Source organism: Canis lupus, chromosome 10 (assembly GCF_048164855.1).
Source record: "Canis lupus baileyi chromosome 10, mCanLup2.hap1, whole genome shotgun sequence".
NCBI lineage: Eukaryota > Metazoa > Chordata > Mammalia > Carnivora > Canidae > Canis > Canis lupus.
The window spans coordinates 51,158,836-51,405,005 of NC_132847.1; the positions used below are offsets into that span (position 1 = coordinate 51,158,836).

Consider the following 246,170-nt stretch of genomic DNA (forward strand, 5'->3'; position numbering starts at 1 on the left):
ATTATAGGAATCTGGAAAAGTACAAAGTATGTTATACAGAGGCAAAATTTTGTCTTAAATTATTACCTATAATAACTTGGAAGATAAAAAAATGTACCCAGTGAATTTATGACTTTGAGCAAGGAGGTATCTCTGTGAAATGCTGAGACCATCAGCTGTCTCATTCTAGCTCATGTAATAGGGCACTACAAGAGAGATTATAATTCCAATAAAACTGGACCATATACAAATATAAGGAGAAAATTGTAAAGGCTTAACAACTGAAGCATTTGTTGAATTAGAAGTAAAACTGTGTTATCTACAGCTTATATCTTTATGTGTAACCATAATCTCTGCCCCATTCTTTGTTTCTTTCTCATTACCTTCTTTTATGTACATAAAATTTACCGTATATCGTTTTTGCTTGGATTCCCACATTAGAGTCCAACTTTGATTCATTAAAATCAATAGAGTTGAAGCATGTTCAGCAATTTGAAAAAATTTGACAATTAACGGAAAGAAAAAAGATGTCCAAAAAATTAATATGCTAAGACCCAGTTTTTGCTTAAAATAATTAAAATACTTCATATTACCAGATGGCATACATCGTAGTATTTCAGTGGATTATCCCTGAATGGGTGGTGTTAAATGTAGGCATTTATTTTTATTTTTATTTGTGCTTATCTGCATTTTCAGATTTTTCAATATAAACATACTTCCATTCTATATTCAGAAAAACAATAACCAAAAAGAAAGTCGGGTTTTGATTGAGAAAAACAGAAATTGTGAAGAATTGAAATCTTAAATGATGTCACGTTGTTTCCTATAGCCAAGATATATACTGGAAAAAAGTAAATTTCTATGGAAAAAAACAAACAAAATAAAAAGTGATGATGTAGTGGCTGGCACATACTAATTAGACTGTAATTGGAAACTGCTAACATAAAATTACTTCTCACTAAAATCACTAATTTTAAGATAATATCTGAACAATGGTTTTTCCTACTCCCAAGATGAAAATGGTCATTTAACCTCCAACCACATTTATTTTCATATTTTAATCCCACAAACTGCCAATAGCATTTTGTTTCAGGATTATAATCACCATGGAGCAATTGTCAGAATATCAGATTGAACCCTTGGCAAAAAGAAACCTTCCTAAAAAGTAAACAAGAACACTCTTTTCTATCTTAAATTTAGTAATTTATCAGTTTCCAGAATAATTATCCAAATTATTAGAGTATATTTATCCTAATAGTGACTTTATAAAAATGTAATGAGAACAAATTCTCAGCTTAAAACCTAAAATTTGTATACTTTAATTGTAAAATTTGTGTGCTTCAAATCTAAAATCCATGACCCTCAGACAAGCAGCTGACACTATTTGATTGATTAAAATATTGTAACTGGTCTACCCATGAGATACCATCAACTTGACTTTAATATTGCCTGCCTGAGATGAAAAAAATAATGCTAAGAGCACCTGGGTGGCTCAGTGGTTGAGCATCTGCCTTTGGGTTCATGTCATGATCCCTGGCCCCTGGGATCCAGTCCTGCATCGGGCTCCCCACAGGGAGCCTGCTTCTCCCTCTGCCTATGTCTCTGCCTCTCTCTGTGTCTCTCATGAATAAACAAATAAAATCTTAAGAAAGAAGAAGGAAAGAGAAGGAAAGGAAGGGAAGAAAGAAAGGAAAGAAGAAAGAAAAGAAAGAAAAGAAAGGAAGAAGGAAGGCAGGAAGGCAGGCAGGAAGGAAGGAAGGAAGGAAGGAAAAAGAAAGGAAGAAAGGAAGAAAGAAAAAGAAAGAAAGAAAAGAAAAGAAAAAAGAAGAGAAGAGAAAAAAGAAAAGAAAAGAGAAAAGAAAAAAGAAAGAAAAGAAAAGAAAAAAAGAAAAGAAAAAAAAGAAAAAAGAAAAGAAAAGAAAAGAAAAGAAAAGAAAAGAAAAGAAAAGAAAAGAAAAGAAAAGAAAAGAAAAGAAAAAAGAAAACCAAGCAAGCAAGCTAGCTGTCAGGTTCAGGCATTGTTGGCACGTAGCTTCCATGGTCAAATGGTCTGTTGTTTAGATTCAGCCAAAGCAACTTCGAGCATCTGTTAAGCTTCTACAATGTGCGGTGCCCAGAAGTAGGCGTTGAAGTGAAACACAGGTGTAGGAAGGCAAAAAGGCCCAGTAACTGCTTCACTACCGGGTCATTTTCTGCTAATTGCCCTCCAGTGATGGGAATGAGAAGTACTGCAAAACAAAGAGCCTCATGTTGAGTTTGTCCTCAAACAGAAAAGGAGGAAGTGCTTTGTTAGGACAAGTTCTGTGTTAAGGTGCAGAAGGCTGAAGCCACAGCACAGCACAATGAATATTTAGGAAGTCAGTGGTAAACAGACTATATACTTCGACTCTGTCTGAATGAGGGCTTTTGCTAGAAAACGTTTCCTAAACAGTCAGACTTTGTTTTTCTAAATTTTCAACAGTTATGATTTCAGCTTCATTCTGCCACCACTCCACTAGTAAACTGGGCAAGGTAAACGGCTTAAGCTCGGAGGATTCTTTACAGTTGGAAACAGCACACAGTGAAGGAAACACTGTGTATCCTAAGGCAAGTCCTTTAAGATCTATGAGTTTCAGTTTGCTGACCATTAAAATATGGGTAATGAAAAAACCTACTTAATTTACCAAACTTTAGAAAGAATCCAGCTAGCACCAAAAACCATGCCATAAATGAATTTTAAAATTTATTTTATTGGGTCACTTTAGCATCTGATGTTGGCTGAGGTCATGATCTCCAGGTCATGGGATTGGGACAGGCATGGGCCTGGTATGCCAACCACCCACCACCCACCCCCTGCTCAGTGGGGAGCCTGCTTCTCCCTTTCCCTCTGCCCTCCCCCTGCTTGTGCTTTCTCTCTCTCTCAAATAAATAAATACAATCTTTATAAAAATTTTTAAAAATAAGTAAATTAAATTTATTTTATTATGAATATTTCCAGTAACTGCATAATTGCAATGTAATGAAAAATCATGTTTCTTTATGTCCATAATGTTTCCACAGAAATTGATATTCACACCAAAAATGCATTTCCTATTAACATATTAGTAATGCAGAAAACTTACTTTTTCCATCTTTGCAAGATATCTTTTTCTATCTATCAATGCAGGCTACTGTATATCTTGCTTTGTTGATATTATTCATTACATTTATTATCAGTTTCATGGTGATATTTAAGTGAAGAGCATTTCACAGATGTAATTTTATAATTTCATCATTTTTTACAATGGCAAACTAGTGGAAAGACCTTTTCATGGAGAGAAATAATTCTCCAATTCAAAGTTTTCCTGGTCTAGTATCAGTTAGGCTATTCATCTGTATTCAGTTATACTTCAATTCATTTCACTAGAATTTTATCTTTTATTATTTATAGTCCTGTGTCATCTGGTGGCAGGCCTGAGTATATGAAAGATTAGTGTAAATTGAATTTTATGAATCAATTTAGATTGTAAGTGCTGTAGATTACCTCATAATTCACTTCATAAACTTATTTCTTAATTCATCTATTTGCAAGCTCAAAAATTGTTATACTGGTTTTCTTAAAAGGGATTTGGTGGGGTGCAAAGGTGAAATTGATAGGAAGAACACATCAGTGCTTGGTTCTCTTTGGACAGCACATTCCTTTTTTAGCAAAACTTGTAAAGTCTGAAAAAGCATGTTGTCAGTATTAACCACTTTGGGGCAAAACAACTTGCCATTTTAATCAGTAATATCAATGACATAAGCTTTTACAGTAGGTACTGAAATTTTAGATTCAAATGTTATTTTTTTTGGTGTGTGGTTTTTTTTTTTTGTTTTTTTGTTTTGTTTTGTTTTGTTTTTTTTTGGTGTACCTGGTGAGTGCAGTAGGTACTGAAATTTTAGATTCAAACATTATGTTTTTTGGTGTGAATATCTGTGTAATACTCATCTTTCTATTTCTGTGCAAAGAAAGTAGGATCCATTTTGCAGATATCACACCATAGGAAAAATTACTTTCATAGAACAAACAGGTGATCCACTGAAACATGAATTAGTAAAAATTGAGCGTTTTCTAAGTCAGGCAGGCTACTATATATCTTGCTTTTTTGACATTATTCATTACATTTATTATCAGTTTCATGGTGAAATTTAATACACAGAATAAAAATAGACTAATCAGAATAAAGGGGGAATGGATCTTTCAAATAAATACAAGACTCTTAGGTTATTGAATGAGGAGTAAATGAATGGCATATTGTATTTAGATGATGCCTCACATTTTCAAATCACCTTTTTATTTAAACTTTGCTTGAAAGATCACAAAAGATTTCTGTAACTTATGAGACTATCTATATGAAACTATCTTCCCATAAGGAAACCTCATTAAAATATGACTTGTAAACATAATGCTAATAGGGTTATACTAACATCCAATTCAGTTGGGAAATTGCCAATTTAAAATGTAATTAATGAAACATAAGCTATAATACTGGATATGATAATGCCAATGATTTGAGTAATTAAAAGAGTATTTGCAAGTAGTTACTGAAGAATGTCTGTATTTCAATAAGATTGATCAGAGAAGTACTTTTGCTGATAAGACTATTCTAGTTCATTATAATTACATGAATTACAAAGTATAATATACCAAGTGATATATCCTGCTATATTTATTTCAACCCTTTACTTACCAAATGCTATCACCTGAAATTGACTCTGTCTCTTAAGTAATTATTCCTAATGCAAAAAAAGGCACTAATCAACAAACACAGGTATTCTATGTTGCCATTTCCCCCAATAGTAATTAATCTATTTAATTCTGTTCTATAAAAGGGTCTATTATCAATTTGATCTAATGTAGATCAACTACTGCCACTACTACCAAGACAAAATGCCTCCCTGGTGAGATAATGAAGTCAAATTAGTAAGAAATTAAACCCAAGACTCTTTAGGACTGGCTTTCTCACTGCCGCATTCCCCAGACCCTGTGTAAAAAAAACAGGCTTTTATTTTTATGTATTAAAATATATTTTTGTATATATAATTACATAAAGTTTTAACTAATAAAAGAAGTTTTAAACACTTAAGTGTACTGTTCCTTATTCACTCTGATTTTTCTTCCGTTAGTATTTTGAGGAAAATATAGGTGTTTCTGCAAATAGTTTAGGTCATAAAGTCTAACATAAGACTATACACTTTAAAAAAAGATATTATTATGATACATGAAAATATGTTCAACTTCACTCATCATTGTCGGGTTTAATCTGATCGGTAGTGAAATGAAATAGAGAGGCCAGGCGAAAGTTGGTCGAGACAGGCTTTTAATGGGACATGCTCTCGGGGGAGGTTCTGAGGCCACAGGGAAGTGAGAGAGCGGGGAAGTGGGGGAGGAGGGTGGGGAAGTGGGGGAGGAGGGTGGGGAAGTCACACGCAGAGGAGAGCAAGTGGGCTTTTTAAGGGGGGAGGGGTAAGGGGTTGTGAGTCTGTACAGGGTGATAGGTATTAGGCATAGTACTGGTGAAATCGGTCTGGGGCAATAACTGCCCATGCCCTTATATGGGGCCTGGGTTAAGTACAGTTCAGGTTTCCTGCATAGGTCCAGTCTCCCCCTGATGACATGTCCTCGGGAGATCTGCTGGTAATGGGAAAGTTCTGAGGTGGGGGCAACAAGGTGGAGAGTCCGCTGCCGTTTTGTTGGTGCTTCCCGATCCCCCTTGATCCCACTGGCCCAACAATCATCAGGGAAATACCAAATCAAAACCACAATGAGAAACCACCTCACACCAATTAGAATGGCTAAAATTAACAAGCCAGGAAACAACAAACTATTGGCAAGGATGCAGAGAAAGGGGAACCCTCTTACACTCCTGGTGGGGATACAAGCTGGTACAGCTGCTCTGGAAAACAGTATGGAGATTCCACAACAAGTTAAAAATATAGCTACCCTATAACCCGGCAATTCTACTACTAGGTATTTACCCAAAGGATACAAACATTGTGATCTGAAGGGGCACCTACACCGCACTGCTTATAGTAGCAATGTCCACAATAGCCAAACTATAGAAAGATCCAGATGTCATCGACAGATGAATGGATAAAGAAGATGTGATACACACACACACAATAGAATATTACTCAGCCACCAAAAAGATGAAATTTTACCATTTACATCAATGTGGATGGAACTGGAGGGTATTATGCTGAGTGACATAAGTCAATCAGAGAAAGACAATTATCATATGATCTCACTCATATGTGGAATTTAAGAAATAAAACAGAGGAGCAGAGGGGAAGGGATGGGAAAATAAAATAAGGTGAATTCAGAGAGGGAGACACCATAAGAGACTTAACAAACAGGGTTGCTGGAGGGGAGATAGATAGAGGGGAGTGGTAACCAGGTGATGGGCATTAAAGGGGTTCATGTGATGTAATGAGCACTGGGTATCATTGCAACTGATGAATTACTGGTCTCTACAACTAAAACTAATGATATACTATATGTTAACTAATTGAATTTAAGTAAAATAAGTTAATAAAAATGCACTATTACAATTAGAAACTAAATACCCCTTTATCATTATCATTTTTTGTCTCTTTATTTAGGTAAATTATAAAACCTTGTCCAGAATTTTTTTTATCTTTTTCCCTGCAGTGGACAATGGTGAACTCCAATTCGATGTGAGATAAAGTAAAATAAAGTTACCCTTTAAAATCATTTTGAAATAGACACCTGCTATTCTTGGATATATTTGCAAATGCTTAGATTATTAATTTTTGCTTATTTTTCCATGAGAAGATTTATAGCACCTAGGGCAGTACTGAGGTAGGAAATTGAAGGACCGCATAAAAATCTGTTTTTGGCTCCTTTTCTGTCTTCTATTCTTGCTGGTAGCTGCACCTCCACTTTACGCATGCCTCAGAATGCAAATTGTATATGTCCTCCTTGTAAGAGGCTTGGAGTTAATGGTTGCTTTATAATAAAGAACTTCTGTGATTTGGTTCTTCTAAGGAAGAACCAAATGACAATGACCAGACGAAGCTACCACATGCATATCCAAGACCACTGACACTAGACAAAGCCAAGACCCTCTGGCTTGAAGGAATAACACCTGTTCCTCATCTTTGTTCTAACCAGTTCCTAGATGCCTAAGGGGACATGCACACCAGATCACAGTCCTCAGTAAAAACCCCAGGCCCTGAGCAAAGATGAGACTTTCTCTCCTTTCCTTTCTGAGTCTCACAGACACTCTGTACTGCATTCTTTCTATACCTTCAATAAACTCAGCTTTCGCCTTCTGGCTCACTTGATTTCCATCCTGTGTGTAGACAGGGAACATCTTGGCTGGTCCTGCAGGAGCCCCTCTGGGTCCTCAGACCTGGCCTGCCTGCATTAGTACTTCTCAGACTTCTCTTAGTTACAAGTAAAATAAACTTAAATTAGTTCACTGAGACAATAAAGGAGTTTGAGTATACTTAAAAGGGATGGGGAGCAGGAATCCAGCTCTCAGGAATGATTGGTACATGAAACAACAAAAAATAGACATAAGAACAATCAGAAATCTCTCATTCTCACTCTCATTTTTTTCGGTTGACTTTTTCTTTCAGAATCACTTTTTCCAATACAGCTATAACTATTGACATATAGGCTCAATTTTTGCCATGAGAAAGTTAAAGGCTTTCCATTCTAACTCCACTAAAAAGAAAATCTCATAGGTAGATTCAGATGGTCCAGGCACAAGTCTCTACCCCTCCCTCTCTGGAACACTTACTATAACTGTAGAGGAAGGGTGTCCTGTGATCAGCCCAACTTAATCAAGTACTTGCCTCTTGAACAACTGTAATCAGAGAAGAATGGACCCAAAGTACCTGTAAGACCAAATTTGGGGTAAGGATGTGAAATACAGTAAAAAATATGGCAAGATTATACCAAAGCAACCACACCTATTTGTGTCAATTACTGTACTGCATGTGAGGAAATATTTAACCTTGAGAAGGTAGTCATGAAGGAATGATTGGACATCACTGTCTTGCTGCTTTACTCCCTATTCTTGCTGACTTAAGCAATTCAATACCAGCTACTTTCCAAAAACATTTTTTTGGTGAAAGGTGTTATCTTTACTGGCTCAGAGAGCAATAAACAAAGAAAACACCAGTATGATAGATTCTCTTAATTTTGGTAACTTCCATTTATCATCTAAAAATTCCAAAGCTGACTTCGACACATGCATGTTAAGAGCATAAATTAACCTGAAATAAACACATATAACAAACAGTTATATAAAAAATTTTGAAAAAGCCAAGATTTAGAGTTAGTGTTACATATGAGTTTGGAAAAATCAATAGTATGGCTTTCCAAGAAAATGGAAAGTGAGAACGTATTTCAGAAAGCAGGAAAAAGTCAAATGAGCAAAACTGATTTTTCAGAAGGAGAAGGATGAAGTTTTTGGAAGTGTGAGATTGCATGAGTGCTTACAAAAAGTTTTCAAATCATTCCTTATACTTTATACTTTTCTTGCCTCTGTTTCATTTTCATAGATAATTGCCAATATTCTCGCATACTTGTAAAACAATTTTGGTAGTCAGGAAAACCTTCACAAAAATTTTTTTTCTCATTCAAGGCAAACAGTGGATTGAACTACTTGGCCCTTTGGAGTTAGATGACTTGCTTTGGGCTTTGAATTGAGTTGGTGCAATATGTTATCATTTTCAGGTGGAAATTTTTTTTAAGTAGGCTCTACACCCAGCATGGAGCCCACTGCTGGGCTTGAACTCACGACCCTGAGATCAAGACCTGAGCTGAGATCAAGAGTCAGCTGCTTAGTTGACTGAGCCACCCAGGTGCCCTCAGGTGGAACTTCAAAGGACCAATGTACCATTTGCCCCACTCACCTTCTCATACCCTCTGTCACAGGGACTGGCAACTTCCCAGATGGTAAGCAGCTGCTATGTCATTCCGATAATCTGTGAGGGTGACACAGAGGACAGCTAATGCAGCTGATGCATAGCAAGAACAAGGAATAGTCCTTTGTTTTAAAACATGGAGACTCAGGGTTGCTTGTTATGGCAGCATAATAATCCCATCCTGACCCATATAATAATTACATAAAAATATGTATTTATAATGTTGGCATTTGACAGTACAGCAGTAATAGATAATAAATATTTAAAAATGAAAACTCAAGAATGTATATTGTTACTGTTAGATTTACTGGTTGTATTTTCTTTGTAATTTTCCAAATGTTTCAAACTGTCATTAACATCTGGGTGCTTAGTAATCATAAAATAAATTATACTTATGTTAAAGAAGAAAAATATATTAAAAATAAGTAAGCCTCATAATTTCAAATAATAAATGATTACATTGGGACCTTTTGGCAGACCTTCTAACTCATTTTATCTGTATTATCATTAATGTTTTCTTCAGATATACTCTATTTCATAATGCATGTGGATATTTATATATGTTTATATAAAAGTCATTTTCTGTATTTTGAAATATATTTAATGCACTATACGTATTTTTTAATGCAGGTGGTAGTAATATTTATAACCAAGTATTTCTGTTTACCTTTTACTGCAACATCACATTTATACACACTGCAATTATTTATTTTTATGTGGTATGAGGAAGAGTTATTTATAAATGGAAAACTTGTCTTCTGTTACCTTTTTTATTTGTCTTAACAGATATCAAAATGTACATTGGAATCAAGGATCAGTGGAAATACAACTTCTCATCATAACAACCAGCATTTTTGAGCACCAGTTTGGGGCTGAAAACTAGGAGGAAAGTACATTGCATTTTAAATGACCTTTACTCATTTTCAAAAGTTGTTCAAAGTTTAAGATGGAATGGTGTTTAGTGCTGATGCAAACAACAATAATATTCAGGGGTGAACTTGCTCTCAATATTTAAAAACATTTATCAAAACTGTTCCAGGATAATCATTCTGCATTCCTTTAGTCATTTCTCAAAAGGCATCAACTCTTTGCCATATCCAACTACTTGCCCGAAAGCTTCCTATGTTGCACTTCCCCCACCAATGAAGTTCTAATGTTACCTGGTCACGGAAGCCAATCTTGACCTCCCAGGTAGGTGATATATGTCCTACTCAGTATGTATGTGTATATATCATGACACATGGATTTAACGATTTGTCTAACTTTCCATCCTCAGATTATAAAGTTCATAATAATTGGGACTAAGTTTACAACCTTAATTGTAAATCTAGACCTTAATACAGAGTTGGGCAAGTGATCAAGCTTAATACAAAGACTATGAGGGATGGCTGAACGCTCATATTCCATTATACTTCCCACGGCCTCATAGTTCTATCCTCCAAGAGTAAATGGGGCTTTTTTCATGATTTCCATGCTTGGAAATATTAGGTCTATCAAAAAAAAATACACTTTAAAAAATCATTTTACCTTTGTAGTTATTTATGATTACCTAGATTTAAATTAAGCATATCCATATACCAAATATGTAAAAATACATTCTAAGTTAGCAATTGTCCTATACAATCTCCACAATTGTGCCAAATGCAAGACAGTGCAGCTTCCTTGTGGCTATTTTACACCAGGCTTTTGGAAATAGTGACTTGAGTTGAACCCTAATATCCTAAGGAGATGTGATCATTTTATTTTATTTTTATTTTTTAAAGATTTTTATTTATTTATTCATGAGAGACAGAGAGAGGCAGAGACATAGGCAGATGAAGGAGAAGCAGGCTCCGTGCAAGGAGCCCAATGTGGGACTCGATCCCAGAACTCTGTTCAACCACTAAGCCACTCAGGCATCCCAGATGTGATAATTTTAACATGTAAACATATATCCTGTCCTGGGAAGATGCCTAGAGGTTTGAAATTTCCCCCAAAAAAATTATAAATGAAAATTTAATAAAGAAATCCATAGAAAAATGTAAAATCTGAGTTATTAAAAAGTAATAGGACAGTGTGTGTATGTGGGTATGTTTATATTAGAATTTTGTTTATGTTCAGAAAGGAAAATTTACCAAAAAATGTGACAGCATTTTGCTGTGAGATATAAAAACAGAACATAAGACTTTTTTTTTAAAGTTTTTATTTAAATTCCAGTTAATTAACATACATTGTAGTATTAGTTTCAGGTGTACAATACAGTGATTCAACACTTTAATATAACACCCAGTGCTCTCCTTAATGTTTAATATAACATTAAATGTACTCCTTAGTTTTTTAAGATTTTATTTATTTATTCATGAGAGACACAGAGAGAGAGAGAGAAAAGGCAGAGGCACAGGCAGAGGGAGAAGCAGGCTCCATGCAGGGAGCCCGATGTGGGACTCGATCCTAGGACTCCAGGATCAGGCCCTGGGCTGAAGGCGGCGCTAAACCGCTCAGCCACCCGGGCTGCCCTAAATGTGCTCCTTAATCCCCATCACCTATTTAACCCATCCCCACACAAGCCTCTCCTTATCAGTTTGTTCTCTATAGGTAAGAGTCTGTTTCTTGGTTTGCCTCCCTTGTTTTGTTTCTTAAATTCTACATATGAGTGAGATCATACGGTATTTGTCTTTCTCTGACTGGCTTATTTCACTTAGCATACTACTCTATAGTTCTATATACATCATTGCAATGGCAAGATTTCATTCTTTTGTATGGCTGAGTAATATTCCTCTCTGTGTGTGTGTATGTGTGTATGTGTGCATGCGCACACACATGCACATGCACGCACGCACATATGTACCACTCATTTATTCATTCGTCAGCTGATGGACATTCAGGCTCTTTCCATTGTTTGGCTATTATTGATAATGTTGCTATAAACATCTGAGTGCATGCATCCCTTTAAATTAGTATTTTTGCATTCTTTGAGTAATACTTAGCGCAATTGCTAAATTGTTTGGTAGTTCTATTTTTAGCTTTTTGAGGATACACCACAGTGTTTTCCACAGTGCCTGCACCAGCTTGCATTCCCACCAACAGTGCATGAGAGTTCCTTTTTCTCCACATCCTCACCAACACATGTTGTTTCTTGTGGTGTTGACTTTAGCCATTCTGACAGGTGTGAGGTGACATTATAGGTTAGATTTGCATTTCCTGGACGATGAGTGATGTTGAACATCTTTTCATGTGTCTGTTGGCCATCTGGATGTCTTCTTTAGAAAAATGTCTATTCATGACTTCTGCCCATTTTTTAATAGTATAATATAAAATACTCATTTTTTGGGTGTTGAGCTGTAAAAGTTCTTTGTATATTTTGGATACAAATCCTTTATCAGATATGTCACTTACAAATTTTCTCCTATTCTGCAGGATGCCTTTTAGTTTATTATTTCCTTCACTGTGCATAAGCTTTTTTTTTTTATGAAGTCTCAATGGTTTATTTTTGCCTTTGTTTCCCTTGACTCAGAAGATATATTGAAAAAGAAGTTGCTAGGGCTGATGTCAAAGAGTTTGCTCCCTATGCTCTTCTCTAGTATTTTTATGGTTTCAGGTCTCACATTTAGATCTTTAATCCATTTCTAATTTATTTTTGTATATAGTATAAGAAAGGGGCCCAGTTTCATTCTTTTGCATGTTGCCGTCCAGTTTTCCCAACACCATTTGTTGAAGATACTTTTTCCCACTGGATATTCTTTCCTGCTTTGTGATTAATTGACCATATAATTGTGGGGTAATTTCTGGGTTTTCAATTCAGTTCCATTGATCTACAGGTCTATTTTTGTGCCAGTACCAAACTGTCTTGATTACTAGAGCTTTGTAATATAACTTCAAGTCCAGAATTGTGATGCCTCCAGCTTTAGTTTTCTTTTTCAAGGTTGCTTTGGCAATTTGCAGTATTTTGTAGTTCCATATAAATTCTAGGATTGCTCAAGCTCTGTGAAAAATGCTGTTAGTAATTTTGATAGGGATTGAATCAAATGTGGAGAATGCTTGGGGCAGTATAGACATTTTAACAATATTTGTTCTTCCAATCCATGAGCATGGACTGCTTTTCCATTTCTTTTTGTCCTCTTCAATTTCCTTCTCAGGTGTTCTATAGTTTTCAGAATACAGGTCTTTCACCTTTTTGGCTAGGTTTATTCCTAGGTATCTTATTGTTTTGGGTACAATTGTAAATGAGATCGATTCCTTAATTTCTCTTTCTGCTGCTTCATTATTGGTGTATAGAAACACAACAGATTTCTGCATATTGATTTTGTATCCCATGACTTTACTGAGTTTGCATATCAATTCCAGAAATTTTTTGGTGGAGTCTTTCAGATTTTCTATCTAGAGTATTTTGTCATCTGCAAATAGTGAAAGTTTCACTTCTTCTTTGCCAATTTGGATGCCTTTTATTTCTTTTTGTCGTCTGATTGCTGAGGCTAGGACTTCAGTATTATGTTAAGTAATAGTGGTGAGAGTGGACATCTCTGTCTTTTTCCTGACCATAGAGGAAAAGTCTCAATTTTTCCCCACTGACCATGATATTAGCTGTGGGTTTACAAGATTTCTAATATTAACACTTCCATTTGATCCATTTGGAAGCATTTCAATTAGAAATAAAATGTTGTAAATGGTAAAACAAATTATAAAAGAAAGGCATTAAAGTTTTTTAAGCAACTTGAAATGGATTTGGGTTATGTGAGTTTTTGGATAAAGACTAATGCCAGTTTTTGAAGAATATGATGTCATTATTTTATCAGAACTGCTCTATTGAGTAATTTCCTAGCCTAGAAAATGAAAAAATACAATTTCTAGTTGTTATTAACAGGATTTTTTTAAACATGCCCTTACAGGGGAAAGCAGCTGCCACTATGTGTTTTCAGAAATAAATACTGGAAGAGTAAGGTAAAAGAAAGTAAATATATTCCAACCTTAGAAATATGCATACTCCAACCCCTAGTTGGGTTAAAATGCCAACAAAGATATAAAAAGGGATAAAACATTTCCCCATTCCATACAATAAATTTATCTGGAATTTCTGAAGTCATACTGAACAAAAATGAATATACAGATGTAGAAATAAATACAAAAATATCATTTGAATAACCTATTTATCTAATAGGAGAGAATAATAAGTTGACATACTTTTTTTAATTCTAAGAAGAAAACATTAAAGAATTATCTAGCAACCAAGAAAGGTGAAAAAAAAGATTAAAAATAGGGATGCTTGGGTGGCTCAGTGGTTGATCGTCTACCTTCAGCTCAGGGTGTGATCCCGGATTCCCAGGATCGAGTCCCACATCAGGCTCCTTACATGGAGCCTGCTTCTCCCTCTGCCTGTGTCTCTGCCTCTCTTTCTGTGCCTCTCATGAATAAATAAATAAATTCTTTTTTAAAAAGATTAAAAGTAATGTTCAAATTGGATTTAAAAAATAATTGTTTTCATAATGTAAGATGACCTTTTTACTCTTTAGTTAATACAAAATTATTTCTATGGGTTTTTGTACACTAGGGGCTCTAGCACACTTTTAAAACATATTTAAAAGGGTGTTTGATTTATTTCTTATTATTATTTAATAATTAAAAGCATTTAATCATTAATTTTCTTCTGTAAACAGTTTGGATTGGACCATGTATATTTTGATACATGGAATTTTATGTTCATCTTCCTACAAATCACACAATTTTGAATTCTAATTTCAACTAATGATTGTTTAGAAAAGTAGTATCTCCTATTTCCAATGAACTTCTTAGTTTCTTATTTTGTTTGCTTAAACTTTAGCAGTTTTTTTTTAAGTTTATTTATCTAAGAGAGAGCATGCAAACAGAGGGAGAGAGAGAGAAAGAGAATCCTCAAGCAGACTCCTCACTTAGCACAGCATGGACCCCAACTTGGGGCTTGAGCCCAGGACCCCAAGATCATGACCTAAGCCAAAATCAAGAGTCATACTCTTAACTGACTGAGCCATCCAGGTGCCCCACTTTAGGGTTATTTTCAAGTTGTCTTGTTTCACTGTCATGAAATGTAGCATATACCTTTTAAAATTTATTATAATTTTTATTATGGTTCAGTGTATCATCAATTTATTAACATTTTTCTAAGATTAAGAAGGTGCATTTCATTGGTCTTGTACATCACATCTGAGATATATATATATATATATATATATATATATATATACTCAGAGCTATATCTCCGATTCTCTAAATTTTATTCTATTTGATTCATCAACAACTGAAGTACAGAAAGAAATTTCCTATTACTCTGTGATTCTGTCACTCTTCAAAACCTATTTCTAATAGTGGATATCCCATGAGATCAACAAATGCTCACTGATTTTAATCACTCTGTATAAAAATTAATTTCAAGATGGAAATTTTTTTTAGTCAATTTTATGTCCAAGGCCTACCTCTTGGATAATGAAGTCTGGTCACTGGATGTGAACCCCACTAGACTATATCCAATGTGAAAGAGTAATTCCCCAAATCAGAGCAGTGTTTGGAAGAAAGAATGGATATAGAGAGCAAACACACAAACAGCAACTATATATGGCCCCAATAGGGTCCAATATCCAAAATACTCCCTTCTGTTCTTTGGGAAAGGAGGTAAGAAATTCCTTAAAGTACTAGTTATTACCTAGGGAAAGCATACATGACACATTTTCTTAGAGGCATAATATTATGGCAAAATTTATCAGAAACAAAATACTTTGTAACAAACATGATACTATTTTTAAAATTCAAAATTTACATAAAATTTTGAGATAAAATCTTTCAAAAGCATTTCCATTCTCATCATCAGTGACTGAGACCTGAGAGCAAGCTCTGAGACCTCCTGAGTAGGAGTTCCTTCTCCCCTGCTTTGCCTTTTACAGATAATTCTTTTTCTCACAAGGGAGGCATTGGGCCAATTATATAGTCCTGAGAGTCAAAGAATTCCTCTGAGTTTTGACTTCAGTCTTATCCCTGGGCATTTCCACCCAAATTCTATCCCGTTTTTTTATATCCAGATTCCTCTTAGTTCTGCCATTTGCAATGACAACTCACTTTTGCCTTTGTTTTTGCAGTGCCTCTGATTCCACCCAGCTCTGCCTCTACACCAGGCCAAAGTCTCAGAGTGTTGTACCACAGTCTGCTCTAACACTCTGGGATTCCTGTCATCTAAGACAGGGTATCAGACATAAATATCCAAGAATACCTACATCTTCTTGAATGTAACCACATTTCATACTTAATATCTATTTTTGCAGTAAAGAGGTATATAACTTCACTATTGTAACTTGTGCCTTCCTTTAAAAAGCATAAGACCAATCCCAAACCTCTTGGCACGTCTCTTTTGGGCAAAGCTGTGTGTACCTTTCATGATTTATGGACTTTGATCACATATCCCTTCATCTTTCATCTTACATGAATTTTAATTTTTACTTATCTATTCTCTTCAGGGAAATGCTCCAAACTTCTAAAAAGCAAGGCAGAGGCCATCAATTCTTATGTCAGTTGAAATGGTATTTTTCTTCTCAATGTTTGTTTTAGTTTCTATAGTTCTTAAGTCCAGTTGCACCTATAAACTTTGAATGGGGAAAAAAATGGGAGAGGATGTCATGTGGAACCAGATAGATTTGCAATAAACTTCCAGCTTGGGCTCTTACTGGCATACATGTAACAAATGTCCTTAATCAAGTTGCTTAACTTCACTCTGATAAATTTGGGCCAGAACTTTATTTAATACCTGGTGTACCTATGCTCTGATTCTAACTAGGGGATCATGATGACATTTTGGAAGCCCAGATATCAATGTCAGCTGAGACCCTCTGTCCCACAGTCCTTGAAATATCTGAGTTTTCCTTGCCCAAGTGTAAGAGTTACCCACGTAAATGACTAAGTATCTGCTATAATAATATCAGCAGCACACCTCCAGATTACCCACAATGATGCACCTATTTCAGGTCCAGAGATTTGTGTGCTGGCCATCTATTGGGGATTATGATCTCCAGATCCTTTATCACCTATAAGGAAGTGAAGGAAGAGGGATTTGTAGACAAAGGGAGAAAATGAACTAAGAATGTTTGCCATAGACCCTGAGCCAATCCCATAAACAACAGGGTATAACCTCAACCAAGGCACCTCCCCTCCACTGAAGGTAAGTTCCAGAGAGGGTCTTAACCCAAGATATTTGGTGCCAGGAGTTGTCCAAGGAAGCAAACCCAGCTGTGAGTCATTGGCAGTTAATATTTTGGAAGATGGGGAAGGTCCTGAAATGGAGGTCTTGGCAGCATACAGCATCCGTTCCACTCAGTGAAGTTAAAACAAGAGCTCCTACACTATATGCAGAACCATTATTCTCTAACAATCTTGAGGATTTCAATTCAGCTTAGCACACCAATCTCCTCTCAGCCTTTCTAGGTGCTCTCTCATCAACTCTAAGATTCTTCCTTGAAATTTTGCATCATAGCATTCTCACATACTCCAAAGGCTTCCAGAGATGTTTATAGATGTATAAACATTGATTGATGTCACATAGACTTGTTTTCCAGAAGGTTTCTTTATTAAGTAAAATGAGTTAATTGAGAAACATACCAAAAATGAGGGAGACTTTCCAGCCTCACATAACCTACACCAATGATGCTTTTGCAGAGCTACCTATTATAATTATTATCACTGAACAATGGCTGATAATCTCAAACCATCTTGAAGATATTTTCACAGTGTATATTTAGCTTACAAAATAGATGGGGTGCAGTCAGCAAGAGGAAGAAAAAAATAAGTCTCTCATTAGGATAATCAGGCAGTTAGGGGAGGACCTTGACATATGGATAATGTTTTTAGAAAGTTTCAGAGGCCCAGTTATATGGCAGTTGCAATTAGCATCTAACAAGGAATTAAATTTGTTTATACATGCTTCGGGGGAAAGAAAGATTATAGAGGATATTTTCAAGGCACCAAGTGTGATGGGAATTAAAGAAATATTGAATGACATCCTAAAAAATAACTTTTCTGGAATTGATACTCAGGTCTATATGACTGGCCATGCTGAGAGAGAAGTGAGCTAATAGGTTTCAGGGTGATTTTCTATCCAAACAAGCTTGGAGTCGCTAAAGCAATCAACAAGACTTCTGAGCTGATTCAATATTATAAGAAAAAATTACAATGTGCAATATATGCTCATGTGGGAACTCTTAAACATCATCTCTGTGATTGTCAAGTGATGAAGCCATAATCACAATGCTGGCATCCACAGACTTCCTGACTCAGAGGTTTCTGTGAATCCAATATTCTCATTAATTTTATTCCTTTCAGAGATCAAGAACTAGAAAAAAAAATGTCCTTTTATGCATACTGGCAAGATAGGCTGTCCTAATGAGAATCTATACTGATTCTTGACTTCATAACAGGATTGACATTCTCCCATTGGATTTATAAGGGGAAGGGAATGATTTACTCCCACCACACAGGTAGTACCTGGGAAAGACAAAGCCCAGGCACACTAAATCCTGCAATAGTTGATTAAATACAAGGAGACTCATTCTGGCCCTGGCCAGAGATCTAACAACTTAATGTTTCACATGGAATCCATCTGTGTTGGAGGTGGCTGACTACATTTGTGATGCTAGCTTATATGGATTTGATTATACTCAGGACAACACCGAAGATTTCTTGTTCACTATAGACAATAGAAAGCTGCATATTCATTTTTGCTGAATAACAACAGCTTTAAATTAGGTGGAAAACATATGACGTAAAGAGGAGTTACACAGATAAGCAATTATTTTATTCATCGTAGTATTGAAAATAGCCCAGAGCACACTTTTTATTTCCTTTCCTCTGTCATTAACGTTTTTATTTTTAAATAGAATAATACAGAGTTTGATTTTCCCTTTGTGCTTTGGGTCTAAGCAACAAAAAATGAAACATAGACATTGCTTGGACCCTGATTACTGCACAGTATACCCCCCTCAATTTTTGTACCTGCCTCCAACCAGACTGTGCTATGAGAACTATAAGCCCCCTAGCTCAAGATGCTATGCACTGTGGCAGAAAGCCAACCACAGAATATTTTGTATTAAGGTGGAGCAGGAACTGAGTTTGGAAGACAAACTTCCATGGGCATATTTCAGGAAACTTCCAACTATAAAATATTAAGAGGTATATTATTATCTGAAGAGATGACAGGTAGATAAACTCCCTTACAGAAAATCTGGAGAAAAATATTACTATCCAGCCCTTAATGATGTAGATCACACTGTATCAGATTCTTATGTCAAGATATTATTTTCTACTGTTAATTCTCCAATATCTCAGATTGTTTTCTTTTTTTTTTCAGATTGTTTTCATATATAACGTAGTAACACATATATAATAGTGTTGGTAACCACATGGTGGTGCTTGCTTTAAATATTTGAGATGGACTATTAATATAATGCCCACTAAAGGTATACTCTTTTCCTATTCTCTTTCTGTCTCTTGAGTCTTGTCTCTGCGATTCAGGTAAGCTGGAGATATTTGGATTCCTGAAAATCTGAGGATGAGAGCAGCCAAAAAGCCATGGGAACACACACAGGAAGAACTTTATTTCTTCCGTGAAGAATTTGGAACTTCTCTGGATGGAAGGTGGGGCACAATACATCAATATTTAATTCTGGTTTCTGTGCTGAAAAATTAGTATGCCTGTCTGGAATGACAATTTTAACTGCCCAATTCTACATTTGGTCAACTTTTATGAAAGTAGATCAAGGATCTGAGAAAATAAAAGCTATTTGTCTTCTTTCCACAGAGACCACCAATCCTATAATGTCTTATTTTCTTTTCTTCAACCCTTTGCTATGTCACTTCTGCCTTAGTTCAGCTTAGATTCTTTACTCCATGATATATGATACTATCTTATGAATACCTTTAAGTCTTTTTCCCAATTATTCTCCTATTACAGCTGGCTGATAAACCCATAACCTGGATCAATCTCTTGTTAGTTTTTTCCAAGATTATATCTAAAATCCTGAACAAAGCTCAGGACAATCACACAAATTTGCAAATTGGTACCAGTTTAAGTTCATGGTTTTGAGACTCAGATCACCTCTCTATGAAGTCCAGCAGTTAGAAATTCAGGACTTTGCAATGCTGGGAAAAAAAAAAATATTCTTGTGTTACAAGCAATAAAATGTAAGATTGGGGGGAAAAAGCCACTGAGGAAAAATCTCCAATAAAATTTTTCAATTGGATAAAATTAGTGCAAAGGTAAGAATAAAGGATTATCCATTCCTCAGGGGCCTGACACCTGCATTTTAGCTCTCATTAAGTTGAGAGAGAAAAAGATATGCAGAGAAGAAAGCAAAGATATAGAGCATATCTGGAGATCTTACTTTGAAAGGAACTCTAGAGGTAATAATTGGCATATGGAACTGACTTCAATCAAGTAAAAATGAAGCTTAATAAATTTTGACAGAGTTATACTAAAAGCTTAAACAAAAAGTCATGTGACTGTTCAAGATTTAAAATAACCCTTGAGCATCCAACTTTCAATGAGCAGGTGGCAGAATGAGAAAGTATATCTCCCAAGGAGGGCATATTTTATGACAGCAATTTAGATGTAAACAAGAGAAATAACAAAAAAGAAGCACCTCTCCATAGAAAGCCAGAGGCTAGGCTAGAGAAAACAATGTGTAAGGGAACTCCTTTAGCAATCACATCAGGGCTTGATTAAAGAATATCCCCCACCACTAGGTCAGAGCATCCTCACAATGTCTATCATCAGGATTTCAGAGTTGTTACAGACCAATGACTACTGTGTATTTAATATTAACCCCATTTCTGAATAAAAGTACTTGCACTTAACCAAAATTCATGCTACCATCATAAATTATGTTTTAAGGGCTTGGATTCTTGTTTTAAGATTTTATTTATTCCAGGGCAGCCAGGTGGCTCAGCGGTTTAGTGCTGCCTTCAGCCCAGGGTGTGATCCTGGAGACCTGGGATAGAGTCCCATGTCGGGCTCCCTGCATGGAGCCTGCTTCTCCCTCTGCCTGTGTCTCTGCCCCTCTCTCTCTCTCTCTCTCTCTCTGTGTGTGTGTGTGTCTCATGAATAAATAAATAAAATCTTAAAAAAAAAAAAAAAGATTTTATTTATTCCAGAGAGAGAGAGAGGAGAAGGAGGAGCAGAGAGAGAGGGACAAGCAGACTCCATGATGAATTCAGAGGCTGACACAGGGCTCAATCCCAGGACCCTGAGATCATGACTTGAACCAAAACCAAGAGTCAGACACTTACCCAACTTAGCCACCCAGGCACCACAAAGGTTTGGAATTTTTTTTATCATAGTTCCCTGGACCAAGAAGAGCTATAACTGAATCTAACAGATTTTCAAATAAGACTACTTTGCATCCCCAGAGATCTTGGACTAAGACTATGACGCTATGACTGCATAAGACATGTTGGGTTTTCTTAGCTAAGAAGGGGATTACTATGCTCTGTGTTTGGAAAGAAATGTGAACTAAAGTTCTGATATCAAGAGAGTTCAACCATGGTAGACATTATTAGTACTTACAATATTTGGTTTGCCTCTCTTTCCAGGCAAGTGAAAGATAACACTTCCCAATGTTAATTTTCCTTAAACTTAGATGGGGCTAATTGATTAGTTCTGCCCAGTGGTCTGCAAGTGGAAGTGAGATGCTAATTCTGGGCAGAAAGGAAACAGGTATAAGCTTTCCATGTCCCTTCTTTTCCTGTGGCAGAAAACATAAAGGTCTCATTGTAAGGTCCTAGAACCAAGAGATTGGAACAGTCAAAATCAAAGAGTCAGAGCATGTAAAAAAGTTAACCTGGGGAGTTACACGCAGCAAACTGGGAAAGTATGAAAAATAAACTTTATTTTTTTTTAAAGATTTTATTTATTTATTCATGAGAGACACAGAATGAGAGACAGAGGCAGAGACATAGGCAGAGGCAAAAGCAGGCTCCATGCCTGATGTAGGACTCAATCTGGGGACTCCAGGATCACGCCCTGGGCTGAAGGCAGGCGCTAAACCACTGAGCCACCCAGAGATCCGGAGAAACAAACTTTCATCGTGATAGATGTATTAGACATTGAGACATTTCTAATCCACAGAATAACTTAGCCCATTCAGACTAGATCTTAATGCAATCATGCACATTTAATTTAAAATCTAAATTGCCATTCAACACTATTTTCCTTCAGCATTTTGGGGATGTAATCCCATTGTATTTTGAGATCTATTATTACTGATAAGAAGTGTGCTGATAATTTAAAATGTATTCTTATACATAATCTTTCTCCTAGCTTTTATAATAATTGTATATTTTAATATCATGCCATTTTACCATGATTTCTCTGGGTGAGATTTGCTTTCATTTTTTTCCCTGTTTGAAACTCAAAGAATTTCTTTAATTTGAGAACTCATGCTTCTCTTCAACTTTAGAAAATTATTAGCCAAGACCACTCAAAATATTGCCTACTAGATATATATGGGCTCTCATTGTGGTTTCCATATCCCTTAAATAATATATTGTTTTAAGATTTTATTTTATTTATTCATGAGAGACACAGAGAGAAAGAGAGGCAGAGACACAGGCAGAGGGAGAAGTAGGCCCCATGCAGGGAGTCCGCCGTGGGATTCGATCCTGGGTCTCCAGAATCATGCCCTGGGCCGAAGCAGTACTAAACCACTGAGCTGCCCCTTTAAATAATATTTTAATGTTTTTCATCACTTTCTCTCCCAATGGTACCTTCTAAGTGATTTCCTCACACTTGTTGTCCAGTTCATGAATTCCCTTTCCATCTGTTTCTGGTTTACTATTCAGGCTTTGCATTCAGAATGTTTTTTATATGGAGACTTTTTTGTAGAGAGACCTTTTCAAACTTTCTAATTCTTTTTATACATTTTTGGTCTCTCCCATATGACTTCTGTTCTTTATCTCTTTGAATAGTTTAAGAAAACTTACTGTAAACCTTCTTTCACACTTCTCTTATTTCTAGTTCTAAGCATCTAAATTCTTCTACTTACTGGATCTGGGACTCTATCCCACAATGGTTCATTCTGTATTATTTGAACATTTGCACTATGAGCTTCTGTTCATCCTGTCATTCTGTATTCTTTTGGGGGAATATGCTCTGGACTATGGAAATGTCTGACATAGCAGTTTCTTGCACAATATTGCAAGTCTCAGGTATTTTATAGCTCTTAATTTATTGACCCCTTCATATGCATATGACCCAATTCTGGTGTTTTCATTTTTCAAGGGTATTTTTCACCCACAGACAAACTAATGGTGAACTTTCTTGCTGCTTCCTAGAGGCAGTGAACAGAGATTTTCTGGTATTCTTTTCAGGGATGGGGAAGCCCTTGCTGGTTCTGGCTTTAAGCAAGAAGCTTAGTAGTAGTTTCCTAAGTATATGAGACCTATGGCCACTAAACATTTCTCCTTCTCTGTGCATCTAAAACCCAAAACCAAGCTGTTAAGATCTCAGTGTATTTTCAGTAACCCCATGGCGATGTTGGCAGAAGCCCTTGCTCACAGCTCTGATATTGCACGATTTCTTCATTTTTGTTCATGGTGATTTCTCTTGCTTGGTTTTGAGCATGTCCCTTCCAAATATTCTTCGGTTTATTTTAGCCAGCATTTGCTTGTATGTAGAGCTGTTTATATCTTAATTGACATATTTCTTATGAAATCTAAAATTTAATCTTCATGACATTTTAATTGGCATTAAACTAGAAATATAAAACATAAAATAGATATCTATAACACCAAAGAGTACATCACGTTTACTATATATTTACTAGATACTTCTTATACACTCTCAATATTCCAATAAGGTTTTGAGGTTTAATTTATGCAAAAATATGAACATCTGTTTGTTTGTTTGTTTGAAACATTTGTTTCATAACATATGTTATGTTATGAACATAAACATCATTGTTTATTCCTGAGACTTTTTTTAAACTATAGTTTCTACCCATTTACTGGTGAAATATAAATACCGGTATTGTGTTAGTAAACTCTCCATTATTAGATATAAATATTAACTCATAAGAGGCCACTGTATTAGTCTAATGGGAAGAAGAGATGTCTTGAAACAGAGCAGTAACCATGGGAATGAAAAAAATCTCAGATTTAAGAGATATTTTAAAATTACAATTGACAAAATTACAATTGAAAATTACAATTACAATTGATGGACAGCCGTGAGGAGTGAAGACAGAGGTAATGAGGATAACATCCATATTTGTACCTTGATGGTGGAAGGAGGTGCCACTGATTGAGAGGGAGCAGATGTGGAAAGAAGATGGGAAATTTGGTTTGTGGTAAACTTTTACCAAAAACTCTTTTTATTAAACAATTTATTGCACCACTGAAGGTAGGTATTTTGGAGGAAGGCACAGCCTCATGGAAACATATGAGCCACTGGAGAGGCTCAGAGTGACTAGAGAGGGAAGAGATGAAAAACTAATAACAAGACCAGGATCTAGACAAGATATCTAAATCTCCTCTCCCAGAGGTGTTGTAAGAAGGTCAAGAGCAGCTTCTTTGTATGCAGCAGAAAGAAATACTAAGATAACATTTAGAACACCCTATTTCTGTCTCTAGTCCATCATAACTAACACAGTCTTCAGTGATAAAAATAAAATAAAATAAAATTTATCTTTCTGTATTGAAAACTTGCAAAGCAAAGGCTTCATAAAACGTCCAGTTCCTTGAAATGTTCTAAATGGATTTGACAGTAGAGAAACATTTCTTTCTCAGTAGATTTCCAGCATCTTTATGCTAGAGTCATCAGCACAGTCATTAGCATCTTAATTTAGCTGTGGGTGCTTTGTGTGTGAAGTAGATGGAGTGCATTTTGAAACGTTTTTTGGTGGACGGTCTGGCTGTGATAGAGTGTTGAGAGATAGCCTGAGGCACTTCTTGTCCAACATTCTGCATGTCCCTAACGAGAGAAGAATGATTTCATTGCCAGACGAATATGTGTGAGAGACTAATAAGGCTGTTAGAGCTATTATCAGAGCAAATGTACCACCTAAGCGACAACATGACTGAAGTGTAGACTACATTCTCCTCTGCCTCTGCCTGCAAACATGAATTCATATGTAGGCATATTCTGTCAATCTTCTTACAGAAACCATTATGGAATTTAGGATTTCAAACTTCAGAGTTGGCTTCTTTCCAGACTGGAGAGTATATAAAGTTGCACCAAAAATGAACTCACAGAAACACAGTTCCATGATGGGAGAAAGAAAAGCCATATTGCTGTATTTATTTGTAGTTATTGCTTTATTGCCTTTCCCTACCTTCAAAAAAAAAAAAAAAAAGATCCATAGCTTCATGGACCTCATAATCATCTCTGTTCTAATAGAAAGATAAGCCAGGTGAAAAAAAAAAAGAAAAAGAAAAGAAAAATCTCCCAATATAGCTTCCTTTAGGGAATGTAAGAATTCTGGAAAAGATAAGAATGTCTTAGTTAATTAGTTAATTAATTCTACAAACATATATTGATGCCCTACTACTAATGAGCCTCTGGTATCCCTGGATGAACAAAAATGAGGACTGCATCTCCAGGCAAGCTTAGGGATGTATGGCCAGCCATTAACCAAAGGCAGTCAGCCTCTTCTCTGTTTTTCCCACATCGTTTCTTATTTTCCATTATTCTTCTCTCCCTTCAGTCATACCCTCAAAGTCTCCTCTCAGAAATCCCTGACAATGTTCAATGAAGTGCTTAAATGGCCTATTTAAAACAAATAGGACAAGAGAATGTTCCTTGTGTAAAAATAGTATAAATTTAAACAAAAAGGCTACAATAGTATACACAGTGAAACCTCAAGCAAAACAAGAATGGCTGATATCAGTGGTTTTTTTTAAAAAAAAATATTTATTTATTTATTTATTTATTTATTTATTTATTTATTTGAGAGAGAGAGAGAGAAAGTGCATGCACATGGGGTTAGGAGAGAAGGGCAGAGGGAGAGAGAATCTAAAGCAGACTCCGAGCTGAGCCAGGAGCGCATCAAGCCTAACATGGGATTCCATCTCACATCTGAGAGATCACGACATAAGCCGAAACCTAGAGTCCAATGCTTAACCAGCTGAGCCACCCAGGTGCCCCAATATCAATATTTTTAATGTTTTAAAAGTCCTCATTTATTCTTTCCAATCCATTTCACAGGCAGCTGAGTAAATTCTAAAAAATGTAATTCTAATCATGCCATCTCCCCCATGAAAACCTTCCAACAGTGTTTTGATGATCTTAAGATAAAAATCAAATCCTTAAAATAGCCTTCTAAGCTTTGTATGGCCATCTAGTGCCCCTCTCCTTTTAGTTCATTAAGGATCAACAAGCTTGGCTTTCTTTTAGGTATTAAAGACTGGTTCTTTCCACATCAGGAGATTCTAAGTTTCCTTTGCCTGCAATGGTTCACCTATCCCTCTGGTGTCCTCAAGTCACTCCTCTGCACACAAACATACATATACACACTCTCTCTTTATCAGTTTACCTTTCAGGTCTCCATTCAAAGAATCAGTTCCTCCGAGAAATAGAGAATTTCCCTTCTCCTTCTCCATTATTCTCTCATATTGTCATGTTTCCACTCACCCTATAAGACTTTTCATATATGGTTACTGTGTTTATTCATGCAATTACTATTTAATTTCTCGCTCCTCTCTGTACTATAACCTCCATAGGGATGGGACCATGTTTGTTTTGTTCAATACCGTATGCCTAGCATGCAGCCTGGTACATGATAGATACTCTGTAAGTATTTACTGAATGAATCAATGAATGGCTAGAATATTAAGATGAATAAAAATGAGAACATAAACATGTTCATCATAAAACATAATTTCTGAAATTAGATTCAAATTAGTTCTGAGTTTCTTGGCAAATAAAATAAAAGGAAGAAACTGATCAATTGGGATCAACTATATAAGGCAAATCAAACCATTTCTTCAAGGCAACAAAACCTTTCCTATCAAAAAATGTAGAAAACTCTCTCAAAGTGATAACATCCCTTCACAGTACTGAGCACAGTTTACAATTATACGTGTGTATTACTCTTGTATAGGTGTGTCCTACATTAGACCACAAACTTCCCAAAGGCACAGACTTTGTCTGTTTTGTTCACAGTAAGATTCCAGCACATGACATGCTGCTTGAAATACCAGGAAGTGCTACTAGTAAGTCCTCCTTTATTAATTCACTTATCCTTTCGTTCAACAAACGTTTACTAAGCCATTATTATCTATGCAGCACTGTCCAAGATATTAAAGAAATACCGTGACTAAATGATGGAAACAGAATACCTGGTTATTTTTTAGAATGGAAGTTTCTCCACCTGGGTGGCTCAGTGGTTGAGCATCTGCCTTCAGCTCAGGTCCTGATCCCGGGGTCCTGGGATCAAGTCCCATATGGGGTCCCCAGCATGGAGCCTGCTTCTCCCTCTGCCTATGTCTCTGCCTCTCTCTCTGTGTCTCTCGTGAATAAATAAAAAAAAATTTTAAAAAGAAGTATAATGAAAAGTTTTCCATGTAGTTCACTTTTTAAAGGCTTACCATGTTTCAATACTAAATGTGGAGTAACTACAGGAAGACGGAAAGTGTAGGCCCCTTAGTACCACTTCTCCCTGCTGAGCTTCTGGCAGAACTTGGAGAAACATACACTCCGGTCTGGATTTGCTGATGATGGCAAGCAGTGCTATTCCCTTGGTGCTCCCTCTTCTATAATGTTCTGCAGGACAAGGCTGGTCACCAAATTTTCTTTTCTTTAGAGCAGAAGACAGTGGAAAGTCAATTCAGTGCTTTCAGTATCCTAATTCCAGGTAGCTATTATCATGTGAAGTCCTTTACAGTTAGTTGCTATATAGAAATACATAGAAGGGTAATGAGGTAACCAAAAACAAAATCCTGATTCTGGGATACAGCTCCTCAGGGTGAACTACAGGTAGGCCATTCTACTTTAAATTCCCTGAAGTGGGATACACTGATCATCTAAAGAAATGAGTGATCCAATCCCTTCTCCTTCAAGGGCATGGTTTGAGGCACAAAGATTAGTAGAAGCAATTGAGGATAACTCCCTCATGTTTCCTGTGGGTTATCTGCATGCATAAGGATGTCCAGCAGAAGGACCCCACTTCATAATTCCTCTGCATCTTATGAAATCTAGATATGAACACCAGCGAGCCTCTTGAAGTTCTGGAGAGATCACTCCACTTGTACATGAAGTTGAAAACAGATGAATTCAGTCTTAACCATGAGGCAAAACGGGATGGCTGTTTTCTGTTAAACAGATACATTCCTACTACAGCTGTACCTCTGTTAAAGTCACTTAATCACTCTAGACATCATTTTCATTTCCATGAAATGGAGACCAAAACAACTGTCTTGTCTATTCCAGAGTTTTCTAAGGATAAAGTGATGCAGGGTATGTTAAAATGTTTCCTGACATTTCAGAGGTGGGAAGGATATTTGGTTAAGCTCCCCAACTTTGATGAGCCAAAAATACTCAATCTTTTCCAGGCACATTTTTCCATGTTCTTCCATTCAGTTTTCCTCTGGGATGTATGCGGAGTTTTTGAGTTGAACATTAAAGGAAGGTTTGCACCTTCTACTCTCATCAGTGTTTATCACCAGAAATACATTTTAAATACACAGCATATTCCTCTCTTGCCTAGAAATATATATACTTAACTCTCCCTGGATGAAGATATTAGAAAATTTCTATGTAATTTTTAAATTAGTTCAAGTTCATTTTAGCTCCAATTATCATCACAATGTAAAATCTATTTGGACATTTTAGAAAATATAGAATAAGGAAGGCAAGCTTGCCTTCTTGCTTGCTTGCTTGCTTTCATTTTGCAAAGCAAGAAAGAATATCAAATCAGAAAAACCAAAATAATTTCAAAAACAAAACATAAAATTGCACATCCTTCTTTCAGTGAAATAGTCCAAATGAGAGAATCAAATTGCCATTACTTTCATTTAAAAAGCTCAGCAATATCTAAAACGAACAAGTCACAAAAGTTTGTTTTTGTATCATTTATCTCAGATTTCTCTTTTCAGGAACATTTTTGAAAGCAGAAATATTGTCAGTGATAACTTCCTTTTAAAGGGCCCAAAATGGAGTCACTTGTGCTATGCTCCATGTGAGCAAGCCCTAACTGCAATTTCAACCTCTCCCAGGAATATCATCTCAAACCAATCAATCTGGAATCTCCTAGTAATCTGCCTGATAGACCCTGTGTGTCCCTCAAAGAAAAAGGAGGTAATCTGCTCTTTCCTTCTCCCTGGCCACTTCAGCCTATAAAAGTCTCCCACTTTGGTCAGCTCTTTGGAGCTCCTTTCTATCTGCTATAATGGGATACCACCTGATTCATGAATCACCGAATAAATCCAGTGAGATCTTTAAAGTTTCCTCAGTTGAATTTTGTTTTTAACAACTTCATCTCATGTTCTAGAAAAATAGAGCAGAAAATTCCCCACCCCTAGTGCATTGGGTGTAGAATTGCATAAATTATTTAAACAAATCACAGCATCTCTGCTTGCACTGACTTTTGAATGATTCTCTTTGATATGAGTTACTTCCCTATAGTGGGCACTCAGCTCTAATCTTCACTGCCCTTTATTTCTCAGACTTTTCTACTTTACAGCCTATATCATAGAATTATCAAAGCCCTAGTTGATTTCTTGACTGAGAGACTGGGGAGGCTTATATCAAATCTTGTTTTCAGTGACTTTACCCAACCAAGAAAGTTGGTGCCATTCATTCACTGAATCAATCATTCAAAAACATTTATTGATCCCTTTGTGTACTAGAATAGTGTTAAACATACGAGATAAAGACGTTAAAGGCTACATTCTTGCAACAAGGATGTCACTACTCAGTTGGTGCAGATAATTAAGGAGACAATTACTATACAGACATACAAAACAATCAGAGAGAGAGAGACAAACACAGATTACTACAGAAGCACAGATAAAGGGTTTCTAACTCAGATATGCTCTGACTTGGAAGCTGTTGGCCTGGGGAAGCTATAGGCAAGTGAACTAGAAGGATGGCATCTTATATGATTGGTTTACTTCAATAATAATTATATTTTATAGTATGTCTGCTTAAAAATAGTTTTCAAAACCCTTTTGGTAACTTACAATTGTAGGCTTGCATGCTAAATTAAGTAATATATTTTCATTAAATATCTAGGTCATTTCTAACTAAGATTAAACACTGAAATATTAATTACTAAGTACAAATTTAAGTTTATATACCTTAACTTATTATTTTACTTGGTACAGAAAGGCTAGATATTTGAGGCCATTAATAAACATGTTTTTTGCCACAATAAGTAACTGTACATAAGGAAGCAAATCCTTATAAAAATCATGAGATGGTACATTCATAAGATTTGCCAATCTGTTACAAAATGCTGGCATGTGACACATAGTTCATAATTATATATGTGTTAGCTTTATCTATAAAATAAAAGTTATTAATAGTTAAAACTTATAATCAACATATGTAAATGAAACTCTAAGGGCAAAGGAAAATAACTGTGTGCAAAGCATGCAAGGTACATAGGATGTGTTATTGTTAAGGAAAAAGAAGTGTAGTTTTATCATGAAGTAAATCAACTGGTTGTTCCAGAATGACAAAGAAAAAGAACAAAGCTAAAAAGGATAAGGAAAGTTGTAGAAGCTTTGAAGAAAAAGAACTCAATCTAACAGTTAAAGTTGTCTAAGATTTTGTTTTTTTAAAATGAGCTTTAGTATCAATAGCGTACTGATGCAAAACTAGTGTTTAGTTTTCTCTCTGTTAAAATGACAACAATTTCTTGAATTATTGGTCTGCTCTTAATAAGAGGTTATAAATTATTTTCTTTACCATTTTTTAAAAAGATTTTATTTAATTTATTCATGAGAGACACAGAGAGAAGCAGAGACATAGGCAGAGGGAGAAGCAAGTTTGCTGCAGAGAGCCAGATGTGGGACTTAATCCCAGGACCCTGGGATCATTCCCTGAGCCAAAGGCAGACACTCAACCACTGAGCCACCTGGGCATTCCCTTTACCATTTTTTTTTCTAAGTAGGCTTCATGCTCAGCGTGGGGCTTAAATTCATGACTGAGATCAAGACTCATATACTCTATCAACTGAGCCAGCCAGGCACCCCTCTTTACCTTCTGAATAATCCAATTAAAAAGCAAAATTTAATGGAGTAAATTTGAAGATCTAACTGACTTTATTAAGCAATTCACGAACTGAGTAGCATCCCATCCAGCAAACAGAGGGGAGCTCCAAGGAGTTGTAAAAAACAAAAGGTTTTCATAGGAAGGAAAGTGTTAGTTAGCAAGGAAGGACTGTTCCTCGCAAGATCATCTTCCTTTGCAGAGAAAGGGGGTGGAAGGTCTTACTAGGTGGATTACCTCATCTTCCTTTGGGGGATTGAAAGACCCATGTGACAGATTACCTCACTGATGCTTATCAGAAAATTCCTGATTGACAAGATAAAATATATTTCTAGAGTGGTAAAAACTATAATTAGGTTAGGTTGTAAGTCCCAGTATGGTGACTTGGCCTGACCCAAGTGACACCTTTTGGGCCTGTCAATTCTCTACACTATTAAGGATATAAGGACTCTGTGTTCTTATTTTTTTTTTTTTAAGATTTTTATTTATTCATGAGAGACACAGAGAGAGAGAGAGAGAGAGAGGCAGAGACACAGGCAGAGGGAGAAGCAAGCTCCATGCAGGGAGCCCGACATGGGACTGGATCCTGGGTCTCCAGGATCACACCCTGGACTGAAGGCGGCGCCAAACCGCTGAGCCACCTGGGCTACCCAGAACTCTGTGTTCTATCAAAATAATTTCCTGTGATTTAATGTTGAGTTTACCATGTCCTTGATTATTTAAAAGAACCTAGTCTTCTTAGTTTTAAAAGAGCTAAGGATTTTTTTTTTACAATTTTGTTATCTCCCATATAATTTTTTTATTGTCACTTCAGTTAAATGGCAGCCAAGCATTGTTTCTCAATGATCCATGATCAGATTTAACCAGCTAGTCAAACCTCCTGACAACATAATATTTTGCCTTCCTCAAATCTAACCCTAAACAATATCTTTTACACCTAAAACTGTATGTGAGATTTCCCAAAGCGCCCTTAGAAAGTCACTATGGATCTCTCACCTCCTAAAAAGAAAGATACAAAAAATGATTAGGTTTTTTTTTGGTCTGTTGCATTACATGGGAATTGTAAAATAAAAAAAATTAAAAAAAGATGCTTAACCTTCCCCAGGTTATGTCTATATGGGTAAATGTTAATATAAACAATTTTTAAATTACATGAAATTTCTAGAAATGTGTCAATACCCTTGATTAATGTCCATGATATGTCCTGGCACTATGCCTGATACCAAGTGAAGGATGTAAAGGCCAAGAGCAGACTGCCCCAAGATGGACCACTTTGGCGCGAACATTATTTTGAGTTAAAAGCAAACACCAGAAAATTCAGAAAAAGTTATTTATTTCCCCTTCAACTGCCTAAATTTACCCTGGAAATGAGAGCTTGGTACTAGAAGAGAGAGCTATTAATACAGCTTACTCTTTACCTAAGAAACTTATCTGCATAACAGTAGGCAATCCTTGTTTTCCAAACATCCTCTCTCACCCTCCTAATTTTTTCTCCATTTCATATCTCCAGACTTCCATCCCTGCCTTTAGTTCAGGCTGCAACATAAGCCTCATGTTGCCAGACTGTCTTCAAAATTTCATGTCTATGTGGATTCTCCATATGTATGCAACTAAATCTGATTTAATCCTGTTAGTCTGTCTCATGTCAATTTTTGCTTTGTCCAGATAGAAAGACCTTGAAGGGTAGATTAAATTTCTTCCTTCCCAAAAAAAGGTTCAGAACAAATATCCCCAAAATACCCCCACATTAGCATGTGGAACCTGTAGTCTTAAGAGAAGTTTCTGCCCCTCCCTAACTACCAAGACGAATCCAAATTTAGGATCTTTCCCAGAATAAGAGTTATTACCACAGATAAATATTGTCTAATTGACCCATTTATATGGCAGGGCAAACATCTAATTACCAATCATCTACACTGTGAATTGCCGCCTACCTCCTTTGAAGCTTTAGCTCGGGATGGCATGTATATCTTAGGTGTGTGAGATTCCCATAGTACAAAATTAAATCTGATTTTCTCCTGTTAATCAATCTCACGTCAATTTAATTCTTAGACCAGCCAGAACAAACTGATGGGTTCATGAGTTTGCTAATCCAAGATTAAGAACAAGAAATTATTCCACAGGACTGTATGAATTTATGAAGGATGATTATGGGTTTTATTTGGAATATTAGTGATGCTTTCATGTTCTAGTTCCTGGATGTAAGGAATCCTTTTCTCTTTTTCCTTAAAATAAATATCGTAAAAATCATAAAAATATGATTTTATGTATGAATTTATGAAGGATGATTATGGGTTTTATTTGGAATATTAGTGATGCTTTCATGTTCTAGTTCCTGGATGTAAGGAATCCTTTTCTCTTTTTCCTTAAAATAAATATCGTAAAAATCATAAAAATATTTAATAGATTAGCTTTTGTAAACAGAAATGAAACATTCATCTTTTTTTTTCCCTGCTTAATCTTCTTCAGGATTCAGAAACTTTTGTGTATTCTCATTTTCATGGGAATATAATTATTTGCATAGGTTCAATAAAAATCTGTCCTCCTTGTAACAGAACATAATTAAAAATATTGATTATGTAACCAAGACTTTGACTATAATGTCATATTTGAGAATGATGTGCACAGAATAACATATGACCAGACAGTTTTAAGGAATTAAGGTCAATTTTAAGGGGCCAATGCTTACAAAGCCCTCTTGGGAAAACCAGTCTTATGCCTGGTTTATACCTTTCCAGCCTTATAGGTAAGTAAGGAAAGTTACTCCTGGAAGGCCCAGAAAATAGGATATGTTGGAGAGCTCAAAAAGAAAGGAATTCATCCAAATCTATAAGTACTGCAAGCAAAATCTGGTGACAAGTTACTGGCTCAGCTTCCTAGACTGAAGAGGCTTTGAAAAGTCCAATCTACAAATCCTTATAGAAACTTCCAACAAAGCAAACTTTAAAAGGTTTATATGGGTAATTACCATTCTTGCTGCACCTATGTAGATAATCAGGTCAAATCTAATAAGACCTAATTTCTTTTATGATTGAAAAGAATATTACTTTGGGGCACCTGGGTAGCTCAGTTGGTTGAGCATCTGCTTTTGGCTTGGTAGTGGTGTTGGGGTCCTGGGATGGATCCCCACATGGGGCTCCCTACTCAGCAGGGGAGCCTGCTTCTTCCTCTCTCTCTGCCCCTCCCCTCTGCTCATGCACTCTCTCTCTCTCTCTCAAATAAATAAAACAAATTTTAAAATAATAATGATTTTACTCTGATTATCATGGATCAAAAGTGAGGTGACTATAGAGAGAAATTTTATGTTTCAAGAGAAAACTATACCACAGCCTAGTGAGTTATCAAATTCTAGTCCTGTTCATTGTCTCTGAGTTATTTTTCACCTCTTTATAAACTTCATGATATTGTCACCACCTGTAAAGCATATGAGATCCTGTCATCTCACACAATTTGTCAGCACTTACAAAATTTAAAATCTTTGCAGTTTCCATCAACATTTGACTAAAACCCTCCAAACAAACATTTCCAGTTTTTCCCCTACAGTCTTGACTTGGGAGTCACGAGAATTAAAACCTGATTGCCCAGATTCCTACTGACCTACACATTGTGTTCTAGCTGCCCTTTCCCCCGAGGATTTGAAGAATTCCCATAAGTTAAAGCCAGATGACTTGATATTAACTTCAAAGGGCTCATTATTCAGCAGACCATCTATCAGCACCTTCATACCTCAAGGTGCAGCTATATGGCTGCCAAGAAAGTTCTTCAGAAATCCTGCATCTTCCATACTCTTCTAGAAAACAACTCTGGCTGTGGTGAATCCCACCAAAAATCTCTCTGATGTCTACACCATCACCAAAACATTCCAACTGCAAACTAGAAAAATCTGCCATATTGCCATTGCCATCCTCATTGCACCACATCTACAGACATGTCACGCAATTTTTGCTTTGACAGAGGCTACCAAGATCTATCAAGAAGAATCTAATAGTTATAATAGACCAAATGGATTAAGCCTTCATAGCAATCTGAACAACCTCAGATAAGTTATCCTCCCTTGGCCTCAGTCTACTGACCCTTTCAAACATGGATGTTACCATGGGATTTTTGTAAAGATTTTTTAAAAATCACCAGTGTTTGTAAGACCTAGCTCATCGCCCAAAGCATCTGACAATCTAATTTATAATGTTATAGGTCAAGATATCAGAAACTTCTTTTAAGAGATTGCACTTAATCTGCAGTTACTCTTCATCATTAAATTTCAGATATAAACTCCCTGAGATGATGCCTCCCATTGGTCCAGACAGCGCCCCCTGCAGGCACCACTTTGGCAGTTTATAAGCAGACAATACTCTGGAGCCGCTGAAGAGAGACAGACTAGAAATGTGGAGAGTGAGAAGCACCAGAAGAGCTAACATTAAAAAGCAGGGATTTACAAGCTTTCACAACCCAACAAGAGCCTCTCCCCAGATTCGTAGCTCCCGAAGGCCTAGCTCCACTTCAGGCAGCCAAGCCTGCCGTCTTCTATCCAGAACAGCATCTGGAGCCATCCTCCCTGGAAGCTGCTCTCTCTGGTCTCATTCTCTTTTAATCCATGTATTGTTTTAGGCCAATAACCTACCACTCTATTTTATGAAACAGTTTCAGTAAATTCAATCTTTTGGAGGAGGTGTCATTTTCTAAAATTAACTCTCTCCCTTTATTAATACTTCTTTCACATTGGGAAATGTGAACAGTAAGTGCCCTTTTCGTTGGTTTCATTCATCTGTTAAGTATCGAGGGGCCAGTACTTCAATCAATACATGCAGTCTTTCAGAATTAAATTGCCCTGTTAGGAAGCCAGAGAAAATGTCTTCATGTGATGAAACACATTGTGTTTCTCTCAGTTTCCTTTGTTCAATTGTTTTGAAACAAATACACATTTTTTGCCTAATTTAACTACCACCTGTGAATGTTTGTAATCATCCTCAGGCATCACTATGTAGGAGGAGGAGGAGAGTATTTCTTATTTCTAAAAATAGTATTGTGATCTGACAGCATTTTAAAAAAATTATTTTGGTAAATTGAATCATATTAAGTGTAGAAGAGGCTCAGACTGTTTAAATAACATCTGTGATGACTGATTGGATTAAGGGAATAATCCGTCTTCTCAAAACTCAGATCATTGTTTACCTCAGGGGAGGGTGAGCTATGAAACTATTCATGGTCACCTACCCCACCAAGTTTGGCATCTGATTTCCCCCACACCCATGGTGAATCAGAAATAGTCCGAGGGCTGGAGGAACAAAGGGAAAGAGGTTAAAATTATTAAAACATAGAAGATTGGAAAGAGGGTCTTTCATATAAACCTGTGACAATAATGTGCCATGAACTCAACCTCCACAAATACATTCACATTATAAAATACATTCCAATAATAATGGAATTGACCTTCCTTACTGAGGCCCTGTATTACCTCATATAATATCTAAAACATATATTAACAGTTCAAAGTATGGCTCAAGAGCCCCTAGCATCCTCAGGACCCTTTCAGGGACTCTGCAAAGTCAAAACCAATTTCACAATGATGCTAAGAAGTTCCATGTCTTTGGCATTTGGATTGATGGTGTAAAATTTATCATGGGAAAACTCATGACCCCTAAGCATGAATCAAGGCAATGTCACCAAAAGAAAAATATATCAATAATCACTGTAGTCTTCACAGCCATGAACTTGCATGTAAGAAAATAAATAAATATATACATACATATGTACATTCTTAAATAAATAAAAAAGCCAGCCAGCCTCACTTAAGATTGTTTTTAATGAAGTAGTAAAATTTATTAATTTTATTAAATTTTACCTCTTAACTGCTCTTCTTAATATTCTATATGATTAAATGGAAAGTACACACAAAGCCCATCTGCTGAGACTGAAGCATTATAATTGTCTCGAATAAAGATGTGTGATTATCTGAGTTGTAAGCTGCACTTGCCACTTTTCTCATGGAACACAATTTTTTCTTGAAAGAGTACTAACAGACAAACAGTGGTTTTCAGACTTAGGTATTTGGCAGATATTTTCTTGAAAATGAACAAAGTAAACCTGTCACTTCAAGAAAACAACTAACAATATTTGTGACCACTGATAAAATTTGAACTTTCAAATGAAAATTTGAATTTTGAAGACTTCTATCTACCACCAAGAGCTTGACAACTTTCCAATACTTGGAGATTTTTCTTTTTTTTTTTTTTTTTTTTTTTTTTTACTTGGAGATTTTTCTGATACAATATGTGGTGAGTTAACAAATTTGATTTTTGTTTACATCCTGTGATAAAATGTGTCAACACTTAGAAGACCTATATAACTCAGTAAATCAATATTTTCTAAATGATCCATACACAACGCATAAAATTATATGTGGGTGAAAGGTCTATTCAAAGTACAAAGCAGACCAGTGGGTTTTAATATTACACAGTACAGAATGTTCACTGAAATGGTTTAAAATTCCAGATTGCAACAAACCTTTTATAAACTACCACTTGCTGAGTTTAGGTGAATATCAAAGGAGGATATCCACAATTATTAAAGAAGGCTATAAGAATAGTCTTCCCTTTTCCAACTATGAATCTGTGTAAGACCACATTTTCTTCATGAACAACAACACATAGCAATAGATCAAATACAGAGGGTATATATAACAATCCAGCTGTCTTAAGGACACTAAAGAGTTTAGCAAAATATGAAATATTGCCACCTTCTAAAGTCTTTTTAAAATGTAGTCATTTAATTAAAAATGCTATTTATGTTAAAATATAATGGGTTTATTATTGCTACTTTATTTCTTTTTAATTTATTAAAAAGGAATTATCTTTTTTATTTATTCATGAGAGACACAGAGAGAGAGGCTGAGACATAGGCAAAGGGAGAAAGAAGCAGGCTCCCTCTGGGGAGTCTGATGTGGGACTCGATCTTGGGACCCCGAGATCATGCCCTCAACAGTGGAGCCACCCAGGCATCTTTATTATTGCTACTTTAAAATAAATAAATATTATAGAAACATTTCTCAGCAATTAATTTCTAATACAGTAAATGTCGATAGATACATAACTCATATAAATATAAAGCTTCTTGAAAACGTCATTAGTTTTTTTTTTTAAGATTTTATTTATTTGAAAGAGAGAGAAAACATGAGGTGGTGAGGGTGGGCAAAAGGAGAGGGGGGAGGAGATTCCCTGCTGAGCAGGGAGTAGCTGCAGGACTCAATCCTGGGACTCCAGAATCCTGACCTGAGGTGAAGGGGCATGCTTAACCTACTGAGCCACCCAGGTGAACCCTGAAATATTCAGTAATTTTTAAAAGCTAAAGGAGTTTTGAGTTCAAAATGTTTGAGAGCTGCTGCTTTAGATATATCATTTCATTTTAATTTATTCATTCCTTAAGATATTACACTATTTTTTTTCAAATGAGCTACCTGAGATTCAAAGAGACTCAGCAACTTGCTGAAGGTCACTCAGCCAAATGGTAAGTGCCAATGTTTATATAATTAGTCATTGAATATAAGTATATAATAGATAAATTGCCTATAAATAGGCAAACTGCCTATAGTTAGTCATTGAATATAAGTATATAATAGATAAATTTGCCTATAAATAGGCAAACTGCAAGGTAGGGCAAAACAGGATAAAAAAAATAGGACACTAAGCATCCTCATAGTTGATCAAGAAATGAAAACACAGGAAACAGGTTTATAAAATACATACTTTTGTTACCGGCTCCACGGAAACATTGGCATGCCCTAAAATTCTATCAGGAATCCTGTTATCAGTCAGAGGGATATCCAACATCATGCTAGCTTTTGTGAAGGCTATAGTGCATTTGGCTGGAACATGCCTGCATTGGTTACCTATTTAGAGCTTTTAAATGCAATAGCAGATGGCTGAACAGGTTTGTCACCAAATGACTTAGATCCTTGGGATGATAAGTAGCCCATCTGGCCTTCTCCAGTAAATGCCTAAGAGGAGAAAGAAGTGTGGCAGGGCTTAGATTCACTGAACACCTGTAGCCTGTATGGTGTCACCCGCATTACAACTCATGGAATCTTCATGACAGTCCCTAAAAAGTAAGAGATTTCCTCATTTTTAAAACAGGACCAAGATTAAGCCTTCAAAAGATCTTCTGAGGAGGAAAATGAGTGAGTGCAAAATAGGTCCTCCCCTCAGAACAGTGGGTCCTATTTAGAGACCAATTTTGAGAGTGAGAGGTAAAAGGGAAAATTAACAGATCAGTTAGCAGAACTACAACAATCAAAGCCTGATTACCCACATGGCCATCTTCACAAAGATCTGGTTTAAATGATATCCTAAAATTTGCAGTCAGATATTTTCAGTTGTTAAAAGTATAGAGCAACAGAGACCAAGATTTAGGCCTGCAGAGCAACAGAGACCAAGATTTAGGCCCGCGTTGACAATGAGAGTCATTTTTAAGATAAAGATATTACCTTTAAAGATTATTAGCATTCTACTATGCTCACCTCCCTACTCTCACTTGAGATGAATATTTCATGTATTAAATCTGCATAATTCATAATTCTAGATTTCTCTATTTTTCTGACAGCTAGCTAACTAAATATTGTAAGGGGAACTAAAAGTTTAAGTATTTGAGTGTGTGTTGTCTAAAATATCCTAATTATAGGTGTATAAGTTACAACATTTGTGTGTTTCTATGTTATAACAATCTGTGCATTAAGGATGACACAAACAAATAATTGTGTTTCTTTTCATGGGATTGTAGTAAAGACAAGGATGGGTGCCTTTTCATATATAGAAGACAATCAGACCACTTTTTCCTCTATTCCTGGGCAAGAGGATAGATCTTTACCTGATTTCAGGATAAACTTGCAATCCTACTCTTAATGCTATCACCACCTACCACCTAATGACACAGGAAAGCTGGATACACCAGCAAGTTACAGCCAGTCTTGTGACCTTCAACAACATGCAGCGTTCATTCCTGTGAGGCCACAAAACAAGTTCCAGGAAAGGATTCTTATTAGAGGAGGAGCCATAAAATACATTGGTTAGAAGTGTTGAGATCGGTCCTACATCATTTGTGCACTGTAAGTGCCCTAGAAAGATTTTATGTGAGACATTTTATAAAATGTTAAGTAGGATTAATTTGACAAATAGGACAAAATGAGCTAATTAACAAAGGAACAGTGCAGCTTACCTGGTGATGATGGGCTTGAGATAACTCACTTTGTCTTCAACTTTTCCATCTTATTCTTACAGTGTTTCTGCTGAGGGTGCTTCTGTAAGTCCCCTGTTCCCTGTCATGTTTTCTACCCTTTAAGATCTATCACAAGAGTTGTTTTTCACACAGCAGTAATCACAAGTGAGTCTTCCTCAGGATGAAGGCTGCTGAGTGTTTTTGTGGGTCAATCAAATGTTGCTGGTGTAACGAACATTTGTGTTTATGTCTTATCTGTTTTGTACAAAGGAGCCTCCTCTCTGCTGCCTTTCAGTTTCCATAGTGAGGGACCTCTGTTGATGGAGGACTGTTGGAGGAATGACTGGGTGATTGATGAATGTGACATGAAACTGAAGTTAGGTCAGCTAACTTTAGGAAGCATACATTATGGTCTGTTTGTGCAAGCCTTCTGTTGTACAGAAGTTGGTTGCATCACTCCTCAAGAATTCCCTGTGCTTTTTTTAAGGTTGTCTGTGATTGGATAAACCTACCTAATTCTGGGATCCAACTTCAAAAAGACCACTAGTGTCATACAACTAAGTCATGTTTTCCAAAAGCCCTATTAGTAACAAGTTGGTGTTTTGATCTCATTTTCCATAATTCCTTTGTCTCTGATTGACTAAAGAAAGGAGCTGTTATGATTGGTCCTTCGAATGCCCTAGTTCAGGACCATGAGAAATAGAGTAGAGTTTGTGTAGTAAAATAATACCTGGAGATTGAAGCACCTTCTGTGGCCCATAAGAAGAGTGCTTCTATATTTGAAACAAAAGAGAAACACTTGGTTTCAGCAGCCTATATTGTGTCATACACAGAGACAGTTTTGTTTTGCTTATTTTTATTTTTAGCTGATATGTTCTGATTAGGCAGCTTTAAGACTTAGGTTTCAGGGAGTGATTATCACATGGCACTTCAACCTTGTTGGGTCATCAAAGTTTATGACAGTTTCAGCCGTAGGTAAGTGGCTTTTTTATAAAGGCTGAGCTGCAAGCACCAGGCCATAGCAACATAATCAGACACCTTCCATGAGGGACTCAGGAGGAGGCTATCGTAGTCTAACCTTGAATTTCACAAGAGTTTCCTGGCCTCATACTGAATGCAATGTTGTGTTGAGTAACCCTCCTAAAGCATCAATGAATGGGTGAAATTATTTTATTTTACTTTTTTGCAGACAGATCTGTCATATAGTGGAGTTCTACAGAGCATGAGTTAGGGTTTAGCTAATGTTAGAGTACTATGTCTGGGTAGACAGTAAGGGATTGGTCCTCAGCCCTAAATTCCATTCTTCACTCAGGAATCAAAAGAAAACTATAGAGCAACTAATCTTAAATTCACGAAACTTGCCCACAGGCCCAAGAGCCACCCCACCATTCAGTTTTAAACCAGATTTAGATTTTAGATTCAAATTGGGTTTCATCCAGAGAAAAGGAGTAGATTTTGTTAAGTACTAACTAAAAAGACATGGGACCCTCATTATAAAGAAAATATAGCAACTTCTTGGAGTACTTCAGTCTTTCTATTAGAATAGGAACAATTGAATAATGAAAATCAAATATAGGCATTCAGGTTAAGCAGCAGCAAGAAAAAGAGTTACTTATGAGTATGGTTGAAATACTAAAGTAAATAGATGTGGAAGAAATAAAAACTTAAAGATAAGAATAGATGGGCATAAAATGCAAGAGTCTAACTGTTCTTTTTTTTAAAAAAAATTATTTATTTATTTGAGAGAGAGAGAGCATGTTCAGGAGGAGGGGCAGAGAGAAAGGAAAAAACAGACTCCCCACTGAATAGGGAGTCTGATGAGAGGCTCACTTAACCCCAGAACCCCAAGATCATGATCTGAGCCAAATGCAGACACCTAACCAACTGAGCCACTGAGGGCCCCTAACTGCTCTTAAAGTATTAAGAAAAGGGGTTCAGTGGTTCTAAAACATTACTGACACTGGAATTATTGGGGAACTGCACCCAAGACCAAATCAATCACAATCTCTGGAGGTGGGATCTGGCATCAGTGTTTTAAAACCTCTTAGGTGGTGCCAACATGTAAACAAGTTTCAGAAGCAATGTTTAAACAGGGGACTATTTAATTGTTTCAGTTCTTACTAAATTAGAAAAATTGTTAGGCACAGAATGAAATCTAGCAGAGGAAAAGAGAGGAAAGATATCATAGAATACTGAAATGACTACTGCAGAGGGAGCCAGGATCCAGAAAACTATTGAGAAGCACCCCGTGAAAGTCATAGAAAGATAATCCATGAAATCAGCAGTATAAAATACTGAAAGTATTCCTGAGTGAAAGATTGCTCCAGAAAGTAGAGTGATAGGATTGAGATCATGAACAAATGTTTATGGGGTTAGGATACTAAAGATGGACCATATTCAATATTAAATGGAAGCCATGAAGGGCAATAATGTGTAGCATAAAGACCTGGTTTAGATACTGATCTGACAGGAAAGCACAACCTGGTGGGATTGCATTAACCCAGAAAAATGAAGGCAAAAGGATGTTAATAAAATTGGGAGACAGACCCAGAATTCACTGGTTTCATATCTCTTGCTTAGGAGACCCTAAAGATACGATCTAGAAGATCATGTCAGAAAGATTTTTTGATAACATATCCCATGCTAAGAGAATTAATCTAGTTGGTAAATATAGAATAATCAACTGAATATGCAGTTTCTGTAGAGGCCTCTTTTAGGCAAACAAGCTTGAGCAATGGAATGTAGATAGGGCCCACAGCAACCCCCTGGCTGAATACAGAGAGGTCCATCAGGCAACCCACCTCAAAATATCCACAGGCCCTAACTGACCAATGGGCTACTTACAACTAGGCAACAGTTACCCAAAAAAGGGAGAACTGCATACGTCCCCATACCTCCTCACCTTCTGTCTTTAGTTTGGTTTTGTTTTGTTTTGTTTTTTAAAGACTTATTTATTTATTTTAGAGAAAGAGAGAGACAGAGAGAGCATAAGCAGAAGGGGCAGAGGAAGAGGTAGAGAATCCCAAGCAGACTCCAGGCTAAGTGTGAACCCAAGGCAGGGCTCAATCTCATGACGATGCAGTCATGACCACAAGATCACAACCTGAGCCAAAATCAAGAGCTGGACACTTAACCAACTGTGCCACCCAGGCATCTCTCACCTTCCCTCTTTAAAAACAGCCCCCACCCACTGCATCATCACAGACAGTCCCTGCTTTGCTGTCCTGCCCACAGCTTCCTTGCTTCCTAAGTAAACTTCTATCTCTTTTGTTCTGCCTTAGGTGAATCCTTTCACCACCAGCACTGCTGGCTTCCACACAATCATTATCCCACATTTCAGGGCCCCCATCAATTGGACAGACACCAGTTTCCTTCTTTAGAATCAGCTCTGCAGAAAGCATAACCTGAGATGTGCTTTGCTACACTTAAGATTTTCAAGGGCTATCCTCTTTGCAGGGCATCGGGAAATTGTAACTTAAGCCACATTTTTCCATCAGTTCTATCATACCAACACCGATATTTTGATCTTACCTTTGTGCCAATTTTGTTTCTCCCAATTGGTTCAGAATTCGGTTTGGGAAAGGTTTATTAAATGCTGACCTCCTGGAAAACCTTGATATTCTCTAGTTTTTACAAGATCATAATTTCTGGTAGAGACCCTTATACTTGTATTGGCAATAGTGCCTAACATGCCTTATACACTATAGTACCTCCACAAATGATATGTGATGTGAGGAATCATGTTGATTTCTCCTAACCTTTTCGCCCTGACTTAAGAATGAGAGTCTTCATACATTCATCACTGACACGCATCTCCTACACATCTAAGTATAGAGCTTTTTTAGAGAAGAGAGAATGAGCTCAACACTCCCTCTCTAACTGGCACTAGTTTTTCCTTAAGCTCTAGCAACAATTGATGGTGGCTTATGTTCAGAAGGAATCACCTCTCTTTAAGTGCTAAGGTCAGAGTAAGGCCAAGGAAAGTAATACAGAGCAAGAATCAGGCCTTAGAGCTCAGCCTGACATTCAGCCCATTTCACCAGCAATGAAACCAGTGGAATTTGGGGCAGAATTCATAGCTAAATATAAAAAGCTTATGTCCAAAATGTATCTTCTGGACAACTTCTCTTCAGTCACACAGTGACTGAACTTGATATATTTGAGATTCCAAAATGAGATATCCCTTCATGTCTTCTCTTTAGAGCTAGTTTATATATTCGCATTTTTATATCCAAACCTTACCTCTCTACCCAATTCCCACAATAATTAGGGCTACAGATTCTTTCTGTAGCATATAAATGACTTAACGTTGTTGTAACAGGGCTGGGAGCACGCAATAAAGAATCCATGGATAGTATCTCAGGGTCATCCAAACCTCATTTTTTAGAAGGATGGATGTTGTGAAAGAAATTTAAGAGAAGAGATCTTTATATGCAGATCAGTTAAAATCCAGTGTGTAATTAAATTACACCCGTTGAGGATAGTCCTGTACGTCATTTCTTTAGGCACTGGACAAGAACATTAAGAAGCATTTAGTATGTCAATTCTAATTCCAGAGAAGGTACCAATCTCTCTTCCATTTTACTCTGCCTGGAATCTTTTCACTCTGCAATACCCATCCCTGAATGAAATGGAAACATCATCCCATGAGACCTATGCTCAGATTATCTGTTTGTCATATATATTCTCCATTCTGAGGCCCAAGGACTTTTTCCTGAATTTAATTGGATCAAATCAACCTGAATTTCAAAGATGTCCAAAAAATCCCCACTCATTCTATTTCTCCTATATGCAAATAAATTTCCTCGTGGCTTTTTAGAATTCCAGCTTTCTGCCTGTTTCAGTCACAAAAGCCTCCTTACTCTGCTTTAGCCTAGGCTCAGAGTCAACCTAGAGCCGCCAAATCCTTTGGTATTCAGCACACAGATCACTTCCATTTAATGACAAGTTTTATTCCTGAATTTTAATGGGGCCTATTCTCATTTTTAATTGCTTTTAAAAATGAGATCATTTTGAAGGAATCTACACATATTTGACACAACCATAAATATTTTAAAAAGAAAAATCTCATGCTGGAGAACCATGAAAGACTCCTCAGCTAGAATAAACAGGAGAGAGCAGTTGCAGGATTAAATTTGCATTATTTCACATCAGTTTGGGGCAATTAATATGTTAAACTCTAGTTAACATCAAAAGCACAGGATATGTTAAACTTGTCTCTTCAATTATTAAATGACTAAAATGATTTAATTACAAATTCTCTATTTTCTCTTACTACAGAAACATACTTCCGCTGTGTCCTACCATTCCTCTTTGGCCACTGAATTTTGAAGTTCCCTCCCCTCCAATGATACTGAGTAACAATAGACCCTATAAACAGCTTCATTCTATTATGATCAGAATCCATACAGCTCTATGCAACTGATCCTTAGCTTTCGCTGTTGTCATCTAGCACTTTGTACCGTAAAAGAAGTTAAGGGAAAGACATCTTCACTAAGAGAACTGAAAGAAAGAGGAACTTCAGAGGAGTGCACTGGGGCCTCTCAGATTTCACCGCAATGATCTTTCCTCTCCCTTGTACTTTTGTGTTGGAAAAAACTTAGCAAGACTAACAAAGGCGAGGGATGTTGGGGTGATCGGGCAAATGTAAACAGAGAAATTTGCATTTAAAAGATGATCCCTTCTCACAATACGTTAGATGCATGAATGGCCTTGGAGAACTTTCATTTCTGCGTGGCAACCCCACTCTACCTGAAAAGTGTGGCTCTGTGGCTCCTGTGGCAGTGAGTCACTTCCATACTTAGGGAAGCAGAGATACTATTAAGTTTGATAAGTCCTATATTTACCTTGAAAGTTGCTCCATTCTTTCACATTTTTTTGTCCCTATATTTTTAATTGTGAAAAGCACAGAAAGCACCATTAAAAAAAAAATCACCTTTACCTATCTGCTGGGAACATAAACACTATAATATTTTTGCTTCAGTTTCTAAAATAAATAAAACATTGCAGATGCAGCTGGAGTTCCAACTGAAAATGGCCCAAGTTGATTTCTCTCCATCTGTCTCCAGGAGCAACTGCTAACACTATTTAAACTGAGTGTTCTCTCTCTCCGTGTTTTCACATTTAAACTACGTATTATATATCCAGGAGCATATTACGAGTTTATCAAATTGATGTGAATGGTAACATGTAATGTGCCTTGTGTTACTTACTACTTGCTTTCATTCTCGATGATGCTTTTAAATTCTATCCATAGTACCACATATTGATCCCATTCGTTTTTAACTACACCACTGAAGTATACCATTGTATAAATACACTGCAGTCTGTCCTTCCACCCAACTGATAGTTATTGAACTTGTTTCTGATTGTTCAAGTAGGCTTAATTGTAATTATGATGTATTATAACTTATTTTAGACCCCTCACTGTCTATTTCCTAGGAGTAGCATCTATATTTTAATCTCATGTCACTTTTATTTTTTTAAGATTTATTTATTTATTTTAGTTGGGGAGGGGTAGAGGGAGAGGGAGAGAGAGAGAAGGAATCCTCAAGCAGACTTCCTGCCTAGCACAGAGACTGACATGGAGGGAGACATATGCCCTCAAGAACTTCATACGTTTTGAAATCTTCAGTGGAGGTTTTTTTTTTCCCCTCAGGGGAGACAACCTCAGAGACAAGTTCCATATTTACCTCCCCTGGGTCTTCAGCATTCTGCCACAGGTTTTAGTTTTAGCTCACTATTCTGGCTTGAATTCCTCTGGGGGTCTGAAAATTTGGGATTTCTCTTCTTTTGAGGTTAGTTCTATCTTCATGTTACCTGTGGCTGTGTATTTCACTAAGCATTTCTGTGTTTGGGAGAGTTGTAGGAGTGTATCCCCCTCCTCTACTTTGTAGTGAATACTTTCAAATATTTCCTCAGAGCTCTATAAGCCCTACAACCAATCTCTGTGCCCTCAAAACACTGCTCATAAAATAAAAGGAAGGGAATTCATGTTGTCACAAGTGCAATTTGTAGAAATTTCATTTCCCCATTTTATCTATTTGAATATTGTCTTACTTATTTATGCAATTTATTTTTCCTTTGAAAAGGATGTGTTGCAAGGATGAAACACATCAAAAGGTAAAACTCAGGATTCTAGAAGATGTGTATGGTTTTATTTACAAATTTAATTAACATGAACATTTTATTTGAAAAAATTAAAGAAGTATTGCTTTCTGACCTTATTTCATCTATAGATAAATTTTTTTTGTATTGTTCTTCTGCAAAGATTGTGTTCTTTCATGGAACCCAAAATAGTCTTTGTAAACAGCCTGCAGAAATATAAATCTTGTGATCAAATTTCAAGGAGTGAGTTGAAGTGAAATATGTAACAAGTAGGAGGTTTGGGACTTTTTACTTGAGAGTTCTAAGGAATGAATATAACATATTCAACAATATAAGCCCAGAAAAGAGTACAAATCTACTTATCTTGTAGGTGTTATTTCTTGATAATTGCCCTTAAAATTGGACAAGAAGAAAAATATACTGGGTGTTTGTTTGTTTTCCCCAACAATAAGTAACATTCATGAATTATCTTATTTCAATCCAAGGACAGATAATATTAGCTATTTATCAGTTTTGACTTAGATTTCAAAACCACAGGATTAAGAAATCTATTTTAAATTAAGGAAAATTTTAAGCTTCCATATTAAGTTGGCATCTATTATACACTTTTTCTAAGCTCAAAAAAAATTCTATGTTTTTGGACCCTCTTGCAAAACTTACAACACAGAATTGGGAAACAACATTCATTTAAAAATACTCAATTGCCTCACTGAGGAACCAGAAATTTAGAGACATTATTTAAGTGACAGAGTCCTGATTTGGACCTAATTTATCAAATTCCAAGCTCTGTGTACTTTTCACTTTTACTGTTTTTCCCACATTACAGATTTTCGTGGTCTGGCATATATTAATGAAAAGGTCTCTGTCCTAGAAGTCAAGAGATTTATGTTCAAGCTTGGACACTACCACTCCTATTCTTCCCATTTCGGATGTGTTAATAAGAAATAATAAGGAAGCCTTGATAGTTGTCAGCTGGGAACTGACCTGACAGCTAGACTGTGGTATTCTCCAGTTAAATATAAACAATGTCACAGAGCACCAACAACAGCAGAGGTCACTCTGGGAATACGACAGAGTGAGAAAAAGACAAGATCACTTTGTAATCATGTCCAAATCTATACAAAGATAAGAACAATATGCAAACCATAGAAATATCCAAACATCCCCCTCTCTTAGCTATCATGAATGTCAGATGTTTTTTAAATCAATACATCTGTACCCCCTGCATCTGAGATAAAAACTCTTGATCTCAAGCACAGAATGGCTCCCATTCCCTGATAGTACCCATGCATGGCAAACTCCTGCCTCCTGGACCCCTCCTTCCAGTCACCTAACAGCCAAACTATAACAAACCTTCCTATACCATCTTCATCTGATATTCACACTTGCCCAAGGGGTCCACTTATCACATCTAGTAAAAAACACAATTTCTCATGACTTCTAGTGTCCCTGATAGCATTTGAATAGTGAGCATCAACACTAATACATCACATATTTCACTGGAATTTTACAGGTTACCCATTTGCAAAAAGAGGAAACTGGATGAACAGCATCAACCTAATTCTTCAAGGGTCCTTCCAGTTCTGTTATGCCATATTCTAAAAGTTTACTACTTCTGCCCCTATCTTCTGGTTTTATATATTATTCACCAAATTCCTGAGACACCACAATAATGATTGTTTCTACTTTTCACACAAAAAAAGATTTACAATAATTAGCACAAGCACTGAGCCAGAAGGCAATTCTCCAGTGGTCTCAGAATGATTAAGAGTAGAGTAATGCTGTTAAATAATCTATACAACTCTGAATGTAAAAGTACAAGAAACCCAATTCACACTGTAAATAATCCCATAATCATATATGCAGTCTTTATAAGCCTTTCCTTCCTCTCAGGTTTTAACCATTTTATAGAAATTGAAGCATGGAAGAACATTTTTTTGGCATGACAGTTTAGAAATTAGGTTAAAAGCAATTGAGTGATTAAGAATTCACTCACTCATGATTAAGAATTCACATGTAGTGTAATGTTGAAGTCAGTAAAGCACAGGCAATTTTATATTTCTGATACAGGATGTGTAAGTGATGCATCATAATAATCATCTGGTCCAGAAACCTTCTTCCAACTTTTGTTGAGATGTGGCTGAGTGAATCTGCCTAATGACAAAAGTAAAACAATTTAGTAACAAGTGTAGTGTCTTTTAAGCAAGGGAAAATAATCCAAGATTGGAGGAGTACCTTACCAGCTACAAAGTATTCTTCCTGTGGAATTTGGGGCAAGAGGGAGTTTTATAAGTGTATGTTCTCATTCATTTGGGGAATATAAATAATAGTGAAAGGGAATATAAGGGAAGGGAGAAGAAATGTGTGGGAAATATCAGAAAGGGAGACAGAACATAAAGACTCCTAACTCTGGGAAACGAACTAGGGGTGGTGGAAGGGGAGGAGGGCAGGGGTGGGGGTGAATGGGTGACGGGCACTGAGGGGGGCACTTGACAGGATGAGCACTGGGTGTTATTCTGTATGTTGGTAAATTGAACATCAATAAAAAATTAATTTATTAAAAAAATTTTTTAAAATTAAAAAATAAAAATAAAAATAAATAAAAAATAAAAAATAAAGAGGGAGTTTTATAGAGCATTAAAAGCAGCAACACAGAAACAAAGCATGATTGGCTAACAAGGCATGATTTCCTTACAAGGCTAGCAGGACTTGTTTTCTAGGGTAAGGTGAGCTGGCTAAAGCAGAGTTGGAGGACTGGGGTTTTGTGCTAGGTCTCCTTGACAGGAGACCCACTAGTGCAGCCTGGTTTAAGCTTAGATTTGTAATGTGGGCCTGGCCCCAGGGCGGCCTCCACTTTTTTGAGTCCTGACACATAAATGAACAGTATCAGATCATTTGGATTTACTAAGTTTTGATGAGAGAATGATGACTCTCTCTGTAATTGGGAGAAACTTATTTAGATTTCAATGAAGAAAGAAAGGTATAAGAGGAAATGTTGTTAGCAGAAAGAACCACAGAGAATAAGTAAAGGTAAACTGACTGCCAGACTAAAGAAAAATATGAACAAGGAGAGAGCAGCAACATCATCAAAAGAAAATACTTGCAAAGAGAACAACCTGTAGAGAGGCAGGTCTTACTAATGATAAAGGGCTATGAATTAGATGCCCTTTTTGAATTGTGGAAGCAAAGATATGCTTTGGAAAATTGCTAGAGCAGCTATGAAAAAACCTTGGTAATCAGCAATGATAGAATAAAGAATTTCCAGAAAGCAAATATTTCCTCATATTAAAGAATATTTTAAATGTAAAATTCAATTATTCTGCCAAATGCACCCATTACTGATGGTTTGAAGGGTGACTTCCTGTATTTAAAAAAAAAATGTGCATTTTGTGAGCAACTGTGGGACAGTTTAATCAGACCAAGTAATAATCCCAGAGCCACCCACTCCTATGCAGAGCACTTCCTCTCCCTCGTCCTCAATAAAACAATTCTTAAGTAGCCTGACTGCCACCCATCAGCTACCTGAAGAATTATTCAGGAAGTGGTCTTTTACAGAAATCACCTAGGACTACCTAAGAGACTACCAACAGAATGTACTAACTCCTCACTACGTTCTAAGTTCTATAACTTTATCAACTTAGAGTTTTAGAAATCATATATATTTAGCCTAGCCCCCTAAAAGGAGCTCATTAAACTTCAGTCACTACTACACCTTCTCCTTTTACTTATGAATATTTGAAAGTACATATTATGGAGAAATTTCCCAGTTACTCAATATCCTTAACATGAGAATCAACATAGTATTTTCCTCTGGGAATTTCTAATGCTAGGTCTTCAAATTTACTCATCTTTTCTTCTGCAATGTCTAATCTGTAATTAATCCATCCTGTGTAGTTTTCATTTTAGATAACGTATATTGCATCTCAAACAGTTCAATTTAAATCTTTTTTAGATCTTCCATATCTCCCTTCAACTTCCTCCTGCTTTTTTCTTCCTTCCTGAGCATATATATTCATTATAAATATTTTAATGTCCTTGTCTACTGATTCTGTGATTCTTGCCATTTATAGGTCTATTTCTATTGACTCCTTTTTCTTCTGTTATGGATAAATTTTTCCTATCCCTTTAAATACCTGGTAATTTTTTATTGGATTCCAAACATATATTTACATTGTTGGATTGGAGTGGTTTTGATTTGTTGTTGTTATTATTTGCATAACTTTAAATATTTGAGGGCTCTGTTCAGGAGTACAGTTATATTACTTACTTGGAATCAATGTGATTCTTTTGAGGTCGATTATAATTTTGTTAGAGTGAGTCCAAAATGCCTTTAGTCTAAAATTCTACCCTACTATGGAGGCAATACTCTTCTAAGCACTCTACTCAATACTTTGTGTTAGATCATCTTTCATTCTGGCTGGTGGAAAAACAAACTATGCAAGAGCAAACTTATAAGTTGATGTCAGAGTATACAGAATAAATAGTATGTTCTAGTAGGGAAAAGTAGAGAGGGTTAAGCCTAGGCAATATATAGAGATATAGATGAATACACCAATTCACATGTATCCATAAATGATGACAAGGTTGGAGAATTATGAAGACCGAATGGGAGTCTCTAACACCAAGAATCTTTCCAATAATCAAATATCTGCTAATGTTCTACCCTCTGCTTTAGAAATATTTCTACCCATTCTAAATATCAAATAATAAGGTTGAAACCTTTTGGTCCATGGTAAGAAAACTCAAGCGTGCTAATTCTCACTCTGAAACAGATGAGAAAGTCTTAAAAATCTCTACAAGACCAGCCAAGTAACAGAAGTGGAACAAAGCAAAATAAAATGAAACAACAAAAAACCCAACAATACTTGGAAAATAATTGAGGACTAAAACTTAAGTATTCTAGCTCCTAATCTAGCACTCTGGAATGTACTTTGGGATGCATGGTGGCCACAAACCTTACAATACAGGTAGAGTATTGCAGGGTATTTTAAAAACCAAAACATCCAAATCCCCTGAGAATACTTTCTGATGAGAATTAGCATATCTGACATTTGGGCTACACTCTAGTTTTCGAGGACCTCCACCTGCTGTGATCACCAAAAAGGGAACAACAACAACAAAAAAAAACAACAAAATAAAACAAAAAATTCTCTTTGGTAGCTGGAGCAGTTATAATTTTTCCTGTTTAACAGATGAGGAAATCATGACTCAGAGAAGTTCATTAAGTGCTAAGATGTCTCAGCAAGTAGACTGGACTAGAACTAGCCTTCTGACATTGTGTTCTTGGCTCATGTAATGTCTGTGTCACACTATTTGAAATGCCTACCAGTAGACCAAGGTGAATACAGCACAAAGATTCTTGGCCCCCTGGTCATTCCAGAGTTTCTTTTTCCTAAGATATTCATTTGATGCTTCTTGAAAAAATAGAAAATGTTTTTTCAGATCCAAGTTCAAAGCCTGGATACTTCCAAGTTAGTGGTTTTTTTTTTTTTTGAAATAGTCATCAGATTTGATTTGAGGGGCACCTGGGTGGCTCAGTGGTTGAACTTCTGCCTTTGGCTCAGGTTGTGATTCCAGGGTCCCGGGATCGAGTCCCTTGTTGGGTTACCTGTGGGGAGCCTGCTTCTCCCTCTACCTATGTCTCTGCCTCTCTCTGTGTGTCTCTCATGAATAAACAAATAAAATCTTAAAAAAAAAAAAAAAAAGATTTGATTTGAGAAGCATGGTGACTTAACTGGCAAGGAGATTCTCAAGTCCAGACACAAAGATTAGATGTAACACTTGGCACAGTTCTCCATGTGCATCTCCACAATGAGGTCAGTTGAGGAGGCATGAGAATTCCTATGATACTAAATCAATGTTAGCAGTATAACAAAAAAAAAAAAATCTTAAAATTATAGTGACTTACAACAACATTCATTTGTTTTCTTATAGACCTGAGAGTAGCCTGGGCAAGTTCCACTTCACAGTGCAGGTCAGGTTCAGGTCAGCTCCACTCATCTTTTGTTTTCCTTGGACCAACAGCTACCTGGGATCTGTTCTTCTGGAAACAATGACATAGTGTGAGAGACAGGAGAAGAACCACACAATGTCTTCTTAAGCCTCTTCTCAGAACTGAACATTGTCGCAAACCAAAGGGATGGGGAAAGATACCCACAACCTTCATTTGGTAAGATGTTCTGCAGTCTCAAGACAAAAGCTGTGAATGTGTGATGGTAATTCATGGAAGGAGTGAAAATAATGATCATATTAATCCAATCAACCTCACTATTTTATGTTTTATTTTGTAAAACAAGTTTGTAGTAATGATGACTATCAGGGCCAAAAAGGAAACAAGCCATTGGGACCATAGAAATACTGCCTTGAGTCCTGCTGCTACCTCTACTTAGGAACAACGAGAATTAATTTTTAAGCCTGCAGAACTCACTAGTGACTGGGTATCATATGTACTATGATTGTGTCATTTCCTCAATTAGAGTTACTTTGTACTAAAATCTCTACTGGAATCTTAAGGAAAATTATACAGTACAAATAATGGTGAATTTCTGGTAAAAGCAACTTGGAAAAAGCACATCTAATAAAATTTAACATTCATATTAAAATAAAGTCACCTATGAAGTCTGAGCCTGAATGTAAACTACTCTCCTATATTTTCCAAAACAAAGAACACACTCAGTCTTGGGTGCTTTATATTCACATCCATCAACTCATTGCTCCTCAGAACAAATTACCATATTATCTACTCCCACACAACCACCACCTAGGGAACAGACCAGCCCCCAGATTCACACAAACATGCAAGAGAATTCAAACACACACAAAAAAAAAAAAAAAAAAAAAAAAATGGAAGAAAGGAGAGCCCTTGAATCCGAACTTCTTCTAATTAAATTGGACCAATTTCACCTTCTGCTTAAAAAATAACTACAACAAGAATCTAAAAATTGATAATCAATTTTTTTATTTCTAAATAATGAAGTGAGGGATCTTGATGTCTTGTTGACTCGAGGATGTTGACGCTAAAAATCATTCTTCCACATTGGGTATCAGAACTACTATAAATAGACACAATGTGCCCACATCCCTTAATTCCTATAATCCATGCCCACGTGTCTTGTATTAACTCTGCCTCTAGGAAGAAAACTTCTGCTCAACAAACATCATTGACATATCATGTTGCCACATAAAGTATCTAACCTTTGTCCCCTGAAAATTATTCCTACAGCCATAGCCCTGGTACAGGCCTCAATATCTCACTGTCTGCATTAACTCCTCCCTCCTCCTCCTCCTCTTCCTCCTCCTCCTCCTGGCTCTTTCCCCCTTCTTCTGCTCCCCTTCCCCCCTACCCCCGCAGCTTCCTCCTCCTCTTCCCCCCACCTTCCTTCTCCCTTCCTTCTCCTCTACCCTCCTCCTTCTTCTCCCTCTTGCCTCCTCCTCCTCCCTTCCCCTTCTCCCTCCTCTTCTAAGTCTGAGTCACCTCTCTCACTGCCTGCTACTGCTGGGCCAATGCATCCATGAGATGCTTTGCAGCAAAGCTCATCCTCCTTGGAGATTCCACAGCATAACCTGCACTGCATAACAGTTTCCCCATTACGGCAATGAATCCAGGGCATCAGATTGTGGCAAAAGGGCCTGTACAACTCTTTTCCACATCCATTTCTTGTTCCTAGAATCATAAGGTGATTTCAGATACCTCAGTTCCAGACATCACTACTGATAACAGTTATGGTTGAAGCACTTAATCCAGAAGTGGGTCTGCCCACAAGTGCAAAATATTTAGAAAGTCAAAAATAATCCCCCCAAGTTTTCACAGGCAGGTCGCTCAAGGCACATGTGGGAGACAGAATAGAAGGAAGCAGGTTAAGTATGTGCTTCTGAGTCTGGTGACTTGGGTTCAAGTCCAGGCCCTGCCACTGCCTCACTGTGTGAAACTGGGGGAGTGGCTGGACCGCTTGGTCCCCAGTTCGGTCATCTATAAAATGAGGTATTGTTTTTATATGAGATCTTTCATAAGATTTAAATGAGATCACTCCCAAAAAATGCTTTTAAGCACATGGCTTGGTACATAAATGCCGACAAATGCTTATTACTACATTTTTGCTGTTGTATGCAAATTCTCCACAAAACAATATTCCTTAAATTATCTTGTCTTTTCCTTCTAGAAGCAGACACATTAGATTCATAGTGGGTAAAAAGAGTGCCTAGAATGTAGATTAGTGCCTATCACATGGTCAACAAGTGACTGCTCCCCATTGATTTTTCCTTTCCTTCCTGTGCCATCAATTCACAATTTCCCATACTAAAAGAGAGGGAAAGAGATGTTAACAATCCAAAATGTTTTGATAATCCAAAAATAATGCATACTCAGCTTCTAGAAGTGCATTTCATATACTTTATTAGAAGAATATGTTCAATGTTCACAAAACTTGAATCAAAGTGATTTTTTCACTCAACCAATAGATGTTAATTAAGACTATGCCCTATGCTTCTCCCTCTGCCTGTGTCTCTGCCTCTCTCTCTCTCTCTACGATAAATAAATAAAATCTTAAAAAAAAAAGGTGGGGGGGATCCCTGGGTGGCTCAGCAGTTTAGCATCTGCCTTCAGCCCAGGGCATGATCCTGGAGACCCGGGATTGAGTCCCACATCAGGCTCCCTACATGGAGCCTGCTTCTCCCTCTCCCTCTGCCTGTGTCTCTGCCTCTCTCTTTCTCTCTCTCTCATAAATAAATAAAATCTTAAAAAAAAAAAAAAAAGACTATGCCCTAGACCAGCCACTGCACTGTGTCTTCAGTACAGGGGAGAACACTGATCTCTGCCCTCATGGAGCTTAAATTCTAATGGTGGCAAGGAGGCCATTTCATGGCTTTTGCAGGCCTGCGCACTTTTGTGTGCCTCTTTCTCCATTAAAAAAAAAGATTAAAAATTATATTTTATGGCTGTGTTAACATAAAGATGAATTATTAACATTATATATCAAAACATTTCTTTGACCTAGAAATCCATTTTTTGTCTTTTGATTTTAAAAGAACTTAAAACATTTTTTGTGGATCTCTCAGAGTATTTTGAGCCCTAAGGACTACACCTGATGGAAAAGATAGTGACAGTAAAGTGAAGGTGGGAATAAAATATTCCAAGCGGCTTTTGAGATTTTTTTTTTGCTGAACCATTTGAAAGAAAGATGCAGACACTATGATATTTGGCTTCAAAATACTTCAGCATCTTCTAAACAAGCACATTTTCCTATGTATCTACAGTATCATTATCATACCTCAGAAAATTAACATTAATTCATGAAAGTACAGTATTTCAGCCTATATTATAGTTTCTCAGTTCCATATCATATAAATTTTGTATTTTATATTGATACTTCTACCTTGAACCAAAATTATATTACCAGATTTATTCATTCACATTATTTGCCACATTTGTCTTTAGATAACATCTGTGTTAAAATTTACTCTCTCATTTTTAAGGGTTAAAATGTGTATTTTGCTGAACTGCTAGTGATGCTTTTTTGAGACACAAAGTTCTCTATCTTATATTCTTTAATTGTTATCCTTTGATAATTCTTTTCTTTCTCCCCAAAATCCTTAGCCCATACTTCTTTTCAGGAGTGTTTTCATGCATCCAGTTGCCTAGACTAAAATATTTAAAAAGAGAATTGTCATATTTCATTTGCTGGATGTCATTTTATAAAGTGCATATGATATTTACTAAAGTTAGCAGGTAGATCTAATCATGCATCTTATCTATACCATACTGTCTTATCTACAGTGTATCCTTCAGAATAGACAGCAAATAAACTCAGAGCAAAACTTCCATATAAATGTGTGATTTATTTAATTTCTCACAACCTGGTGAAGGCAGGTTAGGAGATTAGCTAAAGTTGTTATCAGGCTAAAGATACAGGCTTAAATATCAATCCTTATACATCTACTCTACCTTACATCTTCTATGCTACTGTTCCAGCTGAAAACAGAGCTGGTAATAATACTGCTATATGATTAAATGAGATAACCTGTGTAAAGCATCTAACATATAAACTTTACACAATGTTTCCCACCCCCTTCCTTATCTCTTCCTTAATGTTCCACTAAGAGATCATCTCCAAGGATAATTCCCACAAGGAGAGCTATGCCTCCCCTAAAACTTTCATTCCTTCCACATAGAGAGGCCCACCTTGGGGTCTCATCAACAAGTAGCAAAATATAAGTAACAAGAGATAATTATAGAGACAGATATGTGCTTTATTTGAAACATATGAAACAAAATAATCAACATTTTCAGTAATGAAAAACATTTAATCAAGATTTCATTTGCTAAAGCAGGCAAGTGGGGCGCCTGGGTGGCTCAGCGGTTGAGTGTCTGCCTTTGGCTCAGGGCATGATCCTGGGATCCTGGATCGAGTCCTGCATCAGGCTCCCTGTGGGGAGCCTGCTTCTCCCTCTCCCTATGTCTCTGTCTCTCTCTCTCTCTCTCTGTGTCTCTCATGAATAAATAAATAAATAAATCTTTAAAAAAAAAAAAGTAAAGCAGGCAAGTAATACTTCAATCATCCAGAACAATGAAGAAGGAGAGTTGCAGTATGTGAATAAATGTCTTATCCTGACTAATTCAATCTAATGTATATAATACAGCAACATCTAAAAATATATGCTTCCACTTCTGACAAGATGGGAGTAGATACATTTTCCCCTACTCTCCCTGCTAAGTACAATTAAAAACTCTGGACATTATATATACAAAAATTCAAGAAGACTCTGAAAGGTGGAAAGAAGAAGGACCAATTAAGGACAACAAAACTTGAGGGAGAACACGGTGGTGAGTTCCCTGGGTTTTCTTTTTGCCTTCAATATCCCCAACTGAAGAAGCTGGCACCCAGAAACATCAACAAGCATTAAAAAAATTAATTAGACTGGTCTCTCTGCCAAAGGAACAGATTAGGAGCAGACTAAGAATTTCAGATAATAATCACTCCAACACAGCTAAATACCAGGAGAAAAAAAAAAATCTATGGCTCACCCCCAGTCACATGTGCAGCAAAGAATAGGTGGAGAGCTCACAATTCCCCCCTTGGGAGCTGCAACAAGAGACTCCAACACTCTACCAAGGTGGTGTCAAAGAAGGTCAAGTAGGGAACTGGGACTTTCATCTCTGCTGCCAACAAATGAGGCCACTGCCTCTACCATCAAGCCCATCCCTGAATTTTAACATCTGAAACTCAAATAATGTAATCTACCATATTAACAGACTAAAGAAGAAAAAAAACACCTATTCATATCACTGATACAGAAAGAATTGATAAAATTCAATACCCATTAATGATTTAAAAAAAGAAACAAAAAACTTTCAGGAAAGTAGGAATAGAGGGGTACTTCTTCAACTTGATAAAGAGCAACTTGAAGAAAACCTGCAACTAACATTATACTTCACAATGAACAAGTGAATCTTTTCCTCCTAGAACTGAGAACAGTTCAAGGATGTCTACTCTTACTTAACCAACATTGTGTTGGAAGTTCTAGCCAGTGCACCAAGGCAAGAAAAAGAAGTAGATCAGAAAGATCAGAAAGAAATAAGAAAAGTACAGATCAGAAAGAAATAATAAAAGTGTCTTCAGATGACAAGACTGTCTACATAGAACATGTAAAGGAATCCATGAGGAAAAAAAATCATGGACAAATAAATGAGTTCAGCAAGGTTACAAAATACAAGGAAAATACACAAAATTCAATTATATTTCTGTATACTGGCAATGAGTATGTAGACACCAAAATTAAAAATTCAATACCATTCCCAATTGCTCAAAAAATGAAATACCTATATGTAAACCTAACAAAACACATGATGCAGTTGCTGAAAATTGTACAACCCTGATGGAAGAAAGATCTAAATAAATCAAGAGAAGAGCGTCTCAGTGGGTCAGTCCATGGAGCATATGACTCTTGATCCTGGAGTTATGGGTTCAAGCCCCACTTTGAGTGTAGAGATTACTTTAAAATAAAATCTTATAACAATGGCCACTTTCTTTAATCTCTTTCTTATAAAGGAAAATGCAATAATTGATTAATCTTTGTACTAATGTCATGCTTAGAATAAAGCTCATCACTCTTGGGAAATACATAAATAAAATTTTATATACACACACACACACATACACGCCTAAATAAAAAGACATACTGTATTCATGGATTGGAAGACTATGCATTGACAACTCTCAACAAACCAACATATAGGTTTAATACAATTCCTACAAAATCTCAGCGATATCTTTTGTAGATATAAACAAGCTTATTCTAAGATTTATATAGAATGGCAAAGGAACTAAAAGAGTAAAATAATAAGTATGAAGAATCTGTTTACTGAATTTCAAGACTTATTGTTTAGCTCTAATAGTTAAGACTGTGATGATACCAGAGGAATAAACACACAGACTGATCAATCAAAACAGAGAATCCAGAAGTAGATTCATACAAATATGCCCAACTGATTTTTTTCAAGATTTTACTTTATTTATTTATTTATTTATTTGAGAAAGAGATAGTGAAAGAGAGCATGAGCAGGGGCATCAGGAAGAAGCAGGTTCCCCTCTGACCAGGGACCCCATGTGGGGGGCTCAATCCCAGGACCCTGAGATCATGACCCAAGCCAAAGGCAGATGTTTAATCAACTGAGCCACCCAGGTACGCCCCCACACACATTTTTTTTTACAAAGCTACAAAAGCAACTCAATGGACTAAAGATTGCCTTTTAAGAAACAGTGCTCAAGCAATTGAACATTTATCAGCAAAAACAAGAAGAAATATACAAAATGAATTCAAAATGCATCAGAGACTTACATGCAAACTGTAAAACTATAACATTTTTAGAAAGAAAAAAAAAAACAGGAGAAAATATTTGGAAGGTAGCTCTAAAAATGAGTTCTCAGATTTGACTCCAAAGTATAATCCATAAAAGGAAACTTGATAAATTGGGCTTCATCCACATTATAAAACTTTAGCTCTATGAAAGACCCTGTCAAGAGAAAAGACAAGCCACAAACTGTGAGGAAATATTTGCAAACCACTTATCTGATAAAGGACAAATATATTATGAACTCTCAAATTTCTTTTTTTTTTTTTTGAACTCTCAAATTTCAACAGAAAAACAATCCAATTTAGAAGACGCACAAAAGACATAAACAGACTCCACCACAGAAGATATACAGAGGGCAGATCAGTACGTGAAAAGATGTTCCACTATCGTTAGCCAATAGGGAGATGAAATTAAAACCAAGACGAATTATCACTACATGTCTATCAAAATAGCTAAAATTAAAAAAAAATAGTGACGATATTAAATATAGGTGAGGATGTAGGAAAACTGAATCATTCATACATTGCTGGTGTGCATGTAAAGTTGTACAGTCTCCCTGGAAAACAGTTTGGCAGTTTTGAAAAAAATACACAAACTTTCAAATACAGCAGCAACAGCACTCGTCTCCCAGAGAAATGAAGACTAAGGCTCACACAAAAATAAGTACATGAATGCTTATTACAGCTTTGTTTGTCATGGCAAAAACTGGAAACAACCTAGATGTCCTTTAATGGGTGAATGGTTAAAGAGATTTGCTCATCCCTATCATGGAATACTACACAGAAATAAAAAGGAACTATTGATAAATACAACAAACTGAATGAATGACAGAAAACTGTGCTGAGCAGGAAAAAAATAACCCCCAGAAGTTGCATACTGTGTGATTCCATTTACGTAACATTCTTAAAGTGACAAAATTATAGGAATGGAGAATAGCTTAGTGGTTGCTAGAAGTTAAGGAAGGAGTCGCTGTGGAAGGGAAGTCGTTAAGGAGTAACACATGGCATCCCTGTGATAATGGAAATGTTCTGTACCTTAACTGTATTCAACGTCCTTAGCCTGGTTAAGATACTGTCCTATAGTTTTGGGGAAAGGGCATCTGAGATCTCTCTAGACTACCTCTTACAAATGCATGGCAATCTGTAATTACCTTGAATTTAAAAGTTTCATTCCACACCCACATAATATGCATAGTTTGCCAAGAAGTCATGCCTCTCTATTCCTTATAACTCAGATGGTAATTAAGCTTGTGACCCTGAGCAGGGGCTCAAGGCTTCCCACCTAGGCTGCAATGTCCAAACTCATCAGCTTTCTGCCTGACAAACATTACTGTGAACTAATGCTACTGGAAATATAGGGAGTCTTGATTATCTGCAGAGCTCATTAAAAAGTACTTGTCAGCGGATGTGGCTATGTGGGTGGCTATTGTGATTTGATGCCATGTTTTGCTATGAGCTCCTGAACCAAATCAATTTCTCAACACTTTTTTCCTGCATCAGCTCCCATTCTAGCCCGGAACAGTGGCTGTCAACCATAGCTGAACATTACAATTGCCTGGAGAGTAACTGATTCAATCAGTTAGGGCTAGGATTCCAGCATTATTTAGAAGCTCACCAGGAGATCCACATGCAACCAGAGTTGAGAGCAAACAGGTCCAAACTAAACAGGCAAAAACCCACCTTCACATTGAAAAGAAAATGACCAATACTTCCAGTTTAAAAATTACAGCCAATACTGGTAAGGATGAGGAAGACCTCTATTCTCATTTCTTGCTGAAAAGAGAATAAAATAATTCCCTTCCAGAGGAGACACCAATGACCTGGGGTGAGCCAGAGGGAGGACTCAGAGATTGTTCTCCAGGCCTCCCCAGTCTCAGGGAGGACCAAAGTCAGCATTTACATGTGTGCTAAATTAGAAGCTTGACCCTCAGGCAGTGGGTTTTGAAGTATGAATGGGCCTTTTTCAGGGGAAAAACTCAGATGTGGGCATTTTGGTCTGTTACCTCAAAACCGAGCCCTGGGAAGAGAGCCACAGCAAGTCCTCATCCTCCTGAGCCCATTAAGAACTGTTCCTTGGTCTTATGGGTCTCAAGAACACCAAGACCCATTCACTTTTGGGGCTGGGTACTTGGGAGACCACTTCTCAGGTGGAAATCTTAAAAGTTGGAACACTAGATGTTGGATCCAAGCTGTTCACTCTTCCGGGAGAACCTGGAAGTTGTGAGTTGCTTCCCCATTGTATGTCACTGTGCTAGGGGTGGGGTTTATGGCAAAAGTGTATCTCAGCCTTTCCTACCCATTTCAGTGTGGGTATTTTCTTATTTACCCCATTTGTAGTTATTGCTCAGCTATTTTCTGGATTTCTTCTAGAGAGAATGTTCCATGTGTAGCTGTAGATTAAGTGTACCAGTGGGAGGAGGTGAGTTCAGTAGCCTCCCATGTTGCCATCTTGACCAGACATCTCCCCTTTTCATTTCTTAAAATCAGTAGTGTGGATCTCTGACCTTAAAACAAGTGGTACTTGGCCAGCTCTGCTGGCATTAGAACTCCTAGGATCTTTCTTTATTAATTCTCATAACTGCATGTGAATCTACAATTATCTCAAAAAATTCAATTAAGAAATGCATGGCTAGTAACAGAGTTCATTCATCAAGGCTGATCACCCTAACAGAATCATATATCAACTGTACAATGAAATTTATGCTATACCTCTTACACAGTTCACTCCATCTAACTTATTTTGCAGTACATTTCATTTTTGGGCTATTCATTTATGCGAAACTTTATTTTATTTCTTCAGCTATTGATTTTTGGTGTTTCTCTTCCCAAGTATGACTAGCTTTTTTGTTGTTTATTGCTAGTGATACTTGTATCTCCTTGCTATTATCATTTCATCACGAAAGAATTTTAAAATTTGCAATAAAATAGCTTTCCAAATAAGGAAAAAAGTGAATATAGCTTATTAGAAATAGACATGACGGGGCACCTGGATGGCTCAGTGGGTTAAGTATCTGCCTTCAGCTTAGGTCATGATCTCAGGGTCCTGGGATCAAGCCCAATGTCTAGCTCCCTGCTTAGCAGGGAGCCTGCTTCTCCCTCTCCCTCTGCTGCTACCCCTGCTTGTGCTAACTCTCTTTCTCTTGTCAAATAAATAAAATCTTAAAAAAAAAATAGGTATGAAAATTCTTGCCCAGGGGATATGTGGTCATTCATTTTAACAGTGCCAAGCACTAGCCTATGTACTAAAGATACAGTAGTAAGTTATCTAAACAGGTAAATAAGTATATAATGTTACCCAATACTAATAAATATCATAAAGAATACTGCATCAGGATAATTATTGATAGAGAATGATGGTGACACTAAGTAGATAGGGTGGTAGTCCAAACAGCTTGTCTGAAGAGATGACATACAAGCAGAGATTTATATTACACTGGAGACAATATATGGTATTAGCTCATAGTCATCAAGACAAAACCAATGCTGGCTCTTCTGAGACAAATGCTTATTAATTCTTGATTCCCAAAAGAATTAATAGAGAAATGGGTTATCAGCCAAACTTCTTTGTCTTTCAATCCAAAGGCTGAGACATTTGGTTACAAAATGAAAAGGCACCAAATACTTAATACCCTCTTACTTCATTGTCCTTTCTTTTGATATTTTTTAAAAGCTTTTCTAGCTCTAAGAGAAAAAAAACACCATTTTAATGAGCATTGCAATTAATAGATTCAATCCTCGGAAACTAACACCCTTTGAGCTGCTGTGATGTTGACCTTTTCCTGATTTGAGGTCAATAAAGTTATGGTGTTTGTGTCTCCCAGGGAAAATCCCTGCATGTAAAATCATTTGACTCACTCTGGCTTCCCCAAATCCTCCTCAGAAGCTCAATCTGGAGATCAGAGTCGGCTACTCCTTTTCAATTAATTCTCTTTCAGACTTGATCATTGTCCTTGTCTTCATTTATGTCAAATAGTGCTCCCTGTGGAGACAGGCAGCTGGTTATTCTGAGCTCACTCAGATAATCCTTATTAAAATAACCACTTCCCTTGCACAAATCCATCTATCACCTTCACCTTGACAGGCCCATCAGCCTCATGCCTGCTGCCATTTCTGGGTAGGCCTCCTCCCCACCCACCTTGAAACACCGCACCAGTAGCTGCAGGACAATTTTGTAAGGTGCAAACTGCATGGGGAGGTTTTGAGCTATTTGCTTCTTTAAAAGTTTAATTCAATTTAGGAAATGGTAACTGAACAAATATTATAGCTTCTGGAAAAACAGGTATGGGATCCTAGAATCCCATGTTAAATGAGAATAATGACTTTGCCTAAAAGGTTTCATTGGAGACAAATTTCCTCTCACGGAAATTTGGATAAGGAATATTATTGCTAGAGCTGTGACTATTGCTACCACAACTATAATCACCAGCCAGCATGTTGGGGGAATTTTAGACTTAGGAAGAGCTACAGATACCCTGAAAGTGAAACATCTAGATGTAATAAGTAGGCCATGCCAACTGGTACAACTTTGCCCCACTGGGGAATGTAACCCTGGAGAATTCTACTTTGGAAATTGGAATGTCTATGAAATTTGGTTACCAAGTCAGTAAAAATTTCAACATTTGCTCGTTTCCTAAATAAGGTTCCTTCTGACCAACTGTGACTAAACAGTCTATAGATAGAGATCCCAGGCTGTAGTAGGGGTGGTGTCTGTTCTCTTGATTTTCTCCAATCTATCATCCATACCCTAGCCTCCGGCACATCACTCTGTAGCATAAATGTATTTTTGTCATCTTGTTTTGATAATCATTCAATGGTTTCCATTGCAATAAATAGCAAGTTCAGAATCTCTAATGTGGCTTATGAAGCCTAAATAATTTCTCTTTCCAGCTTCCTCTCTCATCATTGTCAATATGTAGCTATCTTGTGTATAAATGGCACATTTTTCCATGAAGTTGGGTTTTTTCACCTCAGATTATTCGTTCTGCCCAGTTCCTTCACCCCTTCACTAAATTAACTCCTTTCTATCCTTCAGATTGCAATTTAGATTTTACTTTCTCTGGAACACCTTCTTTAGCCCTTAAATTACATTGCAAATCTCTCCAACATGCTCCCACAGAATCTCTTACCTTTTCCATAAATGGTACTTACAACACTGTGTTATTATTACTAATTTATCCATACTCCCTCACCAATCTGTAAATTTCTTGTGGGAAGATATGCATCTTGTCTTTCTTGACATTCACAGAACAAAACAGGATCTCTTTAACATGAATGTTAACATTCATGAATCATATGAATGTTAACATACATGAATGTATGAAAAGAGCCTTGTCACCAAGAGGCAGGAAATCTGCATTCAAGTCAATGCCTCACTATTTAACCTTGATTATAAGCAAACCATAAACTCCCTGTAGAGGAAAATATAGAAGTAGAAACATGATCCTCTGTCTGCATAAACCAGGTGGTTTGACTGGACAATGCTTCTATGGTCCTGTCAACACTACAATCAATAGCTTCATATGCAAAAAAAAAAAAAAAAAAAAAAATAGCTTCATATGCAAGATTGCAAAGTACATTGGGTTGCTCTAAAAATACATGCAAGACGAGCATCCAGGGGCACTCTGAAGAAGAGGAAATATGAACAGTCTCTATAAACGCACAGATTCAAAAAAACCTCTCTTCTAATTGTTATGGTAAGGAGGGAATAACTCAAAGGTGTAGTATAGAAACATGAACACTTGGCCAGCATATGCCCCAGCTCAGCTCTCTAAAATTCAAGTGTCATTAAACGCTTGCCTTAATTAGGCAGGACTATGACCTTTATTGACTGGAATTTATTTATTAATTTTTAGCATGGCTTTCAGTTGTCATTCTGGCTGTTAATTGGGCCCCTGTCCCTAAGTGAAAAATGTTCACATGTGCAGAATTTGAGCATTTTCCAGCACTAACCTCCATTTCGCCTCCATCATGTTCAGGCAAGGGCAGGATCCTCTCTGTTTTAGCAGAGCCTTGACCGTGTTTTAGCTGGCATGCAAATGTAGAGTGTGATCCATCATGTTTTATTTAATAGAGTCGCTGAGAGAAGGGAAAAAGGAAATTGTTGTGAATTAAATGTCCTTGTCGTTTCAGGCAAGAAGATAAAAGTTCTGATTGATTGCCGAGATGGCTGAAAATGGAAGTATTAACGCAAAACAATGATTTTGTTATGTTTCTATTCTCTGGAGTGTTGCAAATGGCAGAGAACATTTTATTCTGGAAACAGATTGAGAAGGACTTTCTCCCTTGCCAGAACACACAGATTTGGTGAAATCAGGAAGAAGAAGGTAAAAAAACAAAACAAAAAAAAAAAAAAAAAAAACAAGAAATAGAGCCTTGGGATCTACATCCCAATCCTGGCCGTGGTATGTTCCCTTGGTGGCCTTGGACAAGTCATTCACTGCCCTAACTTCAAATTCCTTAAGCTTTGAAGATTTGGCTAGATATGAGATCTAAGATCTCTTCACTGCCTATACTGCCATACAATTCTTTCTCCTAAATTAATCCAAGCAATAATTCTTAAGTAGATGCCATCCCCTGGAGGATGCCACTGACCTACTCTGCCTACTAGAACCTTAAATAAAATTATCAGGAGAGATTCCATCAAGTAATGCCATTTCTTATCAGAAAGGGAGACAGAACATAGACTCCTAACTCTGGGAAACGAACTAGGGGTGGTGGAAGGGGAGGAGGGCAGGGGGTGGGGGTGACTGGGTGACGGGCACTGAGGGGGGCACTTGACAGGATGAGCACTGGGTGTTATTCTGTATGTTGGTAAATTGAACACCAATAAAAAATAAATTTATTTAAAAAATAAATAAATAATTTTAAAAGTTATGCCATTTCTTTTCAACAATATATAAAGAAACTATTCCACTAAGAATGTGATTGTAACAAAAGAAAATATAAGGCTTTAAATGACCCCACTCAATGAATTAAACTTGACAATTTACCAGAGTTAACCTAAGGACAATTACAAACACAATGAACCACATGTAATAAGCAGTATGTTTTTGGTGTTAGCTTCTACTTCCTCCTCACTTAAAAAAGGGGGAACATCCTTAGTTGAGTCAGATAATGAAAACAGCTCTGTCATGGTCTGCTCCAGATCCTCCTTTTTCCCCCATTTCCTGAATCTGCAACTTTCCCTGATTCTATGAATCTCTGGGTTCATACTGTTCCATTTGCCATGTTCACAGACAGAGGCGTTGGCTCGTTGATAGGTCCAGCAGTTAAAAACCCTCAGAGAACATTCCCAGCACTTGGCTACAACTGGCCAAGGTTCAGAGTTTAAGGTGAATGTCTTTATCTACTACGTTTCTTTATCTTCCTCAGAAACTACTATTCAGACTTGGGCATTGCTGAAAACTAACAGGGGTTTGATTTTCTTTTCTGCAGAGCACCCGGATGCTTACCCCAGATGGTTACCTCAGATGGTTACCCCAGAAATGGCTCCTGTCATCTCACTCTGTGGTTCCTGCTCTAGTGTGTGTGTGTGAGAGAGAGAGAGGCAGAGACAGAGACAGAGACAGAGATCCATAGAGAGAGACAGAGATATGAGCACAGAGAAAGCTGTTAAGAAACAACTACCAGACTCTCTAGCTCAAAACAGAGTGTGTCTGATCTCGGACTGTGCAACATTATCCACTGGATCAAAACTCGAATTCAATATAACACAGATTTTTTTTTAAAGATTTTGTTTATTTATTCATGAGAGACAGAGAGGGTGGGGGGCGGGGGGCAGAGACACAGGCAGAGGGAGAAGCAGGCTCCATGCAGGGAGCCCGACCTGGGACTCGATCCCCGGGACTCCAGGATCACGCCCTGGGCCAAAGGCAGGCACCAAACTGCTGAGCCACCCAGGGATCCCCGACACAGATTTTTAAATAGAATTTAGGTATTAGTCTTCAAACAAACACCATACCCCTTTCAGAACTCACTCCAACAAAGACGGGCACTTTTAAAGTGTTCACAAAATGTTCTTTTAGTTTACATGGGCTTCAGGCTCTTTTTTGTTAAATATCTGATTCTTAAAACACTAGCACAGCTTACATCCGGCAAAACTTGAAGGATAATTCTGTCCGGATCACAAGAGATATGGACTTGACTATCGCTTTTGCTCAAAACAATTACTTCATAACTTATATGATGCAATATCCATGCTTAACACCAGACCTCCCAGCAAGCACTGGTTTTCACTACCGCTTTCATGGCTTTATTTTATTCAAAAGTTGTTTCTGAACGCAGGAAGTCAAGTATAGAGTGATGAAATCTGGTGTTATGGGTGGAATTGATGAAGTCAAATCTCTGCACTTGGTCAAATGGCTTTCAGATAACAACAATCTGATCATTCTCTCAGGCCACCGGGGCATAGCCACACACTCGGTGTGAGGGATTCCCCAGCAGAGAAAATTAACAAATGCAACTCAAATGAACTTCACTTCTTAGAGTATAGAGTTAATGAGCCTGAAACGTGTGAGATTAGTTTAGGAGCGTGAGCTCGGGCAGGCTCCAAAGCAACACACTGCATCCCAAACATGAGGGAATCTAGGTCGTTTGTCATAAGGAGGAGCGGGAGCAAGAGAATCAATAGTCCGTATACACCCATCATCCTTGGATGAAAGGCAGCTAAAAATGCACAGGGAGAGTTTCAAAAGATATCACAGCTAGATGCTTTATAGAAATGGGTGAAGCATTTCCAGATGTACTGAGTGAGTTTGGAGGACACGCATAGATTTATATTAGTAAATTTATATTTGTATCTATATTACAGTCTTTATATGAGACTCTTTATAGTTAGCCTTCAATACCCTCATCGTTCCGCAATTCAGCCTGCAAGTCCATTATCCTGTCCTGCTACTTTAAAAATATTTAAAAGGGGAGACATTTTTTGAATAAAATATTTCAAAGGGAAAATAAAGATAAAAACATAATTATGAAGAAAATGCAATCCTACCTAAATCTCTTTGAAGAAACTTCTAATTCTTTGGCCAGTCTCTCAAGTCAGACTATGGGCTGAATGATATTGACTTTGATGATCCTGAAGCCAAATGTTACTGTTTCAACTTGGATGAATAATGTAACCTTTCTGTGCTTCAGTTTCTTCCACTGAAAAAAATTGAAATAAAAATAGCACCTACCTCATAGAGTCAGTTTACTGTGTGCCTGGGACTTGATGCATTTGTTTGTTTAAATATTTGACTTGTTTATTCATTAGAGACACAGAGACACAGGCAGAGGGAGAAGCAGGCTTTCCACAGGGAGCCCAAAGAGGGACTTGATCCCACGACCCTAGGATCATGACATGAGCCAAAGGCAGAAGCTCAACCACTGAGCCACTCAGGTGTCCTGCATTTGTTTTTATTATTTCAAAATATGTATTATTTTCAAAATGGAATGAAGTTAGATCTCTTCTTTATGCCATACCAAAAAATAATGATGATTAAAGGATTTAAATAATAATGAAGACCCCAAAAAATTCCCTCACAAAGTATACAAAGTTTCAGTTACATAAGAATGAGTCCTAGAAATCTACTGCACAGCATATGGCCTGAAGTTAACAATACTGTACTACAGATTCAAAAATTGCTATAGGTAGGGGCACCTGAGTGGCTCAGTGAGCTATGCAACCAACTCTTGATCTCAGCTCAGGTCTTGATAAATAAATAAAATCTTTTAAAAAAGAAATACATGTTTCTTTTTTAAATGCTCACCTGACTCATAATCAAAGTCATAAAAATTAAAACAACATTGAGATTAGTAACATCTGGTTGTGTCAATGTGAATGTGAATGTGAATCTGGTCTGGGAGATGGGAAACTGGATTTAAGAACGAGGAAATGAAACAGAAAATATTGAGAATGGGATCAATGGGGAAAAACTAAAGGGAACAGGGAGAAAAGTTTGGTACATCCAAACTGGAGACAGCCTAGACAGCCTTTGGATCTTGGCATGAAATGAATCTGGGTCTGAATCTTCTCTCTGATTATCACTGTTACATACCCTTGGCAAGTTACTGGCTTTCGTGATTCCTAGCTTCTTCATCTATAATGTAAAATACAGACATGAGATTGAGCAAAAGACTATACTTGGTTTGGTCAACCCCATCCCACCTACACCCAGCTTCCAGGGTTAGTAAAACCATTTTTACTGATTTATGCAATTCTCCCCGCAGCTGCTGGTCATGCAGAAACCATCCCGTCCTTGAAGAGCAGGCCAGGCCTCCTTGATCCTCATGCTCCATCAATAAAACTGTCAGCAAGAAAAAAAAAGAAAAAAAAAAAACAAAAAAAAAAAAACAGCAGACTCCTGAGGTTAAAAGCAAAATGGACATGAAGAGACTTTCAGATCTTGGTCCGAGCTGTCTGTGCCAGCAACCAGGGAACAATCCCTTCTTGACCAAGGAGTGAAGCAAATGCAGTCAATTTTGCTAACCACTTTTTTTCCTAGGGAGTGCAGTATGGATGATACCCACATTTGGTCCATGGTTATTTTATGTAGTTTGCTTTTCAGTGGTGGCTTTGTATTTGATTTTTTAAAAATGTGGTCACTCTTTATGTAGTTTATGTGCATTTATGAAGTGTAAAGGAATAGTCCCTCCTGCTGCCATAGCATTCTGAAACCCTCTCCATTATTCCAGACATGGAAAGAACATCGTGACAGTAAATAATAAATATGTTCATCAGGGTAAATAAAATGTTTCATAGGAATAAGAGGAAAATATATAGTATGAAAGAAAGAAAGAGGGTGGGAGAGAGAAAGCAAGAGAGAGAGGAAGGTGGGGGAGAAAAAGGATAAAGAGGAACAGTAGGAGAAAGAGCAACTGGTGGTTAGGAGAGAGAGGGGGTTTTTCCGTCGAAGACTGCCACCTGGTGGAAGCGTAGCTGCACCTGTTCTCTGGCCTCTGCTAGTCCTGGAAGGCGGCCAGAGCAATCAGAGGCCGCTGACCTGCAAGCCTTCAAAGCTAAATGAAAAGCAGATGAATAAATGTCGGTGCGTCAGTAGATTCTAAATCTTGACAACACTGAAGCCTTATTTAATTTGATCCCTGTGCATCAGAGACTTTAAATTGCCATTAGTCAGGCATGCTGCCACTCTCTTCTCCATTGTAGAAGGCTAGCACTGTTTATGGGGCATAAACCAGCTATATTTCATGTGAGCAAGTAAAAGGAAACAAAATCTCTCGCGATAAAATAAAGAATAAACATAAACCCTATTGCTTTATCCTGCATAAGCCTTCCTGGACCTCTTTTCAACCCATTTTAGACAGGTTTCTCAAAAAGAAATCATATATATGTATTTGAAATTTTTGAATAAATGAAATGACCGCTAACATTTTCTCAATGATCAAAAGTGGCTTGACTAGAGGTTATTTTATCCAGTAAAAAGATAGTAATGTTAAAAGAAAGAAAATATGTTCGTATTTAATGTTTTTCTCTCTGTTCTATCAAACAGAAGTGAAATCGGGTGCATAAAGAATTTATCCTTAACTCAATGCCTCCATACTACTTTGCTGACTTGAACAACGATTACTATACTATATGACAAAAACCTATTTAAATTCCAAAAGCAACTTTGTATTTCTAAGCCTTTGTATTACCTTTTTATGAGATAGAGAAAAAAAAAAGCAAATAAGATTTGTCTTTTATTTTTTACTCCTCAAAAAAAAAATCTTAGAAGCTCTCATACTCTCTTTAATCACAGTTTCTACCTCTAGGCTCCAAATTCAGTTCTCATTTACAGATTTCTAAGGTTTGCATAATTTTTAAGGCACAATACTATATTTTTCTGTCCTGTGAGTTGAATAGTCTGAATTCAGCTATTTTTTGGAACAGAGATTTAATGACCATCCAGATTCTTGCAAAGAGAACAGGTAAACAGATCCAAGAGAATACTTGCTCTGCTATGCTAATGTTAAGGAAAAGTTAATTGAATAAAATCAGAACATATGACCCACTAAAATAAAAAGCAAAAGCTAATGGTATGATTTTCGTTTGAGTACCCAATCTAAAAATTTTCATACAAAAAAAAATAGCTTCAGTGTATATGGTATTTATCATTCATTTAGATGATTCACTTACTTTGTTAAATAAAGACAAAATTTATTGAGCAGACAATAAAGAAATAGTCTGAGAAACAGAAAAATAACCAGGAAAGTAAAATTTCATGATACTCAATGGTGTAGAGTTTCAAAAAAGAAATAAATGCAACTAATAAGTCCAGTAAAACAGTCTTGAAAAATGCCCATTAGGTATTGCAATTAAGGAGTTACTGGATCTTTGGGAGAACAGTCTCAGTAGAGTGATGAGGACAGAGCACAGTAGATCAGGGAAGAAGTTGGAATAGTAGAAGTAGAGATGGCAATATTACTCTTTCAAAAAATGAACAAAATAGGAAGCAAAAAAAAGGAGAGAGAGAGAAAAGGAAAATCAGGGTCAAATGAGGAATATTTTGGGGATAGAAGTATGTCCAAAGTTAAGTATGTCCAGAGTTCAGTTAAGCTACTCCATGGTATTGCTGTCTCAGCATCCATTTGCTTGGCCAAGTGGCATGGGGACTTTACCCCTCATGCAAGCCCAGAATGACAAGCAAATGTGAGTTCATGATGTGACTTCCCCAACAGCCCTTATGTTCAATAGTCTCTCCTGCCTCCCAGCACCTATATACCTTTGTATCCCTTAGATAAGAATCCCCAAAGAGCATACAAAACCTCTCTCTTATGCTTTAATAGACCAATACATTTCTGTCAGAGAACTCCAAAGCACTCCACCCATAGACTCCAACAAAAGCATGTGCCCCAGATCCTGCTTCTCTCTGTCAGCCCTCTGCCTTGGCCTCCTATGTGGCCCTTCAAGTCATGGAGAGATAGCTGTGGCTATATATATGTGTTTAGATGCAGGAGACAGAAGCATTTCTGATGGCTTCAATGAGGTAGAAACTCAGGCAGCTATTGAAACCAAGGGAAATATGAGGATTGGCTGGAGATCTAGCCTAAAGAAAGTAGTGAAGATTTGGAACGGAAAAAAATACTGACTAAGGGTAGTCCCCTGCATATAAGAGAAAGGAAGGTAAATTGTCCCATGGATCCCAAATTGAGTATTTTCTTGGGTAGATGTAGGAGAAAAAAATTTGAGTAATTTATTTTCTGTATCCAAAATGAGCCCCAGTGATTACTTACTGAATAAAGTCTTGGCAACTAGTACTTTATGGCTGATCTTTAAGTCCAAGTACACATACCACCTGCCCTCAGAATATTAACAATCAAATACCGTGAATTTGCATCTGATGCTAAGCCTCATCCCAATTCCACCATTATTATTCTTCTGTTCTAAAAAAACAAACAATAAAAAGACATGCAGGAGATCCCTGGGTGGCACAGCGGTTTGGCGCCTGCCTTTGGCCCAGGGCGCGATCCTGGAGACCCGAGATCGAGTCCCATGTCGGGCTCCCGGTGCATGGAGCCTGCTTCTTCCTCTGCCTGTGTCTCTGCCTCTCTCTCTCTCTCTCTCTGTGACTATCATAAATTTAAAAAAAATAAAATACAATAAAAATAACAAGACACACAGGGCAATTTTTTCTTCCTTTCTTCCCCAAAATGTTTTAAGATTCTTTCTGTCCCTAATTTGCCATTTGCAGCTGCCCTGACTCCTCTTAAATTTCTAAAATAATATACTGTCTTTACAATATTAGCATATTCCATACATCAAGAATATTTCAGGGATCCCTGGGTGGCGCAGCGGTTTGGCGCCTGCCTTTGGCCCAGGGCGCGATCCTGGAGACCCGGGATCGAATCCCACATCGGGCTCCCGGTGCATGGAGCCTGCTTCTCCCTCTGCCTATGTCTCTGCCTCTCTCTCTTTCTCTCTCTGTGACTATCATAAATAAAATTTTTTAAAAAAAATTTAAAAAAGAATATTTCATCTGTATTTGCATATTTGATTATCACACAGGGGACAGATTGCTAAAGACTGGAGATTTTTAAGCGGCAAAGGTTTTTTAGATACAACTCCCAAATCACAAACCATAAAAGTCAAAGTTGACAAATGTGACTACATCAAAATTAATAAATACTGTACTGCAAAAACAATGCTAAGAAGGGAAAAGACAAGCCACATATGAGAAGAAATATTTTGAAATCATATACGTGGCAAAGGACAGAATTTTCAACAAGTAGCACAGAAACTACTGGGCATACATATCCAAGAAAAAAAAAAACCTTGGAACTATACTTCATATCATATAAAAAATTAACTCAAAATGGATCGCAGATCTAAATGTAAAGCCTAAAAACTACAAAACTTCTAGAAAAAGACATAAGATAAAATCTCTGAGACCCTGGGTTTGGCAAATATTTCTTAGACACAACATCAGAAACATAACACATAAAAGGATAAGTTAGTAAGTTAGACTTCAAATCTAAAACTTCTACCCTTGGGATGCCTGGGTGGCACAGGCAGTTAAGTGTCTGACTTTTGATCATGATTTCAGGGTCAAGAGTCAAGCCCCACATGGAGCCCCACACTCAGCAGGGTGCCTGCTTAAGACTCTCTCTCTCTCTCTCTCTGTGCCTTCCCCTAATTCTCTCTCTCTCTCAAATCTTTTTATAAATAAATAAACTTTTTTATAAATAAATAAATGAAATTTTGACCCTTCAGAAAACAATGTAAAAAGAATGAAAAGTTAAGTCATTAGATGAAATTTTTGCAAAGCATATACCATATAAGCAAAGAACTTATATGTATAAAATATAAAGAACTATCAAATCAAACAAGAAAATATTCCAATTTTTTAAATGAGCAAAAGAGTAGAACATATACTTTACCAAAAATAGACAGCTAGGTAGTCAGACAGACAGACAAATAAACACATGACAAGGTGTTCAACATCATTACTTATTAAGGAAATGCAAGTTAAAACCACAATGAGATACTATATTACACCCCTATTTATTTGTAGAATAGCTACAAATAAAAAGCCTGACCATACAAAGCACTGGAGAAAATGTGGAGGAACTACATCCATACCCCACTGGTAGGAAAGTAAAATGGTGCAACTACTTTGGAAAATAGTTTGCTATTTTCTTAAAAAGCTAAATATAGGGGATCCCTGGGTGGCTCAGCGGTTTAGTACCTGCCTTTGGCCCAGGGGCGTGATCCTGGAGACCCAGAATCGAGTCCCACGTCAGGCTCCCTGCATGGAGCCTGCTTCTCCTTCCGCCTGTGTCTCTGCCCCTCTCTCTCTCTTTCTATGTCCATAATGAATAAATAAATAAAATCTTAAAAAAAAAAAGAAGCTAAATATACCTACCATATGATCCAGCCATTCCATTCCTAGGTATCTGCCCAAGAGAAATTAAAGCATATGTCCACACCAAAAAACTTGTACAAGAATATGTATAGCAGTTTTATTTGTGAAAATCTGGAAGTGACTCAAATATCCACCAGCGGGTGAATAAATAAACAAATCATGGTACACCCATCCAATGGAATACTACTCGGTGATAAAGTATAATAAACAACATGCAAAAACACTGATGAATGTTTTCAAATTTTTGAAACATTTTTGAGTGTTTTCATTCAAAACAAATATGCTAGGTGAAAGAAGCCAACCAACATAGAGTAGATGCTATATGATTACACTTAAGAAAATTCTAGAGAGTGCAAACTGATCAATAGTGACAGAAAGGAAATCAGCGATTGGGAGAGATGAGGATGATGTAGAACAGAAGAGACAGAGCACAAAGGCATTTATAGAAACTTTTAGGGATGATGGATATTTTCATTTGCTTGATTGTGGTCATTGGTTCACAGGTATATTCATATGTCAAAACTTTCCAAATGGTATATTTTAAACATATAAGGTTATATTTGTTAATTATACCTCAATAGGTTATTGAAAAGAGTTCCATAGCCACATACTGTTTCCTCCATTTAAAAATGTATAAGCAAATAATATAATGAATACCCATGTACGAATCACCCAGCTTAAAAATAAATTATTAAAAAATATTTGAAGCCCATAAATATACCTCTTACACGTGTTAGAAGATCTCACCACCTCTTTACTAAGGAGGATCTACAGGTAACTCATAATTCTACATTTGCCCTGTGTGAGGAAATAAGTACAACAAATGATATGTAGAATAGGGGTTTCATCATTCCCCAGAAATTCTTTTGCCATCTTCACATGACATCAAGTTCAAGGACCTTCTGTGTGTAGTGGTAAATAGAGAGCTCCTTTACCTAACCACACAGGCCTCCTGTCTCCTGAAAAGGAACATGTTTGAATTAGCTCCAGCACTGCACAGCCTCGGCACTGCTATACACTAAGCAAGTGAGGGGGGCAGAGATGCCTCTGAGCAAGCTCAAATGTGTGCATGGCCTCTTTTTACTTTCCAGCTGACTGACAACTGTGAGACAGTCTCTTTAGATCTGCTTTATTACTCTGGGCTGTCCCTCTTTTCATGTATTATATAATCCCTGTTGGAAATGGCCATGTGTCTCCTAGAAAAGAAAAAGTTCAGCCCGTCAGCAGTACAGTGGGAAGTAAATGCACTCACAAGTTCCAATGTTATCTTAGCAACTGCTTTCCCAGACATTTTGCAATAGACAAGAATAAAAGCCTTTCTCCGCAATGATATGACCCCAAAACATCAAAGAATTAGTGTCAGGCCAAAATGGGAAGAACACACTCGGCCTCAAGATTAATCTCTGAAAGAAAAATAAGCAAGTAGATTTATGAGTAATTATGCCCTTCATAGAAAATCTCAGAATGTGAAACTCTCCAAGAGTTCAGAGACCATCGTGTTCAAGACTCTTGCTCTAAAAACCAGGAACCGAGGCCATGACTTTTATTGTGCTCTACTTTAAAAATGTTCTAAATCTCTAAAAGGCCACCAGAGTATGTCCATATTTATCATATCTTTTAGTGCCTTGCTAATGGCTTTTCAAAACTTTCCAACTGCAGAACAATGAGCTTCAAGATAAAGACAATGGGTTGCTCTCAATCAGTGGGACTAAAGTGAGCAATCTATAAAAACTAATTACATTGGGGACACCTGGGTGGCTCAGTGGTTGAGCCTTCACTCAGGTCATGATCCCAAGGTCCCGGGATTCGGTCTTACATCAGGCTCCCTTCATGGAGTCTGCTCCTCCCTCTGCCTGTGTCTCGGTCTCTCTCTCTCTGTGTCTCTCACGAAGAAATAAATAAAATCTTTAAAAGAAAGAAAAAGAAACTAATTATATTGTATCTACGAAAGGATGAACCAGCAACTGATCCTGATTTAAGTTTTCCCAGTTTTCCTGGGCAAGAAAAAGGATGAGTTGCCCCCACTTCTGCCAACTAGCACCACACAAATAATCCAGTTACGGATTACCAATGGCTTCTTTAGGGTTTCTAGCCCTCAAACTCCTTGCTTCCAACAGGTCAGAAAAGCTGACATGCAGTTGGTTATGAGGGTCTAATGGGATCGATTGTAAATGTGATAAATAACCCCTTGATAAGCCTTATAAACCATAGAGTGATCTTTCAAAAGTAAATGTGTAATTGTGACTCTCCCTTAAAAATCTTAATACTATCAGTATTTCAGGATGCAATTCATTCTCTATTTCTCTATACAATGCCCTTTGTAATCTATATCTTCCCTTTCTAGCCTCATTTTCAACCTTCACCATTACCACTCTCCATCCTACCCCTGCACTCTGAAATCCAAGCCAAATGTTTGAAATTCTCTAAGCAAACCTTATTCATGCTTTCATGACTTGGCTCATTGGGTCTCCCTTCCTTAAATGAAATGTGTCCCTCCTCTGCATTGATGAATGCTCACTCACTCATCTACAGTAAGAAGCTTCCTGAAGATCCTCACCTGGGGGGCACCTGGGTGGTTAAGCGAGTTGGTTTAGGCTCAGGTCATGATCTCAGGGTCCTGGGATCAAGCCCGGCGAAGGAGTCTGCTTGTCCCTCTCCCTCTGCCCACACCCCACTCATGCTCTCTCTGTCTCAAATAAATAAATGAATTCTTTAAGAATATATATATATCCTCACTTGGTATTCATCTGTGTGTAAATCTCTCCCCTTCAGCATAGACTGAACCTAATGACTTGTTTCTGGTGAATAAAACATGCAAAAAGTGATGGCAGGTCCCTTTGAAGATCAGACTACAAAGACTGTGACTTTGGTCTTACTCATAGCCTCTTGCTGGCTCTTCTTGCTAGCTTACTCTCATGAAATGTCTGCCACATGGGAGATGTCCTATGCAGAGATCTACAAAACAGGAACCTGAGGGCAGCTTTCAGGCAACAGCCAGTGAATAACTGAGGCCCTCATCCAAGAGCCTGGGAAGAACTGAGTATTTCTAACAACTATGTGAGTGAGCATGGAAGCAGATCCTTCCCCAAATGGTCAAGCTGACTGAAGCCCAGCCAACATGCAGAGGGCAGCCCCACAAAGAACCCTGAGCAAGGACCACCCCATCACATCATCCCGAGACCCTCTGATACACAGAAACCGTGATAAATGTCTGAAACCACCAATTGTGGGAGTAGACAGTTTACACATTATCTCTTGACACTCAATTCCTAAGACCATTAGACAAGGAAGATTTAACTTCTCTCTCTTTCTAACTGCTGCCTCTGTCATAGACTTGCATGTGTTTCTCTTTCTCTTTAAGATTAGAAATAGGTCTTTTCATCTTTTTAATCCTGAGATCCCAGCATAAGGCCTGCCACATGAAAAGGCTCAATAAATGTTTGTAAATAGAGTGAATTAAATTATGACCCAGTTTCAGAATTGAAATTTAAAACAAAATTTAAAAGTCAAATGTGTTTTCTTTCAAATATAGGGAAATATTCCAGGAGTTGTCAGGATAGCAAAAAAAAAAAAAAAGAAAAAAAAAATTCTATGAGACAATTCTTGCTGACCATAACACTATCCAGTGTGAGGGATGTTTGAGACAACTCTTCCTGGCTGAGGGAGAAACTCAGTTAAAATGGAAGTCACTCAAGCTAAACATCCTCAGAGATATGAATCACACTCACTTAAGACAAGGAAGAAGTACCTACTAACCTACTTTCTCTTCATAACTGCTTAAAAGGGGTCCCTTCCAGAAGTCAGAAACCAGAGGGGCAGCAGGTTAATAAGCCCTTCCTCCAGAACAATGGCACATTGCAGGAGTCTAACACTCCAGTTAGATTTTCAGAAGGGAATTACAAAATATTTATCAGTGACTGTATATTGTATCTGTCTGCTATGTTGGTTTCACATTTTGAAAAATACTAAAATGCATAAAATCAAAAGCCTCTGGATTTGCTTCCAGGAAACAGAGTGTGTGAAGATTACAGGCCACTCTATTGCTCATGGGTCTCTTTTAGCTATAGAGAGGCCGAAAAGATTAGAAAAGATGGAAAAGCCAGCTAATTTTCCAAGGCCAGCTGCAAGGAAGAAAATAAAAATAATCAACTTCACTCTTCAAGTTATTTTATCTCCCCATTGTTACCACACCAATCCTATGCCACAAAGTTAACAGCGTTTTTGTGATGTTATAGTTTCAGAATCCAAGGTGCTGGGGAATTAAGTAATTTGTCTTAGGTTACACAGCTGGTAAACAATGGGATGGTGACTTAGAGCCAGCAAAGGCTTCAATCCCATATTCATTGCTCTTTATACTGTATATAACATGCTGACCTAGACCATAATTCAGTTGTCCTTTATTTTAACAAGCATTGATGAGCACCATCCATGTGCCAGGATCTTTGCCAAGGGATGCAGCATGCAATGTGGTGCTGGGATGGTACAGTTGGGAGATCCAGCACCCACAATGAATCTCCTGCCAGTAGCAGCCCTTATATTAGAGGGTTTTTTTTTCAGCTGATAGTTTTTCTGACATTATCTAAAAATTTTAACCCATATCCCTGTTCCAAGAGAACTAATATTCTAGCACAAACAAGACTTATTTTGTCAAGTGTAGGAATGGCAAGTAACAGAATACTTGAGTTAATGATGCTTCCAACAATAAGGTCTATTCAGTAACTTATTTCAAGGTACAAGCTGTGCCCAAAACAATATGCTCACACACTTCTCTACATGAAACACAACACTGGGTAGCCTGGGATTTTTAAGTCTAAGTGATATCAATATGAAAGTTTGAAAATTCAGTTAAGCATCCAAAGGCTCCTAACTGTATAGATGCTGAGTAATCATATGTCAATCCCTCCCCAACCCCATTACATAAATGCAACACTATATATTCAATAAACAGCACCTGGTGATTTAGTGTACTAGATGCTGTAGTTAGTGCCCTTCACATATTATCTGAACTAATCGCTTCATCAGCCCTGTGAAATAGATGTTAATGTATCCAAGATGTAATTATATATATTTGGCACCTACTATGTGTCAGACCCTGTGCTAAACATTTAACATGTGTTTTCTCATTCATTCGTTCGTTCGTTCATTAGCTATTTATTGAGAGTTTATTATAATCCAGGGGTGGGGTAAATCCTAGGATACAATAGCAAGCAAATGGAATAGACAGGGCATTGTCCTCATTGAGCTTGCTTTCCAGGTGGATGGAGACAGCAATAAATAAGAAAATAAATAATCACAAGATAACTACAGATTATGATAGTATGGAGATGAAAATAATTAAACGAAGAGAGAAAAGTGCCTGAAGAGGGGGATTCTACTTTGGAAAGCATGATCAGGGAAGGCTCCCTGGGATGGTAACATGCAAGCTGAGACCTGAGGAGCATGAAGGAGACAGCCATGGAAATACTGGAAAAGGTCCTAGGTAGAGAGGGCAAATGCAAAGGTCCTGAGGTAGGAAATAGCCTGGCTTCCTAGATGAGCAGAAAAGACACCAGAGGTAGGATAGTCCAAGGTGAGTCTAGAAAGATAGGTGGGAATTGAATGATGCCTTGCACTTCATGGCAAAGAATTTTGATTCTGTTTTAAACCTACACAGAAGCATTGAACGTTTTCAGCAGAGGCATGGTGTGATCTGATTTGTAATTTTTAAAGATGATTCTGGTTGCTGTGTGGGGAATGAACACTTGTGATAAGCAAGAGTGGAACCAGGGAAACCAGTGAGGAGGTGTTTGGTGCCATTCAGATCACAGGTGGTAGAGGCTTGGTCCAGGGAGGTAGCAGTGGGTATGGAGAAAAGTGGACAGACTTAAGATATGCTATTGTGGTGGAACCAACAGAGCTCACAGAACTGACTGTGAGAAGTGATCACATGGGGCTGGCAAATTTATTGCCCATTTATTACCCCTTCAGACAGATTAAAAAAAAACTGAAATGTAAAATTACTGTCAATTATGGTTGCCCCTTGAACAATACAAGTTTGAACTGCATGGGTCCACTTATATGCAGATTTTTGTCAATTAATATCCTGAAAAATTTTTTGAAGATTTGCAACCATTTGAAAACAATTTCTTTTCTCCCTACTTTAAGAATACAGTGTAAAATACATACACGAAATACATGTTAATCAACTGTTTATGTTATCAGCAGGCTTCTAGTCAACAGCAGGCTATTAGTAGTTAAGTTTTTGGAGAGTCAAAAGTTATGCGCAGATTAGGGTCAGTGCCCCTAACCCCCACGTTGTTCACAGGTCAACTATATATCTCAATAAAACTGACGCGTGGTGTTGCGGAGGCAGGGGGGATTACTGGCAAGAGCTAGAGCCCTGGGAATCACAGCAGGTATGCTTGACCTTAACCACTCCATGGCTTCACATTTATCCCTCCTCCTTATCCAAAATTTCCCCCGGAAAACTCAGATTTGTCCTATCTTCCCTTCCTTGACCTTCTGGGTTTTCACCAGGACTGCCATATGCAGTCACGTAATTTGTCCCCTGCACAACTAGGGGAAGGCGGGGACATAGAGTACTCTGAAGGTTTTAAAGACAGGTTTACAAATTCAATAATATTCCTCCCCTCAAAGTGTTTACTTCCCTTATTCTTGAGTGTGGACTGGACTTAGTAATGTGCTTCTGATAATAGAACATATAAAGGAAATAGTATGTCACTTCTGAGATTAGGTTGTAAAAAGACTACAGCTTCTGTCCATTCATATCCTCATTCATATTCTATCTATCTATCTATCCATCTATCTTTCCCTTCCTCGTTCCTTTCCTTATCAGTGACGCTGAGTTAAACCAGCTGCTGTGTCATGAGGACACTTAGCAGTATAGACAGGCCCACATGGCACAGAACCAAGGCTTGTCAGCAACCATGTGAGTGAGCTTGGAAATAGATTTTCTGAGGCCAGCCAACAGTCACCATCAATGAGCTTAGGAGTGGATCTTGCCTCAGTCCAGCCTTGAGATATGACTCTGGCCCCAAATGGCTTGAATATAACCACTTGAGAGACTCAGATGTCTGACCCACAGAAACTGTGATGTAATAATTTTTTGTTGCTTTAAGCTGCTAAATTTGGGGTGGTTTGCTACATAGCAATAGGTAACTAATACAACGGTAATGTGAATGGTTCCTGGAGTTATGCAGCCTGACATCACTGTTACTACTCTTCACTGCTTCTCTATTACTGGTTTGGGGCTTTTCAATCTAATTAAACCTTAATTGCTTTCCCAGATAGGACCCCCATTCTCTGTCTACTGCCTTCACATCCCACCATCCATAGGTGAAAAGGTGCTCCATCTTCATCCACTGCAGACTCAAGGGGTTGTTCCTGGTTAGACCTGCTCCTTTGCTTGGATTAAACAACATAGATCCAAGTTTTCAACTTTAATATTTTTGCATACTCCTAATATAAGATACTGATTGTCAAACAATATTCAAAGGAATAACAGTATCAGATCCTGGAGGAGTTTTACACACATACAGATTCTGAGCCCCAACAGTAGTGGTGGGGTCCAGGAACCTACATTCTTAAGAGTTCCTGGGTAATTCCGATATATAGCCAAGTTTTGTAAACTCTGGCTTAGTGTTTGTCTCTGACATGCTATGCAAGCATGGCTTATAATTGGAACTAGAAACTACATTTCCTGTGTCCTCTTCAGACTTCTCGCACATATGCAATGTAAGTTTACATTTTTCCTCTATGCATTTTCTCAAAGGCAATAACCGAATGATATTTGCTGAATGTCTGCAAAGATGCGGCCATAAATATATATTGAATTTACATATGAAAAATTTTGTACTTTTAGGGAAGTGGGATTCAACTTAATGGAAGTTAGTACTTTGAACATATAAATTTATTTTCTGTGATCTCACTTTGGCAATAACTAATTTAATTGGTATCTTCTCTGACTGTGGAAAATGTGAAGAGCGTCTCAATAAATTAATAAATGACATTTTTGGGTTTATCAGTGATCGAGGCTGCAAAACTAATAGCTAAAGAAAATACAGCAAAAGCAAAACTAGACCCATTTATTCTGTTAAAGTTAAATTCAGGGAAACAGGGTCGTCAGCAAAATGCCAGAGCCAAAGATGCTACTGGAAAAGGAATCTGGTAGGAATAAAGGAGACCGCAGTTTTCTAATTAACACTGCAACGAATACTAAAAATGACCTTAAAGCAAAGCTTAAAAGGTATTTTAATGAGTTTTTGGCAAGGACTGCTGATGAGCCCTTTTTCATAAGTGTGGAGAAATGTCTTAAAATTAACCAAGGCTTATGATCATCATATTGGAATCATATTTCAGGGAAATAAAACCCTTTGCTGGAAGTTAAACAAAAGGCCCAGTAGGAATACTAATCAAGCTGGTATCTTATTCTAATAACTCTGACAAGAGGCAGATTTCTGAAGTCTAACTATTATGCTATTGTCTCCTTTTAACCTCCTAGAAAGTGTCACTGATTTTAAATACACACACACACACATACACACATATTTCTTTACTCCACATTTACCTATTTATCTATTTCACTGTCCTTCCCTTTCTTACCAGTTTTTCAGATTCTTTCTCAGTCCATTAGGTTAAGATTTATACAATCATCTCCCACATTTTTTAAAGGCTTCACTTGCACATGACCTCTAGTTTAACATAGTATCCGCTACCAACTTTCTAAGAAAATATCTCTGGAGGTGGACCCCAACAACCTACATTTTAGTTCATAATCCAACAAACTGGCTCAATTCCCATAGTCATTTATAAGTTTTGAGTCTAGAATCGCTCAGTCACTCCTGCAGTGGCCCCTACCCCTTGCTTTGTGTTGTAGAGAGGGATCTGCTACCTTGTCTTTCTTCAGCCCTGTTCCATCTGCTTCTTATTCATTCCAGAAATTACTGAAATATTGTTTCACTCTACCCTCTTTCAGCATCAACATGGAGTTCTCCCTATTGTTATACTTATCCTCTCATTTTAGAGTAAAAGTCAAAAAAACCTGTAGGCTCAGAATAAGCCCACAAGAGTTGACGTGTTTATTACCAACAATAAATTAATAATAAGTTAATAAAGATAAAATAAGAATTGATAAGTGTTTATTGATAAGTGTCCCTTCTCTCTAAAACAGTAACATAGATTTTAGGTTCCTTCAGGATCACTTAGCAGTTGGTCTGGGAAATCTAGATTGATGTTCACAGTTGCCATGGGGGGAAAAAAACATACCATCCATCTCAGTTTGGTTGGGGAAAAGCTGGCTTGCAATCATCTGTAATAAGACATGCTCTGTCTTCTGGGGAAACTTTAAGATTAACAGCAAGAATGTAAGTAGGAGTTTTTATTTTAGAGCTAGATAAAAGTTATATAAGTTATTTAAGAATAAAAATATGATTAGTCATCAAGAAACTAAAGGTATTTTTAGGCATCTGATCCACAACAATAATCTATGCGCCCAAGGCAAGACATTCTCTAGCTCAACAGCTGCGCCAAGAGGGGAGTAAAAGATTAAAGGAATACCTCCTTTAGAATTCCTTAAAGAATTCCACCATCAGTCTGGGGTCTCAGTCTAGACTCTAGATTGAAGCAAATGACGTGCACAGGCAGAGACAATGCCAAACCCGTATCAGCACCTTGCAACTATAAGTATGGTCCTTGAACCAGTAGCATCCTGGAGGCTTGTTAGAAATGTAGACTCATATACCCCACACTAGACATTTACTGAACCACAATCTCCTTTTTAACAAGATCCTCAGGTGATGTGTATGCCCCTTAAAGTTTGAGAAGCTCTGCCCTGGAGGAATCTACTCAAACCAAAGGTTATAGAAAAGTGGGACATTGGGTCACTAACTTCTCTAGATTTACATCCTCCTGTTTGATCCTCCTGCCCCACTTTTCCTGGGCCATAAGGGTTGCTAATAGAGGTAGGGATGTTGGGTGATTCCCAAAACCAAATTAAGCAGTAAGATTCCCAAATTCAAGCAGGACCACACAAGTTTGGCAAGGTGTCCTGAATTCTAAGCTAACATTAAAGAAAAGACACAGACCTCTGAGAGTCTTATATTAGTCAAGACTCTTGGAGCTGCAGTAGCAGAAAACCCAACTTAAAAAAAAGAAAAGAAAATCTATCAGTTCATGTAACTGAAAAGTCCAGATGTTGATCAATTCCAGGCACAGCTGGGTTTGTATATTTAAACAATGTGTAGAAAACTGCCTACCTCTTGTGAACATCTGCTTCTCTCTGTGTTGGCTTCTTTCTCTGGAAGGCTTGTGCCTTATCACAGCTCCCAGTTCCAGGTCTATCCCTTCTCAACTATACAGCCACACAAAAAGAGAAGTTTCTCTCCCAGTAGTTTCCTAAAACTCTAGACTGAGTTTTATTGGCTGTTTGTTCCAGTTTGGATCACATGCTCATTTCTGAACTAATCATAGTACACAAGTGGATGTGATCTTCCGAGTCGGAAGCCCACTCTCTCAGCCAAGGGTGAAGTCAACCTCATCTTCAGTACACAGACTGAGAGTGTGAAAGAGGTGTTACCCAAAGATAGTTGGGGAGATAATGGCAGAGGAGGGGGAGATTGATGCTAGGTGTAAAAAAAAAAAAAAAAGCAACTGTTCACTAAGGACCATCAGCTGAATTAACAACCACTCTCTTTTATACAGAGACGATCTCTCCAGAAGTGACAATGTGGCCACTTATTGCAGTAGAGTTGTAGGGCAAGGAAGTGGATTTCCAATGTGTTTTCCTTGCCATTTTGGGGGTGTTCATTGTTCCATTTTAGTATCTACAACATAATAAATTCAATTTATATTCAAAACTATGTTGATTGGTAGCACTGTTTGCTTGCTGTGTCAAAGTGTCAAGGTTTGACCCAACCACCTGACTTAAGAAAAGTGAAAATCATTAGCCAGTGAAAATACAGAAGACAAGTCACTGTAATGGTAACAGTGCTCTAGGCAAGGCTTGGACATGTGCAGATTTTGTCATAATTAGTGTCCAGTGCAACCTCCTATGAACTAACATGGAAGGTCTTAGACCTGGTCAAAGTTCCCAGTGATCTCTAATGCCTCTGGGAAGTGTAACTTTGCCTCAAGAAAACGCTGATCTCTCTCTGTGTCTGAAAAATCAAGATACAGAACTGTGGGTCGCCTTTGGAGATGTTCAATTTTGTTCTCCACTACTCAACTCTCAAGTGAATTATTCTGTACAAATCTACTTTAATTATGTATTAATTTCAATGCTATTACATGCAGTACACAACTGCTGCTCATTAAAAATTAATCTGGATTCTATCGGTTTTATTTAGTATTCATTATAAGGCAACATTCACTTTTTTTTGAAAAGGCCTCCAGATAAATGTGCTGCTCTTCATAACCAAGTAGTGATTTGCCAGAAATAGAAATACCTTAATAAGAATTCTGCTACCTTTTCCCTTCCCTCCTCTCTTGAGCAGCTTCATTGACAGTCATCAACAAGGAATGGGCAGAAGAAGGAGCTGGCAATGACTGATTAAGGGCAACACTGGAGGACTCTACTGTTCTAGGTTGTTGTTGGAGCTGGAACACCAAAGTCCTATTCTCATTTTGCTATTAAAAGGAATTCTTTTATGTCCATGTCTTCAACAGCCCTACTCTCGAGATTCTGCAGCAGGGATGCCTTTGTTTAGATGTTGACCAGAAGCCCCACAGCTTTAAATCTCCACATCTATTACAGTACTTTTCCATGCAGATAGATGCAGAGCAAAATACTAATGCTTAAATTATGCGTGGGAAGAATCACATAGGATTGCAAATAATAATAATAATAAAGTCTTAAGCAGTTTTCTTCTGAATCTGAAAATAACAGTTAACTTTTATGTAGATCTTACTATGTGCCAGGTATTAAACACATCTTATTTAATTCCAAGGTAAATACTGCAGTTACTTCTCACATGAATTTTGCATTGCTTTGATAATACATTAAAAGGATTCATACACATGTTTACAATTAATGAGCAATACTTTAGCAAAGAAGAAACAAAACCTTAACCTTGAACGCACCACGCCAAATAATTTATAGAGAAAATAAATTTTTACAGTACAGTTGTGGTCTCTTGACAGTATCAAATCAACATATCAAAAAAGAGTTGAGTAATCTTAATATAGGAATTGATGCTGCACTTGGTGCTATTTCATGAAAATGTTGGCTTCAAACTAGAATTGACACAAAGAGAAGTTTTACAAAATAATGTTTTGTGGTTGCTTCTCAGTGAGCTACACCTGAACAATTTCCCATCCTACTTTTTCTTTGACTTTCTCATTGGCTCTAGTTAACATACAAATAGAAGTAAATAATGTGTCAAGCCAATGTATTAATTAGGCCGTTGATGCAGAAACCAACTTCAGCCAACAAAAGTAAAAAATAACATGGTGGAGGGTAGGGGATGTGATACAGGGACATTATATAAACCAAAGTCAGGGAGCATCCAAGCTTGAGGAAGTGATGGAAACAGGAATGAGAAGTGGGTCAGGAACCTTTTTTTGTTTTTCATCTGTGACACTTTCTACTCTCTTTGCAGACCAGCCTTCTCTGTTTCTCACCCAGATGCCAAAAATGGCCACTCACAGCTCCCACGTCTAATGTTACACATTGGCCAAATAAAACTATGCTTTCTCCCTCTTTCTCAGGTCCAATTTCAAATTCTCAAGATAATAATCTGAAAGGACCACCTGGAGTCAGATGTTCACCTCTGGACTATTCAACTGGGGGGTGGGGTCAAAAAGAACAAAATGACTATAGGAACCTTCAACATGGATTAGAAAACAGATGCCAAAGAAGAGTGATTGTGAAATGGGCAGAAGCCCTAAAGGATGTTGTTAGTCTGGGTTCTACAGTGAAACAGAAACAACAGAATATTGTTCTAGATGGGATAGGACAAGGAGGAAAGGAAGGAAGGAAGGAAGGAAGGAAGGAAGGAAGGAAGGAAGGAAGGAAAGAAGGAAGAAGGGGAATTAGCTCACAAAATTACAGAGGCTGACAAGTTCCAAGATCTGAAGTCAGTAAGCTGAAGACCAAGAAAAGCCAATGGCATAGTTGCAGTCTGAGGGCAGGAGAAGACAGATGTCCCAGTTCAACAGTTAAGCAAGTTCCCTCTTATTCAACCTTTTCATTCTATTCAAGTCTTCAACTGATTGGATGAGGCCCACTCACATTAGGAAAAGCAATCTGGTTTACTCAGTCAGTCTACCAACTCAAATGTTAATCTCTTCTAGAACCACCCTTATAGACACATTCAGGATAGTGTTTGGCCAAATATCTGGGCTCCCTGTGGCCCAGACAACTTGATACATAAAATTAATCATCACAGGTGTCCTATACTTATAGACAACACAATCCCTTCTAGCATCTGACCATAGAGACAAAACTAGAATATTCATCTGATATTTTAATTTCTTTTGACAATATAAACATGTCATAATAAAGTTTTGTAAATAAAAAATTAAATTCTATCTACTTGGAAGGAAAGTAGAATGCCAAGAGAGTGCTTTGACCCAAAAAAGTGTAATCCAATTAATCACAAATTCCTTTCAAAAAAGACATTGGTGCAACCATTCCTTTTTTTTTTTCTTTTTTTTAATAATAAATTTATTTTTTATTGGTGTTCAATTTGCCAACATACAGAATAACACCCAGTGCTCATCCCATCAAGTGCGCCCCTCAGTGCCCGCCACCCAGTCACCCCCACCCCCCACCCTCCTCCCCTTCTACCACCCTTAGTTCATTTCCCAGAGTTAGGAGTCTCTCATGTTCTGTCTCCCTTTCTGATATTTCCCACACATTTCTCCTGCCTTCCCCTCTATTCCCTTTCACTATTATTTATATTCCCCAAATGAATGAGGCCATATAATGTTTGTCCTTCTCCGACTGACTTATTTCACTCAGCATAATACCCTCCAGTTCCATCTATGTCGAAGCAAATGGCCTGTATTTGTCATTTCTAATGGCTGAGTAATATTCCATTGTATACATAAACTACATCTACTTTATCCATTCATCTTTCGATGGACACCGAGGCTCCTTCCACAGTTTGGCTATTGTGGACATTGCTGCTAGAAACATCGGGGTGCAGGTGTCCCAGCGTTTCATGGTGCAACTATTCCTATACCATTTTCCTTATCAAAAATGAGGAAGTAATGATGAGGGAATTCTTCAGTTCAGATATTTTAAATTTATTCAAAGATTTTAGACTTTTTATGTCATCATATGCTTTTTGCTTAAAGATATAGGCATTCTCTGATTCCAAGTTAAAACTGACATCAATTAACCTAAGACTTAACACAGTTGTGAATGTGTTGACTTTGTACAGTTATTAAGCTGAAGCAGAGGCTAATAAAAAACACAATGTTTTAATTCACTAATGTAAAGATAACTTATTAGTCTGTGGTTTGCATTATTAAACAAGTTTGAAAGGTTAAATACTCATGCTCTAAATCATAGAATAAAGGTTACTCTCATCCGTCTCTTTGTTGCAGAAAGAAAATGTGTTAAGAAGAGGAAATATAAACAATTTTTGAATACTTAGACTTTTAAATAATCACATTTATCATTTATTCACCAAATACTTGAATACCTACTACATAGTAGAGCTGGTCCTAACTTTAAGAGAATCACTGCAAATGTAAAGTGTATATTTTCTATTCTTGAGCTATTTGATTCTACAAAATATTTTTGCCATTTAAATAGTCTTGTCTTTGGGGCACCGGGGTGGCTCAGTCAGTTAAGAGTCTGCCTTCAGCTCAAGTCATGATCCCACGGTCCTGGGATCGAGCCCCACATCGGGCTCCCTGCTCAGTGGGGAGTCTGCTTCTCCCTCTCCCTGCCATTCCCTCTCCTTGTGTGCTCTCTCTCTCTCTCTCTATCAAATAAAAACATAAAATCTTTAAAGTAATTATGAAAACAAATAATTAGTCTTGTCCTTAAAACATATCTTTAAAAAATATTCTTTTATCTTTTTCATTTTTAGAGAGGGAGAGTGGGGGATAAAGGCTGAGGGGACAGGGAGAGAGACAGACAGACAGAACCTTAAGCAGGCTCCATGTCCAGTATGGTGCCCAATATGGGGCTTGATTCCACAACCCTGAGCCAAAATTAAGAGTTGAAAAAAATTAAAAATTTAAAAAATTAAAAATTAAAAATTAATTTAAAATTTTAAAAATAAAAAAATAAAATCAAGAGTTGGATGCTTAACTGAGTTTTTTAGGGGGGGCACCCAGGCCCCCTTAAAAAATATTCTTTTAATTTTAAGGGGGCCTCTTAAAATTCCCCTTTAAGAAGAAGTTCAGTGGAACAGTCCACAAAAACAAAGACTGAATAGATATCATGATGACACTAAACTCATATCTCTCAATAGTAACTCTGAATGTGAACGGGCTTAATGACCCCATCAAAAGGCGCAGGGTTTCAGACTGGATAAAAAAGCAGGACCCATCTATTTGCTGTCTACAAGAGACTCATTTTAGACAGAAGGACACCTACAGCCTGAAAATAAAAGGTTGGAGAACCATTTACCATTCGAATGGTCCTCAAAAGAAAGCAGGGGTAGCCATCCTTATATCAGATAAACTAAAATTTACCCCAAAGACTGTAGTGAGAGATGAAGAGGGACACTATATCATACTTAAAGGATCTATTCAACAAGAGGACTTAACAATCCTCAATATATATGCTCCGAATGTGGGAGCTGCCAAATATATAAATCAATTATTAACCAAAGTGAAGAAATACTTAGGTAATAATACACTTATACTTGGTGACTTCAATCTAGCTCTTTCTATACTCGATAGGTCTTCTAAGCACAACATCTCCAAAGAAACGAGAGCTTTAAATGATACACTGGACCAGATGGATTTCACAGATATCTACAGAACTTTACATCCAAACTCAACTGAATACACATTCTTCTCAAGCGCACATGGAACTTTCTCCAGAATAGACCACATATTGGGTCACAAATCGGGTCTGAACCGATACCAAAAGATTGGGATTGTCCCCTGCATATTCTCGGACCATAATGCCTTGAAATTAGAACTAAATCACAACAAGAAGTTTGGAAGGACCTCACACACATGGAGGTTAAGGACCATCCTGCTAAAAGATAAAAGGGTCAACCAGGAAATTAAGGAAGAATTAAAAAGATTCATGGAAACTAATGAGAATGAAGATACAACCGTTCAAAATCTTTGGGATGCAGCAAAAGCAGTCCTAAGGGGGAAATACATCGCAATACAAGCATCCATTCAAAAACTGGAAAGAACTCAAATACAAAAGCTAACCTTACACTTAAAGGAGCTAGAGAAAAAACAGCAAATAGATCCTACACCTAAGAGAAGAAGGGAGTTAATAAAGATTCGAGCAGAACTCAACGAAATCGAGACCAGAAGAACTGTGGAACAGATCAACAGAACCAGGAGTTGGTTCTTTGAAAGAATTAATAAGATAGATAAACCATTAGCCAGCCTTATTAAAAAGAAGAGAGAGAAGACTCAAATTAATAAAATCATGAATGAGAAAGGAGAGATCACTACCAACACCAAGGAAATACAAACGATTTTAAAAACATATTATGAACAGCTATACGCCAATAAATTAGGCAATCTAGAAGAAATGGACGCATTCCTGGAAAGCCACAAACTACCAAAACTGGAACAGGAAGAAATAGAAAACCTGAACAGGCCAATAACCAGGGAGGAAATTGAAGCAGTCATCAAAAACCTCCCAAGACACAAGAGTCCAGGGCCAGATGGCTTCCCAGGAGAATTCTATCAAACGTTTAAAGAAGAAATCATACCTATTCTCCTAAAGCTGTTTGGAAAGATAGAAAGAGATGGAGTACTTCCAAATTCGTTCTATGAAGCCAGCATCACCTTAATTCCAAAGCCAGACAAAGACCCCGCCAAAAAGGAGAATTACAGACCAATATCCCTGATGAACATGGATGCAAAAATTCTCAACAAGATACTGGCCAATAGGATCCAACAGTACATTAAGAAAATTATTCACCATGACCAAGTAGGATTTATCCCCGGGACACAAGGCTGGTTCAACACCCGTAAAACAATCAATGTGATTCATCATATCAGCAAGAGAAAAACCAAGAACCATATGATCCTCTCATTGGATGCAGAGAAAGCATTTGACAAAATACAGCATCCATTCCTGATCAAAACTCTTCAGAGTGTAGGGATAGAGGGAACATTCCTCGACATCTTAAAAGCCATCTATGAAAAGCCCACAGCAAATATCATTCTCAATGGGGAAGCACTGGGAGCCTTTCCCCTAAGATCAGGAACAAGACAGGGATGTCCACTCTCACCACTGCTATTCAACATAGTACTGGAAGTCCTAGCCTCAGCAATCAGACAACAAAAAGACATTAAAGGCATTCAAATTGGCAAAGAAGAAGTCAAACTCTCCCTCTTCGCCGATGACATGATACTCTACATAGAAAACCCAAAAGTCTCCACCCCAAGATTGCTAGAACTCATACAGCAATTCGGTAGCGTGGCAGGATACAAAATCAATGCCCAGAAGTCAGTGGCATTTCTATACACTAACAATGAGACTGAAGAAAGAGAAATTAAGGAGTCAATCCCATTTACAATTGCACCCAAAAGCATAAGATACCTAGGAATAAACCTCACCAAAGATGTAAAGGATCTATACCCTCAAAACTATAGAACACTTCTGAAAGAAATTGAGGAAGACACAAAGAGATGGAAAAATATTCCATGCTCATGGATTGGCAGAATTAATATTGTGAAAATGTCAATGTTACCCAGGGCAATATACACGTTTAATGCAATCCCTATCAAAATACCATGGACTTTCTTCAGAGAGTTAGAACAAATTATTTTAAGATTTGTGTGGAATCAGAAAAGACCCCGAATAGCCAGGGGAATTTTAAAAAAGAAAACCATATCTGGGGGCATCACAATGCCAGATTTCAGGTTGTACTACAAAGCTGTGGTCATCAAGACAGTGTGGTACTGGCACAAAAACAGACACATAGATCAGTGGAACAGAATAGAGAATCCAGAAGTGGACCCTGAACTTTATGGGCAACTAATATTCGATAAAGGAGGAAAGACTATCCATTGGAAGAAAGACAGTCTCTTCAATAAATGGTGCTGGGAAAATTGGACCTCCACATGCAGAAGAATGAAACTAGACCACTCTCTTGCACCATACACAAAGATAAACTCAAAATGGATGAAAGATCTAAATGTGAGACAAGATTCCATCAAAATCCTAGAGAAGAACACAGGCAACACCCTTTTTGAACTCGGCCATAGTAACTTCTTGCAAGATACATCCACGAAGGCAAAAGAAACAAAAGCAAAAATGAACTATTGGGACTTCATCAAGATAAGAAGCTTTTGCACAGCAAAGGATACAGTCAACAAAACTCAAAGACAACCTACAGAATGGGAGAAGATATTTGCAAATGACATATCAGATAAAGGGCTAGTTTCCAAGATCTATAAAGAACTTATTAAACTCAACACCAAAGAAACAAACAATCCAATCATGAAATGGGCAAAAGACATGAACAGAAATCTCACAGAGGAAGACATAGACATGGCCAACATGCATATGAGAAAATGCTCTGCATCACTTGCCATCAGGGAAATACAAATCAAAACTACAATGAGATACTACCTCACACCAGTGAGAATGGGGAAAATTAACAAGGCAGGAAACAACAAATGTTGGAGAGGATGCGGAGAAAAGGGAACCCTCTTACACTGTTGGTGGGAATGTGAACTGGTGCAGCCACTCTGGAAAACTGTGTGGAGGTTCCTCAAACAGTTAAAAATATACCTGCCCTACGACCCAGCAATTGCACTGTTGGGGATTTACCCCAAAGATACAAATGCAATGAAACGCCGGGACACCTGCACCCCGATGTTTCTAGCAGCAATGGCCACTATAGCCAAACTGTGGAAGGAGCCTCGGTGTCCAACGAAAGATGAATGGATAAAGAAGATGTGGTTTATGTATACAATGGAATATTACTCAGCTGTTAGAAATGACAAATACCCACCATTTGCTTCAACGTGGATGGAACTGGAGGGTATTATGCTGAGTGAAGTAAGTCAGTCGGAGAAGGACAAACATTATATGTTCTCATTCATTTGGGGAATATAAATAATAGTGAAAGGGAATATAAGGGAAGGGAGAAGAAATGTGTGGGAAATATCAGAAAGGGAGACAGAACGTAAAGACTGCTAACTCTGGGAAACGAACTAGGGGTGGTAGAAGGGGAGGAGGGCGGGGGGTGGGAGTGAATGGGTGACGGGCACTGGGTGTTATTCTGTATGTTAGTAAATTGAACACCAATAAAAAAAAAAAAATCCAAAAAAAAAAATATTCTTTTATAGATAGGTCAATCTTTTTAATATTGTGCATTTACATACACAGAATTATTCTGAGGAAATCAGGTTATACTTTACTTTTGAGATTCAGAAAAAATAAAGAGAATAGATAAAGCAAATAGGGCAAAATGTAAACAACTAGAAGAACTGGAATAAAGAGTATAGGGGAGTTCTTTATACCATTCTTGCAACTTTTCCAAGTTATATTTAAATTTATATAAAAATTTAAAGTTGCTAAAAATGAAGAAAAGAATTATGCAGCAACTCAACTCCTAGGTACATATCAAAAGAAAGTCAGATCACTATCTCAAGAGATATCTACACTCACACATCCATTGCAGCATTACTTAAAATAGCTAAGACATGAGCAGTGTCATCTGACATGTGTCACTGATAAACAGATTAATTAATGTAATAGATAGAAATACACCCACAAACACATAGAGACACACATACACAATACAATATTATACAGCCATCACAGGGATCCCTGGGTGGCACAGCGGTTTGGCACCTGCCTTTGGCCCAGGGCGCGATCCTGGAGACCCGGGATCGAATCCCACATCGGGCTCCTGGTGCATGGAGCCTGCTTCTCCCTCGGCCTGTGTCTCTGTCTCTCTCTCTCTCTCTCTCTCTCTCTCTGTGACTATCATAAATAAATAAAAATTGAAAAAAAATACTTTTTTATACAGCCATCACAAAGGGAATTCTGCCTCTAGTTACAACATGGATGGGCCTTGAGGCCATTGTGCCACGTGAGATAAGTCAGACAAATAAAGAAAAATACTATGTGATCTCAATTTTATGTAGAATCTCTAAAAACTGAATCACAGAAACAGAAGAGATTGATCATTTCCATGGTTGTCTAGGGATTTGGAGGAGGTGGATGGATCAAGGTGGTCAAAAGGTACACAAAAGGTACATACCTGTAGATATAAGAGAAATAAGTTCTGGGGATATAATGTAGAGCATGGTGACTATAGTTAATAATACTGTATGGTACAATTCGAAGTAGTTAAGAGAGTAAATCACAACAAAAAATATGATTATGTGAGGTGATGGATGTTAAGTAAACTTATTATGGTGATCATTTTGCAATTTACATACATATCAAATGATCATATCATATATCTTAAAGTAATGCAATGGTATATGTCAGTTACATCTCAATAATACTGGGACACCAGGAAAAGTTGCTAAAGTTGGTGGCAAGCTGATAAACTATCTACAAAGTCAGTTTATATAAATAGGAGGTAGGCTGACAGCAGGAAAATACTAACTGGTTTAGTGAAATTATGGTGGATCACTTTCGCTGAACGTAACTTTTACCTTTTTGCTCAGTGAGAAATGTATGGAAGGAACAGCTAACTTGTTTGGAGCTGTGGTCCCCCAGAATGCTCTGATTCATTTACAAATTCAGAAAGTCATAAATGAGCTTTCCAGCTATGATCCGTGGCTCAGGTTGACTTCACCTTTTCCTCGGAGTGTCACTTCATCAAGTGGGTCTCCCAGGGGGGTGGCAATGAATCCATCATTGAGGAAGACAATCAAGTAGGATCAAAAACACATTCCAAAAAAAAAAACAAAAAACAAAAACAAAACACATTCCAACTACAAGTTATTTAAATAAAACTAAGTTGATGAAGAAAAAACGAAAGAAGATTACACTATTTTCACTTTATCGTATACAGGGTGGGAGGATTAATTAGCTTGTTTTTATAAAGTGTTTTAAAGATAAATGGTGCTGTTAACTTGCCAAAACTCATTTCTATTATGTTTATTTGCTGTGCCCTACATAAATACTTAATGATTACCCTGGGAAAGTAACTCTTGTTTAATCCATCATCCTTTTCTTATTAGTAGATCGTACCCAATAGCCAAATTTTTCCCCTGAACATATTATTTTTAAAAATGCCTCCAAGATAGTTTCCTATCAACTAAGCAATAATCCACAAATAAGCTATTAATTTTTTATCACTCTTAGCAATGAGAAACATGTAATATGGTGGAACCTCTATGTTGGACCCCCTTCAAGGTAAAATAGGAGCTGATTTTCCTCAGCACCACTGTGGTCACAATCAGATCAGTCACTGCAAAGGTAAGCTTGTTAATAAAGAAGAAACAATAAAGAAGGTTCTGATTCACTTGATTGTTTTTTTCTTTTTTTTTTAAGATTTTATTTATTTATTCATGAGACACAGAGAGAGAGATGCAGAGACATAGGCAGAGGGAGAAGCAGGCTCCCTGTGGGGAGCCTGATGCAGGACTCCATCCCAGAACCCCAGGATCACGACCTGATCCAAAGGCAGATGCTCAACCACTGAGCCACTCAGGTACCCCAAGATTGAGGCACCTCAATCTTGATTTATTTTAAGATTTATTTATTTGAGAGAAAGAGAGAGCACAAGTGGAGAGAGGGACCGAGGAAGAGGGACAAGCAGACTCTCCTCCCTGCTGAGCGGGGAAGCCCTACAAGGGGCTGGACCCAAGGACCCTAGGATCATAACCTGAGCCCTTTTAAGTAGACACTTAACCACCTGAGCCACCTAGGTGCCCCTGAATTTTTAATTCTTAAGTGAGATTAGCACAGGCCCCAGGCTCTGGCCACAGTGCAGAGCCCTGCTGCATTGGAGGATCCCTGGCTGGCTTTCCTCTTGATCTGCATATCCCTGGACCTCTTTCTGTAGCCTTGGCAGATGAGCATCTTGGCCTTCCACTGCAGCAAGAACAGACCCATGTGCATACATAGTACCTGGCAATGGAAGGCGGAAGGGCAGAAAGCCAGTGGATAATCCCTGGCAAGTAAGATTGGCAGAAAAACAGCAGGAAGTGAGCAAGGGGATGATGATTAGGAGAAATACCACGTACACAGTTACCCTTCACAGACCACGGGATTACCGTGTCTGTCACACTTGCCAGTGAACATGCTAATAGGGAAGTGGCAAAGTTTTAGTATGTTCTCATGTGTTACTAGGAAAACTGTGTGTACCATATACCAAATCTGAGTCCAAATAGTTCAAAACCACTGACCCAAGGAACATGCAGCTAATTAGAAATCACTGGAAAATGTCCTTCCCAAAATGAAGGGAGTTATGCTTTCTCCCTACCATAGTTGTCTCTATTGCCTCAACCAAACCAGAAAATCTGACCCAACTGCTCCCTAGAGAATTCCTCACAGCCACAAGTGGTGGAATCAAAGTTATCATTGCTTTCCCCACCCTGGGACTTGCCCTCTTTCCAAGCTGTGTGTGACCTGAAACTCACCCTTGGGAAAACAGGCCTTTTTGGGCAATTTTGTGCCTTGAATCAGGTTCCCACAGAGGGTGGGAGAGGTACAGAAGATAAGCCCCACAGTCCACAGACCAAGGGGAATTAGAACCTGGGCTCCACCATGTAAGAGTTGTGTGACTTCCATGTTCATCAACATTTCTGAGGCTGTTTGCTCACTCTGAAAATGAGGGAAATGGTATTCTTATGAGTAAATGCCAGCTATTACCATATTATTTCTTCCTAAAATGTAGTCAATTATATTTTCACATAGATAGTGAATTTAGGGGGTCCTTGGATGGCTCAGAGGTTTTGTGCCCCCCTTCAGCCCAGGGCGTGGTCCTGGAAGCCTGGGATCAAGTCCCACATTGGGCTCCTTGCATGGAGCCCGCTTCTCCCTCTCCCTCTGCCTGTGTCTCTGCTTCTCTCTCTCCCTCTCTCTCTCTCTCATGAATAAATAAATACAATCTTTAAAAAAAAAGATAATGAATTTAATGTGAATGAAAAAAAAATGCTAACCTTTAAGTGTATACACCTATCCATACAATTATATATCACTCTGTCCTTTGTATCATGATTAAAATTTAAGTGATGCTGTTTGGGTTTTTTTGGGGGGGAAGGGGTTGTTGTTGTTTTAGGTTTTGTTTTTTTTCTAGTGATGCCTTCTCTGAGAATCTAAAGATGTTTCTTATTTGTGGCCATTTCCAGTTATACATTTTTCTTTTTCAAAACCTATCCTCGTGAGCTTAACTTGTCAATTTCAGGGTTTTTTTTTTTTAATGATTTTATTTATTTATTCATGAGAGACAAAGAGAGAGAGACAGAGACAGAGACATAAGCAGAGGGAAAAGCAGGTTCCCCACAGGGCGTCTGATGCAGGACTCGATCCCAAGACCCCAGGATCATGACCTGAGCCAAAGGCAGACACTTAACCACTGAGCCACCCAGGTGCCCCAGCAATTTCAGTTTTGACAATGAAACTCTTGGGCATTCAGGACTGCTGTGTATGGTTATACACTGGTTGTGTACTGACAGCCTTAGGAAACATCATTCACATAGATCATAAGGGCATGTCTAAAAATACTACACTTCCTTAAATGAATCACATATTGCTAAAACAAATCTGCTCTTCCTGAAAGCTACCAGATCTGGTGTAGATAAATGTTCAACCTCCTGGGATCAATGTCTGTATGATGTGTAATTTGGTTAGACCAACCGCTCTTCACTTTGAAGATTTTGACTTACTCAAGAACATAGGGTGAGCTTAATGAAACATTGTTTATAATCATAAATGTGATTATTGTACACTGCTGAAAGAGACAACATGGAAGATGCATGGACTTTATTACAGTTTTAGAGACACATTTGTTCTATTGGATGTTCTCCTGTTGAGTGACCAATGAATAGCCCAAAGCAACCTTACAATCCCATCTTTGCTTTCTAAACTATGCATAACATGATTCAAAGTTCAATCCACCTGACAGAAATATTTCCTACAAAGTAATGTTAAATCCCTATTCTCACGAAGCTATTTTTCACTATACCATGCTTAATTAATCATAAAATATTACTCATTGCAATCAATTTTGGAGGGAATTGTAAGCATATTTTTATAGAAACAGAACAGAATGACAGTTGCCAGAAGCTGTAAGCAAGAAGAAATGAAGAGATGTAGGTCAAAGGGTACAAATTTTGGTGACTATATTCAAAAATATGGTATTGTTTACTTGAAAGTTCCTGAGAGTAGATTTTAAATGTTCTCACCACAAAAAAAAAATATGAAGAATTAAATTCATATTTAATGAGGTGATTGTGTGTCAATCATTTTGATCTTGGTAATTATTCCACAGTGTGTATGCATATCAAATCATCACATTGTTTACTTTAAACATACAATTATATTTGTCAATTATTCCTCAATAAAACTGAGAAAAAATATTTCTATCACTCAGTTGATATTTACTGTATACATACAATGGGCCAGACCCTGGCTATGACTTCAAGAAATGCAGTCTAGTAGAAGAAACAGAATCACAAATGAGAGAAAGAAGTGATAAACAAGCAAGTAAATAAACATAATGTCTTATGTTTAAATAAGTATGCAAAATGAGCTTTGGCTTAAGAAAAGGTGATGCAACCATCTGAGGAAAAACAAAAACAAAAACAAAAACCTGGGATGCCTGGTTGGCTCAGCAGTTGAGCATTTACCTTCGGCCCAGGGCATGATCCTGGAGTCCAGGGATCGAGTCCCACATCGAGCTCCCTGCATGGAGCCTGCTTCTCCCTCTGCCTGTGTCTCTGCCTCTCTCTCTCTCTCTCTCTCTCTCTCTGTGTGTGTGTGTGTGTGTCTCATGAATAAATAAATAAAATCTTAAAAAGAAAAAAAACCTGAGTTATAGCAAGCAGCTGTATAGCTCAGCTGAGAAGATATTCTCTCTTGAAAATATTTTTTTGATATTAAAATGCATTTCTGGTACCTAATATTTTAAATGTCATCATACTGAGGAAGACCAGGCACTCAGCTTCCAAAAGTTGGCCAACCACTGAGTGGATGCCAAACAGAACTTTACTCAATATCTTGCACCCACCAAGGAAAATAATCTTAACAACCCCGGGCTAGATCCAAACCTTGTGACAAGTGTGTGCATGGCAAATTTAAATATAGCCCCAGTGAAGCACTTTCTGCTTTTCACAGGCAGTGTTTAAAAAGAATCAAAAGGACATGGTGAATATTTTTTGGAAAAAGGCACTGCCATTTTTATAAGCCTTCTAAAACCAGGAGAAACATATTTAATTTGGAAATAATGCATGCATATTAGTATCTAAAATTTTCATGTACCTTAGGAATTGAACTACAAAATTCTGGTGTAAGTTGAGGAAAGACACGAGGCTAAAATCAGTAACCCTCTCAGGTCCAGAGCAGTAAATGTGACCAAAAATGTTCAAAGAAAACACAGCGCAAAACTAAATTGAATGAAAAGGAACTTAAAACACTGTCAAAATGCAAAAGTAAGTCCTCTTGTTCTCTCATTTTGCAGTTAATTTATCCCATTACAACCTTCTGACCTTTCATTTACTATCAATTTCACTGTCAGGACTTCAGTTTTTCTTTTAGTATTCCTCCAGTTGTATACATATGAACCTGAAGGCATAGTTGACCTCCAGAGCAAACAAAAGCAAAAATAAAAAAACTTAAAGTGATGCATGCCTGGCACCCTATAATTCCCCCTGAGATTTAGAAGTGCCTGTGTTTGACTAATCCTTCCCTGGGCTATTGTTCGAGTAACAAACAGCAACATCAAGACATTAAAGGATGAGACTGTAAGATGATGCATCTTTGCTTTAAGATTCAACATTGTGTAAGTTTGGCAAATCACTTAACCTTTTTTAAGCCTGTAAAATGTGTATTACCACAGTAATACTTAATTTCAAGGGCTGTGAAATCAAATATAGCATATAAAAAATCATAGCAGATAGTACAACAGCAGTGGTAGTGCAATATAATCATTATTATCGTAATAATTACTTAACTATTTTGCTTACAAAACAATTCTGAATTCTCTTATATTTCATAGCAATTTCTTGTTCAAATATCCAAGGAATTTTTCTCAGACATAGCTTACTTTGCCCAAATCCAAACCTTAAAAAATATCATTCTCTCCTCATGACCAGTTTAGTTTCTAACAGTATATAATATTCTAAACCTGATATTTCTTATTCCTGCTCTTAAGTGTATTAACCTCAGTAAGGATCATGAAATGCAAGTGACAACATATAGATTTATAGCCTGCAGAGATATGTAGTTTTTAAATTTATTACTCAGGAAGAATTTTTTGCCCTGATGAAGTGAAGAAGAAGGAAAAAAAGATGTCAAAACCCACAAACACCAGACCATCTCTGAGGGGCAGGGTCACCATTCACCCAGAGCCATGTTGACACTGCTGTCTTTTCAGAACAGCTCAGTAGGACAGATTGTTCTGTAAGAGTAAGGACCTCTGGCTCAGGATCCTGGCTCAGGTGATGGCTTTCCTACATTGACAATATTGATAACTGAGTGAGTGATAGGGAATTCTGTTTTAATCGTAAAGATAATGACACCCTGGCTGGTTCTTCCCAGGAGCTTTCTAAAATGTGGAATGAATGCAGCATAATATCTAGAGCACTAAAATGAGGCAGAGAAGGAGAAACCCTTGCACAGGTAGCACCAAATTGTGGAATCAAAGTTTACAGAATCCATTATGTCTCAGAAGACATAAGTTTCTCAGTCACAATGAGAAGAAACAAGATTCCCAAGGAAATCAGATAGTCCCAACTTCTCTGAATAGTGTTTTGAGGAATGACTAACACACAATATGTATTTGGGAAATAACTAAAATTCCTGGACCAAGGCTTATTACTTCATTATCCACTCCATTTTACTATCTAGATTCTCAACCCAGAGAAACTGGAGAAGACCAGAAAGTCAGAGAGAGCAAAACTCTGTTTAATTGCAGGATACTATGCTCTGTGGAAGTTTGAAAGCCTGAGTCCTTACTGGAAGTACAATCTGCCTGTCCTTTAGAGCAACACACTCCCACTGGGGACAGCTTTCTTTCTGTCTTGGCAAATGAATTTAACCCAAAGAAATGCATTTGCTTACTACCCTCTTAGCCAAACAGATTGTTGGTGTGCTTTGGCATTCTGAAATAGTAACCCTCATTATTTACTCTGTTGTTATCCACAAACTTTGACATCTTCCTGTGAGTAGCATTATACATGTAATTCATCAAAGCTTCAGTTCCAACATAAATTCCTCAAACACACCTCGCTTGTGAAGTATCCTCACTGGCTTTCTTCTGTTATATCCCTTCGAGTTAACTTCCAGCTGACAGACCAAGATTTTTTTCTTTTCTGTAATCATTAATCTTCACTGAAAAGCTGTTCAAATGCCTTCCAACAGCTTCAGGGGCAGAGCCTCCTGCTGGCACTAGTAACTCTCATAAATATTATTGGGATTGTGCATGTACATCAGGGAGAGATTTTTAACCCAAGAGAACATGAAAGGAACACCAGCAGGCTCATTCTGAGTGAGTCTGAGTTCTGCAGCTGAGCACAGTAGAGAATGTGTGCAGGAAATTAGCCAGCAATTGAAAGGGCAAACAGGTGTTCCACGCAGGCTCTGCTTCTAGTGAACAGAGAATGTCACACTTTATTGTATATTATCATTACTTATTATCACACCTTATCTCCTCTGGAAATGACAAACTCCATGCAAGAAGCATCTTTGTATTATTAATGAAGCATTTGGCAGATGGGCATTCAGATGTTTGTTAAATAGACAAATTGGATGAGTGGATAAATGGGTGGATAGATGGGTTAAGGCTTGTGAAGTAAAGCTTATCTATTATTCACATATCAAAAAAAAAAAAAAATAGTCCCCAGTAACAACTTACTCCCCAACAGCAAATGACCAAAATATTCCAACTTTTTTTTAAAAGAACTATCATATGATTTATGTTGTATGTGTGTGCACACACACGGGGGGTTATTTTTCAGAGCCACTTATGTAATTTTTCTGGCTGTTTTGGAAATTAAAAACATGACTGTGCTTTGAAAAAAAATCTTGATGTTAGTTGTCTGAGCATTTGCTAAAGCCTTAGGAGCATTTTCTAAAGAAATATTGCCTGTAGAAATTAGTGAGGGAATTAGTGACAGGGAAAAAGAAATATTTTTAACAAATTGGGTCAAAAGGAACCTATAATATACTCCTTAAAAATTATATTTAAATTAATCTCCAGAACATTTATATAAGAGCTACAGAAGGGATAAAGCTCTTGTGAAGAGATTATGAATTTAAGTTCTGGAATTAAGTTTGCCACATTTAAGTATTCTAGTGAGAATAATATTCTAACAGAGTGCCAGAGTGTTTCTTCTATTTTATTATTTCAATTTTACTCCTGCAAGTTGGCCAAGTGAGCTTGCTGGACTGTAATGATTTTCTATAAATTTACATTGTGATAAGCAACTCTGAGCACTGCTTAAAACCCTATGCAAATTCTGGCCTTTGCCCCAGACATTGGAACTATTTGACAAAAAATTTAAAACAGCTCTGATTAATATGTTAAAAGCTATAATTGAAAAGGTGATAGACATCCAAAGTCAGAGGGGCAATTTCATCAGAAAGATGCTAGAAAGAGAAAACAGTAATAATGATAAAGAATGTCTTCAACTGGGGAACCCTGGGTGGTGCGGCGGTTTAGCGCCTGCCTTTGGCCCAGGGCACGATCCTGGAGACCCGGGATCAAATCCCACGTCGGGCTCCCGGTGCATGGAGCCTGCTTCTCCCTCTGCCTACGTCTCTACCTCTCTCTCTCTCTCTGTGACTATCATAAATAAATGAAAAATTTAAAAAAAAAGAATGTCTTCAACTGTTCATCAGTACACTGAATACAGCTGAGGAAAGAATAAGTACACTTGAAGAAATGTCAATAGCAACTATCCAAATTGAAATCTAGCAAGAAAAAAAATAAATGAAAAAAATTAAAAATAGAACATCCAAGAGCTGTGGAACAATATTTCAGAGGATGACAGAGAGGGAAAGGGTCAAAAAATATATACTTAAAAAATAATGGCTAAGAAAAATAAATAAATAAATAAATAATGGCTAAGAGTTTTCCAAATTAATGATAGTCATGACATAACACATCCAAGAAGTCCAGAGAACAATAAGTATGATTAAAAAAAATATCTAGGCCTATTATATTCAAACTACTAAGAACAAAGACAATGAAAATTCTTGAAGACAGCAGATACAAAGGAAACATTATATACAGAGGAAGAAAAACAAAAATTATAGCAAACTTATCATCAGAAACATCTAAACTAAAAGACAATACCATTAAAGTAGTAAAAGAAAAACTACCAACCCAGAATTCTATATCTGGCAAAAATATCACTCCAAAAGGAAGGAAAAATAAATACTTTTCAGACAAAAACTGAGAAAATTTATTGTCAGTGTACCTACTCTACAGAAAATGTTAAAGTGCTTCAGGCAGAAATAAAACATTGGACTGAAAAATGAACCCACAAAAAAAAACCAAGAATTTTAAAAATGGAATAAATAAAGGTAAAATTAATCTTTCCTTACTTCTAATTACTCTAAAAAATAGTAGCACTGCCTTCTGTGTTTATAACATATGAAAAAGTAAAAGGACACAAAGGATGGAAAAGATGGATTGAGAATCTACAGTTGGAAGGTTCTTACTCCACACATAAAGTAGTATAGTATCATTTGATGATATTATTAAACATGTACATTATAAACCCTAGGTTAACAACTAAAATATATTTTCAAAGAGGTATAAATAAGTCAATGGAAGAGATAAAACAGAATCATAAAAATTCTCCAGGTAGAAAAAGTGGGAGAACCAAGAACAAATAAAAGAAATGAAAAATAGCCAGAAAAATAATCTATTTTAATCCAACCACATCAATAATAACATTAAATGTGGATGATGTAAGGAAAACAGTTACAATACAACAATTTTCAGATTGGGTAAAAAAGCAAGACCTAAATATATGCTGTATTTAAGAAATCTACTTGGAGTTTAAAGACATATGTAGATAAAAAGGAAAAGATAAACCATGAAACCATGTATACATTATACAATTGAAAGCTGGAGTAACTATATTAATAACATATGAAGTAAACTTCAAAAAAATAAGATATGGGATGAAATATGACACTATATAGAACGCCAATCCTCCAAGAATGAATAATAATTTATGTATGCACCAAACAGCAGAGCTTTAACTATACATGCAAAAAACTGATGAAACTAAAAGAGGAAATAACAAACCCTCAGAAATGGATAGAATAACATCAAAGTCATTAAAATTACAAAAGACCTAAACAATCTTATTACCAACTAAACCTAAATAATATATAGAAGCCTCCCCTCAACAACAGCAAAACATACTTTCTTTTTGACTGTACACAGAACGTACACATAGATCATATTATAAGCCTTAAACTTCAACAAATTTAGAAAAACAGAAATCATACAAAACTTCATTATTACCAAATGAGAGTGGAAATTTAGTCTCCCCACTTGGTCTTCAGGGATGGAGACAGCAAGGAACCTTTGTTTTTCCATGATATTCAGTTGGAGTAAGGCGGTTGTTATTGAAAAGTTCTCTGTCTTGTTAAATTGTCACTTTCCTGGTTCTTTATTCAGAGAGAGCAGGCTTTGAATCTGTGCCCAACCATCTTTCTCAGATGCAACCTTTTTCTTCAGCATCCAATGTGGGATATAGAGGAGGCAAAAAGGAACCTCAGGAAACTCACCACTGTGTCATTCCTTGGGTGCTGAGGTCCCTAAACAGCCTGCTTTTTCTCTCCACCTTTTAGAATATTTTTTCTCATTTTTTAGGATATTATATTATATTATTATATTAAATTATAAATTATAAAAAGAGAGGATAAAGAGACCAAAGTGGAGGTTAGGCTTCTATATTTCATTTAAAATGACAAAAATGTTGACACCAGTAGGTGGATAATTTAAGTAAGCTTAACTGCAATGACTGAAAAGTCCATACAAAGAGATGCACTCAAAAACACTATACCTGAATCAAAATGAAATCAAAATAAAAAATTATAAAATATGTTCAAGTAACCCACTAAACGCAGGAAAAAGAAAATAGAAGAAAAGAGAAAAATAGAGAAAAGAAAAAAAAAACAGAGAAAAACAGAAAACAATGGCAGGCTGAAGCACTGACATATCAAAATTGCATTAAATATAAATTATATACAAATATATATAAATACAAATAGTCTAAATACATAATTAAAAACAAGGATTGACAGAAAAGATAAAAAATAAAAATGGCCCAACTCTGTGCTATCTAAAAACTCACTTCAATTGAAACTGACCAAACGAGGAGGAGCAAGATGGCGGAAGAGTAGGGTCCCCAAATCACCTGTCTCCACCAAATTACCTAGAAAACCTTCCAATCATCCTGAAAATCTAAGAATTCGGCCTGAGAATTAAAGAGAGACCAGCTGGAATGCAACAGTGAGAAGAGTTCGCGCTTCTATCAAGGTAGGAAGACGGGGAAAAAGAAATAAAGGAACAAAGGCCTCCAAGGGGGAGGGGCCCCGCGAGGAGCCGGGCTGAGGCCGGGGCGAGTGTCCCCAGGACAGGAGAGCCCCGTCCCGGAGACGCAGGAGCTGCACCGACCTTCCCGGGCGGAAAGGGGCTCGCGGGGAGGTGGAGCAGGACCCAGGAGGGCGGGGATGCCCTCGGGCTCCCGGGGACACTAACAGCAACTGCGCGCCCAGGAGAGTGCGCCGAGCTCCCTAAGGGCTGCAGCGCGCACGGGGGACCCGGCGGGACCCGGAGCAGCTGGAGGGGCTCGGGCGGCGGCTCCGCGGAGGGGGCTGCGGGGCGGGAGCAGCTCGGAGGGGCTCGGGCAGAGGAAGAGGCTCCGTGCGGAGGGGGCTGCGCGGCCCGGGAGCGCGAATCCAACAGCGCAGGCCCCGGAGCACAGGGCGCCGGGACACAGCCCAGGATCCGGCCTCCCCCGGGACAGGCAGAGGCCGGGAGGGCCCAGGACAGCGAGGACGCTCCTGCCCCAGCTGAGCACATCAGCGGCCCCGCCCCGGAGCCTCCAGGCCCTGCAGACCGAGTTCCTGCCGGAGCTGAATCCAGGTTTCCAGAGCTGCCCCGCCACTGGGGCTGTTCCTCCTGCGGCCTCACGGGGTAAACAACCCCCACCGAGCCCTGCACCAGGCAGGGGCACAGCAGCTCCCCCAACTGCTAACACCTGAAAATCAGCAAGCAGGCCCCTCCCCCAGAACACCAGCTAGACGGACAACTTCCAGGAGAAGCCAAAGGACTTAAAGAACACAGAATCAGAAGATACTCCCCGGTGGTTCTTTTTTTTTGTTGTTTTTGTTTTTGTTTTGTTTTGCTTTTTGATTTGTTTCCTTCCCCCACCCCCTTTTTTTTCTCCTTTCTTTTTCTTTCTTTTTTTCTTCTTTTTTTTTTTTTCGTTTTTTTTTTTCTTCCCTTTTTTTTCTCTTTCTCTTTTCTTTCCTTCTTTCTCTCCTCTCTTTTTCTCTTTTTCCCAATACAACTTGCTTTTGGCCACTCTGCACTGAGCAAAATGACTAGAAGGAAAACCTCACCTCAAAAGAAAGAATCAGAAACAGTCCTCTCTCCCACAGAGTTACAAAATCTGGATTACAATTCAATGTCAGAAAGCCAATTCAGAAGCACTATTATACACCTACTGGTGGCTCTAGAAAAAAGTATAAAGGACTCAAGAGACTTCATGACTGCAGAATTTAGAGCTAATCAGGCAGAAATTAAAAATCAATTGAATGAGATGCAATCCAAACTAGAAGTCCTAACGACGAGGGTTAACGAGGTGGAAGAACGAGTGAGTGACATAGAAGACAAGTTGATAGCAAAGAGGGAAACTGAGGAAAAAAGAGACAAACAATTAAAACACCATGAAGATAGATTAAGGGAAATAAACAACAGCCTGAGGAAGAAAAACCTACGTTTAATTGGGGTTCCCGAGGGCGCCGAAAGGGACAGAGGGCCAGAATATGTATTTGAACAAATTCTAGCTGAAAACTTTCCTAATCTGGGAAGGGAAACAGGCATTCAGATCCAGGAAATAGAGAGATCCCCCCCTAAAATCAATAAAAACCGTTCAACACCTCGACATTTAATTGTGAAGCTTGCAAATTCCAAAGATAAAGAGAAGATCCTTAAAGCAGCAAGAGACAAGAAATCCCTGACTTTTATGGGGAGGAGTATTAGGGTAACAGCAGACCTCTCCACAGAGACCTGGCAGGCCAGAAAGGGCTGGCAGGATATATTCAGGGTCCTAAATGAGAAGAACATGCAACCAAGAATACTTTATCCAGCAAGGCTCTCATTCAAAATGGAAGGAGAGATAAAGAGCTTCCAAGACAGGCAGCAACTAAAAGAATATGTGACCTCCAAACCAGCTCTGCAAGAAATTTTAAGGGGGCCTCTTAAAATTCCCCTTTAAGAAGAAGTTCAGTGGAACAGTCCACAAAAACAAAGACTGAATAGATATCATGATGACACTAAACTCATATCTCTCAATAGTAACTCTGAATGTGAACGGGCTTAATGACCCCATCAAAAGGCGCAGGGTTTCAGACTGGATAAAAAAGCAGGACCCATCTATTTGCTGTCTACAAGAGACTCATTTTAGACAGAAGGACACCTACAGCCTGAAAATAAAAGGTTGGAGAACCATTTACCATTCGAATGGTCCTCAAAAGAAAGCAGGGGTAGCCATCCTTATATCAGATAAACTAAAATTTACCCCAAAGACTGTAGTGAGAGATGAAGAGGGACACTATATCATACTTAAAGGATCTATTCAACAAGAGGACTTAACAATCCTCAATATATATGCTCCGAATGTGGGAGCTGCCAAATATATAAATCAATTATTAACCAAAGTGAAGAAATACTTAGGTAATAATACACTTATACTTGGTGACTTCAATCTAGCTCTTTCTATACTCGATAGGTCTTCTAAGCACAACATCTCCAAAGAAACGAGAGCTTTAAATGATACACTGGACCAGATGGATTTCACAGATATCTACAGAACTTTACATCCAAACTCAACTGAATACACATTCTTCTCAAGCGCACATGGAACTTTCTCCAGAATAGACCACATATTGGGACACAAATCGGGTCTGAACCGATACCAAAAGATTGGGATTGTCCCCTGCATATTCTCGGACCATAATGCCTTGAAATTAGAACTAAATCACAACAAGAAGTTTGGAAGGACCTCAAACACGTGGAGGTTAAGGACCATCCTGCTAAAAGATAAAAGGGTCAACCAGGAAATTAAGGAAGAATTAAAAAGATTCATGGAAACTAATGAGAATGAAGATACAACCGTTCAAAATCTTTGGGATGCAGCAAAAGCAGTCCTAAGGGGGAAATACATCGCAATACAAGCATCCATTCAAAAACTGGAAAGAACTCAAATACAAAAGCTAACCTTACACATAAAGGAGCTAGAGAAAAAACAGCAAATAGATCCTACACCCAAGAGAAGAAGGGAGTTAATAAAGATTCGAGCAGAACTCAACGAAATCGAGACCAGAAGAACTGTGGAACAGATCAACAGAACCAGGAGTTGGTTCTTTGAAAGAATTAATAAGATAGATAAACCATTAGCCAGCCTTATTAAAAAGAAGAGAGAAGACTCAAATTAATAAAATCATGAATGAGAAAGGAGAGATCACTACCAACACCAAGGAAATACAAACGATTTTAAAAACATATTATGAACAGCTATACGCCAATAAATTAGGCAATCTAGAAGAAATGGACGCATTCCTGGAAAGCCACAAACTACCAAAACTGGAACAGGAAGAAATAGAAAACCTGAACAGGCCAATAACCAGGGAGGAAATTGAAGCAGTCATCAAAAACCTCCCAAGACACAAGAGTCCAGGGCCAGATGGCTTCCCAGGGGAATTTTATCAAACGTTTAAAGAAGAAATCATACCTATTCTCCTAAAGCTGTTTGGAAAGATAGAAAGAGATGGAGTACTTCCAAATTCATTCTATGAAGCCAGCATCACCTTAATTCCAAAGCCAGACAAAGACCCCACCAAAAAGGAGAATTACAGACCAATATCCCTGATGAACATGGATGCAAAAATTCTCAACAAGATACTAGCCAATAGGATCCAACAGTACATTAAGAAAATTATTCACCATGACCAAGTAGGATTTATCCCTGGGACACAAGGCTGGTTCAACACCCGTAAAACAATCAATGTGATTCATCATATCAGCAAGAGAAAAACCAAGAACCATATGATCCTCTCATTGGATGCAGAGAAAGCATTTGACAAAATACAGCATCCATTCCTGATCAAAACTCTTCAGAGTGTAGGGATAGAGGGAACATTCCTCGACATCTTAAAAGCCATCTATGAAAAGCCCACAGCAAATATCATTCTCAATGGGGAAGCACTAGGAGCCTTTCCCCTAAGATCAGGAACAAGACAGGGATGTCCACTCTCACCACTGCTGTTCAACATAGTACTGGAAGTCCTAGCCTCAGCAATCAGACAACAAAAAGACATTAAAGGCATTCAAATTGGCAAAGAAGAAGTCAAACTCTCCCTCTTCGCCGATGACATGATACTCTACATAGAAAACCCAAAAGTCTCCACCCCAAGATTGCTAGAACTCATACAGCAATTCGGTAGCGTGGCAGGATACAAAATCAATGCCCAGAAGTCAGTGGCATTTCTATACACTAACAATGAGACTGAAGAAAGAGAAATTAAGGAGTCAATCCCATTTACAATTGCACCCAAAAGCATAAGATACCTAGGAATAAACCTAACCAAAGATGTAAAGGATCTATACCCTCAAAACTATAGAACACTTCTGAAAGAAATTGAGGAAGACACAAAGAGATGGAAAAATATTCCATGCTCATGGATTGGCAGAATTAATATTGTGAAAATGTCAATGTTACCCAGGGCAATATACACGTTTAATGCAATCCCTATCAAAATACCATGGACTTTCTTCAGATAGTTAGAACAAATTATTTTAAGATTTGTGTGGAATCAGAAAAGACCCCGAAGAGCCAGGGGAATTTTAAAAAAGAAAACCATATCTGGGGGCATCACAATGCCAGATTTCAGGTTGTACTACAAAGCTGTGGTCATCAAGACAGTGTGGTACTGGCACAAAAACAGACACATAGATCAGTGGAACAGAATAGAGAATCCAGAAGTGGACCCTGAACTTTATGGGCAACTAATATTCGATAAAGGAGGAAAGACTATCCATTGGAAGAAAGACAGTCTCTTCAATAAATGGTGCTGGGAAAATTGGACATCCACATGCAGAAGAATGAAACTAGACCACTCTCTTTCACCATACACAAAGATAAACTCAAAATGGATGAAAGATCTAAATGTGAGACAAGAGTCCATCAAAATCCTAGAGAAGAACACAGGCAACACCCTTTTTGAACTCGGCCATAGTAACTTCTTGCAAGATACATCCACAAAGGCAAAAGAAACAAAAGCAAAAATGAACTATTGGGACTTCATCAAGATAAGAAGCTTTTGCACAGCAAAGGATACAGTCAACAAAACTCAAAGACAACCTACGAATGGGAGAAGATATTTGCAAATGACATATCAGATAAAGGGCTAGTTTCCAAGATCTATAAAGAACTTATTAAACTCAACACCAAAGAAACAAACAATCCAATCATGAAATGGGCAAAAGACATGAACAGAAATCTCACAGAGGAAGACATAGACATGGCCAACATGCATATGAGAAAATGCTCTGCATCACTTGCCATCAGGGAAATACAAATCAAAACTACAATGAGATACCACCTCACACCAGTGAGAATGGGGAAAATTAACAAGGCAGGAAACAACAAATGTTGGAGAGGATGCGGAGAAAAGGGAACCCTCTTACACTGTTGGTGGGAATGTGAACTGGTGCAGCCACTCTGGAAAACTGTGTGGAGGTTCCTCAAACAGTTAAAAATAGACCTGCCCTACGACCCAGCAATTGCACTGTTGGGGATTCACCCCAAAGATACAAATGCAATGAAACGCCGGGACACCTGCACCCCGATGTTTATAGCAGCAATGGCCACGATAGCCAAACTGTGGAAGGAGCCTCGGTGTCCAACGAAAGATGAATGGATAAAGAAGATGTGGTTTATGTATACAATGAAATATTACTCAGCTATTAGAAATGACAAATACCCACCATTTGCTTCAACGTGGATGGAACTGGAGGGTATTATGCTGAGTGAAGTAAGTCAGTCGGAGAAGGACAAACATTATATGTTCTCATTCATTTGGGGAATATAAATAATAGTTAAAGGGAATATAAGGGAAGGGAGAAGAAATGTGTGGGAAATATCAGAAAGGGAGACAGAACGTAAAGACTGCTAACTCTGGGAAACGAACTAGGGGTGGTAGAAGGGGAGGAGGGCGGGGGGGTGGGAGTGAATGGGTGACGGGCACTGGGTGTTATTCTGTATGTTAGTAAATTGAACACCAATAAAAAATAAATTAAAAAAAAAAAAAAAAGAAACTGACCAAACACGAAATGATAGAAAAAGATATACCGGGCAGCCCCGGTGGCTCGGTGGTTTAGCGCCACCTTTAGTCCAGGGTGTGATCCTGGAGACCCGTGATCGAGTCCCACGTTGGGCTCCTTGCATGAAGCCTGCTTCTCCCTCTGCCTGTGTCTCTGCCTCTCTCTCTCTCTCTCTCATGAATAAATAAATAAAATCTTAAAAAAAAAGATATAGCAAGCATTAATCAAAGAAAACAAGAGTGCCTACATTAATATCAAAGTAGACTTTGGAGCAAAGAAAATTACGAGGGACAAAAAGGGACACTAGAAGACGCAAAAAGGATCAATCCACCGAAGAGATGCGGCAATCCTAAATATGTATGCACCAAAAAATAGAGCCGCAAAATAAGTGAAACAAGAAGTGGCAGAACTAAAAGGAGAAAGAAGTCCACAATTATAGTGGAAGACTTCAAAATTCTTCTCTCAAAAATTGATGGGACTGCTACAAAGGCCATCAGCAAGGGCAGGGAAGAACTTAACAGTTTAACAGCGTGACATCAACTCACAGGATCTAATTGATATTTATAATACACCACACACACCAACAGCAGAATATATGTTTTTCTCAAGTAAATAAGGACGTAGACGTGCACGGAAGTGTCTGCTACATCCACTACACTTTCTCTATTTGACCAATTTCAAACAGAAAAATAATAAAAAATATTTGCTAGTTGGAACCAGTGAAATGATACAATACAATGACATATAAAGATTAATCATGTCAGACCTACCTACCACTCTGCAACTCCAACCTACATTGTTAAGGACGGTATGAAACATCTGTAATCCATAGAAAAGAATGAGTGGTGGTGGCAGCCTTTACAGTAGCAAAGAGCAGGAAGGACTCAGTACAGCATACTGATCAAAAGTCTAGACTTCAGCATTCTACATTCTGGAGTCCCTCTTCTTAAATTTACTGGCTGCCCCAGAAATTTACAGATTATCAGAGTCTCTTAGCCTCCTTTTCCTCATCTGTATAATGGGGATAAGAATAGCACCTATTTACAGGCATTCTTTTTGTCTCTCTCAGGAACTGCTTAGTCTCTCACATCTATTTCTCTCTAGATTAGTTCTTTTCCTTCCTCTTTAGACTAGAAAGAACAAAATGTCTAGCAAAGTTTTAATATTCTTTTTTTTAAAGATTTTATGTATTTATTCATGAGAGACACAGAGAGGCAGAGACATAGGCAGAGGGAGAAGCAGGCTCCCTGTGGGGAGCCCGACATGGGACTCAATCCCCAGACCCAGATCATGCCCTGAGTGGAAGGCAGACGCTCAACCACTGAGCCACCCAGGCATCCCCAAAGTTTTAATATTCTTAATACATAAACTTCAATAAGAAAAAAATTGAATATGGCAATACTGTCAAAGAACATTAATAGGCAATGCACAAAAGAAATTGAAAGGGCCAAAAAAAAAGTATGAAAGCCTCAGTTTTACTCAAATAACTAAAATAAAAACACAAATGGACCAAAAAATTCACCCTAGTGACCAAAGAATTGAAAATTTAAAGTATATATCATTTTTACTCATAAAATTGGCAAAAATAAAATAAAAGTAGTAAAAATTCAGCATAATTTGTATTTGCTTATACCACTGACAGTGTGAGTTGATACAAACTTTCTACCAGATTTGGCAATACCTATTACAAATCCTTAGATTAGTCATTACCTTTTCTGATACTTCCTTACATCATGTGTACTTATTTTGAAGAGTTATTATGCTGCAGAACACATCAGATATTCACATAAAGATTTATATAAAACCAAGTTTTAGGTATAATCTAGTGAAAAACAAGAAATCTAAATTTGTAAGAGGAATGATGGTGAAATTAATTTTGATATGTGTAAATGATATCATACTAGTCATTAAAATCATGTTTTCTAAAACTATCTAATGATAGGAGTAAAAGAATAAAATGTTAAGACAAAAGCAGAATAGAAACCATACATAGAGTGTATATATGTATATATACATAAAGAAAAAAATCAAAATTATAAAGAATGAGTTACTTCTGGGAGGTGAGATTTTTTCTTTCCTTCTGTTTTTATGTCTCTTACAGTTTTCTTATTTTAAAAAATACTCATCTGTTCATCTCTCAGTATTTTCCACTAGACTGTGGGCTCTCTGTAGAGGGACTATGCTTTCTTCACAGTGGATCATCCCTCAGAAACCGGCACAGTACTGATACAGAATAGGAACTCCCAAATGTCAAATTAATAAAGCAATTGCTTTAGTAACCAAAGAAACTTCAACAAATTTTATTTTTAGTTATAATTTATTCAGGGAATAACTATTTTTATGTAAATGGCATATGGTCGATTGAACCTAATTGAGCATTTCTCAGGTATTTTTGGAATTTCACGTAAGTTGAAAATCATAAAAGAAGACAACACTATTTGCATTATAATAAATTAAAAATATTTTTTAAATATTCTTATTTTACATATTAGCTCTTTTTTAATATGCTTATTTTAAATATTAGCTCTCATTCCAAAAAGAACTTGAGGTGGCCTAAATAAAAACATACAATAATAGTAGTTTATATTTCTTGAGTGCTTATTAAAAGTCAGGTTTTCTTCCAACAACCCCATCATTATCCCAATTTCACAAATGAAGAAACCGAGGCACAGTGTTTGGGGAAATACACAAGATCACACACCAATAAACGGGTGAGTTGGGATTGAACTCAGACCTTCTGGCTCCAAAGCCCACACTCTTGGGAGCTGCAGAACTGCCTGGGTGAAGATATTGAGACCATCAGAGTCAGCTTTGTTCTGATTTTTAAAGCCCAAAGTGATTTCTTCATGTTCCATATCCAACCATTAAGTACAATGACCTGAAGCATGAACCACACTCAATGTTCACATTTTTAGCCCACCCCTCTTTCTACCCTTAACCTCTCTCCTTGTAGCCTCTTCCTCCCAAAACAGTACCTATATCTTCATGTCCTCTCTGCCCTCCACTCTATCCACACTTACAAACATGAAAGGACCTTTCAACTTGCTCGTTCTCAAGTATAAAGTGACTGATGTGACACTCTTACCCCTCCCAAGGAATTTGGATTTTTAAAAAGGAACAGAGACCAAATCTCTCACAGTGAGGGACCCAAGGATTGACAAGGCTGTGAAAAAGACAGTTTGGATATAGAGATTTTCTGGTGCCACTAAAATTATATCCATAAAAGAAACTGGTCTTATGAAAACAGCATATGCTTTGGACTCTACCATTTTCTAGCTTTGTAAACTTAGGAAATGTAATTAATTGGGCCTCTTTTTTTTTTTTAATTTTTAAAGAACAACACAGTACCTACTTTCTAGGATGTGACAAGATTTAATGATGATGTATATAAATTAGCATCCACAGTCTCTGGTGTAGGGTAAGGCTCCATAAATTATTGGTACTGGTATTTAGTATTCATTTTGGTATTAGTCTAAGTATTAACATTAGTGACATTAACATTAATTAACATTAATGAAAAAGTACTGAAGCTAGCATCAGAAAATCTAGATTTGAACTTTAGCTCCGCCACTTCCTAGCATCGTAAGCCTGCAAATAACTCTAAATCAACCCAGACTCTGTTGGGAGAGGCAATGGACTCAGAACACCCTGGTGTTTTTGCTGGGTATACCAAAAATGCAAAGTTCTTTATGGGGTCCATTTCTCAAATTGTTTTTGCAGCAACAACCTTGAAGGATAAGGCAATGATCTCACTCAAAGAGCAGGTTTCCTGAGTGCTCGCTATAAAAACAATAAATTCCTCTTTTGTAACACAATCCAGCGCATGGGCATCCATGTAGGCCCATCTATGTCACCCTCTGGGACTAGGAGGGCATGGTGCAGTGGAGCTGACACCATGCTCATGCTGTTTGTGGTGCTACCATGGTCTCCAACCTAGGGTTTTTATGTCTCCTGCTAGCATCCAAAGAACAGAAACAGGCTCGCTTGTGTATTTACACATATGGTAAAATCTCAGAGCCTTCACAAATCATGATAGACTCTTAGTTTTCTCATTTACCGTAGAAGAAGAGCACCACCTGCCCTATCTCCCTCCCAAAGAACTATTGGAACAGCTGAACAAAATATATATTCGTGCACATTGTCAATTTTTATATAAGATGAGAGACTAGTAGAACACAAGTGACTGCAGATCATAAGGAGAGCCTTGTGTCATAGCGATGAGAGACTCTCAAAATATAGTTAACACTCTGTTGTTAATTACAAGTGAGCAAGTGTCTGTAATTTTTAGGCTCTATCTTAAAAGCACTTCTGTGGTTTTGGTATCAAGAGATACCAGATACCAAGAACAATGGCATGTGAATGATGCACTCCTTTGCGCGCATGCAGATGAACCTTCTGGTAACTCACAAACTGAAACAAAGACAAAAGTCTCCAGAACATCAGCTTTCCTTGTTGAGATTACATCGTCTCTTCTTATTGTAGTTTTGACGTAATGACTTACATATTCATTTTTCATTTACTTAAATGATCTTTATACTATGGGGATTCAACACTAGTTTCCATATGTACTTGGTCTTTTTCTTCTGGACTAAAAACCATGGGGATGCACAGAGAAAAGCCAGATTTTCCCTGCTCCTCCTACCTCACATACATCAAGGTCAAAGGAAAAAAAAAATCTGCTCTGAAACTTACTGACAACTACAAAGAACTAATGGAAACCCATGGCCTCTGAGTGGCGCAAATGCTAGTTCTTGAATCTATCAAGTGATTACTGGATCCGCAATGACCCATAAGCTGAAATCTTCAAATGGCCAGATGGGCCCTGCCCAAATTCAGGAAATGACTGAAGGTCATTCAAAATCACCATAACTAGTACCCTTGACATTTACCAAACCATAAACCAAGCCTGGCCCTTATGAAAAGTGATTAAGTGAAAATCCTTTAACATGGCTTTAATATTGCATAAGAAGCCTCTAAATCAAGGGCAGCCTTTTGTTTCAACAGTAAACCAAAATCGTCAGAAATCCATATGCATGCAAGCATGATGAATGTTTTATTAATAGCAAGTGGCCCAAATTGAGATCCAAACACATCTATCTGCAAATGTCAGATGAAATAGTGGGAGGCCCAAAGGAAGTAATTTGCATGAATCAGTTTGTCAGTGAGTGGGGTTTGGGGAGGTTGTTTTGTTTTTGTTTTTTTTGGTTTTGACTAATGAAAGAAGGTTATGGGTGGCACTTAAAAAACTGAGTCGTGGTCAAGAGGATATAGTGCACACTTGTCCCCTTTGCCACTGGCCCCATAAGCACGGGCAGAAGCAGCTTGTGAGGCTCTGGGAAATAACAGAGCATAGAGACTGTAGCTTTGATTCCCAGCGACAGAATGAAACCTCGAAGCATACAGTCTCCCTGGCAATCAGAAATTGTGTTCAATAGCTTTTGCTGCTGTTACACTAACACTTTAACCATGTGTCTGGTCTATTTGCTCTGGCTCAGTGAACCTAGACAATAGACTTTAATGTGAAAAACAGGTAAACAGCTCAGCATTACTAACTGAACACTATAACAGTTTCTTCAGGGTTTGAGGGGATTCTTTGCAACCTGCATTTTCTCACAATGGTAGCCAATCAAGACAATGGAGGAGATGAAGGAAGAAAGGAAAGAAGAGAATGAGAAATGGAGCAGATTCTCAGAACTCAAATTCTCAAAGTACCATTTTTCAGCTGGTTTTCATAAAAAGAGCCTCGTTTTTTCCATTTCTGTTTTTTTCTTTAATTTTTTAAACATTGATACAACCCTGCATGGTTTTCTTTTGATATAATTTATCTCTTCATAACTGCAACAGTGCCTCCACTGCTTCAAGTGTGGATCACTACACCTCAGACACACAGTCACATCCATCTTTCTCTTAGGTCCTTTAAGGCCTCTGGCACCAATCCAGGACCCCTCACCCACCCAAGAGACATTCACACTCTCAGAAGTGAAGAAGGAAAACAAAAAAAAAAGAAGTGAAGAAGGCAAGGTCACGCCACTCAGCCTCTGGGCCCTCAGAGAATATGGAACATTCTACAGCAACCTGCAGTCTGATCAAGCTGCTTGGCCCTTGTAACACAGGAACCAGGAGTCCTCGAAAACACTCAGCACCATAGTAGGTTAGTTTGGAACAAAGAGGGCAAAGACTGTCCACGACAAACTGCAGAGAGGAAGGAGACAATTGGATATCATTAGGGCAGGTACTGCTTTGTTCTCCACTGGAACTTTCAGTATGATGCATGTACATTCCATTTAGGCCCAGTCATAAAACTTGTAGCAGGGCTGCCTTAGTGATCAGAAGTTTGTAGGCATGGACTTGTTGCTTTAATTATATTTTGTCATTGTTATCATTCATATATTACACTCAATATAACCCCAACCTATACCATGAGCCACCATTCCCAGGCCTCATCAACCTGAACATTTATTCAAGACTATGAGATCTGGTAAAAATCCTCAGGTTCAGTTTCCACCAGCAGAACCACTTCCAGGCAGATGTCATTCATCCCTTCTTAGTGAGGGAGCTTGTAGATGTGTTCTCACATGCTCCTGAATAGTGATCCTCCTGACCACCTCCTTGAATCCTCCATTCCCTTTGGCACTCAGAGAATGCAATGCTTGATGCCATTGGTGGAGTATCTTTTCCACCAAAGTTGAGTAAAAGTGACCGATGTTCTCTGTACTTTGTCCCTGCCATGGATCCCTGTATTCTGCTTTATCAACTTTTATGCCACACTCTTAAAAAATCTAAATAGGACAGTCTTTGTCCTACGTTTATATCTTGTTTTAATTAAGTCTCCACCCTGCCTCCCACATTTCAGTATTCTACTTCCCTTGAGCAGCAGGGGTCATAAAATATGTCAAATAAAATCAGAGAAGCTAGGTTCAAGTCTGGGCCCTGCCACTTTCCAGGTGAGTGATATTGGGCAATCATTTCTCTCTATCGCAAAGCACTCACTTATATGGTGTAACTATCTTACCTCGAAGGCAGTTGTCAGATTTATCTGTTACATTGTCAAATTCCTGCAGACCCTGTAGAAATCCTCTTATCTAATGCATCTGGGACTAGAAATTCATAGATTAACCCCAAAAAGCCAGAAATATGGAGAAATCTTATGAATTAATAATACATACTGTGGTAAGCAGAACAATTGGCCTCCCAAAGATGTTCACGTCCGGATTCCCAGAAGTTGTGACTAGTGACTATGTTGTTATGTGACAAAGAGAAATTAAGATGGCAGATGGCATCAAGGTTGTTAATCAGGTGATCTTAACATAGGAAGATTATTTTGGATTATCCCAGTAGACCCAATGGAATCACAGGGGTCCTTAAAAGTAGGAATAGGAGACAAAGAGGGACAACCAGACAGGAGAAAGCATGAGAAGGATTCAGCCTCACATTGCTGTCTTTGAAGATGGAGTCCAGGGGTAGAGGACTCCCCTAAAATATGTAAAAGGCAAGGAAATGGATTCTCCCCCTGATCCTTAATTTCAACCCAGTGAGACCCATTTTGGACTTCTCACCTACAAACCTTCAAGATGATACATTTGTGCTGTTCCAAGCCACTATGTTGTGTACGTTGTAACAACGGCAAAAGAAAACTAATGCACACTTATTAAACATTTTGGATTAAAACAAGTAATTGTTCATTCACCTGCCAATCTTTTGATTCTTGGCTACAATTTCCAGTTCAATTTCTTAAAATGAAGCAGATATTTGCTGAAAGACTGTATCCAAATATAAAAATAATTCTTACAATTCATTAAGGTTATGAAAAACAAACCAACAAAAAATAGGCATAAAAACCTGAATATTTCACAAAAGAAGTTATAGGAATAACCAGTGAGCATATGATAAGATGCTCAACATCATTAGTCATCCGAAAAATGCAAATTAAAATCACGAGATACCACTGCATATACCACTAGAGTAACTGAAATTTAAAATACCAAGTATTATCGATGATTAGACTTTCAATTATGCAGCTTTTTTTTAGTTTAAAAAAAATTTTAAAGTAAGCTCTAGGCCCAACATGGGGCTTGAACTCACGACCCCAGGATCCAGAGTAACAATGCTCCACAACTGAGCCAGCCAGGCACCCCTATGCAGCATTTGAAATAATATACTTTGTTAACTATTTTTGGAAGTTTCAGAAATGGTTCTGCTGAGTCTACAACTTATTACAGAAGCAAACTAATGGATTTTCCAAGAGAAATTTTATATATATTTTATGATTAAGGTTATTTTTTAAGATGTATATTCAAAGAAAAATAGATGAGTGTGAGATTTCTTCCCCAAAATAGTGATTCAGACGACAAAGAAGCAACATCAGTAGAGTCTCAAGGAAAGAATATTGAGACCCATAATTACTGTTCATGTGAAAGGGGAACAAAATAAAGCTTTAAAGAAATACTAGTGAGCCATGTAACATGCAGGAAGAAGAGGAGGAAGGTGGGGAGGGGGAGACAGAAGAAAGGAACAGAGGAGAGAGGAATGAATGAAGGAAGAAGTGAGGGAGGAAGGGAAAGAAGGCACATTGCTTTGACTGTGTTTAATAAAGCAAGACATATATCAAAAATAATCCTTGAGGGGGGCACCTGAGTGGCTCAGTGGTTGAGCGTCTGCCTTCAGATCAGATCATGAATACCAGGGTCCTGGGATCAAGACCCTCATCAGGCTCCTGCAGGAAACCTGCTTCTCCCTCTGCCTATGTCTCTGCCTCTCCCTGTGTGTCTCTCATGAATAAATAAATAAATAAATAATTTTTTAAAAATCCTTGAGAAAAGGAAATATGGCAAACAATAATGTGGCTCTAAAATACTACATATGTTTTAATATCTTTGGATGTAATGAATGATGTGATAGGAGAAAGAAAAAGCACACTAAAGTTCTCAAGCTTTTACTCTCTGCCATATGAGAAATGTTTTAAAACTTTCAAAAATTGAGGACTCTCATGCAACTATGGTCATGTCATATGGACTCTCATGTCATATGGTCATTAAAAATATGTAGTTCTGATTAAAGATAGCACAATAAAGTGATTTCTCTCAAGTCACGTGGACCAGACCTGGTCCAGACCTGGTCCCTATGCCCATCCCTGGACTAATTTGCAAAGACCAATCACGAGGCATCCTGGGTTGAGAGTGAGGCACTCCCACCCCTTCCTCTTGTGAAGAACAAGAGGGTTTTTACAAGCCACACATCATGGTTCTGTTTTCAGGAAAGAAAAGATGGAAGGACTGGCTATCGAGAAACCAGGGGTTAGTGTCAATGTCGTCCCTTGTGTGACATGATGTTCAGTGAGGTTCTTTACGTCCAACAAGAGAACTTGTTGGCCTCGTTCTGTGAGTCCTCGAATGTCAAGAGCTGCTTTCCCCCTTTTCCATAGATTTGCCCAGAGGGTGGGTTTGAGGTGAGAGCTAATTCTCATGCCATTATTGGTACCTAAAACTCTTGGTGCTTTACATACCTAATAAGAGGTGCAAATGTGGCAAGATTTCAGCAACAACTATTTTTAAGGAAATATGTGTTTGTATGTAAACTAACGAAACAGTTATTTTTCTCTGCTGAGGAAATAATGACCCCCTTCCACTCCTCAATTCCTCTGGAGAATTTCTAGGGCATTTCTGCTTGCAATAAACACGTAGGGTTTTATTTACTTGATCATCCCTAATACTTACAAATATTGATTTATATCAGTGGGTTTATTTAACCAGCAAACAAAAAAGAGCTTCCCCAAATGAGCATTTCTAAGCCAAGTTTCTGGCCAGAGGGAATATGTTTCCCTTTCAGTTAAAATTCTCTCCAAACAAGATATTATCAGGGGAAGGCTAAGAAACAGCATGTGCCACTCAGCTCATTGTGGCTTTATATCAAGCTTCAGCTGGAACCAGGGCTGAGTTACACAACACGGAAACCAATGGAAACAAAAGTTTCCACTCCCACTGGAAGGCGTAGCTTCCAGGTCTCAGTGGGCAACAAGAGAAAAGAGTACTTTTGGGAAACAGAAAAGGAGGCTTTTTCTAACCCATTTACCTTCAGAGTGCTGCCATTCTGACTTCTCTCACCATTTTAACCTTCTTGGCTCAAGGAGAGAAAAATAAGATGAATAAACTGGCAATTGTTAAATCAGAATCCAAAAAAAAGAAAAATCACCTTTTTGGTAACTATCTTCTACAATCTCCTAAGTTGGACACAAAAGACAGCTGGAGACAAGCTAATGTGTCTCTGAGGAGCTGGAGAGCCCAGGAGTAGGGACAGAGCTGGATCTCAACTGTGCTTACTCACCCCAAAGTACAGAGATGGCCAGAGTGCAAAGTTCACTTGCCTGAGGATGTGTCCTGGACACAGATCACTCTCCACAGATATCCATCCTTTTCCCATTCTTTGATGCCTGGACTTCTTATCCAACCATGGTCAGTTGGTCAAAGAGGCCCTTCCTTCTGGTTTCTAGGACATTATTCCATGCCAGAAGCTTCCAGGAAAAACTTTAGAAGCAAGATCCTGTCTTGTTCATCCAACTTTGCCTTCCCAACAGGAATACCCAATGACCCATTTACACCTCCAGGTCTAATGCAGCAGGGACAGAACGTACAGCAGCAGCATCAAATCTCAAGATGAAAACATGTGACTCTTGATCTCAGGGTCATGAGATCAAACTCCACATTGGGCCTAGAGTTTACTCTAAAAAAAACAAAAAAATGTCACAAATTTCAAGGTGGTGCCTTACTCAGATCCTGTCACCCATGCACTGAGGATGTGCCCTGGGTCAGGTGGTAGACCTCTACCCTAGTCACAGCTTCCCTTTCTGTCCCCTCTGCTCCATGCCTTGCCCTGTGTGGGGGCCAAGGGCAGCCATCCCAAGGGACACTTTGGCATAAAGATTATTTTGAGTTAAAAGCAATCAAAAGCCAACCAATTCAGGAGAAGCTCTTTACCTTCCCTTCAACTGCCAAAAAAAGAATTTAGATGGAAGACCTGCCTCAGGAAGAGAACCATCACCATAGACAACTATATTATAATATGAACTAGGTACAGTAGACAGAGAGGAACCTAGTGAGGCCCATTTGAGTCCTCCATGCCCCATTGTTTCTGCGTGGCCCACCAAACACTTATTTACCTTTTACTCTTTTTCATCTTCCTGTGAATTGTACTCCTTTCCTTTGAAGTCTCAGGCCCCTACCCCCTTCTCCTTATTTCAGAATGACATATAGATCTCATTTTGCCTGTCTTTCTAATTTCACGTCTGTGTGGATTCCTCATATGTACAAAATTAAATTTTATTTTGTCCTGTTAATCTGTTCCATGTTAATCTGATTCTTAGTCAAGCTAGAAGGACCTTGAAAGGCAGAGTAAATTCTTCCTCCCAACATCCAGAGTGTGGAGCCAGGCTCTGGGACATGACTTCTTCCTTATGCTCCCACTGCTCCTTCACAGCCTCTGCTTCACAAACTTCAAACTCACGATGCAATATAATCATGTCACTATTGAACAAGGATATGGAGTACGCATAACAAGAAATACTTTGCTGAGTAACAAGTCTGAGCCCAGTTTCTACTCAATGTTGTGTCTGTGGTCCTTGAGAAACAAGGAGTACATATACATGAAATCAAATGCCTGCCTGGAAAACATTCACATGTCAATCACTTGATTCATCAGCTGCACATTATAAATGTCATATTATACATTAAAGTTTTTAAAACGTGAACCTTCTAATGTGGAGATTCTCACACCCTTTGCTGAGTGGTAAATCACGGTTCCAAGGAGCTTGCACATCCTCTCCCTTCCCCTCTTCCCAGGATGGCCTTGAGGGTTCCTCATTTGCCCTTCAGCAGTGATGAATGGAGTGTTGTGCTAATGCTGGGCACCACCATTATTCATGTCCCTATCCTCACCATGCCTTTAATTGCAGTATTCTGGAAGTAGAAGCAAAAACCGTATTACAGAGGAAACTTTCATCTTCCTGATTATAATACCTGACGAAAGGCAGGCTTCTCTATTAATCTTGGGTACCTGCCACCCGAGCGGGATCCATTCACTCACCATACTTGTACAGGGCCCACATCCAGACAGCATCACACAGAAACAGAATATGCAGCTCTTGGGATCTATAACTTCAGCCAGAAGAAGCTGAGCTGAGAATCATATCACTCTACAGCCACATCCTTAATCGGCCTATTATAGGCATAAATTAGAAATTTCACTGGAGAGAATCTGTACCCCAGAATTCCTGACTGCCAGGACTCAGATGAGCTCTGCTGAATAAAAAATTTTCCAGCATGTTCTAGCTCTCTCATTGCAGCCTATTAGAATCCAATTCACGCTTATTCAGAAATGTCCTGGATTTGTCAGTCATCTTTTTCCTCCTTTCTAGTTCTTAAAGCAATATCCAAAAGAGGGTATTCAGTTACACAAATCATATCTAAAGGATATTGGCCAAAGATTTATTGTTCCATATGTGTAATAACAGTGATTTTTGTCATAATTAACAAAGAGGCAGAACAAATGACAAGCCCATCAGAGCACAATAAAAGCATCAATTTGGGTTACAAGACAGTCCATTACTATAGTTGATCATGGTTTCTATTAAGTCTTAGAGCTACAAAGGTTGTAACTTTGCCATCTGCTACTTCATTGAATGGTTTATAGGAAAACCTCTGGCCTGAAGAAAAACTGCCATGCAGCTGCAGTCTGCTTTCCAAATTAAGACAAGTCAAGGATCCAATCCAAACTGCAGGAAAAAGGTAAATGACTTTATTCGTGGTGGAGCGCCCACAAAGCCTGGAACTCACAACTGTAAAAATCTTGGCCATGATTTAGTTTGAATTTGCTGTCTACTGGGCCTTGTCCTAGCCATGGTGGGGGAGGGGGTACCTAGGTAAAGGAAATACAGTGAGACCTGGCCCATTAGCCAGCTGGGAACTCTTTACTACTGTCCTATCTACAGATGAACACAGCAGACCTCCCTCCAGGTTGCCCACACTGGAAGCCACCACCCAACCTTTCTAGAGATGCATAGATAATAGGAGAGGAGGGTAAAGGCAGGGTCTTTGCTCTTCCATCTGCCCTCACTCCCCAGAACCTTCTGTTTCTTAGTCCACAGCAGAGCCTTCCCTGGCCAGAGACCTAAGACTCTCAGGGCACAGTCAGAAGAGAGTCACAGGGCTGTCTCTAGATTATATGCAGACAATGTCTCTAAACATAAGGCAACTTCAAGGTTTCTTTAAGTGGCTAAGGTTTTACTAAGGAGTCTTTGTAGCTCTAAGACTGAACAGAAAACACAATCAATTACAAACTTCAAATGATCAGTTAAAAAGGGGAGTCAGAGTCATAGAGCAGAGAATTACTTATTTGCAGCATCAGAAATGGATCACTTTCTGATAACAAGCCCCCTTTCCCACAAGCCAAGGATGAATCTCTTCCTTTGTTATCTGGGACAAAATTGGTTATGCCACCACTTCGTGGGGCACAGAAGGAGGCAGAAGAGGTGCCAATTAGGGGAAAGTGCCAATTATGAACACTTGGAACAGTAGCTTCTTATTCTATCCCGCACTCTCCTTTTCTATAGAGGCTATAGGGTGGAGGGGAAAGGGATGTAGGGAAAGACAGAGAAAAGAAGTTAAAAAACTTTTAGAGGGTTTCTATTCCTCCTCCTCCAAGAATCTCACAATCTAGTCAAGGAGATAGACAAAAATTGCAATAACTGAAAAACAGCATATCACATTTCACAACAGAAGTGTTGCGTAGGCACCAAGGAGGGAGTGGTAAACTGGTGAATGCTGTCAGGTGAAAGCAGAGAAGGCTTCATAGGAAAGGTGATGATCAAATTGACTCCTGAAGAATGAATAAGAATTTCCAGATACCTTAGGGGGTCAAGCCATTGAACCTCAGGGGTCAACCACCTGCTTTGCTTAGGGAGTGGTTCTTGAACTTCAGCCTGCAAGTTTATTAAAGCACAGATGGCTGGCCTCCCCCAGCAGAGTCTGATTGACTAGGTCTGGAGTGGGCTCACTAATTTGCATTTCTAAACAAGCTCACAAGTGATATTAACACTGAAAACTGGGCCTTAGGTGCAGGGTGAGAAGCAGAAGTAGAGCAAGATGGGTGGGAAATAGGGTGTGGATCATAAGGCACCTGGGGTCCATGAAAGACCATTCACTGTCTGAAAGTAAGGACCCATTGACAAGTGTTAAGCCACAGAGTGCAATAACTGTATTTGTGTTTTCAAAGGTCAACTTGGTGGACGTGTACAGGGAAAGGGTAGCTATAACTCAGTTATACTCAGGAAATGATGAAGTTAGAACAAAAGCCCTGGGGAGTGATAGGAAAGTCTAGGAAGGATGTGAGGTTACTTACGTGAAAATGAGAACAAAAGCCTGGTCTCCAGAGCTATCTTCTCAAAGGGGGAAATAAATCAACTGTCTCCTTTGCCTCCTGAAATTGTTATTTGTTCTCATCCCTTATTAAAATACGCATGATGTATCTTCTAGGAAAGGACACACAGATTTTAGTATCATTTACTTAACTACCATAGTTTGTTACTTCTTTTTTCCAAGAAAAAAAGGAAAAATCCTTATTTAGCGAAGTCAGAGTATCCCTGTGGGCCTTTCATATGCACCTCTGTTACCTACAAAGCCCTGGGTTACAGAGTGTATGGGAGTTGAAAAGGCTAGGGTTGGGGGAGCCTGTGTGTTCATAGTTCGGGCAGAAGCTGACCAGAGAAGGTTGGAGTAATGCAGACTAACCATATAGAGGAGGCAAGAGATGGCAGGAATACCAAAGGTCGGTGCACCTACAGGGAATAAAATAAGGATTTCTGGGAAGCCCCAGAAATATGTGGTAAGTGACTGAATTTCTTCTAGAATATGTTTGATGAGGGAAATATAAAAAAAAATAGCAGTAATATTAAAGAAGCTAACATTTAAGGACACCTGGGTAGCTGAGTTGGTTAGGTATCTGACTCTTGATTTCAGCTCAGGTCATGATGTCAGGGTTGTGAAATCAAGCCCCATGTTGGGCTCCACTCTGGGCATGGAGCCCGCTTAATATTCTCTCTCTTCCTCTCACCTCTGTGCCCTCCTTCTCCATCTTAAAAGAAAGTGAACATTTATTGATGCTTACTATCTGAGCTGGGGTTTCCCCTAAAGCAGAGCCTGATACAAAGGCTCACCTGCTGGTGGTTTGGGAGTTGGGACCTGAGAGATCAGGAGTGTGGCACATGGAAGTAGCTTGGAAGCAGGGAAAGCCAAGCCCAGATGCAGATAGAACTGAACACTGCCATGGAACACCACTCAGGACCTCCTGAGAAGCTTTCTAAAAGGCTTCTCAGAACCATCCATCCAGGGAAGAAAGGGGGTGTGGTTCAGTCCCTGGCCACCATCCCCCAGCCACCATTGTAGGGGCTGGCCTACAAGACATTATTAAACCCCTTGCACTACCAAGGTACACAGATGGGAGCATCTACTGCAACCATCAGAGAAACCGGGGCAGGAAGTGAAAATGGGAAGGAGCCGTCAGGCTGTACCTGCACCAAGTGGGTGGGGCCTGTGCAGAGCCAGTCACCACATGTCAGCATCAGAGGTGCGGCTGAGAGCCTATGCGATGGTATGTGAGTGTCCAGTACACTGATGGGCCAGGTCCCAAGAACCATGCCTTCTTTTATTTAATCCATATGACAACCCTATAAGGCAGGCAGTGCTATCCCCACCATACAGGTGAAGAAATGAGGGTTAGGGGCCCAAGATAAGACAGCTAGGAAGTGACCGAGGTAGAACTCAAATTGACTTCTTCTGGCTTCAAAGTCCATGTTTATCCATAATATTAGGCTGTACCTAACACATTCAACTAAATGGTAACTCAGAAAGTCAGTTTAGGAAGCCATATCAACAATGTTTTTTTTTTTTTTTAAGATTTTATTTATTTATTCATGAGAGACACAGGGAGAGAGAGAAGTAGGCTCCATGCAGGGAGCTCAACGCGAGACTCAATCCCGGGTCTCCAGGATCACGCCCTGGGCTGAAGGCAGCACTAAACTGCTGAGCCACCCAGGCTGCCCCATATCAACAATGTTTAAAATGCTTATTAATTTTATTTATACCCTAGAAATCTGACTTAAGGAAATAATCAGAAATACAAAGAATGAAGTTTATCCCAAACTTATTTATAATGGGATAGATACATGTGTGTATATATGTATATGTATATATGAGTATCATACAATTATTTAAAATGACTGAAAAAATATAATAAAGAGAAAAATATAGCTGATAGAACATGTGGCATGAGCTTAAGAAAATAAATAAAAATATAAATACATAGAAAAAAAGACTGAAAGGAAAAGTCAAATGTTAAAGTAGATAGCAAGACAACACTCATTTTAAAATGTTTTTCTAAAAAATAAAAATAAAAAAATAAAATGTTTTTCTTTCTACTTCTCAATATTTTTAAATATTCCACACAAAAAAACCTCTATTACTTTTATGATCAATGACATTTTTTTTATTTCAATAAGCAGTGCGGGGGGAAAAAAAAAAAAAAGCAGTGCGGGGAGTAACTGTTACCCATCAATGGCTTACCACCGGTGCCCTAGGTCACCTTCCAGGACCAGCTGGGTTGGGTGGTCTGCCCACACAGCAACCCTGCTGTCACTGAGGAAGGGTCCTTTGTGGCTGCGAGTTTTTGTGTGCTTTACAAAAAAAATCTCCTTCGAAACATTCTGCTTTGAGTCTAGAGCTGTGTCCCTATTCCTGGACTCCAGAGACATGTCTGCCACCCCAAGGAGGGTGCCACCACAGACTGGACACTGCTATGTCTTGCTCTTGCACCTGAGCAAGAATGCTTGCATCTGAGCTCTTAACTGGGGGCAGCCCTGTTGCAGGTCTAGTCCACTGAAATGAGCTTTCTATCCTAAGTGAGGATGGACCTGTTTCTATGGCATTCTCTGAAGTCCCAGGAGTCCCCCTGGTGCCAAAAGAAGATGGGAATGTGGGAGGGGAGACGGGCAGGGGATCTGCACCTTCCCACCCTTTATTAACACCTCCAGTACTAGTTCTCCGTGAACACTCTGGCCTGCCCAATCTCCTCCACCCTCAATGGAGAGATTCTTACATCAATAGGATTTCCCACTTCAGAGTCTGTCAATTAAGTCCCTCCCTTTTATTTGCTTTTTTTTTTTTTTTTTTTTTTTTAGGGACAGAGGTGCCTCTTGCTACATCTCTCTCATAATTGCTATGCAGTTACTTCTATGATCATTTTGGTTTTGGAGTCTGGTTTTTAATTTAAAAATTTTTTGTTTATTTCTTTATTCATGAGAGACACACAGAGAGAGAGAGAGAGAGAGAGAAAGGCAGAGACATAGGCAGAGGGAGAAGGAGACTCCCCGTGGAAAGCCCAATGAAAGACTTGATCCTAGGACCCCAGGATCATGCCCCAAGCCAAAGGAAGACAGACACACAACCTCTGAGCTACCCAGGCATCCCTTTATTTTCATTTTTTATGTAAATTCAATTTAGTTAACATATAGTGTATTATTAGTTTTGGGGATAGAGTTTAGTGATTCATCAGTTGCATATAATACCCAGTACTCATTACATCAAGTGCCCTCTTTAATGCCCATCACCCAGTTACCTCTTACCCCCACTCGCCTCCCCTCCAGCAATGCTCAGTTTGTTTCCTATAGTTAAGAGTCTCTTAAGGTTTGCCTCCCTCTCTGTTTTCATCTTACTTTATTTTTCCTTCCCTTCCCCTAAGCTCATCTGTTTTGTTTCTTAAATTCCACATATGAGTGAAATCATATGGTATTTGCCTTTCGCTGACCTATTTTGCTTAGTGTAATACACTCTAGCTCTATCCATATCACTGCAAATGGCAAGATTTTATTCCCTCTGCTTACCTTCTGGAAATAATTCCTGAAGACCCAAAACGAGAAGACTATTATACTGAGAATGGTCATGGCCCAGTGCTTCACAGTGATGTCTCAAAAAGCCACATGGTTCCCTTCTGTCCTTTAATAAATAGTCTGGGCTATTTCAGGGAAAAGAGAGTTGCTTGGCCGGGTGCCCAATGGAGAAGACAAGGCTGTAAATTCTGGCTATCACCTGAAGCACATCTGTAGTTCTATCTTGCTCTACATTACCAGACATCAAAAAGATACTTTGACAAGGGAATAATTTGGAAGAAACCTTGAAACCAATCATTTGCTGGTTTAGTGAACATATAGTGTATTTTAAACAGCATTTCTGTGTCTAGAGGGTTTCACGCATTATGAGGCTCATGTCCCCAATGGAAATGTGAGATCAGACCACCCAGCATCACATGACACAATGGTAAACGTTTCAAAATAGCTTTGCAGAGCCCTGGTTTGTATCACTTGCCAATTTCCAGGGTGTAAATACTTCTAGTAAGGCTAATTTTCAAGTGACCATTAGTTTAAAAACTGGCCTCTAAAAATCCTTGAGACTTAATAGTCACTCTCCTAATTTGATTTGAGCCGCTTCAATATATTACGGGACAGGCACGTGACTTAGACTCCCTAAACAGATGCACCTTCATGAAATGAGCTTTGAAGGGAGAAATGAGGGATCCCTGGGTGGCGCAGCAGTTTGGCGCCTGCCTTTGGCCCAGGGCGCGATCCTGGAGACCCGGGACCGAGTCCCACGTCGGGCTCCCGGTGCATGGAGCCTGCTTCTCCCTCTGCCTATGTTTCTGCCTCTCTCTCTCTCTCTCTCTCTCACTGTGTGTGACTATCATAAATAAATAAAAATTTTTAAAAAAAAATGAAGGGAGAAATGATAGGAAGCAGTGTCCTCATGGAATCTATCTTTTTACAATGTGGCAGAGGAAATGCCCTGTTTTGGAGTGTGGGAGCCTGGTTCTAGTGATCAGTCTGAGCCCCAGTGGTGTGAGTTCTGTGTCTGTTCCCACAGCAATGGTCATAGGATCATCCCTGGAGCAGACCTGTGGATCATTTGAGCATGTCCCTCACTTCAGGGCCTCCTGGCTCACCTACAGGCTCTGTGAACATCTTCATCTCTTTTAATAAATCCCTTTTATGTTTTGACAGAATGGAGTGAATTATCTTATCTGCAAATAAGAGCCCTAGCCAATTCTGTTTGAGGCAGAGATAGACACTTGGAAGCAGAATTAAATCTTGCTTCCATTACATCTGGCTATAGAGCTGATAATTTTTCCTATTGGAGTTTATTCAGGTTTCATGCAAGCCCATTTGCTCCCACTGATAGCAGTGGTGGACAGAAACAACTTCCAGCTTGGATTGTTCTGCAGCTCCAGAAGCAAGAAGGGGGCAGCTTTACCATGCAATGATGCATCTCATAAGAAAGCTCCCAGAGAGCCTTGGGGAGATGAGGAATTCCCTCCACCTCAGCAGAGCCAGCTCTCACCTCCACCAGAAGTACTGTGAGCAACACAGGAACTTTCATTCAGATTGTCCGCTATACATATTGTGATAACTTCTCCCAAAAAAATGGAATCCTCATGCCTTACCTTAGATATTATTCTAGCACTTTCTGGACCTCTCATCTCCAAGGGACCTGCAATACTTGCTAAAAATTATATCTGCCTTGCCAGACTTCCTAAAGGCCATGAATTTACACTTTCAATTTGTTCTTCAGATTTTTGAGAACCAAACTTATTGATGATCAGTATTACAAAAAAGGGCAATAGCCCATCAAAAAAAAAAAAAAAGAAAAGAAAAGAAAGAAAGAAAGAAAAGAAAGAAAGAAAGAAAGAAAGAAAGAAAGAAAGAAAGAAAGAAAGAAAGAAAGAAGGAAAAGATAGAGGGAGGAAATGAAGTGTGCTATAAGGAAGCTGCCTAATACACACATAAGGACCTACCAGAAAGCCTTGGGCTTGTAGACAGTCTTGGAGAGTTTTATGGGAGCTGGTGTCCTCATTAGCTAGTGAGGACTAGCCTGTGACACACAGATGGTAGCAGTAATTGTGACCCCACTCAGAGTTTGCAGCCTGAAGAGTCACAAACCACGTTTGTATGGTAAAGTGGCTTCAGTTTTCACTACAGAGGACAGACTCTGTCATTGCCATCTGATCCTTTTGCTGTCTTCGTTAAAAACCAGATGCAAGAACACCTTCGAGGGTTTCTGCCTAAAGGAGTGGACCTGGGGTACTCAGTGAAGCAGCCCTGGCTCAATGCCACCTCCACTGTCTTGCTTTCTCAGGTTTCACAGGAACTAAAGCCCTTCCCTTGAAGCAGGGCAGATCTACCTGGGCTCAGCTCCTAACTCTATCGCCCAAGCTCCACAACCTTGGGCAAGTTAATAGACATCTCTGAACTTCAGTTTTTCACACGTAAGAAAAAAAATGAACATTCTTAACTCACAGGAACAGTATGCGGATTAAATGAAAATAGCACTTAGCAAAGGTCCTGGTAAAAGTAAACAATAAACAATAACAACTTGGACCATCACAAAAGCCCAACATCTCTTCCTAAATTATTTATTCATTAATTCCTCTATACACAAGTGCCTTCAACAAGTATTTCTGAGTTCCGTGCTTTTGTGGATATACATATCAACAGGACATGGAGAGATGGAAGGTGTGTGTATTTGTTATCAGGCCTGTGCTCACTTCCTTTGCAAAAGCAGAATCTGGAAGATGTAGCACCACCGAGGGAAGTTTGCATTCAGAGAGACATCTACTGCAGTCAGGCCTAGGGGATCCAGGGAAGCAAGCTATCTCTTCTGTGTTCTTTACCTTTTCACTCCAACGAGCAAGAACAGGTTTCTTTTCAAAGGGGAATAAATGGGATGCAGAAAGTTTTTTCTTCCATTTACAGCTTCTCTCCCATTCCTCTGCCATCTGTACACTGACGGCCTGACTCTCTGTGTCTCTCTGTATTGTACTATCTTGAGACCCTGTCTATAACGGAGAGAAGTAAATCAAGTCCACATTCAAAAGCCACACTGAAGAGTAAAACAAACTCAGATAAAAGACTGTGCCTATTCTGATGAATGAGGCCTGCCAGTCCCATTACCTAAGCTAAGACTGAACGATGCCTTATATAGAGTATATTTTCTGGCTTGCCCCCAGTGCCTCTTAGGCTGGCTTTTTTCGTGTATTTTTGACATTTATTCATAGAAATAAATGGGTTGGTCTTTCTGATTTCCCTTTCAGTGACTAACCAAGACAGGAAAAAATATAAATACATAATTTCCAAGCCCTCAAGCCACTGGTTGCATCTGCCAAGAATGATAAGAAATGAACGGACTCTATTCTTTGGCCAATATTTGTCAGGTCTTATATACCTAACTACAAGCTCCCTGCCCTCAAATTTCATAGACTAGAGCAGGGTTTCCTGAGACTGGCACTACCCACATTTAAGGAGGGATTAATTCTTTGTTATGGAGAGCTGTCCCTGGCATTGTAGGATTTTGGTAATATCTATAGCTTCTACTCACTGAGGCCAATAGCACTCAAGTTTTGCCAACCAAAACTATTTCCAAACATTGCCAAATGTCTCCTGGGGGACAAAATCCCCCCTGGTTGAGAACCACTGAAACAGAGACATGTAAGAAGACCTATAATGAAATGGGAAGGCGGTGAAAGGTAGAAATGTGTCAAGTGCTACAGAAAGAAAAACTTCCACCAGGGAGAATGAGGAAAACAGAGGAGATGACAACTGAACTCGAATTAGAGCTTTTGCTGTCAGATAGAACTCCTTACTCTGAACTCAAATTAGCCTTCTTTTTCTTAAGATTTATTTATTTATTTGAAAGAGAGAGAGACAGAGATCACGCAAGTGTGGGAGGGGCAGATAGAGAGAATCTCCAGCAGACTCCCTGCTGAGCACGGGACCCAACTCAGGGCTTTGACCCACAACCCTGAGATCATGACCTGCTGAAATCAAGAGCTGAATACCTAGTCAACTGAGCCACCCAGGAGCCCCTCAAATTAGCCTTCTGACACAACCATCTGGTCTAGATTCTCTCATTTAATCCTTTGAAATTAATGAGTGCAAAAACTATTTCGCAACTTGCATGATATTGTCTGAATTCACTACTTTGGACTCTGGTCTTGAAAGAGAATGGGGGAAATTTTCAATGCTTGAGCTTCAGCCACTGTCCATGAAGGGGAGGACAACACAGAGCACAGGTCGTGGGAGAAAACCTGAGAAGGCAAGATTGTATCATCAATCAGGAAGCATAAGCATCCACCAAGGAAAGTCTGAACAAGAACTTTAATAGTCTGATACATTTTTTACTATGAAACAAAACAAAAGTGAGCCGTAGCTATTGAGTTTTTTGAAATGCCATGAGTTTAAGCTACTGAATTCAACACTTACTCAGAAACCCTATGCATGTGACCAGTGGTGTTTGCAATGATGTTCCCTTTGCTCTCCTTCCAAGTTTAAATTGTTTGCTCTTCTTCAATAGGTTAAGAGAAGTTCCAGATGGAAACAGCAGGTGCTCAGACACTCACTGCCAGAGGCCATTCATGACAGGCAGCCAAACGGTATCATTGTCCCACATATGCAAAGTTGTGTGGGTACACAAGAACCCATTTAACCGACTTTTAATGCTGATAAATGTACAAAGTAAAAATGAAGGGACTGGAGGGAGGTACTTCAAGAACAATGGAATAAGAACCTCCAAAGATCCTTTCCTCCAAAAATGCAGTGAGAACATTGGCAAAAAAACACACGTCAAATTCACTTTTTCAGAACTCTATAAATTAAAGGCTTGCAATGATCCAAGAAGCATTTATCCAAGTGGTGAGCTCATGGTATTTGATCTTGTCCCATTACCATCTTGTTTTGAGTCAGAAAGTTTGCACCATTATTTGTCGAATAAGTGGATGCAATTTGCTCTGGTTGATTAAGTATCAAATGGTTTACAATATGGCTGAAAATATGCATTAACAGCAAAGAAACAATTTCACAATCCATAAACCTAGCTTTGTCAGTTAAGGTTTTTACCAGTAAGTGAATTAACAGTAATTTTTCTTGTGGCCTAATGGAGTACACATAGATCTTAAGAGATGACTTTAATAAGAAGAGAATCTGACAGCTTGAGGATCACACCACATATACTGAGTTTTTTGTAAGCTCTTGATATGTGATCATCACTAGCTTCAGTAGAAAATGTGTCCGTGGGCTTTCAACTGGGCCTCTGCTACTGAGCTTAGAATTATAAAATAAGAGTTGCAGGGGAGGCAACAAATAACCCTTCACTATAACTACTATTCCTGCTGGTATGTAACCCCTGCACCAGAATTAAAAAGAAAAAGTTAAATTGCCTACAACTGTTAGTGAGTGTCTCAGGACTTTTCACACCTTTTTTTTTCTCCAATTCTTTGTCAAGAGTGTAAGTCCCTCTTGCATTATCTGTGACTATATTGGTTGCCATGGTTTTCTAGCTTTCACTACTTTTGGAAATAAACAACCCATTAGATTTATGTCATTGCTAATTTGTCTCTTCGTGTAACACAGTTAGGTGATTTGTAGCCTAGAAATCAGGACTAGTTATCCTGAGTCTCCCTTAGTGAAAAGTTGACACCAGAATGTTTTAACAAAAATATATAACAACCTAACTTCTATTTAGGAGATCCATGCTCAAGAAAAGGTAAGTATTGTTTCTAATTAGCGTATCAACTTTGCTTTCTTCTAGTATTACTAGAGATAGCTTATTTTGTTAACCCTTTATACGTTTTCTCTATTATCTTATGTCCAGGCCCCTTTGTTCATAGACAATGTAAAAATTAAAATTAGCCTACATTAAGACAATGGAGGAGTAGGGGGACCCTAAGCTTATCTTATCCCTCAAACACAGTTAGATAGTTACCAAGTCATTCTGAACACCCAAGAAATCCATCAGGGTTCTGAGAGAACAAAATCTATAGTCTATAAGTTGAAGGTATGTAGAATAGACGTGGAGGAGATATAACTCTAGATACCATGGTGGGGAGGGAGCCTGCTTATGGAGGCTATCACAAAGTATTATATTATATGGAGCTCAAAATCTGAACTTTTAGAAGCCTGCTAGTGTGGGGGACATGCCTGTCTTAAAGGTGCTCAGGCAGCGAAGCAGAATGGAATCTCTGCTCAGGCAGCGAAGCAGAGTGACAGGATGGTCTTGGATCCCCTGGGTTGCAAGAACAGGTGGTGCCAACACACTGCACTGTTGCAGGCATCGGAGTGGGGAAGCTTACTGGGAGCAGTGGGTCTTGGTGCCAGCTTTCTGTTCTGTTTTGCCATAAACTGCGAATCACTACTTGGTAGTGCAACCGCTTTCCTGGGACAGGCCCAAATATGGCAAAAGCACAGGGAAACCCTTCCCTGGAGGAACAAAGTGGGTCTGCACCTATAGGAGTCCCTAAAATTGGAGTTTGGAAACTCAGTCAGGTGCCTGAGATAAAAAAGCTCAGACACAGGAAGGGAGAATGCAAGGCTCAGATAGAAATTGGGGACACTAGAGGGGTGATTGATTGCTCTTCTGTGAGGGCTCACTGAAGAGCAGGGAGCACAAACCTCTAGCTCCTGGGCTAAAGAGCAGGGTACCACCATATTCATCCCACTCATCAGTACTGAAGGCCTTCAGAGAACAAAACAATGCCACCTAGTAGAAGGCAGAGCCACTTACACCAAGCCCTGCCCCCTGTGCCCTGGAGGCACATTTCCACTGAAACAAGTCAGCCTGAGACTCAGCACAGGAGGCCCTTGCCCCAGAAAAATCCCACAAGCAACTCGGTCCCACCAAGTCTACTGATCAGAGTGTTGCAAAGCTTTGGCTCTAGGAGAAATAGGGTCTAGCTTCCTTTTTACTTTTATTCTTCATTTTGTTATTATTTTTTCATTTATTTTATTTTTTAATTCCTGCTTTAAATTTTTTAATAATTCTTTTAAATTTGTACTTTTATATACTTGTTTTCTTTGTGTGTGTGTGTGTGTGTGTGTGTGTGTTTGTATTTTGGGACCTAGACTCTTAACAAGCAGATGAAAACACACTCAGGATCTAGGTGGTTTTTTTGGTCTTTTGGTTTTTTTTTCTTTGTTTTGGTTTTTGTTCTTTCTTCTTTTCGTTTCTGGACAAATGATGAGATGGAGAAATTCACCCCAAAAGAAAGAAGAGGAAGTAGAACTCACAGCCAGGGATTTAATCAATACAAATACAAGTAAGATGTCCGAATTAAAATCTAAAACAACAATTATAAGGATACTAGCTGGGCTTGAAAAAAAGCATAGAAGACACTAAAAAATCCCTTATTGCAGAGATAAAAGAACTAAAATCTAGTCAGGATGAAATAAAAAAAAAACCTATAACCAACATGCAAACACATATGGAAACCAAAAAAAAAGGGGGATGGATAAAGTGGAGGAGCGAATCAGTGATACAGAAGATAAAATTAGAAAATAATGAAGCTAAAAAGTGAAAGAAATATAATGGATCATAAAGGTAGACTTAGGGAACTCAGTGACTTATTAAGACACGATAACATTCATATCATAGGAGTCCCAGAAGATGAAGAGACAGAAAAGGGGGTAGAAGGTTTACTCAAACAAATTATAGCTGAAAACTTCCCTAATCTGGAGAAGGACACAGACATCAAAATCCAAAAGCCCAGAAAATTCCCATTAAATTTAACAAAAGCCGACCATCACCAAGGCATATCATAGTCAAATTCACAAAATACACACACAAGGAAAGAATCCTAAAAGTAGCAAGGGAAAAAAAGTTCTTAACCTACAAAGGAAGACAGATCAGATTCATAACAGATCTGTCCACCGAAACCTGGCAGACCAGAAGACAGTGGCAGGATATATTCAACGCGCTGCATGGGAAAAAATATGCAGCCAAGAATACTTTATCCAGCAAGGCTGCCATTCAGAATAGAAGAAGAGATAAAGAGTTACCCGGAAAAACAAAAACTAAAGGCATTCATGACCACTAAACCATCCCTACAATAAATTTTAAGAGGAACTCTTTGAGGGGAGGAAAAAAGACGTGAAGCAACAAAGTCTAGAAAGGACCAGAGAATATCAGAGAAATACCAACTCTATAGGTAATACAATGGCACTAAATTCACATCTTTCAATAATTACTCTGAATGTAAATGGATTAAAGGCTCCAATCAAAAGACATAAGGTATCAGAAATGGATTTAAAAAAAAAAGATCCATCTATAAGCTGTCTATAAAAAAACTCATTTTATACTTAAAGATATCTGCAGACTGAAAGTGAGGGAATGGAGAACCATCTATCATGCTAAAGGATGTCAAAAGAAAGCTGGAGTAGCCATACTTATATCAGACAAACTAGATTTTAAACCAAAGACTGTAACAAGAGAAATAAGGACATTGTATCATAATTAAGGGGTCTATCCATTAAGAAGATGTAACAATTGTAAATATTTATGCCCCCCAACTTGGGAGCACCTAAATATATAAATTAATAATAAACATAAAGAAATTCACTGAAATAATAACAATAATTGTACGAGAACTTAACACCCCACTTACAGCAATGAAAGCTGTAAAATCATCTAAGCAGAAAATCAACAAGGAAACAATGGCTTCGAATGACACACTGGACCAGATGGACTTCACAGATATATTCAGAACATTTCATCCTAAAGCAACAGAATATATATTCTTTTCAAGCGCACATGGGATATTCTCCAGAATACATCACACACTGGGTCACAAATCAGCCCTTGACAAGTACAAAAAGATCAAGATCATATTTTCAAACCACAACACTATAAAACTTGAAGTCAACCACAAGAAAAAATTTGGAAAGTCCACAAATACGTGAAGGATAAAGAATATTCTACTAGAGAATGAATGGGTTAATCAGGAAATTAAGGAAAAAATAAAAAAAATACATGGAAGCAAATAAAAAATGAAAAATAAGTCTAAAACCTTTAGGATGCAGCAAAAGTAGTCCTAAGAAGGAAGTATACTGCAACACTGGGCTACCTCAAGAAGCAAGAAAAGTCTCAAATACACCATCTAATCTTACACCTAAATATATCTAGAAAAGGAGCTAGAAAAGGAACCGTAAATAAAGCTTAAAGCCAGTAGAAGAAGGGAAATAATAAAGATTAGAGCAGAAATAAATGATATAGTAACAAACAAACAAACAACAACAACAACAAAAACAGTAGAAAGGATTAATGAAACGAAGAGCTGGTTCTTTGAAAGAATTAATAAAATTGATAAAACTCTAGCCAGAGTTGTCAAAAAGAAAAGAGAAAGGACCCAAATAGATAAAATCATGAATGAAAAAGGATCACAACCAACACCACAGAAATACAAACAATTCTAAGAGAATACTGTGAAAAATGATATGCCAACAAACTGGGCAACCTAGAAGAAAAGAACAAATTCCTAGAAACTTACAAACTACCAAAACTGAAACAAGGAAGAAATAGAAAATCTGAACATACTCATAACTAGCAAAGCAATTAAATCAGTAATCGAAAATCTCCCAACAGGGATGCCTGGGTGGCTCAGCAGTTGAGCATCTGCCTTTGGATCAGGGCTGATCCCGGAGTCCGGGGATCAAGTTCCGCATCAGGCTCTTTGCCTGGAGCCTGCTTCTCCTCCCTATTCCTATGTCCCTGTCTCTCTCTGTGTCTCTCTCATGAATAAATAAAATCTTTAAGAAAAATCCACTGTCTTTAAAAAAAAAATCTCCCAAAAAACAAAAGTCCAGGGCCAGATGACCTCCCAAGGGAATCCTACTAGACATTTAAAGAAGAGTTAATACCTATTCTTCTCAAACTGTTCCAAAAAATAAAAGGAAGAAAACTTCCAAACCCATTCTATCAAGCCAGTATTAACTTGATTGCAAAACAAAAGACCTTACTAAAAAGGAGAATTATAGGTCAATATCCCTAATGAACATAGATGCAAAAATTCTCAATAAAATGCTAGCAAATCAAATTCAACCATACATTAAAAGAATTATTCACCACAATCGAGTGGGATTTATTCCTGGGCCACAGGCGTGGTTCAAAATTTGCAAATTAATCATAATATACCATATTATTAAAATAAAGGATAAGAACCATATGATCCTGTCAATAGATGCTGAAAAAGCATTTGAAGAAACACAGCATCCTTTTTTGATAAAAACCCTCAACAAAGTAGGGATAGATGGAACACACCTCAACATTATACAGGCCATATACAAAAGACTCACAGCTAATATCATCCTCAATGGGGAAAAATTGAGAGCCTTTCCCCTATGGTTAGGAACAAGACAAAGATGTCCACTCTCATCATCACTATTACTATTTAACATAGTACTGGTAGTCTTAGCCTCGGCAATCAGACAACAAAAAGAAGTAAAGTTATCCAAATCATCAAGGAAGAAGTCAAACTTCCACTATTTGCAGATGACATGATACTCTATATAGAAAACCCGAAGGACTCCACCAAAAAATTGCTAGAACTAATACATGAATTCAGCAAAGTTGCAGAATATAAAATCAATGTGCAGAAATCTGTTGCATTTCTATACACCAATACTGAAGCAGCAAAAAAAAAAAATCAAGGAATTGATCCCATTTGCAATTGCACCAAAAACAATAAGATATGTAGGAATAAAATTGATCAAAGAGGTAAAATATCTGTACTCTGAAAACGATAGAACACTAAAGAAAGAAATTGAAGAGGATACAAATAAATGGAAAAGCATTCCATGGTCATGGATTAGAAAACATTGTTAAAATGTCTATACTACCCAAAGCAATCTACACATTTAATGCAATCCCCATCAAAATACCACCAGCATTCTTCACAGAGCTAGAACAAACAATCCTAAAATGTGTACGGAACCCCAAAGACCCCAAATAACCAAAGCAATTCTGAAATATCAGTATATCCACACACAAAAAAAGACAGTCTCTTCAATAAATGGTGTTGAGAAAACTGGACAGCCACATGCAGAAGAATGAAGCTGGACCACTTTCGTATATCACACAAAAATAAATTCAAAATAGATGAAAGACCTAAATGTGAGACAGAAAACTACCAAAATCCTAGAGGAGAACACAGGCAGCAACCTTTTGACCTGGACCATAGCAAATTATTACTAGACATATCCCATAGGCAAGGGAAACAAAAGTAAAAATGAACTATTGGGACCTCATCAAGATAAAAAGCTTTGGGACGCCTGGGTGACTCAGTAGTTGAGCGTCTGCCTTCGGCTCAAGGCATGATCCCGGAGTCCTGGGATGGAGTCCCACATCGGGCTCCCTGCATGGAGCCTGCTTCTCCCTCTGCTGATGTTTCTGCCTCTCTCTCTCTCTGTGTGTGTCTATCATGAATAAATAAATGAATCTTAAAAAAAAAAAAGATAAAAAGCTTCTGTACAGCAAAAGAAATAACCAACAAAACTAAAAGGCAGCCTACAGAATGGGAGGAGATATTTGCAAATGACATATCAGAAAAAGGGTTAGCATCCAAAATCAATAAGAGCTCATCAAACTCATCACCCAAAAAGCAAATAATCTAGTTAAAGAATGCTCAGAAGACATTGACAGACATTTTTCCAGAGAAGACATCCAGATGGCTAACAGACACATGAAAAAATGCTCTACATCACTCATCATTAGGGAAATATGAATCAAAACCACAATGACATACTGCCTCACATCTGTCAGAATGGCTAAAGTCAACAACACAAGAAACAATAGGTGTTGGTGAGGATACAGAAAAAGGGGAACCCTCTTGCAAACTGGTCCAGCCACTCTGGAAAATAGTATGGAGGCTCCTCAAAATGTTAAAAATAGGGAAGCCCAGGTGGCTCAGCAGTTTGGTGCCGCCTTCCACCCAGGGCATGATCCTGGAGGCCTGGGATCCAGTCCCGTGTTAGGCTCCCTGCGAGGAGCCTGCTTCTCCCTCTGCCTGTGTCTCTACCTCTCTCTCTCTCTGTGTCTCTCATGAATAAATAAGATCTTTTTTAAAAAATGTTAAAAATAGAACCACCCTATGATCCAGCAATTTTACTACCACGGATTTACCAAAAGGATACAAAAATATAGACTCAAAGGGATATATGCACCCTGATATTTATAGCAGCATTATCAACAATAGCTAAGCTATAGAGAGCCCAAATGTCCATTGACTGATGAATCAATAAAGAAGATGTGATACACACACACACACGTGTGTGTGCATGCACACACAATAGAATACTACTTGGCCATCAAAAAGAATGAAATCTTACCATTTGCAATGATTTGTTTTTTGTTTTTGTTGTTAAGATTTTATTTATTTATTCATGAGCGACAGAGAGAGAGGCAGAGACACAGGCAGAGGGAGAAGCAGGCTCCATGAAGGGAGCCCGATGTGGGACTTGATCCCAGGTCTCCAGGATCACACCCTGGGCTGCAGGCAGCGCTAAACCGCTGCGCCACCGGGGCTGCTCCATTTGCAATGATTTGGATGGAACTAGAGTGCATTATGCTAAAGGAATAAGTCAGTCAGAGAAAGACAAATACCATATGGCTTCACTCATATGCGGAATTTTTTTTTAACTTTTTATTTATTTATTCATGAGAAACACAGAGAGAGAGAGACGCAGAGACACAGGCAGAGGGAGAAGCAGGCCCCATGCAGGGAGCCCAACGTGGGACTCGATCCCGGGACTCCAAGATCGTGGCCTGGGCCAAAGCAGGCGCCAAACCGCTGAGCCACCCAGGGATCCCCTCATATGCGGAATTTAAAAAACAAAACTGATGAACATGGGGAGGGGGGAAAAGAGAGGGAAACAAACCATAAAAGACTCTTACTGATAGAGAACAAACTGATGGAGGGAAGTGGGTGGGGAATATGGGGAATAAAGAGGGTACTTGTGAGGAGCACTAGGTGCAATATAGAAGTGATGAATCACTGAATTCTACTTCTGAAACCAATATGGCATTGTATGTTAACTAACTAGAATTTAAATAAAAATTTAAAGAAAAAGAAGCTCTTAGAAAAAAAAAAAGAAGAAGAAGCTCTTGTGTCAGGAAGGAGGGACTAAGACCAAATATTGTAACATAAAACATTCTTATCATCCCTATGACTCAAGAAATTACAAGCTTTAGGTACTATACACCAGGAGCTAGGAACAAAGACCTAATATATTATTCTTATTACTTCACAGTATTACAGAGGCACATCAATTTCTTCAAGCCACAGAGATCATCAGTCTAGAATCTGGTGGGTGTACGTCTCCCAGATGACCTGAAATCCACCCAGTCCAGGACCCAAAGAGAGCTCAGTATGAAAGAATATGGTTTTGTACCCACCAGCAAGAAAGCAAGTTGGGGAAAAATATAATCCCCAAGAGGCCAAGTCCTATATCCTGCCAAAATTATCTTAGAAGCTCCTAAATCAAGACCATATTACCTTTTGGTGTCGTGAAGAACTTCTGCTCAAAACCTTGACATTGGGACTTCCTATACATCCACTCCAACCCACCCACACCACCCTTGATGTGTAATCCTAACTTTAGGCCTTAAACCCTGACTTATTCATCCCTGTACTGTCAGCATGTACCAACCACAGTGCCTAGGGCCTAGGAAATTCTCAATCGTGTTCAAACAAGTGGAACTATAAAGTTATTTGTTAAATGAGCTATGTACGCCCAAGCCTGCAATCATAACAACTTGGATGCAGAATGAGATATTTGAAGGAATATTAGTCAGTGTGCCCATCCCAAGCTAAACCCCGCCAGTCTGACAAAAAGAATAGCAGTTCTGAGCAGAATGGCCAAGAATCGGAACCTTCAGGGAAGTCAGAGATAGCTAGGCCACTGGCCAATCTGGATAGAGTTCAAGAGTCAGCATCACACATTAAGATTTTTTGCCCTCCCTATCGGTATGGGATGTAGACTTAATTTCCACTGTCCCCTGAATCCATTTATTCTTTAATTCAACATTCAGCCAGCCCATGTGCAAAACCCCATCTGAAAGATACAGAGATAACTAAGGCCTTTCAGGGCCTGTAGACATGCTTCGGAGATGCACGCAGATAGCCATCATACAAAACCACATGGGCAGGGGTCATAAGTGAGAGATAAATGAAGTTCTCCTTGATAAGAAATCTATTAATAACTATCTTCCAACTTGGTCTTTATGAGAGAAGTTTCTTCTTACTATGACTTCCTAAGTATATGTCCCCAGGAGAAAGGAATTATGAGGGCTGCTCAGACTGGTCCCACTGCTTAGAATCTTGGTCCCTTCCCAGTTAACTCTATTCATCTTTAGATCTCAACTTACAAGTCAGTTATGCCATATCTTCTTTGATTCTCCTAAGATCCCTGCTACATGCTCCAAGACACATGAGGTTTTCCTTATCGGACATTTACTACATCATATCCTAATTATGTGCTTAATTTTCTGTCATCTCTGCTCAGGGCTTGGTGCACAGTAGGCGTGCAGTGAATGTTTTATATGGATTTATCCATCAGTCAACACAGAGCACACTTAAAGAGCCTCAGCCAAAATCAAAGTGGAAAAACGATGAGTAGCCAAACTGCTCATCAACCTACCTGGACATGAAAATGGATTAATGCAAATTTTTAACACCAGATATAGAACTCAAGGCTTACAGGCCCTGCCCCTCATGTATGGAAAAGGGGTTGACTGGTGCTTGCAATAAGTCATAGATAATTTGAAACCCCAAATTATCCAATATTTTTTGTATTCCTAGTTACCATTAGTTTCCCCACCACCACAGTACCTTTTAATAGAACCACTAATAAATTAGGAAGAGAAACCATGCCCTGACTTGTCTCTGCTCCCTCTTCTACCTCCCATCTTCTAGGATGCTAGAGAGAGAGAGAGAGAGAGAGAGAGAGAGAGGCAGTAGCCAGAAGAAGAATGAGGAATAAAGAGCAAATCATCCCTGTGCTTTAGCTCTTAGTTGTTGCAGTCAGTTTTTTCACAAAGGATCAGAGTCCTGCCCAAGGTCTGAACAACCTGGGGTGCCAGGATTCAGGGTTCTATATCCCCAGTCCTCTGCTCAGGACGCTTCTCCATCAAGGCTGCCTCTCCACCTAAGATCCAGGCTGCCGGGGGATGCAGAGTCCAACATCCATCGGCATCACTGAGCATCCTATACCTGGACAGCCGCTGACCGTGACCCCAAGCAGCCAAATTACCACTGGGATGCAAAAAACAACCTGGGCTGTACTTCTCAATGGAAATGCTCCCGTTTGATCTGTATCAGGGCACAGTGCTTTTTCTACAAGCCTGTCACTGCATGTGATGCCTCTATTACATACACAGCCTCTGGCAACACGGACAAGGCTGAATCTTTGCCCAAAATCAAAACGTGCCAGAGCAGATCAAAATATGAAGCAGTGCTTAAGCTGAGGTGGAGCGCAATTCCCAGGCACAGACGTCTAACTCTTAACTCTTTCTCTGCCTCTCTCCTAAATTTCCGATGGGACTGTGGATACCACAGCACCGCCCTCCTCCTCCTTGCTCCCCAAACCCATCATCACCACCAAAAATCACCCAGATTCCACAACATCGTACAATGCTATTCGTTGGATTCTAGCAGAGAGGCAATGGAAACACAACATGACATCTTCCATTTCCAGACAGAGCCCAGGGAAGGCATTGCTCCGCTGACAAATGCTTGCTTTCAGGCGCTCCCAGCAATCCCCAGGTGGTTCATATGCACACCCAGTTGGAGAGTGGCACTTTCTAGTCTAGAGCAGCTGTTCCAAAGCCACCCTCAGAAGGTTGCCTCAGCTAAAAGCCAATTTTTTTATGGCAATGCCCACCGATTAATAAAGCATATGCAAAGAGATAGCCCTCCGAAAAATTAGCCTTCCTATTGCAGATCTTGGGAAGCCTTGCCTCGATCCAAGTCTGCCTGCCATTTTGGCTCCTTAACTGACACAGCTGTAAGCAAATAAGACTTTTGTTAGGAACTTTAGGCGTCTTTGCTAAAGCACAAGTGAGACAATTAGGACTGAGTAACTTCCACCTCTTACCAAGTGCCAACATGCTTCTCTCTCTGAGCTGCAAGGCACCAATGGGGTAGCCAGTAAACCCCAACTACAGTGAATGCACATGGGAGGAAGAGTGAGAACAAGAGTGATGTTACACCTTCCTGAGTCTGTATTTGAGGAGGCATCAGAAAAAAGACTGATAATGAACCTTGTTGGGATTGACTCTGGAAGCTGTTTAAATGTGTTTGAGCATGCCTGGGGAGCACAGTCAGTTAAGCCTCCGATTCTTGATTTCAGCTCAGATTGTGATTTCGGCGTCATGGGATCAAGCCCCGCAGCAGGTTCCACGGAGTCTGCTTGGGTTTCTCTCCCTCTGCTCTGCCCCCTGCTCATGCTTTTGCATGCTCTTTCATGTTCTCTCTCTGTCAAATAAATAAATTTTTTTTATAAAAAAGAATAACGTGTTCTTTACTACAAAAGGAGTTCATGTTCACTGTAGAAATACAGCCAAGCATGGGAAGAAAAATAAAATAGCAACAATCCACTTTCTAAAAGTAATCACTGTTCAGATTTTAATTCCTTCCTTCTGTGCACACCTGTGTGTGAGTGTGTATGCATGAATTCCTTCCTTCTGTGCACACCTGTACGTGTGTGTGTGTGCGTGACTTCCTTCCTTCTGTGCACACCTGTGTGTGAGTGTGTATTTTTGGTTGTGAGTACTATGTAGTAACTGGTGTTACTACTCAACAAAAATTACTATGTTAATATTTTTGTACTTTTTTTAAAGACCATATGGATGGGTACTAAAAATAGCTCACGTTTATTGAGCCAGGAAAGTTGTATTATCCCTTGTTAAAAGACAAATTGAGGCTCATTAAACATTTTAAGAGTTTATTTGTGCAAAGAATCGATTATTCAAGTTGAACAGCACCAAACTGCAAGCGGTTGGGAGCGTTTCACCAGCAGGAGCCAAGGGAAAGACTGACAGGCATAGAGAAAAGGCAGAAGCAAAGGAAGGGAATTATCGATTGGCTGAAACTTGAGGCCTAGTTGGCCATTTGTGACAAGCTTAGATTTTGGTTTGCTTGTGGAGGTTATCAAGGCATTAGAGCCACCTCAGTCTATTGGTTTCCTTGTTTAATTAATATAACAGTCTTAATCCTCACAAGGACTCTCTGAGTTGGGTACTATTACATTTTGCCATATTTTTTTAATGAGGATACAGAGATGTAGCAATAAGATAGATGGTGTCTCTTGTCTCTCCTCCTTTCCTTCTCCTCTTCTCCATATACCATCCTCTACCATCCTCACATCAGGAGACAGAAGATGGCCTCCAGTGCTTTCTTGGAGTTTATAAAAGCAGCGAGATGAGGCCATGTGGAAACAGGTCACTGGGCAGATCTTCCAGGATCATCTCTGCCAGAGCAGTTCTGTGAACAATTCAGACCTCAGACTTCCAGCAACAGCCTCCTGACACTCTCCTGCCCTGCTTCCAGCCAGTGGTGGCCCTAAACTCAATTTATGGCCATTTCTTAAAAAAAAAAAAAAAAATTTAGGGCCATTTCTGTACAGTGTTCTTTCTGGCTCTTTAGCTCTTGTTTTTTTGTTTGTTTTGTTTTTTAAGATTTTATTTATTTATTTATTTATTTATTTATTTATTTATCTGAGAGAAAGAGAGCAAGCATGACAGGAGGAGGGGCAGAGGAAGAAGGAGGAGCAGGCTCCCCACTGAGCAGGGAGCCCAGTGCGGGGCTCAGTCCCAGAACCCAAGGATCATGACCTAAGTCTAAAGCAGATGCTTAACTGACTGAGCCACGCAGGCACCCCTTGTTTTGAATGATTTTAACTCTTCTTTTGACTTATTTTTCTTCCATTTCTCTTCTCTTTCACTCTACTTTGATTACTGCTTATGTCTCTGAAAGACAACATTTGTTCTCCTTTCTCCTGTTGCCTTTGTTCACTGCACCCTCTCTTAGCTCACCCTGGTCCCCTCCACCAACTGATGGTTCCTCAGCTTCATTTTCTGTAGATCTCACTCTGGTTAAAAGGTCCCCTTCCTCTCTCCCTTGGTCTAGCATGCTCATTCAAGGCTGCTCATGGCATCTGGAGAAGTCAATGACAACCAAATGGCAGGATCCCTGCTCTATATGACCAAGAGATGGTGGGAAGATATCCCCTGGGTTAGAACCTCTAGCTGCTGCCACACACACACACACACACACACACATTCCCCTGACCAAGTGAAAACTGTTTCCCTTAGTTTCAGTTTGTCTGCATTCTTCCTCAGTGATTTCTGGCTCTCATTTGTTCAGAAACAACTGAGACCAATGTGATGTTGTGATGATGAAGGTTCTTTCCTAGAGCGCCTCTGACAGCATGTTGCTTCACAACAGGTTAGACCTCACAAATGCAAATAGAAGTAATGTGTGCAGAAAGATTACAATGCACCCTACAGGTACCATCTGGAGTCAGTTCTGCTTAGTTTTCTGACAAAGGCCAAGGTATTCGTGAGACATTTCACTACCTAGAAGCCAGGTTGTTTAATTTCACTTGTCACCAATAACTCAGATTGAGGAGTCAGAGCACTGCAAGCAGTTTGGGGGGAAAGGAGGGCACAGACTAAATGCAATTCATTTTGCTTTCTGGGCTGACTCTCCGGCAAGGCATGAGGGAGCACTTGTTTTTCACTTTGGTTATATTCCCTGACCACTCCAGAGTCTCCAACTCCTCCCTCTCTCTACTCTGTGCCCTGCCCACCCCCCAATTTGCACACGCAAATGCTTATACTCACACACATGAAAATCGACCCCCAAGACCCCAAGGGCCTTCAAAATGTACTCACTGATAGGAACCAAGCACTGCTTTTAACAGGTCTTTTTTGTTATTGTTTTTCATTCTTACCATAATAGAAAATGGAGAAGAGAATTAAAGACAGGTAGAGCTGAGAAGAACAAATCCTTAGGAATCTGCTAAGACCTGAACCCTGAAAATCTCCAAAGAGGCCTGGACAGCAGCCATGGGGATCAGCCCATGATCAACCTGCTTTAAGGTCCTGAGATGTTGGCAGCATCACTCAAAAATAATGAAGAATCCAAGAAAGCAGATTGTGCTGCTGACTGGGTTTGCTTTCTAAAAGTATATCTGATCCTGATCCATCCTCTAATGGTAACTTTAGGGAGCCATTCCATAGACATGGTGTTGCAGTGAACAGTAAAGAGGCTTCCACCCGAATGATGTAAGATCCAAAGCATGTTGCTGCTTCACCTCACAGTCTCTAACTCGAGGCAAAACGATAATGGCCCAATTCTGCTTTGTGTTGAGCTAGGAAAGAATTTGCATGATTTCCTCAAGGATGACAGAAACAAACAGAAGACATCAGGATACAAATATCTCAGTCTTAAGACTGAGAGCACGGGATTAAGACAAAGTCTACAGAGAAATCAGAAGAATCATTGATTTGGGAAGTTCTCAAGCAGGTAGAAGTGAGAGGCCAGGCTTCAAATAGCTCCTGCCAGCTATAAAAATAAGTGAACTGTGAATTCTTCTGACTGTAGGTTTCCTAAAACAGCAGAAAGAGAAGTATTCCTAACATCCTAATACAGGGAAAGTCACTCAAATAAATACTTCTTAAGGGAATTGATGCATTAAGAGGAAGCATTTGCAGACTAAGAGCCACATAATACACAGAGGTTGCATCCTGACAGGATACTCGTTAAAAGAATCCATTTGCGGTTCCAACATTCAGGGTCGGTAATTTCTCAGAAAAAGGTTAATGGAAACAAAACAGAATTCAGGGCACATTCTTCCAATCAGTGTGCCAAAGTATAAGCAAAAGTATACCTTTAGCACAGCCTCAGGCTATAGAAAGCAAAATTATTGCAACATTCTATTTAGTAGAATTTGCAATCAACACAATGGAAAAGCGAGGGAGGAAGGCCAGATGCTGGGGGACATTTGTGTGTGTGATTGGGCAGGTGGACCAAATGACCCTGGTCACCTCCAGAAAGGTTACAGTGATGCCATGTTTGAAGGCAGAGTATGAATGTGAAAAAACCAAATGGTGACTGGATGGAGCTGGAGAAACTTTCTCAAATCACCTTCTAGCCCTTGAAGCTACTCTGAAAAATTTATAGATATGTCACAGACTAACAGATTTGGGAAAGTTGGTGGAAAATGAAGCCATGAAACCTAATGGCTGTGGTCTGTACCTTCCCTCCTGTAAAGAAAGAGAAACCTGATCTGGGCAGCAGTATTCAAGAAAGGTTGGGACATGGGAATCTGGCTTGGCTTTCAGGGTATAAAGTAGCAGTGTCCTCTGGAAAATCACAGTGAAGGTACCAACAGAGCAAGAGATGGATCAAGGTAGAGACAATGCAAAGAGAAAGTCTGTAACACCAACAGGATATAGGGACCTTGTGCACAGAGATTTGGAACAGGATGAGTAAGCAAATATGAGGCTGGAGGGAACCCTTCCAGAAGCTGACCTAGGTCAAATAACTTTTGAAAAAGACACCACTGCACTGAAGAGGTCGCAGAGATATCCATACAAGTCAGCTACAGCAGGAAATTTGTGTCCTTTGGCTGAGGGTGGTACACAATTCAAACTGTCCAAAAATAGCTTTCGGGCAAGGCCTCACCAGCTTCTAGACTCAGGGCTAAATGTTGTATGTGTAGCATGCTATGTAATCTCCAAGCCAGCCCTCCATTCTCACCAAACCCTTCAGTTAGAGAAATAACATTTATGGAAGATTGATGGACTTCTGAACTGTGTCCTTCTGTTCAACTAGATGATCAGAAAGCTATACTGAATGCCCTGTAAGGACTGTCTTAGGGTACATGGTACTCACTCTTGCCCTTCCACCTCAAACTCTTTTAATTAAAAAGGACTATGGTATGACCCATCAGCTGACACTGCAAAAGTAGTCATGCGAAAAGTTTCATTGGCTTAATGTAGGAATATCATCTATTATATCACACAGGCTTCTTCTTTTCATGAGTCCCCAAGAGATATACTCCTGACCTTAGCATTAAGAATTACTATAGCTCTCCTAGCACATGGCATGTTTCTACATTATAGACACTGGATCATTCAACTGATCCTGTTTGCCTACTTACATGGGCTGCTAGGAAGCTCCAGGCCAGATTTGTGGCCCAATTCAAGGCATGCGGTTACTCCAACTTCATTCCATTTTTTCTTGCTCCACTTTTTAACTATAGTTATCCTTGTCATTTTTATCCTATAAAATTATATACATTTTTTAAAACTCTGTTTGTACAAGATCAGGTATAAATACATATGTACATACATTCATATGTGCAGATCTAAAAGTGTTACGGCCAAATTGCAAAAATAGTGCAGGGACTAAGAGTTTCATGTACATATAATTGAAATTAGTGAAATTCCTGTCCCCTGTTAAAATTACTTCTTATTAAAATGTATGAGTAACCCAGTTTTCCTGCTTCACATTTTTATTGAGAAAATCCATTTTCAACTTGCCAGAGACCTGAATTTCTTTAGTCATCACAGAAGAGCCAAGCCTTCTGATTTATATGGAACAACTTCCCCATCTATTGGCACAATTCAATATTGCAAACAATACCTTGAAATCAAATGCTCCCTTATTACTCTCTGCAGATTTTTTTGCCTTCATTAAGTCTTTCAAAAAGTTTCCACTGTCAGTAATTAAATACATCTCCCCTGCATTTAGCTCTTTGCCTTCTGGAGTTAATAAACCTATAGAAATTAAATTCATGGCATTATTACTGGGCTGAGAGGCTTCCTAGATCATAATCTTCACCTCCAAAAGGAAGTCAAGCCAAATTTTCCAAAACAAAATATAGAGGAATGAAGAAATATTACACACAGACTTAATCTAAACCCATTTAGGATGTGATAATCATTTTAAGATCATGTTTAAGGATTGAGTGAAGTACTGGACATGCCAATATTTTAATCTTCATGTGAAATAGCTTGTAAGGGACAAAACATATGGGCATCCAAAGGGCCAGTTTTAAAAGTATGATATACAAGTCCCACATCGGGCTCCCTGAGTGGAGCCTGCCTCTCCCTCTGCCTGTGTCTCTGCATCTCTCCTTCTGAGTCTCTCATGAATAAATAAGTAAAATCTTTAAAAATAAATAAATAAAAGTATGATCTACTTTTACAAGTGTTTACTCAATTGAGACAGAACCAGTCTCACCATTCCCCACCTACCAACACATCTCTACCTTTGAGTAAGTCATTTCTTCACCTAACAAGGCAATCCCATTTTCTCATAAACAAAATACCCTTAAATTTTTTTAAGCACAAAATGTTCTTAAAATCTCTATGATGTTGCAGGGCACCTGGGTGGCTTGGTCAGTTAAGCATCTGCCTTTGGCTCAGGTCATGATTCCAGAAGCCCTGCTTCCGGCTGCCCACCCAGCAGGGAGTCTGCTTCTCACCACCCCTTGCCCCGCCTTGCTCATGCTCTATCAAATAAGTAAAAATATTTTTTAAAAATCTCTGTGATGTTGCAATCTCTATATGACTCTGTATACCTGCAGTGAATTTATTTCTATGTACATCTCTTATTACCCTACAGATCAGAGCTTAAAATCCAATTTTTCTACTTAGGCAAAGTGTGCAGCTTTGAGCAAGTTACTTTTACCTCTATAATCTTCTTTCCTCGCATACATATGAAAATAATACAAATTACCTTGTAGGACTATTGTAAGGATTAAATAAAATAATTGTTTAAAAAATATCTGGCACTTAGTACACACTCAATAAATGGTAAATTTTAGTAGTAGTTGTAGTTGTCATACAAAGAAGAAAAGGCTTCGTCACACTTTTCCCATAAGTTGCTTGACCATTCAATCCTTCTCAAATTGAATTTCTGGCCTAAATAAACAACTTTAAGAGGACCTAAAAGCAGGGAGGTTCATAACAGCAAGGAATAAGGGACTTAATGATAATTACGAAGGAAGGAAGAAGCAAATGGAAGCAGAATAAAAAATATGAACTAGAACAGAAGTCAACAAAACTGAAAACAGGAAATCAGTAGAGAAAATCAACAAAACCCAGGGACACCTGGGTGGCTTAGTGGTTGAGCATCTGCCTTTGGCTCAGGACATGATCCCAGCATCCGGGATCAAGTCTCACATCAGCCTCCTCCTAGGGAGCCTGCTTCTCCCTCCACGTGGGTCTCTGCCTCTCTCTGTGTGTCTCTTATGAATAAATAAATAAAACTTAAAAAAAAAAAAGAAAAGAAAATAAGAAAAGAAAATAAGAAAAGAAAAAAGAAAATCAACAAAACCCAAAGTTGGCTCTTTGAAAAAATCAGAAAAGCCTCTAGCCAGGGTAACTAAGCAAAAAAGCGAAAAGACAAATTACTAATATCAGAAATGGAAGAGGGGACACCTCTATAGATCTCATGGATGTTGAAAATATAATAAAGGAATATTATGAACAACCTTTATGCCCATACATTTGATAACCCAGTTAAAATCAACCAATTCCTTGAATGACACAATCTGCCAAAGCTCACACAAAAAGAAACAGATAATCCAAATAGACCTATAGCTATTTCAAAAATTAAATCAGTTATTAATAATCTTCCAAAACTGAAAGCACTAGGTCATATGGGTTCACTGGTAAATTCTACTAAATGTTTAGGAAAAATATTTTAGCAACTCTTACAATCTCTTACAGAAGAGAGAAGCAAAAGAAATACTTCCTAACTCTTTCTATGAGGCCAGGATTATTCTAATACCAAATCAGACAAAGGCATTATGAGAAAACTATGGACCAATATCTCTCATGAACATAGATGCAAAAATCCCCAACAAAATATAAGCAAATAAAATCCAATAATGTTTTTAAAAAATTATACACCTTGACCATGTGGGATTATGGCACATATGCATGGCTCATTCAACATCTGAAAATCAATTAATGTAACACATCACATGATCATATCAATAGATGCAGACAAAGCATTTGACAAAATCTAACACCCATTTATAATAAAAACTTTTAGCAAATTAGGAATAAAGAGATGTTATAAAGATGTTCATAAAGAACATCTACAGGAAAATCTATAGCTCATATCATACTTAATAAAAGCCCTAAGCTTTCCCTCTAAAATTAGGAACATGGCAAGGATGTTCCCCTTTGCCACTGCCTTTAACATCTTGTTGAAATATCTATCTAATTCAATATGACAGGAAAAGGAAACAAAAGTTATACCAATTGGAAAGAAAGAAGTAAAAAAGTAAAAACATCTTTGTTTGTTTGCAGATGGATGATTGTCTATGTAGAAAAATCTAAAAGACAAAAAAAAAATTCCTGAAACTAACAAGCCATTATAACAAGGTTGCATAATACAAAGTTAATATATGAAAATCAATCATTTTCCTATATTCTAGCAATGAAAAATGGAATTTGAAATTAAAAACACATTTCCAGTTACATTAGCACCCCCCAAAATGAAATGCTTAGGTATAAATCTAACAAAATATGGTCCGTATAGAGAAAAACAAGGTCCATATGGAGAAAACTATAAAGTTCTAATGAAAGAAATCAAAGAAGAATAAACAAGTGGAAAGATATTCCATGTTCATGGATAGGACTCAATATTGTCAAGGTGTCAGTTCTTCCCAACTTAATCTACAGATGCAACAAAATTCCAATCAAAATCCCAGCAAGTTATTTTGTGGATATCAATAAGCTAAGTTTAAAGTATACGTGAGAGGCAAAAGACTAAGAATCGGCAATTCAACCTTAAAGGAAATGAACTAAGTCAGAAGACTGACTTCCTGACTTAAAACTTACCATGAAGCTGTGGTCATCAAGATGCTGTGGTATTAGTGAATGAATAGACAAATAGTTGATGAAACACAATAAAGAGCCCAGAAACAGATCCACATACAAATAGTCAACTGATCTTTGACAAAAGAGCAAAGGCAATATAATGGAGCAAAGACAGTCTTTTCAACAACTGGTGCTAGACCCCAATGTTTATAGCAGCAATGTCCACAATAGCCAAACTGTGGAAGGAGCCTCGGTGTCCATTGAAAGATGAATGGATAAAGAAGATGTGGTTTATGTATACAATGGAATATTACTCAGCCATTAGAAACGACAAATACCCACCATTTGCTTCAACGTGGATGGAACTGGAGGGTATTATGCTGAGTGAAGTAAGTCAACCGGAGAAGGACAAACATTATATGTTCTCATTCATTTGGGGAATATAAATAATAGTGAAAGGGAATATAAGAGAAGGGAGAAGAAATGTGTGGGAAATCTCAGAAAGGGAGACAGAACATAAAGACTCCTAACCCTGGGAAATGAACTAGGGGTGGTGGAAGGGGAGGAGGGCGGGGCGTGGGGGTGAATGGGTGACAGGCACTGAGGGGGGCACTTGACGGGATGAGCACTGGGTGTTATTCTGTATGTTGGTAGATTGAACACCAATAAAAAATAAATTTATTAAAAAAAAACAACTGGTGCTAGAAAAAGTGGATGTCCATATGCAAAGAAATGAATGTAGACACAAACTTTACACCCTTCACAAAAATTAACTCAAAATGGGTCACAGACCTAAATGTAAAATCAAAACTATAAAACTCCTAGAAGATAACATAGGAGAAAACCTAGACGACCTTCGGTATGACAATGACTTTTTCAATACAAAACCAAAGGCCGGGCGCAATCCTGGAGACCCAGGATTGAATCCCACATCGGGCTCTCAGTGCATGGAGCCTGCTTCTCCCTCTGCCTATGTCTCTGCCTCTCTCTGTGTGTGTGTGTGTGACTATCATAAATAAATAAAAAATTAAAAAAACAAAACAAAACAAAACAAAAGGTCTGGGATGCCTGGGTGGCTCAGCGGTTAAACTTCTGCCTTTGGCTCAGGGTGTGATCCTGAGATCCTGGGATCGAGTCCTGCATCAGGCTCCTTGTATACAGCCTGCTTCTCCTCCCTCTGCCAGTGTCTCAGCTTCTCTTTCTGTGTATCTCATAAATAAATAAATAAAATATTTAAAACAAAACAAAAAGCCAAAGGCCTGATGAATGAAATAAAGAATTGATAAGCTGAACTTTATTACAATCAAAAACTTCTACTCTGTAAAAGACAATCTCAAGAGAATGAGAATATAAGCACAAACTAGGAGAAAATATTTGCAAAAGACAGTTGATAAAGAGTTGTTATTTAAAATTTACAAAGAAGACTTAAAACTCCATGATAAGAAAATAAACAATCTGATTAAAAATGGGCAAAAGACCTGAAAGACACTTCACCAAAGAAGATAACAAATGACAAGTAAGCACATGAACAGATATTCAACATCATATGTCATTGGGGAATTGCAAATTTACACAATAATGAGATACCAATACATTCCTATTAAAATGACTAAAATCAAGGACAGCATTTTGTGCTGACTCCAAATGCCAGAGAGGATATGGAGCAAGAAAAACTCTCATTTGGAGCACCAGGGTGGCTCAGTTGGTTAAGCATCTGCCTTCTGCTCAGGTCATGGTCCCAAGGTCTGGGAATGGAGCCTCACATCTGGCCTCCTGCTCCCTCCATCTTGCTCTTGTGCTCATACTCTCTCTCTCTCAAACAAATAAATAAAATCTCTAAAAAAAAAGAAAAAAGAAAAAATAACTCTCATTCATTCCTGATGAGAATGCAAAATGGTACACTTTGGAAGACAGTTTGTAATTTCTTACAAAATTAAACATATATTATCATGAAATCCAGCACTTGCACTCCTTGGCATTTGCCCAAATGGACTGAAAACACATCCACATGAAAATCTGCACACAGATGCTTAAGGCAGCTTTATTCATAATTGCCAAAACTTAGGAGCAACCAACTTGTCCTTTAATAGGTGAATGATTAATTAAACTGTGGCACAGTAATGGAAAGTTACTCAGCACTAAAAAGAAATGAGCTATCAAGCCATGAAAAGATATGGAGGAATTTTAAATGCATATTACTTAGTGAAAGAGGCTGATCTCAAAAGGCTGCATGATTCCAATTACATAAATTCAGGGAAAGGCCAAACTATGGAGGCAATGAAAGGATCAGTGGTTGTCAGGGATTGGGGGGGCGGATGAACTGGGGGGCACAGAGGATTTTTCATTTGCCTTTCCATACAAATTTTAGAATCAGCTTACTGATTTCTATGACAAATTCCTGCTGGATTTGATAGGTATTGCACTGAATCTACAGTTCAATTTGAACAGAACTGACATCTTAACAATATTGAGACTTCAAATCCATGAATACTGTAGAGTTATCCATTTACTTAACTCTTACTCTGATTTTGTTCATCAGTGTTTTGCAGTTTTCAGCATTTAGATCCCATGCATATTCTTTGAGATTTATACCCAAGTTGTTACTGTAAATAGTACTGATCTTTACTTTCAATTTCCAATTGTTCATTGCTAATATGTAAAAATACAACTGAATTTTATATATTGGTCTTGTATCCTAAAATCCTGCTAAAAGATTACTAATAATCTTTTTGTAAATTCTTTGAGATTTTCTACATAGTTGCTTATATCAGCTGCAAACAAATTATAGCTTTATCTAACTTTCAAGTTTGCACACCTTTTATCTTTTTTCCTGATTTATTTCACTGGTTTGGACCCAGAACAAAATTGAATAGGAGTGATGACAGTGGACATCCTTGGACACAGTGGACAGCCTTGCCTTGTTTCTGAGCTAACAGGGGAAGTACTCAGTCTTTCACCATTAAGAATGATGTTAGCTGTAAGTTTATTTTTTTTTTAATTTTTTTATTTATTTATGATAGTCACACAGAGAGAGAGAGAGGGGCAGAGACACAGGCAGAGGGAGAAGCAGGCTCCATGCACCGGGAGCCTGACATGGGATTCGATCCCGGGTCTCCAGGATCACGCCCTGGGCCAAAGGCAGGCGCCAAACCGCTGCGCCACCCAGGGATCCCTAGCTGTAAGTTTATATCAAGGATGCCCTTTATCTAAGGTTGAGGAAGTTTCCCTTCTGCTCCTAATTTGCTGAAGTTTTTATTATGAATGGATGCTGAATTTTGTCAGGCATTTCTTCTCCATCTATTAAGGTTGATAATAGTTTTTCTTAGTCTGTTGATACAATGAATTATATGGTTGATTTTCAAACGTTATATTGCTTTCCTGAGATAAATCTCTTTTTCATGATAAACTAGTCGTTTTATATGTTGATAGATTAGATTGGCTATTACTTTGTTAAGGATTTGCCTATTCTATACATTTCATATAAATGGAATCATACAATATGTGGTCTTTGTGACAGGATTCTTTCATTTAGAATAATGTTTTCAAGATTTGCCCGTGGTGTAGCATGTGTCAGTACTTCATTCTTTTTTATTGCTGAAGAATATTCCATTATATGGATACATTACTTTTTGTTTATATATCATCAGTCAACAGACATTTGGATTGTTTCTACTGTTGGCTATTATAAATAATGCTTCTATGAATGTTCACTGTGAAAATTTGTATATGGATAAATGTTTTCATTTATCCTGGGTATATACCTAGAACTACAATTGCTGGGTCATATATTAACTCTATGTCTAAGAGTTTGAAAAACATCCAAACTGTTTTTAAAGTGGCTGTACTATTTTACATTTCCATCAGCAATGTTTGAGGGGATACATCTTATGAGGGGAACCAATTTCTCCACTTTTTATTATCTATATTTTCTTACTGTGTTTAGTTTTTTAAATGTTTCTACTTTAAACAGCATATATTTTTGTATAGCTCACATCTCTCTAAGAGAAATCTTTTAGATGGTCTGTTTAATTATAGCGATGTCAATAAAGCCAGAATCAGTTAATGAAATATCATGAAATTCAAATGTAAACTGTCTACAACCTATGTTAAATAAATAAAATTTTCTACTCCAAAATATTTTCTATAAATAGTTTCAAGAGTAAAGATCACTGTGTCACTGGAGAACATACTGCTGATGAACTGGCCTGATCTAAATTCATGAAGACAGAAAAAAGAAATGATTCAAGAAAAATGTGGCCAGAACTTTATTGTCCAACTTCACTGTATTCATATTTTGTTCTCAAAGGACTAAGCCATTTTTTCCACCTTTAATGAGGTATCATTGACAAATCAGAATCATATATACTTAAGGTATATAATATAATGATTTGATATATGTAAATATTGAGAAATATTACCAACATTAAGCTAATTAACAATCTCATTCATCACCTCACATCGTTACTTGTGTGTGGTGAGAACACCTAACATCTACTCTCTTAGCAAATGCAATTGTAAAACATTGATGACAGAAACTAAAGATGATAAAACAAAAGGATTTATGGATTGGAAGAATTAATATTGTTAAGATGTCCATACTACTGAAAGTGATCTACAGATTCAGTGCAATCCGAGCAGCCCTGGTGGTGCAGCGGTTTAGTGCTGCCTGCAGCCCGGGGTGTGATCCTGGGGACGTGGGGGTCCCACGTTGGGCTCCATGCATGGGGCCTGCTTCTCCCTCTGTCTGCTTCTCCCTCTGCCTGTGTCTCTGCTTCTCTCTCACTCTCTGTGTCTATCATGAATAAATAAAATAAAATCTTTAAAAAAAAGTACAGATTCAGTGCAATCGCTACCAAAATTCCAATGGCATTTTTCACAGAAATAGAAAAAGGCATCCTAAAATTCATATGAAACCACAAAAAAACTCCAAATAGCCAAAGCAATCTTGAAAAAAAAACAACAAAGTTGGAGGTATTAAACTTCCTCATTTCAAACTACATGACAAATCTAGAGTAACTAAAACAGTATAATACTGGCTAACATTTTACATTTTAAAAATGTCAAATTTTCAGTTTTTTCATCTCAACAGCATATGACTATCTCAGTGCTTTTTACTTTCAGACCATCCATGTCAACAATTTTTTTCTCCAGATCCCTGCTATTGAAATGTGTACCCTCTGGTTTCTTTCTTTTTTTTTTTTAAGATTTATTTATTTATTCATGAGAGACACAGACTGAGAGAGAGAGGCAGAAACATAGGCAGAGGGAGAAACAGGCTCCTCGCGGGGAGCCCGATGCAGGACTTGATCTCGGATCCTGGGATCACAACCTGAGCTGAAGGCAACTGCTGAGCCACCCAGGCATCCCTGCCCTCTGGTTTCAACTGTAATTTTGATGAAGGCTAAATCAGGAATATTTTGGTCTTAAATTGTATTTATAAATTAATATTCAATAACTATAAATTTTTAATGAGCATCAATTTCTCCCATTAACAAAAAAATTATTGATAATATCCAGCATTCTGAAGGATCCTGAAAGAATAACCAGAAATTTAAACTAATAGAAGTTTTCTTTTTTTATTTTTTTTAAGATTTTATTTATTTATTCATGAAAGACAGAGAGAGAGGCAGAAACACACTCAGAGGGAGAAGCAGGCTCCATGCAGGGAGCCCAATGTGGGACTCGATCCCGAGACTCCACGATCACATCCTGAGCCAAAGGCAGAAGCTCAACCACTGAGCCACCCAGGTGTCCCTAATATAACTTTTCTGAAGGACAATTTGGAAACATATTTTAAAAGATTTAAAATATGCAAACTCTTTGATCTAGTAATTCTTCTTGTAGGAATTTATGCTAAGGAAATAATTATTTAGTCAAATAATATCTAATTATTAATATTATTGACTAAATAAATAGATATTTAGTCAAAGTTTTATATATAAAAATGTTCATCTGTTAATAATGGAAAAGAAAAATTTTAAATAGCTAAAATGCGAGATGATCAAGGGTTAAAAAATACAATCTATTTGTGTGATATAATATTATGAAACAATACAAAAGCCATGTTTTTTTTAAAGATTTATTTATTTATTTATTCATGATAGACATAGAAAAGATTGAGAGAGGCAGAGTCACAGGAGGAGGGAGAAGCAGGCTCCATGCCGGGAGCAGGACGCGGGACTCGATCCCGGTACTCCAGGATCGCACCCTGGGCCAAAAGCAGGTGCTAAACCGCTGAGCCACCCAGGGATCCCCAAAAGCCATCTTTTCAATTAACTTTCAATGGCTTGAGAAAAGTTTCTAATGTTATGTCTTGGAAAAAAATGCAACATATAAAAGTAGCTACTGTGAGCTACCCACTTAATGAGATAAGAAACTAAACATTAACAATGATAAGTCATCCATGGGGGATATGATGGGCAGTTTTTAATGGAGTGGGTATGGGTGTGGGTGTGAATGTATGTGTGTGCGTGTTCGCACACACCCGGATATATTTTCAAAGTTTTTTGCAGTGAAAATGTTTTAGTTTTATAATGATGATGAAAGTGATGTACAGAAGTGTTCTTAATTTCACTTCTGTTAAAAACCACTTTTTTATTTTACTGCATAGCGATAAATGTCTCCTTCAAGAATATCTCATTTTGCTTTCTCCAAAAGTTGCAAAAGCAACTTAGATAATGAGCAGTTTATTTGCAGTAATAACATATTGGCACTACTTAGGGAACTAGCTCACAGAACTTTTCCCTATGGCAAAACAAAAATGTCATACACGAGGCATTACAGTGTTTATGCTAACTCTGGCATTTTACACGCTTGAGCTCATTATTATTCTCATTAATTTTGTGATTGTTAATAGTACTGCTATTTATATGATGACTTAACCTTTACAAATTTATATCAAAGATTTTAAAACTCAATGGAGAATGTGTCTAGAATATAAGAGGATATATCTCTGAGTGATTTTCCCCAGTGGGAAACATATTTTGATCCTTAATATATTTAAATAATTGGGATGCCTAGCTAAAGAAAAGTTAAGAAACACTATTTTATCAGCGAAGGTATAAAAAAAATCACAATGACTTATTGGCTTTCATAAAAATATGTACAAATGTCAAAAATACATATGAAATGTAAACAAATGAAAACTAGGGGTATTTTCTAGTTGTTCCCTTTTATGAAGGTAATTTTCAAATAAGCAAGGAATATGAACCTTTAAACAAAGAGCCTTATTTTACTTTATTTTAAAGATTTTATTTATTTATTTATTTATTTATTTATTTATTTATTTATTATTTATTTATGAGAGACACACAGAGAGAGGCAGAGACATAGGCAGAGGAAGAAGCAGGCTCCCCATGGGGAGCATGATGTGGGACTCAATCCCAGGACTCTGGGATCACAACCTAAGCCTAAGGCAGACGCTCAACCACTGAGCCACCCAGGTGCCCCCCAAAGGGCCTTATTTTATAACAAAAGCTATCCTGGGCTTAAGTCTGAGCTAGATAAAGTGAAAATTTCAAAAGGATAAAGATATAGAAAATTCTCTATTTTAATTGTTTGGAATGCAGTGAGGACCTCGCTGTTCAGTTTTGCCAACAGATGGTCGACACTGTCTTGTACGGTTACTTTATCCCTGGTCATAGAGTTGCTCTGAGTCAGCTGTGTTTCTGCAGAGGTGTGAGTGTTTTACAGGCATTGTCAAAATCATTATACACGATAAGTATAAAAGCAATAGGAACCATTATATCTTCTATCTTTTTCTACACTTTGAAAGAGTTTATTAAAAAAATATAAATAAATAAATAAATAAAATTAAAGAGTTTATAAAGCATAATAATTCCCTGTTGTTGAGAAGAAGAATTTGATGGCAAAAATCTAAAAGTCGGACAAAATACTGAATCTGTTGATCAGGCTGTGGTAGGAGAAATGCAAAACAGTGCTTCCATACCTATGAGCAGTGGACCCACGGTGATTGTTACCTGTTGCCCCTCAGCTCCTGATCTATCCTTTCTTACTCTGCTCTTTGATACTGGGGCCAGGATTCTCAAGCCACCTTCCTGCTTTATCAGTCAGAATGTATCAATGAGGGCACTAGAGTGAGTCTGAGAAGCTGGAGGGGGACTGAAGGGAGTGGCTCCTCCCTGTCTGTTCCTGTCTACTTGCAGTTCCCATGAGTCTGTTCTGCAATGCTTTCACCCTGACAGCAGCAGTACTTTCCCATAACAGCAACCAAATTCAATTTTTGGTTTTCCCCATATTTGCAAATTCCTGTCTCCCATAGAAACAGGATATATAATAACAGCTGGCTACCCCCTTCAAGATCTGAGCCCCAGGCCCACAGAGCTACCCATTTCAAACTCAGAACCACAGCACCAGTCACAGAATCTCACAGAGGTCTGATTGCCATTTCATGGCATCCCTCCTCTTAATCCCCTCAGGTGAGGGCTGGCTGGTACAGGCTTTCTACTCTTGCTGCCGTTTTGATTCCCTAAAGTTTTCTTTTTACCCTTTCAGCATTTTAATTAAACCTCTACCTAGTGAACAATTCTTTACATTAAATTCCATTGGTTCAAATAGCTGATATGGTTTGTTTCCAAATTTGACTGTCTTAGTTTGAGGTCTAAAACAAGTTACCACAGGCTACATGCCTTAAACAACATTTATTTCTCACAATTCTGGAGCCTGGAAGTCCAAGATGAAGTCAGAAGGTTTCTGGGGAGGACCCTCTTCTAGGTTGCAGACTGCTGAGACTGCATCCTCATGTGACAGAGAGCTCAAGCTACCTCTCCAGCTCCCCTTCAGGACCTAATGACTTCCCAAAGGCCCCACCTCCAAATACCATCACATTTGGTGGGAAGATCAGGGGATTGTCAACATTTCAACATATGAATTTTGGAAGATACATTCAGTCCAATGCAGACCCTAACTAATACAGAAAAGAATTTGGCACTATCTAGCAAAATGACATGGATTTACCCTTTGACTCATCAAAGATACATGGTTTAGGATTTTCTTCGAAGTGCTACTGTAACAGGAAAAAAGATTGGAAACAAAAATGTCTATCAATGGTACATGTTGGGGCACCTGGGTGGCTCAGCTGTTTAAGGGTCTGCCTTCAGCTCAGGTCATGATCCCAGAACCTGGGATCAAGCCCCATATCGGACTCCCTGCTCTGCAGGGAGCCTGCTTCTCCCTCTCTTTCTGCCCCTCCCCTTGCTTGTGCATATTCTCTCTCTCTCTGTGTGTCAAAATAAATAAAATATTTTTTAAAAAGGTGTATGCACATAACAATTATAAAATCATAAAAAGGAATGGGAAAGGGTTCTATATACTGCTACAGAGTGATCTCCATGATATGTGGTTAGGCAAAAAAGAAAAAAAATAAACCAACATGGGAGAGAAAATATGCATAGGACACTCCTATTTGTCTACAAAAGAAAAACTAAAACCATATTCACATATTTGCTTTTGTTAAATTAAATTGAAGGATAAACAAAAATATATATAAGGTATCTTGTAGGAGGTAGGAAAGAACAGGATGAAGATTGGGATAGAAGCTAGACTTCTCTGAATATCTTTATAGATTTGACTTTGAAAGGTTCTGGTACCAATTCCAACATGGGGGTGTGTGTGTGATAGTTGGGGAGAGGGATTCCCACACCAGCAAGCAATTCTCAGACAGCTGGGTATCCCACAATTTAACTCAATTCTGACACTAACTACCTGGAGATAGCATCAAATCTCACAGGTTGAGGGCTGAATCCTACAAGACTGTCCCCCACCACCATTTCAGATGTGAGTCACAAGTTCAGGTTGTCACCTGTGCTTCTCACTGACTAGCTATATAGATTGGAGATTCTAACAACCCCCTTCTTGAGTTCCATTAATTTGCTAGAGCACAGAGAACTCAGAGGAACATTTTACTTACTAGATCATTGGTTTATTATAAAAGGATACTAACTCAGTAAGAGCCAGATGGAATAAAGCATAGAACAAATTATGAGGAAAAGGTGCAGAGCTTCCATGCCCTCCCCAGACACACCACTCTGCCCAAATCTCCACATTTCACCAAGTCTGAAGCCCTTCAAACCCTATCCTCTGGGGTTCTATAAAGGCTACATTACATAGGCATGACTGATTAAATCACTGGTGGCAATTAACTCAACCTCCAATCCCTTTCCCATTCCCAGGATTGCAAGTTCCAACCCTAATCATGGGGTTGGCTCCTGTGGCAACCAGCCCCCATCTTTAGATGCTTTGCAAAAGCTTCCTCATTAACATAACAAAAGATTCCTTTATTGCTCTTACCATTCAGTAAATTCCAAGGGTCTTAGGAGCTCTGTGCCAAAAACTGGACAAAAACCAAATACATATTCTGCATCTCAAACCACAATATCACAACTTTGAAACTAAAAATAATTTACATAATTGCAAGTCATACTCATAAATAAACTTAAAATGTTCAAATGATGTATTTTATAAACAAAAACTCCAACCACTGAAAAGTCATTGTTTCTACAAAGACCAACCCCACAGCCATGAGCATCCCTAGGGCACAGATTATGTCTCTAAATACCATTTCCCAATAACAGGAACCAGGTTCTAGGTCTGGAGCAGAAAATACACAAAGTGAAGGAGGAATCTCTTATACCAGACAACAAGGAAGCTATCAAAAGACAATTAGATTATGTCAAAAAAGACTCAGGAGGGACCCCTGGGTGGCTCAGTGGTTGAGCATCTGCCTTTGGCTCAGGACGTGATCCCTGCATGGAGCCTCCTTCTCCCTTGCCTGTGTCTCTGCCTCTCTATGTCTTTCATGAATAAACAAATAAAATCTTAAAAAAAAAAAAAAAAAAAAACTGAAGAGCCAACCTGAAGATATTCTATTAGAACAACTTCATTTCCATGTCCTAATGATTAATGAGTCTAGGAAATGATCATCAGTGCCTACTAACATCACAAAAAAGAAAAAAAAAAAACCAATACACATACACACAAAACAAGAGAGAACCAGATATTATGTGCCTCCTAGTAAAAGTATATAACATCATATTTGAAGCATTCTTGTGCAAAACACACAAGCATAATCTAATCAAGCTTCAAGATACATGTACCTGGGGTACCTGGGTGGCTCAATGGTTGAGTATCTGCCTTTGGCTCAGGTCATGGTCCCAGGGTCCTGAGATCGAGTCTCGCATCAGGCTCCCCACAGGGAGCCTGCTTCTTCTTCTTCTGTCTATGTCTCTGCCTGTGTCTCTATGTCTTTCGTGAATAAATAAATAAAATCTTAAAAAAAAATACATGTACCTATTTGCATGAATAGAAGAGCATATTAAACAACACCAAGGAGATGCAATTTGCAAAATCCAGGTGGTAGAACACTACAGGAACAACAATTATTTCAACAACAAATAAATTGCAAGAAAAAAAGAGAATGTGTATATCTAAATTAATAGAGAAAGGGTAATGAACACAAATTTTGTTAATATAATAATCATATTGTGGTTGCATTTTTTAAACAAAATATACCTTTCACGAAGATGGTGCTGAAGGCGAAGAAGGAAGCCCCTGCCCCTCCCAAAGCCGAAGCCAAAGTAAAAGGTTTGAAAGCTAATAAAGCAGTGCTGAAAGGCATGCGCGGTCACAAAAAAAAGAAGATCCGTAAGTCACCTACATTCTGACGACCCAAGACCCTGCATCTCCCAAGGCAGCCCAAATATCCTCCAAAGAGCGCCCCCAGGAGAAACAAGCTTGATCACTATGCCATCAAGTTCCCCCTGACTACTGAGTCAGCCATAAAGAAAATAGAAGACAACAACACACTTTCGTTTATTGTGGATGTCAAGGCCATAAGCACCAGATCAAACAGGCTGTGAAGAAGCACTATGACGTTGATGTGGCCAAGTTCAACACCTTGATCAGGCCTGATGGTGAGAAGAAAGCATATGTTCGACTGGCTCCTGACTATGATGCTTTGGATGTTGCCAACAAAATTAGGATCATCTAAACTGAGTCCAGCCAGCTATAAATTTTTTCACCATAAAAAAATAAATAAAACAAAATATATGATACATGAAATTGTATAAAGTCAGGTATTTGCTTCCAAATTATCAGGTATGGTAAGAATTGGGTTAAGATATAGTAAAACCAATATTTTCCAAGACTTTATCATTGGAGTCTGGGTCACTGGTACATAGGGGTTCATTAAATAATTCTTTTAACATTTTCACATGATTACATTTTCCATTTTAAAAAGTCCACTTAAACCCAAAATCATCTGAGTGAAGAACATTTTTGGATGTCATTCTTCGCTAACTTTTTCTATTACTTGCATGATTATTGCACTAGCCAAGTTTCCCATTTCTTCTAGCATTTAATTTTTAGTGTTTTCTATTTAATTCTGTGAACAAAGAATTTATTCATTAGAAATTTTCTTAGAGAATAAAATAAATAAATCCACTCTGAAGAGTGTAAGATTATAGGCAAACCTGACCTTGGGAAGAACAATAATGCCTGACTTTAAAAAAAAAAAAAAAGTGAGAGATTTCTTGGTTACATCTGAAAGAAAGTGAGGGGAGAGAGAAGAAAGAGAGTAAGGGGGAAAAGGAGAAAGACAGCAGATGGCTGTGCAATATGTAATTGAAGCCAAGGAACAATAGTCTATATGAAATTAAAGGCTCGATAATAACATCTAACACCCAGTGAGCATGCACAGTGTGCCACTTTTCTAAGCACGGTGTACACAAATTAGCTCATTCCATTTTCATTACGACCCTGTGAAGTAAGAACTGTTATCACCACCGTTTTCAAAATGAGAAAAAGGAGGCATGGAAAGGTTCAATACTTTTTCCATGTTCCATGTTGATACAACTAGTAAAAAGTGGAGTCAGAATTAAAACCCAAAGCCATTATACTTTGGGGCAGGATTGACAAAACTGCCTACAGGCCAAACACAGCCAGTAGCCTATTTTTGTACTTTTTTTTTCCGGCGGGATGGGGAGGGGGGATGCCCTGCTTGGAGCCCTGCAGGCCGGCTGCAGGGATGCACAGAGGCAGCCGCAGACGCCCCCTCGCGGGGAAGCCGGGCCCACCTGCCGCAGAAGGGCCATGTGCCACGCCCGCTGGTAGGTGGCCGTCGGGTGGCCTTCGGAGACGGGAAAACACGAGGCTGCAGCACCCGGGTTGAGCAGGAGGAGGCAGCGGAAAGGCAGGCTCCGCCCCGTGCCGCCAGCCGCCCCGCCCACCGCACCTTTGCCCCGGGTGCAAGGCAGGTAAGGCGCCCGGGCGTAAGCTAGGTACAGGTGACACCTTGTCCCCCAGGGCCACCATCAGCGCAGCCCCCCTATACATTTTGAAAGCTAAGAAAAGTTTTTCGGTTTTTAAAAGGTTGTAAACTAAGAAAAGGAAGCAGGACGAGAAGGAGTAATGTATGTGCCCATGAAGAATAAAATATCTGCTATCTAGCCCATTACAGAACAACTAACCAAGCTTTTCTATGATCTGAGCGGTTTCCATGTGGAAAATTGTTAGATGTTGCCAGGAAAATAAATACAGCCTACATGGCGGAGTATGGATTTTTAGAAAACTATGAAGCAGTCACAAAATTCCAAAGCATGAACAGGTTTTTGGATTGTCACAAATAGAAGGGGCATTTGAACCAAAGTCAACCATATCTCTGAGGGATGGAAGTTACAACGATACAGATTTTATATATATTGGTCAGAAATTTTCCTCTCACCAATCTTTGTGAGTCTCAAAATTATTTGCATAGAATATTTTATAGTATTCTGTATCAAATTATTTTAACATTTATATTTGTAGTTATAGATCTCAATAGATGTTTGCATATTTTACCTCATTTTTTAAATCTGTCAGAGATTTGTATATTTTATTTATTTTTTTAAAGATGCAGGTCTCCCAAATAGCCAATTCTATATATTATATAATTCATTAATATTTTCTTACTCATTTTATATTTTCTTTAGGTTTTTTTTCTAACTTCACTAGTTTCTTTTTCATGCTCTTTTTTTTTTCAAGATTTTATTTATTTATTCATGAGAAACACAGGGAGAGAGGTAGAGACATAGGCAGAGGGAGAATCAGGCTCCCACGCAGGGAGCCAGATGTGGGACTTGAACCCAGGACTCCAGGATCACACCCTGGGCGGAAGGCTGACATTCAACCGCTGAGCCACCCAGAGATCCCCCCTTTTTTGTTTTAATAACTACAGAACTTAAGGTTATCTATTTGCCACTCTATATAGCTTTGGTTATATCCAAAACATTTCAGGATGGGGAGAAAGAATTGTGAGTTTTTTAAAAAATTTCTTGCTAATAGAGCAATATATTCTCCGTTCACAAAATATTTTTTTACAAATACAAATAAAACAAATATACTATACTATAAAATCAAAGCAAATTTCAATGATTTTAAGACAGAATATATTATGAATGAAATAATATAATCTTATAAATGTGTTGCAAAGTAGTTGCGGATGGGAGGCAGATGTAGAAGTCAGCCATGAATTGATAATTATTGAAGCCAAGTGATATCCATATGGGAGCTCACTACTAGTTCAGTAATTTTGTAACTGGCTGACATTATTCATTATTTTAAATTTTTAAAATAAAGCTTAAAAAGTGACAAAATAAAAATGTTCCAAATTTCCAGCTTGGCAAAATTTGGGGCAGTCACAAGACAACTGATTTTTTTTCCTCAATGTGAAAACAAAATTACACAACTAAATTTGTTTGATTTCAACTAGACAACACAGCATTCCCCACTCCCTCATAAAACCATATATATGCTGTCAAGTATCTATACTGGGATTTTATTCTACTTACAACCTCCTAAGATCCTGTTATTATTTTATAAATACTAGAAAAAGACACAAGACTCCTAAGTCACAGAAAAGAACTTTATTACTCATGACACAGTGAACAGCATGAGCATGTCCCAGATCCCAGGGGGATAATGTGGAAGGACCTGGAAGGATGTACTACATACAATAGGTTTGGATTGCTGCTGAACACAACTTGGGAATCCACTGTTTTTATAATAAGTGGTAAGAAGTCCTGTACTTTGAACCCACATGTACCTGTGACCCAGATTCAACAATTACAAATTTTTGATGATGTGGTTCATCTATGCTCTCACTCAATTCTTCCCCCAACCCAATAACTTTGAAGCAAATATCCGACCTATATATAATTTCAACCCTCAATGTTGTTCACTACAAACATAACCCTGAGAAATGGCATTAGGAAACAAAAGTCAGGAAGGAACTTGCATTCTTGGCATACCCAACAAACATGTGCAGGGATGTTCAGAGCCTGTAGAAGATTGTTTTCCCCACTAATCCACCTTTGTCCCTACCTGTTTGGGCTTCTGGCAAACTGTCACAAAAGTATTTATTTCTGTTGGCCACTCTGATTAATTTAACCAGCACAGGCTAGAAGTAAATCTGTTTAATTTGTCTCACACAGCACTTAATGAAGGCTGCTATCATCAGGACTCCAAACAATGAGATGAAGTTAACCTGCAGTATTGACCTCAAATACGCCTTCCAGGGTCCTGGACCTAGGCAACTGTCCCAGGAGAGACCAGAGGACTTTATTTCAGACAGTCAGGTTGTAGTCTAGTTTAAGGCCCGTTTATTATCCATTTCACTAACCTGCTGATCTTTGGTGACGTCACCAATAATTCCAGGAGGCAGTAGAACTCTATCCCTAATGGAGAGATATTTCATGGCCCATTTCCAGCCATACAGGAGAATATAACCCAAGTAGGCACAGGTAACTCCTTCAGGATTTGTAATTAAATTGATTTGGATCAGCATCACATTCGTTTGCTTAAGTCACATGGGTAGTGTCCATGAGTGGTTGCGACTTCCTTTCCTAAATATGGCATATCCCTCTCAAGCATCAGAGAAGCATGTGAATTTGTAACAGAATGAAGTGAGGCTGTACCAGTCCATGTGTTTGTACCTGTTTAAAGGGGCTCCATGTTGAGAGCTGCTATTGATGATGCCACAGGCATGACAGAACAATATACGATCACCCAGGTCCACAGATTGTCGGCTGCATTTACTGTTTGACTTGAGTGATGGTGTTGGATCTAGGCGACAAAGAGAATATTTATCACGCCCAACCTTGTACATCTTGAGTCTAAGGTGCCAGGGTTGTTTAATTTCTAAATCTATAGTCTTCCAAAGGGTAGACCAGATAACAGACCAGATAGCTACATCATTGGTACTAACCCAAGAGTCAGTAAAAAATATGTTTCATCATAGGGCATATTGGTCAGAGTTGTGAAAATGGCCTTGAGTGCTGTGCAGTGAGTGAACAACAATGCTAAATTTTGGTATGGCATATCTAGAGCTACAGACCCCCCAGGTAGACACTAACAGGTTTGACTGTAGCCAAGGCCCAGGTTTGACTGTAAACCAGGCCCCAGCATTAAGGTGAACCTCTGTAACTAAGGGCCTCATTTGGTCCAGTGGCTTTATTTGGGGTGGTATAATGTGAATATAGTTTCCCCACAGCAATAGCTGCCACTTTGTCATATAAACTGAGATGCTGGGATCCCTGGGTGGCTCAGCAGTTTAGCGCCGCCTTCAGCCCAGGGCCTGATCCTGGAGATCTGGGATGGAGTCCCATGTCGGGCTCCCTGCATGGAGCCTGCTTCTCCCTCTGCCTATGTCTCTGCCTCTCTCTCTCTCTCTCTCATGAATAAATAAATAAAATCTTTAAAAATAAAAAAATTTAAAAAATAAACTGAGATGCTGCTGAAGCCAGGCTACTAGGCTAATATCCAATTTCTAAGTGTGGAAAAAATTTCTAATTTGACAAGTGAGGTATATTGGGCCTTTTCCTTATTAATTGCCAAGCCTGATGTAACCCATGCCAAAATAGGGACATCAGGCTGCAAAGTCATGGGTCTTTATGGGTCAGGCTTTCTTCTTCAACAAGAGTTCCACTACAGGTCAAGAGCCACACCTCCCACCTCCCCAACCCCTACCACCCTGACCTCCTCCTGCAACCCCAGCTTTTTAAAAGAGGTGTACTCAGTGGCTGGATCAGCAGGTGGCGATGTTGTACTAGAGAATTCTCTCTCTGGGTTTTGCAATAGTTGGCTTTAACTAAAGCTGTGATTTCCAGTTCTCCACAGATTTTATATTCTTTTTGCTAGACCACCAGGAAGAGGACAGAGATTACCTCTCTACATGCCACAGTCCTTGAATGAAAGAATCCCTTTTGGACTTCATGAGTATTCACAACACAAGCATGTATAACATAAATATCAATTATACATTTGGCAGTGAAGGACAGTAGTACATTGAATGAGCCAAAAAGCCCTATCAGGTCACTTTAATTTTCTTTCTTCACAGAAAATGTTGCCCACACCCCATCAGGTGATTTTTAGATGCTTTCCCCCCTCACAGCAAGGATTCCATCCTTGGCATTACTAACATTTTGGGTTGGATAATTACTCGTTTGGGGAGGTTTCCTGTGTGCTATAAGATGTTTAGCAGCATCCCTGCTTCCACCCACTCAATGCCAGTAGGACACACCCTCCCTCCTCTAGTTGTGATGGCCAAATATATCTCTAGACGCTGTCATATGCCATAGGGTTGGAAGTGGGGATTAAATCACCCTGGTTGAGGACCACTGCCCTGTGGGAACATGGACCAATGGACCAAGAAGTCTAATAGGCATATAAAGGGCTATAGCTGCTGGAAGTCCAGAAGGTGAGGGGATGCAGGTGGTGGGTAGGGGGGATAGGCTTTGGAGGACGGCTTTTTTTTTTTTTTTAATCCTTTGTCTCTTCAAGCCAGGATCAACATTTCCTTGCACATATTCTTGCAGCTTCCTCCACAGTCATCAGTGCCTTCAGGTACACTTGCATCTAGCACCCAAACCCCTCCACTCACTCAATAGGATTGTAGCCTGGACACCTGTATATAATAAAGCTTAACTATCTGAGTTTCTCCCTTCTTGAAGTCCCCCAAGCATACTCAGCTTTCTCCTTAAAGCAGCTAAAGTTGGAGTATGGGGGAAGCAAGGAATCAGGAGGTGCAGAGGGACAGAGCAATCCCTTGCCAATAAGCAACACTTTGCATCAACTTTGTTTTAAGCAGCTGCCAACAGCTTGGGCTCAGCCAAACCAACACTTGTTTTTGATCCACCTATGTTTCTATCTCCATATTGCTGACATCATTTATCTAAACTTTGGGGAACCCTTGACTCAGCAGTTAAAGCCACTTTAAGCCACAAGCTGCCCCACCATCATATAACATCTCTTTCTCTCCTACTCTTTGAGAGTGAGCACAATCAAAACATCATTTGGGGGGATCCCTGGGTGGCTCAGCGATTTAGCGCCTGTCTTTGGCCCAGGGTGCGATCCTAGAGTCCCAGGATCAAGTCTCACGTTGGGCTCCCAGCATGGAGCCTGCTTCTCCCTCCTCCTGTGTCTCTGCCTCTCTCTCTATCTCTCTATATCTATCTTTAAAAAAAAAAAATCATTTGGGTAAATTGTTTCAATCCTGCTTTTTATAACTTACCCTCTAAACATACATTAACAGGGCAGTGGGGGACCCACATTCTGCACCTGGCTCATCACTTGGGTAAAAGCATTTGCTACTACATTCTGGAGAGTCTTCTCTTGCCCACTAACACAGCCCATAGGTCTTCCAGAAAGGTATATCTCTGCCAGCATCCCATCTTGTCACCAAAAGTGTCAGAAACTAAGATTTTACCCTACACATGCTAATAATTTAGCCTGTTACTGTTTCATGGATGTTGGCAGAAGAAACAAGATTCTTAAGTCAGAGATAAAGTACTTTATTACTCACACACCACATGTAACATGAAAATAATGCTGCATCAGTTCTCTGTGGGGACAACAGATAGAGGGTCCAGGTAGATGCTATGCACATGATGAGTCAGCTTTGTAGCTTAGGAAAAATGAGTTTGGGGAATCCAGTGCTTTTATAGTAACTGCAAGACAGGTCAGAAAAAAATACCCAGAATCACGGACAAAGAGAATAAAGGGTGGAAAAGAATGAAAAGAGCATAAACGCATATGTGCTGTAGTAAGGTTTTTTTTAAGGTAGTTAATCTAGGGGCACCTGGCTGGCTCAGTGGTTGAGCGTCTTCCTGCCTTCGACTTGGGTCCTGATCCCAGGGTCTTGGGAGTCTTGTCCTGAATTGGGCTCCCCACGGGGAGCCTGCTTCTTCCTCTGCCTATGTCTCTGCCTCTGTGTGTCTCTCATGAATAAATAAATATTTTTTTTAAAAAAAAAGGTAGTTAATCTAATGCATGAAAGCAGTCTCCTTATAAACTGGAAATGGAAATGAATCCAATTAGTAACAAATCTCATTTTTCTAACTCACATTTGTTGATGTTAGCAAATAATTTTAAGATTTTTATTCACTTATTCATGAGAGACACAGAGAGACAGAGGCAGAGACAGAGGCAGAGGGAGAAGCAGGCTCCATGCAGAGAGCCCTACGTGGGACTCGATCCTGAGACTCCGGGATTACTCCCTGAGCCAAAGGCAGATGTTCAACCACTGAGCCACCCAGGAGTCCCAGCAAATAATTTTCTTGAAAAAAATTAAATAAGTCAGTATCAGCAGCCTCAGAATAATATTACTGCTCCTGACTTTTAACATTTCCATCCCCCAGAAGGGGCAGCATTTTTCCTTCCTGCACTAAACTATAGGGCTACATCAGGGATCTTTGTTACTATAATTAGGGAGAAGAAGCCCTGAAAACAAATGAATAAGGCATTCTAAACTATATGGTGTTGTATCAAAGTTCCCTCCTAGATCACTGAAGTTCCTCTTCTTTTCTGCAAAAAATAATTTATAACCTCAGAGCATCTGATGATCTCATATAAAGTTATACTTCATTGCCTGAAGGTTGAAAGCACAAGCTCTGGAATTTAACCAGCCTTTGTTCAAACTCCAGCATCACAATTTGCCAGTTAGGTGACCTGAAGTAAGTTATAAAAATCCTCTGAATCTCAGTTTCCTTATCTGTGAAATGGTAACAGTGTCACGAGCCTCAAACGGTTGTTGTGAAGATTCAATGGGACATTTGATCACATTTGGCTTTTATCACTAGTTACGTTGAGGGGGATGGTGTTTAACCATAAAGCAGATGGCCAGCTGTTCCTGGTTCCTTGGGAAGACAGCTCAAGGAGTCAGGTACTGAGGAGTAGGCAGTAAGAAAGAGAACACAAAAATTAAGTATATGACAGGTGCAGAAGGGGGGTTGGAAGTCAGATATTTGTGGGGGGGCCAAAATGAGGCTAAGCACTGTCTTTATTATGAATACAGCATATTTTAAAGGAATGGAAAACAGTTATTTCAAACTTCCTCTAGTCTGAGGAAGACATACTTTCACTGATGAGCCCAGGTATTCTAGAGTTCCCTCAAACAAGAATCTCAGGAAGGATCACGTAATACTTCATTCATTACCAAATAATGTTGCCCCTCCGTGCCAGGCTTTAGAACATGGAACGAAGGGTAGTAGAGTAGGGGGCAGGAAGAAAGTCACAGTAAGTTAGAATCAACAAACTTATATTGAACACCTACTATGTTCCAGACTCTGTGTTATGGGTGATGAACAAACTGACATTGTCTTGTCCTCATGGAACATATATTTCAGACACCGGCTCCCTGGTGCCAATCTGTGGACATCCTAGAACAGAATCACCTGTAGTGTTTGGATTCCTCATACTCTGAGCACAGATCCCACCCCTGACCTAATGAATCAACATTCTAGGTGGTGGGAGACACAAGAAGCAGTATTCCTTTTTTTTTTTTTTTTTTTTAAGATTATTTATTCATGAGAGACACACAGAGAGATACAGAGAGAGGCAGAGGGAAAAGCAGGCTCCATGCAGGGAGTCGGACATGGGACTAGATCCTGGGTCTCCAGGATCACGCCCTGGGCTGAAGGCAGCGCTAAACTGCTGAGCCACCCAGGCTGCCCAAGAAGCAGTATTCTTTTGGGGCAGAGGGGCAGAGGAAGAAGGAGAGAGAGAGACCCTTAAGCAGGTTCCATACCCAGCATGGAGCCTCACGCAGGGCTTGATCTCAGAACCCTGAGATCATGACCTGAACTGAAATCAAGAGTCACACACTTAACCAGCTGAGCCATTCAGGTGTCCTAGGAGGCAGTGTTCTTAGTAAGTGCCCTCTGGTGATTCCAGGAAAGTTTGGGAACCACCACTGGTGTTTCTCAAAAGGTGGTCAGGCTCTCAAACTCAGTCTCTCCAAGAGAACAGCACATGAAAGCCTGTTTTCAATGGTCCAGGAGATTTGAGAAATATGCTCTCAGACTGCCTTTCTCTGACACCATTTCCTTTTGATTAAATAATATGTGTGCAAGTGCATTATAACTTGAAAAACAGGATAAAGCTGGTTGGGTACAGTGTTTAGGACCTTTCTATAAACTGAGGAAGTTCAGTTCATACAAGTAACTGCAGTCAGTGTGGAGTAGAATAAAGCATTCCTCAGAGCATAATAGGTCTCTAGCCACATCCTCGTGGTTCTTCTTCCGGCAGCAGTAGCTTCTGGCAGATGAGACTGCTAGAACAGTACACCTGCCTCAACTGAGCGCCCTTCTGCCACTAGCCCCTGGAGTGATCTGCGCTGCCTGAGCAGCTCCACATCTGGATGACTTCTTCTCAGAAGGTATATAAAGTATACATACTCCTCTAGGCCACTTGCAGAGTCTTTTGTGCCATGACAGATATAAGCAGCGATATGGTTCTACACCCCTTATATGTTTAGCTTTCTCAATGCACCATAAGATCCAAATTCAAGAAGTGAAATTCAGAATGAGGAAGCTCGATGGGAAAGAGGAGACAGATTGATGGTATGAGAAGACACTAAATTCCCATTTTATATATTTTTAAAATATTTTATTTATTTATTCATGAGAGACACACACACAGAGAGGCGGGGACATAGGCAGAGGGAGAAGCAGGCTCCCTGAAGGGAGGCGAATGTGGGACTTGATCTCAGGACTCAATCCCAGGACTCAATCCCAGGACACCAGGATCATGCCCTGAGCCAAAGGCAGATCCTCAACCTCTGAGCCACCCAAGCATCCCACTAAATTGCCATTTTATTATTTTTTATTTTTTTAAGATTTTATTTATTCATTCATGAGAGACACAGAGAGAGAGAGAAAGAGAGAGAGAGAGAGAGAGAGAGGCAGAGAGAGAAGCAGGCTCCATGCAGGGAACACGACGCAGGACTTGATCCTGGGTCTCCAGGATCACACCCTGGGCCAAAGGTGGCGCTAAACCACTAAGTCACCTGGGCTGCCCTAAATTCCCATTTTAGATGTGAAGAATGGCAGATGCCTTTGGAATATCCAAGTGGTGATACTCCACAAATGGCTGGCAATAAAGCACGTGGAGATCTGAAGAGGGTTAAGACAGCAACAGACACGTAGCAGAATGTGAGAGGTGGCACAGAGTTTGCATAAAGAGAAAATAACTGAAGAAAAACTCAGCAGTATATGAAGTCATATATGTAAAGCAAGAGGAGAAAGAGTGCAGTGAAAGAACCTATGAAAGAGGGATCAAAGACAGAAGAGGTGATCATGAGAGCCACAGGCTCTAAAGCCAAAAGATCGTTAAAATTTCAAGGAAAGACTAGTCACCAGGGTCAAATAACATAGAGCAGTCAGTGAGGACAAGAACAGAAGACAGGCCAGTGGATTTGCAATCTGCAGGTCACTGGTGACTTTCCTGAGGGCAACAGAGCCAAGTGACGTGGGTACTACAGGTATTTCCTGCTCTCCAAAAGCAGAGTGATCCTATGAAACCCAAATGGCAGAAAGCAAAGAAGCAATTACCATTAACTTCAGTGGAAAAACTTTGAAGTGTTCCCAGACCCAAAAAATAACTTCTTTGAGGCTTTTATGATACCTCCTGTGTCCCCTACCACCTAGAATGTTGATTCATTAAGTCAGGAGTGGAATCTCTGCTGAGTCTGAGGAATCTAAACACATCTTGCTAATGGATGCACACCCCCACCCCCTCACTAGCCATGAGGCCTCCTGGGAAGGTGATAAAGCTCTTCCTTGCTTTGAGCTGAGAGCTGTCCCTGTGACTTTCTCCTTTTATTCTAGACTCTTGTCAGCCCTTGGTGACCTCCACTGCTTCTGAGTGGTCTTTCTTAGGTCTTCAGTTGTGAGGTGGAACACTGGGATTCATATGAGCCCTTACTCTCAGCCAGTGTTTACTAATTCCAATTCCCTTTAGAGTTTTGATTTCATCATTTTCTGTCAAGAATTACCAATTACCATATTGTATGTCTGTTATCATTGAATATTATCCCTAACTTCCAAGGGAACTCTATTATTATTTTTCAGAGTTTGTGGTGAATTTCTGGCATGTGGTAGACACTCAAGGAAAGTTTGTTCAATGAATGTGCATAAGAAGAATGAATGAATGTGAATTTAGGAAGTATGTGGGGAAAAAGTCTTCTCATCATCTTTCAGATTTGAATATAATCCTTTATATTTAAAAATTAAATAAAATTGGGATAGCTGCATAACTTGACGAGGAAAGTATAGCCTCGGGATACAGGCATGAGGACTGAACCCCAGCCGTGGGGCATTTCATATCTGCAAAATGCGGTAATATTCTTCACTTCACAGGACAGATGAAAGAGTTGAATTAAATAAGACAGGTAAGGGGATGCCTGGGTGGCTCAGAGGTTGAGCGTCCGCCTTTGGCTCTGGGTGTGATCCCCGGCTCTGGGATCTAATCCCACATTGGGCTCCCTGCATGAAGCCTGCTTCTCCCTCTGCCTGTGTCTCTGCCTCTCTCTGCCTCTCTCTCTCTCTCTCTCTCTCTCTGTGTCTCTCATGAATGAATAAATAGGATCCTTAAAAAAAAAAAAAAGAAAAAGAAAAAAAGACAGGTAAGGATTCAACCATAGGACCCTACAAGAGGAGCAGAATAGTAACTAACTGGTAGCAGTGAGCACTGGTATTAGCTATTAGCTATTCATCCTATAAGCTTTATTCAAATGCTCTGGATAGAAAAACACCGTACCTTTCCATATAAGTTGGCAGGAAAATCCCACCACCCTTGATCTAGAAAGATCTAATCACTTCTTTCTACTCACATTGGCTTAGGAAGACTGCAACTCGAACCAACCAGTCAAAAGCAGGTATTGTGAAGAAGGCCCACTCAGTGTCAACTCTCATTCATTTCTCTGATTTTCCACCGGAGAACATCCTGCATTATAAAATGTTGTCACACGTTAAAAAAAAATTTTTTTTTTTTTACATTAGAGACTTTGCATTCATAACCATGGAAACGCCGAAGTCCTATTATGTCAGCGTGATTCCGATGACGCCCATGTGGCACGTTTTGCAAAGAATGAAGGCGGGGTAGGGGTCGGAGGTGGATACGAGGGGACGGAAGGGGGCACAGGGCGGTGGGTAGAGAGAGGGGCATGTGACCGCACGAACCGGAGCAGCCAAAGAATGAAGCTTCTACCTTTAGGGCCAGACTTATATTTTATTTTATTATTATTTTTTAATTGGAGTTCAATTTGCCAATATGTAGCATATCACTCAGTGCTCATCCCATCAAGTGCCCCCCTCAGTGCCCGTCACCCAGAGGCCAGATCATTTTTTTTTTTTTTTTCCAGATCATTTTTAAAAGCGAAAAAGGACAGCTCGGAGGCTCAGCGGTTTAGCGCCGCCTTCGGCCGGGGGCGGGATCCTGGGGTCCCAGGTTCGAGTCCCGCGTCGGGCTCCCTGCATGGAGCCTGCTCCTCCCTCTGCCTGTGTCTCTGCCTCTCTCTCTCTCTCTCTCTCTCTGTGTCTCATGAATAAATAAATAAAATCTATATTTAAAAATAAAGAAAGCAAAAAGGAACAACGACCGCATTTGTTCCCCACCCCTTCGGCGCACCTCCTAGCACGAGCCGGGCAGTCACACCCTTCACAGCGGGCAAAAGTCACCCGCGCCCCCCGTGGGCCCGCAGAGCCGAGGGCCGGAGCCGGCGAGCGTCCGCTTCCTGCCGCCGAGCCCTTGGCCGCCGCCTCCCGCCCCCCCCGCCCCGGCCCAGGCGAGGGCGCTCGGGCCGGGGGGCGGGGGCACCCGGGGCAGACTCCGCCCCGCCTCTCGGCCGCGGCCCCGCCCCGCCCCGCCCCGCCCCTGCCCCGCCCACCGGCCGGCGGCCCCGGGGCCGAGGGGGAGGGGCGCGGAGGCGGCGGCCCCTGCACCCGCGCGGCGACTGGAGCGCGCCCGGCACTCGGCGCCCGCCCGCGAGGCCGCGGCTGTGCCTTCGGGGTGAGTACCCGCCCGGCAGATGCCTTGGCCCGGGGCAGTGGGCGCCGGCCGCCTCCGCGAGCTCCTTCCCCGGCGGCACCGCGGTGCGCGGGGGCCGGGGCCCGGGGCCCGGGGCCCGGGGCCCGGGGCCGGGAGAGGCCGGGGAAGGCCCCGGGGAGAACCGGGGGCTGCGTCCCGGGCGCTGCCCCCTCCGCCCGGCTGCTGCCTGTGCCGCGCGGGGGCCCGGGCGCAGGGACTGGAAATGGCTCTCCTCGTCCCCCTGCGGTCACCGTGCGTGCGGCCAGAGCCCCCCGAGGTGGGCCTCCCCGAGCCCGCTCCCGGGCTCCCGGGCTCCCGGGCCGCCCCCGCGAGTCCCGACCCCACCGGGCTGCCCCCGCGCGCGCGGGCGGGAGAGGGACACGCGCCCAGAGCCCGCAGGCGGGGAGTCGGCGCCGGTGGTCGGGGGGCCGTGGGGGGCCGTGGGGGGCCGTGGGGGGGTGGGGGGCAGAGATCCCGGAAGGAGCGTGGGCTGCCTTGCCCAAGTCAGCCAGACCTCAGGGTGGCACGTCGTTCTGCAAGCCCGGAACCCTCCTCACAGCCTTTAGGACAGCAGTTCTCAAACTTTTGGGGGGCTCAGCAACCCCTTTGCACGCTTAAAGATTCACATACCAAGGAGCTTTTGTTTATGCGGGTTATATTTATTTTTTTTTTAATTTACGGTATAGGGACCCCTGGGTGGCTCAGCGGTTGAGCGCCTGCCTTCGTCCCACAGAGTCCTGGGATCGAATCCCTCATCGGGCTCCCTGCATGGAGCCTGCTTCTCCCTCTGCCTGTGTCTCTGCCTCTCTCTCTCTGTGTCTCTCGTGAATAAACAAATAAAATCTTTAAAAAAGGAAACTTATATATATGTATATATAAATCAAAATTTTACTATATTTAATCATTTTTTAGATAGCGGACTTATTATATATTAACATTTTACGAAAATATCCATATTTTCCAAAACGGTGTTAGCGAGGAGAGGGGCCTTGTTTTATATTTTTGCGAGTCTCTTTAATGTCAGTTTTAACGGAAGGCAGCTGGATTCTTATATCTGCGTTCAAGTCTTGCAATATCACATCATGTACACACGTCAGAAGTATCCACTGTATACTTCTGGACAGGTGACAGGGAAAAAGGCAAATTGCATCTTGGTATTATTATGAAAGTTGTTTTGACCTTGTGGATATCTAGGGTTCCTGCACCACACTTTGGAAACTACTGGTGTAGGAAATGCTTTGGAGACTTAAGTCATTGGCCCTGCTTCTTGTTTGGGATGCTTGCTCTAAATGGAAACACATACCGCCCTATGCATGGACAATGTTAGCCTCTGGAATTTGGAGCCAAGCTTGATCTTGCCTTGGAAACTATGTACTAGGTCCCCTCCATAAGAGATGATGAGCCCCAGTGGCCTTCTGAAAACTCAGCAAGGCTCACAGATGGCTTCGGTAGTTTCTATGCCCACAGAGTTGATCTATCCGTGCACCCGGATTGCGGCGGCAGTGATGTGGCAAACAGGACCTGTGGGTTCAGAGGAGTAACCAAGAGTACCATGCCAAGTGTGTAGGGTTTTGTGCAAGAGTTACCAAGTAGTCAAAAAGTCATTTCCAAAAGATCATTGCCTTCCTTTCCTACGGGTTCATTGCTGTTTGTACTTGGGTTGCCTTGAGTTTATTGGGCTATTAGGATTCCCCAATCTTGGTGCTCTTTCACTTTCCAGTATTAGAAGTGTGCCACCTGGAATAGCCCTGCCTCAGGCCCTACCAGAAAGCAATGTTCTTCATCCTGGAGTGTGATAAGTGGGATCCCTCACTGGTTTATATTCTTGGCTTCATGCTTTGTTAAAACAAGTTCCAGATAGAAATTACATACATATATATATACCAGAGGAAAATGATTCCCTAACTTGGCCCTCCCTTTTGCTCCTGCATCCACAGAGCCTCTCCTGTCCTGCTGAAGCAGCTTGGGCTGGAGCTGATAGTTGAGAAATATTGCAAACACAGTCATCTGTTGCTGCCCTGGCCACAGATGTGAGAAGGGAATGGGGTGTAACCTTTGCACACCTGCTGTGTTCTTGGAGTAAAGCTCCACTTTGATGGTGGGATCTCATTCCTTTATCCCTTCAGTACATATTTATTGACGGGTCTACCAAGCGCCCAGTTCTGTATTGGATACTGGGGGAAAGTAGTGAGCACAAACAGAAGCAGTCCCTGTCCTTCTGGAGTTTATAGTCTGGTAGCTTAGGTGCCTGCTGGTTAAAGAAGACAGTCCACTGTTGAGTGTTCACGTGAGACCTGGTCCTGTGCAAAGAACACTACCCCTACCAGACATGTTCTTCAAAGCACATGCTGAGAAAGACACAGTCCCAAACCGTGAAGATAATGATAAAATCAACATTTATTGCCATGTGCCTAGCAAAGAACTTCCTATGCCTTCCTTCTTCTGTTTTTCCTTTTACAGAGGAAGTGACTCCCTGGGGGGCAGCCAGACTACTGGAAAGGAGCTCCAGCCTGAGTCCAGTCACTGGGACAGTCTTGGGCAAGACACTTATCTGGGCCTCGGTGTCTTCATCTTTAAAGTAGGTGTTTGAGCCACTGATGTCCAAGGAGTCAGTGGTTTACTGAACAACTTTGCACTAGCATTTGTGTGCCTCTCTTCCCAACTCCATGTTCAATGGCATCACATTTTTTTTAGCTTGAAGTTAACCATTATGAGACTATTCATGCCATGGAAATCAGCAAATGGTGTATAATCCAGGGCTCCCCCACCCCAGAGAGCAAGTGGTTAAACATTTACCACCACATCATTGTTACTGTCAGAGCCAGGGTTTGTATAGTTTACCTTTGAACAACCTGAAGGTTAGGGATACTGACCGCCTGCGCAGTAGAAAATCCAAGTACAACTTTTGATTTCCCCCAGAACTTAACTGCTGATAGCCTACTGCTGATCAGAAGCCTTACCAAAAATATAAACAACTAGTGCATGTTTTGTATATTATATGTGTATGCTGCATTCTTCTAATAAAGCTAGAGAAAATAAAATGTGAAGAAAATCATAAGGAAAATACATTTACTTTACTATACTTTATTGAAAACTATTTTTAGATAGGTGGACCCATGTAGTTCAAACCCCTGTTGTTCAAGGGTCACCTGTTTTTTTTAAAAAATAAACTCTTTAGGTGTGCTGGGGTGGCTCAGTCAGTTAAACCTCTGACTTATATGGTCTCTAGGTCCTGGAATTGGAGTCCTTCCTTGCGCTTCTGGCTCAGCAGGGAGCCTGCTTCTCCCTCTCCCTCTACCCACCCCCCCCCCCCACCACTTGTGCACACCTTCTCTCTCAAATAAGTAAATATCTTTAAAAATAATAATAACAAAAAATAAACTGTCTAGCCTGGACAAAGACATTGAATATGGGGTATGTGATTCAATTCCTCCAGAACTTTGGATAGGGAAAAAAGTCTGATTTTTTTACCATATCCTAGAACATGAATCAGCAAACTTTTCTTTAGGCTTTGTGGGCTTACAGTAGTTGCAGCTATTCAGCTCTGCTATTGTAGTGTGAAAACAACCAGAGACAGTATGCAAATGATGGGCACAGCTGGGTTCCAATAAAACTTTATTTACAAAAACAGGGGCTAGGCCATAGTTTGCAGACCTATCTTAGAATGTCAGAACAGGATCTGGGCTTCTAGGAGGTAATTGCATGGAAAAGGACTTCTATAGAACTTTATCCATAAATACCACAGATTTGATACTTGAAGACGGTTATAGCTAGAAGTGGCAACTGCAAAGTATTTGGAATTGATTGAAAAAGAATCCATAGTAGGTTGTTTAAATAAAGGCCAAGAATGTTCACATGTTGAGGACACAACCATGGATGGTGAGTAGGGGAGGGTATATTTATTCCCAGCTGCCTCTCAGGAGCCATCTCAGACATTATGCTGGGCAGACTAAGTCAGCATGTGAATTTTTGATGTTCTGCAGGAATCAGTGGTGCTTCTATTAGCTATTCTGATTCCAGGGAGATGGGCAAAAGCGTTAAAAAAAAAAGGAAATCCTCATTATATGTATTTATATTATATACACTGTACATGTACATTGTATATAGGTATACGTCCATGTTTGTATACCTACATATGTACCTAAGATATGTGGCTGTGTGAGGATTTTTCCATGTATTTAAAATAGCCTTATGAATGTTTGGAAGACAGAGATGCCAAGCTATTACCAGTAGTCAGTTCTAGGCAGTGAAATGGGGTTGAAGAAAGATGGGAATTATTACTTATTACTCTTTGTAATACTGTGTGTTTGCCTACCCTGCAAATTCATGTATTGCTTTTACAACCAAAAATAAAACAAAAAAACGAAAATCCCAACAACCTATACTTCTTAAAGGAAAATAGGATTATTTCTGGTAAGAATGTTACCACCACCCCTTCTCCCCTAATAAATTATTTTAAGTGGCATATCACAATTCTGAACTAGTGTATATACTAGTATATATTAATTCAAAATAATACTGGGAGAAAGGCCAGATCAAACCATTTTATTAAACAACTGAACCACCTGTCCAAGGGTACAAGATTACTATTCTTTAATAGACTATTATGTGGCCCTTAAACTAGTGTTGTAAAATATTGTTTCATGAAATATCATGAAGTACAGCTTTTACACTTAAAACCGTGTTACCGAAGACTATTTTTCTGTGCCCCTGTTTTTATGGAGAAAGCCTGTGTACACACACACGTGTGCGCATATGGACAAAGGTGAAGGATATGCCAAACACTGAATAGTTTTCTCTTGGTGGTGGGGTACAGTTGGTTTTTTCATTTTCTTCACTTTGCTTATCAGTATTTTCTAGCACGTATTAAACACATATTAAATTTGATAGACTCACTAAATTTGAACACCTATTAAATTTGATAAGACTGAAAACAATCACCCAGTTACTTGTACATGGGGGACAACCCAGTTGCCTTCATTTCTCTTAGACTCAGTTACTCCTGACCCCTGCGTGCTCCCTTTCTCCCAGTGGGAAGGAGAGAAATAAGTATGGGGCAAGAGGCAATGGGGAACCGAAAATGGGCAGGCTGACAGACCGTAGTCACATTGTGCCTTGTCCCCTTCCCTGTGGAGTTGGCTCCAACTTCAGCCCCTCCTCCCTCCAGTTGACCCACAGGTTAGAAAGTTCATAGGATCAGTGCCATTACCTGAGAGGCTATCAGCTGACCATCTTCCTAGATTGAGTGGCCTTCGTTTCTTTTTTAGCTTGGGGGTGGGGGGGGTGGGGCTTGAACTCAAAACCCTGAGATCAAGACCTGGGCTGAGATCAAAAGTCAGACACTTAACCAGCTAAGCCACTCAGGTGCCCCTCTTTTTTAGCTAATTTTAATGGAAAATTTCAGACATACAAAGAGTATACACCACCAGCTTCAGCAATTATGAACATTTGGCCAATTGTGTTTCATCTATACCTTTCCCCAAATTCACTTCTTTTTTTCCCTCTTCCAGGAGTTAGCATCTTCTTTTCAACTGTATAAAGTAACAAAAAATTATTCTTTATTGTGTCTTTTTAGTAAAAAGCATGCACTGATGCTGGGGCAAAAATCTTTATATTCTACCCTTATGTTAGCCCAGTTGAACACCTGCACAGCCCTTGCGGACTTGCTTGTTGTCCTGCTTCCCTGCTCTTGCATTCATCCTTCTCTCTGCCTAAGAGTCGAAAGCCATCTGCCCTCATTCCTTCTCCCAATTCTTTCTATAGCCTTTCTCAATTCCCCTGGCGGTAGCTATCTCTTTCCAGATATCTTCCTTTTTTTTTTCTTTAAGATTTTATTTATTCATGAGAGACATAGAGAGAGAAGCAGAGACACAGGCAGAGGGAGAAGCAGGCTCCCTGTGGGAAGCCCAATGTAAAGGCAGGTGCCCAACCACTGAAGCCACTGACTGAGGTGCCCCAGAGATCTTCCTTATGACCCTTATCATACTATAGTTATCTGTGTGCTTATCGTAGTCTCCTTGCTCAATGGTACTGTTCTTATAAAATAAGGAGTGTTTTCCTGATCTCCCTCTCTTCAGTGGTACTTAGCAATGCTCAATGCAGAGAAACACTCAGAAATGTATGCTAAATTAATTTGACTGAAATTCATTGATGAAAATTTTTTATTATAAAAGAAACTCATCACATTAAAAGAAAAATGTTGAGATATAGCCTAGGACCAAGAACATTTTATCTCACCTGCAAAGATTTGATTTGATTTTTTAACAGATTTTACTTATTTGAGAGAGAGAGCACACACATGAGCAGGGGGAGGAGCAGAGAGAGGGATAAGCAGACTCTACAATGTGGGGCTCCACCCCAGGACCCTGAGATCATGACCTGAATCAAAATCAAGAGTCTGAGGTTTAACCAACTGAGCCACCCAGGCTCCCTCATCTGTAGGGATTTTCAAAGATTTTAAAGAATTGTTGATGAAAAGAATTTTCAATTTGAGCCAATACAGAAAGGCAACTTTTTTTGAGTAAAATAATTTGTATTAACGGTCTGTTGTCACTTTTTCATATATATATGAAGAGCCTATAGCTCTTCTCTGGTTTTAAAATATTTTTTTACTCCAGTTTTAGAATATCCATTGTATTTTAAAATGTAGATTTACATCTTTAGTAAAAAAATAGGCTACACGTAGGACCCACATGCCCCATGAAGCAAGTTGATATCAATCTCATGAATAATGGTAGCTCACAGGTATAGAGTTCCCAGTGTACACTGCTTTTGCCTATTCCCATGTTTATCACAGCAGCCCTGGTGAGCAGGGCAGGGCAGGGCAGGGCAGGTATTGTTACTTTAAATCTGCAAAGAAGTAAATGTAGGGTTAGGGAGATGGAAGGTATCTTGCCTAAGGCAATAAGTGCTGGACTCTGTTTTAAATGTGAATTGGAAACCAAAGGGCTTTGGGGTTAGATATTGCAAACATGCAAAGATAGGAAACTTTTTCAATAGTGTATGTCTTTGGGAGACAGACCAGGTTGTTGAGGTAAGTATGTATCTTTTAATGCCAAAGAACTACTAAAGTGATCTCATACTTTCTGAACCAATCATCGTCTCTCAGATTCCTTATGTTCTCCCTCAGTCTTTTGTTGTAAGAATTAATCCACCTTCTGATGAATTAGCTAGGCTCTTTTGCATAAATGCTGATGTGGTTCTCTCTCATTGTCTTTTCCTGACTTGAGAACTCTGGGCAAGCCCCTCTCTGGATAATGTAACTTGCCTGATCTCTCGCTCAAACAGATGTGTATGGAAGACTTAATTATTCCTTATCCTCATCATCCTTTTATGACCGTTATTATAAAATTACAAAGCAACATATACCTTGTTCATTAAGGAGGTTTGACAGTCTAAGAGTAGTATCCTCCTACATGATCACCAGGTCTGAATTTTTGGCTGAGAAGAGGAGAGATGAATAAATCATTGCTGACAGTCTGCTATATGCAAGAGCTATGCTAGAAGAGTCACTGAAACAGTTCTGTAGTAGTAGGGAGATAAAGACCAGCCTCAGGATGGTTTTAAGAGTGGTAAGTTTCATAAAAGCCTTATTTGCTACGTGAAGGAATCAGTTCCATTTTTTTTTTTTAAGGAGGCTCCACATCCAGCATGGAACCCAACATGGGGCTTGAACCCCAACCCTGAGATCAAGACCTGAGCAAAGATCAAAAGTTGGACCCTTACCTGACTGAGTCCCCCTGGTGCATGATCAGTTGCATTTTAAAGGCTGGCATTGTCTGTATTACAGACATCAACTAATCCTTTCAAAGTTAACTATCATGCAGATTTTGCCAAAATCAAGGATATTTTAGGAGAAATAGAGGTTGATCCTCTAGTCTTAATATATGTACCTTAGAGTGTGAAGATTGTTTTAATATGAGATTTCAGTTTTTAAATCTATTTGGTTAATTTGGGTTTTTGTATTCCGGGCCTGGGTTTGACTCCAAGGTTGGCCACTTAACCAGCCACAAGCCCTGGGCAGGTTACTGAATGCCTCTAATCCTCAGTCTTCCTACCTGTAAGATGGGATGGTGATGCCTTTCTCATAGGGTCGCTAATGGATCACACGTTAGACAACGTGGCCGAGGTGGCTGGCATCCCAGTGGCACTCAGCACATGTTGCCAGCTTTGTGCTTATGAACTGATTTAGCACTCATGGCATAGTGCCAACGCATTGCTGCCGTTCTTCTGAACTTTCTCAACCTAGCGCTCCCAAGCTCCAGACCCAGCTGCCTGCTGGGCATCTTCATCCCAAAGTCACCATAGCAAAAATCAATATCATGACTCCATTCTCAGTCATTGGCTCTGTCAGTTGGCCCAAATGAGGCATGTAAGGAGCTGTCCTACACCTCTTCTTCATCTCTCATCCTCAGTCCATTGTGCCTTAACTCTCACTGGCATCTATTGCCTCTGACCTTTTTTTCTGACTCGGTGACTGTAATAGCACTATAACCTGCCTCCACAACACCAGTCAGCATCCTCCCCCTGAGTCAGGCACTGTGACTCCCGAGTTTTCTCAGAAAATCAAATCAGGTATTTAAAAGTTCAGCCTAGAATTCATTAATGGTGCCTCCTGTCCTCAGGGTCTATCTGAACCTTGTTGTGAAGCCTCTGAGGATGTAGACCCTGCCCTTCCCGCTTCCCTCCTCTCCTAGCTCTTCCCACATGCATCCTATGTACTTGATCCACCTGGGGATCCTTTATGGCTCCCACAGGGTCACACTTTCATGCCTTCTTTCACTTGTGCTCTTTTCTCTGCCCAGAATATTTTTTCATGACTCCCTCAATGTAGTTCTGGGAGGCGCATAGATGGTGTTATCTGCCCCGGAGGCCTTCCTGCCCCCAGTCCCAGGCTGGATTAGCTGCTCTCCCTAGAGGATTCTCTGTCATCATCACCACTGCTGTAGCATGGGTCTTATGATACTGTCATTAGCTACTACCCAGTCTGTGTGTGACTGGGTATCCCTTTATCCCAGTGGTTTATAAATGTCACATGTAAGATATGAACCTACATCCCTTCTCTTAGACCATCCAGAGAGGCTTAGTACCAGATATGTTTAGTGCTGTTTCATTACTTGTCACATCTATGATGCAATGAAGTGGCAGTTGCATATGCCATGTCACTGTGTGAGCCGCTGAGATGGAACTCCGCCAGTGCTGCTTCACAGGTAGGCTCTGGAATCTGATGGACTGGATTTTGAATTCCAGTCCATTATCCCTCTCAGCAAGCTTGCAGTCTAATTTTAGATATCCAGCTCCTAACCATGTCGCCATACTGCCATGGGAGAAGAACCTGGTGCTCGCAACACAGGAACACTGGGTCCTCCCAGCAGTTACCTTTCTTTTGGAAAATCAGTAACTAATGGGTTTATACATCAAGCGTCTGGGAGCTCTACTAGCATGAGTCATCCTTCTATCCAGTCCCAGCAATTCTGAGGTGGGTGGGGATAGATGATCTCAGAAACTTGGTGATTTCGTGGAGATAAATGCTGCCCTATGAGACCCTGGCAGCCTGACACCCTGTCTTTCGTGGTGATGCTGTTTCTAATTCCTCAAATTCGAGTTAGAAAAGTTCACTACCAAGCATCTACAAAATTAGTTCAGAAGCTTGAGGAAATCATGCAGTTTTCTTAAACAGTGGATATTGATTAGGCCTATTACATAATGCTTTTAACACAGTTGTCTGCTCCTACCCCACTCTTCCTGCTCTCAAAAGCTAGATGCAATAGGACGTGGTTGTGCAGATGTCATTTCTGTGGTGTCTGCAAGTGTCATTTTTGAAGTCCCACCGATAACTGTGGGTTGCTGCAGGGTCAGGGACCCACATTCTGAGAAGGAGCCAAGGACTGAGTCAGGATGCTTGCGGGAGCCCTGCCCTGTTTCTTCCTTTCCTTTCTGGCCCCACGATGACTTTCTTTTCTCGGTGCATCTCTAGAATTATAAATTCTGAAGTTCATGAGACTTTTCGTGAAACTGCTTTATTAGCCCACAGTGATATCCAAAATTAAAACTATTTCTGTTCTTCTGAGTGTGTGCTACTGCAGTTAGCTTAAAATGAGCTTAAAGGATGTGTCGGGTAAGCCTTTCTCTTTTGGCAATTGCTGTCTTGGCTAGCCAGCCTGGAACTGGGAGTCTTAATGAGACAGGAGATGTCCAGTCAGACAGTGTGGTGGCCATGGCCCCTGTCCCTCAAATCTTGACTGTGGCCTTTGGCAGTGGCTGCATACATCTGCCGAGTGAGTCATGATCATTTTTGTGTTACATCCTAAAAATTTCCAGTGTTACTTAATAATGAAGTCCAAGGAAACAGAAGGGTTAGAAATCAGGAAGTAGCTACTTTTTAAATGCAGTCTAGTATTTTCACGGCATGACTTTGTTTCATAACAAATTCCGATGTTGGAAATCTGCAATTTAAACCAAGTGTAAAGCTAGAACACTACTTTATAGTTTGTTTTCCTTTTTTTTTAAATTTATTTTTTATTGGTGTTCAATTTGCCAACATATAGAATAACACCCAGTGCTCATCCCATCAAGTGCTCCCCTCAGTGCCCGTCACCCGGTCACCCCCACCCCCCGCCCACCTCCCCTTCCACCACCCCTGGTTCGTTTCCCAGAGGTAGGAGTCTCATGTTCTGTCTCCCTTTCTGATATTTCCCACTCATTTTTTCTCCTTTCCCCTTTATTCCCTTTCACTATTTTTTATATTCCCCAAATGAATGAGACCATGTTTGTCCTTCTCCGATTGACTTATTTCACTCAGCATAATACCCTCCAGTTCCATCCACATCAAAGCAAATGGTGGGTATTTGTCTTTATTTTTTTAAAGATTTTATTGATTTATTCATGAGAGACACAGAGAGAGAGAGAAGCAAAGGCATAGGCTGAGGGAGAAGGAGGCTCCCTGCAAGGAGCCTGATGTGGGACTTGATCCCGGATTCCGGGATCACTCCCTGAGCCAAAGGCAGACACTCAACTGCTGAGCCACCCAGGCGTTCCTGTATTTCGTCTTTCATCACAGTTCCTACAGTGGCCAATTCTGCTGCTTCCTCACCTTGTCTCCTCCTTTTCTGTCGTCAAGCATCTTACTCTGGCTTCCTTGCCTTCCTCAGAACCACCTCAGGGCCTTTGCACATGATCTCACCCCTCCTCCGGATTGTCTATAGCTGGTCCCCTCACTTCCTTGACTCTGGTCCAAGTGGCTCCAAATTGGTGAGACCTCCTTTGATCTCCCGATGTCCTTTGCAGCCCAACAGTCCCTACTGCCCTCATCCTGCTTATCCATAGATCTAGTCACCATCTGACATTCTGTTTGTATATTTATTGAGTTGTGTAGTCTGCCTCCCTCCTCAGGAAAGCACTGCAAGGGCAGGCAACTTTGTCACTTTTGTTTCTGGGTGTATCCCCACTGCCTAAAATAGTTCTTGGCGCGTGTTAGGTGATTAATATAAATATGCATTGAATACTTGAATGAATGAATCATAGAATTTTTTCACTATTAGGGACAACTAAACTTATGTTATAGATTGAGAAACTGAGGCACAGAAAGTTATACGGCTCATTTCAAAATGGAGCTCAATCATTTCAAAACTGTTCTAGCTCTTTTTAAAAATCTAGGACTCTATGTGGAGCCTTCTGGTCAGTTGTCCAGTCCAGTCCAGGTTAACACAAAAGAATAAATGAAAATTGATAATTTAAAATTTTAGCAGAAAACCCACAAGTTACTATGTAATGGCAAAACTTTCTGATACAGAAGGCAGAGTCTTATTCATGTTTACAGCATAGAGTGCACATTGCATATAATTAGTGCTCAAGAGAACTGTGTTAATAGATTTGGTTATATTGTTATAAAGCCATTCCTTTCTGCAAGACCCTCCTTCTGCACTAGTCCCAAAATAGACAGTTATTCTTAGGGCTTTTTATTCAAAATGTTTTCAGTTATAAGCATCCCATTTAAGAGTGTGTGTGTGTGTGTTTAATTTCTTTTACAAATAGCTGACATGATCAAAGAGGTGACCTCATCTCTGGGAAAATCCAGAAATATTTAGTTATTCCGGTTTTCCAGATGTAACTACATCAAATAAAGCAAAGAACTAATCTTTCTAGTTCTCCACTTTGTGAAAAAATCCAGTTTTCAAGCCATGATGGTTTGCTGGCCTGAATGGTTCCGACCTCAGACTTATTTATGCTTACATAGACATCCTTGGAATCTCACTTTTGACAAAAAGTTGTTTATAAGTAGCATGATGTTTAGATATACAACAGTCAGTTTGGGAAGTGGAGCCAATTAATTTCTCTTTAAGCAGAAAAGAAACGAAGCACAGCTAATCCTTATAGTGAACTGAAGTGAACTCTAGAGATGTAGTGACATTAACTTTAGAGTTGGAAGCTGTGAAAATTCAGGATGGGTATATTTAGGAAAACGTGAGAAGAGAGATGGGTAAACCACATGAAATACAAAAGAAACCTATTTCTGTTGTTTGTAGAGATTTTAAAAATCCACTGTGTGTCTTTAGAAATCTTAAATAAATAAACAATTTGGCAGATATATTGCCTGCACTTTAGACCATTCTTAACTAACTACCTGCAAACTCTTTAAAACTATGCAAGCTGTCCTGGAAACTGATATGCACACTCCCAACTCCCAAAAATAAACAAAACCTCTATCTTCCCCACCCCATTACTGGCAGGAGTTCCGCTGCTCAGGCTTACTCTTCTCTGCTCCTTCCTGCTGGTGTATGGAAGTCATGTGGTTGGTTGTGGGGCCCATTCATGTCTATGCCTCTTTCTCTATCATAAGGTAACCTGAGGTTGATTCAACCCTGATAACAGAAGCAGCTAAATACTGGATTTATATACTCCAAAGGCTGGAAAGTAACTTGAAGAGATGAATCTTACCGTATGTGATCACTGGCATTTAGTTAAAGTCTGTTGACCTTTCCACGCATTTCTACAAATCTGGCTGTGCCAAATAAGCATCATGGTGTGGCATTCACTGCCAGCAGGGTGTATGGTCTGAGATGTTCTAGCAAGAGGGGTGGTTTAGCAGTGTGCTGCCCATGCTCTGTACTCAGTCTCCCAGACAAAACCTGATGTAGGAAAGATGTTAGGGTTCAAAGCTGATGACCAAGAAAGAATTCTTGAGATGTCTTTGGTGCAAAAAGGTGGTTTAATTAAAGCACAGGGACAGGACCTGTGGGCAGAACAGGTAGGGGCATGAGGATTGGCCCATTATAGACTTTCAAGTTGGAAGGGGGTTAGGGATAGCTTAAGCCTTCCAGGTTCTTTAGAAACAAGGTTTCCAGGATCCTGAGGGGGGCTTATCTATTGTTGGGAAAGGTCATTTATTATTGTTTAGTAAACCCTCAGTCATGAGACCCTTCAGATGTATAAATAACGTGGGTCATGATTGGAGGATGATTGCCAACATGTATAGGGGTGGGTAGAGATAAAGGAAATTTCCAAAGGAAGTTTTATATGTTAAAGTAGACTTACAGGGTCCTGGGAGGTCAGACTAAGATTGCCTTTTGCCCTTAGCTAAGTATTAACATCGAGGCAGCTGTGTCCCTAGAGGAAGGTCACTCTGTTTCAAGGACTTGTTAATGGGCCTAGATAGTAAGGAAATTTAATAATTTTTCCTCTGCTTTTATTTCCCATATCAAAACCCATCTGTAGGATTGCTGCCTGGGCTTGGGAGTTCAGTCAGAGTAACAGGTAGCAAAGCCCACTGATCCGAATGGGGATTTTGCCTGTGATTCAAGCTAAAGGGGCCGCTTACCTTGCTATATAACCCGCTAGGTTCATGACGTACCTCAGCATGGAGTCAAACTGCCTAAAGATTTGAGGGCTTCATCATATTTGATGGGCTGTCTTGCCTCTACAGGGTTACAGAGCCGGTTCTTATCCACATTAATAGCTCAGTAAGTCTCCCTCAGAGATGAGAACATTCGGTCACCGGAGGCCATCTGAGTGTCACTGGGTTTGGCCTGTCTGGCAGATAGTTTACAAAAGAAATTCACATGAAGTCACATGACAGAGGAAGAGAGATGAAAAGTATCCACCTTTACTAGAAATTAAAGAAACGCCCAAGATTAGCTTTTTAATCTCTTAATTTGGCAAAAAGTAAAGAAAAAGAATCATGTTGCCTGGTTGAGGCACTTCCATTCCCTGCCTCCGAGAAGAGCCATAAATTGGCACAGCCTTTCCTGGCCACATGGTGATGTTTAATGGGACGGAGACATGCAAATCCTTTCACCCAGCTGTCCTGCTTCTAGGAACCAAAAGCTAGGAATTTCTATTAAGGAAATGGATTGAGGACATACTCCAAGGAGAGTGTACAAAGGTTGCAGCATTGTTTGAATGTTAATACTTGGAAACAAACTAAGTATTTTAATAATAAGAGATTTAAGTAAATTGTTGTATATCTGAATGATAGATGTTTATAGTGCAGTTAAAAGATCTAAAATACCACAGATGGCCTGATAGATTGCTGAGTGAAAAAAAGCCATTTACAAAACAATGTGAGGTCGAACCCATTTTTTAAAGAAATCCTAATATATTTAAAAGTTGTGTTAGCTGAAACTTCAAACTTCAGTGGTGACTTTTGTTTATCTGCATTTTCTAATTTTTCTGTAATGATCATCTGTTTCTTAGTGTAATATTTTTGAAGTTATCATCAGCCAAAAAGAAAAGGTTCTGCAGCAGGTTTGGTCTCCTGCTAGGATTGTTGGCAGAGAGGGGTGGGGGAGAGGGGGTAGGAGAAGGTGGTGAGAAGGAAGGGGTCCCGCTTAGATTGATAAGCCTGTAGGAAGTATTCAAATGGTCTATCCAAAGTGAAATAAAAACCATTCATGGATTCTCTTCAGAACCATTGCACTGGGGGAATCCCTGGGTGGCTCAGCGGTTTTGCACCTGCCTTTGGCCCAGGGCGCAATCCTGGAGTCCTGGGATCGAGTCTTGCGTCGGGCGCCCGGCATGGAGCCTGCTTCTCCCTCTGCCTGTGTCTCTGCCTCTCTCTCTCTCTCTATCATAAATAAATAAAAATAAATTAAAAAAAAAAAGAACCATTGCACTGCATCAGTGGATGATGAAGGTCGTAGTTTGGGGAGCAGAGTGGGTTTCTCTAAAGAATAATAGTAACATATTTACTTTTTCAATAAATCCTCATCAGACATTTTGATTTTAAGATTTTATTTATTTATTCATGAAAGACACAGAGAGAGAGAGAGAGAGAGTGAGAGAGAGAGAGGCAGAGACACAGGCAGAGGGAGAAGCAGGCTCCATGCAGGGAGCCCTATGAGGGACTCGATCCCAGGTCTCCAGGATCATGGCTTGGGCCAAAGGCGGCGCTAAACTGCGAGCCACCCAGGCTGCCCCTCATCAGACATTATTAAATAAAGAACTGTATACTGTGGTTCAGGAACTTTATGAACTGTTCCGTCTTCCTTTTAAAAGATACCGCCCGGGGGATCCCTGGGTGGCGCAGCGGTTTAGCGCCTGCCTTTGGCCCAGGGCGCGATCCTGGAGACCCGGGATCGAGTCCCGCGTCGGGCTCCCGGTGCATGGAGCCTGCTTCTCCCTCTGCCTGTGTCTCTGCCTCTCTCTCTCTCTCTCTCTCTATCATAAATAAATAAATCTTAAAAAAAATAAAAATAAAAAAAATAAAAGATACCGCCCAAGAAGTCAAGTTTTCATTTCTAGATACTATTTCTTCCTGATGAAATATCCTCTATAGGTATTTATGTCAGGAAATTGAAAACGACTGCTTCAGCTTTTTAAAAAGTAAATAACAAACGAAATCATGCTTACAAAAAACAGAACTTGGATTCTATTCAGAGGTTGAAAGTCCTTCCCACTGGTCCTGCCCTTTACACAATGTATTCTTGTATTTAGGGATAATCAATGTTAACTTTATTCTAGATCTTTCTTTTGTATTCATTAACATATACAATTGTGTGTGTGTGTGTATGAATGAATATATACTAATAGTCTTAAAGTTTTTAAATTGGATTCTAGTACATCTATTATTTGCAACTTTTTCTATTTCATTTTATTACTTAATGTGAGTCTTTGCTCACATCTTTTTTAAAGATTTTATTTATTTGTTCATGAGAGACACAGAGAAAGGCAGAGACATAGGCAGAGGGAGAAGCAGGCTCCCCATGGTGAGCCCATGCAGGATTCTCAATCCCAGCACCCCAGGATCATGCCCTGAGCCAAAGGTGGATGCTCAACCTCTGAGTCACCCAGGTGTCCCTTTGCTCACATTTCTTACGTTGCATCTGAGTAAGGAATTGTATCTTTGATATTTATATCAATAAAATTTGTTTGCCCTTACTCTGCCTCTCAGAATAAATTCAGTCACCCAGGGCAACTTGTTAAAAACTTAGCCCTAGCTCTAAGTTGTTTTCCCAAAGTTTATTATTTTTGTTTGTTTTTGTTTTCCCAAAGTTTAGCTGTCAGTCAGTTCCCGGGAAATCTGAACCACATGGAAGGCTCAGTCAATGATTAGAGACCTAGCTCCCAAAAGTGCCAGCAGAATGTGATATGTAGTGTGTGATACGTGAAAGTGCTTAAGTTGTACTTTTCTCAACTTTACTTTTGAAGGATTTTAAGCATTCTTTTTTCCTCTGCCAGAAGTTTGCATTTCACTTGAGAGAAAATCAGCTTTATTTTCTTCCTAGGTCTACCCCTCATAAACCTAGTGACCCCACTTTCCTTCTAGGGGTCTCTGTTTCCTGGTCAGGAAAATGCTATAGCATCTCTAAGGTTCTTTCCAGAAGGCTCAGCATTCTCTCATTCTGTCTCATCAGCTCCATTAGCATCTAGGACAAAGTGTCCTGAGGGTATGGGGTGGGGAATGGGTTAATGCCCTGCCACATATGCACAAATGATGGTGTCCGAGTCATTTGCAGGTGTCCAACATTGCGACCAAAGGTTGGTTGGCAGCAAGACTGTGGTTGGGAGGAACCACAGCTCTGATCTCCCTGCAACTTCTTTACTAACAGCATGGTTCAGTTGTTAAACGTCTCAGATCTGTCTGCCTTTGCCTAATGTTTAGCGTTTTTAGTAATTTACTTTAAAAATCTGGTGTTCGGCACTCTTTCCCCACTCCCACTCTTCTGTGCATCTGTGTACAAGATGTACCTGAGGGCATCATGACATTGTACAAGTCACCCAGCTGGTATTTCAGGATAGTTTAGCTTTGAAAGACAGTGTTTCTCAACCAAATAATTCTCTTGATTTTAAGAGTGTGAGCTAGGTGTAGGGAAGGGCTTCAAATACAGTGCAAATGTCTTTTTTTAAATTCCTTCTGTTTAAGAACTGTTCACATGTCCTACTTGATTCAAAGGCCAGGGCGAATGTTTAGCCATCCTACTGTAATGAACACAAGTATTCATGAACCACAAGCTCCAAATGAGCTCCAACATCACTGCTTACGAGACATAATTTCCCCTTCTTAACTTTCTTATTTTTAAAAACTTCTTTTTTTTTCTTGGCCTCCATGCAATACTATCTTATTCTGTGGAACAGAAAAGGTAGCACCCATGCGTATTTCCATGCATACTACTAACCCTTCTCCTAGCCCCCCAAAAGAAAATAACTAAGATAACACACCTCTCTCCCAAAAAATCCACAGTGACTCTGTTCACGCCTTCCTTTTATTCCTATTGAATGGGGATTAGGTAAAACAAAACAAAACAAAAAAGGCAGGAACCTGAAGGAAGGCAGGATAGGGATAAGAAAAGAAAGGAGTTGAAACAATGACAATGAGGTGTGGGCTTTATGCAGATGTGGGAAGTAGGGAGGGCTCCCTGGGCAGTTAGCTGGGTTTTTAGATAAAACCAGACCAGGGGTAGTTTTAGAGTCTGCAGGATTTGCAGTAATACTTGAGGTTTGAGGATAGGGTATGATTCTGGCCGAGGAAGGCAGACCCGGGAAGCATTTATGATGCCTTGATTCTCTCTGGGTGTCGACTGTTCTCAAGCTAAAGATCTCTCCCTCCTACCTGCCTTGGAATATGGTAGTTTTTAGCTTTCCCTTGGGATCGCTGAAGCATGGGGAGTTCCTATAAAGCGATCTAAGACAAGGTGTGATGATAGCATTAATGAAACCTAGGAGGGATTGCAGGATTACCAGAGCCCTCCAGGGGGTATGAAAGGACTGTTTCCCAACTTGGAAGCAAAACCAGTTTTTGGTCACCAAAACACAGCAGCTGTTGCTCACCTATGGCTCAGTAAAGAGTAGCAAGGGACATGTGACAATGCCAAGCTCAGACCAATGTGCTGGGTAACCCTTGGAAGAAGGAGGGGTAACTGCAGTATTCAGAACTGAGTCCCAGTAAGATTTGTCAGGCCCATGAGTCTCTTCTGGCTTTTTTTAGCTGTGGGGTTGATTGGTGACCTCTCTCCAGCACCCCCTTTAGAACAGCAGTTGTTGCACCAGGGGAGGTGGCGTGAGGTGGCTGGAAAGAGCCAGGATTTAAAACCCAGCTCTCCGCCTCTTACTAGGTTAGATGTATGTCCTCAAACATGTTCTTCCATCTCTGAGCTGCGGTTTCCTCCACTGTAGAATGGAAATAATAATACTCTTTAACCTACAGAGATGTTGCCAAAATTAGACAAGATGGTATAAAGCACTGGGTATTTCTGTACCGCAATGCAGATACTTATATGCCGGTCCTAACTAGTGACAGATTCCTTTCTTCTTTAAATTCTGCAAGTAGAATTTGGTTCACGGGACACCTGGGTGGCCTGAGTGTCTGCCTTAGGCCCAGGGCGTGATCCTGGAGACCGGAGATCGAGTCCCAAGTCAGGCTCCCTGCATGGAGCCTGCTTCTCCCTCCGCCTGTGTCTCTGTCTCTCTCTCTCTCTCTCTCGAATAAATAAATAAATAAAATATTTTAAAAAAGAATTTGGTTCATTAATATAGTGAAATGAGAGTTACGTAGTTTCTCTTTTTTTTTCTTAAGATTTTATATATTCATGAGAGACACAGAGAAAGAGAGGCAGACACACAGGCAGAGGGAGAAGCAGGCTCCATGCAGGGAGCCCGATGCGGGACTCGATCCTGGGACTCGATCCTGGGACTCCAGGATCACATCCTCTGCCAAAGGCAGGCGCTAAACCGCTGAGCCGCCCACGGATCCCCCAGTTGCCTAGTTTCTAAGGAAAAAGTGAGGCAGATGGTAGAGCACTTTACACAAAGCCATTTCCATAAAAGCTGTAGCGGTCACTTTATCTGTTCGGAACTGTGCAGGCCGGCTTTGTAGGGGAGTGGGAGGAGCAGGGATTGTGTGAGGATCCCAAAATTCTGCCCCAGGTGTTTGTAAGCTACAGGGAGGTAAATGGACCCGTTTCTTCCTCACCGCATCATGGCCAGTATGGGTACAACTTAGCAATTGGTTTAACCATAGAATTTTGGCAAAATGGAAGCTCTTGGCCCCTTTAGGGTTTGACACAGATAGAGGGGTGATTCAGAGACTCCAGGCTTTTGAAGATGGGAATGACCCACCCTGCCGGGTTCTGCAAGGATCTCCAGCACTGCCCCCCACCACGGAGGTTCTCTCATGTCCCACAACCTCTGTGGAGACACCCTTCTCTCCATCCATTTCACAGGCAGTTTTACTCTTGCAGTTCCTACTGTTTGGGGTGGAAACATTAAGTCAAGAATTGGAACTGACAGCAAATCAATGGGAGAATAGGATTATTGCCTTTTTCAACTTACACCTTCAAAATTCCAGTCAGTGGAATTATTAGTCTTGTTTCCGAGTCCACGGATTTGGCAACTTCTGCAGACAGGTGAGCTCACCTCTTACTAAACGGGCGTATTTATAGGGATTTTCTCCCCCTCCCGACTGGCTCCCCCTTTAGTGGGGATGAGTAACAGATCTCTGGCATCTGTGTGGCACTTAACTGCGCTCTCCCCTCCTAGGAGGCGACTCGGTGAAACACCCCCCCTCCAGGCCGCCCTCTCTAGCCTTTGCCTCTTCAGTTCCATCCGCCGCTTTTCCGTGGCAGCGGCCACCCTCCAGTGGCCCACGCAGGTCACCTCTGGCCTCCTCCCTCCCGTAATCCCTCCAGGAGCCCTGCTGCCCTCCGGTCCAAAACCTCTGCCCCCCAAGGTCACTCCGCGGGTGGCACAGGGCCCACAAGGTGTGTTCGTGTGGTCTTCCCGCTGCAGAACCACACAGCCTTTTAGAAACCTTTAGTTAGAGACGCCTGCGTGGCTCGGGTTGAGCAGCTGTCTTTGGCTCAGGGCATGATCCCAGATTCCTGGGATCGAGTCCCACATCGGGCTCCTTGCATGGGGCCTGCCTCTCCTCCTGTGCCTCGCATGAATAAAATCTTAAAAAAAAAAAATTTAAAAAGTAAAGAAACCTTTAGTTACCCAGATTTCTAAATCAGGAGAGGTCATGTAGAAATCCAGACTGCCAGGCTTGCTTGAAAAATCGGATGATCTGTCGACACCGGGCTAGGCTAAGTCCCTGCACGCAGCTCAGGGCTGGAGCCGAAGGGCCACTGCCCCCTTAGCCGGCACACTCTGCCCCTGCCTGCCTGGTGCTGGGTCCCTTCCCCTCCGTGAAGGCAATTTCATTGTGATTCCCTCCGCCTGGCAAACATACAGCTGCCATGGGATTTTGCTGCCTCCTAAATTAAGTGTCCGTTCCTCACCTGGCACTCCGGCGTCCAGCCGTGATTCTCACCTTGAACATTGGTTACAAACACCTGGAGACCAAACACTGCGATTCCTGCTTACCTCCACCTCCCCCATCAATTCTAATTCAGTAGCTTAGGGGTGAGACTCAGGAATCTGTTTTTTTTTTTAAGATTTTATTTATTTATTTATTCATGAGAGACAGAGGCAGAGGGGGAGGCAGTCTCCCCATGGGGAGCCCCTTGCAGGACTCGATTCCAGAACCCTGGGATCACGCCCTGAGCCGAAGGCACTCAATCACTGAGCCACCCAGGTGCCTCTGTTTTATGTTTTTGTTGAAGAAATGGGCCTGTCTACGGAGACAAGAACCACCTGTCACTTTTTATCCCCCAGTCATTTCCTTTACAGGCATACTTCCATTTTATTGTGCTTTTGCTTTGCAAATACTGTGGTTTTTACAGATTGAAGGTTTGTAGCAACCCTGCATTGAGCAAATCTCTTGGCACTATTTTCCCAACAGCATTTGTTCACTTCAGGTCTCTGTGTCATGTTGTAATAATGTTCAAATTCATTTATTATTATATATCGTATGGTAATCTATGGCCAGTGGTTATGACTCACTGAACGCACAGATGATGGTTAGCATTTTCTAGCAATAAAGTTTTTTTTTATTAAAGTACATTTTTTTAGACATAATGCTGTTGTACACTTAATAGATTACAGTAGAGTGTGAACATAACTTTTATATGCACTCGGAAGCCAAAAACTTCATTTGACTCCTATTATTATGATATTTGCCATATTGTGGTTGGGAACTGAACTCACAATTTATCTGAGGTATGCCTACACATGTTATTTTTTTCCTTTTACAGTAATATGTTGACCATATTAGTCATCCCCAAAATATGTTGAATATTTAAGTATTCATAAAACCCCCGGATTAATTGGGGAAATGTTACTGTTTTTTTGTTTTCTTTTTTGTTTTTTGTTTTTTTTAAGATTTTATTTTTAAGTAATCTGTACATCCAACATGGGGCTTGAACCCAAAACTCTGAGATCAAGAGCTGCTCCTGACCCGCTTACACTCCACTGACTGAGCCAGTCAGCCCAGAAACATTACTATTCTTATCCCAGAAGACTCTTGGGCAATGGATTGGTTGAAGGATTTTTGCCCAAGGGGTAGGACTGGAAAGGAAGTTGTCTCTTACTCCAATGTGTTTTGCTCTGAGTTGTACAGTGACGTTTTTTGAAACCTCTGTTTCTCTATGTGGTGGAAGCCAGGAACAGTGTCCTCCCTTGTTCATGCTTATAATTTATACAAGGATCGGGACGCCTGGGTGGCTCAGCGGTTGAGTGTCTCCTTAGGCTCAGGGCGTGATCCTGGAGTCCTGGGATCAAGTCCCACATCGGGCTTCCTGCATGGAGCCTGCTTCTCCCTCTGCTTATGTCTTTGCCTCTCTCTCTGTGTCTCTCATGAATAAATAAAAATCTTTTAAAAATTGTTTTAAAAATTATACAAAGATAGCTAAGTCCTTCCCCAAGCTGGGGTAGAGGGTCTCCTCTGCACACATCTGGGAAGTTTGCGTCTTTATGCCCCACCGCAGTAACAGAGATTACCTAATGTGAATGCTCTGTTAACACCATACGCAAAAGTGAATCAGGAAGACTTCAAACTAACACATTTATTTTAGATGCTGCAGAGACTCTTACAACAGAAAATACCTGCTTCCAAGCCCTCACTTCCCAAGTTCAAGTTTATACAATTGCATGTCACCCACTATGGACCTTTTACTTTCTGTCCAGCTCAGAAGTCTCTTCATATACTGAGGATTTACCCCGAGACAAAACATATCTTATCAGTGGAAGAGGGTTGGAAAGTTATAGACATAAGACAAAAGAAGTTTAGGATTTTATAGCCTCTTGAGAGTTGAATGCAGGCTTTCACAATAGCCTCACAGAAGCCCATTTTTTTGCTAAGATATCATTCTTGTAGTTCTGTATGTCCCTCCTTCCTGCTACGTTGAAAAGATAAGTGATATCTTGAAGTGAATATGTACCAAGTGATATATTGAAGTGAATATGTACCAAAAAGAGGACAAACACTCCTCAGAATAAATGAGATCCAGCTTTTTTTTTTTTTTTTTTAAGATTTTTATTTATTTATTTTAGAGAGAGCAGGAGCATGAGCATGGATGAGCATGGGAAGGGGCAGAGGAAGAAGCAGGCTCTCTGCTGAGCAGGGAGCCCAACTCACAGCTCCATCCCAGGACCCTGGAAGCCGAAGGCAGACCCTTAACTGACTGAGCCATCCAGGTTCCTGAGGTCCAGCTTTGAGAGTAGAAATTAAGTGTTTTCTTTTTTTTTTTTTTTAGGGACACGTGGCCATCAAGAATCATGAGCAACCCATTTGCACACCTTATTGAGCCTTTGGATCCTGCACAACCAGGAAAGAAATTCTTTAATTTGAATAAATTGAAGGATTCAAGATATGGTAGGCGTATGGTTCTTTGATGTAATTGTTCTCACAGCAATCAAGAGTCTTGTTTGCATAATAATTAAGCTATGTAATTAATTAGCCTTTAGGAGAGTTGAAAGAGGGAGTTGCAGAAATGCCTGAATGGTCTTGGATTAAGCACATAAACACACACCACTTTCTTATGTTGCCTGTTTTTAAGTAATTTTGATTATATAAATATGACATTTATATAACATTTATAGCATATAGAGTATTTGTGCACATATATTATTTAATTTGTATAACAACTCTGTGAGGTCATGTTTACAAAATGTAAGAAGTCCTAAGAAGCTGAGGTCCAGGGAGCATCAATGACATGATCAAAAAACAACTGTGGGTACCAGAATTGGATAAAAACAGGTCTTTTTTATTCCAAATCCTCTGCTTTTCTACCTTTGCACTCTGGTCTTTCCCAAATAATATTGGTTATTAATATTGATGATACAGTATTTCTTTTTTAAATAAACAAAATAGTTTTTTCAGGAATTACCATTGTTTTATCCTCGAACCCATTATGGTGTTTATGCTTGTGTTTCCATTAAAAGGTATATATGACTGTACTTTGATCTTAATTATAATAGTTGTAAAGAAGTTATTTTCTCATTTCTTAAACAATAGTTTTCATAAGAAATATTACTCTGTGTGTTACTTGCCAAAACGTAATACAATAAATACCTAGACTGACTTCTTTCATGGTAACTTAAGAGAAACTCTATTATTGGAATCCAAGGTAAGGCAATAATTTATTATGAAAAAATTAACTATAATATTTATCTTTGCCTAGTCTGTGGGTATTTTCTAGTACCGAATGTCTTTTAAACCCATTCGATATGGTTATATTTTAAACTGTTGAAATCAGTTTAAATTTACCCTCTTTCCCTGTTGGAGGAGTAGTCTAATGCCTTGTATCAAGTTTATTTAGAGATTGGCTTTAAATAGTTCTTATGATAAGGTGTCTCATGGCTTTTATTTGTTTTGTTATGCTTTCTCCTTTTTCCCTAGAACGCTTACCATTTTCTATCAGAGTTCTCCTGGAGGCAGCCATTCGGAACTGTGATCAATTTTTGGTGAAGAAAAATGACATTGAAAATATCCTAAATTGGAATGTCATGCAGCATAAGAACATAGAAGTGCCATTTAAGCCTGCTCGCGTCATCCTACAGGACTTCACGTGAGCCTGATATCACTTCACTTCCCTCTTCACTGCCTCCCTTGTCAGCCTTTAGAGAGTGCTTCACATACACACACACGCAGCGCCTATATAATTGATCACCCAATATCCAGACATTTTTGAAAATGTAAGAGGTCTGTTATCCTGGACAGCAAGAGTTTGTCTCAGATAAATTCGGATGTGTAGTCACTCCACCTTTTCCAATGGCAAAGGTCATCATCTTTGGTCTTGGAGATCCTAGTCTTAAGTATAGTGGCAGAAGATGGAAGAAATAGCATGGAGTATGACTGTCTTGGAATCTTGTCTCCCTCACATCCTATCACCCACAAGCCAGTTTCAAACAGCCATCCCTAGAACACTGATGTGCTGTCACTTTAGGGAAGACTTGTAGTTCACAAGGCCCAACCTGTTGCTATTCAGCCTCAGTTCACACCTTGCCATTCCCAAGAGTCTTTACTTCCCATCATGGCCTGTTTTTTTAAGACACTATCTTTCCATTTTTAAATGATGTTGTTTTATTCCTTTTAGAACTGAATTTCATTTTTCTAGAGGACAGTCTAGAGGACAAATTTTATACTCTAAAATAATAAAAAGGAGAGATTCACCTAGTATAGATTTGATTCATAGCATACTTCTCTGAATTACATCCATTTCTTTAAATTTGATCTGAAGTTGGAGGTATGATCCATGTATCTTCTCTAGGTCTTTATCACCCCACCATGTGAATGGGAATCAGCTATGGCAGGAACAGACCCAGGGTTTTTAAGTGCCTACTTTCCTAAGGTCTCTATTTAGACCACATTTGTTGTTAACTTTAGTGCAGTGACAAAATTGCATGTAGAGATACCACTCAGTCATGGCACTTCCAATTTCTGCTCAAAGAAAGATATATAGAAACTTCCACTTTTCTAAGTCATCCATTGTCAGCCCCACTGATGACACTGTCTCACGGCCAATTGTCAGTGGAGGCAAAAGCTGAAAAATCGAAGTACGCTTTATTCAACAGTTTTGTTTTCTGCTTAATTCTCTCTTTTCTCAGAGGTGTGCCAGCTGTGGTTGACTTTGCTGCAATGCGTGATGCTGTGAAAAAGTTAGGAGGAGATCCAGAGAAAATAAACCCCATCTGTCCTGCCGATCTTGTAATCGATCATTCCATCCAGGTGGATTTCAACAGAAGGTGAGACATTAGGACGGATACTTGGGTTTTCTGTTTTGTGCAAAATCTTGGAATTCACGTCTTCTTTATGTGTGTATGTAGATAAACAAAAGAAGAAATCTTTAAAAGATGTATTCAGAAAAATTCAAACTTACCAAAGATTTTCCAGTAAAGGGGGGGGTCTTTTTTTTCTTCTTTTTTTAAATTTATGATTTTTTTCTTTTTACTTCTTCTGGTGCCCAGGCTGAAGGAGAAAGCAGCTATCTGGTGATCACAGAGGCTCAGGAGGGCAAATGGGAACCCACAATATCTCTTGAGGCTTAGATCAGAGCTAGTGTAGAATCACTTCTCTTCACAGTGACATTAATCAAAGCAAGTCACAGTCAAGCCATAAGTTAGGGGTGGGAAGTATATTCCATCTGTAGTAGAAGTAGCTGCAAGATTACACAGGGGACGCCCTGTGAGTGGCTCAGTGGTTGAGCATCTGCCTTTGGCCCAGGGCGTAATCCCGGAGTCCTAGGATCCAGTCCCACATCAGGCTCCCTGCAGGGAGTCTGCTTCTCCCTCTGCCTGTGTCTTTGTCTCTTTCAGTGTCTCTTCTGTGTCTCTCATAAAGAAAGAAAGAAAGAAAGAAAGAAAGAAAGAAAGAAAGAAAGAAAGAAAGAAAGAAAGAAAGAAAGAAAGAAAGAAAGAAAGAAGAGAGAGAGAGAGAGAGAGAGAGAGAGAAGAAGGAAGGAAGGAAGGAAGGAAAGAAAAGAAAAGAAAAGAAAAGAAAAGAAAAGAAAAGAAAAGAAAAGAAAAGAAAAGAAAAGAAAGATTACACAGGGAGGGCAACCAGGTGCTGCTAGAAGTCTAGTATCTTAACCAAGAAGAATAACTAAAGAGTTATCATCAACTCTGTGTGGGGAAAAAAAGAACTATACCACATTCAGTGCTGGGGAAATTAATTATTTAGTAGAGAGAGTGATTCCTGTGAATCACATTAATCGCATTAATATTTTTTAAATTAAATCATCAAAAATTTCAGAAAAAAATTTAAGTATGTGTCAAATGTCTTGAGGAGAAGGGCCTTTCTAAATTTAAAAGAAATGGGGATCCCTGGGTGGCGCAGTGGTTTAGCGCCTGCCTTTGGCCCAGGGCGCAATCCTGGAGACCCGGGATCGAATCCCACATCGGGCTCCTGGTGCATGGAGCCTGCTTCTCCCTCTGCGTATGTCTCTGCCTCTTGCTCTCTCTCTCTGTGTGACTATCATAAATAAATAAAAATTAAAAAAAATAAATAAAAAATAAATTTAAAAGAAATGAATGGGGGCACCTGTGTAGCTCAGTAGTTGAGCATCTGCCTTCAGCTCAGATCAAGAGCCTGGAAACCTGGGATTGAGTCCCACATCAAGCTCCCTACAGGGAGCCTGCTTCTCCCTCTGCCTATGTCTCCGCCTCTGCCTCTGTATCCCTCATGAATAAATAAAATCTTTAAAAAAATATATAGTAAAACCCAGCAGATTAATGGGTAAAAAAGTAGACATTTCACAATGAAAGGAAAAGCAATGATAAGCACTATATGAATCCTTTTTAACTTCAGAAGTAATAAAAAAAAGTAGATTAAATCCTTGAGATACCATTTTCTCTTATCAATAGAGTTAAGATTAGAAAATAAACATTATTCATTATAAAGGTGTCATGAGGGAGACACTTTTATTCCCTGCTGATAATACTATAAATTAGGAATGATGAAAGCAGTATGTATAAAGATTATTAGAAATTGTCATATCCTTTGTCCTGGAATTTCCACTTCTGAGCATTACCCTTTATAGATAATCTGGAATTCACAAGTAGCTTAATGACTAAATAGTGTTCATGACAGTATTTATAATAATGGAAACCTAGAAGCATTCTTAATGGCCAAGAAAGGAGAATGATTTACTAGATCATGATATGTCCTTAAAGTGAATTATTAGGTAGCGTTTACCATTATAATTATAAAATGTTTAATAACACTTGGAACGTGCTCATGTCACAGCTCAATGAGCCAGATATAAGTTGCATGTAGAGTGTGATCTCAGCTAGGTGAAAAGTTGTACAAAAACTAAAAGATTGGAAAAAGAGATGACAAACTGCTGAACGATTTATCTCTAGGCTTATAACTGTTATTTATTTTGATGATAAGAGGCTATGGTTTTTTATAATAAAAAATCATTTAAGAGTATGAAACTATTCAAAGAGGAAAAAAAATAACTTTCCTTGCTTCCTTAGGGACTTAAGTGGGTTCCATACAGCCTAAAGAGAAATGTAGTGACTGGTCATTCTAAGATTAATGTTGTCAGTATCCAAACCAGATAAATTCCGGATAAAGAGAAATCTGCTTTGTCCCCTGAATTGACAGTTCTTGGAACAGACTAGATACTCAGCAGCTGTTCCCTTTCCCTTGGACTCTAAACTCATCCTTAGGCAACTTGTCTTTTTTTTCCTCCTTAAATCACATGAGCTCAATTTAATGGTTTGGAGTCAAAGGGAAGAATTAAAAATACATACACAAAATGTTATTCTATTTGATAACAAGGATATTTCCTAACACCCCACTTCAGAAGTTATTAAAGTAGCCTCACAAAATCATGGACAATTTTATCTTTCTTGGAGATTCTCACTGGTGTTGATGATTTACCTTTATTTCACTGCCTGGAAGGTAAAAGTACAGGGAAGCCAGAATTGTAACTGTTTTAATGTCTGAAGTCTTTTGATTCAATATTCAGAGAACTCCTCTGACTGTTAAGCAGTATGAATCTGGGTAATTGGAAAGTTTACTCTATTGATTTTTCCTCTTCAAACCTTAAAATCCATCAACTCTGGTTTCAGTTTTTATGGACTCTTTTCATTTATACTGCAGTACTGAAAACATTATTATGGAAACAGCAAAGTCTGAGGAGATGGGGGCAGGACTTTGATCCAAACTGATATCCAAATCTAGCAACCCCCCCCCCCCTTTTTTTAAATTAAAGAGAACATTTCTGTTAGGAGTGTTTTCATTGGTGGTGTTTTGTTTTTATTGCTCAAGGTTGGTTTTGCAATTTGACCTCCCAGTCTCTTTCCATATTTTTATAAGGAATTAAATGTGATATGCCTCAACTTTTGTGGAACTGTGTGCTATGGGCTGATTTCCAGCTATTTCCAGAAATGAACTAGAAAAACTGTGGAAGGGGTGCTTGGATGTTAGATACTCTCATTTAAGTATTTCTGAGCCCTTTGCCTCGTTTGGATAAGAATAATTGGTGTCACCATTTTTAGGAATGGAGGGTCTAACTAACTCATTATTGTAAAGTTTTTCAAAGTTATCTCAAAAATAACTTTAAAAAAAAATCCCAACAAGATTATCATGACGATTTCTGAGCAGATTTCCTGGGTATGGAAACTCTCTCCTCAATAAATACTGTTTGTGAACTTCTGGAGTACCATTAAATGGAATACTCAGAAACTTTGATATACGTCCAAATCTGAATTCAAATTATGTAACTGAGGAGAAATTTACTCTTTAGTCCATGAGGCCATTCGTATTCAGAGAACTTACTAAAAGCTCAATCGATTGGTGAACTTAGGGAAGTTCTGAGTTGTGGAAAAAATCCAAATTCTAGGTCTATTTATTCATTCCAGGAACTAGAACTGTTAATTTGAGCCAAAAAAAAAAAAAAAGAAGTGTTTTGTTTTAATAAGTAAATAGGTTTTTACTTGAAATTAACCTATCTTAAAATAGATTAACCATTTCTGGCTTCTGTTTGTCCCGTGAATATGTTGTTTATATCACACTGATGTCCCAGCATTCTCTGGGGTGACTCTTGCCCTTCCAACCGTGCTTTTGTGCTGTGGAAAGTTCTCATGTCTTTCTAGCACTGAAGACAAGAGGGTAAGGGTCCCTGACTGGCCGTCCACAAGTGTTCAGAGCACCATAGAAGGACTGGGGAACCAGAGGCAGGGCTGCATATGATTAAGAGCAATGTTCAAAGATCTGTCTTCCTTTATTTTAAAGTTAAATCTATTTAACAGACCTCTGTGTGCCAGTATTTGCTTAAGAAACAGATTAGTTTAGAAGAGAGAAAATTAAAGAACACATGACCTCAATGCAGTCAGTAAATGTAGTAACCAAATCATCCTGACCCAGGGAGTCCAGAGGGTTCTACCTGGAGAATCACTTGATCCAGGTCCGGAAGGGGTTTAGAAGGAGTGAGTCCTGGAAAAGGCGCTCTACACAGAGAATGCAGCGTGAGGGAAGCGAGGTGTGGGAGAGCATGGGGGCTGAAGCTGCGGCTGAAGCTGCAGTTTGGTCCTGGTGATAGAGGTTTCATATTCATATTTCATATTCATAAAGGAAGTTTGAGGTTACACTTTGTTAAGGCAAGGGATTCGTGCTTTATTTACAAAATGGGAAGCCATTGTCAGGTTCCAGATGGGTCCTGATGATCTGTGTTTAGAGAATGGTCCCTGGTGATCGTACAAAGGTAGGTTGACAGAGGAGCCAGCTAGGCTATTTCTAGAAGAAATGCTTCCGTAGTTGTAGAAACTAAGTGGTGGGAGGGGAGGTCATTAGATGGGGATGAGATTCAGAAAGGAAGCTTGTGTGTTAGGGGTTATCCCGTTGACTGTGTGGTGTTCAAGGTATTCCTGATGCAGATGCTCAGCATACATTGGAAACGTGGATGCAGACTTAGACAGACAGAAGGGAGCTGGAGGGATGAAGCCCTCAGTGTATTAGTGAGAAGGAGACAAGTACCTTGAGGAATAGCCACACCTGGTCCAGAGGGTCCAGAGGCTCTGCTGTTCTGGGGGCAGCATTCTTGTCCAGCCTTGTTTCTCTCTGTTGGCATCTCTCCTTTCTCTCTTTCTACCTGTTGCTTTTCTCTAATACATACACACACCTACAGACATTCATACTCTACATCAGGGATCAGCAATTTTTTTTAAGGGCCAGGAGTAAATATTTTAGGTTTTGTTGGCTACATACTCTGCTCACGTATTTTTTCTTTTTAAACAACCATTAAAAATGTAGAAATTACTGTTTGCTTCAGGGCCAAACACGTACAAGTTTGGGGCCAGATTTGGCCCATGGAGCTAGAATTTGTGGACTCTTGCTCTGAGGCACCCTCAGGAACTAATTCCATTAAAGCAACTGACACTGACCTTGGCGAGTATTCACACCAAGAGAAAAACAGTCATGGTGGTAACTGAATGGAGCTTTTGTAGAGTAAATGATAAGTGCTCCCAGTCCTTCTTCCCCAAGGAGCACCTCCCTATCTTTACCTGGCCGACTCCACTTCGTCCTCCAGTCTGCACCAATGTCATTTTCCTCTGCAAAACATGCCTCATTTCTGGTCTGAATTTGCAACCTTTTTTTTTTTTTTAAATTTTTATTTATTTATGATAGTCACACATTGAGAGAGAGAGAGAGAGAGGCGGAGACATAGGCAGAGGGAAAAGCAGGCTCCATGCACCGGGAGCCCGATGTGGGATTCGATCCCGGGTCTCCAGGATTGCGCCCTGGGCCGAAGGCAGGCGCTAAACCGCTGCGCCACCCAGGGATCCCTGCAACCTTTTCTGAGTGTTCCCTTGGCACCTTGTACTTCTTGTATCATGACATTGATAGTCACTCTCTGATAATTGCCTGGTTGCTTCTCTGTATCACTGGCCAGGCCTCTGAGCACCAAGTGGGCAGTGTATTCACTGCTTTTGTACCCTTGTATTCCCAGCAGGTAGCACAGGGTAGGCTCTGTGAATAAGTGAAGGAAGAGGGTGGATGAGAAGTAGAGAACGGCCCCATAGCCGTCTGACCCAGGCTCAGACGATGGCTCTATAATCATCAAATGTCTGGCCTTGGATAGGTGAGCTAACTTTTCGGTGCCTTGGCTCCTCTTCTGCACATAGAGGTAATAGTGGTACCTCTGGGAGAGATTGCCATGATGATTGATGAGTTCCTGCAGGTAAAGCACATAAAGCCTGTGTCATAATCCTGCGCTTTGGCTCTGTCTGCCAGGGTTTGAATTTCAGCTCCACTGTTTACTAACTGTGTGATCTTTTTTTTTTTTTTTTAAGATTTTATTTATTTATTCATGACAGACACAGAGAGAGGCAGAGACACAGAGGAAGAAGCAGGCTCCTCACAGGGAGCCCGAGGAGGGATTTGATCCCCAGACGCCCTGAGCCAAAGGCAGACATTCAACCACTGAGTCACCCAGGCGTCCCTAGCTGTGTGGTCTTGAGCAAGTTTCTTAACCTCTCTGTATCTCAGTTTCCTTTTTTGAAAAATGTGGCTGTTTGTTGCATCTAACCTAAAGGGTTATTATGGAGACTAAATGAGAAAGTAAATTTTAAATACTTAGAATAGTGGCTTGTTCCTTGTAATTAGTAAACATTAACTACTTTTTTTTTTTTTTTTTTTAAGATTTTATTTACTTATTCGTGAGAGACACACAGAGAGAGGCAGAGACACAGGCAGAGAGAGAAGCAGGCTCCATGCAGGGAGCCCGATGTGGACTCAATCCCGGGACTCCAGGATCAGGCCCTGGGCTGAAGGCAGGCACTCAACCACTGAGCCACCCAGGCATTCCTAAGCATTAACTACTAATTAATGAAGTCTAACTTGAGTCTTAGCTATTAATTTACTATCTTATTCTGTGTTCACTGACTACATAGTATACAGTTTATGAGTGCCTTCTGTATGCCACATCAGCAAAGTTGTAACTATGGTTTATTTTACCTTCATGATTTGATTATAAAAATCCTAGAGAAGCTTCTTCTTCTTCTTTTTTTTTTTTTTTAAGATTTCATTTATTTATTCATGAGAGACACAGATAGAGAAGCAAAGACACAGGCAGAGGGAGAAGCAGGATCCCTGTGGGGAGCCCGATGGGGGACTCGATCCAAGGAGCCCAGGATCACACCCTGAGCCAAAGGCAGGCACTGAGCCAAAACCAAGGATCAACCACTGAGCCACCCAGGTGCTCCCCTAGAGAAGCTTCTTTGATGCCCTGCTCTGCCTGTGTCATTCCTGATGGACTAAATGACTTTGAGTAAACATCATCATATAATCTGTGCTTTATAAATGTTCTTGGGTAGCACCGTCCTTCTCTGAAATCTCTGTCCAAGAGCTAGGAGATGGTGATTCTATAAATGCCTGGGCCTCCTGGCATTGCTGGTTCCCTGTCTCCCAAAAGAAACAGATGAAATTGCCAGCTCGGAGCAGCCCAGCTCAGAGAGGTGTAACGAGGTCACCCATGGGAAAGAAATACGGGAACAAGAGTTCTTTCAATATCTAAGCTGCTGTTGTCATCATAAATGTCTAGAGTCTGTTCCTAAAAGTCAGGCTTTGTAATTAGATTAGTTTCAACTTAAATTCACTTAATGTGTGTTACTCACCATGTTTAAAGGTATTGTAGGGATCACTTGAACCAAATAATAATTATTCTTTTTACTTTTGCTGATTCCCTCTCATTTCCCATGTGAATGAATGCATCAGTACCACACAGCAAGCCTGCAGACAAAGTTGCCAGTTTGTTCAACACCCATAAGTTCAACTGGTAACCTTTTAAACCTTAAAATGTATACATTTAGTTCTTCTCTCTGACAGGACAGACAGTTTACAGAAGAATCAAGACCTGGAATTTGAAAGAAATAGAGAACGATTTGAATTTTTAAAGGTATGAGCAGAGTTTGGTTTCACTGGTTGTTTCTTTATATATATGGGTACAGTACAAAGAGAGGTGCCGAGGAGATGGGCCACATAGAAATGCATGAGGTTTTCATAGTGTTCTTTCCATTCTCAATCCTAGTGGGGTTCCCAGGCTTTCCGCAACATGCGGATTATTCCTCCTGGCTCAGGAATCATCCACCAAGTGAATCTGGAGTATTTGGCAAGAGTGGTATTTGATCACGATGGCTATTATTACCCAGACAGCCTTGTTGGCACGGATTCGCACACTACCATGATTGATGGTTTGGGTGTCCTTGGTTGGGGTGAGTATTGTTCCAGGATCCTATTCTGTATATGCTATTTGTATATGTGTGTAGCTTGATTTACACTAATACCGTGACATCCCGGGAGCATGATTTTGTGTGATCACACATATCAAAGAGGTATTTCTGTGTTTTGTTTTTACTGCTCTATTTCCAGTGCCTAGAAAAGTACCTCATGCCTAGTAGGGACTCAAAAATAATGTGTGGAAGAATGAACTGGAATAAAGGTTAGGGACATTAGAATAAATGCAAATCACTGGAGCTGTTTGTTAAAAATGGAGACTCCCAAACCCCATTTTCCACTTGGTATTGAATCAAGGCGGTTTTGATACAGGTGTTCTTGGGGACCACATTCTGAGAAATACTTGTTAAAAATTCTGTAGAGGGAAACAGAGGAAAGATAACTATTCTTTATAGAACCCAGATCTAGGGGATCCCTGGGTGGCTCAGCGGTTTAGCACCTGCCATTGGCTCAGAGCGTGATCCTAGAGTCCGGGGATCATTCCGCATCAGGCTTCCTGCATGGAGCCTGCTTCTCCCTCTGCCTGTGTCTCTGCCTCTCTCTCTCTCTCTCACACACACACTCTCTCTCTCTCATGAATAAATAAATAAATAAAGTCTTTAAAAAAAAAAAAAGAACCCAGATCTATGCTAGTAAAACCTTGTAACGGGGTTGAATTCCATAGTGAAGCACACTGAAAGCATCCTTGTGTCATGCTGGCCTTGCAGGAGTGGGTGGTATCGAAGCAGAAGCGGTCATGCTGGGTCAGCCGATCAGCATGGTGCTTCCCCAGGTGATCGGCTACAGGCTCTTGGGAAATCCCCACCCTCTGGTAACGTCCACGGACATCGTGCTCACCATTACCAAGGTAATGAATGATATGCTGCCTCTCCCGTGGTCTCGAACAGAGTGACAGGGAGGAAGTGCACGATGTTAGGAAACAATATGTTGATGATTTTTAAAAAGAGATAAAGGGACAGTTCTGTGGCTATGTGTTAGACAGTTATGTTCATTTTACTCTTCTGTGGTTACATGGATCCTTTTCTTTAAAAAGAATGTATTTTGAAAGTGTGACAGAGTTCAAATACACAGAAGTTAAAATGACATTCATAGGCGCCACCACCTAGATTTAACAGATGGTAACATTTTGCCGTATTTGCTTCAGAGCTCTCCATGTATGTATATTTTTTAAGAAATAAAATGAAATATTTATGGCCTAAGCCATCCTCCACATTCCTAGAGATACCACTTTCCCAAGGTGGTATGACTTATTCCCAGGCATGTGTTTATACTTTGACTACATTTTTCCACATGAGTCTCCCTTATGTGTAAATAACAAGCTGCTTCTGTGAATTTAATGTCTGACTTTCTTAATTCCCTTCTCTGTATTCAAAGTTATATTATTGTAACAGATGTTTCTCCAAGCTGGAAATAGTAGTTTTTTTTCTTTTTCTTTAGCTTTTGCAAGAAATAATCTTTTTTTGTGATTTGCTTTGCAAAAAGGAGAGCCATTTCATTTTGCAAGATTATTAGAAAAGTGAAATTATTCTATTATCACAAACATTCTTCTATTATCACATATCTTTTCTGGTTATATATTTAGGAGGCTTGGAGTGTTAGGGATAGCTACTGTCCTGTTAAAGGCCAAAAATGTTTCTCTTTGATTTGATCTTTATGGACTTTGGAATTGCATTTATTGGAATATTGTAACTTAAAAAAAAAAAAAAAAAAAAAGGAATATTGTAACTTATTGTAGATGTCTGTGCATTGATCCTCACATGTAGAATAATGTAGGACTTGCCCATAGAATTTAGCAGAAGCCCACATAACCTCAAGAGCCCATCCTTCTGATTGTCCACATGGTTCATGAAACTGGCTTCATGCAGGGCTGCATCAGCCACCAATGCCTCAGCCTTGGCAGATGGCATGTCTGGAAAAGAGATGTGAACCGGACTGGCTGGATCCTTTGGTTACATTTCATTTGCACTTGTGTTCAGGAAATTTGTTCATTATATCCTTGAAAATAAGTCTCTTATTTACTTAACTAGTGCAAGATCATTCGAGTTGAAAGAATTTATTTAATTTTTAGCACTTCCAGTAACTCATTAGAGAGAAGAAGTCCTTCTCATTTTGGAAAACTTTTATTAATGTTACTTGTGTTTAGGGCATTACTTTCTCTTTTTCTTTTCTTTCTGGTAATAACTGTTTTGACATAATTTTAGATTTACATGAGAGTTGATGTAAATACAGGTAATACAGAGAATCCCTGTTACCTTTCTCCCAACTTCCCCAAATGTTAACATCTCATATAACCATGGTACATTAATCAAAATGAAGAACGCTGGTATGACACTAAACTAGAAACTTAGCCAGTTTTTTCAGTAATGACCCTTTTCTGTTCCAAGATCCAATCCAAGATTCTGGATGGTATTTAATTAACAGAATTTTTTAAATTTTATTTTTCAAAGTAATCAAAACTATGCTGGACCAATTTATTTTCTATGTTTACTCACCAGGCTAATTTATAAGAATGACAAAGTGCATTTTAAATATAGGTTATGGAGTCTCAAGTTTTTCTCTTGTTCTTCTCAGCACCTGCGCCAGGTGGGGGTAGTAGGCAAGTTTGTGGAGTTTTTTGGGCCAGGAGTAGCCCAGTTGTCCATTGCTGACCGCGCCACCATTGCAAACATGTGTCCTGAGTATGGAGCGACCGCTGCATTTTTCCCAGTCGATGAAGTTAGCATCAAATACCTGCTGCAGACGGGTAAGCGTGCAGCCCCGTGCGAGCAGAACGCCCTGTGCAAAGTGCATAGGGCTCTGAGGATCCAAGCACTGCCTTCCGCCTCTGCCCCTTGGAGGATACAGGGTCACATTCACAGTGTTTTAGGGGTTTTTTTTTCCTTTTCTCTTTGGAGTCAAAATGATTATTGGGATTTCAGAAGATATGACATAGACACCACGGTTTGGCCAGTAGAAAGAGCTTAGGTGTTCTGGAAGCTTAGATATTTGTACTGGTCATCTACTTGTAGTTATTTGACGGGAAGCAAGCGATCCTAGTAATTAAGGTGTGCTTTGACAATTAACTAAGCCTGAGATCCCCTGAATGAAGGATGATGACCAAAAGGGGGGAGGGGAGGGGGAGTATTAACAGGTAGGACCAGAATCTTCTTGAGAAGAGCCCAGATTGGTTGACAAACCCCTAAAAAACAGCATCAGCCAGAGTCAGAATGTGAGACTGGAAGTTGAAATACCAGAATACCAGCAGAGCTTTTGTTGTTTGTGTGAATGCAATGCACCTTACTTGTATAACTGCTGGTGGAGGCATTAGTTTTCATCACGAAATCCTAATGTCTGTTACTGGTTATTTCTTAAAATGTCCATTTAGGTCGTGATGAAGACAAAGTAAAGCGGATGAAAAAGTACCTTCAAGCTGTCGGAATGTTTCGGGATTTCAGTGACCCTTCTCAAGACCCAGACTTTGCCCAGGTACGAGAGAGCGTGCATTTCCTCTTCCTTGAGGCTCTGAGCCTCATCGTGTGTGTGTCTTCCGAGGGGGTGAACTTGTAGGAAATTAGTCACTGCCAAGTCATCACAGAACAATAAGGTTTTAAGAGACTGAAACCATCAAAAAGATAAGGAATTATAAATGTAAAATAACATCTTCCTTTCCTCCTGGCCATTAGGCTGAGTGTGCTCCCTTTCTGACCTGCTAGTGTGGAAGACCTTTGAAGAAGGACTTCACCAGAGGGAGGAGGGCTGCTTGAAGGCTAATCTCCTCAGGGTAGCTGGAAGAGAAATGGAGGTCAAGCAGAGCAATTCATTCTGGTTTTTCCAGTGACTTACCTTCATTTCTGGGGTGCAAACTGATGCCACATTTTTCCTGACAGGCAAGCCTGGAGGGGGTAACCTAGATGTGAGACCCTGGTTTTTTTTCACAGTCCACCAAGGGAAGGGAATAGGCAGTGAGACCCAGGCCCGTTTCCTGGCATCGGTGACTGAATAGTGGCATCCTACCAAATCATTTTAGCAAAAAGTATGGTGGTTTATGTATCATAGTAGAAAACCCGTCTCAAACTCCGTGTAGCATTAAAAAGGCTGTATCAGCTGCTTTGCAAAGAGGGATGCATGGAAGATGCTGGCCAGCAGCTAGGCCCCCACCCTGATCTCTCCAAGAGGTGACAGAACTTCCTGCCTGTCCCACACCACTGATGTGCCCATCCTGGTCTTTGGAAGTTCGTTCCTTAAGTATTAAAAAGGACATTGACTCCTTGTGTATGGATGTGGTGGTTTAGTTTGTCTTTGTGGGTGTGGTATCGCAGGCTCCCTGGTACCACTTGCATCTTTTCTCGGAGAGTACGCTGTCCGTTCCTGAGCTCCTTATCTTTTGGGTGGACAGGTGGTGGAACTAAATCTGAGAACGGTCGTGCCTTGCTGCAGTGGACCAAAGAGGCCTCAGGACAAAGTTGCCGTGGCCGACATGAAAAAGGACTTTGAGAGCTGCCTTGGAGCCAAGGTAGGGGCCAGGGAGAGGCAGGTGGAAGCCCTCCCTGACCTGGCCCCACACCCCGTTCCGTAGAGCCCATACTTCTTTTCACCCTCTGATGAGGAAGCTTCCCAGAGCCTGACGCTGAGGGCATTTCCTCTCCATCCTGAAGTCCTTTGAGCCTCTCCCGTTAGCCAAGGGCCACACAGCTTCCTTGAGTACTTTACCATCTTTGAACACAGCTCAGCCCGCCTCTGTGAAAGCAAACCCACCCTTCATGTGACTCTTGTCACATGGTTCACTTGACTTGCCCTAGCTCTTCTGGCCAGTGTACTTTTGTTCACGCCTCGCCTCCATCCACCTGCGTGTCTCCTCCCCTTCCCAGCATGTCCGAATCTCTCAGCCCCTCCAGAGCATGGGCTCACATCTCATGGCAGAAAACCATCCATCCCTCATTTGAACTTTCATGGCCCTTGGTCTGGAACCCTTTGATGGCATCCATGTTCTGAAACTTACATTGCTGGTCCTTCATATTATGTGCATGTCTGATTTCTCTTATTAGACCATATGTTTGAGTATAGGATTTGTGTCAGAATCACCTTTGTACCCACAAAGTACCTAGCATGGCATCTTGTATGCAGTAGATTTTCAATGAACATCTCCCCAGGTGATGATTAAGATTATGTGATGAGTTTTATCCTTGGGCCACCAGCATGACACCAAATGTTCAGCTGTACTTTATTTGCCTCATCGATCATAACTTGTTGAATCTGACCAAAAATGGCACATTTTTCTAAATTTCCCTCATGTTAGAATCTGTGGCCATGGTTTACAAACATTCATGAAACTCCACAATAATGTCATCGGATTTAATTAGACTAACTTGGAACTAAATTTGTAGTTTTAGCATTTTCGAGATGAGAGACAAGTAATTGTTAATAGGACTTCAAAACAGAATAAGATTCAGAAATGATGACTGCTTTTTATAAAGATTTAAAAACAATAAAGAGGACTTTAATTTTTCTGTAGCATTTCAGAGTTCAGATATTTATATCTCAGCCAGTGACTTTTGTTAAAAATTGGCTTTTAAAATTATAGTTACCAAGGTATTTATTTTTCTTCTAAAGTGAGAACATTTCACTGTGTGTGTGTGTGTGTGTGTGTGTGTGTGTGTGTGTGTGTGTATGTGGGTGTATATATATACAATTTTTTTTTCTTCCCATAGCAAGGGTTTAAAGGATTCCAGATTGCTCTGGACCATCATAATGACCATAAGACGTTTATCTATAATAATAGTGAATTCACCCTTACTCATGGTTCTGTGGTCATCGCTGCCATTACTAGCTGCACAAACACCAGTAATCCATCTGTGATGTTAGGAGCAGGTGAGTGCATGTGAATCCCTCCCCACAATCGTGTGGACACGTGGGTGGAAGTCTTTCAAGACACAACCCTGGGGTTTCCCTGAGTTGTACATGTAGTTCCCTGAACCTTGTCTTTCCCAAATGCAGAGATTATTGGCCCAGTAGTATTTATATAAGTAGCATCCAAAACAAAGTATTTAAAGTAGAATCTATAATGCATACTAGTCCTTAGAATTAACAGAAAGTAAGTAGAAGAAAAAAAAAAAGATGACTTTCTGGTAAAGTTTAGAATCTTGTGTCAGACTCTAGAAGAAAAAAACTGTTTTCATATCACAGATTGATTAGCCTCTAAAAAACCCTCAATAGGCCTTTTTGTGCTACGGATTTCAGTCTGTCTTAGAAGTACTGTCAGGTGCATCTAAATTAGGGCACAGGGCACCAGTTGATAAAACTTCCTCAGATGTTACGCAATTCTGGGCAAGTAGTTAATATTTACATATGGAGTTTTATTAATAGAAGAGTGTTTAGTGTCCATTTTTTTTTTTTTTTTATCATTCCCAAGGAACTCTTGGGAGTTCCAAAGATCATCAGAGAGTTCTTTTTTTATAAAGTGCACGAGTACATAGGGAAAACCTTTAAAAAAAAAAAAAAAAGATTTTATTTATTTATTCATGAGAGACACCAGAGAGAGAAAGGCAGAGACACAGGCAGAGGGAGAAGCAGGCTCTATGCAGGGAGCCTGACACAAGACTCGATCCCAGGACTCCAGGATCAGGCCCCGGGGCCAAGGGCCAAAGGCGGCGCTAAACCTCTGAGCCACCCAGGCTGCCCTGGGAAAACCTTTGTCCAAGAACTCATCTGTTGATACCTAAGCTTTTCTTGTCTGGAGCAAATGAGTTTCCTTAAGACAAGTCACCAGCTTATCTATAGCTTTTTGTGCCTTTTTATCCCCCGCCCCCATTTCTTTCCAAATTCTATGATACATCCTAAGAGAGCACCCAATATCTCTGTAGTAGTCTCTGTATTTGCTAAAATTCCAGTAGCCTGGGGCCCGTGATTTTCTACTTTAAAAAAATACCCAGGGACAAGATTTTTACTCTAGACTGACTGTACTCCTTACCAACCAGCACACAATTCATATCCTTTAAGAAAGGGCCCAACCAATTAAAATTTTCATCCAAATAAAACGTAATTGGGAAGATTGTTTTTCCCTCCAACAGTTAAAAACTTACTCTGTTAGCACATTGCCAAGACCTGGATCTGACTGAGGCATGACTGAGGCATGACAGTGACATTGTTTGTCATTTGGGTCACCGAGGACTGCTGTACATCAAAAAGGGTACAGTTTATGTAGCTAAAATTGACCACTGTCCATCTTGCTCGGGATGATAGGAATTGTCACCATGAGGAGAAATCTTTTCTGTCACTTTTCATTACACCACATTTTACCAAAGAAATAGGTCACCCCACTCAGGAAGGTCCTGGGATGCAACGTATGGAGTAAAGCTTGCTTGCTATGGGAACTTGAACTCTGAATTCCCTGACTTCTGTGCAATTAAAACCCCAAACTTGGGATCCCTGGGTGGCGCAGCGGTTTGGCACCTGCCTTTGGCCCAGGGCGCGATCCTGGAGTCCCGGGATCGAATTCCGCGTCGGGCTCCTGGTGCATGGAGCCTGCTTCTCCCTCTGCCTATGTCTCTGCCTCTCTCTCTCTCTGTGTGTGTGACTATCATAAGTAAATAAAAATTTAAAAAAAAAATTTCTAAAACCCCAAACTTAATGTTGCATTAGCATGGATTTTCCATAGCAAGTTACAAATGCAAGGTTCTATGTTTCATATATATTTTTCAAACATATGTCACTGCCTATGTTTCTGATTAAAAGCTCGTCCGAAACAAATAAACAAACAAACAAACAAAAAACTTACTCTGTGACATATTCCCAAATGTTTTTAGGTTTATCTCTTTTATAAAAAAAAAAGACCTATCTCTTTTCTTCATTCCCATGACTAATTTTGAGTTTACCGCGTTCGCGTAGATGACTTTGGGCCAATGAGCTTTTGATTTCTGCGAGGCGACAGAAAGAGCAGAAAGCACCATTGGGGCTTTGTCACATCGGGGTTGGAGATGCAGAATGAAGAGGCAGGCTCTTTCCTGAGCTATCCTGGCACCTAGAGGGGCAGCCACCTCACATTGTCGGTGTTTACATTGCACAGGGTTGTTAGCAAAGAAAGCTGTGAATGCTGGCCTCACGGTGAAGCCTTACATCAAAACTAGCCTGTCTCCTGGAAGTGGGGTGGTCACCTACTACCTGCGAGAAAGCGGAGTCATGCCGTATCTGTCCCAGCTTGGGTGAGGAAGAATTTTCTTTTACACCATTGCTTTTGTTGTATTTTATCCCAGATGTCTCTTACTGTATCACCTTGTAGCATGTGTCAGCTTATCTAATTAGTCTTGGTATCTAAATAGTCTTGTCAGACAGTGAGCAGCGCTTACATTTCAACCGAGTAGAGGCCTCCCATTGACAGTTGTGCTGGTTGTTCATCACACAAGGGTGCCCTTGAAGGGCAAAGCAGGGCTGAAGCCAAGCCTGTGCTTTGGTGTGGCGCTGCACCCTTCTAGAGGAAGGGGTGCCTTTCCTCAATTGACGGAGGTGTGCTGTGGGCTAGCATTGGCTCAAAAGCCGAGAGTCTGCTCTTTGGTATGAAAATAATTACCATGGCTAAGAACGTTCTGATTCCTTGGCATAAACGAGTCATTTGTTACCAAATGCAATTCCTGCAGTTTCCCCACTACTTCTAATTTGGTTGAGAAAGATTTTACTCATTTGTCTCCTAAAAGTCAGTGATACAATGGGATGATACAATCAGAGTAGTGAATAGAAAAAAATAAATGGCATATGTGATTTCAGCTTTTGGAAAGTCTAGATCGTTCAGTTAGACTCTTTTTTACACTTTACTCAAAAAAGACTCTAATTGAATGATCTAGAATGGACAAAGAGTATGTTAAAATGCTCCACCTGGCTGGCTCAGTTGGTAGAACATGCGGTTCTTGACCTTGGGGTTGTGGGTTCAAGCCCCCATGTTGGGGAGTAGATTGTACTTAAAATTAAAAAAAAAAATCTAAAATGCTCCTAAGAATGAAAGCTTTATTGAAACAGTAGTAAATTTATTCCCCACATTGCTGTTCTCTTTAAATCAGTGGTCTCTAGAGCTGTCACCAGCAGAGGGGCTCGCTGAGTGTCACTTTCCATCTGTGCTTATCTCTCTGCGTCTAGGTTTGATGTGGTGGGCTACGGTTGCATGACCTGCATTGGCAACAGTGGGCCCTTACCCGAAGCTGTGGTGGAAGCCATCACGCAGGTAATTGCAGAGGAGCCCGGAGGGCTTCAGAGCTGTTGTCTCTTCTCACACAATGTGTGACCGAAATGCTATTCATCTCCAGAAGGTCCAGAGAAGCAGGGGTTGTGTTTAGATGTATGGTCTTTGGAGGCAAGCTGACTGGCTATCTACCTTGTGCCTCAGTTTTCCCAACGGTAAATTGGAGATGATAGTAGTCCCTGTTTCACAGAGTTGGAGCATGGAGATGATAATGGACATAAAAAACTTGAGGAGTGCCTGGCACATGAGTGCTCAGCCAGTGCTGGTTTTCATGACAGACAGCTCCACAACTATTTGTTCTTGGTCATCTGAAACTGGCTCAAAGTCAGACATGTCTCCATGCAAACAATGCAATCGAAACTACATTGCACTGGCTTGATTTTTGTTCCATAAGTCCTGTAGCATTGAGAAACAGTATTTGGTTTGCTTCGCGTGAATTACAGAATTAACATAGGTCTGTGTGGCTTCCTGTAGCTTTCAGCTGTTTGGACATTTCCTTCTATCCTCAGGCCCCAGGCAGCCAAGTAACCAGGATGCTGCCTTTTGGCCCACCTCGGATTTCCTCAGGAGCAGAAACATGTCTCTGTCCTTTCACTCCATGTCTCCCCAGGGACACCCTTGCGTGCTCTTCTCCCTGCAGGCAGAGGACCAGGTGCAAGCCATGTTAAGGAGCTCTATCCCCAGTGATGGGAGAGTTTAGCAGGTGGCATAAGATGAGAAGCCTCGGCAGCCCCTTCTCTGGGTGACCTGATTTTTCTCTTGCCGGACACAGGGAGACCTTGTAGCTGTTGGAGTACTGTCTGGGAACAGGAATTTCGAAGGTCGAGTCCACCCCAACACCCGGGCCAACTATCTAGCCTCCCCGCCCTTAGTGATAGCGTACGCGATCGCTGGCACCGTCAGGATCGACTTTGAGAAGGAACCACTGGGTAAGGTTGCATTTGTGCAGCTATGCTTGTTTGTTTGTTTTTTTTCCGGTGAATTTGAAGATATTACTGGAGTAAAGTAGAACTAAGATAGAACTAACAAAGATAAGGAGAGTCTGTTCTTTTCTCTCCCAAACACGGTGAAGACGGAACTGCAATAGTCAAGAATCATCCACCGAAGGATAGGGGACAAGGAAAGGAAATAAATCCAAAAAGTCATAGAGAGCCTGCTATCCTGGCACCTCCCCCGGTTCTTCCCTGTCTGGCTCCTGCTTCTGTCAAATGATAGGCACTATCTTAATGTAGCCGCTGTAGGAACTCATCAACTTCCCCAAAGCCAGAGAAATGATGCTCTGTTTCCTTTCCTCTGGAGGTCTCGTTGTGTCCTCCTCACTCCATTCCGAGTAGATTCAATAATATGAAAACAGTGCCCCTTAAGTTTACTTTCAGGAAATCACAACTAGAGTTCTACTTGATCCTCGTTCTATATGGATTCGATATTGGCACATTTGTCTGTTCACTAAGATGTATTTTACCCTCCAAATCAATACTGGTCTTGCCTCCACGGTCATTTACAGCCCCGCACAGAGGGGTGAAACCTGTTTTTCTACATTTTTGTGGTTTGGGTGATTTCACTTTTTAAAATAGCCCCCAGGCATAGTGCCGAAATCCTGTCTAGTATGCATAAGCCCAAGAAGGCTGTGTGGTGTGCCCCTGGGAGGCCGACTTTGTTCACGCCTGAATTGAGTGCTGTTGGCTGTGACTTCAGTGTTAACTCATCCACAAGATGTATTAGATAAGGCATCTTTAAGCAGAAGCACACATAAAGCAAGATTGTGTGTTGATCAGTTGCCGAAAACGTTGTGACGAGGGGCTCTCAGGAGCCTAAGTCACGCCCCCTTGCGCCAGCAATTCAGGCTCCACTACATAGCGCTTGCATGGACTTTACAGAACATTACTACCACAGAGAACGGGATCTGGCTGGATGTGATCATGAAAAGGAATATTAAATGCAGTTTTTCTCACTTATAAACTTGTTTTCCCCAGGGGTCAATGCAAAGGGACAGCAGGTATTTCTGAAAGACATCTGGCCAACGAGAGATGAGATCCAGGCGGTGGAGCGTCAGTACGTGATCCCTGGCATGTTTAAGGAGGTCTACCAGAAGATAGAGGTGAGGCCCCCGCCCACTCTGCCTTCCTGCGTCCAGGGGACAGCCATTCCTTTGTGGCATGTCGGAGACCCTGACGCTGATGGGGGTGGAAACTGAAGAAAGTAGCATTTCTTTCTCTAGATAGCCTAGAACGTGGTTCTGTCATTTTCTTCTGTGATTTATATTTTTGCATACCCCACACTCCCCAAATGTTCCCAGATTTGGCAGCAGCCTCAAGAAGAGAGGCCTCAGCTTGTATATGATTCCTAGCCAGCTTGCCATTACCCCTCCCGCCTCAGACACCCTGGGTATCGTGTCAGTTGTGGTGGAGGATCCCCGATGTCACCATAGAGTGTCACTGAGGTAGAGTTAATTGGTTGAATGTACCTCTCAGAATTATGTGGAGGCTAAAAAAAATTTAAAAAGCCAGTCAGGAAAAAGCACCAAACTACTGAAATAAAATATGCATTTGACAAGTAGAAAATGTGTGAAGCTCTGTATCGTTTTCTGAGACCCTTGGATGTTATTTTTTTTCTTTGCTTTCTGTGTTAGGTAGACCCTAGGAGTGCTGACTGGGGCACTTGGGTTTGAAATAAGAAAGCGACTGTCTGGGGAAGAGGGTCATGCACCGTGCCCTCCCACAAGTTGCTCATCGGAAGTGGTATGAGCAAGCTTGCTGAGCATTGGGTTAAATGCATTTCTCCAAAGGCGGAGGTCATGGCCCCGTGAAGACAGTTCAAGCTGACTTTAACACATAGCAGCTGTATTAAAGCTGTCCATGTGACAGTGTCCATGTGACCTGGTCATCTACTTCCCCAAATCTTCAGAAAGTAAATCATTTCCCCTTTGGTACAATCTGGATTATTATTTCATAAGTTACATTATGTATATGGATGAGTTATCTATTGCTGTACAACAAATTATCCCAAAACTTAGAAACAGCATTTATTATCTCATGGTTTCTGTGGATCAGAAATCCATGTGTGGCTTAGCTGGGTGCCTCTGCCTTCACAGGGCTCCAGCAAAGATGTCCTTTGGTGCCGCAGCTCATCTGAAGGCTCATCTGGGGGAGGATCCACTTCCATGGCCGCTCACGCAGTTGGTGGCAGGACAGTGTGTCTCACAGGCTGTCAGAGAGAGGGCCTCGGTCCCCTGCTGACAGTTAGCTGGAGGCCTCCCTCATTGCCTTGCTGCGGGAAGGGGGGGGGGGTCTCTTCACAGCTCACAGCATGGTACTGGCTTCCATCAGAGCAAGCAGGAAAGGGTGAAAGAGACGGAAGGCAGTTTCTTTATAACCTAATCTTGGAAATGAATCACTAAGTTCAGCCCCCCCTTAGCAGGAGGCAACTACTTAAGGGTGTGAATGCCAAGAAGGTGGGGGGCAGGTCCTTGGGGCCATCTTGGAATCTGCCTATCATGGTGCACATGTATTTTTAAGTCATTTGGCATGACATTGTCTTAGTATAAAGAAGAAACTCTGTCCTGTGACTAGAATAAGAACTGTTTTGGGTTTTGTTTCATTGAAGTATAGTTGGCACACAGTGTTACATTGGTTTCGGGTGTACAGCATCATGATCGGACAACTCTGCACTACCCAGTGTAGCTACCGTCTGTCACCATTTGACACTATTACGATACCATTGACTGAATTTCCTGTGCTGTACTTTCATCCCCATAACTTATTCACTCTACAGCTGGAAACCTGTACCTCCCCCTCCTCTGTACCCTTTATTGCCCATCCTCTCACCTCCCCTCCCCTCTGGTAACCATCAGTTAGTTCTCTGTGTTTACGGATCTGTGTCTGCTTTGTTCGTTTGTTTGTTTTGTTTTTCAGATTCCACCTATCAGTGAAATCCTACTTGTCTTTCTCTATTTCGTTTGGCATACCTAGAGGGTATCATGCAAAGAATGGTTTTTATCGTACTCTTAGAATATATAGTTTCTGCTTGCATGTTAAAGTTTCCTTAGAGGGACGCCTGGGTGGCTCAGTAGTTAAGTGTTTGCCTTCAGCTCAGGGTGTGATCCTGGAGTCCCGGAATTGAGTCCCACATCGAGCTCCCTGCATGGAGCCTGCTTCTCCCTCTGCCTGTGTGTCTGCCTCTCTCTCTGTATCTCTCATGAATAAATAAATAAAAATCTTAAAGAAAAAAAAAAAGCTTTCCTTAGAATGGAATGTGATTAGATTTGCTTATCTTTCTTTTATCTTTTTTTTTGTAAGACCGTGAATGAAAGCTGGAATGCCTTAGCAGCCCCATCAGATAAGCTATATTGCTGGAATCCCAAATCTACATACATTAAGTCACCGCCATTCTTTGAAAACTTGGTATGACTTTTTTATTTTTAACAAAATAAGTTTCTCAAAAGGTTTCTTTCCTTATGAAGTCTACTTCATTACTCTTTGCCCTTGCTTTGACTATGCATTCCATTGAACCCTTTGCAAAGCTGAGCAGACAATCCCGGGGAGAGCTCTGAGAAGCTGGGGTACTTGGCTCTGTGTGCAGGGGTCTGTGAGGCTGCGTAGGGACGCCCTGGCGATCCCAAACTGCCTGGACGTAGACCCAGAAAAATCTGAGGGACAGACTGTTCCAGGGAAACATCCCCAGGCCTGCTGTATTTAAACTTTCTACTCAAAAAACTTTTTATCTACTAAAAAGATAGGAAGATCTTCCCTATAACTGATGATCAGGGAGTCTGTGCTCCCTTGGATGTGCCCTTGGGTGTAAAGAGGAGGGGAGTAGAAGTCAAGGTTCTAGTTGGCCTCGGCATCTGAGTTCCGTGGATGTGGAGACAGGGAAGGCCATTTGCAACTGCATCCCTCTGCTTTTGAGGGAATTTTGGTCCCAGTATTTTGCCTCCATTCGGGGGTTGGGGGGATGTGAGTGTTTTGACCAAATTCACCTCACTTTTCTAAGCACCCCGGATAAAATGAAAAAGCCTAGAATTTTCTGTGCATCAATGAAGGGCTGTCGTCCAGTTCGGGTCCCAGGAACAGGTAGAGAACATTGAGACTCCCCTGGTGACTTGCTGGAGAAAAGCTGAGCCGGCACTGACCCGCTGTGTTCTTTTCTAGACTCTGGCTGTCCAGCCCCCTAAATCCATAGTGGGCGCCTACGTGCTGCTCAATTTGGGGGACTCAGTAACAACTGACCACATCTCTCCGGCCGGAAATATCGCAAGGAACAGCCCCGCCGCTCGCTACTTAACTAACAGAGGGTGAGTGTGAATGACGGAGAAAGACTAAGGCAACTGGAGTGAACGAGGCCGGCCAGTATTTCTCTTCTCACCTGTTCTCTTTTGACTCAGACTGTGGTTTTTCACCGAACCCCGAGGCTTGATAACCAGTCACCCTTTCTGTTTGCTGCTTCCCAGCCTCCTTGGGAGATTCCATCGAGGAAACTGCAGCAGAGGGAGGGGCCCTTCCTTCTGAGCAGGGGCCCGGGAGAGCTCGCTGTGGGCCCCACCCCCAGGGTGCCTAAGGAGAGAGTCCAGGCTCTGCTCTCTACCGCCCCGCCATCAGTGGGGGTGCCCCCTGCCATGTCCCCCACGCTGTTCGCTGCCGCTTCCTGGGTGTGACACATAGTTACTGCGGGTTTGCCAACCACAGATCCATTTACCCATCCTTCAGTCATAGAGTGACCTGAACGGGTACTATACCAGTATTATCTAGTGTCCTCTAATACCCCCACAGTGACGAGTCCATCCCAGATCTGACTTTCTATGAAAATCATCTGGGGAGCTATAAATTTCTGGCTCCTGTCTGCACCTCCTGAGTCAGCGTCCCCAGGGATGGGACCCAGAGCGAATCTAAGAACAAAATCCAGCATCTTTTTCATTCTTTCTTTCCTTCTCTTTATTTTTTCTTTCTTTCTTCCTTTATTTAATTTTATTTTTTTCTTTTCGTTGTCAGTGGGAGGAAAACTGCCTTGGCCACATCTCACTTAACCCAGCAGCTAACCTGTTTTCTTCACAGCTCCCCATTTCCTGAGCTCTGCTCAGCCCCCTGCCCCCACCCCTCACCCACCCCACCTTGGCCCATTCAAAGCAGGAGAGTTAGTCACATTCAAAGCAGGAGGAGTCCACGTTCCCCAGAGGAACAAGTGCTGTAAGTTTCAGAAGCTAGCCCACCTCTAGAGCAGATGATGCACAGGAGTCGAACTCGAGATTTTTTTTTTTTTTTTAACGTGGGGAAGCTACTCTGTTAAACATGTGAGAATTTCTATACACAGATGCATACAGTAAGATTCTAAAGGGGTGTGACTATACTTTGAATGGGAGAGGGGTGTTGGAGAGGGGTCAGCGAATCTCTGCTCTTCCCCTCACCCACTCTGCTGTGGCTACCCTAATGGCTACTTTGTTTATCGAATGTTCCAGGCAAGGCCAAATACCCTTCAGCCTGACAGCCTTTGCTTGAGCTGGCTGTTCGTTCCTCTTGGATGCTCTTCCCGAAAATATCTAACTAACTCCTTTGCCAGTTCAACTCTTCTCCATGAGGTCACCCGCACCATACTGCTCTTCTCGCCTTGATCTACTTTTTTTTCCCTCCCCAGTTATTAACCACAGTCTGGTAACACTTATGTAGGATGCTCATTTTTTAATTATGATTATTTCTTTTGTCTCCACCATTTAAAATGTAAGCCCTGCAAAGGCAGAGATCTTAATCTGTTTTGTTCCATGATCTACCTCAAACCCCTAGAACAGTTCTTGGCACATAGCTGGCTCAATAAACAGTTGTTGAATGAATGAATGAATGAATGATTGGGAGAAGAGGATTCACCAACAAACAGGGAAACTGAGGATGAGGCTGGAGAAAGAAACTAAGGAAGCGAGCAGTGATGAATACTTTTTTTGATTGGTGATTGTTGACACTTTTGAGACATGGACTCTTTAGGGAATTGAATGGAAAAAAAAAATCATACCTCCCCAGGAAAATGCACATATTCCCAACATTCTGGATACAATTTCAGGAGTTTGTAGACACGCTCACCTGCTCCTAAAGCCCATTCACAGACTCTCTCAATCTCCAAATCACATCTCCCCACGAGATCAGATTAACACTCACAGATACTTCCTAACATTTTAAGAAACAGCCCAGTGTGATGATGGCAGTGGTAATTGTAAGTTGTTTCTGCCATCACAGAGTATCCTTTGACTCTGGCCCATAGACAGGATTTTTCTTTGATTTCAGGACCAGGAAGAGCTCTTCTGCTTCTTTGGCGCTGTTCTGATTTTTATTTTATGAAAATTGTAAATCATGTTGTCTGTCATGTGTCTTGCCCGATACATTGAGTTCTTGATAACTTGAGGACAAATTTATACCTCCTTCCAGTTAGTTTACAGAATGTATTTTATGTTTCCTTCATTCTTGGCTCCACCTGACTGGCCCACACTGACTCCTCTTTGTTTCCTTTTTCTTCCCCATGTTTAATATTTTATCTTTTGTGAGATTTTCCAGGCTACTCTAGTGAATCAGGAAAATAAATACTCATTCGAGTTCCTCCTGGTTTTTCTACACAGATTTATAAGACTGTAGTTGACCCTGGGAGAATGTTGACTTCCCCGTTCCACTACCCCACCTCTACCTCTGACTCTCCCCTCAGCAGAAGATTCAGGAACAGCTTTTCTGCCTTGGAGAGCAATGCTTAGTAAACTTAGATATCTAGGTTGTGGTTTTTTTCCTCTTTTCTTGATGGAAGCTAAGTTTTCCTTTGCTCCGGTCACTAACCTAGCTCCTCTCTTGCTTGCATTATTAGCTTGACTCCACGAGAATTCAATTCCTACGGCTCCCGCCGAGGTAATGATGCCATAATGGCACGGGGGACATTCGCCAACATTCGCTTATTAAACAAATTTTTGAACAAGCAGGCACCACAGACTATACATCTGCCTTCTGGAGAAATTGTGAGTACTGTGTCTTTATCAGCCTCTGGGTGGTTGGGTATTTACATGGTCACTTGCCTTTGGGTCTCATTTTTTCTTCACAGCCCCATGCTATCTCTTGTGTCCAAGAGAGTTCATCACTGATAAAGGTGCCCTTTAAACTAAAACTTTCTCTTCCTGCTTAGAGATTCTACTTTATGGTCTAACTAAGCCTCGTTTCCTGGGAGTTGAATTTACAAAGCCTCTGGGTGAAATTTCATCAGTTCAGAGTATTTGAGGGGGAGCTTCCAGGTTAAGATAGAGGCTATTTATCAACAGGTGCTATTATTGTATGACTTTATTAGCATTTAATTGAATTCCCTGTCCCAGTAGGAAAAGAAGGAATTTAGAGGCCCGTGGAAGCCTGCTTGGGTCCTGATGGGTGCCATCTGGAGTTGGCCTGTTCCATCTGGAGTTGTTCATTCCCAGAGGGGAGGCGTGTGAGAGGCGGGGAGAGCCTGCACTTTGAGTCAGACATCCCAGCTCCGGAGCCTTCAGCAAGTTAATTCCCTCAGTGAGCTTCAGTTTTCTGACCTATGAAGTAGAATATCTACCTTGTAAGGCTCTGAGGCTTAAGCTTAAATGGAATGATGTGTAGAACATGGAGCAGGGTGTCTGACACATGTAGTAGTCTTCGGCATCGCTTCCCTTTCCAGCAGATGCCATAAAGCTGCTTGAGAACTGTTTAAGTTACCTGAGAAATAACACTCCTGACTCACTTAAAAATAATAATAGCTAATATTTCTATGGAACTTACTATATCCCAGGCACTGTTCGAAGCTCTTTGCATGTATTGACTTATCTAATCCTCATAATACCCTTTGAGGTATGTACCACAATTGTTCATCTTTTGAGATAATAAAAATAGAGATGAAAACCCAGGGAGCCTGGGGGTACCTGGGTGGCTCGGTTGGTGGAGTGTCCCACTCTTGGTTTCGGCTGAGGGTTGTGAGATTGAGCCCCACGATGGGCTCTGTGCTAGGCACAGAGTCTGCCTTTTTTTTTTTTTTTTTTTTACAGAGTCTGCTTAAGTCTTTCTGTCTCTCCCTCTGCCACTGCCCCTCCCCTCAAAAAAATACATAAATAAATCTTAAAACAAAACTGAGGGAGCCTGGCTCCAGTCCGTGTGGTTTACCACCACCCATACAGCCTCACTTGTAACATTATATTTTGGAAAGCAAACTCTTCATAGATGATCACCAGGACCCAACACAGGATCAGTGCCCAGTACATAGTTGTTCAGTGAAGAACAGGGATGATAAACTACTAAATGAAAAAGATACAGTTAGGTGGTGAAATGCCCAAGAGACCCAGGGGAAAGACGCTGTTATAGACACTGGGGGTGGGCCTCTGGTATACTGACTGTAAATGCTTATTTATAAGCCCTGCCATGACCTAGAACTTCTGGTCCAATGTTTAATGCCTCATCTTAAATAAGGAGACAGAATCAGAGATGAACAGACATCTGAGCCAAGCCTTGAACTTGAAAGACAGACCTAGACAAAGAAGAGGGGGTGGGGTAGGGAAAGAAAACAGAGGTAATACAAAGAGTAGAAGAAAACAAAACAAAACAAAAAGTTTGTCTTCTCAGAATGTTGAAATGATTTTCTGCTGGTATAGAATAATCAGAAGACAAGAAAGGGCTCTTAAAAAATGATAATAATTTAAAAAGAAAGGAAGCGCTGTTAAAGAAAAAAAAAAAGCCCCTAAAAAATTCACAGGAAAAGTTGATTAGTTGAGAAAATCTTCTCGGAATATAGAACAGAAAGACAAAGGAAAAATTAGAGAAAATATAAGAAAATTAAAGACTGAAATGAGGAGGCTCAGCATCTGACTGGAGATGTTGGGAAGAGAAGAAAGGAAATTATCCAGGAAGTAACACAAGGAAAATTCTCCGACTGTGAAATCCAATTCCACATGACATCCGCTGAATACCCACATGATTACGGAAGAACAGCTCCACGTGGCATTGGTGTGAAGTTAGGAACAGCAGAGAGAAAGATAAGATCTAGAAACTTCCAAAGAGGAAAGAACAGCTTATGTGCAATGTTCTGGGGATCAGAAGTGCTCAAAGCAACACTGGAAACTTGAACTGGTTTGCACCCCAGAATTCCATGTCCCATGTTAAAGTCATAACATATTCCAATTTAAAAACTTTGAAAATACTCCTCAGTCCCTGTCTCAGGAAGCTCTTTGGTGAATGCATTTTACCAAAATGAGAGAATAAGCCAAAAAGGGGGAAGATGTAGGATTCAGGAAAAGGAAATGCAGGGAATCCCCAGGATGACAGTGAAGGAAGATTCTTCTATAACAGGAATGTACCACCTCTAGAGAAGAATCAGTCCAAATTAGAAGAGGACTGACGTTCCAAGAGTGGTATCTCCATGGGAAAGATTTTTAAATGACAGACTACCTGATACATTTGAATGTCTTTAGAGAAGATAGTACTTCAGGCAGAGCGTTTGGGAGTTAATTGATGCGGAGGGACACAGAGACAGGTGAGTGCACATACAAAAAGAAAATAATTAATTCCAGTGGAAATTTTTCTTAATTATCAAGAAAAGGAAATCAGAGTACATTACTTGACTCAGCTATAAATAACATTCACATAGTCAAAGTAGTGCAAACACCAAACATTGATTTACCCAAAATATATGACATAATTATATTGGAAGGCTGGGGAGAGGGGACCTAGGGGAATGGTAGTTAGTTAAGAGAACTAAATCCCCAGGGTGCCTGGGTGGCCCAGTTGCTTAAGGGCTGACTCTTGATTTCAGCTCAGGTCATGCTCTTGGGGTCCTAGGATCAGAGCCCTGGGTCAGGCTCTGCACTCAGCAGGGTGTCTGCTTCAGGATCTCTCTCCCTCTGTCCCTCTTTCTGCTCACTCTCTCTGTCTCTATCTCTCTCAGATAATTAAGTAAATAAAATATATTAAAAAGAACTAAATCCCCATCAAAACAGGAAATTGATAAGTGATAACAAACATGGAGAAATGAAGAACTGGCAGAGTAGGTATAATACTCAAGATCCAGAGGCACAATCTCACGGAAGAAACAACGAAATTTTATGTCCTGTTCTTTAGAAGAGAAAGGGAGAGTGCAGGGAGCCGTTGCTTTATAAGCTCCCCAGATTTGGGTAACACCAGGTGGAACTAACCACAGGCTCTATCAGCCCACCGAAATGGTGATTTGTGAAAGCTTACTTGAGAGGTTGATTATACACCTTTCTAGAGCTTCTTTTGAAGGAAACCCTCTCTTGAGGGAGTTTTTCTTTTCTTTGTGTTTTTTGTTTTTGTTTTTGTTTTTTTTTTTACTTAAGTCACCAGGAAAAACAACTGTTTCATATCACCAGCAGTGATAATCAGATGTCTTCGTAAAGTCTTGGCTCAGCAGGATACTCAGAATTCTCGTGAGAAACAAATGAAGCTGTTTGTGCAAGATGGTTCTCATATATACCAAAGTATTAGTTAATCCTCTCTTGTCCTTTATTGATTTGTGCTTCCACCGCTGTTTCTAGTGTCTCTGCCTTGACCTCCTTGTAGAAAGGTGACTAGTAAAAGTTTGCATTATGGGGTGCCTGGGTGGCTCCATCAGTCAAGCGGCTGTTCAGGTCAGTCTCAGGGTCCTGGGATCCAGTCCTGCGTCAGGCTCTGGGCTCCATGGGAATCTGAGGATTCTCTCTCTCTCTGCCTCTCCCCCCACTTGCACTCACTCTTTCTAAGATGAACGAATGAATGAATAAAATGTATGTATGTCTGCATTTCCTACAATTTCAGAACATGTCACCTTCTTTGCGGTTGTTACCCTCCACAAGGGACCATCACTGAGTCTCTGAAACGGAGTCAAAACCCAGGTTTAGGTGGGGCTCTGTTTTTTAAGTTTTAAAAAAGTTTAATCAATAGAAGAGGGAAAAACAATCTGGTCTAGGTTTTTTTCCCCCCTTGATGCCTTAGGATTTGAGTGTTTTTCTAAAACCAGGACAAAAATGAGGCCTTTCAGTTAGAAGAATATAAAATTCATTGGCAAGGGTAACTAGATGGAGTTAATTGGAAATTTGTGAAAACCAGGCCACTGACGGGTTGCGCTTCCCTGTCAGCTCTGCGTTGACTTGGGCCACCAAAGACCTTTCTGACCCTGTGCTTCTCACCCAGTCCCCCCGGCCTGGGTCCACGCTCTGTGCCCGTACAGCCTCCGCAAACCTTGCTTTTCTCGTCCTCAGCTTGATGTGTTCGATGCGGCCGAGCAGTACCAGCAGGCAGGCCTTCCCCTGATCGTCCTGGCGGGCAAGGAGTACGGCTCGGGCAGCTCCAGAGACTGGGCAGCCAAGGGCCCCTTCCTCCTGGTGAGTGGCGGCGGGACCCGGCTCGCAAGCTCGGGGAAGCGTGTGGTGCTTGCTCGGCTCCTGCCGCGTGGTGGATCCGGCTTTCCCTCGAGTGGTGAAGGGTCAGCGAGGCGCACGCTGGGTCCTTAGATCACATGCTCCTTATTCTGGCAACCGTGGATCTTTGGGGTGGCTGTGGAGCAGTCGGGAGGAGGGCCTGTGCAGTCTTGGAAATCATTTTCAAAAGTATGTATATAAGTCTTTTTTTATGGGGAAAAGTTGCATGGTTTTTCCTAACATGCAGGCTGAGGACCGGAGGTGTCCTCGGGCCGCTGTCCCAGGCCAGCAGTGAGGGGGCCTGCCCCCGTGTTGTCTGCGGGAGGCTTGCGGAGGGGCCAGAGTAAGGAGCCTGGCCTTTGGACGGACTTTCTGCAGCTGCTTTCTGGGCCTGTGAGCGGCCGCTAGCCTCTGCCACGCAAGGAAGCTCCCTCTGGGCGTAGACAGGGCCCGGCTGGCGCTGGGGGCGTCCCCAGGGAGACGTGCGGAGAGCAGACCGCTTTGACCTCCTGAGCCTCTGCTGGCCCAGAGCAGGGAAGAGTCCTGCTGCTCAGCTTTAATTCTGGGGGCGGGTAAGATCACTTAGCCGGTGCCAATCTCGATGATTTATGGCTCCAGCAAGCTAAGCCTTGGGAAACACGACGTAAGCTGACATCCACAAGTACCGTAAAGAACGCGGGGTCTGGCCGCAGCCCTCTGGCCAGCCGGGTTTCCGCAGACGTCTCTGAACAATACACCTGTTGTTTTGTTTTGTTTTTTTAATCAAGCATTTTGCTCTATGGGAGGAACAAAAAATGTTCTTTGATTGCTTGGTAATGTATCAAAAGCCTGCCTTTTCTAGAAGCTGCTGGAAAGAAGCAGAGAAATTATAGAAGAGGAAAGAGTTTTAGGGATGGGGCTGGGAGCCCATAGTTTCTAGAAATGAGACCCGCGCAGCATGCAGCCAAGTGGGGAACCCTAAGAGCCGATGGAGGGTAAGACAACTGGCACCCGGGGGGCCCGCCAGGGTCTAGACTCCTGTGCAGAACAGCTCCGGCTGCCAAAGCTGGGCCACTCAGCGGTGCTGGGCTGTTCTCACAGCAGAGGGGCCTAGACGACTGGTCGGCAGCCCTGCGCAGCCCTTACCCAGAGTAGGGACGTGCCCAGTGTGGTTTACGAAGCCTGCCACTCCCTCACCAAGGGAACATATGTGTACATAAGTCCATGCAGAATATCTCCTGTTCGGAAGAACCTGTTCTTCCTCTATAAAATGATTCTTAAATTTGGAGATACCTGTGGGATTTTTTTTTAAACACCTATGCCAGGATCTCCTCCCCAGAGGCTCTGGGGTTTAGTTGGTAGGGAGAAAGGCCTGCACACGGGGATTTTATAAGCCTGGTGATTCTAATATGCGGCTGAGTTTGAGAACCAGAGCTTTATTTATGCCTTTGGTTCTCACAACGTCCAGGGATCCCTAGCTTCCTCTCCCCCCATGTGGCCCACCAAGAGGTTCCGAGCAGTATATCTGGGGTAGTACCTAAAGAATCTACATTTTTAACAAGCTCCCCAGGTGATCCTGATGCAGGGGAGCTTCAAAGTGCACCCTACATGTCAAGAGACCTTTTAGGGGTATCTTAATATTATATTACAATTAACTAATATTGAGAATGGGGTGTTCTAGTTAATCAGGTATCCTGGCTTATTGATCATTGCCATATGTTGCCAGTTATAGGTTACCAATAAAACGTACTTTATAGGAAGCTCAATACCAAGACTGTATCCAATGGAATTTGATCCTTGAAACAGGAATTGTAAAAGCAGCACATCATTTACTTTCTCTGTAGTATGTCTGAACGTTGCTTTTTTGGTTAAATTTTTTGTGTCTGCACCGATGATAATAGCACAATTCAAGGGAAATGAAACAAAAATTGTATTGTTGTGTGGATTCCAGATACAATGGAAGTTTGCTAAGGGATGTTGTGTCACAAAGCAGCTAGGTGTGTGGTCAGACTGCATGGGCTCAGGTACCAGATACTCCCACTGAGTGTGGGTAGAGAGGGGACGGTCATAGCATCCACCTCCTGGGGCTGGGGGGGGACGGCAGAAGGGGAGAACTGATGGGCCTGCGGGCCGCCTGTAACCGTGACCAGCTGCTGGGTTACAACTAGAGGAGCCGTTTCGGTAAATGACTAATTGGTACTTACAAAGAATTTAGCTGTGAGAAGACTTTGACTTAAGAAGCCTTTTGTAAAGTTTCCATGTATCTCAAGAAAATTGGGACTGTGTCCAAAGTCCTGTCTTGGCTCCTCAGGGAATCAAAGCTGTCCTGGCTGAGAGTTACGAGCGCATTCACCGCAGCAACTTGGTGGGAATGGGGGTGATTCCCCTCGAATATCTCCCTGGGGAGACCGCAGACACCCTGGGACTCACAGGGCGGGAGCGATACACCATCATCATTCCAGACAACCTCACACCTCGGATGAAAGTGCAGGTCCAGGTAAGCCGGAGCCGCCCCGTGCCAGGCCCGGGTGTACGGGACCGTGTGTTCACCCTCAACCCCGTCACCGAGAAATGAGTGGAATCTGGAAGGAAAACTGTCACTCAGTAGGAGTGAGTCACACCTGGCAGTTCTGCTGGCACCGGCTCTGCCTTCACAACACAGGACACCTGTTGACTGATGACTTAGGTCTGTTTAGTCCTGGAAGTTCCATCCATCCCTTCCTTGCTCCAGGCCGCAGCCAGCCCCACTGTCTCCTCGGACTCCCAGTCTCTCTTTAGCCCAGAGAAGTGTTAGAAGCTCGAGGAGACGGTACATGTTCACATGATCTGAAAAACACCTCTTTCTTATCAAAATGTGAACAGACACAACCCATTCCTGAGCCTCCCCCCCAGGCCCCAGGTTTTGTATTGCCCAAAAAAAAAAGCGACAGCCCCCCAGGTGAGGCGAGGCAGGTGCCGAACCCCAGGGTCCCAGGGTGAGGTCCCAGGGTGAGCGACTGGACCAGCTGCCTGAGGGACAACCTCCTGAGACCCCTGTGGGCCTGAACCTCCCAAGGAGAGTCTGAAAACTCCCATCCCTAGTGTCACTGGTACTGCTGCCCCAAGAGGCCTGGCCCTGGGGTCCGGCCCCTCGGTCATTTGTACTCTGCCCTACTTTACTGTGCAGAGAAGTCGGCTGGGGGTCTCGGCCAAACGCGGCCTCGGGTTCTCGGGGTCTGGGCAGGAGTCTCCCCACGGGCTGGTGGGCCGCCCACTCTGAGAGGCAGCCCTGAGGGCGGCGTGGGCGCCCCTCCCCACGGGGCTGCCTGGCCTCCCCCGCCCTCCCTGATTGTCCTCTGTTCTCTGTCATCGCAGCTGGACTCCGGGAAGACCTTCCAGGCCATCATGAGGTTCGACACCGACGTGGAGCTCGTTTATTTCCACAACGGGGGTATCCTCAACTACATGGTCCGCAAGATGGCCAAGTAGGTCATCTGCGCTGGAGCCCGCACCTGGAGCTGCGCAGGAGGGAGCGAAGCGCCACTAGCCAGCGGGGCCTGGGTGCCGAGGGTCCCCTCCAGGGCGGGCCTCCCCGCAGGGCACCCCCTTGCACAGGGGCGTGTGCTGCCCACGTCACCAGTGCCGTTCTTCCAGGCACAGAATGCGCAGTCTTTGCATTCTCAATTTTTGTGAATCTTTTTCTCTTTTTCTAGAATTTGGAAGCTAGAATGGTGGGAATGTCGGTTGTGCCAGGAAGAGAAGTGAGCGAGTCTGTAAGGGAACTGACTACAGAATGTTGATTTTTCATTCTTGGCCTGTTTGTGTTCAGCTGGACACAAATGAGTCTCCTCAGAAGGCAGCCCCCGCCTCTCTTCTGTTCCTCTGTTCCCCTCTGCTCAATGAAACCTTCCCGTGAGGGGCTCGGGTCTCTGCATATTACAGTGGGGCTGACTGACACGGTAGGCGAACACTTGCTCACGCTGCAAATCACAGCAGTGATTGCAATTCTTCCCTCTGCCTTTTTCCTTCGGGTGGAATGATCCAGACACCTCGTGGATAGGTCAGACACTGACATTTTTTTTGATTATGTACCTTTTGATGGATCAACACTAAAAAAATGTGGCGTTTTCTTTTACTCTCTTCAAAACTTTTCCCCAGAAAAAATTTTCATTTGTCAAGAGGAGAACTTTGGAGGTGGTTTTGGAGAGAGACTTAGAACATTTGTAATTTGAATAAGATTAAATCTATTTTCAAGGAAAACTTTGACTTTGGAATTGAATTTTGTGGTGTGTGAGGCTCTAGTCTGGGGAGAGTTCGAGCAGAGCAGATCTCAAACTGCAGCATCCAGAAGCCTGGGTGACCTTCAGGGTCTGCTTTTACAGCTGCATCCATACTATACAGGTGAAATGAAGAGTTGAGGAACAGGATTTCTCTGCCCTGGTTGGGAGCAGACAAGAAGGTAGCAGTAGCAATAATGTAAGTATGGTGAACAGATCATAATTTTTTTTTAATTATTTTTGTGTCCTATAGTTTATCTGCTTATTTTTATCACTGACATCATTTTGGCTCTGGCTACCATAACAAAATACCATAGACTGGGTAGCTCAAACATCAAAAATGCCTAGTTCTGGAGGCTAGAAGTCCAAGATAAGTTTCTAGCCAATTCATTTTCTGGTTTGAACTTTGTCCTCACATGCCTTTCCTTTAATGCATGCGTGAGGAGGCAGAGAGAGCTGGCTCTCTGGTGTCTTTTTTTTTTTTTTTTTTCTGGTGTCTTTTAAGGGCACTGATTTTATCAGATTAGTCCCCCACCCTTATGACCTCACTTAGCCTTAATCATTTCCTTAGAGGTCCCATCTCCAAAGAGACACACTGGGGGTTAGGGCGTCAACATGAATTTTGAGGGGAGGGGACACAAAAAACATTCAGTCCATAACAGGGCTTCTTACAGCTCACAAGTTGATCTCCTTGTAATGCATTTTATTTATTTATTTATTTATTTATTTATTTATTTATTTATTTATTTATTTATTTTAAAGATTCCATTCATTTATTCATGAGAGACACAGAGAGAGAGAGGCTGAGAGAGAGAAGCAGGCTCCATGCAAGGAGCCCGACATGGGACCTGATCCCGGGTCTCCAGGATCACGCCCTGGGCCGAAGGCAGTGCTAAACCACTGAGCCACCTGGGCTGCCCTGTAATGCATTTTAAATCTCAAATTTAGCACTCAGGGAATGTGGCCTGGTCTTCAGAACACCCAGGATTGAGTCTTGTCTCTGCTTCTGCCAAGATGAGGGACTGGACAGGTTACTGAGTTTACTGAGCCTCTGAGGATCCTGGGACCTAGCGTGTGTTCATAGGAAAAAATTACAAACAGAACCTTGTGGTAGAAAAAAGCCTATGACCTTCAAATAGTCATCTGTCCTACATAAACACACAAAGAAGGACTGAGGCAACAGGTCTGTACCGCCCTGGCTCTGTTACTGAGCTTGTGGGGAAGCTGTGTGGCTCCTCACAGTCCCTGGTTATGTGGTGATGCTCGTGGCTATGACTTCTAGATCGAGGTCCCTTCACTTCTGGACTCCTTTACCTCTAAATGCACCTTCTGCCCTGTTCATTACGAAAACGTCTTGCCCAGGGTCACACCCTGACCCACAGCAGGACTGCGCAAATAAACTCCTTTGGCCTAGTTTCTCAAGAAGGCACTAGTCCTCTCACCCCAAACTAAACATTTGCTGCCCTTGTTCCAGGTGCCAGGCCTCCTCCCTCTCTGAGGGGTTCCTGTCTCCAACGAACCTAACAGTTTTCCATCACAGTTTTCCGAACCCATTAGGCCCGATCCCTCGGAGGAAACAAGCGTTCTTTGGTGTGCACGCTGCATTAACGGCCTTACTGAAAGCAGCAAGATACTCGTGTGTTAGGCTATGGGACGGCATTTAGAAGGTGAGAGTAAGCCAGAGGAGGGTGGAGGAGTCATGACTCAGGTGATTAGAAGCACAACTGTAACTGGTTAAGCAAAAATAGGAATAAATAATAACTGGCTCCTAGAACTTGTGGCTACAGAGGTAGCCACAGCCAGAGGCTCGATTGGATCTAGTGACTCACACTCAGGCTCCCTCCCTATCGTTTCTCCTCCTGGTTTGCCTCATTCTTTAAGGCATGAGATATATGCCTTATATCTGCTCCACGTGATATATGGCTGCTCCACGTGATATATGGCTACTGGCAGCTCCGGGGGAAATTAATCTTTTGTGATCTAGAAATTTATCTCCCAGTAATCTCTAGGCTAAAATTAAGAGTTTCCAAGTCACCAAAATGAAGAACCGTATTTTGGGCCCAGTTTCCTTTTCCAGGTTAGGTGAGGACAGTGGCGTACCCGGCAGCATTATGTAGGAGCGATGTAGACCTACCTCTGGAAAACAGTAAGGTTCCCTGGCTGCTTTCTGAGGAAGCTGTTGTTAAGTGTCATGACCACAAACAGAATTGAACACCCACGAAGTTTTTGTTCACCCAGGCAGCCTAATTATCAGGAACAGAGATTATATAATTATAGCTGATAGTTTTAATAATTTGCATCCCAAGAACAAAGGCTTACATATTAAGTGCAGTTTTGCTGAGTGAAAGGTGTAGTTTTATTACGTAGTATAATAAAAGGGTTCCTGGTGTGATCCTGAAATTAACGTTCCCATTTGGTTCTGGTTTGCCTACTTGGCATCCGGCCTGCATTCTTGCGGTTGCACTTCCACAGGATGTGAAAGGTGTCCAGGGAATAACAGGGTTCCAGGGCCAGTGTATTGGGGAATCACTGAGTTCAATGCGTCTTATTAGCACAGAACTAATACAATGACACACAATTTACAGTTACGATGTAAATCACTCATCTGAGGGGCGGACTGGCAGCCTTTGGTACAGGAGCCTATCTGACCACAGAATATTTCCGTCAGAGCATCTCATAGCATGTGGGTTCTACAGGACATACTTGAAATGCTGACCGGATGGTTTTTAATTCAAATAATAATATCAGTTTTAAGGACAGGAATCAGGGTTTACAGCCCTTATGACACAATCAGCCATTTGACTGAAGGCAACTTCTCATTTCAGGTGAAAAACCCATCATAGTGCCAGCACTGGCAGGAACTAGAGAAACTTGATCCTGCAGGTGTGTGATGGGTTGGTATCTGAACCACCTGAGGAACTTCAGAAAGTACACGTGGCTGGACACTCTGCTAGGATGGCCTAATGGGGGCGGGGCACATGCCCAAGGAAAAGATTCCACAGTTGATTCTGACACACAGCCTTTGACATAGAAATCCAATCACCAGCATTTAGGCATCAGTCAAGAGTCTGCAATTCTTAAAACACTACCTACCAAGTTTTTTCATTGAGTAAATAGTAACCAAGTGCCTAACTCTGTTCCAGGCTCTATGCCTGGCAGTGGCTTGACTCAGTGCAAAGGTCCAATTAGGAAATTCCCAGATTTTTTGTTTCACCTTCAGTCTTCCTTCTGTTGGCTGAAGAGAGGACTATTCACCTTCATCCAAACTGAGCCATTTAGATATTTGAAAGAACTTTTCTCAATTCTTCAGTAGTGTTTTAAACTTCATACCTGAATTCTTAAACAAAGCATCCAAAAAAGTCAGTCATATATAAAAAGAGATACTTGTGAGATTGTGACTTATATAAGAGATATGTATTTGGCTTTCGTCCTCATTTCTGGCACATACAACCCTTGGAATTTCCTAAGTGACACAGGTGACAGAAGTATCTCTTGTTATGTTAATGATGTGACTTTTGGATAGGGCTGGTTGCCAGAACAACCAACTCTGATTTGAGGTCTGGAATTTAGTCCCAACCCCCTGAGCACTAGCTAGGGGAGCTGGAGGTTGAATCCATCACCAATCGCCAATGATTTGATTAGTCATGCTAATATAAGAAAGCCTCCATAAAAACCCAAAGGACAGGGTTTGGAGAGGACATGGGAACTCCTTATCCTTTCCCATACCCTGCCCTATTCATGTCTTCCAATGGCTGTTCTGAGTAGATCCTTTCCTAATAAACCTGTGATTAAGAAAATACAATGTTTTTCTGAATTCTTTTGAGTTACTCTAGAAGATTAATCAAATTTAAGGAGGAGGTTATTGGAACCTCTGATCCATAGTCAGCGAGAGGTACAGGTGATTATCTGGATTTGTACCTGATGCCAGAAGTGGGAGGGGGACTGAGCCCTTGGCCTGCAGGACCTGACACTATCCTCCAGGTGGACAAAGTCAAACTGTGTTTCAGGATACCTGGCTGCTGTCAGACAGCTGCTTGTTGGCATGAGAAAACCACAACCCTGGAATTGGTGACCAGAACCTCAAATACCCTAATAAAATCTAAATGGAAAATAAAATCATCAAGCAAGCTGGCTTAATCCATTTCTATTGTGTCTTGCCAAGAATACTACAAAGAGTAACCATTATCATGCCACTACTATGTTTATCTTGGACTTTCATACATTATTTCAGTAAAAAACCCTCCACTAACCCTCACAGGTATGTATTATCCTTGTTTTACAGATGGAGATTAAGCCAAAGAGAAGTTATGTAAACTGGCAAATCCTCGGACTCTTGGCCAGTACAACTGCTCATCAGATCATGTGGAGGCTGAGGTGACTGAAGCAGATCACCCCATTGCTCTGCAGGGCCTGTTTTAGTGGCCTGGGTGGCCTCGTGAACACCAATCAGCCTTTACATGTAAATAGGAGCTACTTGGAAAGGGTTATGCAATCACATGTGCTAAACATATTAGCATTTTTATTTTTAGATGTTAGAGGTTTGTGTAAGCCATTGATGGTCCTGGTGAATTATAAATGACTAATCTGAATCTGTTGTAGGAAGATACTTAAAGTTACTACAGAGCCTACCCAGATTTGAGCCCAAAATACCTTGGCATGCATGGAAGCAGCAAAACTTAGGCAGCTCTCCCCACGTCTGGAAAACTCCAAACTAAGCTCTCAAGCATCAGCCAATCTTATTAAATGATACAGGATTGCCATTCGGATACATATTCAAAATTTTTAAGTGGAAAGAGCCAAATTAAATGGTCTCCTCAGGGACACCTGGGTGGCTCTCAGATGGGCGTCTAACTCTTGATCTCAGCTTGGGTCTTGATCTCAGGGTCGTGGAGTTTGAAGTCCATGTTGGGCATGAAGCCTACTTAAGAAACAAAAAACTGCCTCAGTTTCATCCAAGGGACTTGAGAAGAGTCCAAGCACTGATCATCAACCGTTATTACAGAAGGGCTTGAGATGACCATTCAAAGGGACAATGGCACAGGTTAAGGAAACGAATGAATAGGGCAGGATGTACAATAAACTACAAGAACAGAAATCAACTTCTCAATAAGTACTCTCATTAGTCTGTCTCATTATTGTCTCATTAATGTCCCCATTACTAAAAGCTGTCCTACAGAATTTTAAGATTACATGCCACACACTGGTACATAGAGAATATGAGTGACTACTATACCTCTGTGTAGGAATATGTACTGAAGCCT

General features: G+C 39.9%; 1 protein-coding gene and 1 long non-coding RNA gene across 4 annotated transcripts; one reads left to right on the forward strand and one right to left on the reverse strand.

Annotated features, from left to right (window-relative positions):
* Positions 1–53,285: 53,285 nt before the first annotated feature.
* LOC140640959 (uncharacterized) lies at positions 53,286–181,289 on the reverse strand. The gene is made up of 6 exons (XR_012037554.1): positions 181,148–181,289; positions 180,351–180,463; positions 172,177–172,306; positions 66,176–66,301; positions 64,082–64,205; positions 53,286–53,420 (listed from the first exon to the last, which is right to left on the reverse strand). It is a non-coding gene; the product is annotated as an uncharacterized lncRNA (long non-coding RNA).
* A 128-nt stretch (positions 181,290–181,417) lies between these two features.
* On the forward strand, positions 181,418–240,892 carry ACO1 (aconitase 1). Of its 3 annotated transcripts, XM_072841613.1 has the most exons (22): positions 181,420–181,528; positions 184,007–184,124; positions 204,613–204,731; positions 205,758–205,926; positions 206,966–207,103; positions 214,692–214,761; positions 214,894–215,077; positions 215,807–215,946; positions 217,671–217,842; positions 218,464–218,564; positions 219,475–219,591; positions 220,787–220,946; positions 223,141–223,276; positions 224,202–224,286; positions 225,077–225,233; positions 226,278–226,402; positions 228,600–228,704; positions 229,452–229,594; positions 232,132–232,279; positions 236,516–236,638; positions 238,965–239,150; positions 240,008–240,892. In XM_072841613.1, the coding sequence occupies exons 3-22, from the start codon at positions 204,635–204,637 to the stop codon at positions 240,119–240,121; spliced, it is 2,670 nt and encodes an 889-aa protein (XP_072697714.1). In that variant the 5' UTR covers positions 181,420–181,528; positions 184,007–184,124; positions 204,613–204,634; the 3' UTR covers positions 240,122–240,892. The 3 variants fall into 3 exon arrangements, with proteins under 3 accessions (XP_072697715.1, XP_072697714.1, XP_072697716.1); XM_072841614.1 differs by lacking the exon at positions 184,007–184,124 and having other exon boundaries at positions 181,418–181,528; XM_072841615.1 differs by lacking the exons at positions 181,420–181,528; positions 184,007–184,124 and adding an exon at positions 201,364–201,384.
* Positions 240,893–246,170: the final 5,278 nt, after the last annotated feature.

Bases quoted from the DNA above. Each gene is read 5' to 3' on its own strand.
- ACO1 (XM_072841614.1), top strand. From the start codon at position 204,635: ATGAGCAACCCATTTGCACACCTTATTGAGCCTTTGGATCCTGCACAA. The intron at 223,277-224,201 runs GTGAGGAAGAAT...CTCTGCGTCTAG, and splicing joins CCGTATCTGTCCCAGCTTGG to GTTTGATGTGGTGGGCTACG. The intron at 239,151-240,007 runs GTAAGCCGGAGC...CTGTCATCGCAG, and splicing joins GGATGAAAGTGCAGGTCCAG to CTGGACTCCGGGAAGACCTT.